General features: G+C 43.2%; 2 protein-coding genes across 7 annotated transcripts; one reads left to right on the top strand and one right to left on the bottom strand.

The window, feature by feature from the left end:
* Window positions 1–7075: 7075 nt before the first annotated feature.
* Window positions 7076–50570, top strand: LOC115079340 (mucin-5AC-like). Its single transcript, XM_029582828.1, has 4 exons — window positions 7076–7158; window positions 27864–28289; window positions 30275–30700; window positions 43146–50570. Exons 1-4 carry the CDS (start codon window positions 7080–7082, stop codon window positions 49169–49171), a joined length of 6957 nt encoding a protein of 2318 aa, XP_029438688.1. The 5' UTR covers window positions 7076–7079; the 3' UTR covers window positions 49172–50570.
* Window positions 50571–54865: 4295 nt separating this feature from the next.
* Window positions 54866–210521, bottom strand: TOLLIP (toll interacting protein). 6 transcript variants are annotated; one of them, XM_029582830.1, is made up of 6 exons: window positions 210266–210521; window positions 134870–135019; window positions 120326–120508; window positions 120025–120177; window positions 117125–117212; window positions 54866–67190 (listed from the first exon to the last, which is right to left on the bottom strand). In XM_029582830.1, the coding sequence occupies exons 1-6, from the start codon at window positions 210296–210298 to the stop codon at window positions 66979–66981; spliced, it is 819 nt and encodes a 272-aa protein (XP_029438690.1). In that variant the 5' UTR covers window positions 210299–210521; the 3' UTR covers window positions 54866–66978. The 6 variants fall into 6 exon arrangements, with proteins under 6 accessions (XP_029438690.1, XP_029438692.1, XP_029438691.1 ...); XM_029582832.1 differs by lacking the exon at window positions 210266–210521 and adding an exon at window positions 149854–149878; XM_029582831.1 differs by lacking the exon at window positions 210266–210521 and adding an exon at window positions 149743–149861.
* Between the last annotated feature and the right edge of the window lie 904 nt (window positions 210522–211425).

The raw sequence follows: 211425 nt of genomic DNA, 5'->3' as shown, positions 1-211425 counted from the left end.
TCTTGAATGACTTTACTGAAAATTGCAAAAATTAAAAAACAAACAAACAAGTATTTGTATTCAGGTTTCTCAGTGGATGGAAGTTTGAAAGCAAGACTGAGTCATCCTGTCCCTGGTGACCTGGAGTAAATCAGACTTCTGTAGAGAGGAAAATAATTACCCACTCTCTATTTTGATCTTGCAGATTACCGAATAAGAACTTGTATTGAATAAGGCCCTAAAGGCTCAAACAGTCTCATCTTTAAATGGTGCAAACAGAGAACATCACCCATTGCCTCAAAAGTGCCCATGTGATTAAACTTCTATAAATCTTACTCTAGTTTAAAGTGCTATCAGCCAAGGAAAGATTCAAACAATGCGAAATTCATCCTCACTGCTGCAGCTGCATCCTTTGCATGCCCTATATTTCTTCTTTCCTTCACCTTGCACTCAGATTATAATTCTCTTGTGAACTACACCCATATAACTTGCATAAAGCACAGATTTACCATAACACAGCCTCTAATATCTTTCTGTTATCAATTACAAGCAGAAACCTCCCCCAACAGCACATTTTTTAATATTGAGAGTATTTCTGTAAATAAACCCTGCATCTACTTTAAAAGTCAGCCCTTTCAGGGGTAGTTTTTTCTTTTTAGCATGATTCTTGCAGTCGATTCCAATAGAACAGTACTTTATTTATTTAAAAGTTTTTATATACCGAGGTATAGCTAGCAGCCTTCACTCCGGTTTACAAGTACAAGTACTGGTAGCTATTGGGCTGCTGCAATCACTGCAAGAATACAGTATCATACATGGAACTGCAGTGATGTCACCATAGGGACTGCTGCCTCCAGCTACGGAACTGGAATGATGTCACCGCAGAGACTGTTGCCTCCAGCTACGGAACTGGAATGATGTCACCGCAGCGACTGCTGCCTCCAGCTATGGAACTGGAATGATGTCACCGCAGCGACTGCTACCTCCAGCTATGGAACTGGAATGCCTCCAGGTATGGAACTGCAGTGATGTCCCTGCAGGAACTGCTATCTTCAGCTACGGAACTGCAGTGATGTCACCATAGGGACTGCTGCCTCCAGCTACGGAACTGCAGTGATGTCACCGCAGCGACTGCTGCCTCCAGCTACGGAACTGCAGTGATGTCACCGCAGCGACTGCTGCCTCCAGCTACGGAACTGCAGTGATGTCACCGCAGCGACTGCTGCCTCCAGCTACGGAACTGGAATGATGTCACCGCAGCGACTGCTGCCTCCAGCTACGGAACTGGAATGATGTCACCGCAGCGACTGCTGCCTCCAGCTATGGAACTGGAATGCCTCCAGCTATGGAACTGCAGTGATGTCACTGCAGGGACTGCTGCCTCCAGCTATGGAACTGCAGTGATGTCACCATAGGGACTGCTGCCTCCAGCTATGGACTGCAGTGATGTCACCATAGGGACTGCTGCCTCCAGCTATGCAACAGCAGTGATGTCACCGCAGGAACTGCTGCCTCCAGCTATGCAACAGCAGTGATGTCACCGCAGGAACTGCTGCCTCCAGCTATGGAACTGCAGTGATGTCACCACAGGGACTGCATGCCTGAAGTGACTTTGGAAGCCCAGAGGTCCATATTGAGTAATCCAGCGAGTGGGAAAGTTACTCGGATATTCAGCAGAACATGCCCGGATAAAGTTATCTGGATAACTTGAGGGCAGGTAGTTTTTCTACCACTTACCTGGCTAACTTTGTTCAGGTAAGGCGGAATAGCAGCACTGCCCAGACAAGGTGAAACTGAAACCTGAGAACACCCCCAGCGCTGCTTATTACCCAGCTCCATTTTTTTGCCGGTAACGAATTGCACAGACAAAATTTAGCCAGAGAGTTGCGGGGAGATATTCAAATCTCAGGTTTTGCCCAGGTACAATCTCTCTGAAGTCACCCAAACAAACCCTTTGAATACTGTCCACTGTTGCAGTAGTGCATCAAAATGTGTGTGAACACTTCAGAATACCTAGTTTCCTTCATTGGTAGAAATGTGCACATCATTATGGCAAGGTTCATTTTGTGAATTTTTGTGTCATATATACATCGTTAAACATTAGCGATGTTTTCTCCCTATAGGAAACTGGGCAAGAAATAGAATCAGCTATTCAGCATAGACACTGACCAATAGCAGAGCAGTTTTAAAAATGCTCAGTGACATCACAATGCGCTCTAACCTCCCCGAGATTACAACTGAACTGAGCAGCTTGTTTCCCTGTTAGAAATCAAACGGGGATTCTCAGTGGCAAAGTTGTCAAGGGGTCATGAAAAACGACATGGGGGTCACTGGGCACTCCACTAGCTGTGGAAGAGGTTTGAATGAAATTGGATGAATAGTTCAAAAGTTATTTGGGGGGAGGGGAGGGAGGTGCAGATTGGCACACAGACATGATGATCCTATAAAGCCCATTTCCCTATTCATTACCTATAACATTCCCCATTAATTTTAAAACAGACCATGTTACCAGAATCACAGCCTCTGATAATGGTGATTGTAGCATTCAGTTACAGTAATACTTTTTTTTTTTTTTTTAATCTGTGCAAAAAAATAATTCAGCAATTGAAAAACATCTGAAGTATAAATATCAAAATGAAGCATTGCTAGTTTTCTTCAAACAACTTCTGGATGTATCGTTTTTGGTTTTTTTGGGGGGGGGGTTGTTTGTTGGGGTTTTTTTTAAGTTTTTTGTGTTTTATAGCAGAATTTTGAAAATAAGGTTTTTTCACTAATTTTGGCTGCATTTTAACTTGGGGGGATCAAGTACTTGATCCAAGTTTATCTACCTGTTCGATGTATTTGCATTCTTTCATGCGTGTTTAATGTTATAATGTAAATCGAAATGATATGTAACATTGCTACATGAATTTCGGTATATAAAAATGTTAAATAAATAAATAAATAAATTTTACAGGGTGCCACGTCTGAAGTAAGCACGTTAATAACAACATTTTCACCAGTAGAATTAGGGATGGAAAATCAGTAAAATAGTGTTCAATGAAAACCATTAAAAAACTGATTTTCCCCCCTTTATTTCTCTGCTTTACATCTTGCCAGAAGAGACAGTGTAAACAAGTTGTAATATACTGATGGCTTTCAAAATAATTGCTAAATTACACGTTCTGGGCATCATTTTTCCTCTCTCTCATAAGTTACTATTGTAAAAACAGAACAAGAAAGTAATACCTTGATTTGCCTATGGCATGTCGGCATATAGTAGCTTTCCAAACATCCAAACATTAGGTTCAGCAAAATTTTGCTATGAAATCTCCCTAATTAGCATTCTAGATCCCCTTCAAAATGACTACAAATGCAGCGGCCTGATGGCTGTGCACTGCCGTGAAAGGAGGTGCTGATTTGATTCCTGAGCTTGATGTCTGCTCCTGGAGCTGCACCAAACAGAGGGAAGTGCAGGTAATTCAATAAGTCCCCTCAACTTCAGATTCTTTTCATCAAAGGTTTCTTTTTATTTTACATCAGCAGCTCCATTGCTTAGACAAGCACAGAATTTAAGAAGGGTCCCCCGACACGGACCCGGGTTTAGTCAAACCCGGCTGCGTCGGGAGGGTCCCTCCACAGGTGACCATTGGTTAAGGACTGTTTTTGCAATGACTGGTCAGGATAAGAGGGAGCTAAAAGTAGGAGCCCAAGAAGTTGCAAACGAAGGTTCATGGCACCAGAATCCAAGAGAAGCGACTTCTGATTGAATCAGAAGCTAGAAGAAGCAGAAAGAAACATCCAGGTCAGGGCTGGTGTTTCCACTAGAAGAACTAGGTGGTCGCCTAGAGCGCCAGGCCTTAGGGAGGGGACAGCAAAATCCTGCCAGCATCGGAAAACGAAAGAGAAACCTGGGACAGCCACTGGAGCCCATACCGCTGCCAGCTGAAGGAGAGGCCTGGGGCTCCTGGTGGAGGAAGCAGGAGGCGGCCTGGGGAGAGTGTAGAGAGCATATGGCGGAGTAGAGAAAGCAAAGTGCTGAGTGGGTGTGGTGCAAAGAGAAAAAGTGCTGAGCAATTGACAGGGTGGAAGAGAGAGCGAGTGCTGGGCATATCAGGTTTGGGGGGGGGAGAGAGAGAGAGGATGGAAAGTGGACAGAGACTGGGGTGGTACTAAGTACGGATGGAAAGAGGACTGAATCTGGACACTATGGGCAGAGGTAAAGAGGGGGATAATGGGTAGAGGATGAAAGAAGAGATAAGCAAGGGGGTGCTGTGCCAGAGCCAGTGTCACCAAAGAAGGGAGCACTGTGCTGGAGCTTCTGCCAATAAGTCAGCCTTGTGGGGGGGAGGGAAGAGACAAGGCAGGGGATTGATTCACCCTTACACCAACCCTGATCCTGCTCCAAAGCCAAAAACTCCCTCAAGAATTCACAAGTTGAGCAATTCTGAGGCATACAGTTAGTGCAAAATTTCATGTTATTGTATCTAGAGTTTGCTTATGTATTGTAATTTTCTTGTCTGCTTCTGTATGGTGTGTTTTATTTTCTGGATGTTTGTGCTCCACGCTTAAACAGATTGGATTCACAGAAAATAAGATGTTAACATAAATAAAGTAGTAAAATAAAAACACGAGCATAAAACAAGCTGCATACGCTGAAAGATACACTAAGTTCATTTTTTCCCAGGCTTTACAGTGGACTGTAATTGCCCAGCTCTGACTTGCCAGGCAAAGCACTGTAAGAGTAAACACGATTCTTCCCATCAGCAGGTTTAATGACTTTAGAGGATCATTTAATGTGCCGTAATGGCTGTGTGCATTACAGAACAATACCACAAGAGAAAGAATAAGTGGGAACAAATGATCTATTTCAAATGCAGTCTGAGCTGGGGACAAAAAGGGAGTAAACTCCATGAGGTGGCTACCAATAATGTCTTGTGAAGGGACTCTCACAGCTCTGCTTCAAGGTGCGAGATGGTTTTTAAATGTCTTAAAATCATTTATTAAAGTCTCCGCCAGTGCATCAGGTTGCTGTGAAAGCTAGATCTAGAGGCAGCCTCAGACAAGGGGATAGACTCATTTCTTAAAAACAGAAAGCATCAAAGGGCAGTCAGACATTCAAATTGCTCAATTGACTGACATGCCACATGCCCCAAGGAGGCTGTTGCCACCCACTGAATGCCTGCAACAGCCTTCCTGAGCCAGGAGTGCATCACACTCCTTTCTCTGGGCTTATTGAAGTTTAGCCTGAACACCCATCTTGAGATTGCTTTTCAGTCTTAAACCCTAGCTCTCTCTGAAGCCTTGCAGATTTTAATTATTGTTACTGTAAAAAAAAAAAATAATTATTGAACCCTTTTATTTTTCTTATCTGTACATCTTGACTAAATTGTAAGCTCCTGAGAGAACTGTCTCATATATATCTATTAGAGATGTGTATCGTGTGATCGATCGTCTTAACGATCGATTTCGGCTGGGGGGGGAGGGAATCGAATCGTCGCGGTTTTGTTTCTGTAAATATCGTGTAAATCGTAAATCGGGGAGGGCGGGAAAACCGGCACACTAAAACATCCCTAAAACCCACCCCGACCCTTTAAAATAAATCCCCCACCCTCCCAACCCCCCCCCCCAAATGTCTTAAATTACCTGGGGTCCAGTGGGGGGGTCCCGTTGTGATCTTCCACTCTCGGGCCATGGGTGCGTTGATAGAAAAATGGCGCCGGCGCCATTTTGGTTCCTATCCCCTAACGTCACGAGCGTAGGAGATCGCTCCCAGACCCCCGCTGGACCCCCAGGGACATTTGGCCAGCTTGGGGGGGCCTCCTGACCCCCACAAGACTTGCCAAAAGTCCAGCGGGGGTCCGGGAACGACCTCCTTCACTCGAATCGTGTTGCCATACGGCCGGCGCCATTTTGCCGTACGGCAATATGGCCATATGGCCGGCGCCATTTTGCAAAATGGCGCCGGCCATAGTGTGCTGGTTTTCCCGCCCTCCCCCTTCCCCCGATTTTTGACGATAAATCGGGGGAATTCCTATTAAATATAGACTCTAACGATTTTTGACGATTTAAAATATATCGGACGATATTTTAAATCGTCAAAAAATGATTCACATATCTATACAGTGCTGCTAAGTAGTATCGATAAATGGTAAGTATAAGTAACAGAGAAAGAAATGTGCTACATATCACAGCAGCTGGAATTATCTCTAACATTAGGGCCAATGCAATACAGTGCGCTCAGCTGAGTGCACTATAACACACACAGTTGGTCACGGGTTATATAGGTGATACCTAATCCCCGTATGCGCCTCCACAACACGCATGCAACACGTTGCAAAACTAATAGTGCTCATCACATGCAAATGCATGTCAATAAGGGTATTAGTTATTCACCCCACATACAGTAAAAAAAAAAAAAAGTGTGCTTCCAATATGCACATTTCTGAGCACCCCAAAAAGTGATATTAAGTTGGAGGAACGAAAAATTAAAAAAAAAACAATTTTTTTTTTGAAGTGCCGGCGGTCACGTTTGGGGAAACGGGTGATCAGTTAACCAGCATCCGTTTTCCGAACCCCGTGGCTGTGCGCCTGTTAGGAAAACAGAGGCCGATAAATTCAGCGTCCACTTTCTAAACTGGCAGACAGCCAACCGCTCGCAGGCTCCAGCTGTCAGGGAGGCGCTAGGGGCGGGCAATCGACCCCAATGCCTCCTTGATGAGGAGACCCCCTAATTTAAATATTGCATGGCGCCACCCAGGAGGGACGCCTGGGTGCACATTAGGAAAGCGGGCGCTGTGAACACTCAGCGCCCGCTTTCAGCGCATTTTTTTTTTTTTTTTTTTGCATGGGGGGGGGGGCCCCCATTCTGAGATACTTTTTCAGTTAGAGTTGCTAATTGGAAACGTCGTGAAAGGCAAATCAGATGTAAAATAAAAACCCTGCACATGACTTGTTAAGTACTCAGCACAGCTATTCATGGCAGCCTTGTTATTCAGTGTTTGTGCTAAAGGCTGGCCTTCAGACCCCTGCCCCATCCCTCCCTTCATATGATAATGAACCTTGAGATCACAGCAATCTGCCTGGCTCTGGCAGGCCTCATTCCATAGCAGGAAGACATCATGGGAAGAGCTGCAGGCAAAGCCTCCTGGATTTCAGTCCTGGTCATCTGTTATCCACTCTGCGTCAAAGCTGTGCAAGGTAAGTTCAGAGAACCTGAGCAATTGGGGGGAAAAAACAGAATTTCAAGTTTGGGAGAAAAGTAAGACTTTTCAAATAGTGTAAACTTTGTACTACGGAACTCATTTCTCTCTCGCCTGTGAGCTGTAATTTATCTCCTTTTGACAGATTCTGGTCTTAAACGGAATTATTATTTGCTGGCTAAGCAAAATACAATTGCTATGAAATCTGCATTTCAGTGTAACTGATTAGAGTCACATACATAGGTCTATAGTGTTCTCTCTTCCTAGAAATATACATAAGAGAGAGAAATCAAAATAAATCTACATGTGTGCAATAGGCAAAAAACAGAATTGGTTCAATCTTTCCCCCTGGTCATGGAGCCATATAATATACATGGAGAGAGAGAGCACACTATATATAAGTATTAATAAAAATAAATAAATATATAGAGAGAGAGAAATAAATACCTTTTATAATGCAAATATCTCTCATGCATATTCATTGTGGGCATCCTGAAAATGCAAGTGGCTGTGGGATTCCTAGGATGAGACAGTCAAGATACAACAAAGTCACTGTATCCTATGGAAAGTGATTCAAGGGCTCATTTGCTGGGTTACCCTTGAAAAGAAGGGCAGAGGGCTAATTTTAGAAATATTCAAGGTTTTTGTTTTTTTATTTTCAGATTGTTTTATCTTAATTGCTAACATCTCCCTGTGCCATTCTGAATCTGCCACACATTCCCTGCTCTCTCAGTCCACACACAAATGATCTTCCCAGCTATCTGAGCCTTAATATTTTCCCACTTAGTGACACAAGCCCTGATACAGTACATCTGAAGTATTTAATATAAACAGCTTGAAAAGGAACTTGGAGAGATTTTTAACAGTTTTATTTTGATTTATATTCTGCCTTTCGTGGCTGGCCAGCCACTTTAAAGCAGATTACATTGAGGTACCAGAGGTATTTCCCTGCCCAGAGGGTTTACAATGAAAAGAGTCTGTTCACTAAGCTGCGTTAGGGTTTTACTATGTGCTAAACAGCATTTACCGCACAGTAAATGACCTAATGTAGCAGTAGCAGGTGGTATTTCAAATAACGTACGTGATCTCCCCCCTAAAATACTAGGGCAATACTGGTATTTAAATAAGCTGATTTGTGTATCAATATATGAAAATTAGCTCATTAATAGTAGATCCTATGTTAATCGAATGACACGGCTTGCCTCAAAATTGGCAAGCCATGTTATTTGAGTGAAAGCTACAACTTAAGAGTTGCAGCTAACTTGCCTTGAGAGCACTGGGGCACTACTGCATGTCCCAATGTTACTTGGTTTGCCTTAAAGGGTCTGAGCACTCTAAACAATCTCCCCTCCCCCCCTCCAAAATAAGTCTAAAATGCCATTGCCAGGAGCTCTGGGGAAATCCCCTGTCACTTTCCCCACCACCCCTGAAGGGGGCCCCAGAAGTCAATGTGCCTTGTCCCCTTCTAGCTTAAAATTCACCCCTCTCCTGGATCTCCTAACCATCCCTTCATCCTGTCCCTTTACTGCTCTAGTAGTCTATTGGGGCCTAGTACACCCCATAAGGCTCTAGGCCCAGCACCGCCATTTTCAAAATGGCACCAGCCAGCCACATCCTGTCTTTTGTCCTATCATATGCTGGGGGCAAAAGTACAAAATGAGGTGGCCAATGCTTATACTTTGGGGGAAAATACCATGGCTCTGAGTACCACAGTTTTATGAATCGCATGATACATTTCCCGCTTGGAAAAAAAAATACCACAGCTTAGGAAATCATCCTCTAACTTTGTACCTGAAGCACTGGTTGGTGAAGTGACTTTCCCAAGGTCACAAGGAATTTATATTCCATCAAGAGCTGTGGATTGCTGGAATATAAATTGTTTTAAATAAATACAAAATAAATACATTTGAACCCTGACTTTCGTAGTGTATAGCCTGCTGCTTTGACCATTAAGCTACTCCTCAAGTCCCACCACAGATAAAGGGGTCATAATGAAATATATTTTAAAAATGTTAAATTACATGACATCTAATACTTTTGGAGGGGGGGGGGGTTTCAGAAAAAAAAAAGTGCAAAGGGGTGAGGGAAAATGAGACAAGATGCAAAGAGTTTTCTGAGGTCATTTCCAATTGCTTTATACGTCGGACCAGATTCAAGAAGGGTTTTTCCCATTCACTGTCTATGAAAAAGTTTTGTAAACAAGTACAAGAACATTGCTATATTGTGGGTGGAATATACTTTCCGTAATTAGTACCTTATTAAATAAGACCCTAAACATTAATCCATACCCTGGACAAGCTTCTGGGTGCGACAACACCTGAGGTGGTCGAGTCAGAGGCTCAGGAGTCATAAACACCAGAGATGCTCACACCAAATGCTATTACTGCCACTGTAAACCTGTGGGCTTTTTTTTTTTTTTTTTAATCACTTGTAAGAATTTTTCAGAGATGGTTAAAAAACTACCAAAAGCATTAGTTGTGGTGCAGATTCAGAGTTTGTTTGTTTTTGTTCTTTTTACATCTTATTCATCGAAACAGAAGAAGATAGTTTCTGCTTCTTTGTAGAAAACATGAATAGGGTGAATTTCTCTCTTCTGAGAGCAGCAATATTGGCAAAATAAAAATAATTGCACTGGCAGAGGTACTTGACAACTCCCTATTTCATTCTTTTATTTCATTCCTTAGGATATGTTAATATTTAAAAGTTTTGAGAGTTGCCCTTTCCAGCAAAGAATCCATGGATCAGGTCTCATTGCTGTGCACTATAGTCTGGGAAATCAGTGCCATCACTGGAGGGGGCAGGGGGAGGGAGGAGACGCCATCAGCAAAGTTGATTTACCAATGGGCATAGCAGGGGGACCAATGCATAACAACACAGGACTCTCGGCCAGCGCTCCCAATCTCAGGGGTCAGAGAGTAGCCCTTCTCTTCCTACTCCATCTCCTCCAATAGTGCTCATCACATGCAAATGCATGTAAATAAGCCTATTACTCATTCACTCCGCATGCAAAAAAATAAATGTGCGTCTCAGACGCACATTTATCGCTCAGCTATTGACGCCTGCCTGGAGCAGGCGTTAATAGCTGAGCACAGGTAAAAAGTACAGAAAAGCAGAAAAAACTGCTTTTCTGTACTTTTTTTTTTAAGTAGAAAATAAAAAAAATAAAAAATAACTCGGCAGACTGCCGAGTTATGAAGACAGAAGCCAGTAAACTCAGCGTCGTTCTTCATAACCGGCAGCCGCAGCAGGGTCGCGATAGCAAGGAGGCACTAAGGTCGCACAAGCGACCCTAGCGCCTCCTTGCTAGCACGACCCCCTAATTTGAGTATTGGCTCTGACTTTTCAGTGCTCGCTTTCTGCACTTTATATTGCATCGGCCCCAATGCAAAGCAGTAAATTAACCCTTTTCTCCCTAATCCACTCCCCTCTTCTCTTCTTGTTCCCCATTTCCTCCTGTCTTCAGGGAACAGAAAGGGAGAGTAGCAGAATAAAGAATTCAGTTTTTGTCTGCATATTTCATTTTCAATATGTGATCCTTTATTCTGTATTTGGTGAGGGTCTGAATTCTGCATATGTAAACAAGATGAGGAATTCTGCTAGATGTAGTTTCTGAATAGGGATCTGTAGCAGTGCAACCTATTCTGTTTTCCCAGTAGGAGGTGTATTGGTGTTTTAGGGCCTGGTTGGACACTTAGGGGTAGATTTTCAGAGCCCTGCTCGCCTAAATCCGCCCAAAACCGGGCGGATTTACGCGAGCAGGGCCCTGCGCGCCGGTGAGCCTATTTTACATAGGCTCACCGGCGCGCGCACAACCCCGGGACTCACGTAAGTCCCGGGGTTTTCGGAGTGGGCGTGTCGGGAGGCGTGTCGGGGGGCGGGGCCGGATTGCGCGGCGTTTCGGGGGCGTGCCGGCAGCGTTTTGGGGGCGGGTACGGGGGCGTGGCTACGCCCCGGGGCGGTCCGGGGGCGTGGCCTCGCCCTCCGTACCCGCCCCCAGGTCGCGGCCCGGCGCGCAGGGGTCCCGCTCGCGCGCGGGGATTTACGCCTCCCTCTGGGAGGCGTAAATCCCCCGACAAAGGTAGGATCGGGGTTTAGACAGGGCCGGGCGGGTGGGTTAGGTAGGGGAAGGGAGGGGAAGGTGAGGGGAGGGCAAAGGAAAGTTCCCTTCTAGGCCGCTCCGATTTCGGAGCGGCCTAGGAGGGAACGGGGGTAGGCTGCGCGGCTCGGCGCGCGCAGGCTATACGAAATCGATAGCCTTGCGCGCGCCGATCCAGGATTTTAGCCGATACGCGCGACTATGCGCGTATCTACTAAAATCCAGCGTACTTTTGTTTGCGCCTGGAGCGCAAACAAAAGTAGGCTGTTCGCGCTCGTTTGAAAATCTACCCCTTAGAGTGTTGCCTTTTAAGTTCTGGGAGTTGGTGTTGGTTTGGTATGGCAGGTTTACGATATTGGTTCTGAGTGATTTTTTTTGCAGGGTTGTGCGTTACTCCCACTGTGATGTAATGTGTTGCTGAAAATCATATTCAGGTTTGTTGGACCTATTAGATGCCAGGGATTTGCTAATCAAGCAATCCTTGAACTTTGTATAGTTTAAATAATCCTTTTAATATTTTTATTATATTTTTCTTTGGAATAAAATGTTTGCATTCATGTGTTCCAAGCGGCACTTAAAGGGTGTATAATAACAAAGTCAACTTAACTGAATACAACCAGTCCAGTAGATCTCCTCGACACGAAGCCGTGTTCTGGGTTCATCTAGGTCAGGGGTAGACCCAGTGTTTGTATTCTCAAGCACCTCTGGGTAAATTGAAAGATTTCCGTGGTGTCTGTAACTGAAACACATACGGACTATTTAAACAGGACTCGGAAATGACATGAAAAGTCACATGACAAAAATGATTGGTGGCATTAAAATTTAAAAACATATGAATTTAGATTAATGAGTACCACGCCAATTGTTCGATTAAATCAGAAGGGTCCACTGAATTCAAATTGTAGATCCAATATTGTTCACGTCTATTTAAAATGGCAAGAAAGTCCCCTCATCTTAAAGGAACTGGCACCCACGCTAACACTACCCAAAGATCCTGAAAAGTGTGATGATATTGCATACAATATGTCATCATGGGTATGCTCAGAGTGCCAGTATTTAGTCGGCTTTTGGGTTCATTAAGAGACCCCAAATTGTCATGAACAATTGGCGTGGTACTTGTTAATCTAGATTTGTATGCTTTTAACTTTAATGCCGACAATCATTTTTGTCATGTGATTTTTCATGCCATTTCTGGTTCCTGAATAGTCTGAATGTGGTTCAGTTACAGACAGCATGGGAATCTTTCAATTTACTCACAGAGGTGCTCAAGAGAGTAAAAATTCTGGGTCTACCTCCTGACACAGATAATCTCAAAACACGGCTTCGGGTCTGGGAGATCTACTGGACTGGTTGTATTCAATTAAGTTGTTATACACCATTTATTAAGTGCTGTTTGGAATACCCAAGTGAGAACATTTTACTGCAAAGAAAAATATAATTAAAAAAAAATTGTTAGAACGGACCATTTAAACTATATGATGATCAAGGATTGCTTGATTAACAAATCCCTGGTATCTAATAGGTCTGACAAACCTGAATAAGATTTTCAGCAACATCACATCTCGGTGGGATTTTGTATACAATTCAAAATTGTGTGTGTGCATAATCACAAAATTATCCATGTACTAGGTGCCTTTGCCTACAGTACATCTGGGCTTTCAGCACTGGTCCTGAGTCTGCCCTAGTGCATGCCAACAGCTTCCAGACTGCCCTGCATGTGTCACTGTCCTGCCTTGCAGTTGCTGACTGTTGCTTCCTTGAGTCAGGCTGCCTAAACCAAAGAGTAACTGCCTTGTCAAACTCCTGCCAAATACAGGCAAATTCAAGGTCAGGTGGGAGGAATCAGGCAGTCCCCACCACAATGCAGCATCCTTCATGCCGCAGCTGCCTGCAAACCTGCTGCAAATTGAGAGCTGCAGCACTGGGGGAGAAGGCCTGCAGGCACAAACACCAACGGCTGCCCTAGGTACGATGATGTCTCTTATTGATTATTCTCTTGGCTGACCTGGTCAAACATTGCTGCCTACTGCGGAGGAGAGGGAGCCTAATGAGGCAGGGAAGAATGGGGAGTCAGGAGGGTGTCTAAAAGCGGGCAGCGAAGGATGCACTGAATGAAGGGGGAGAAGAGGGTGCTTGGAGGAGGGGGACCTGAAACTGAGGGCAGAAGGGGCTAACGAGTGCCTGATGGGGGAGAGCAGGGTGTTCGGACACGGGCTCCTAGCGATGAGAAAGGGGGGGGGGGGAATCCTCATGGGAGAGGAGGGAGCCTTGCTGGAGGAAGAGGAGACCTGATATGTGAGAGGAGCGGGGCCTGAAGGGAGAAAAAGGACGGTGGCCTTAACAGAGGGGAGGAAGGGGCAACCTCATGGGAGAGTAGGGTGCCTGGGGGAAGGAAGGGAGCTGATGGGGGAGGGGAAGGGGATCTGATGGGAGAGGAGGCTGACTTAACAGGCGAGGACGAGGGGGAACCTCATGGGAGACAGGGGGCCAGTGGCTGCCTTGTCTGTCACGTATACAACACTGGTCTATTTAATTTACTGGATAAAAAACTAAAAGTATTTACTTTTGCTTAATTATGCATTTTTAGATTTTCAGCAAATCATTTTTGGCGCCTAATTCCCCAAGTTTTAAGGAGCTGGTAATGGAGGAAAGTCGTATCACTGTTACTGAAGTGACAACATAATTTGAATTTCTTTCTCGGCTGGGTAGTGAGGACAAACATTCCTGCCATTTCAGAGATTACCTTCAAGCAGGGTAGTATGAATTGCTGTTAATTGACACATTCAGATGCGTCAGGGGGCTTTTGTTGGCAGTTTATCCCCAACAATCACAGATAATATATTCATCAGACACTGTGATAGGATTTCTGAAACACTTTTATCATGTATCTACATTCAAAACAAAGTTTAATATTTACAATTATGATAGCCAGTTTTGTGATGTTACAGGACTGTTCTGGGAGGCATGGTGGTGGGGAAGGCCTGGGGGCTTGAAAGAATTGGGGGGATGGGGGGGGACGGGACAAGGCTGAATGCTCACCCAGGGCAGTGGCTCCCAAAGCTCTCCTGGGAAACCTCAGCCAGTGAATAAGATTGTGTGGGAGAGGTTTCAGGGCTGGCTTACAGGCCCCTGTGCTGATTTTATTTCAAGTTTCTACTGCATTTCAGCTCGAAAAGTATAGAAAGAAGGAGAAAGGAAGCGAGGGAGAGGCTGCTGCTGTGCAGGAGAATGGGGGGACAGAGAGAAGGAGGAGGCTGCTGCTGCTTCTGGGCAGAGGGTTTAGGGAAGATGGGGCTGTTGGTGGGCAGAAGGGGCTTTCTGCAGCTGAGCAGGTAGTTGGGAGAGAGGGGAGGGCTCCTGAAGCAGGGAGAGAGGTGGGGGTTGCTAGGCGTAGGATGGACAGAAGAAAGGGAGTGCTGCTGGGCAAAGGGTGGTTGAGAGAGAGGAAGAATGCTGCTGGACAGGGAATGGAGGGAGAGAGAGGGGGATGCAGGGTGAAGGGCAAGATATGAGTGGGGGAGAAAGAGGGGGAATCCAGGACAAGCAGTAGTGGGGGCGCAGGAAGAGAAAGAGGGGAATGCTAAGCAGAAGGGAAAAAGAGGGGTGCGGCTTGCTAGAGCTGCCAGAGACAGGACAAGCAAGGAAGAGGGCACTGGGCCAGAACAGCCATTGGTACATCAAGGGGAAAGGCAATGTAATTCTGAACTTCTTACCCAGATTCACCTCCTTTCTGCTGGGGCTGGTCAGGCCTGATGTGCACTCAGACCTGGGAGGGAAGACACGTCTGCTAGTTATTCTTATTTCTTTATTAGTCACCTGGTGCCAGGCTCTAGGCACAGTCATAATAAACATAAAAAGAGAATATTGATATTGACAACTCAAACCAAATATTCCCAGCAAAAAAATCAGCTATAGAAATAGAGAAAAAAAATCACCACCCTTATAAAAATGCCTGCTGAAAAAGATACATCTTAGTACATGATGTAAGGCAAAGATTCTCAGGAAGAGAATTCAAAAAGACGGGTGCAGCTACCGAAAACGTTCACTCGGGTTTCTGCCAAGTGTGCCATGTGAACATAGGGAACATCTAAAAGACTTCTTTGAAATGAACATAAAAAAGGTAATTTGTATTAGTCAAGTCGCCTGTACGATAGATTGAAACTCAGCAGCACCCAGTAGAGGTTTAAGGCCATGTGAAATAGGAAGCTTAAAATAAAGCCCTTTAATTATGGACTTAATGTGCTGTTGGAAAGACTATCATGGTTGACCCTGCTGAAAGCAGTGTTGAGGCATCTGTGAGGGAGTATAGGAAACTCCCTCAGAACACCTTGAAGGACAAGCCATTGCTATCTGCACTGGTGCTCCTTAAGAACCAACCTTGTAAGGGATTTTGGGCTGAGGAAGACCGCCCTCACTACAGGTTAAGGAGTCAAGGTCCAGCAGGGTTAGCAGAGCCCCAAGGAAGAGGCAGGAAGCCAGTGCACAGGCATACTACTTAGGTTTGATTCCTCTGAACTGCTTTAAGGTCTGCAGAGGTAAGCAGCCTCTCTCTTTTGTGCTCTGTATTTTTCTCTGTAAATAAACGGTGGGTGTGTGGGAACCCGCAAGAGTCTGCCTCCTTCTGTCCTCCTGGCTATTTCCCAAACCGTGCCCACTCCCATTTGCCACACATTAATCAATTTTACTTGGGGAATAGCCACTGCTATTAATTGCATCAGTAGCATGGGATCTTCTTGGTGTTAGGGTAATTGCCAGGTTCTTGTGGCCTGGTTTTGGCCTCTGTTGGAAACAGGATGCTGGGCTTGATGGACCCTTGGTCTGACCCAGCATGGCAATTTCTTATGTTATGTTCTTATCCTTTCAGTTTTCAAGCAAGCAAGGGTCCCACAGACGATCTTGAGGCATGCCATCTGGGGAGTGGGGCTCGAAGATGGAAAGGGGGGGAAAAAAAAAAAAAGATGACCTCTCCTCAAACAAATATCTAAGTAGATTTCGGGCATTGCTGTGCTGCAGAATATCTTAACATTGTCATTACCCCTCTTGCTGCATGGCTCTAGAAAGCAGAGTAAGCTTAGTCATTGTCTCCCACAATGCATAATTAGATCATGAGTTCATGACACTTCAAGAATTATTACTAGGCAGCAAACCGGATGGTTATAATAGTATCACTAAGACAGTGTTTCCCAACCCAGTCCTGGAGGCAGACCTAACTGATCTGCTTTCTTGGATAGGCACAGTGAATATGTATGAGAGAAATCTGCATACACTGGGTTGTCAGTATATGCAAATATTTCTTGCATATTCATTACAGATATCCCAAAAACCAGACCAGTTAGGTCTGCCTCCAGGCCTGGGTTGGGGATCATACATTAAGGCATTTGCACTATAATCATTTCAGGAAATCTCCATATAAAAAAAAAAGTGTTACCAACCTTTTCTTCCTGTCTCTCCTTAAGAACATAAGGAGTGATATGCTGGATCAAACCAATGGTCCATCGAGCCCGGCATGCTGTCTGACAGTGGTCAATCCAGTGTGCCGTCAGACCTGATCATGTATGCCACTGAAAAGTCACCATTGTGTGATGCTCAGATCCAGACCAGCACTTGTGCTCTACTCTCAGCACTTTAGCAGTGGCTGTTAAACACTTAGGAGCTCGTTTCTGAGAACAGGTAATCATACATGTCTCTAATTCCTAGCTATAGTATGAGCATTAGGAGTGTGGTAAGCAATAGTAGCTTGCAGGACATAGATAGCTGGGACCTGCTTTGTGCAGGACACAGAGCACCTCCTTGTCTTCCCCCTTTAAGTTCCTTCTTATCCCCAGAATGGTACAGGGTCAGGGAGAGTGTGTACTGAGCACTGGAGATATATATATATATATATATATATATATATGTATATATATATATATATATATATATAACTCATTATGAGCGCTGGAAGCAGTGGAAGAGTTCTGCAAGCACATGCAGCAACCAAAGTAACTAACTGAGCCAGATACCCACATCACACCAACTTTTCCCTTCTCCTGCACTTGTATATAGAAGGAATTGGCTTATTGTTTCAAATGTAAATTCCCCCCTTTGGAATTTGGAAGAGAGACTGGTAGTCTCGCCATGCTTCCCTACCTCTTATGACCATACGATACTGACAAATTTAGGCGTTATGTACAAAACAGATCCCTCCTTCCATTCCCAAGAAAAAAATGTTATGAACTCCTGTTATAAGCTATGGTTAGTTAGTAGGCTTGTCATCTATGGATTTTCGTATTGTACCCGTTATTGTAATTCTGTTTACATTGGGAGTCCTGCTACTATCATTAGACCCTTGCAGTCTGTGCAGAATTCAGCAGCTCACATCCAAACTGGGATGTGGCTTCAGGGCCATATAATTCCAGACCTTAAGTTTTTACATTGTCTTCCACTTACATGAGGGATATAATTCAAGGTTCATCTTATGAACTCAGCGAACCAGAGTTAGTTTGACCTTCATAATAGGCTTCATCGTATAGTCTTTGAAACAACTTTAGAACTCCGCCTTACATTTAATCATCGGTCAATCACTGTTCAATTTTTTTTAGGTTTTTTTTCATTTCCCATTACTTGTGCAATTAAACTGTGATCCATATACTTTCACATGTGCTGTATCTATAAATAATAGCTTGAAACGAAAGTGGAAACATTCATTCAAAAGCCTGACCGCATCACTTATCTTTAGCACTAAAATGTGTTGCTGCGCTGATTAAGAAGCCTTCAGCTCTACAGAAAATGCCTTCTGTTCCGAGGAAGCTCAGCCCGACACGGGACCGTGTTTCGGATTTCTTGCTGATACTGGAAATGGAACACCACCGCGCCATGTTTGAACATTGACCACCGCAATATGATACAAGCCCTTGAGAAAGGATCGCAAGAAACCCAAAACACGGTCCCATGTCGGGCTGAGCTTCCTCGGAGCAGAAGGCATTTTCTGTAGAGCTGAAGGCTTCTTAATCAGCGCAGCAACACATTTTAGTGCTAAAGATAAGTGATGCGGTCAGGCTTTTGAATGAATGTTTCCACTTTCGTTTCAAGCTATTATTTATAGATACAGAACATGTGAAAGTATATGGATCACAGTTTAATTGCACAAGTAATGTGAAATGAAAAAAAACCTAAAAAAAATTGAACAGTGATTGACCGATGATTAAATGTAAGGTGGAGTTCTAAAGTTGTTTCAAAGACTATAATGATGAAGCCTATTATGAGGGTCAAACTAACTCTGGTTCGCTGAGTTCATAAGATGAGATTTCTGGGCCTCAAGGTATTCTTTACATAATTAATACATATTTGCCTATTAGTCCAATCATAAAATTGTAGATGACCGTGGTTTAAGTAAATTTCAAGGTTGCCATCCTAGTTCACAAAGCAATAAGCAATCAAGCTCCTTTGCATATTAGTTCCACCAAATGGGTTTTATAAGACATTGTGGGACTGAAACTCTGCTAGTCTCATTTATGGATCACTTGCTTGTTGAGATGGATAGGGGCTTTTCTGTTTCGTTAATTCAACTGGATATAGTGGCAACCTTGCATTCAGTTAATCATGCAATTTTATTATCACAATTGCAAGCAATAGGGTTATCAGTCTTTTCATGGGTTTTCTTCTTTTTATCCAGTAGAAGTCAAGTGGTTTTTAAGAATATTTTTTCTTTTTGGGGTTGTCTGAGGTTCTTCAGGGATCATCACTGTCCCCGATTTTGTTTAACTTTTAGGGGAGTTGTTTCATTCACTGGCAGTGTCTTATTGGATCTGTGCAGATAACACGCAGTTTGGTTTGAGGATGGATCCCTACCACTGCAGTGTTTTAAGGAATGTATGGAAGCTATTCAGGAATGGTTAGGGAAATTTTGATTAGTTTTAAATGTTAAAAAGACAGTAGTGTTAGCAGAGTTACTTACCTGTAAACAGGTGTTCTCCAAGGACATAGAAACATAGAAATGACAGCAGAAGACCAAACGGCCCATCCAGTCTGCCCAGCAAGCTTTGCACTTTTTTTTTCTCATACTTATCTGTTACTCTTGGTTCTTAGTAACCTTTTGGTTTTATTTCCCTTCTACCCCCACCATTAATGTACAGAGCAGTGTTGGAACTGCATCTAAGTGAAATATCTAGCTTAGTTAGGGGTAGTAACCACCGCAAAAAGCTAGCTACACCCATGCTTATTTGTTTACCCAGACTATATAATTCAGTCCTTGTTGGTTGTTGTCTGTATATAGATCCACTTTTCTTCATTCCCCCTGCCGTTGAAGCAGAGAGTTATGCTGGATATGCATTGAAAGTGAAATATCAGACTTTCTCCCCTGCCGTTGAAGCAGAGAGCTATGCTGGATATGCGTAAAGTATCAGTCTTTCTCCCCTGCCTGGATGTTAGTCCTCACACATGGGTGACATCAGATGCAGAAAATATGTCAAAGTTTCTAGAACTTTGACATATTTCTAAATAGTTTCTAGAACTTTGACTAGGCACACAGAGCATACCCAGCATGCCCTACACCACACATCCACACGGAGTCCCTCTCCAGTCCGTAACATAGAATTATAATTAAAATGAAAAATAGCAGAAACCCAACTCCGCAGGGTGACGGGTGGGTTTCGTGAGGACTAATATCCTGCTGTCCTAGGAGAACACCTGTTACAGGTAAACAACTCTGCTTTCTCAGAGGACAAGCAGGATAGTAGTCCTCACACATGGAAAGCAGCCTGAAGCTAGGGATTCATTCAACACAAAAGGGGACCAATAGACACTCAACCAGGTGCCAACAGGCATAACAGTGCTCTTGGTAACAGAGAGGAGAGCTGGGAGGTGAGAGACTGTGAGCTATTGTGAGTGGAATCCTACCTGTATTGCCGGGAGCTAATTAAAAGCTTGCTTCAACGGAGCCCCAGACGCTGTTTCCTGACCCCGCCTCTGACGTCATCAACGGGGACCAAAGGGGCCTTAAAAGCGGCCCTAGTGCAGCGCTTGCCGCCGCCGGCGCGTGCGGCTTTGTTCAAGAATTTGCCATCAGGAGATAACATCATTTTACGGAGTCAGGAAAGATTAAGAACTTCCACTATCATAGCCCTTCTCTTGGTAAGATAAGAGATATTAAATTAGTGCATGTAACAGTGTCTGCTCTGTCCATGTTTCTTTGTAAAGATTGTTTGCTGTAAGAAATGCCCCCTAAAAGAAAAGGGAAGGTTAGAGTAAATCCCTCTACTCCTTCAATCCCTATAGGACAGCGTACAATACCGCAGTATACTGTTAGTTACCCTCATATGGATGTGACAAATGTACCCGTTGTTGAGGCAGAAAAAGGAGCTCCTGCCTCATCTGGGGATATCACCTTAAGTCCTCCAGTCCTGAGAAAAATTACATCGACACCCTCACAAATAATCCCAGAAATGGTTTTGGCAACCAATGAACCTATAAGATCAATAGAGCTGCCAGAGGGTGAAACCAGGGAATCTGTAAGGGAGGCATCAGCGATGAATCAGGAGGATAATGTCAATGCGGCTATATTTTCTTCTTCTGAAATTGATTCAGAGAATTTATTTCCAAAACCAGCTGTTGTGACATTAGACTCCCTATGGAGGCTTGTGGCACAGCTTGGGTCTGATGTGAAAAAATGTTCTCAACAAATAGCAACATGTGTACAGAAGGTGGACAATATTTCCTTAGAATATAATACAAAATGGCAAGAATATAATACTCGAATTCAAGGATTAGAAGATAGTACAAAAAAAGGGCTAGAAGTACAGTCCACGATTATAAAAGAACAACAATCGATAAATAGAAGAATAGAATATTTAGATAACCGCCTAAGGCGACTCAATCTTAGGCTTCTAAATTTCCCCAAAATCATTGGAGAACAGCCCAGAATTACGTTAAAGAGATATTTCTCTGAAATTTTGAAGATTCCATCAGAAAAGATGCCATTGTTTAATAGAGTTTATTTCTTGCCATTGCGAAATGTTAGGGGAACTAATGAGAATCAACATCAATTAGATTTACAAAATCTAACACAATTTTTAGAGTCCTCTACAGTAGAAATAATAGAAAGAGCCACCTTATTGATTTCCTTTGTATATGAACCTGATCTTAGTTATGTTATGTGTTGCTATTTTCAAAATTTAAGGGTTAATTTTCATGGTCAATTTATACAGATTTTCCCAGACCTAGCAAGGTCTACACAGGAGAGGAGGAAAGGCTTCCTGTCATTACGACAGGAAGCCCAATCAATTGGAGCAACATTTTGGTTAAAATTTCCTTGTAAATGTATTCTGAAATTAAATAGTGAAATTTATATATATTTTCTTCCTGAACATTTAAAAACTTTTTTGGATTCTCGTAAATGTGAGCTCCCTACCTCCTCTCCTCAAGTAAGCCCCATATCTCAGGAGTAATTAGTTAGATAGGATAACTTCATGTAAATGCTATTTTCCTGGAAATGTTTTTCTAGTATTGCTCCTCTAGTCTGGATCTCTAATATCTACTCCCAGAATATTGTGGTCTAAGTATAAATGGATGATGTTTTTCTTTCCTTTGGTATATTATAATTTTTCTGTGTGAAAATGTATGTTTCCTATGTTACTGACAAAGTGAATATTACTTTGTAAAAAAAAAAAAAAAACCAGAGAGGAGAGACAGCCTGAACCCAAACAATGGGCCCTAGGTGGGAGAGTTGGGTTATGTACCTCAAACAGGTTCCAAAGGACAGAATAGCCAAACATACTGTCACATTGGCCATCCCTATCCAGATTAGTGAGATGCGAATGTGTGGAAAGAATTCCACTTTGCAGCCTTGCAGATCTCCTCCATGGGAACTGCTTACAAGTGGGGCCACTGATGCTGCCAGGGCTCTGACAGAATAAGCCTTAACATGAGCCCCAAAATGCCATCCCGCCTGGGCATAATAGAAGAAGATGCAATCTGCTAGCCAATTGGATAGTGTGTTTGGCATTGGCAACACCCAACCTATTCCTATCAAAAGAAATAAAAAGTTGGGTCAACTGTCTTTGGGCTTCTATCCACTCCAGGTAGAAGGCTAAGGCTCGCTTGAAGTCCAAACTGTGCAGAGCTCGATCTTGCATGATGAGATCTGGGGAAGTCCCCATACTGATCTGTCTCCAGATGGACAACTCCTGTAGGAGTGGAAACCAGACCTGTCTCGGCCAATAAGGGACTATGAGGATCATAGACTTTGCAAAGCTTCCAGAGAGTCTTTGCTACTAAGGGAAGCAGAGGATATGCTTATAGAAGACCCTTGTCCCAATGACAGGCAAGGGCATCTAAGGGTAGTTTGCATCTAACCTATATAGGGAGCAGAACCAAGGCACCTTCCTGTTGCAAAGTGACATGAATAGATCTATGTCTGGGCTCCCCTAGAGGTGGAATATCCAATTCCCTACCACCTGGTCCAGGGACCACTCATGGGGTCTAAAGGTTTGACTCAGCCTGCCTGCTACCACTTTCTCTGCCCCAGGCAGGTACATGGCCCTGAGCACCATCCAGTGGGACAGGGCCCATAACCAGATCTGGCCCACTTCCTGACACAGGAGGAATGATCCCATTTTGCCCTGCTTGTAAACATACCACATAGCTACCTGGTTGTCTGTCTGGATCAGGAAAACTTTGTTGGATAGCCGATCTCTGAAAGCCCATAGCACGTACCTGAAAGGCCAAAGCTCCAGGAATTTGATTTGACAAGAGTGTTCTTGAACGGCCCAGAGACCCTGGGTACTGAGCCCATCTACATGAGCCCCCAAGCCCAGGGTGGTTGCATCCATGGTTAGGACAATTTGGGTAGGGTGACAATGAGTCCCAGAGAGATGGGCTGACTCGGATACAATCCTGGAGGCTCTGAATGGCCTGATGCCACTGCAACCTCAGGGTCCATTCTGATCTGCACATTGGTAAATGTGCCAAGGGAGTACATGGACGGTTGTGGCCATGTACCCCAATAGCCTCAACATGTGCCAGGCTATTACCTGTTTGCCCTGCTGAATCTCTACCATGATGGTTGTCAAGATGATGGCTCTTTGACGAGCAGGAAGCCTTGGCCTGAACTGTGTCCAATTGAAGTGGGCTGAGATGGGACTTCGACTGGTTGATGACAAAACCTAGTGGCTCCAACATCCAGCAGCCTCTGCCTGAGATGTACTCAGGACCAGCCAATTGTCCATATATGGGAAAACATATACTCTCAGCCTGCAGAGATGTGCTGCTAAGCATTTCGTGAAATCTCATGGGGCTGATACGGCAACACCCGGTACTGGAAGCGCTGTTTTCCCACACAAATCAGAGACAGTTCCTGTGACCGGGAAAGATCTCAATATGAGTGTATGCGTCTTTAGATCAAGGGAGCCTAGCCAGACCCCTTTTTGTAAAAGTGGGATCAAGGTGCCCAGGGCAACCATCTTGAACTTTTCTTAAGTCTAGGATGGGATGGAGTCATCCTATTCTCTTTGGAATCAGAAAGTACTTAGAGTAGATTACCCACCCTCTTTGCCCTGGTGGTATGGACTTGACCGCTCTGGCCATCAAGAGGAAAGAGAGCTCCATTAGCAGTACCTCCTGATGCACTACTGCCCCTCAAAATGGGCTCGAAGGGAAATTTGGTGGGACACCCAATAGATTAAATTGGTACCCTTGACAGATGGAAAGAACCCACTGGTCCTAGGTTATACTGGGCCACTGGTTCGCAAAGAACCACAGCCTGCCCCTGATCGAAGTGTCCAATGTCCCGGGTATGGGCAACAGGCCTAGGCTCCCTATCACCCAGTCAAAACCCTGGCCCTGAGTTAACTGAGGTGCCGGCTGAGGCTTGGGGCCTCTCTGCTGCCTGGGACAGTGCAAGAGCCTGATGATTTTGACAGGAGCGAAGGGGTGGAGGATAGTACTTCCTTTGGTGAAAGAAAGAGTTCCTTTCTCCCTGTCTTGCCGGCCTCTCCGAAGAGGACGGGTTGGGTGTGCTGGCAGAGAGTTGTTGGGAGGGTTCCATGGTGGTCCCAAAGTTGGGCCACAGCTTCCCTCACCCTATCTCCAAAGAGATTCTCCCCAGTATATGGCACGTTGTTAAGTTGTTCCTGTACCTCTGGATGGAGATCCAAGGTCCACAGCCATGCCATTCTGCGGACGCTAATTCCTGCTGCAGAAACTCTCAATGCCATCTCAAAAACATTGTAGGTCACTCAGACCTTATGTTTTCCACACTCCAGGCCCTTATGCACCAATGACGTGAGGGTGTCTCCTAATGCTGAGGCAGCTGCTCAGTCACCTCCTGCACCTGCTTCCAGATGTTCCGCGAGTACTGGCTCATGAAGAGCTGGTATGCAATGATGTGAGCAATGAGCATGGCGCCTTGAAATACCTTCCTTCCAAGAGCATCCATCGCTCTGTGGTCCTTCCCAGAGGGTGCCGAGGTGAGAGACTGAGATTGGCCCTCTTGTGGGCGGATTTGACGCTTATTGAATCCAGGAGCCTTCTGGCTGAGATAGACCCTGTCTGCCTATTTATTAAAGGAAGGCACTATGAGGGGGTGTTCTCATGTCTTCAGCAGCAGCTACTTAAGGATCTTGTGCACCAGGACAGTCATGATCTCCTTAGGAGGCTCCATGAACTGAAGGATTTCAAACATTTTGTGCCTGGCATTCTGCTCCATTAACAACTGAAATGGGATGGCTTCCAGCATTACCCTCACAAACCCTGCAAAGTTCAAATCCTCAGGCAGAGACTTCCTTCACTCTTCTGGTGAAGGGTCTGATGAGAGACCCTTGGAAGAGGACTCCGAAGCATCATCCCCCCCAGGGGTCACATGGGTCCTCATCCTCACTGTAAGCTACATGGGATGGGTCCCTAAGTGCTCAGCCTTCGTCCAGAGGTGCAGGCACTGGTAAAACTGGATAGGGGGCTACAGGCCTCTGGGTCTCTGCCAGCCTCAGTGGACTTCTTGGAGGAACCAGCAATGACCACCATATCGGTAGGGAGAGGCCTTAGGTATTGAGTCAAACCCGTCGCCCCTTTGGGGTCATCTGGGGACATAAGTGGCAACCTCGGACATCATGCGATGCCCCCAGGCAGAGGACATATCTTTCATGTGGATTAGTGATGGACATAGTTCTCAGGCACTGGATGCATCACTGAAAACCACGTGAGGCCATGTTGGATGAAACAAAAGGGACATAAATCAAAAACAATGGCGGCAGAGTGGCAATAGCTGACGGGCACGAATGCACTACAGCCATGGGAAATAGACTGCAAAAGGAAACTTACCTGAATCGCCAAAAATCCTGACTAGAAGCACTATGGGAAGACACCAAGAGGGACCTGGTGAAGGAATAACACTGAAAAAAACCCACAAAAACCATAAGGATAAGTTTTCCACAAGGCCAAAAACAGGCAAAAGAGATCTCTCTCACACCACGAGGCTTACAGCTCCATGGAAAAAGATACTGGAGAGGGAACCCATGTGGACACGTGGTATAGGGCATGCTGGGCATGCTCGGTGTATCTAGTCAAAGTTCTAGAAACTGAAATTTTCTGTATCAGGGCTCCATCAAATGACTATGACTACCATCCTGCTTGTCCTCAGAGAAAGGCATAGGTAGAGGTGATATAAGTATGGAGGACAATGAAATAGTTTTTGGAGATAACTGTTATTCCAATAGTTTCTATGGCACAGTGTTAATAAATTCAGATTTAACTACAAATCAAGATGTGAAGATGGTTGCGAAGTTTTCTTTTGGAAAATGAAAATTATTTCATCAGGTGAATTCATTATCAGAGTCTGCTCTTGTGCAGGGTCTTGGGATCAGTCAACTAGATTATTGTTATACTCTAATCATAGGCTTACTTTAAAAAAAGTTGACTAGAGTGCTGAAACTGATACAGAATGGAATGAGGAGAGTGCTCACAGAGGTGAATCATCATGAGTTTATTACACTCACTTTGAAAAGATTACATTGGTTACCTGTTGCAGAAAGGATACGTTTTAAGGTTCAGACTCTGCTTTATAAAATGGTTTATGTGAAGGGGTAAACTTTGGCAGACTTGGTAGAGGCTTATACTTGTGGAGGTGCTCTCTGCTCAGCCGACCAAAATCTGTTGACAGTTCCAAATTACAGATATTACCATTTTCAGGATACTAGAAATAGGGCGTTTTCTCTGATAGGGTTTGTGGTTTGGAATGCATTGGATGGTGGAACCAAAGAGAAAGGAATATACGGGTTTTTTTTTTTAAAAGGAAACTTAAAACATTTTTAAACAAGTGTATGGAATTTAGTTTTATATTTTTAGATGTAGCTCAATATAAATGCAACAAATAAACTAGTTTTGGCCTTATGGAATGCACAGAAGGCTCATTCAGCAGGGAACAGGCCTCTGCTACCCTGTAACTGACCCTATAGGAGGTGGGGAGGGGGGCGTGACAGCACCAAAAGTGTCTTGTTGGTGTTTATCACTCTTACTGTTGGTAAGGAGGATTACTGTTAATCAGCAATTGGCAAAGTGTTTGATTTTGTACTATGTAATCCATTGGTGTTGAACTGGTTGTGCTGTTTCTTAATAAAGTATAAATAAAAAAAAAACAAACAAAAAAAAAACAAAAGTGTCTGGAGTGATGAAATTCTAAATCCTTCCCGGCAGGGGGAGGGGGGGGGAGGGTGCAGGGGTTATAACTGATTCAGTAAAAACGTGGGAGAGCGGACGAACACCCACTCTCCCGGCGCGCGCACCGGCCACTCGCCAGCGCGCGCGATTCAATATGTAAATTAGGTGGTGCGGTAGAAACGGGCAAAAGGAGGCGCTAGCGTGTCCCTAGCTCCTCCTTTTGACCCGGAGCGGTGGCTGTCAGCGGGTTTGACAGCCGACGCTCAATTTTGCCGGCGTCGATTCTCGAGCCCGCTGACAGCCACGGGCTCGGAAACCGGACGCCGGCAAAATTGAGCGTCCAGTTTTCGGCTCGACAGCTGCCAGCCCAATTTAAATGTTTGGGGTTTTTTTTATACTTTTTACACCCTTCGGGACCTCAGACTTAATATCGCTATGATATTAAGTTGGAGGGTGCACAGAAAAGCAGTTTTTACTGCTTTTCTGTGCACTTTCCCGGTGCCTGGAGAAATTAGCTCCTACCTTTGGGTAGGCGCTAATTTCTGAAAGTAAAATGTGCGGCTTGGCTACACATTTTACTTACTGTATCCCGCGCACATACCTAATAGGGCCATCAACATGCATTTGCATGTTCAGGGCGCTATTAGGTGCCGTGGGTTGGACGCGCGTTTTCCGCCCCTTACTAAGGGGTAAGGGAAATGCGCGTCCAAGGGCAGGTTAACAGTGCACTCTGTCGGAGCGCATTGTACTGTATCGGTCTGAAACAGAGGAAAACAAGAAACTAGCAGTGGTGAGAGTGGGGATAGGGACAAAACGCAAAGGTTTCTCCAAAATTGGGTCAGCTCCTTCATAGGAAAGCAGGGATTGATCCAAAACAAATCTACTATCCAAACATCCCAAAAGCAATATGTTCCAAAGACAATTTAATATACTTCAAGAAAATAAGACACTCATGATTTAACATATTTTCTTTTCCACAGCAATTCAAACCAACACGTCCTGCGATGACAGAGCCTGCACATGGTCCAAATGGTATAATGTCCACACTCCCAGCAGCAGCTCCGACGATGGAGACTTTGAGACGTTTGCTAACATAAGAGCACGCGGATACGAAGTCTGCAGAGCTCCCAGAGCTGTGCTCTGCAGATCAGTGAAGTTCCCTTACATTCCACTGCAGCACATGTACTACAAGGTAGAGTGCAATGTCACTGCTGGACTAACATGCCACAACAAGGACCAATACCCTCAGAAGTGCTTAGATTACAAGATTAAAGTTTTATGCTGCCCATGTGATCACAAAAATAACTTAACCGCTTTAACCGTGCCACCCACAAGAGGTGTTCGAACCTGGCAATCATCAGCTGTAGCCTTTGCTTCTCCCACCAGTGTGTCATCAACTCAGCAAGGTAAGGCTTTCGGCTCATGTTTGCAAATTATATCCCTACAACTTGCCCCCATGGAACCTTCAAAACTGGTCCATCTGTCTGCGGCTCGAGAGAAGGCTGGTCCCACTTTTTAAAACACCTCACCAGCATAGCTCCCTTTCATCTCATGCCATAAATCTTTTAGGAAACAACTGAAGACACATTTATTTAAACTGATGTTTGAGTGTTAGCATTTGATATGTTTATTAATGAGATTGATTCGTCGCTGGTCTGATCATTTACACATTTCTTTGTAAATTTATGGATTTTTTTTTATGTAACTCACCAACGAACAGTGGAATATGTAATAATTTTTTTAAACAATTCATCTCCATGTTTGCATTGCCGTCCCCTTGGAGACTGGTGCACCTCGGGCTTGAAAAGATTGAGAAACATTGCTCTAAGAAGTACCCAGCCAATCCTAGAAAGCAGATTAATTTCTTGTTGCCCACTAGCAAGGATAAGCAGTGGCTCTCCCCAAGTCCACCTGACTAATGATGGTTTATGGACTTTTTTTTCAGAAACTTGTCCAAACCACTTTCAAACACTGTGGTGCTAGATGCCTTGACCTATCCTCCAGCAGCAAATTGCAAGCTTAATTGTGTATTAAAGTGAGAAAAAAAATCTTCCCTCCAATTTGTTTTAAATCTGCTGCAAGTTATTTTCATGAAGTGTCTCCTAGTCCTTGTAGTATCTGAAAGAATAAATATTTATCCATTCTACTCAACTCAGGATTTTATAAACCTGCCATCGCCCCTGTCCAGTCTCTTTTTCCAAGCTGAAGAGCTCTAATCTCTTTAGACTTCACAGGGAAGCTATCCCATCCCATCTCCTCTATCATTTTGCTGCCTTTCTTGGTGCCTTTTCTAGTTCCACTACAGCTGTTTTAATGGGGGGGTGACCAGATCTGAACACAATTCTCAAGAACATAAGATATGCTATGCTGGGTCAGACCAAGGGTCCATCAAGACCAGCATCCTGCTTCCAACAGTGGCCAATCCAAGTCACAAGTACCTGGCAAGTACCCAAACTTAAATAGATCTCAAGCTACTATTGCTTATTAATTAATAGCAGTTTATGGAATTCTCCTCTAGGAACTTATCCAAACCTTTTTTAAACCCAGTTACACTAACTGCCATAACCACTTCCTCTGGCAATAAATTCCAGAGCTTAATTATGTGCTAAATAAAAACATTTTCATCAATTTGTTTTAAATGAGCTACTTGCTAACTTCATGGAATGCCCCCTACTCCTATTATCTGAGAGAGTAAATAACCAATTTACATTAACCTGTTCAAGTCTTTTTATGATTTTGTAGACCTCTATCATATCCCCCCCCCCCCCCCCCCCCCTCAGTCTTCTCTTCTCCAAACTGAACAGCCCTAACCTCTTTAGCCTTTCCTCATAGAGAAGCCATTCCATGCCCCTTATTTTGGTTGCATTTCTCTGCACTTTCTCCAGTGAAACTATATCTTTTTTGAGATGTGGTGACCAGAATTACATACAGTATTCAAGGCGCGGCCTCACCATGAAGCGATACAGAGGCTTTATGACAACTACCATTCCATTGCATGTAAATATATCTCATGCATTTTCATTGTGGATGTCCTGAAAACCAGGCCTGTTTGTGTCACTCAAGGACCAGAGTTGCCGACCCCTGCTACAGGAGATGGTAATGGTAGGGGATGACAGCACCAAACGTATCTAGGGATGGCAAAATTCTAAATCCGTCTGGGGGGGAGGGGTAATGTGGTTTCTTACAAACAAGGAGTCACAGCAGTGGTGAGAGGGGAAAAGAGACAAGACACAAATGTTTTCCAAGATTGGGTCAGCTTCTTAATAGGAGAACAGGGATTGATCCAAAAAAATCCGCTATCCAAACATCCCAAAAGCAATATGCTCTAAAGACAATGTAATATACTTCAAGAAAACAAGTCACTCACGATTTAAGATTTTCTTTTCCACAGAATATCACACCAACACGTCCTGCGATGACAGAGCCTGCACATGGTCCAAATGGTATAATGTCCACACTCCCAGCAGCAGCTCCGACGATGGAGACTTTGAGACGTTTGCTAACATAAGAGCACGTGGATACGAAGTCTGCAGAGCTCCCAGAGCTGTGCTCTGCAGATCAGTGAGGTTCCCTTATATTCCACTGCAGCACATGTACTACAAGGTAGAGTGCAATGTCACTGCTGGACTAACATGCCACAACAAGGACCAATACCCCCAAAAGTGCTTAGATTACAAGATTAAAGTTTTATGCTGCCCATGTGATCCCAAAAAAAACTTAACCTCTTTAACCATGCCACCCACAAGAGGTGTTCAAAACAGGCAATCATCAGCTCTAGCCTTTGCTTCTCCCACCAGTGTGTCATCAACTCAGCAAGGTAAGGCTTTCGGTTCATGTTTGCAAATTATATCCCTACAACTTTTCCCCACTCTCTCCTCCCACCCTCCCCCAAAAAAGAAATGTAACTACTCTCAGCAGAAGATTAAAACGTGGTAGGTAAGATATCCTTCAAAGGTTAAAATATTCCATTTTAACCTTTGTATTTTCAAACCCAGGTATTTTCAAACAAGGGTGACCAATTTGTTAACCACCATAGGGTTAATTTAGAGGTTAACAGACTTCTAAGTAGTTAACATTTTCCAGGTTGGCCCAATAGTCCTATGGTTAATGCAGTGTGTTTCTGTGGAGGAGATATGAACATAAGATTTACTGTGGATTATTAGTAGTGCCTGAATTACAAGAACTACAGATAATGCTACCAACTGCAGTGCTCGGAGGTAGTTTGGACTGCCTAGCATCCATGCTACTCAAAAAACGGCAAAATAAAAAGGAGAGCTCAGGCGGGCCAGCAGGTGGAGCATAGCAAATTTACACTTGGAGGTCAGGCCCCAGAGTGGATTTCACATAGAGCGCTCATTTAGAAATAACCTGGAATAAAAGGACATAATTTTCAAGACAGTCACACAGGTGCAAAATATGTGGGCTACGACTTAACCAGCTAACTTACACCAAATATTTAGTGGCATAACTATGCCATTGAATATATCTGAATAAACTGCTAGTTAGCCAGATAAATCTGCTATTGAGCAGGTCTAACTTATTCAGCTAAAATAACCAGATAAGTCTGATTATCACTACTTATCCAGCTATGTTAGCTGGATAAGGAGCTCCCTCTCCAGAACACCCATATCCCACCCACCACTTATCCAGCTAACTACTAGGTAGTTATCTGGTTACGTGGCAGCTGCTTAACGGGACAGGATATTCAGTTGCTGCCGCCACTTAGATAAATCCCCACTTATCCGCTTAAGTAACTCTGAATATTGGCCTCAGAGTTTATAGAATTTGTAAACAGGAAAAGTCCATACTTAATCTTCCCTTGAAAACTCCCCCAGGTACAAACAGCTGGCAGTCTTTGTACCGGCTTTTTGGGTGGGATAAATTGGCTGAGAAATCGTATGCACACATTTGAAAAAGCAAATGTTGCTTACCTGATGTAACAGGTGTTCTCACAGGACAGCAGGATGTTAGTCCTCACAAATGGGTGACATCGAGGATGGAGCCCTGTACGGAAAACTTTTCTGTCAAAGTTTCAACAAGCTTTGACTGACACTGGCACACTGGGTGCACTGAGCATGCCCAGCCTGCAATTATCCCTGTGAGCCACAGGTGTCTCCCTCAGTCTCGTCTTATAGCTAAAAAGCGCAAGCGAAACTAAAATAAAAGTATACAGACCCAACTCCGCGGGGTGGCGGGCGGGTTTCGTGAGGACTAACATCCTGCTGTCCTGTGAGAACACCTGTTACAACAGGTAAGCAACATTTGCTTTCTCACAGGACAAGCAGGATGGTAGTCCTCACAAATGGGTGAGTACCGAGCTGAGGATGCCCGGGAATGCACCAGATACACCGCAGATGCGCAAAGGCGTAACGACTGAGGTGGAAATGGGAACGGAGGGCATCCGCAACACCATAATGGGTTCGTGGAAGGATGTTGGGTAGTGAATTGAAAAAAGTAAGAGTAGGCGGACTGGCCAAACATGGAGCATGCCGGCTAGTCAAATGTAAGCAATAATAGGCTGCGAAGGTATGGAGAGGACTCCAGGCTGCAACCTGATAAAAAAGTACAAGCAGCAGTAACCAAAGGGAAGCTGTTAAGGCTAAGACGGACACAACAATATGTGGATACCCACAGTGTTGTAGTGAAATGTCTGCTTGTTGGTAGGAAAGGAAATATAGACCACTTAATCAGAAGGATTAGGTCTGTGTGGCCACTGGAAGTAGCAGCTTGACCCTTGCATGAAGGAAAGAGTCAAGTGGAATTCACATGGAATGCAGTGCAATGTAGATAGAATGTAAGCGCAGCATTACTGTCCAGGAATGTGGAAAACCCAGTCTCTCCCTAGGGCGAGAGAGAGAGGTTAGGAAAAATTAATAGAGTATTTCCTGAGGAAAGGAGATACAACATCTACCTGAAAAGGATAGAAAGTTGAATGCGTAGAACTACTCAGTGGCAGAAGAACGGAGTCAGGTGAGTATGGAAAGAGTGCATAACTCACGGACCCTGCTGGCAGGAATGACATTAAGAGGGAAAGAAGTTCCCTTGCCAAACTGTGGAAGAGAGGAATGGAAAGGCTCAAACGTAGAATGTATGAGACTTATAAGGAGAATATATATGTTCATTCCGTGATTAGAGAAATAGAGGCGGCTTGATCAGTGGATAATCCATGGTAAGCCGACTCAGAGAGGATTACCGAAAACGGGAACCCAACTCCCAAAACGATACACCTCCTAAGAGAAAGGTGTATCTATGTGGAGGATGTCTGGAGAACAGAATCCGAGGGAGTAAGAAAAAATGGTGGAAAAGTAAAAGGGGTAATACCTCTTTTTTTTTTTTTTAGCGTCAGGAGGTAAAGCCTGCCATATTAAACGGCAAGATTTATGTTTAGAAGGTTTTGTGACGCTACCAGAACCTAAGAACATCAGTAAGTCTATGATTTGGGACTGACTGGTGAGGGAATAAAAGGTTACTGATATGATGGATTGAGAAGTATGGGAAGCATACTGATCTCAGTCAGGGAGTGGGGAAAAGAATACTGAACCCCATCCCAGTTCAACATTAGAAGAATGCTGGCTACGAGAGGCAGCAGAAGAGATATATTGAAGAGGCCTTTGATGGAAGAAAAGGCATCTAAGGGAACGCATAGGAAACATGTGTAGGGAGCAGAACCTGTGCATCGTATGGAATGATGCAGACGCAGAGGAAAGTTTAGTTAAACTCAGCGTTAAAAGATTTGCCCTGTACACATGTAATTGAGACCATTCGAGAGGATAGAACCTACGTGGAGAAGGTCAGATAGAGCGTTCATTAAATCTCTTAGATATGTGGCCCAAGGACGCATGAAGTGAACAAGGGCCAAGGGTAGAGCTGCGCAGCTGTCTAGCAGAGCAGCTAAGAGGTTGTGCGTGCTTATGAGTTGGAAAGCACATTGTCCCTATGCTGTCTGTCTGTATGCACAAAGAATTGTTGCAAAAGCAGTATTGGAAGGCATAAGGGCATAACTCATGGGTGCAACGTCCAGGACGTTTATGAGAAACTATGCTGGAGTGCAATAGATGCATAATGGGTTGACAGCTTTCAGGAGAAACTTTATAACCCTAAGGAATTGCGAGCATGAGTCGAAGGAGACTAGGTCCTAGTTCGAACTGGGATAAGAATCAGGGACGAAAGCAATGAAACCACTTAGGTCCATTGAGTATAGAATGTCACTGAATATAACCCATAGCAGTTTTGAATTATGAGAAAAATGCATAGTGGGAAGAAACCCCATAGCCCAACCATGAAAAGTTGAAAGGCTGAGGTTATGGAAAATATGCGCAGGGACATATAACAATGTATCAGAATGTCTGTGCGCATGCTGGACAAGAGGGTCTTAAGACTGTGGTGTCCAGAAGTGTTACAGAAGGGATTTATGGCAGTGACAGTAATCCCAGTTAGTAAATGTATAGTGAGTCCTGAAAAAAGTGAGAGCTCCTTGCATGTACTGAAAGTGGTTAGCAGTAGTCTATGCAAGGAAAGTGAATGATGTTACACTCCGCAGAGAAAACAGCATTCACCAACAGTGATGCAAGAGACAGTTCACTTACCGAAGCTGGTGCTAGCGGCAGAGCTTGGGGTTGTAATGTTGACTCACCATAAAGCACATAGAAACATTAAAATAATGTACTTACTGTAGTATGGAGTGATGGTAACCAAAGATACCATTGTACCTGTGACGTCTAAAGAAAGTTGGATTTTCTTAGGTCCAGGATGTGCGGAGAGTAACTATTTTCTGTTAAAAGAAAGAATAGTGCAATTAAAACTCCCCAACCCCCCTCCCTTCTCCCCTCTGCACTTCGTAGCGCCTGGGGGAGTGTACCGGGACTTTGGTACAAGGTGGGGTGGCCGCTCTGATATCTGACCGGATGGGAGACCAGGAGGTGTCCCAATGGAGGATATCATGTAGGCTCCTGCAGGTGTGTGAGCGGTAAGTGGTACCCGCATTTCTGTATGCTGTACAAGGAGACACTGAGACCTGTGGCCAGGCCTCAAGGTGGACTTGTACATGGGGCAATGGTTGCTGAATCTCATGTTTAGCAGATCAGCCAATGCAGCTGGACCTTGGTTGGGAGGGAACCAAGAGTCAGAGCATTGGTCGGCACAGGGACTTGTTACTGACAAGAGAAGAAGCCCTGCTGCAATCCCAAGAAGATAGAGGGGTTCTCCTGATATTGTGGCTAACATAGCTAACATAGTGATATGTGACACTAATACAGTTCTAAAAGGCACATGACCCAGAACTTTTCGAACCACGGTCCGAATGGGAGAACACAACTCTATGGGAATGCCGCCGAAGCGGGTACTTACCATCCGACGTGGATCGCCGCAAGACGAGCCGGTGAAGATTGTTGACCCCGACGGTCTCCGGAGTCCTCGAGGGTAAGGCCGGGGACGTAAACGTCCATCTCGCTCTGAAACCCGGTATGGTGGCACAGGTACAGAGGAGACAGGCCAAGCGTGAGTGGCGTTTAGACTGCTAAGTGTAACAGATGGCCATAGTCCCACACCACTTGACGGTGGGGCACGCCAGGAACAGAGGAGCCCTAACGGAACTCATGTTCCCTTCCCTCGTCACAGCGGCTCGATGTGTCGTGACGCCAATGCAGAAGCTGTCGGACCTGGATCCGGAAGTTCTGGATCACCAAGGACTGCCAAAACTGTAGGAACAGTGCTGATGGCAGTGGTGATGTCGCTCTGCCCGAGCGTTGTCCAGCCTGGAGAAGGATGGCACCGATGTGCTGGATGGCGTCAGCGGCGGACGATCACGATGTCGGCGATGATGGGTGCCACGGTGCTCGGCCCGGTCTTTCCCCAGCGCCGAGATGGAAGCCCTCGTCGTCCTGGAAGGCGATCGATGACGAACTGTCAGCACGCCTGCTCTGCTCCTGACACAATGGAGTGTCTTAAGCTAATACGGGGCTTAAAAAAGAACCCAAAGCGTGGAGCAATGTGAGGAGGCGAGGGTATTATGTGGCGGTGCTATGTCTGTATTGACAATATTGAAGGCAACCTAAGGGGCTTCGAGGATATCATCAAAATGGGTATGAAAAATCGCCGATGACTGGCCAGGAGAATGATGACAGTGACGGGCACTGACAGCAGTGGCATAGGTATCTTTGAAACGATGTGGAATTGAATAATCGAAAAACATTGCCGTTATTGAAAAAGATACCGGCATCGACTGAGTCGAAGTCGAATCAATAGGGCGTCAAGGACACCGAAGGAAAACGGAGGTGTCGAGGGCATCGATGCATGGAGGCGGGCATTTATGCCGTTTGTGGCATGGCCACGGGCATCAACTATAGGGCCACAGACGTTGACGGTATCGATTTGGACAGACTCAGATTTCCAAGTGTACATGGCATCGGTGCCCCAGACACGTGTGTCGGTGGCATCGATATGGACACGTATGGAATCGATGGCATGGATCTCCCAGTCGATGAATTCCATCCCGGCATCAACGCCAGTCCTGGAATCGGCATGGGCATCGATGCCAGCCATAAGGCTGGCATTGGCATCAACGCCCATCCACGGAATCGAGCCGGCATGGATACCCACCGATGGGACCCACCTGGGCATCGAATTTCACCGATGGGAGCAGCCTGGCATCGACTGCCCTCGATGGATGCATTCTAACATAGATGCCCATGGATGAAACACCTGGGCATCGGTGTCCATCGATGCAAAAGGACCCGGCACCGATGCCATCGACGGACGGCCATCCGGCACCAATGCCATCGACGGACAAGCCATCCGGCACCGATGTCCATCGATGGGGACCATCCGGCACCGATGTCCACCGATGGGGACCATCCGGCATCGATGCCCACCGACGAATCGATGTGGCACCGATGCCCACCGATGGAAAAGGGCTGGACATCGGTGGGGAGGATGGGGCATCGATGGCATCCCCAAAAGGGGGGGTGGCATCGATGAAGTGACCCTGGGATCGTTAAAAAGTGTCTCGGGCAGCGGTGGCGGCGACCCGAGTATGCATGGCAGTGACTAACAGCGTGTGCGTCAATGGCATGCATCCGGGTAGGGACGGCACCGAGGAAGCCCAAGGAAAAAAACAGTGCGTAGGAGGAAAAAGCCTGGTAGCACTGAAAAGCAAAAAACATGGATAAAGGCATCAGGGCACCGTGGGGGGAGGGGCGCTGATGACATATAAAAGCCCAGGGCGGTTTAGGAGGGTCCCGGTGTAGCGATAGGGTATCGACTGCGTGAGGGTACCAGGGAACGAAGGACTTGAATCTACAGAAGTCCTAAAGTTAAGGAAAAAATCCCTACCCCACTAGCATAAGCAAGCAGAGTGTCACAGAGATACTCGCAAGCTGTTTAAAGCTAACTGAAAAATGGGGGAAGGGAAGGCTTCAGTCAGTTAACAGCCTTAAGATAGTGACAGGAACCGACCGAAAAATAAGAATTAGTACTCACCGAGCGTCGTAAAAACGTACGCGGAGGGAGACCTGTGCAGGGAAAAGTGTTTTTTGAAGTGAAAAGTTAAGTGTTTCCATGAGGTAATTAGTTAAAAAATCCTCACAGAGCTCCAACCGCTATGCTGACTGCAGAGCGGAAAAAAGAAGACTGAGGGAGACACCTGTGGCTCACAGGGATAATTGCAGGCTGGGCATGCTCAGTGCACCCAGTGTGCCAGTGTCAGTCAAAGCTTGTTGAAACTTTGACAGAAAAGTTTTCCGTACAGGGCTCCATCCTCGATGTCACCCATTTGTGAGGACTACCATCCTGCTTGTCCTGTGAGAACACAATATACACCTATTTCCTAGCCCCGCCCAAAACACCACCCCCAAGACCACCACCCCTTAACGCAGCTAAGAGTACATGCACTGCGGATCCCCACCCATAGTTTTACATGGGTTAAGGGTGAGCAATTATCACACAGTCCTTTACGCAAGTAAATCAGTATTTACTCACTAAATGGCTTTTGAAAATTATTCTCCCCACATGTATTACTTTCTTTTCAGAAGAAATGCAGATGAACCTAGGCAGATGGAAAAGTTGGTTTTCTATCTGTTTCTACCTGAGGGCACCCATTTTAAATAGAGGGGCATTTTATAATTTATTTCTCTGCATGTACCCTGGTATGCACCAATCCCTTCTAATTGTGTTTCCTATATTCTTTGTTGAAAGACTTGCAGCCTCAGAATTCTTTGTTCTGTAAGCTGGAAGACTACATATCTACATCTACAAGTGCAGAGGAGGAGAAACATGATGTGGAAAATTACTTGTGTCTGTGAACTTGATCCTCAGCAAAAAATGTATCTGAACAGTAGGGGTGTGCGCACTTTTTTGTTCCAATTTTGGTTTAAATACGTACAACAAAACCAGGATCCAGGCTCCTCCATGCTGAAAAGATAAAGTCCCGGGGCTTGTGGTCAGCCCCCCTACCTCCATCAGTGGATCTTCCCATGCTGTTTCTCAAAGTAGTGCTAGCTAACCTTTGGCCAGCACTATTTTTTAATTTTTGCTGTACAAGATGGCACTGGCCTTGGGTCAGCCGGCACTTTTTGAGGAACATCACTGGTGGGGTAGGAGCAACTATTGATTCCTCGTACCCCTTGAAGGTTCATGAATGGGGGTAACAAGCATTGGGAAGGCTTTTAAAATTTTTGCAGTGGAAGCTCACAGCTGAGGCTAGCTTAAAATTACTTTTGAAGATGAAGCAAACAAAATTTTGTTCGTTTTTTGTTTCGTTTTCAAAACAAAATGAAATAGAACAGGAAATGTCCTAATTTATTTCAAACAAAAGAACATTTCTGCTGAACAAATGTTCCTTTCAGGAAAACATCCCCCAATTCAGTAGTATACTTCTATATTTGAGAAATTGTTGGGAATGGAGGTCCACTGGATGATGAGATGAATAACAGTTGTGCTATGTTGCATCTATAATCGCAGACTGATTAAAATGCAAACAGTTCTGAATCAGGTGCTGACATTGATGGGTGAAGAATGAGGCAGTTGGCATTGGCAGCCATTTTGGGTTCAGGCAAAAAGACTCAAATTAATAAAATCTTGGAAAAGGATGGCTCCATGACTCACAATGTGTGATGTGGTACAGGCCTAAGGTCAAGTTGCCTATCCAACATGCCCATCTAGGCTTGAGCGCATCATAGAGGTGATATTCTTAGGTCCCAGAGTGGGGCTAGGGGTACAGGAAAGAGAAGGATGTTTTTACTGCATGGGGGACTCCTAGTTGTCAAAGAGCCCCTTAAAGGAGTCAATCTTATAGAATTCCTCTCCAGCACTTGGCCAGCAAGAAAGAATCTGTGCTGCTCAAGCAAATCATTCTGGGGAGAAAGTGGGAAGGTAAAATGGACCAAAATCCCTTGTAAAACAAAACAATTTATTGTAACTGAACCTTTTGTGGCACCTGTTAGAATGTACTATAATACGCCTCCACCTACATTAATTTATGTGCCTACATTTTATTTATTTATTTATTTAAGGATTTATATACCGGGGTTCCTGTATAATATACATATCACCCCGGTTTACAATGAACAGTAACTATCGCTTCAAGTTAGCGGTTTACAATGAACATGGTTAATCCAAAATAACAGGAAAAAATATATAATAATGTTAACAATTAAGAAGTAATAATAAATAGATAAAATAACAATTAATAAATAAATAATAATAAATAAATGAAAAAAGTAAATAAATAAATAAATAGCTAACTAACAGTAAACATCCATGAAAAGTAACAGTAAATAAGATAACAAGTTATGTGAAATATGCTGGGGTAAATGGATGATATGTGACCTGCTCTTAGCTCTGCAGGAATGCTTGTTTAAATAACCAAGTCTTAAGTTTCTTTTTAAATGTGGAGTGGCATGGTTCAAGGCGAAGGTCTGTGGGAAGTGAGTTCCAGAGTGAGGGGCCCGCTGTGGATAGGGCGCGTTTTCTCAGCGCGGATTTAGCTGGTTGGGTGATTAGTCTGTTCTGATAAGCGCTTCTGGTCAGTTTCATGGATGTGTGTAGTTGAATTTGGAATGTTAGCTTGAGAGGTGCGATGTTGTACAAGGCTTTATGTATCATCATTAATGATTTGAATTGGATCCTGAATTTAATTGGGAGCCAGTGGAGATGAAGAAGGATTGGGGAAATATGATCTCTTTTTTTGGCATTTGAGAGGATTCTTGCTGAGGCATTAAGGACCATCTGAAGTGGTTTTGTGGTGCATGCTGGTAGGCCTAGGAGGAGGGAGTTGCAGTAGTCCAGTTTTGGGAGTATGATGGCCTGTAGTACCATGCGGAAGTCTCTGTATAGCAGGAGTGGTTTTAGTTTCTTTAAGGTTTGAAGTTTAAAGAAACATTCTTTTGTAGTGTTATTGACGAATTTGTTGAGGCTGAATCCGCTGTCTATGATGACTCCTAGGTCTTTTACTTGTTGTGAAAAGGTATCCAGGCTTTGGCTAGTATTAAGAGTTGTGGGTGAGACATAGTTTTCCGGTGCTATAATGAGGATTTCAGTTTTTTTGTGTTTAAGACTAGGTTGAGGCTGGTGAGAAGGTTGTTGATAGCTGAGAGACATTTATTCCAGTGTGACATAGCTTTTTGTAGTGAGTCTTCTATAGGGATGAGGATTTGTATATCATCCGCATATAGAAAATGAATTAGCTTGAGGTTGGTGAGTAATTGACAGAGTGGGAGAAGATATATATTGAAGAGAGTCGGGGAGAGGGATGATCCTTGGGGTACTCCCCTTTTGGATTCGATGGGGTGGGACTCATTGTTGTTTATCTTGACCTTGTATGATCTGTTTTCCAAAAATGATTTGAACCAGTTGAATGCTGCTCCTGTAATGCCAATGTCCGTTAGTCGTTGTAGGAGGCACTGGTGGTTTACAGTATCAAACGCTGATGAGAGATCAAGGAGAGCGAGGATGCAAGGATGGCCTTTTTCTAGGTTAAAGATAATAGTGTCTGATAGAGTGGCTAATAACGATTCGGTATTCCTCGTCTTGCGAAAACCAAATTGGTTTGGGGTGAGGATGTTGTTTTCTTCAAGAAATTCTGTGAGTTGTTTGTTAACAACTTTCTCCATAGTTTTGGCTATCATAGGGAGGTTTGCTATGGGTCTGAAGTTAGCTGGGTCTGAGGTGGGAAGGTTGGGTTTTTTCAGAAGCGGTTTGAGCTTGGCTAACTTGAGTTGGTTAGGTACATGGCCTTGGGTGAGAGAACAGTTAATGATGTCTGTGACAGGTTTGGCTATAGTGTTGGTGATCAGACTCAGGGTGTTTGATGGAATATGGTCTGCAGGGTGAGAGGATGGTTTTATCTTCTTGAGGATATTCTCTATTTCTAGTGTGGATGTAGGCTCAAACTTGTCGAGCATTGTTGGAGTTGTGTTAAGTTGTAAAGTGGTTGAGTGTGATGTTTGTTGCATGTGTGAAGGTGAAGATTGCTAGACTGTAGAGTGCGAGATTTGTTGATCTGTTGCGTGCACAGATTGTTGGATGGTTGATTGTGATGATTGTTGAACATGGTTTGGAAGTGTAGCTGCTCCTTTGAGAGGGGCTAGGAGTGCTGTGATTTTGTTATCGAAGTAGTCAGCTAGTTCATTCGCTTTGTTGAGAGCTTGATCATCTGGAATGGAAGGCGCAGGGGGTTTAGTAAGAGTTGAAACATATGAGAACAGTGCCCTTGAATCAAAGATGAGGTGGTGGATTTTTTTGGAGAAGAATTCTCTTTTGGTTTTGTTAATGTCGTTTGTGTATGAGTTGAGGCACGTTTTGTAGATGAGGCGAGTGGTTGAAGATGGGTTTTTTCTCCAATTTTGTTCCTTGCATCTCAGTTCTTGTTTACGTTTTTTCAGTTCCTGGGTGAACCAGGGTTTCCTGTTGTCTTTGTTAGGGTTGATATATTTGGTCGTCATGGGGCATATTTGATCTGCTACCCTTTTGGTGATGTTGATCCATGATAAAGTTGCAGAGTTGGCGGTGGAGAGGTCTAGGTGCACTAGTTCCTTGGCCAGGTGTTCGCTTAGTTGGTCTCCTGAGCACTGTTTCCGGACAGATATAGTTATTGGTTGTGTAGATGTCGTAGGGAGCTTATTTATATCTAATACCGAAGATATGATACAATGGTCTGTCCACGGTACTGGAAGGCAAGTTGGGGAGGTATGTGTTGCGATTCCCTCATTTATGAAGATGAGGTCCAACGTATGACCAGCTTTGTGGGTTGGTTCCGTCACAATCTGTCTGAAGCCCATATTGCTGAGAGAGGCGAGAAGCGTTTTACAGTTGGTGGAGTGAGGTTGGACATCTACGTGCAAGTTAAAGTCTCCTAAGAGGATGGCAGGTTTTCCGGAGTTTAGGTGTTTTGCTGTGAGTTCTATGATTGATGAAGGGTCTGTTTCCAGTGCTCCAGGTGGGGCATAAATTAGGCCGATCGTCAGGTGTTTAGAGTTGAAGAGCGCAAATAAATAAAAAAAAAAAAAAGAGCGCACCATACATGTAAACCGTTGCGATGGTATATAACTTAGCGACGATATAGAAAAATTTAAATAAATAAATAAATAAATAAATATATATTGAATATGGTACAAAAATAGCAAAATCCTGAATCCTCAACTCAATACTCCTCTGCCGATTATACAGTATCAAAGTTGTATTTAATCGTATAATTATTTGAGTAATCTTTAGTCTGGGGAGGAGTAATCCTGTGATATTCCAGCAATTTTGCTATTTTCTTGCCATTTTCTATTGCTGCAGCTGACCTCCTTCTCTCTACCATCAATCCAGTCGTCATCTTCAGTGAGGCAACTCTAGACTATAGTATTATCCGCATGCAGCAGTGGTAGCATCATACCCACCATGCATGCGAGAACTATGAGACAGTATGCATTCATAGTCCCCACACAGCAGCCATGCTTCCTCCCACATCTCCTTCCTAGTTAAAAATGAAAATCATGTTGGAGCAGGAGGAGGTGAGGCCACCACTTGGACTGTGTGCACACCCTGATTTAAAGCCCCTGTGTCCAGTGAAGGAGTGATTTCACCACCTAAAAATATTTCTTACATCCTTCCCAGCGCAGAAGGGCTTGAGTCACCCCACTATTTTGGTAAAGAGAAGAGGTGCTGCTGGGCAGGGCTGACATGGAAAGCAAAATTCTTTGTACCCTCCCTGCTGAGAAGAGGTAGGAAGGTATAGCTGATGATAAAAGTAAAATGCATGTCATCTTTTCTTTTTCTTACTACAGTTCAGTCCAACACATTCTGCAATAATACAGTCTGCAAATGGTCACAGTGGTATAATACTCATATTCCTAGCAATAAATCTGATGATGGAGATTTTGAAACATTTAAGAAAATAAGATCACTTGGATATGAGATTTGCAGATTTCCCAGCCAAGTGGAATGTAGATTGGTGAGATTCCCATATATTCCACTGAAGGAGACTTATGAGAAAGTAGTTTGCACTGTCACAGATGGACTAAAGTGCTATAACAAAGATGTTTTTCCTAAAATATGTTTAGATTACAAGATCAAGATTTTATGCTGTTCATGTGAATCCATTCTTACATCAGACACTTTACCAGTGACAGACAGCACAATTTTATCTATTCCTCCTCTACTATCTACTGGCATTACAGAAACTAACCAACCATCAGAAACCTCAAATTCCACAGGCCAATCCAATCAACTATTAACAGCTTCAATTACCACTACCAAAACTAACCTTTTATCAATATCTCCTATCAGCAATGTCAAAACAAGGCAATCATCAACATCACAAACATATACTACTAAAAGCAAATCAATGACCCCAAGCATCACTACTCAAAACAATCAACTATCAACAGATCTACTTTTGACCACCCAAAACAACCAATCAATGACTTCAGTCCCTACAGAACAAATCAGACATCAACCAAAAGTAAGTGTCACTAATGCTGCAACCAGTCAATCACTCACAGCTACAAATGTGAAAGTTACAACTAGTCAATCATCAATATTTACAGCCATTGTACCTAAACCAAGTCAGTCATTAATAGTTCCTGCCATTACTGCTGAAATCAGTGAATCATCAAAAGCTCCAGCTTTTACTGCTAAAATCAATCAATCATCTCCAGCACGAATCAATAGTGTCAAAATTGCTGAAACCAACCAATGGTCAATATTTACTATTACTGTTGCTAAAAGCAGTCAGTCTTCACCGGAGCCACAAACTGACCCTTTATTAATAGATTCATTCACTACAATACAAACTAACAACTTATTAGCACCGATAAGCTCTAGTAGCCAAATCAGCCATCCATCAATATTTCCAACCACCTCTGCTGACATCAATCAATCAACAGCTTCAACCTCCTCTGCTAGCAGCCAGTCATTGACAATCCCAATATCCACTGACCAAACTAGTCAACTACTAAGATCAACTACTGTCTATGAAACCAGCCATACATCTACAGCTTTAAACTCAGCTGACCAAATAAGTCATCTGTCAACAACTCAAACTATTACTTCCAACACCAAACAGCTTTTAAATGTTTCAATCAATAGCATGCAAAAAGATACATTACCAACTGATGAAAACACTCACAAAGTCACATCTCCATTCTCTTCTACTCAAATCATAAAATTATTAACTTCTGAAAATGGCCAAGTGCTGTTAAATTCAACAGCTACCACTAAAACCAGTCAACTGCTAACAGCCTCAATTACTTCTACTAAAACCAACAATCTATTTACTGTTCTACTCGGTCATCTTCAAAGAGACGGAACTCCAATAACCACTGCCAAAAACAGTCAACTCCTGATAACTCCAACCACTAATATTCAAAGCAACCAATTATCTACAGAACCACCTATTTCAAAAACTAGGCAATCATCTACAGCCTCAACTACTTTTGCTAGCACCAGAATTTCCAGAGCTCCAACCACTACTACAGAAAATAGCCAATCATCAATAGATCAAACTGCTGATACAGGAAGTCACTCACCAATGTCAACTGCTACTGCTTCATCTCAATCATCAATGTTACCTGTTACTGCTTCAACCAATCAATCATCAACTGTGTCAATCAATCAAACAGCTCCAACCACTACTACAGAAAATAGCCAGCCATCAACAGATCAAACTGCCAATACAGCAAGTCACTCACCAGTGTCAACTGCTACTGCTTCATCTCATCAATCATCAATGTTACCTGTTACTGCTTCAACCAATCAATCATCAACTGCGTCAATCAATCAAACAGCTCCAACCACTACTACAGAAAATAGCCAGCCATCAACAGATCAAACTGCCAATACAGCAAGTCACTCACCAATGTCAACTGCTACTGCTTCATCTCATCAATCATCAATGTTACCTGTTACTGCTTTAACCAATCAATCGTCAACTGCATCAATCAATCAACCAACAACTCCAACCTCTACACCTGTAACCTGTCTATCCACAGCTCAAAACACTACTAGAGCAAACAGCCATTCATCAACAGCTCCAACTGCTGATACAGTCAGTCCGTCATTAATGTCAAATGTTAATATTGCAACCAGTCCAAGCACTACTGACAGTCACTCAACAACTCTAGCTATGATCATTTGCAATAGTCAATCAACAGTTCCAGCCACTATGGCATCAAACAACCAATCATTTCCAACTGTTAATACTGCAACTAGTCAATCACCAACATTTGCAACTGACAAAGCAGTGAATAGCCAACCAACCACTAAAACCACTGTAACTAAAATCAGTCAGTCAACAGCTCCAATTGACTTTTCCACAGTCAATCATCTGACAGTTCCAATTCCTAGTTCTGCTACAAGGAAATCAACAGTTCCAACCATTAATGATTCATCTAGTCAGTCATCTACAAATCTGAATACAACTGCCTTAACCAGTTCAATATCAAAATCTCAAACTACTAATGGTTCAACCAGTCAATCTTCAACAATTTCAACTGCTAATAGTTCAACTAGCCAATCAATAGTTCCAATTTCTAATGCTACCACCATTCAATTGACAGTTCCAATTATTTCAATCAATCAATCATCCTCAAAGACTGTTAACAGTCAGTCAACAGTTCTATCTGCCTTTTCTACAACCAGTCAATCAACAGTTCCAATTGCTAATGCTTCTGGCAGTCAATCATCAGATCCAAATGTTAATGTTCCATTTAGTCAATCAACAGGCCTAGCTACAACTACTGTAACCATTGCATTATCAACAGTTTCTTCAGCCAATACTATACATATTCAAATATCAAGAGCTCCAATTGCTAATGCTACAACCAGGCAATCAACAGCATCACCATTTGATAATGCTGCAAAAAATCAATCTACAGCTCTAATTACTCTGGTTGATAGTCAACCAACAGCTCCACTTACTACTGCCATTGCTGCAACCGGCCAGTCAATTCCAATTGCTAATACTACTAAAATTCAATTGCCTGTTCCAATTAATGCTTCAACCAAATCAATAACTCCAATGACTATTCATATCAGACAGTCAAAAGTTCCAACAGCTACTACTTCAACAAGACAATCAGTAGTTCCAGCTCTTAATGCTACAATCATTCCATCATCAATAGTTCCAACAGCTTATTTTGCAAACATTCAATCAATAACTAATGCCACAGTCATTCATTCATCAACAATGCCAACTGCTGTTACAGCCATGCAATCAACAGTTCCAATTGCTAATGCTACAGCTAGCCAAACAATAGTGCCAATTGTTAATATTTCTACCAGTCAATCAACACATACTACAAGTGTAATCAGATCATCAGAAGCTGCAACTTCTAATGCTACAGTTAGCCAATCACCCATTCCAACTGCTAACACTATTACCAGTCAATCACCAACTCTAAATGCTAGTAATCAACCAGCATCTCCAACTACTACTGTTGACAGACAATTAATAATAACTTCAATCATGACTGTTCAAACTAGTCCATTAACAGCTCCAGCTACTACTATCAATGCTATGACCAACCATATGACAATTCCAATAGCTAATGGTACAACTAGTCAATCGTCAACAGCTATTACAACCAGACAATCATTACTAACTACTGTTGCAAGTAGTCAATCAAGCACTCCAATCACTATTATTAGCACTAGTCAATCAAGAGCTCCAATAGTCAATGCTATCACCAGCCAATCAACAGTTCAATTTATTAATATTTCAACTAGTCAGTCATCAACATCTCCAATTACAACTGCAGGAACCAACTTAATATCAAGAGTTCCAACTGCTAATGTCACAGTCAGTCAATCATCAACAATTACCACTAAGGCTTCAACCAGTCAATTACCAACTCCAACCACTAAGGCGGCAACTAATCAATCAACAGTTGCTTCCACTACCTCCATTGCTACAACCAACCATTCATCAATATTTACAAATGCTAATGTTACTGGCATCCAATCAATTTTTTTAAGCTATCAATTATCAACAGCTCAAATGACTGTTCCCATCAGACAATCAAAAATGCCAGTAGCTATTGTTTCATCCAATCAATCACCCAGACTTCCAACAGATAATGCTACAATCAACCATATACCAATTCAAACTGCTAATGCTGTAATTAGTCACTCAGCTCCCACCACTACTGTTGACACCAGTCAATCAGCAACAGTTCCAAACTTGATTATTGATTCCAGTCAAGTGACAACTTCAGCCATAACCAATCAATCAATAGCTCCAAGAGCCAATGGTACAACTCTTCAATCATCAGCTCCAACTCCTAATGCTACAATGAATCAATCACCAATTCCAACCACAAATGCCGCAACTATTCAATCAACAGTGTCCGCTATTACTGCAACCAACCAAACATCAGCATTTACAAATGCTGACCCTACTACCATCCAGTCTTTAATAGTTAATGATTCAATCTATCAGTCATCAACAGCTCAAATGACTGTTCCGATCAGACAATCAAAAGCTGCAGCAACTAGAATTTCGACCAGTCAGCCATCAATATTTCCAATTCCTAACACTGCAAGAATTAAATTAATAGCTAATGCTCAGACCAGGCAATCAGAAACAGTTCCAACTGTTAATGCTTCAAGCAGCTATTCTCCAACAGCAATTGCTACATTTGGTCAATCACAGATTCCAACCACTGATATAAGTAGTCAATCATCAGCTCCAAAAACTATTGCTGACACCAGTAAATCAACAGCTACAGCTATGTTTGACATTGCTACAACCAGCCACTCAATAGTTCCAAGAGCTAATGTTACAACTATTCAATCTCCAGAAGCTCCATCTGCTAATGCTACAACCAGCCAATCAACTCCAACTATTACTGCTGCAAACAGAAAATCAGCAGCATCAACCACTCTTGTTGATAGCAATCAACCAACAACTCTAAACATGATTTTTCACAGCAGTCAGTCAACAACGCCAGCTTCTGACACCTCAATGATTAGCCAAACAATTCCAAGAACTAACACTACAACTATTCAATTATCAGCAGCTCCAGCTACTGCTACATCCAGACAATCAATGACCCCAGCAACTAAGATGGTAAATAGCCAAACAACTCTAATCACTGAAACTGTCACTAGTCAATCAACAGCTCTAACAGCCATTGCTACAACCAGCCAGTCATCAACAGTTCCAATGACTAATGCTAAAACCAGCCAATCAATTTCAGCTGCTAATATTGCAGTTAGTCAGTCATTAACAGCTCTGACTGCTAACAGTAAATCAACAGTTCTAATCACTACTGCTTTAACCAGCCAATCAATAGTTTCAACTACTAATACTATAATCAATCAATCATTAATAGCTCCAACAGCTGCAACTGGTCATTTACCAATGGCTGTAACTGCCAATGCTGTAGTCAGTCAATCAACTCTAAATGTTTACCCTACAACCATTCAGTTACTAGCAGATTCAACTGTGAATGCTACAACTAATCACTCACCATCAGTTTCAACTAATGCTTCAAAAAGTAAATTACCAACTGTTCCAGCTACTATTACTACAATCAAGCAATTGACATTTCCAATTTCTATTCAATGGTCAAGAGATCCAACTTTTAATGTTACAATCAGGCAACCACTAACAACTCCAACTACTAATACTGCAAACAGCCTTTCATCAACAGCTCTAATGACTGTGGAGGATCAATCACTAGCTCCAACAACTACTTCTATTGCTATGAAAGTTCAATTATCAACAGCTTCAACTGCAAATGCTACAACCAGTCACTCAGCAGCAGCTTCAACCACTAATGCTTCAAACAGTAAATTATCAACAGTTTAAAGTTCTAATGCTACAATTAGGCAGTCATCAACAGCTCAATTTGCTCATGCTACAGCCACTCAATCACCAACAGCTCCAACTGCTAATATTGCAAATAGCCAATCAGCAACAGCTTCAATCACTGTGGAGTCCGACCAGCATTTACTTCCATTGCTAGAACCAGTCAATCAGCAACAGTTCCAATTGTTAATGCAACTATCATCCAATCAAGAGCTCCAGTATTTAATGCTTCAACCAATAGTCAACAACTTTAATGATTGTTGACACCAGGCAATCAAAAGCTAGAACCATTATTGCTTCAGTCAATCATCCATAGTTTCAAATGCTAATATAGCTATTCATTCATAAACTGTTCCAACAGTTAATCACCAATGCCAACTACTAATGCTGTAATTAGTCCAACAGCTCCATTCACTAATGTTGGTACCAGTTATTCAACACCTTCAGCCTTTACTGTAGCAACCAACCATTTATCAATTGTTTTAACTGCTAATGTATCAACCATTAACCATTTTGACTGGTAATGCTAAAACAGGCAATCACCAACAACTACAATCATTAATGCTATAAAACCAGGGGTGAGAAAACCTTGTGAACTGTGGCCCCCTTTTATTCATGCAACTAGCTGGGGCCCCCATGGTGGGTAGATGTAGATATATAGATAGTACACACAGGGGCAGTTCTATAATGAGGCAGAGTGAGGTGGCCGATTCAGGCGGCAAACTTTGGAAGCGGCAAAAACTGCCCCTCCCCCCCCCCCAAACTCCTCTAGCGGCCACCTCACCTTGCATCAAAACAAAGGTCCTGCACAGAATCCCCTCATATGCAGATGAGATCTCCTCCATCTTTGCCATTTTGTGCAGAAAATGGCAAAGATGGAGGAGATCACGGCATACGCGAGCAGAGCACATTTCGCTCATGGTGAAGATGAAAGCCTTGGTGAGAATGTGTGTAGAGGGCTATGTGTTTTGAGAGATTGAGAGCATGTGTGAGGGTGTTTGAGAGAGGGAGCCTATGGGGGGGGGGGGGGGGTAGAGGGGAGGCACCATAACATCCCTAGCCTCTGGCTGCAGATTGCCTTGAGCCACCCCTGGAGTACACACATACATATGTGAAGGGTGTTTACCAGGTAGCCACACTGCCAACAAGCAGCTCAAAGCACCCATTTTGTTCTCTACAAATTGATGAAAAGTGAATGCTTACAGACAGATATCCCATATCTAGACAGACACCCCACAGACAGAAACCCAATACCCAAACACAGAAACACAAACATACCTCACCTAGACACCACCCCAGACAGAAGACATATATAGATACACAAGAAACAGATGCAGGCATAAACACAACATACCCAGACTAAAAAAAAAAAAGCAAACACACCACACCCAGATACAGATTACATCACACAGAGAGAAACAGGCAAATCAAAACACAGACACACACACATAATCCCACAGCTAGTCATGCAAGCCACACCCCATAATGGTAAGGGCTGGAAATAAAACAAAATAATAATAATGTAGGTGCAAGTCAAACATTATTAAGAGCTGAAAAAACTCTATCCCACCCTGTCCAAATTTTATTTTTTTGTTTTTACTAATTTTTCCTATTTTTATATTTTTCTTTATTTGCTCTTTTTTTCTCATGTTTTGATTTGCTTATTTAACATTTCTTTTTACACTTTGCCTTTATTCTCCCTTCCCCACCTCCTCCCTCTCTCCCCTGTACCTCCTCATGTTCTCTGGCCTCTTTACTCATTTCCCTTCCCCTCCTCACCACTTCTTTTCTCCCAATGGGCAACAGCTGTGCCCTCTCTCCCTGGGTAGAGATCTACAGCATCGAGAACTTCTACTGGGCTGGGGCCTGAAGGCGGCAGATCTTCACGATTTGTGGAACATCGTGGTGGCTGCTCAGTGTTCAATTCTGCTGTAGAAAAAGTGGCTCCACCCTGCTCCCCCCCCCCCCTCCAGGCCTACCACAGTAGAAGTAGCTCCTCTCTCTGGCCCACCAAAAGGAATGCATGGCTAAGCCATGGCATGCTTACAATGAAGTCACTACTTTCTGGCAGCTCCCTCCCTCCTAGGCTTGGAGTGCCTCCCTGGCACAAAGACTCAGTGTAGCCATTTTCCTTCCTTTATAAGTCAGCCAGTTTGCTCCCCCCTTCATATTTATTCAAGTCCCACCTAGAGGGCCCACCCCTAAAGTTTGATCACCCCTGCTATAAACAATCCATTATCAATAGCTTCAATGACTGTTGATTCCAGTAAATCAAAATCTCCGGCCAAAACTGCTATTGCAGCAAACAACCGATTATTATCAACAGCACCAACTGCTCCAATGATGGCTGACACCAGTCAAACAGCTGCAACCAGATAATTGCCAACAGCTCCAGCTACTGAGGTTATCACCAAAAAACAAACTTCCATTACAACTACTGAATAGCTTTGATTGTTTTTAAACCAGCCAGTCATCAACAGCTCCTGCTAATGCTGCAGTTAATCAACTCCAGCTTCTAATGCTACAGTTAGCTAGTAACAGCTCCATCCACTACTGTTGAAATCAATTAGTCATTACCTGATTAAACAGAGTTGTAACTAGTCCAGCTGCTAATGTTACAACTAGTGAATAGCTCTGATCACTACTTTTTCTCTTTATTAACCAAACTGATCATCAATAATTTTTAGCACAATTTTTTAGGATGAGGTGGGGAGATGGAAGGGGACAATTTTGTGAAGGGTTGATTAGGTTAGGGTTGGATAAAATTCTTATTTTTGGTTTCTTCATTTTGCGTGGGTATCTGAGGGTTTTGGGCTGGACAGGGGATTCAGTTGTTTCATAACCCCCTCAGAGAGAGAAGGAGATGCAGCTTGGGCCAAGATTGTTGTTTTTAGTTATTAGATGTATATTGCAATTTATTCTGTTAATGTTATTGTTGATAATTTATTGTATTTTATATGAATGTATTCTGTATATTTTACTGTATGCTTTAAGCTGATTTGATTCCTTTTTTTTGGGGGGGGGGGGGGGGGGGAAGAGGGGTAGAATAGAAGATTCCCAGTGCCACAAGAAGCCAACTATCACCAACTCCAATTTCTTCCACCGAATTTAAGATAGTGATCCAGATCACTCTAGCAATATAATTCAACAATCAACAGCAGCAACAACTACTCACCTATTTACAGCTTTAACTACTATTGCTATTAAAACCTGTCAAGCATTAGTAGCTTCAGCAACCTAACCATTCTAAAAAAAATTCTCCAAGTTCCACTGATCAAACCAGAATATATTAACAGTTTCAGTTTTCACCTCTGAAACCAGTCACTTTTCAATAAATTCAAACTTTAGTAATAAAACCAAGCATCTATTAATGATGTCAACTTTTACCACAAAATGATTCAGTCACCAATAGTTCTAATAATTAATGCTAAAACCACCAAACCACAGCTGCTATTCTGAATGGGCATCACATCTTAAACAGGGTGATTCTTAGTGATGGATATATTAGACATGACTTTTTAAAAAAATATACTTTATAACAATGTACTAGTAATATGAAACAAAAGCTAAAATGAATAGTACTTTAAAATTAAACAAAAAATTAGGGGAAAGCCTGGATAGCTCTGGATAAAGGCTCACAGCACCATAGCCATAATTTGGGGTATGTTTCTATTGAATTGCAAGCTGCTGGGTCAAAGCATTAAAATAATAATAATCATTTGTATAGCACATTCTATTGACAGTGATCCAAAAATATTTTTCAAGTCTTAATACTTCAGAAAAATACATGGTAGCATGGAAGGTCATATGGTTCAGACAGTCAATGTTATGGTAGCTCTGGAAGGGACAAAGTAGGAGCCCAGCCAATTCAAATATCAACAAAGATACACTAGCAAAATACTTGAAGCAGCAACCTGACAAGGGTTATGTTGACATGCATTGATGCATACATGATGAATCCAAAGCAACCTGCAGAAACAAAACATATGGCACATGCAAGATCTACCCTTTTGTAGTACTTTAGTAAATTAAATGAAAGCCCTAACCTGTGGGCTGTTTTTCCGGCAGGCTCTACTGTCAAAAAGAACCTTGGGACAAGGAACTTCCTTAATTCATTAAACTTCATCACAGGCATCTGAAGTGATATGATCTCAGTCTGGGAGGGTGGGTGATCCTCCTAGTGCAGCTGCTTTGGAAAATGAGGCCCCTCTACCTCTGTACCCCTAAAATTGTGTAACCTTGGTGGTATCTCAGTAGTCTTATGTCTTAGATCATGCACGGCGAGCTTTACTTTTGGAATGAAAGATGTCCTTCCTCAAGGACTGCTTCATCAGCGTTTGATCACCAAATATTTTCACAGACCACAGAGCCTTTTATCCATGTTTCAGGCCAGCAAGAAGCTGGATTTCTCTTTGTAAAGAGCCTTTCCTGACAGTTCCAAACAGCTCAAGGTGGTATCCTCTCGCAGATCTCAAATCCAGATGCATCTTCTCCTGAGCAGCAGTAATAGAAATGACTGTCAGTGAAAAACAAGGGCAAGACTTGAAATCAATGACATGCTTTGGTGACACGATATCCACAAAAAGGTCAGAGCAAAAATGTTTCGCAAAATATGTCAATGAGAAATTGAAAATAAATGTATTTTTAAATGTTAATGTACTTGGACACAAATGGATGAATAAAAGCTTGTACAATGGCTAATGCAGAAACATTTTATAAATAAAACATTTTAAATGACACAAAGGCCAAACTAACCAAAATTAAATAAACCCCAGATAGACAAAGAAAAAGGATCTGGAAACACAGGAATTTAATTAAGATAGATGTCAAAAAGACCATTAGGTTATCCTAAGCAGCAGCAAAACGCACAAAAAAAAAAAAAGAGGATTGGAGATTTGGACAGCAATAAAGCCACCCAAAAATCACATGAATTTGGTGGAAAAGTTCCTTCCAACCAAGCATTGGAAGGGGTCATATGACCATCAGTGTAACTGTTAGATATGCTTAGCATTGGAGAAATGTCCATTTTCATTACATTTCTACATCAACCGTCTCATTTTGATTGTCCATCTATTTAGTTTCCAAGAACTATCAACTTTATAGCAACTGTTATCAATGGTCTTTCCTAAAAGCCAGAAAGTAGTGCACCTCCGCTGCAACAGCCCAGCAGTATTGTCCATTAACTACAGTAACCTTCACCAGTGAAACCTCTCTAACCAGGGCTAGTCTTGAGCTCCATTTGTTTGCTTTCTCCTCTGCAAGGGGGTAAACCAGTGGATCCAATGTTTAGCGCAGATACCTTAGACTGATGGAGGTTGCAGGGACTTCAGATAAAGTGCAGCTAGAAGCAAATGCTGCTGTTGTGGCTCAGTTTTTTGGTTTCCAATGAGAAAAATAAATTGCATTACACTATCACTGGGGCCCCAGAACATCACATTGGTGCTTAGCTTCTATTTGGGAGAAACCTGGTCAAATTCTAGAAGCTGGGTACACGTAAAGTTACTAAATGTGAGAGAATTAGGAAAGGAGTACAATAAACAAAAAAAAATCACTCTCAATCATACAACTAAGATGAAGAAAACAATGTTATGTAAAAGCTTGCATGAAGTGTTATTGCCGGGGGGGAAGGAAAGTGAATAAAGTTGAGCTGCTTGTATTTAGAACCCAACTCATACAACCACAAACAATGGTTTCTTACTTTCTTTCTTCCAATGGTATGGATAATGCATTTATTAAATTAGAAGACAGGATGAAAAAAGTCACTATATTTTACAATGCAAGGAAAAAAAAAGATCACGACTTAACATTTTGACACAGAATCCCAACAATACAGGGAGACAAAAGTAATGCTTCACAATGATTAATTACAGCACAGCATCTCAGGTACGGCCTAACAGTTCAACTGGCACAAATAGTTATATTTTCAGAGAGACAGCAAACTGGTACCATTTGCAGACAAACAGCATTTAAAGATAAATTAGAAAGGCTCTAGCTAGACAAAAAATTAACTCCAAACTTTAACATGAAAAGGGCTGTAGTGGAAATGATAACACTTTGAACCTTTGAGAATTGCCAGTGTTATACCGCTGAATTAACTCCAGCTGCAGATAAAGTGCTAAATAGCAGAGATCACAAAATGTAATAATACAGTAATTGTATTTAATTTTCAGTCAATTCCAGTTAAATGCAAATGCCCATCACTGTTAGGTAAAGCAGTATTTCACTTTACATACATAGGTGACTAGTTTGTGGGTATAGCTAACCTATAGCAACCTATAGCTAACCCTTATAGCAACCTGTTGACAGCTGTTCAACTAAATTAAATTCATTCATCAACTGTTAAGCAACATAGCTGTCTGCTATCTTCATGCAGTATCAAGAGAAATATTTTCATTTCTAAAAGCACCAAGAAGGTATGCCCTGTTTAGGATGGCAAGCAAAGCAGATCCAAAATAAGGGACTTTACACCCCCTGAGGAATCCAGAAACAACATGAAAGCAAAAGAATCACTACTTTTGAGTTTTTGGTTTCTCATATAATACCTCAGATTGCATCTCAATTTCAGCATGACAGCAGAACAGTTGCTTGACAAAAGGACGGCCTAGGCAGGGTTACTCTTGGAGAGCTCTTTCCTTTTCAGGTTTGCATTCTTTCAAATACAGACTAACAAGGGCAACATGGTGCCCCATCTCCCACTTCCCCTAGCTTGGTAGCCAAGGCAGTCCATCCTTGGAGATGACTGCACTGTTGATTCTGATGGTTGAATATTTTTCAGATGTACTATTTTACAGGTACCAAGAACCAAACACAATGGTGACTATTTGTTGTAATCATGTGCCTAACTATAATAAAAAGGAAAGCTGCCCCATACTTGCATCACTGATATGAAAATTAAGCTCCACCCCCTCCCTGTTCTTTCCAGCTCTGCCTCTCTCTCTCCCCCCATATTGTCCAATCTACTGTCTACTACCAATATGGAAATTGAGCTCCGCCTCTCTTTCTCTGGCTATACTCTCCAGCTCTGCCCCTTTCCCCCTCTGGTCCAATCTCCTCTCTACCACCACCATCTCAAATTATACACTTTACACTTCACAGTATTTCTTTTATTACTAGTTGTTACATATTTAGCTTTCAAATGAAAATTTCAAGTTGTTTTCCTTTTGGGAGTAAGTTATTGATGATGGAGGTAAGTGAAAACAATGAGAAGAGTACAATGGCACCACTTTTTTTTCCCCCCCTCACTCACACGCCTGTTGATCTATCAATTTTAGCTAAACATCACAAAAGGGCTGTCTTTATTCCTGGCAATAATGATGTATGTAATGGACATTTATCTTTTTTCCAAGAGTTTTTATTATACTTTGAGTTTTATCTAATCAAGCTGACAGGGAGAGCATTTTTCTTCAATAAATAAATACATTGCATATTTCGCCTTATCTAATTTCACTAAAACTGCAGCACTTTACTTTTGATCATCATCATTCTTTCCAAATCATAACTAGTGCAGCCACAATAGAATGTAATAAGCAAACGGGTTTCAATATGGAGAAATATATGGCCATGCACTTTGGGGTATAGAACCAGATGGAGATTTACAGGATATGCAGAGATATTGGGAAGGGAGGGTACTGATGGATAATAAAAATTGGCACAGCTGAGTGAATCAGAAGCTGGAAACGTGGAAAAGCCCTGATTAGACACTTTATAGTGTGCAAGAGGCTAAACCAGGAAGCACAGGTTAAAAATTAGCAAGATTACATTAAGATTAAAACCAACGGAAGCTTCTTGCAGTTTCCTGTTTAGTTTTTGTCTGCATATTTCTATTTATACTTTATGGTGCCTTTATTCTGTATTGGATGAGAGTCTGTCTATGTTCTGCATGTGTGACCGAGGTGAGGTATTCTGCTGGCATGTAGTTTCTATACAAGGCGCTATAGCAGCCTGGCTAGTTCTGTTTTCCTAATAGGAGATGTATTGATGTTTTAGGGCCTGCTGTAATATTAGCACTGCTGCCTTTTCATAGGTAGGGTTGTTACTGTTGAGTACGGTATTTAGTGCTGTTCTGATATGGGAAGTTCACTTTAACTAATTCAGTTTACTCATGTCTTTCTGAGGGCCAAACCCATAATGAATACATTTTATAATAGGTTTAATACCATATGGGTTTCAAGTGTCTTTTTTGCATGGTTTTCTAGATGGCATCACAGTAGTGCATGTAAAAATAATATATATGTTGTGATTATTTTTACCTCAGAAGACTATGAATGTCCTTTTTCATGTAAAATCTCCTCTTAATGCATAATTTTTAAATTATGTGTGGTAGGGCTGGGAGGGAAGGGATACAAAGCTGTAAGTTTCCCATCGATAGCAGGATGAATTAGCCATGCTGTCTGGGAGGGTCGCGACTGGGTCAATAGGCGGAGTTTTCTCAGAAAGTACAGAGTTTTGAACTCTGTACAGCTGCGCGGTGAGGTTCCCGCGCAATTGCTGTTTTACCTCAGTCTCTTTTTTTCCGCAAGCAAGACTGCACGCGGGGTTTTTCTCTCTCTTCGTCTCTGAAGAACTTTTTTCTCTTTTTTCAATTTTTCCTGTTTTTTGTCGGCAGCGATGGCTCCTAAGCCAACAGGTTTCAAATACTGCCAATGCGGGAAAATTATGTCCACCACAGATGGACATAATTATTGTTATATATGTTTGGGCCCAGAGCACAACCAAGCCTCATGTCGAGACTGTGGTCGGATGTCGCCCCGGGCCTGAAGACAACGCGCTGAAAAAGTCGCGCGCTTAAAGTCACCTCACACTTCACCGGGCCCCACGAAGAAACAGAGGAAAACTCAAGCTAGAAGGTTGGCGTCGTTGGAAGGTGCTTCGGCCAGGTCGGTACCACCATCAAGGCCGCTGAAGGATGTCGAGGCTTTGACTCCTCTAAAGAAGAAGTCCCCTCATGCGCTGTTCGGGTCACAGGGCTCTGTGCCTGCTCACTCCTGCTCCTCGACGCCGCAACATTCAGAGTATGGGAAGTCAAAACGGCTGAAACATACGGCGCATCGAAGCAGAGATCAACGCACGGTGCAACGACGCATGGCATAAGACATGGCACATCAAAGCACAACGCACGGCGCATTACAGTATGACGCACAGGCGCACCAGACAGTGCATCAGGAAAAGCTGTATCACCAGATGAGGCATCACATCATGACGCATCAAAAAAGAGGCATTCAAAACATCGTGGCTCCAACCATGATGATGCAAAACGTGCGAAATACTTCACAACCTAAAGCTCCAACATGGATCTGCACAGTCTTCAATACAAGGTCAACACCATGCTAAAAAAGACATCAAAAACAAAACATCTTCATCCGTCTGAATCTCCACGAACAGATTCTGAAGTAGAAGTGGTCTCTGATTCCAACCACGACTCTTCAAGTGCAGAAGGTTCTCATTCTGATTGGTCTTCTCATAGTTGACCCCATTCACTCCATCTCCCAGAACCGCACTGACCTTACAAAGACTTGCTTCTAGGGGCACTGCCTCCACCTCTAACCCCACTTCCAGTTCCTTCACAGCATCATCTCGCATCAAAAGCGATGTCGCAAATTTCATTGGCATTAAATACTTTTTTCCAGGATCTGGAGGCCTCAACTTCCAGTTCCATCTTCACCACCTTTACCTCCTGTGGTACCAAGTCCTCTACGTCCAACTCAGCCGGAAGAACCAGCTCCAATCCCAGACTGACCAGATTCTTCGCATTCACAATGGTCTACATCGTCGCCATCCTCATCCACTGGATTCCCGTCAGATCCTCCTGAGGATCTTCCGGAACCTTATTCCCCTCCCAAAGACTTATCCTACACAAAGTTCATCGAGAAAGTAGGATCTCTATTAAATATTGAAACGGGAAAGGTACCTGAACCTCAGGCAGAGATTCTGGGGATTCTAAAAATTTTTGAAATGTCACCAGAACTCACAGCTCTGCCACCACATGCTGTACTAGATGCTGTTTTGCATAAAATGTGGGAGAAACCTTTTACCACTACAGCTGCATCAAGAAAAATGGACTTAAAATACCATATGCGAAACTCCACGAGTCCACACAATTACTCCACAACTCCGTTGTAGTGGAATCTGCATTGCTACAAGCCAAAAGATCAAAACTTCATGCAAATTCTCCACCGGGCAAAGACCATAAATCAATGGATGACGTCGGCCGGAAGGTTACCACTCGTCTATGCTAGCCACAAAAATCCAGCATCATCAATTTAATGTAATCCAATATCTATTTGAATGTCTCCAGAGATTATGTCCCATATGTCTAGCTTTGGATAACTCCTTACCACAGCCATTTACAGATATGGAGGAAGGTCTCCGTCATTTACGTCGATCTGTTTATGAGTCATTTGAATCTTCTGCTAGATCCTCAGCTACAGCAATAGCAGCACAGCGCATGGCATGGTTGAGAGCTAGCTCAATACGTGACGATGTCCATGACAAGTTGGTTGATATACCTGGTCTCTGAGACCATCTTTTTGGTAATAAGTTTGGGGAGACTGTTACCCTTTTGAAAGAACAGAATACTGCGGTTTAGACTTTGACATTACCAGCAGACCCTCCTGCCTCATCTAGAAGATTCTACCCTTCATTCAGAAGACAGCCTTATGCAAGGGCACCTTTCAAACCATACAACACTTATAGAACACAATATTACCCCCATCAGCGTTACCAGCCACAATCTCATCCCTCCCGTGGATATCCTCGCCAACAACGTGCTCAAAAGCAGACTCCAGCAGCTCCTCCAAAGCAGACTCCATCTTTTTGAGCTACCCTGAGCCACCTCCAACACTATACACAGGAGGCCGCCTCCAACATTTTTATGCCAGTTGGGAAGCGATTACTTCAGATCGCTGGGTACTGAACATCTTAAGAGAAGGTTACCAATTAAATTTTCTAACTCTTCCACCCCTCCTTCATGTACCCCCTCTACGGAATACATCAAACCACTCCCTGTACCTTCAGGAAGTTACTCACGCTACAGGTGCAGAACTCAATTCAAACAATCCCAATCTCATCAAGAAATCAAGGGTTTTACTCCCCCTATTTTCTCATTCCAAAAAAGTCAAAGTCTTAGACCAATCTTAGATTTGCGAAACCTCAACACACACATCCAGAAAGAAAAATTCAAGATCACCTCTCTCAAGAGTATTCTTCCCCTTCTACAGCCCAATGACGGGCTATGTTCCACAGACCTGAAGGATGCGTATTCCCATATACCCTTCCTCCTGGCACTACCTTTGTTTTCAAGTTCAGAACCACTATCAATTCAAGGTTCTACCCTTTGGCCTCTCCTCAGCCCTGAGAGTTTTCCTGAAATGTTTAGCGGTGGTGGTGGCTCATCTCCGACAGCTCTCGAAACAGATTTTTCCCTATCTCGACGACTGGCTGTTGGTAGCCTCGGATCAGACTACCTTGAAGACTCACACATTCCAAACAATCTATTGTCTTCAGACATTGGGGTTTATAATCAATTATGAGAAGTCCAACCTGCAAGCAACCCAGGCTCTGCAGTTCATTGGGGCGCTCATCAATACAATGCAACAGAGAACTTACCTTCCACAAGACAGAATTCAAACTCTGTCCTCTCTTGCTCAGCATCTATTCAATCGCATGCATCGGCATGCCAAATCCTTCAGCTGCTGGGTCATATGGCAACAGTCATCCATGTCGTCCCATACACAAGACTGCACATGCGTTGCTTACAATGGGGCCTCAAGAATCAATGGTCACAGTACTGGCAACCACTCTCGTCCAGAGTACGCCTTACCAAACACATGTGCACCAATATTCAATGGTGGATAAACACCAGCCACCTGACCTCAGGAGCACCATTTCAGTTACCTCCTCATCAAATCACTCTCATGATGGATGCATCCAGAAAGGTCTGGGGAGTCCATTTAGGTGACTTAAAAACTCAAACTATCAAATCAATCTCCTGGAGCTTCGAGTCATTTGGAAAGTCCTTAAAACCTTCTCTTCCCAACTTAGAGGAAAACATCTCATGGTATACCCAGACAACCAGGTAGCCATGTTCTAAGTAAACAGGGAAGGAGGGACCGGTTCCTGGATACTCTGTCGGGAGGCACTTCGCATACTGACTTGGGCAATATCAAACCAAGTCTCAATATAAGCCACTTACCTTCCCAGATTAGACAATGTAACAGCGGATCGCCTCAGCAGAATTTTCCATCCACATGAATGGACCTTGAATCGGGACGTGGCATCAGGCCTTTTCCAACAGTGGGGATTTTCAACCATAGACCTTTTTGCACAGAGAGCAACCGTCAAACACAGATATTTTGCTCCATCTACCCAAGCAAACTTCGTTACGCTCCAGATGCTTTCCTCATTCCGTGGATGGAGGGCCTACTTTACGCTTACTCTTCCATTCCACTAATATCCCAAACAATACAAAAATGCATCTAAGATGCGGCGGACATGATCCTCATAGCCCTGTCCTGGCCAAGGCAGCTATGGTAACCATATCTCATGCGACTATCCATTCGCCCACCGATTCTACTAGCAAATCATCCCCGACTGTTAACGCAGGAAGAGGGATCCCTCCTTCACCCGATGCATCGATCCCTCCACCTGACTGCATGGAGGTTGAATGGCACATATTAAACCATCTAGGACTTTCATCTCAACTGGAGGACATTCTCATTGCTTCCAGAAAACCTTCCACCAGGTGTAACTATGCCGGAAAGTGGCGTCGTTACTCGGAATGGTGCAAACCGAAAAGGCTGGACCCTTACTCTACAACAGTAAGACATCTCCTGGAGTACCCCCACACTCTTTTCGTAGCTGGTTTGGCATCCGCTTCAATTTGTGTGCATATCAGCGCCATTGCAGCTTTCCATCACTCTCACAATGGACTTCCCATTTCCAACCACCCTTTAATCTCTAGATTCATGTGGGGCATGCTACGTCTTCGACCACCAGTCACAAAACCACCTATACCATGGAATCTCAATATTGTCCTGGAACATTAATGCTACCCTCCCCCCCCCCTTTGAACCTCTTGATTCCTGCCATGTCAAATACCTTACCTGGAAAACAATATTCCTGGTTGCCGTAACATCAGCAAGAAGACTAAGTGAACTTCAGGCCTTGGTTCATTACTCCCCTTACTTAGAATTATATCATAATAAAGTCACACTTTGGCCTCATCTTGCCTTCCTTCCTAAAGTGGTATTTGCTTTTCACATCAACCAGTCCATTACACTTCCAATCTTCAAGCCTAAGCCTCATGTGAATGACAGGGATTGACTTCTCCATTCTCTAGACTGTAAGAGAGCACTGGCTTATTATAAGCAAAGAACACATTCTGAATCCAGGCCATCTTGGCTGTTTCTCTCCTTTAATCCAAATTCTCCGAACTAACCCGTCTCCAAGAGAACTCTGTCTAGTAGGTTGTCCCAATGTATAACGTTCTGCTACAAGAAGCTGATATGCCGTTGGACACAAGACCAAAAGCACATTTAAAAAACATTCCGCTGATAAGATATTTGCAAAGTGGCAACTTGGTCTTCTCTCCTTACTTTCACATCACACTACTTGTCTCGAAAAGCAAACCTCTTCTGATGCAGCCATGGGTTTGGCAATTCTGTCAACCCTTGCACCTAAAAAAGACTGTATACCTTTTGTTGAGGGGTAGTATCCTTACCTAAAAGAACATAATACCTGGACACTCCCCGGGAGCTTGGGACTCCCAGACAGCATGGCTAATTCAGCCTGCTATGGATGGGGAAAAGCAAGTTTGCTTACCATAAACGGTGTTTCTGTAGATAGCAAGATGAATTAGCCATGCGTTCCCAGCCCACCTCCCTAGACAGTCTACAAATAAGCAAAACCTATTTCCACGTGCATCTCGCTTGGTTACAAGAGACTGAGGTAAAACAGCAATTGTATGGGAACCTCACTGTGCAGCCGTACAGAATTCAAAACTCTGTACTTTCTGAGAAAACTCCACCTACTGACCCGGTCGCGATGCTCCCAGACAGCATGGCTAATTCATCCTGCTATCTACGGAAACACCGTTTACGGTAAGCAAACTTGCTTGTTTGCCTAGGGTGCCTAATAACCTGGACAGAGTGCACCACACAGTCCCCCACATTCTCCCATCTCCCACTTCTCCAGAGGGAAAATGCCAGGGAAGCGAGGGAGGCAGGTCATACGGTCCTGGGAGTGTGGCCAGGTTGCCAGTTCCCTAGAAATATCATTGCCGCTCCTCTGGGAACTTTGACCCTTGCTTTCTCCCTTCTAAGGCATTTCAAATCACCAAAAGGACCGGACTTCAAGAGGACCTCCCCCTTCCATTGGCCCTCTCAATGACTTGACCTGATTTGAAGATGGGGGGAAAGAGGTGCCATCTCATCCCTCACATCAAGCAGCAGATTGCGTTGAGCTATCCCTAGAACCTTGTCTAAGATTTTCTTACTATAACCTGCTTATTACTTTGCATGCAAGCTGATAAGATCAATAAAAGAAGAACTTTAATTGGCCTCAGATGATTACATGGTATTACAAATTTTTCTTTAAGTTTTTAATAAGACAAAGCCAATTTAGAGGCCTCAGGAAATCTCCTGAGGGTCCTTCCCTGGGGATTTTCCACAAGCGTGAGAGAGAAAAAAATAAAAAAATAAAAAAAGCAAAATTAAGCTAAAAAGGATATAGAAAATAGCCAGAACAAAAAACAAGCAAAAAAATGTTCAATTTATAAGAAAAGGATTTTTTCCTTGGCTCCTTAAAAATTTGGCTGGCATTCAAGTTTTCTAACTATTGTTCCATCCCTGCTTTGCACTCAGTTCTTTACAGTTCCATTGTAATTCCTATTCCTATAGCAGACACTGCTTGAAATTCAAGAACTTGCCTTCAGAACTAGTCCAGAATAGCCTTAGAGCTTATTAAGTTGGGCAATACCATCCTCTGAGTGCTACCAGCTCAAAGCTAAGCTTTTTCCACAGCCACATGTCGTCATTTATATAGAAAAACACTGTTTACAAAAACTTGCCACCTGGACCCAATCTTTTAACAGCACACATAGGGTGAAGTCTGAGAGTACAAAGCACTTGTAGGCTTTAGCCTGAAAAGACTTAAGTATGTCTTGAAAATCAGGGCTGTGCTCAGAAATCTTAAGTCTGACAGGGTTTATTTATACCTCCTCCAGAGCAGGTGTAAATGAGTGCATGTATACTTGTGTGTGTACTTCTGAAAATCAAAAGTATGCATGTAAACAATTTCCCCACCCCCATCTCCACCCCCTCTGGAACGTCTCTTTCTTGGGCACATAAATATATGCACATAAGTGAATTAGGTGCATACTTTAATGCACACAATCTCTTGGCCAATTTTCAAAAATACATTGATGTACATAAAACTGGGTTTTATGAATATAAATGCATTTGAAAATCAGGCCCTAAATGAACAAATTAATAGACTCAAATGTACATAGGTTTACTTTGGATATAGAGCCATAATATCTGCACATATCTAAAAATCCCACAGTTCTTTACAAGATCATTAACTTGAGAAACCACTAAAAATGTGTCTATATATTTGAAGGAATCATTTCATGGCCAAAACAAAAAGCAGCAAGACCAGGCTCAGTCTTCCTCAACCACTGACAAGTGACTACCAAAAACTGGTGAGGGCCTGTACACTACAAGAAAGAGGTTTTCATTAATGTCATCTAAAGTTATCTTTTCAGCAGCTAAATGGAAATGAATGGGCAAACTATCAGAGGAATTTCTAAAGATTTGGGGCACAAAGTAGTAATGTTTTATTACCAGTAGTGTAACTAGACATAGCTGCAGCCAGGGCACCGCTCACCTCAAAACCTGCCTCTCACCCCTGCCCCCAACTCTTCGCTCTTCATACCATCACTGCTGGGGCCAGTCCTGGGTCCAGTGGTGGTAACGGCAGCCAGAGAATACAGAGCTTAAACCAGCCTATGCTCACAGGTCCCACCTCCCCAAACCTTCCTGTGCTTTAAGGGAATTTCTCATCTCTTTCTAGGCAGCAGCCCTGTTCTGATTACTCCACTCTTATTGCTGTAAAAAAAAAAAACACAACCCTCACACACGTAGTTTAACAGAAATTACATCTTTCCTTAGCTAAGGACTTTTAAAATATGCTAAGGATCCCCTTTCTTAAAAAAAAAAAAAAAAATCTCAACTGCTCAAAGTTATACACAGGGGAAACAGATGGACATCTATAAGCAATTTTCTATACAATCAGAGTTATTTTCTAAAGAGGACTTATTTGTAGGCCACCATGAGGTTTAAACGTTTGTGAAGTAGTTGATTTAAGTTACAGCTCCTGTAAGGCTAAACTTGTAGATTTTTTGAAATGATTTTCCCTGCATAATTTGTGCTCTGAATAGCAAAGGTTGGCCCTTGCTCTACTAAAAAGCACCTGACGAGGGAAGTATCAACCTCAATCTTAAAAAAATAAATCATGCTCTGATCACATGCTCCTTAAGCAGGCGACCATGTAGCTATCATGATCCCAAGGTTTCTATTAAATAGGAACAGAGGACCATAAAAATAATCTTTGGTCACAAGTTTCATTGAGGAATGGCCATCAGGCCAGCAAGACTAATCTGCAGAGGATTGATTTCAAATCAAACCATTTTTTTAAATCCCATATCTCAGCTGTATAGCTTGAAACGTTTCTCCTTACGATGGTCATTAGGGCAATCCACTATTAGGTAAATAAATCTAATTTTGTAATATATAGACTATTTTTAAGAGTCTAAGACTGATGTTTTCCTAACACTTTATTTACATATTTGATCTGTAAGCATTAAACAGTTTTGTGTTTTTCATCATAAATCAAGTCAAGAGTCCTTTACTCTGATTTGTCAGTAAGCTAATGGTTTCACAGTGCTGACAGCATCTATTTACTCCAATGCCTTCTAATACCCTAGGTAACATTACTTTAGCTGAGGAACACCATAGCTCCAACCACCCTACCTGCTGGAATGCAGTGGAAAGCAGATACAAAATTAAGACTGGCTCCAAGTCTCACTCATCTCAATTCCTATGAGATATATGGACTCAAGACCTGTTTTCATTTGTTTCGAAAGAACTGTAGTGACATTCGCCATTTATTCACACAACAGGTATAGCTTGGATAGTTACTCCAGTGACTGCTTCTGCCTGCTGCCCTACCAATTATACTCCTAGAAAGAAAAGCTAAGGAAAAAGAGGCCAAATATCTGATGTAGTTATTCTGTAATGTTCTAGGTATTTTACAGGAGCAAGCAATCTATTGCAATGCGGGCATTTTATTAAATACTTTATCTATGGTATATGTATATTTGTATATTTATATATTTATAAAAAAAAAAAAAAGCTCTGACTTGCGATCATGACAGACAACAGTTAGATCTACCCCATAATGTTTGAAACTTTATGAGTAGTTTCAACAACAAAACAATGAATAAAAGGCTGTGAAAAAAGGAAGCAACTGTGTGGATTCTTGACAGAGACCCATATAATGGCTGATATTAACATGCACCTGTAGCAATAAATGAAAGCGGACAATTAAAAAACCCACACATGTATAATGCTTATGCCAAAGAAGACAAGGGCTCAATATCTATCTTTTAGGCGGGATAGTTTTTCACAGAACCTCATATTAAATTCTTCCTCTAGCTAAATCTCCAACTTGGCAAGTCAAAATAAGAGTGACAAGGACAGAGGCACAAGGGGTGGATGAGGAAAAGGAGGGAGGCAGTTTGGATGGCTGCTCTATGACTCTTCCACCATCTGAAGCAAGGAATTGATTGCTGCATCCTTGTTTCCTCGCTGGGCTTCCAGTACTGAACGAATTACTTCCCTGTCCATGGCAGGGAACATGTCCTGGATGGCTTTCAAGTCCTCTTCATTTGATAGGTGTTGAGGATTGACAGGTGGTGGTACTGCCATTGGTACCATGCCAGGATTGTAGGTTGTTGGTATTCCTGCAAACATTAAACACCACCATTAACAATTTAAAATATACTTATTCCAAGTAAGCGAAATGTCAAGACTTCAATAATGCTCATCAAGCTATCAAAAATAGGATTACAAAATCCCTGATGTACTTCCTGGTAAGACTAAAGGTCACAAGTTTGCAATTAATGATTATAACTCACTTGATTGATTTGTTTCATTAATAACTTTATATTTCATAAACTCGGTATGATAATGAATTAATAAATGTAAGCAAGGAATAAATCTACAATCGTAGTCATCAAGGGTTACAGATAAGAATGTTGATTTTTGCATCACTTAGGATAAGAAGAGAAGACTGATAGCCTTTTGTCTGTAAACTTGTCATATTGCATTCTGGGAGTTCATCTGATATTCTTATGAAAAAGACTTAAGTCTCTGTACACCATGGAATCAAGATCCAACTCAACACATGTACAAATAAGTTAAAGCAAGACTCCTCAATTTCTCTCCCTGAGAGTCATAAACCAGGCTAGTTTTCAGGGTATCCAAAATATGCAAATTAACCAGATTATTAGAGTAATGTATCAAATATACCCAAAAATATTTAGTGTGGATATCCACACTGAATATTGGGTATCCAAAAAAGACCCACTTGTAGCCTGTGAGGGTAACAAATGAAGAGCCCTGATCCTGAGCAGAAGAACTGTGTCATGGAGGAGGATCATTTCATGCCACACACCACCATCAACAAACACTTTCCAGAACTTGCACAGAGATGGTCTCCAGACAAAGCCACTAAAACTGGCTTCAGTTACTGGCAGGCAACCAAACCCTCGGCTACTATTGCAACAAAAGTAATTATTTACTTTATACAGGGAAATAAAAAAAATATTTTCCTAGAATAAACACTTCAGAGCTCTTGTTACAGAAACAGAAAATGCATGGAGCACATACGGCTTTTTTCAGAAGTCCATGCAAGGATTCATCACTCTGGTTACAGGGAGAGAGAAGATATAGAACGTAATGGATCCTTCCATAATGTCATATAGTCGAAGCATAGAATTAGTTTCAGCAAAGTATGAAATGTCCCAGGTCTTATAGCATGGGGCTAGGTAAAGGCCAATGATGTCAGCTTTACACATTCTGGTTTGGACACTCATGAAAGGTTATTGGTAAAGCACTATTGAAATTTTGCATGTAATGCAGCAGAAGATTAGACCAAAGAAAGCAAGTACAGGGCCTGGGGCTTTTCCCATTTACATCAATTACAATTGCTTCTAAAAGAGCATCTTGAGTATCTTATAACTTTATCAACAATTAGCATATTTAATGCCTTATTCATAGGGGAATAACTTTTAAACAAATGTGCACAGCGTATAAGCGCATATATAGCTGCAAGCAGACCACGCCTGTATTTTTTTAACCCATGCATATATAATATACATGCATTTTATAAAATATGCATATCTCTACCCAGAACATACGCGCAAATGCATGCACTGCATTAAAAGAACGTATATCAATGCACTGAAAGCACATACTTTTCCTACTTATTTTAAAAATATACGTATACATTTTACACATAAAAATAAAGTAGGACTAGTGTAAGTCGGGATCTACGCATGATAAGAGTGTATTTTAAAACATGTGCTCGGCAATGAAATTACCAGTTTTACCAATTACTGCACCAGTTCACCCAGTCCTTTTCCAGGTCAGAGACCCTCCTAGTTCTTCAACCCCCAGCTCACCCAGTCAGTGCTACATGATAAACATTTAATATCATTTACGCCAGGTAATTAGCAGGTGTAAACATTACATGACATAAAAAATCTTCGTGCAGATCTTTTACATGCATAACTATCGGTCCTGCCCTGGACCCCTAGATTGCCCCCTTTTTTACACAAGTATGCGTGCCCACAAAAGTGAAAATTCACGCACATTTTCAACACTTATAAAATATGGAATACATGAGTGGAGGCAACTTACACACATACGTTTACCCCATACTGTCTTATCCATATACTTGCCAAGTCTTGCCATTTCTGCTTCCTCTTTCCTTAGCTGTAAATCAGTGCATAAAACAATCTTTTCCCCTCTTTCATTGACCATCATAAGCACATTTTACAATGTTTTAGTAATTTGTACAGGGTTTGTACAACTATGTCATAGCAAATGAATTAAGCAAAGATGTTTACAATAAAAAATGGACTTTGTAGCCAATATCCCTCTGAAGCAGAAGCAGTGAAAGCAACAATTCATAATCTGAACAAAGGAGATCCATTTCTGGATAATCAGGAATTTGCTACTTTTATAATGTTTATAGAAATTTAAGTGATGGAAATGGTTTGGCATTTTTTTAATTTGTAAAAACAGTATATAAAATGAAAGGGGTAAGATAAATATAAAAAAAAAAAAAATAGGACCAAGGAATAAAGGAGACTATCTACAGTATTTAAAGATAGCTCTCATACACAAAACATAATAGATTTTTTTTTCATCCCAACTTGTCTCTTCAAACTTGTGCTTCCAACCCAGTTAGAACACAGTCCAATTTCATTCAGAGCTTAGGCACCATGGACATTCATTCATGAACCCCAAGGGTTTTTTCTCCTAAGGCCATACCCACCTTCCTCTGTAACACAGGTATTGTAGCAACTGCACTCAGACAGCCATAGACCAAAGCTCTTTTCAGTAAACAAGCATTCTGAATCCCACCTGCATGTGTCACTGCTGTGTGATGGCTGAGATTCCTTCCCTCCAGAGGCTGGGAACGCTGCCTCTGCAGATTCCCCAACTTCTGTCAATTCATAAGCAGAAGCTAGGCCCAGGAAGGAAATCCTCATCATCCGCAGGGCAGCTTTCTGGAATTTTACTGTGTAGCCAAATGATAGTACCCAACTTGGTAAACAATCTTTTTTTAGACCTAGGCATGTCAGCCTCCTTAGGTACAAGTCTCCAACTAGGTGGCCACTCAGCTTTCACATCCTTTATTTTGTATGTGAGAACTCACCTATAGGAATAAGAAATTCTGTGAAAATGAAAGCCACACTGAGAAAGCAAAGGGAACCTTAGGAAATGTAAGTAACTTTGTAATCTGCCTAGAACAGATGTTCTGGAAATCAGGCGAAATATAAATAGCTATAATAAATAAATACAAACAGACCAGCAACAACTAGGATACACTTTAAAAAGAAGGGAGCTGCAGTTTGCTGTAAACAAGGTCTATCAAAATGTGGATTATCAGGACTTATTCTATTAGGAAACTCTGCTCTGGATATTCCTGGCATACATAACAGTGAATGCAGATTAATTTCAAAGATAAACCTAACCATAGGATAAATGCTGAAATAATCTATAACAAGTGGTTGTGTGTCCAACTGTATCAGGTAACACTGGCTCTACAACCAAGTAGTATCACAACTAGTTTACAAGGGTCAAAACAAACCTAAAAATCCTACAACTCATTTTATGAACAGAAGGCATCATATATAACAATGTTACTTGAATGAAATGGCAATGGCATTCTATGTCTATGTCATGCGATGGAGAAGGTACAGAGAAGGGCAACCAAAATGATAAAGGGGATGGAACAGCTCCCCTATGAGGAAAGGCTGAAGAGGTTAGGGCTGTTCAGCTTGGAGAAGAGACGGCTGAGGGGGGATATGATAGAGGTCTTTAAGATCATGAGAGATCTTGAACGAGTAGATGTGACTCTGTTATTTACCCTTTCGAATAATAGAAGGACTAGGGGGCATTCCATGAAGTTAGCAAGTAGCACATTTAAGACTAATTGGAGAAAATTCTTTTTCACTCAATGCACAATAAAGCTCTGGAATTTGTTGCCAGAGGAGGTGGTTAGTGCAGTTAGTGTAGCTGGGTTCAAAAAAGATTTGGATAAGTTCTTGGAGGAGAAGTCCATTAATGGCTATTAATCAATTATACTTAGGGAATAGCCACTGCTATTAATTGCATCAGTAGCATGGGTTCTTCTTAGTGTTTGGGTAATTGCCAGGTTCTTGTAGCCTGGTTTTGGCCTCTGTTGGAAACAGGATGCTGGGCTTGATGGACCCTTGGTCTGACCCAGCATGGCAATTTCTTATGTTCTTATGTCCAAGACAGAGAGGATTTCCTCATCAAACTTTCTGTGGGCAGTTAACTCACCAATGGAAGCAGTTTTGTAGTGGAGCCCATAGAAGAAGGGGAGGAGGAGAGACCATGGTGCTGCTGAGGGGCCACCAGCACCTCAAAAGCATCAAGACAGAGTGGGGGACCCAGGCAGGCAAAGGAAGGTCAAGGAAATACTAGGGTGGCGATGCTTTGCTGATAAAGCAAGCGTTGCTTACCTGTAACAGGTGTTCTCACAGGACAGCAGGATGTTAGTCCTCACATATGGGTGACGCCAGTGGACGGAGCCCTGCTACGGAAAACTTTTCTGTCAGTTTCTATAAAGCTTTGACTGACACTGGCACACTGAGTGCACTGAGCATGCTCAGCCTGCAATTATCCCTGTGACCACAGGTGTCTCCCCTCAGTCTCGTCTTATAGCAAAAAGCACAAGCAAAACTAAAATAATAAAACTTATGTAGAGCCAACTCCGTGGGGTGGTAGGTGGGTTTCGTGAGGACTAACATCCTGCTGTCCTGTGAGAACACCTGTTACAGGTAAGCAACACTTGCTTTCTCACAGGACAAGCAGGATGGTAGTCCTCACATATGGATGAGTACCAAGCTGAGGATGTCCGAGAGTGCACCAAATGCACCTAAGACGTGCAAAAGGCGCAACGACGGGGGTGGAATTTGGTAAGGAGGGCATCCTGAAACCCTTAACGGGTTGGTGGAAGGATGTTGGGTAGTTAAACCGAAAAGAAGAGGAGCAGACAGACTGGCCAAACATGGAAGCATGCCGGCCAGACTTATCTAAGCGATAATGAGCTGCGAAGGTATGGAGAGAGCTCCAGGTCGCAGCCTTACAAACATGTACAAGTGGCACTGGCCAAAAGTGAGTTATTGAGGCTGGTACGGCCCTAACAGAGTGGTTATACACGGTGTTGTAATGAAAAGCTTGCTTGTTGGTAGGAAAAAGATACAGACCGTCAATTAGGAGGAATAGGTCTGTTTGCCCATTGGAACTCGCAGCTTGGCTTTTGCCAGAGAAGGAAAGAGTTAGGTGTAATTCCTATGGAGTGTAGTGCGGTCTAGAAGAATGCAAGTGTACTTTTACAGTCCAAGGAGTGGAAAACCCTCTCGCTCTGGTGAGAGAGAGGTGTTGGGAAAAAGTGGGCAGAGTATATTCTGAGTAAGGTGAGATGCTGCATCTACCTTAAGAAGGATATGAAGTTGAATACGTAAAACCACTCAGTCACGGAGGAACGGAGGGTCGGGTGAGTATGTAACAAGGTGTGGAACTCACTGACCCTGTTGACAGAAGTGATGACTAGGAGGGAAAGAATTTCCCATGCCAGACTGTTAAGTGAGAGGAATGGTAAGGCTCGAACGGGGAACGTATGAGTCTTGTAAGCACTAAATATAGACACCATTCCGTAACCAGTAAAAATAGAGGCGGCTTAATCAGTGGATAACCCATGGTAAGCTGACTCCGAAGGGGTTGAACCGTTAATCGGGTATCCCCACTCCCAAGTGGTATGCCAATTGGAACAGAGGCGTACCCATGTGGAGGATGTCTGGGGAGCACAATCCGAGGGAGTAAGAGAAAAGAGTGGTGTAGAAAAAAAGGGGGTAATAATATCTAGTGGGTAATCTCCCACTAGATATTAGACTGGAGACAAATGCAAGCACATTCAAAAAAGCCTTGAAGACTTGGTTGTTTGAGCAGGCTTATGTACAAATTGGCTAAATTTACAGTATAATTCCTTTGCCTATCCACTTACTTACGTATTTATGTTGGGATTATTTTATGATTATTTTAATTTGTTTTATTTCTAAGTATATTTTAACTACAAAATTAGTTTAAGACAATGTTTTCAAATTTGATATAGGTAAATGGTTTTATTGAGATGAATATTATTGTAACATGTATTTTATAGAGTGTTATCCCGTTCTTGGATAATGTTTAGTTTGGGCAATGTATATTAGGTGTCATTTTGGGCACCAATTTTAATTGTTTTAATGGTTTAAAGATTGTTTTATTTCCTACGTTTTATAAGAAACATGTAAACCGGCTTGAAGTAACTAACAAACGTTTTGGTATATAAAAAGGTAAAATAAATAAATAATACCCCTTTTTTATGCGACATGTGATAAGTCATGCCATTTTGAATGGTAAGATTTATGTGTAGAAGGTTTTTGAGACGCTATCAGTACCTGAGAACATCAGTTAGTCCATGATACGAGACTGACCTGTGAGAAGGCGAATTGGTTACTGGTGTGATAGATTGAGAAGTATGGGAAAGCACACTGGTCTCGGCCAGGACGTGGATCTGAGAAACAGTGAACCCCGTCCCAGTGCAGCATAATAAGGGTGCTGGCTATGAGAGGCATCGAAAGAGACACATATAAGAGGCCTTTGTTGCAGCAAAGGCGTCCATGGGAACGCATTGGAGACATGTGTAAGGAGTAGAATCTGTCCACCGTATGGTTCAATTCAGACGCAGAGGGCAAGGTCGGTTGACCTCAGCGCTAGAAGATTTCCCTTGCTACACATGTAGTCCGAGACCACCCGAGAGGATGGAAACCTACATGGAGAAGGTCTGCTAGTGCGTTCAGTAAGTGTTAGATAAGTGACCCAGGGATGCATGGAGTGAGCAAGGGCCAAGGGTAGAGCTGCGCAGCTTCCTAGCAGAGCAGCTAAGAGGTTGTGCGTGCTTGTGTGTTGAAAATACCACATTGTCACTATGCTGTCTGTCTGTATGTTGCAGAGGCAGTAGTGGAAGGTAAAAAGGCATAACTCATGGCTTGAAGCTCCGGGAAGTTGATGTGAAACTCTGCATGGACCGGAATAGACGCATATTGGGTTAAACAGCTGTCAGTTCGAACCCTGCAACCCTGAGCAAATGCGAGCATGATCAGGACCAGTGAATCTGCAATATGGATTAGGGACGAAAGCGATTGAACAGCTTAGGTCCACTGATAATTGAATTTCACTGAATCTTACTCATAACAAATTTGGACCTATGAGTAAAGTGCATGGTGAAAAAATGCCGTGGCCCAACAATGAAAGAATTGAGGGGCTGAGGTTATGGTGTATGCGCGCAGAGACATATAGGAATTTATCAGAATGTCTGCGCGGTTGTTGGACAGGAAGTTTGTTGTGACTGTGGTGTCCAGAAGTGTTCTATATGGGATTTATGGTAGTTAACAGCAATCCCAGGTAGTAGATTTATAGTGATTCATGAAGAAGATAGAGCTCCTTGCTTGGATAGACTTTTGTTATGCAGCAGCTGTCCATGCAAGGAAAAGCATGAATGTAGTTTTACTCCGTAGAGAAACAGCAGTCACTGCTAGTGATTTAATGACATACCCAAGTTGCCGAAGCTGGTGCAACCGGCAGAGCTTGGGATTGTAATATTGTTGACTCACCATGAAGCACATAGAAAGATTAGAGGAGAGAGGCAACTTACTTACTGCGGTATGGAAGCATGGTGACGAGGGATACCATTTTACCTGTGCCTTCTGAAGAAAGTTGATATTTTTGAGGTCCAGGATGGGCGGAGAGTAACTACTTTCTGTTGAAAGAAAGAATAGTGAAATTAAAACTCCCCTCCCCCCCCCTGTGCTTTGTAGCGTCCAGGGGACTGTACCCTGAACCTTGGTACAAAGAGGGGTGGCCGCTCTGATATCAGGCAAGTTGAGAGACCAGGAGGTGTCCAACTGGCGGGCTGATTTAATCTGGATATCATGTAATCTCTCACGGGAGCGTGAGCGATAAAAGTCTTACCCGCATTTCTGTGTGCTGTACAAGAAAATGTTGAGATCTGTTGCCAGATCTCGAGGTGGATTTGCAATCGAGGCAGTGTTTGCCCTCTTGTGTTTAGCAGATCAGCGAATGCATCTGGAATTTCGGTCCTTAATTAGGACCCAAAAGCCAGAGTATTAATCAGTACAGAGTCCCGTTGCTGAAAATGGGAGGATGTCCTGAAGCAATCCCAAATGATTGGTAGAGAGGTTCTCTTGGTATTGTGTCCGACATAGCTGACAATAGCGATATGTGACACTAATACGGTTCTTGGAAGACCAGACGACCTAGAACCTTTCGAACCATATGGCCTGATTTAGAGAACAGGTCTCAATGGGATTGTCGCTGAAGCGGGATTAGAGTACTTACCATCCATTGTGGATCGCAGAAGGACAAGCCAGTGAAGACTGATGGCTCAGTGGATTTCAGGAGTCATCGAGGGATAGCCTGAAGGATGTAAACGTCAGACTCAACTCTGTAACCTGGTATGGTAGCGCAGGTACAGAGGAGACAGGCTGAGCGTGTCTGGCGCTACCATAGTAATTTGTGGAGGTTCAGAACCCCACACCGGTGTCAGTGGGGAACTCCTCGGGTACAGGGGAGCCATTATGACTCATGAACCTGGCCCTCTTTGCAGCGGCTCAATGTATCATGATGCCAGTGCAGATTTCCTTGGAACTCGGTCCGGTCATTCTGGAGCACAGAGGACTGCCAGTACTGTGTGGAACAGTGGCGGTGGCAGAAGCGATCTTGCTCGGCCCGGGCATTCTCCAGCACAGAGTAGGATAGCACCGATGTGCTGGATGGCGTCAGTGGCGGACGGTCACCATGCCGGTGACAATGAGTGCTATGGTGCTTGGCCCGGTCTTTCCCCAGCGCCAAGGTGGATGCCCTCGCTGTCTTGGTGGCGAATGGTGATGGACTATCAGCCTGCCTGCACTGCTCCTGGCACTATGTAGTGTCGTAGGCAGATACGGGGCTTTAGTAAAGAACCCAAAGCATGGAGCACTGTGTTTAGGCAAGAGCACTGCGTGTAGGTGCTATGTCCGTATTGATGATTTATCGATGGCGGCATAGAGCAGCCTCAAGGGTATCGTCAAAAATATATATGAAAAAAATGTTGATGGCCCGGGCAGAGCAACGATAACAGTGACAGAGGCATGGATGGCATCGACGTAGGTATCGATGGAAACGACGTGGCATCGAAGAAACGAATAGACATCGATGGCATCAGGAAATCGATGATGGAATCGATGGCCGCATCGATAGGAACGACGAGGACACCGATGGAAACGATGTGGGCGTTGCCGGCATGGAGATGAGCGCAGATGGCACCGACTCGGGCATCGATGGCACCAACAACACCAAGGTGTGCATCGATGGCATCTGCCCGGGCATCGACGACACAGATGGAAAAATCAGTGCCATGGATGAAAACATTGATGGCACCAAAAGAATCGATGCGGGGATCGATGGCATCGACAGACCGCGGGGAGGAGGGGTGTCGAAAAAGAAGGACGGCCTGGAGGGGGGCACAGATGACTGCACGAAGGTACCGAGGTATGAATTCGACAGAGGCCCTGGCGGCAACGGTAACCGTGAAGTCCCTATCCCACTAGCGCTAATAAGCAGGCAGAGGCTCACAGAAGGACACTCGCAGGCTATGTGGGGCTAACTGTGAAAACAGGGAGAGGGAAGGCCGCAATTTGGTTGGTAGGCTGGGGAAACCGTAGTGAGGTGACAGGAACCGACCAAAAAACAGGGCATAGTACTCATCGAGCATCGATTAAATGTACGCGAAGCGAGACCCGCACAGGGAAAAAGCGTTTGTGAAGTAAAAGTTTAAGTGTTTCCGTGAGGAAAAATTGTGAGAATTTCTCTCAGAGCTCCTAACCGCTATGCTTACTGCAAAGCGGAAAAAAGAAGACTGAGGGGAGACACCTGTGGTCACAGGGATAATTGTAGGCTGAGCATGCTCAGTGCACTCAGTGTGCCAGCATCAGTCAAAGCTTTATAGAAACTATGACAGAAAAGTTTTCCATAGCAGGGCTCCGTCCACTGACATCACCCATATGTGAGAACTACCATCCTGCTTGTCCTGTGAGAAACACAGATTTCATTTTTTGAACTAGAGACTGTTTTATTAGTTATAACCAAATCAAATATGTCTTAACTATATCATTACATACAATCAAAAATGGGTATGTCCATCGTACACGCCTTAAAGCTCAATCTTCTTACCAGAAGAAGAAGATTAAAAAAAGGCTGCACCTGGCAGCACAGGGCAGAAACTTGTCCTTGTATTCCTGGAGAGTAAGGAGATCTGCTGATCCAGTAGGAGCAACTTACAAGACTGAACAACATTAAAAGATAAATCCCCCTGATGCAGGAGATCTGAAACGGCAGCTTGTTTCTCTCATGTTGGCTGATCAAGTATACCTTGGGAATGAATTGTCAATGTTATGATAAATATTGAACAATTTAAGAATTGCAATCAAAAAAATGATCTAAAAATCTTTTCTGTTTATCGGCACCCCAGATGGGCTGACTGTGAATGACTGAGAAGTCCAGGGAACCTCTTATTAACAAGGGTCTTACACGAATACCCAGCTTGCCGACATCCATTAGCAGTTTCTCTTAAGCACGCCTAGGAACCTCTTTCCAAAGAATCCTCTAGTGCAAGCAGAATGTTTTAACAAAAGAGAAAACAGGAAAAGGAAAACCACAGAGAACATACTGAAATGCAAATTTTACTTTTAAAGCTATCTAAAGGCACACCCTAAGGCTCTTGCCAACACAGATGCTTCGATTGTGTGCTGGCTGAGAGACAGAAGTAGCCTCGTAACAGGTGTCTATGTAGAGGTGATGGACGGATTATTGATCTGCTTTCACTGCAAAATTAAGGTATGATGAAGCATAAATACCATGATGACAGTGAGAAACAAAATGCAGAGGTATGTCAGCAGCTAATGGAAAGCAAGAAGCTGTGGAAGACACAGTGGCACAATGCAATTGAATAATTAAGCAAAGGAGGGCAAAGTGGAGCAAAGACATTCAATGCAACCACACATAGTACAGTACAGTTTGCTTTTCCAATAGTCTTTTGTTCAGTCAAGTGCCTTAGATGTGAATTATTCTGTTTATAATCAATAGCTGAAGACTAATAAAGTAAGATAAGGCTGACAAATAATTGCTTGTTTTGAACAAGCTCACAAAAGGTTTTATTTATTTAAACAACTTGTGGAAATACAACCACCTCAAGAAAGAAAATGGTTGGAAAAACATTCTGCAGTTTATACCAGATGGTTCCAAAGAATCTTCTCCAGATCTATTTCTAACTCAATGTCCTAAGTATTCTGTTATTTGAAAGTCCCTCATTTCTTTTCAGCAAAGACCAAGAATGCTCTGACAGTGAGAAGTGAGAGCCAAAAGACAGAGGAAGAATATCCTAGTGCACACACTGCTTTTCAAATATAAATTGCACCAGGTTCATTCAATGGACTGCAATTCACAATCACATTTCATTAGCCAGTGTCACCAAGTTTTACAAAAATGACCATGGATCTAGTGCACTAAGCTGGAGAGCGTTCCCAAAACAATCTGTGAGACTAAGGGCCCACATGACGGAGTAAAATCATCTCTTGTGCTACCCTGGGAAGATGCTTTAACAGCACATTGGAAGGGGAGTACCCCCAAGCTCTACCAAAGTATAGTAAGACCTAGAGCAGCACCTGCTATCAGCTGCAGGAGTGCTGATGGCTTGCAGGCTCACCTCCAGCAACTGCTGCACTAATCTGCTCGCATTTGCAAATGTCTCTCCTGCAGACAGTTAGGTGAATGCTATTTACAGAGTTTTAGGCTCAGATCTTGGGATATCCAGAATGAATATTCATGAGCTATATTTGCATACATTTGCCCTAAAAATCAGGATAACTAGCATGGTCCAGTGACACCTTGAGAGAAGAGGAATGATAAGGAAGCAAGAAGAAAAAAGTATATAATAATTTAAGGATAAACTTTAGTTAACTTTTGCTCAAGTACCGAACATCTCATTTTAAAAAGACAATGCAAGCTAAGCTACTGCAGTGTGAAAAATGCCTTGCACCTTAATTCTGTTTTTATACATGTCTTAAATTCAGGAATATCAGGACTAGGTTCATTTCTTTTCTTCAAACTAGATGATGATTGGAGCATGAGTTCATGTTATTCTCGGGTTAACTAAGCTCAGTCACACAGGGGAGTTTTATTGGCTGACTCCACAGTGTCAAATTAGAGGTAGTAAAACAAAGTTCTGATGTCAACACTAGTATTCAAAGTGATCACAAAAGAAAAGAAATCCATACCTATTCCTCTGAGTGAGCAGAGGAATAGATATCACTGGAAAATCATTCATCATGGATTAACGAGTGAAACTGTGCATGTAACAGTATAACTTTCTGATGAACACAGTACAACTAAAGTGTAAAAATACTTGACCACTTCTGTTGGCACTTGACTAAACATTTTATGCAATGTGGCTTTGATATATTGAGAGGGCAATTTTCAAAGGAACATGTAAATGTAACAATTTTAGACTCTTTACACAAGTTAAGTGCACTTAACGTGGGTAAATAGGATTCTGAAAATTGCTATGATAGTATGTCACATTTACATTTTCCTTTAAAAATTGCACTCTAAGTATCCCCGATGATGAGCAAGCTGAAGATGTCACAATACCCACATGTTTAGGAGCACTGGAAAGGTGAATGATTGGGTTATTGGCAGTTATCTGGTAAACAGCCATTCATGCTGGAATGTGCAAAATTGGAAGAGCCTGTTAAACCTGTCAGCCAGATATCAGAGGGATTGTACCAGCAACATTCTAGAATAAATATCTCAAAGCAGGAAATGTCATGAGAATTAAAACTCACCTGCTACTCAGACGTCACTTAGATGAAATTATAATGTCAAAATCTATCATTGCCCAAAGACTTTTCAAAAAATAGCTGGCAAGGGAAAATACACTTACTATTAAAGACATTTCAATTCCTGCTTTATAAGGAAACATGGGGGGAAAAGGTTAACAATCACTTTCCTCTGCTGGAAAACCCATTAGATCATGTGGATGTAATCTCAAATCAAGATTACACATTGAATTACGGTAGAATAAAACAAGACTTGTAACTTGTGATGTATCCTTTAGTAAGGTAATGTCATCAGGTAATAAAGCTGCCATTCTTTGATAATCCCTGATACACTGGAAAACACCATATCCTAGGCTCCCCTTTTTAGTTTTCTCTGTATAATAAAAGTGTGCAAAAAAGCAATCTTCAATAGAATCCTGAGCAAATCTGAGTTAAACATCATGCAGTAAACACATACATAATCCCAGGTTGAGAGTAGTTATTTATCCCCCCCGAAGGGCTTATTAATAGTGATGTCTCACAGCAGATGCTGATGCAAATAGGTTTCCAAAAAAAAAAGGGGAGGAAAAGTGTTTACCTGTAACAAGTGTTATCTGAAGAAAGCAGTTCATCGATCATACAAGTGGATCATATGATCACGTGGCACTCAAAATTAATTTTTCCAGAGATCCGCACCTTATACAACGGAGACAATAAATCCCAGGGAGAAAGGGGTTCTTTTAGCTGATGAATTATCTTCAGAGAACACCTATTACAGGTAAGCAGGTTTACTTTCTCTGAAGACAAGTAGATTTACCACTTATACAAGAAGAACTCCCTATCTAAAAAGTCTTTATCAAAAATGGGGAAAACTACAACAATTGCCAACAGGCAAAAAAACCACCTTTTTTTTAAGGAGACTTTTTTTTGTTTTATTTCACCTGCTCCCCCCCCCCCAGGACTGTAGATCCCATTTACCATATCCTTATCTAGGGACAACCAGTGGGAGTTCTAGATGGCACAAAATTGACCTTCCCTACCATATAGGTCCACTCTGTGAGAAGGGGCCTATTTTCACACCTTGGCTGTTTCACCAACACAAGAGATCAGAGCCTGTTCCTGCCCTGCTTGTTCAGGTAGAACATGACTACCTGATTGTCTATTTAGACTAGAAAAAGTTTATCTGTTACCTGATTTCTGAAAGCTTTTAGAGTGTTCGGTACCACCCTTAATTTCAGGGGGTGCGTGTGTGTGATTATTTTTCCTGGAGCACTCAGACGCTCTGGGTGTGAAGTCCCTTTAAGCGGCCTCCCCAGCCCAAGTTGGGTGCATCTGGGTTAGAACAATTTGATGAGGGAAAACCTGGAAGGGTAAACTCTGTTAATATGGAATAGAACCAGCACCAGGTCAATGAGTCTTTCAGCTCCACCACACTGTCACCACACTTTCAGCTCTGGCACACTGTTAAAAGTCAACAAATAGCAGTTATCCCTCCTTTATTATTTTTTCTCATACATATAGATTAATTTAAGAGTACAGTATTCTCATATATGGATATCCTATTATTCATATAAATGGAATTTCCAATCCACAATCCAAATAGCGTATATTATTTGAATCATGTAACCGAAACTTTATTGGCACCTACTAGCTAATTTATAATCCTAACCAAACTTATTTATGTGCCTATATGTAAACCGTTGTGATGGTATACTACTAAACGACGGTATAGAAAAGTTTTTAAATAAATAAATAAATAAAAAATGTCAAGAGATTAATTGAATAAACAACCATGCAATTCTGAAAACCCTGCATGGCTCGATTCTACTCAGATTTCCGGTCTACTGGGCCTGCCTCATATGGGGGTATGCTATAGGAGTCACTTGCACTGTGAAGGCCAGTAAGTCCAACAGTCTCAATATAGACCAAGCTGATGCCTGCTGATGTTGCATTATCTGACCCACTGTAGCCACAGTATTGTTGGTTCTGCTTGTAGGAAAACTGGCTATTTCTTGAACTGCATCTAGCAGAGTCTGGAAGAATACCAATTGAGGTGATAGGCACAGATTGCACTTGGGGTAGTTGATGACAAATCCTAGGGACTGCAACAACCAAATAGCAATGTACATTGATTTGTATGCCCCTGACTGACAAATGCTCTTGATCACCCAACCATTTACATAAGGAAACACATGAATTCCCAGTCTGCATAGATAAACCACGACAGCCAGACATTTGGCAATAACCACAAATCTGATACAAAGTCAAAAGACAATCGAGGTAATTTTCAAAATGTTTTATGTGCATAAATGGACTTCTGAAAATTGCTTTTATGCGCATAAATCCTTTGAAAATTAATTCAAATATGTAGTACTGGTGATGAAGTGCCTCTGTTACAAATCTGAGATACCGCTTGAGGCTTGGGTGTATTTATATGTGGTTATAGGCTTCTTTAAGATCCAGTGAAGATAAGCACTTTCCTTTGTTCAAAGTGGAAGACTGGTGGCCAAGGTTATCATCTTGACCTTTTCCTTTTTGAGGAATCTGTTCAAGGCCCTTAGATCTAGGTCTGCATTCTTCAATCTTTTTGGGTATCAGGAAAAAAAAATGCACTCTCTCCTGTAGCAGGACAGGTTCAACCACATTAGTCAGTAAGAGGAAGGAAACTTCTGAACTATGTCCTGTTTTTGTGAAATGGGTGAAAAGGAGGGATCATTAATAGGATATAATCTTTAGCTGTATTTATTACTCAAAGGAACAAGCTGTCTAAGGTTAAAAAATAGGCCAATGGATTGCATAAAAGCCTCAACCTCTCCTCTATCAGGAGACCTTCAGCAACCAAGACTGGAACACTAGCTATCTCCCCTGGATACAGTGAAAACCTGAACCTGGTGAAAGGGTCCTTGGCAGCATGTCTTCTGTAGAAAAAAGTACATTATGAAACCATTCTGGTATTTTCAAGGTGCCAAGGTTGGCCCAGATGCAGCAATGGAGACAGTCTAAAGAATGAAAAGGTGGTCCTTAATGACATCCAATACCTATAAAGAGACTGTCCCAATTGCATGGCACATTAGTATATTTTTCCTACATGTCATCATTAAGACTTGAAGCTCACAGTCATTACTGGGTATATGCATTTATTTTAAACAAATTTGAAAAATGCAATGAATAAGGGGCAATTTGTTTCATTTGGGGGGGGGGGAACAAAGTTAAATGAGAGGACCCCTGAATTAAACAAATCTTATTTGTTTAAAACTACTGGTCAGCCCTAGGCCTTGCCTAGGACAGAAGCAGAGACTCAAAGCAGGGGCTGCAGCCTATGCCCGAGTGTAACACTAGCTGAAGTCAGGGCCTTGGCTGAGACCCAAGCAAAGGCCCAGAACCCCCCGAAGCACAGCCTGACTGGGTCCTGATGCCTGGGCCTTGTTGGCTTAAGCCAGGCCTGACACCATAGTCCAGCCTGAAGGCTGGGTCCCAATACCCGGGCCTTTGCTTAGGCCAGAACCTGGGCCCAGGCCCATAGGCCGGGTCCCAACACCTGGGTCTCATACACCTGGGCTCAGGCTCGAAGCTGCAGCCTGACCCAGAGGCTGGGTTCCGGTGCAAGGGCCTTAGCCTAGGCCCAAGTCCAACACTAAGGCCCGGCCACCTGATTCTGCTGCCGGGGCCTCGGCTGGATCCAGTCCCAACATCTGGGTGTCAGTCTAGGCCACAGTCCAAGCTCAAGCCCAACACCACAACCTAGCCTGGAGTCTGGCATTCGATGCCAGGGCTTGGCCTGGAGAGTGGGTCACAACACCTGGGCCTTGACCTATTGTCAAGTCCAAGTCTCAGAGGTCCTTTTCTTAGGTCTTGTCTTCTTTCTTCTAATGATGCCATCTGCTGAGGTTGCATGGAATAAATTTGCCATACAGCGAAATGGCTCTCTCTGCTGAGGAGGATGCCACGGAGTTAATTTACTTTAGCACAACCAGAGCAGATGGCATCATTAAAAGAAAGAAGAGAGAAGATTTAAGACGACGATGACCTCTGGGGCCTGGGCCTGACCCTAGGCTGCAGGCCAGGCCCCCGTGTCGGGCCTGGGCCACGGCCTAGGCCCAGTTCCAGGCATTGGGACCCGGCCTTTACGTCAGCCCCCGGCATCAGGCCTGGATCCGGCCAAGGCCACGGCATCAGGACCCAAGTATGAGCCGAGGTCCTAGCATCAAAACCTAGCCTCCAGGCCTAGCCACAGCATTGGGCCCTGGCCTAGGCATTAGGAACCAACCTCTGGGCCGGACCCTGGCTTTGGGGCTGGGCTCCAGCCTAGGCCAATGCCTTCATCCTGTTTAGTCTCTGCTGTCGAGACCAGGCCTTCTAGCCTCGGCCTTGCATAAAGCCCAGGCCAAGGCTGTGATGACTTGCTGAGGCTTTGGGCTGGACCTAGACCTCACCAGTGGATCCTCACCAGATTGGGCAAGTGGGGGCTGGAGAATCCTGGCCCAGCATTTTTCCGGATGGGAGGGATGGGTGGTGGGGTCAGAGGTGCCTGTATCCTTTTTCTTTAGGGGGGGGGTTAAATGAAAGAAATTATTTAAACATTAAACAAATCAATTTTCTTGGGGAAATAACCTCCCAAAAAAAAAAAAAATTTTACACCCCTGCCTATCCCTAGTCATGACAGTCTGTGAATATCAATGGGCGCTGCAGACGATCTTGATGCCATCTCAAAAACATTGCAGGTTGATCTATTTATTTTTCACATTCTTGGCCTTTCTTCATAAGAGTATGAATTTCATTTTCTCTATATTGTTGAAAGTAATTAATTTTACAGCATTTTTCAAAATGGTTTACAAACATCCAAAACATGCAGAGTTGGTAAGAAGCTTCATAGTATTCACATTACATTCTAATCATTGCACCTCTCAATAAAGGTTCAACAACCACTCTATGATATAAAGGTTGGGGCTCGCTGAGTTCTATTTCTGCCTGGAAACAATACTACTGCTCTGCCTTTCCTCCCTACCACCACCACATTCTCTTATGCAGATCCTGAAAAATGAGGACAGAAGCTGCCACCAACTCTTATGGGGCACTGATTTTCAAGAAACTAAGGAAAGGTGCAGCGGGCGCTCCCATAACTACTAAATTGAAAGAGACTGACTTAGCCATCCTTTCAACAAAACCTAGGAAGGAAGGTCCTCAGGTGGAGAATGCATTTTCTCCTGTTGCAAATTCTGAAGAAGCCACAGAGCCTACAGGAAATAGGTTCCACTGGGATGGCAAAAAGGAAACAGCATCAGTGGAGCTTCCATAGTGCAGGAAGTCTCTCATATGCACAATAAATACTTTCAGTTTTTACCAATAGTTCTAGAAAAATCATTCTGCTCGATGACATGTATAGTCACCCATGTGACTGGTAAAAAATGACAATGAATTGGTTAGTCTATTACATGCCACCCGCCTCATCATTTTTGCTACACCGTGTGAATGAGCCACCTGCTCATCTCCAGAAAAACATGATGTCAACACCAAGACCAACTGAGGGCTTGTTCACAAATTTTTCAATTCTCAGGAAGTCAACATACAGCAGAGAGATTTTGAGGAGCAGATGAAGGATAAACAAAGGATGGCCTATTAAGTTTTCCAGACAGGATACAGGCTTGGCACATATATTACCAAAACGAATGAAACAAATGAAGCAAAGAATGCACATCCCTAATAAAGGTCACAATTTCAATCACTAGTGCTTTTTCATAAAATATTTTGGATTCCAAAATTGAAAATAATACTAGCAAGAATAATTTTTAAATATTTAAATGGTCAGACTGGCTCTGTGGTTCTGTGTGTTGACACACAGGGATCCAGCTTCCCCATCCAATGGAGACATTCAGGCCCGCATGCACCAAGTTGGTGGTGCTTTTAGTCCAGGGCTAGCTGCTGCTATGAGGGCAGTTTCAACAAGCAGGACTAAAGGGTATAACTCATAGGAAGCAGTCCTCCAACCATAAGGCCAGTGAAGATCCTCATAGTTACCCAGATGTGCCATCTGGGGAGGCCTTAAGATGGAAGGGGAAACTGTAAAATAATTCAGTGCTATTTAAAATGCTTAAAATATCTTTTTTTTAAATTTTGCTTTTCATTTCTGAGGAGAAGTCAAGAATTTGAGGGTTTTGAAACTGCCTCCCACTAAGTCACTTTTTCCATTATAAATATAAGTAAATGTGGGTTGCTGTGTTGTCTTCTGGATCCCAAACAGGTAGCACACTGGTACAAGCAAAGTAGAGAAACCTTCTTTGTGAACAGTGAATTAAGAATTCTAATTCAACAGGTTAAGAAAAAGAAATTGAAGGAAGCCAGTGCAATGGGCTACAGAAAACATCATACAATATGGTTTGGCAAACAGAACCTCAACTCCTAACCAGAAGTACTATAATTCTTGTTCTGCAGTCAGTTACCCGTTCTGTTCACCTGTACCCACTCACAGCTTCGCATTCTGGCTGACAGCCATGCTGATCTACAACTGCTGGAAATAGAAGGCATCTGCTTCACAAACAAAAGCAGCAGCTCTCCTTTTACATCTAATATCAACTTGCCCACTTCTTCTATTTCTCCCACTGGACATTTAGGTCTCCCTTTACCCCAGACATGCTTCATTTCCTGGGCCAGCCTAATAGTTCAGTGGTAATACTGTGGACTGTCATGCAGATGATCTAGATTTGATTCTAGAACTCACCTCCTTGGACCGTGTTCAGGACAGAATCATGATGGCGACATTCCTTTCATCTCCAGAAAGGGGGAAGAGGGCAAAAATTTGGTAGTCAGACTAAAGGTGTATATAGGCTGGGCTCCGGAGGAAGGTTAAGGACTGTTGCTATGAACATGTGAGACAGAAGGGGAGTAGACCAAAAAATGGGCCATGACATACAATGACAGCCTTGAATACATACAGGGCCACTGTAGCATGGGATCTTCTTAGTGTTTGGGTAATTGCCAGGTTCTTGTGGTCTGGTTTGGCCTCTGTTGGAAACAGGATGCTGGGCTTGATGGACCCTTGGTCTGACCCAGCACGGCAATTTCTTATGTTCTTATGAAGAGTCACTGCTGTGAATGAAGGTCTAGCACATAGTGTGCTGAAATGTGGCCCACATCAGGCTATGATGTGAAAGCACATTAGGAACTAGCACATTTAAAAGATTAAGAAGTGAAGACACTGACTGGAAAAATGATCCTCCTTACATCGCAGCCTGCATTATGTCAAACATCTCTAAAGATTAGTTTTATTGGGACAGTATCTGCTAGTCTTTTATACAATTTAAATGCAAAAAGAAACCTTTAGAAAACAGATTGATTGCAAGAATGCAACCAATATAAAATACAAGCATTTTATAAAGTTGTTCTAGTATAAGTCACTTATGTGTGAGCCCAAATCAAATGATAGTCTTGACAAAAATGTTGCCTTAAACCAGAGTATTTACTGTGTATAATAATTGGCTAATTCTAGGGTGTATGTATATTAATTTATTCATTATTTATTTTATTTTATTTATTTGAGGTTCTTTATATACCGACATTCGTTTAGTAACATCATGTCGGTGTACATTCAACAAAACTTTAGCAGCAACACTGGAACAGATAGAAAATAGCGGCAGTGCTTTACAATTAATATTCAACTTAGAAAGGATATTAGGAGATTATAACAAGGAAAAATTGGATCAGGGAATGCAAACAGGGAAGGGGAGGGAGAGGGAAAATAAAAGGAAGAATTAAGAAGAATATATTAACGTTAATACATATGATAAATACATTAAATAAATTAGTTATAATAGATTACTAGGCATCAACTTTATAGAGATATTAGAGAGGAGTACTTTATGTAACTCGAAGGATAATGCATAATTACAAATTTACATAAGTTTGGTCTCAGGGAGAAGCAAGGGGGGAGTAGCTGGAAGTGAAGGTGGTTGCTTTATGTGAAGGCTTTTAAGAATAACCATGTTTTAAGTTTCTGCTTGAATTTTTTTGGGCATAGTTCCTGACGAAGGTCAGGTGGCAAACTGTTCCAGCAGGAGGGGCCAGCTAAGGCAAAGGCACGTTTTCTGGTTGTGTCGAGTCTGGTAGTTTTGTGAGGGGGTAATTGGAGTGTAGCTGCGTGTTGCGGTCTGGGGGTTCTGGAGTGTTTGCGGAACTGTATGGCGTTATTGAGCCAGTTCATGTTCTCAGTGTATAGGGTCTTATGTATTAGAGATAGGACTTTGAAGGTGATTCTTTGAGCAACTGGTAGCCAATGCAATTCTTTAAGTATGGGAGTGATATGATCTGACCTTCTTGTATTGGTGAGGATACGGGCCGCAGCATTTTGTAACATTTGCAGCGGTAGGATGGTGGAATTGGGGAGGCCTAACAGGAGGGCGTTACAGTAGTCGAGTTTAGCAAATAGAAGGGATTGCAGCACTGTGCGGAAATCACATTGGTATAGGAGGGATTTAAGTTTCTTAAGGGTATGCAGTTTGAAGTATCCATCTTTTATAGTATTATTGATGTGTTTTTTAAAATTAAGATGGCTGTCAATAGTGACGCCTAGGTTTTTGACATGTTCAGTAGAGATGGCTAAAGGGAGAGGTGAGAGTGTGGAGGATTCATTGTTGTTGCCTTTGTTGGGGGAGATTATCATGAGTTCGGTTTTGTCAGGATTGATGGCTAAGCTGATGCTGGTGAGGAGTGCGCTTATATCTGATAGGGCAGTTTCCCATTTTTTGAGGGCATTGGTCAGGGAGTCAGTAATTGGGATGACAATTTGTACATCATCAGCATAGATGAAGTACAAGAGCCCAAGTTCAGAAAGGAGGTGACAGAGGGGGAGGATGTATATATTAAAAAGGGTAGAAGATAGGGCAGAACCCTGGGGTACTCCATGGTTTATGTTGTATAGTTGAGATTCTTTGTCCCCGAAGAAGACTTTGTATTGTCTATCTTGAAGGTAGGATTCAAACCAGCGCAGTGGGGTGTTAGCTATACCTATTTCACTGAGACGGGAAATGAGGAACTGCCATAGACAGACTGTTCTGTGCACTATGGACTGTTCTGTGCACTATGGACAGCAATATTATGTAAGATTGCAATCATATTCTAATTATTGTCCATGCTCCAGTTAGCACTTTAAAATATAATCCCTTTGGCAAGAAGAGGATCATTTTGTTTAATAGTGATGTCATCAATAAAATACATACTTCACTTCAAAATACGCTCCTAGAACAGCATCAAAACTTGATCCATAAAATATTTTCATTCTTTGTACTGACTTCTTTTCAAATTTAAGTATGTCCTAGACAAGCATGAAAGGTTTTCAGTCCACTGGAATAAGACACAACGATATAATTGATAACATCACTGTTGAACAAAATGGCATTTTCCGTGGGGGGGTTTTTTTTTTTTTGGCCTGGTAGTTTCTCCTTTCTCTTCCAGATGAATCACAGAATCAATGCTGAGATCCAGGCACAGTCCTGAGGTTGGAAGCCATGTGCCATTTGGAACCCTCTATAATAGGTTCTAAATTTGGCTACTAAGTGTCACTCTTAACAAGGACCATTAATGGGGGCCATTAAGGGGCAGTGAATCCTCCCTTCACACATCCTCAGCCCTAGCTGACCCATGTGTGGAAGACCTGGTTTGGAAATCATACTGGAGACACATGGTCATTGACACTGGCTGTTCCCTCACATATTCAAGTGTTACACAAGCTCCTGAAAGACAGAAAACTATTTAAAATTGATTTCATGCTTTTGTAGCTATTTCCTTTTACAGTGTATATGGTAACAGCCTAAGTAGGTGGCAGTTCTTTCAGGTTTCATGTTCAGGGTATTGTGACATCCCAGCATAATGCCCTGCATATAAAAAGAAAGCAGCCAGTGCGGATTCGTGCAAAGACTTCGAATACCAGGAGTGAGAAAAAGTCGCTATAAAACACTTACCCAGAGCAAAGTACTCCAGCCCTGAGAAGGAGGAAGAGGAAGACAGGGAAAAGAGAGAACATTAATCTCTTGCCTATTGGAACACAGTCCTGGACACCTCCCCCTAGAATCACCTGGGACAGCAGAAAGAGCTTCCAAACAATTATTAGCTCCAAACCCTAGCTCAGCAGCTCTAACCTCAGAATCACCACTGCCCCCATGCTCTACTATAGATCAGCAAACTCAGAAAAAAGGCAGCTCCAGGGTCGTTGCTAGCAAAGGGCCTGCAGATGCTCGCCAGTTCTTACATATAGGCCGATACAGTACAGTGTGCTCCGGCGGAGTGCACTGTTAACCCGTGACTGGACGCACGTTTTCGACAAGCTAGCGTTACCCCTTATTCAGTAAGGGGTCGAAAACGCGCGCCCAACCCCCCCGAACCTAATAGCGCCCGCAACATGCAAATGCATGTTGATGGCCCTATTAGGTATTCGTGCGCGATTCAGTAAGTAAAATGTGCAGCCAAGCCGCACATTTTACTTTCAGAAATTAGCGCCTACCCAAAGGTAGGCGCTAATTTCTCCAGGCACCGGGAAAGTGCACAGAAAAGCAGTATAGCCTAGTGGTTAGAGCAGTGGACTACGAACCAGGAGACCAGGGTTCGAGTCCTGCTGTCACTCCTTGTGACCTTGGGCAAGTCACTTTACCCACCATTGCCTCAGGTACAAAAACTAAGATTGTAAGCCCTCTGGGGATAGAGAAATACCTACAGTACATGAATGTAAACCAATGTGATATCTCAATTGAGATCGAATGTCGGTATATAAAAATAAATAAATAAATAATATCATGGCGATATTAAGTTGGAGGTCCCGAAAATTACAAAAAGTTTTTAAAAAATTTTAAGTTGGCCCACGGGTTGAAAACCGGACGCTCAATTTTGCCAGCGTCCGGTTTCCAAACCTGTGGCTGTCAGTGGGTTTGAGAACCGACGCCAGCAAAATTGAACGTCGGCTGTCAAACCCGCTGACAGCCACCGCTCCTGTCCAAAAAGAGGCGCTAGGGACACGCTAGTGTCCCTAGCGCCTCTTTTTACCGCCGACCCTAATTTGAATACTGAATCACACGCACAGGAGAGTGGCCTGCCCGCTCTCCCGCGGACTTTACTGTATCGGCCCAATAATTAGCAAACCAGACATACATATGCAGATATCTACATCTATTGCATACAAATACGCCACTTATGCATTAGTAAAAAAATTGCCTTGTCTAATCAAAAGAATGTGATGGCTGGAGTGTCCCAGCTTCTCCCTACATTTCTGCACTAGGGAAGAGCAGAGTAATCAAACAGGATCCCCCTGTTGCAGGCATGGCAGACGGCTGAGAGAGATTTGAGGGAGTACCAAAGTACTTACCTGCAGCAAGCATGCCTGAGTTCTCCGATGGATCCATACCTGGGTAACCCTGTGTGGGGCACCCATGACTGGGATATATATGTGGGGAAATCTCAGGCAGAACCAACAGCTGTATAAAACAATGCTTCACACCCCAGTCCTTGGGGCACACCTAGCCAGTCAGATTTTCAGGAAATCCACAATGAATATGCATGAGATAGATTTGCATACTATGGAGGCAGTGCACGCAAATCTCTCATATGCATATTCATTGTGGATATCCTGAAAACCTAACTGGCTAGGTGTACCCCAAGGACTGGGTTGAGAACTACTGGTATAAAGTATAATTTCAAAGAAAACTCTGCCTACCCTGCACAGTGTCGTTTTTCCCAAAGTCTCTACAGCAAGAAGGAAGACCTGCCCTGCATTCACTAAATATATTTATTTTACGTTATTTTCTAAACTCTTTTAAGATGCTCCTCTGCAATTCCCCAGAGACTCACAAATTACCTCACATTGAAAGCTATCTGTTTGGACCATGTTGTGTATGGGATATCACTTATGACATCACAGACAATGCACTCCTTGAGCAAGAATGTCACACTGTTTTCAAAGGGTAAAGGAAATTACAGGAGGCAAACAGAGGAGAACCAGTTTCTACCTAAGACTAGAACATTGTGGATGATAAACAGTATTAAAATTGTAACTATGGAACCAACTAAACTGCGGTGCAGACTCAAGATTTTATACACTCTTTAGCTTATAGTGAGAATAGTCACTTTGTAAAAGCTCACATATCTGTTGATGATGAACATTAGGCATCACTTATGTACTTCATGCCTCCTGTCTACTATCGGCATGTGTCAACACTTGCCAAGGTATGGCAATGGACCAATGCCACTGCAGGTAATGGTGAGGAGGAAAGCTTTCCCCTTGCCATTTATTTTAAAAGGAGAAATGACTACTTACTTAAATTTCCTTTTCTTTAATGAAGACAGATTAATTCACAACCAGTGGGTTATGCACCATTACCAGCAGCTGGAGACGGAGCAAAGCTGATGTCACAGTATATAACCCTAGCACTGACATCCACCCATCAATATTCTCTGCAAAAGCCAACTCTGAACAACTAATCATTACATGATCATAACTATTAACAGACAACCATTCAAACACTCAGTTAACAGGAATAACATTGAGCTCAGACATGAAGTATATCATCACTAATCTAGGGACTAGATCTGACACTTACCAGTAATCCCTGAAAAAGCACCTGCTCAGGACGACAATATAACCACCATCCAGCAGCCAAGAAAGTGAAGGTGGATTAACCTGACTTCATTAAAGAAAAAGGAAATTATCAGGTAAGTAGTAATTTCTCCTCTCTTAGCATTCAGACAGGTTAATCCACAACCAGTGGGATGTACCAAAGCTACTCTTGAACAGGGCAGGAGGTTGCCCACAGTCCGATCAACACCACACGTATGAAGGCTGCATCCTCTGGGCCTGGACATCCAGTTGGCACAACCGGCCACCGACCGGAATGGTCTGAAGAGGAAGCTGGGAACTGCTCTCTAGAAAGGAGTCAAAAACCTGCTGCTGGACCTGGTTGAGTGGCTGGCTGTGACTTCTGCCTTCTAGGCTGCCTAGGTTGGCCTTTTTGGTAAGGCTTAGAAGGCCGAACCCTGGATGCTGGGGGGATAGTATCTCCTCTGCTGGTAGAATTGTCTCTTAGAATCCCTCTTAAAAGATCTTTTGGATGAAGAAGAGGTATCAGAAGGCAGTAAGGAGAGTTGGCGCAGAGTATCTTGGTGGTCCTTGAATCTTTTCACCAAAAAGATTATCCCCCAAACAGGGTAAATCAGCCAATCTGTCTTGTACCTCTGGTCTGAGGTCTCAAGATTTCAGCCAGACCCATCTCCTTGCACTGATACCGGCTGCCGACACCCTGGAAGCGGTGTCAAAGATGTCATACGCTGATCGTACTTCATGCTTGCCAGCATCTAATCCCTTTTGTGCTAGGGCATGAAGTTGGTCCTGGAACTGCAGAGGTAAGGCCTCAGCAAAATCTTGAATCTTCGTGAACAAGGCACTATTATATTGGGTCATGTACAGCTGGTAGGATGCAACGCGAGAGATGAGCATTGATCCATGGAATACCCGTCTTCCAAAAGCATCCAAGAACTTCTCATCTTTCCCTGGGGGAATGAATGAATGAGGTTTGGAGCATCTGGCCCTCTTCTGGGCCGACTCTACATCCACCGAGTGATGATCCAACTGAGTTCTTTGGAAGCCAGGGGCTGACTGAACTAAGTAGGTGCATCTGCTTTTTGGTTAACAGGTGCCACCGAGCCAGAGTCTCCCAGTTTCTCTTCAAAATCAAAAAGGATGTCATGAATAGGGATGGACATGATTTCCTTTGGAGCATCGAGAAATTGTAGAAGCTCTAGCATCTAGTGTCTAGAGTCCTCTTCTGACTGAAGCTGGAATGGGACTGTTTCAGACATCTCCTTTACAAAATTTATGAAGGACAGGTCCTCTGGAAGGGAACGTTTCCTTTCATCAGGAGGGGTGGGCTGGGAAGGTAGATCATCAGAATCCTGGGACGAATCGTCTGTCCAAGGATTATAAGGGTCCTCACCAGCTTCCAAATGTTCTTCAGAAGGAAGTAACGGGGTTATTTCTGAAGGCTCTGGCCTGGGCATCGATGGTCCCGAAGGAGGAATCGAAGGCATCGATGGAGGCATCAAGGGCATCGATGGCAGAATGGCTGGCATCGAGGGAGGCATCAATGGAATCGGTGACATCGATGTATGTGTCAGTGGCGGCACTCCTGATGGTGGAATGAAGAGCGGTGTTTCTTCATCTACCTCCGATGACAAGGGAATTAGCTAGGAAGGAGTCTGGTCCCTCGGATCCACCGGTGGAAGGGCACCGATTAACTTGTCCATTCTAGCCAATAGCAGTACCAGCGCCATGGGCATCAGATCGGTGACCGGAGGAGGAACCGGTATCGATGGAAGTTGGAAGCCCTGGAGTGCTTTGCCGATGGCCTCTTGGATCATCCGATCCAATTCCTCATGGAAACCTGGGACATAAATACCCGGTTCCAGAGTGGGAAGAAGCACTGGTGTAGCCAAAGGGTCCACCAGTGAAGGTGGAATCATGGATCCCGGCACCTGTCCAGGTGGGGAATGCCTCGGTGATCCAGAGACAGAAGAGGACGAAGCCTTTTCTGTACGGGGCTTCTTTGTTGGAGGCTCAGATGATGTCGATGTCGAGGGTTTAGCAGTATCAATGGCCTGAGCTTTACAATGACGGTGTCTATGTTTTTCTCAATGTTTCCCCCGGTGTTTTTCCAGAGAAGGAACAGAGGGGGTCAACACCCATGGAGTCATCTAAGCCGGTCAGACAGCAGCGGATTCTCGGTGCTGGCGCAATGTAGACGGCACTGGTTCAGATGACATCGAAGCTATTGATGGAGTCTGGGTTTTTGGCCGAAAGAGAAGACCCATCTTATCGAGTTGAGCCTTGTGACCTTTTGGTGTCATTTGAGCAAATTTGGTGCAAGTAAGGACATCGTGGCTGGACCCTAAGCACATCACACAGACCGTGTGAGGGTCTGTGATGGACATTGTTCTAGTGCAGTCTGGGCACGGACGGAAACCCGATGCCATGGCTCCGACAAAATTTAGTCACAGTGCGGTCGATGGCCAGTAGGCCGTGAGGGAAAAACTCGACGGGAATCGACCGCAAATGGGCAAAAAACTTACTGTTCGACCGTGGACCAAAGAAATCGATAAGGGGACCCCTGTGGGGTAAACTTTTTTGACATTTTTCAAAATTCCATGAGGAAAATTCCTGTCAGGAATCTCTGAACAGCTCCTTAACCCACATGGCTACTGCTGCGTGGAAAAAAGAAGACTGAAGGGGGAACCCTGCTGGCTGCAAGGTTGATGCTATGCTGGGCATGCCAGTAGGTGCCAGTCCAAGTTTTAGAAACTTTGACAAAAGTGTTCCGTGATTGGGCTCCATCCTGATGTTTCCCATTTGTGAGGACTACCATCCTACTTGTCCTGTGAGAAATTACAGAACCAGATTAAGACTCCACTAAGGCACTGGCAACCGCAAGAGGGGACAAAGATGCTTCACCCCTTTCAAGAACTGGACCACATCCAGATGGGCTGACATGGGTTCACCATTCACCTAACCTCGGAAACAGGCAAAAGCCGCCAGCTGTACAAGGAATTAAGTGCCAAGCCCTTAATCAACCCATCCTGCAAAAAAATCCAAAATAAGTAGGATCCTAACCTCTCATTCCTCACACCAAATCTCAAACACTTGCCAAAGCCGAACATAGGCTAAGGAAGTGGAGAAATCTGACGCTCAAAGCAAGGTGGAATCACAGCAGTGGAATATCCATGCTTCAGCAACCGAGCCCTCTCGAGGATCATATCATATATCATATATCATATCATATATACCATTCTTCATCATTTCCACACCTTCATTGAGGGGGGGTCAGGGGGCACTGCTGCTAGAGCCCACACCCTGTCTGGGCTGCCTGGGATGAAGGACTGAGACCTACCCAAAGGCCAAACCCTCTGAGAAGCTGCTCCTCTGTAGGATTGAAACCCCTAGCACAACCCTCTTGCGCCAAACTAGTGCGGTGCCTGCTTTTTATCCTTTGGTAACCAAGGAATATGGGACTCACCCCACTTAATGGCCATTTTTTTTTTATTCACTCCCAATCAAGAGTGATCTTTTAAAAGACAATTTTGTAAGATAAGACTTAGAAATTGTATCAGCAGACCAATTCCTCAGCCATAGCTGACGCCTGGCTGCTATCACCAGAGGCATCCCACTGGCAGAAGTGTGGATCAGATGCAGCCTGCAACCTCCAAAAAGGCAGCTGTGGGTTCCATCACTGCTCTGGAATTCAAACCAGACCTATCATCTTCCTGAGAGAGAAGCAAGCAAGAGCGAGCCACCAGGGAACAGCAAGATGCTATCTGCAAATTCATTGCACTGCTTCAAGGCCTGCTTAAGGATAGCCTCAATTCTCCTATCCTGCGCATCCTTCAATGCCGCTGCCCCTGCTAAAGGGATAGTCGTTCGCTTGGTGACGGCTTACACCAGCATATCCACTTGCCAATAGATCCAGTGGGTACAGTGCTTCCAAGGCTCATCCTCCTTCCAGGGTGCCCTATTCACGATCAAACAATTCTTGAATAGCATCCATAATGCTTTACACAAAGAAACTAAAATGGGATTCTTCGCTCAGACATGGAATCACCACCTGGCACCCCCAGCATCTTCAGTGTTTGGGAGATCAGAGCCAGCAAATCATCTCTATGCAAGAAACGGAACATTGTTCTATTCAGCTCCAAGGAGGAATTTCCCCATCCTTCCAAGAGTAAGGATCACCTTCGCCATCTGGGTCCCTATCAGCATGACCCGCAGCAGATCTAGACATACTCAGACGCTTATCTGCGGCATCAGGCATACAGGGATCCACAGTCCAAGATCCTGAACTCTTAGGTTTGGCCACTCCGTCGACTGTCTGGGGAAAGAAAAAAAGGGACTGCAGCCTTTGAAAAAAAAAATTCTACCCAAGGAGAGAAGGATCCATACCAAAACCAGGGGGACGTCGGTCCTGCATCCACTGAGTTGCCTTCCCCTGCTGACGAACCAGTTAGGGGATCCCCAAAGTCAGGCAAAACCTCTGGCAAGTCCATCTCCAGTCCCATTCCCACAACATGCTGGGAAGGGCCAGGCTCAGCAAAATCAGCCAGAAACAACTCTCCTTGAGCCTCCAAGCTGTGCTGACACAAATTAGAGGGGACGCTAGGCTGAAATGTCCAGATATGGCAAGCAGCACAAAGGGTAAGGTGCTTAGGCTTCTTTGTTACCGGTGCCATGGATAAACACCCACTAGCAGCAACTGACAACTGTGCTCCCACACAAGCAAACCTGGACAGGGCGCCCCAAAACAAGCTCTGTCCAATAAGCACACACTATGGACACCCAAAACGTGGTCCAGGTAGGCGCCCACCTGAGCACCCACCAAGGCATGCAAGCGCAAACCAACATCAGACACTGTTTCATGGCAGACTTGTGTGTAGAAAAGCACACAAACACTGCTGTGGCCTACCATGCAGCGTTTGACCAAAGCCTGAGAGTGGGGCTTAGCCAAAAGGCTCTCAACCCATCTAACTGCGCCATGACTCCCCAGGGTCCCCCTGAGGCGGGAATGGGCATCAGATTGTCACACTGAGGCTCGGAGACCAGAAGGGAAATGGAATCCCTAAAGTTATTTTACTCTTTACCTAAGCTCAGTCCATCCCAGCCGAGTACAGAATCGATCTCCAGCTGCAGGAAGATAGGGCAAAGGCCTTCACTGCTGTGCTCAGCTTCCGGCACCCTCTAGCCTCTCAGCTATTTCTCTCTCTACAGCTAAGTCCATGCCGAAAACCAGCTACTGGACAGAGGCACTCTACTGAAGGAAGGATCCGCAGATATCAGCTCGGAAAACTCAACTTTTTGGGGTTTTGTTTTTTTTTTTTTTTTTAAAGCAATCCCCAGTAGGAAGATGCATATCCACCATCTGCTGGAGACGGAGAATACTGGCAGGCTGACTATGACATACTGACTATGACATACTTATTCCTATAATTATCTATATGCATTATTTTTACTAAGTAACTGTTGTCCTTGATTGGTTTTCCAATCAAGTTTACTGTTCCTTTGTATCCCATTTAGCGCCCCCCCCCCCCCCCCCCCCCCCCCCGTTCAATGTAATTTCCTACTGCTGTTATACAGTAAACCGATATGATGTTGCTACGAATATCGGTATAGAATAGTTTATAAATAAATAAATATATACCATGATGTCAGCTTTGCTCAGTCTCCATCTGTTGGTAGAGGTGCATAACCCACTGGTTGTGGATTAACCTGTTTGAAGGCTAAGAAATAGATTATAAAGCATGTGGTGCAGTTCTAAAAGCTAAATTTTCCTGAATAAAAACTGGAGTCTTTGTAAATGTAATGTAAATTTGTTTTTGGGCACACCTTTCTGCTAAAACAAATCAGCACTAAATGTGCATAACAAACAAAAGCAAAATACATCAATAAATATAATGGGTAGGTTGTGAGACCTTTTAAAGAACAAACAAAACCACACCAGAATACATGAACTTTGAGACCACAGAGGACTCTCCTTCAGATGTGAGGTCTCAAAAGTTCATGTGCTACAGCATTTTCTTCCAATGGTGTTTTAAAAGGTCTTACAACCTACTAAAGATTCCAGAAATTCCTCCAGCCAAATGTACACAGAATGACACTCTTATACAATATAAGACTGCACCAACAGCACATGTTCAGTCTGTCTTAAACGGTGGTAAGAAATCCTTTCCATAATGGTGTGCGTTAGATTCCACACTATGATTTCTGTCAAGTTCATTGCAAATTTCCTTCTTCCAATCCCTGCATTTCTAGCATTTTCTACAAGCAGCAAACATATGATGAGTAGAGATCACAGAAACTAAGCAAGCTTTGGAATGAAGTTTGTGGCCAGCAAGTAGCCTGGATGATGTCTCTAATCAAGCAACGTCTTCACAATCTATATTGCAAAAAGCAGCACAAATTCCAAAAATGGGCACAATCTGGGTCAAGGGGAAATATTTATACAAAAGCCAGGATAGTTTCAGCTTGTATCACTTGAGATCCTAGAATGTGTACATTTAGCCAAAACTGCCCACAGACTGAATAAAAATTCATCTAGGCGTTCACATTATAACACGGCCATGAACATATTTATCAAGGGATTTAAACTGAGCCCAGTGCTGCTACAACTAATACATGAGCCAATCAAAAGTACCCCTAAAAGCACAATTATTACAAAGTCAGAAAGCTATGTGCTGAAGAATTAATATACTCATCCCTAGGAACTCCCTGGGTTTGATCCAGAGACTTGGGTAATCTAAATAACTTGCTGGATCTCGGGGCAAATATTGGAAAACTCCAGGTTGTAGAAGAGGCCTATGCGAGCTCTGGAAGGGGGAAGTTCTATCAAGGTTCAATGAGGCTACAAAAGAGGAAGAGGAGGAGAAACAGTCATTGGTCTGGGTAAGCAGTGGAATAAGTAAAAGGAGTCAACCCTAGGTCTGGCCCAAGAAGCAGTAACAGCATCAGCCGGCATAGCCAGGAAAAAAACAAAAACATCTTGTTGGTTGTGTCAGCCCCCAGGAAGAGGCTGTTACCATTGGGGGGAAGAGGGGGAGAAACTGAAATGTAAGTAAGCATGTTACAGAGAATGAGTGTGTGGGAGAGAAAGTAGCGAGCATGTGTATTAAGTCTGCGCGAATAAGAGAATGGAGAAAGTCTGCGTGCAACTTCCTCTCCCCCAATCCATGGCAATCTCAAGGTCACTGGAAATCATCCCAGGCATGACAATGAGTTATATGGTGTCAGTTGAGCCCATATGTATATCTGGTTTGTCCATAATTAACAAAACCTGACTGCTCATCTCTGCACAGAAGCAGCACAGAACTGATCCTAGGAAGGAGGCAGAAATGAGTGTATCAAAAATTACACAAGAGTCAGAATGATTCTTCTACCACATTGCCAAGTATGAAAATTACATTGAGCACCGCATGCAGTATCAGATATGCCTATGGTTTCAAGCATTCCTACAATACTCATGGCCTCAGCCTCTTGAGTCCAGCTCCTTTTTGTTTTTGCTCTTGAAATTTCTGCAACTCTACCCTTGAACAACAGGACTGCAAGAAACCAAAATTTCAGGAATCACATAAAGAGCAACACTATTTCCCCTATATACCTCTTCAAAAGAAATATTTGTTATAATTCTTTTACCACATACCCTGCTCCTCTGCCATGATAGCAAATCTATCCCAAGGAGCATCCTCTGAATTTGGGTATGTGATGCTGACATAGCAACCACCAATGACTTCATCACCAGGTAAACAAATATGTAAAGCAACATGGGGAACGCAAGAGATGTGCTATGAGGATGCAAATTTGAGGAGCTTCCACAGCTGCTGTGATTAAAATCCTCATTTTACTGTGATTTGAGAGCCATTACATAGTAAGATAGTAAATAACAAAGACCAAAAAGACCCTTCTAGTCTACCCAACTATGATTTTATGTGCATCTTTCCAAAGTAGATCAAAATCCCACACAGGACCCACCCCTGACTCTGTTGTGACCCCTTTAGGGATGCAACTGCTGTTCTGTGCAGATTACTCCATTCCTTCGAGGAAGCACAACGCAGGCATATCATTGCTGCCTTGGGCAAAAACTGTTAAAGTCGGTGATATGACAGATCCTGATGTTTCAAAGAAGCTACTAAAAGATCCCTACCTGAAATGTTGTCTGAGCAACCAGCTTTACCAAGTACAGTGGTAAAAAAAAAAAAAAAAAAAAAAGCGCGATGGAGAGGAAGGCCTTGTAAGGTGAGCAGGCCTCTGAAGAGCAGGAAGACTGGCAGACTCCCAGCCTCATCACGGCAATCCGGATGAACTGGCCAGTAAAACCCATGCCTCACTAGATGCAAAGCTTGAAATTGTCATGGATAAGGTGGCACAACTTGTTTCTATGGTGGGAAAAACAACCAGTGTCAAGGTGATGGAAGAACAAATGAAAGTACTGGAGCAATCTCTCATGGAGGCGTGGAGGAAAATCAATATCTCTGCAAGAAAAAAGATTGATGATTTGGAGAACAGAAGCTGATGATATAATGTGAGAATCTTCAGTATTTCATATTAAAAAAAACCCCAGAAGGTTCAGATTATTGTATGCTTTTTCTCTAAGTGGCTCCCAGAAACATCGATATGGGGCCGAATGGGATTAAAATATATTGTATGCATAAAACTATGGTAATGAGGCAAGGAGGAAAAGAAAGGCCACAAGTTGTTATTAAAATACATAAATTTGGAGACAAAACTAAAATAATGGAGGTGTCTTGGAAGGCCTATGTATCAGAATGCAAGAGTATATCTCTTTCAGGACTTTTTGGTGGAATCATAGCTGAAAAGACTTGGGTACAATGCAATTAAAAAGAATTTAAGAGCCCTAGACATCCAGTACACCCAATCATATCCCACCAGACTGCGAATTGTGCATGAGGGCTAAGGTGGAGGTTTTCAATTAATGAAAGAATTGGAGCAGCGTTTAAATTAAGCAGAAACTAATTGGTGAAAGTTAATGTGGAGTCAGAGTGTGACTACTAGCAGACAAGTATAAGATACATACTTATTTTGACTGCAGAACAGGGGCAGCTCAGGAAGAGGGGCCCCCACCCAGTCACCCCCATAGTCTGATTGGACCACTTTAGTTATTTGGAAGGAAAAGCACTTGTTGCTTGTCCACCCTGAAATTCAATGGGTCTCCTCTCAATGCCCCCTCCCATACAAAAATGTATAGAGCTGCTGCAGAACACGTTTATAACTATCTTTTCAATTTTTAAAATCACCAGTTTCGGTAGCAGTGGCTGCAAAAATCATAGGAAACAAGTGATGGCATCAGGAGGAAGCTATGCACATGTGATGCATTCTTTATGAGAGAAGGGGTGGGAGTTTACTTTGTACTTTTCTTCTTGCATTTATCTATCACACGGGCTTGGTTCTGGTGCAGGAAATTGTTTGTTGGGAGATGAATGATGGACCTTTATGTGACGTTGCTGTGCTTTATTTAACTTTTTTATTGGATGCAGGATACATTTATTCATCCTGGGAATTGAAGAACTGGAGGAAGTACAGGAGAACTGCTTGCCAGAGGAAGGCCTACTTGACTCAGTTTTGCTTTATGTTTAATTCTGTCATTGCATGTTTCTATTGGGGTGGGTAGGAGGGGGATGAGAGGAGCAAGTTGGAGGGATGATTCAGGTAGGAAGGCAAGGGTGATTAGATGTGGGCTTATCAGGTTCATTCTGAAATGTATCAGGCCTGAGGTGGTGTGGTATTTGCATATTGGTTTAATAAAAGCATCACTATACAATGGTTGGCAAGGTCTGCGCAGATATAGCCAGGTAGAAGAGAAGAGGCTGGAATTATTTGGTTCTGTAGTAGGGGCAGGGGTGGGTTTAGGACTAGTCATGTTTGAGGATTTGAGAGTTATCTGGGTTTGAAGCATGGCTGATTGGGATAAATCTCACTGGATGGATTTGAGTGGAGGGTGCTAGCTTTCAGGAAAGTAGTGGAAGAAGCTGCATTAGCTGGCTTGTTATAGAGACTGCTAGGGCAAAGAGTTTGGAGTGCTGTGTGGTTTCCCAACACTGGTCAGTCAGAAGGGGTGGGAATGTCTGATTAGGTTCTAGTCTGGATAAGCAGAGAGGAAGCACATAGGAGATAGACATGGTGCAGAAACTGCTGTTCTGGGCAACAAGGAAAAATATTGATTGCGGGGATATAAATCTCATTTGAGCAGGATCATATTTTGATATGCCAATTTAAAAATGGGAGGACAGATTAATATAATAATATCCTTGAATATTTCAGGCATATCAAGTCCAGAGAAAAAGAAAAAAATGTGACAACTCTTTAAAAAGAGTCCGGCACAGGTGATTTTGCTTCAAAGTGCACCTGTCCTGCCCTGAATGGGAGAAACTAAGCATGACTGGGTGGGGCAGGTATATGCAGCGCCATATAAATCCAAAAGTAGATTATATGCATTAGAATTAAAGAGCAGTTGCTTTTACAAGTCTTGAATGCCAACTTGAATGGGGAGAGAAGGTTTGTGATTTTGTATCATTTATACTTGCAGAAATCTGACCACAATGTCTTTTGCTGAATTCACCCAGAGGTTGCTTTCCATTGGCAATTGGAGGGGACGGGAATGTTTGTTTAGATCTAAAGATGGATACATCTAATCCTGTTAGGCATCAGAGGTGTTGACTGCAGTAAGTATGTACAGTTTGACTGACATTTGGAGAGTTAAATATCCTGCTGCAGGAGATTACATATGCTTTTCTCATAGGCATAACACCTATAGACACTGATTTTTTTTCTTATATTCTGGCAAACTAATGAGCGGTTTCTCACAGTGATATTTTAATATCAGCTTTCAGACTATCACCCTTTTTTTTTTTTTTTATTGACCTTGACATGCAGTGACTTCCCCAGGTTGGTGCACATGTGGAGAATTAATTTGTCACTGCGTGGGAAGAGAAGAGAAGTCAAAGATGATCACAGAAATAATAGATTTCAACTTGCATCATTCTGTGGGGGATTATGATCCTGCGCTGAGAAGGAAGACACTTAAGGTTGTGCTCAGAGGCAAAATCATTTGTCATGCAAGCTACGTTAAAGGGTAAATCTGATGAGTAAAAAAACAGGATTGAGAGACTAATCATAAAACTTGCACAAATAGAACTGTTCAAAGACATATCAAAAACTGACTAGGATGAGGGACTGCCTTAGGGCTCTCCACATTAATTGCTGCAACTCTGAGGTACACAAGGCAATGGCACCATGAACATGGCAAGAAAACTGGTACATTACTAGCCCAGGCGGTGAGAAAGAGAATGTCACATGCATATATCCACAAGCTGCGCAATGCAACCAGAACCTTTACTAGTAACCCAAAGGAAATGGGCAAGTTGATAAGATCCTATTTTGAGCAACGTTTTTGTGATTCCAGGAATAGTAATTCAGGCCCTGTTGGGGATTACATTTTCTTTAAAGCAGAATTAAGGTTCCCTATCTTTCTGGAAAGGAAGCTGAAAATCTGAAAGGCTCCATTCTCTGAACTGGAAATTCCCAGAGCCATAGGAAATCTTGTCCCCTGGCAAGAGCCCAGGACCATACTGATATTGCATATATTTCTATAAGAAATGAATGGTGGCCTTAATACCATATCTTAGGGAGCTCTATAATAATCTGAGGGGTTTCCATCCTTTGAGCTGAATGATGCAAACATTATATTCAAACTTAAGAAAATGGGAGGAAGAGGTGGGCTTGTATCAGCCCTTTTCACTAATAAATTCAGATATCAAGATCTTGGCAAAGGTACTGCAGCAGAAACTGGAACACCTTTTGCCTTCTATTGTTCACCCAGACCAGGAAGGTTTCATTAAGGGGCATCTGTCTGTGAATAATACGAAGAGAATCTTTAATCTTCTACATATATCAAAGATGTACAAACTGACTGGTGCAGTGATTGTCTTAGATGCCAACAAGGCATTTGATTGGATACAGCAGCCCTTCCTGTTTGTAGTGCTGGTCAAATTTGGATTTCCGAGAAATTTAATATGTGCATCAGGGCTATGTACACTTCCCCTTGTGCTTACCTTCAGGTTAATTGTATCCTGGCACCTGCTTTTTTGATTCATAGTGACACACGACATCGTTGCCATCTGTCCCACTTTTGATTTGGCTATTGAACCTCTTGCACAAGCAGAGACTGTAGACAGATTACTGGGATAAAATATCACTATATGTGGATGATATATTACTTTTTTTGTCCCAAATGAAGATCCCAACACCGAACTTGGTCTGACTGCTTGAAGGTTATGGGGCAGCATCTGGATATCAAATTAACTTCAAGGTATCTGAATTGCACCCATGGGTGGCAAGTCCTATACTCCAAGGTGCTTAACTGGTTTTAGAAGAGCAAAGTAGGAAATTGTCTATCTAGGGTTGTCCTCTAATTTTTACAAACTCTTAAATTACATTCTTGTACTAGCTAAAATTCAGAAAGATCTGAGAGGCTTGGCAAACACATCTCTTGGGCAGGACGCATTAATTAGCTCAACTAAAGTATTCTTCTCAAACTCCTATATCTATTTCAGTGCATTCCCTGTATGGTTCCACAGTCAGAATTTCTCTCTGTAAGTGGTGAAATGCAGAGCTTTATTTAGCAAAATGGGATAGCGCATATGGGCACCCTTTGCAGACCCAAATGGCGAGGGGGCCTGGTACTGCCGGATGTTCAAAACTACTATTGGGCCACATTGTTAAACTGTATTAAGGAATGCTACAAAACAGACGCCTCTTGTACAGGGCTCTACTTGAAAGGGAACAAACACAGGGTATAGATTTACAGTTATTAATGACTGTGCCCAATAGTTCTCTTGCTGTCAGGAAGATCCTCAGAACCACCCTATTCTATCACACACTATCCAAATTTGAAGGAAAGTGTGTAGACATCTGAATGTACCTGATGAAGTACAATCCCCTGTGTTGCCCCCTAGCTAAGAATCAAAAGGTTTCTTATGGCTCCTTTTTCCCTAGACATGTGGAATTGGCAGCAATGCTGTTTTGAAGCACATCTGGCAGGAAGATGAGATGGTTACTTTCACTGGATTAAAAGATAAATACCAAAATAGGCTCAAATACACACCATCTTTATTTACAAATAGAAAATCTCTGGAAAGGACTAGAAACCAACGTTGGGTCCCTCGGTACCCAAACACCTTGGAAAGTTTTCTAAGTGACCTAGACTCAAAGGGTAGAACAAATTTTGCACATATATAGATGCATAATTGATAAAAACAGGTTTCAGGTGGGATTCAATATCTTATGGATAACGAACAACAAGTTGCAGATTTCCCTTGAAGTGGACTGGCATATGACATGGCAGGTGGTGCATTCATCTGCTCCAGGTGGGTAGAGAATTAATGGTGTGACTTCTTCACCGCATTTACAGAGATCCTCTGAACTTTACAACATTTTCTAAATCTGCCTTGCCATTGTGTTGGCAAGGCTGTGGGCTTGATGGATCACATTTGCTCATGTGGTGGAGGTCCTGCCTCAGAGTTCATCATTTCTGGTGGGAAATTGAGACAGAAATTAAAACATTTAAAGGTGAGAGTTCACTTACTCCAACTTTATGTCTGCTGGTATTCTGGGAGGGGTTATTGGTGTCGATATTTTTGCAAGGTTTAAAAACTTTATTGCACCTTGTATACATTCAGCAAAACATACCATCGCCCTATTCTGGAAGGGGGTCCCTCTTGCTTAATACACTGACGGAAACAAACGAGATAGCACGGACTGAAAAGATCACATATGTTCTTAAAAGAAAGTTAGATAAATGTGATAAGATTTGGAGAAAAAAATACTGGGACTATGTGAAGAAGAATGTAATATGGTTGATGTTTAGTTAAAAGGACTCTCTTATTTAGCTATGATAGTGGTTAGAGAAGATACAAGGATAAAATGCTATTTCCAGAGAGATGTAACTGAAATGATGTAATTGTGGGTTTCTTGCCTATTAAATAAAGAGTTATTAAAAAAAAACAAAAACAAAATAAACACACCTATAAAAAAAAAAAAAAGCTTAAAGGGCAAGAATTACTGCAGCAGAAGATGTGTTTATACTGTCCCAAAGAGTCTGATCTAGAAGGTTAGTCTGATAATGCCTTTTGCAGTCACATATAGTCAGATAAAGGCAACTCTGAAAGTGTAGCACATTATGATAGCTGCATGCTGATTTCATCTTATAGCACTTGGCATTCTCCAAAAAAAAAAAAAAAAGTCTGTTAGAGTAGGTTTTAGCTACTATGAAAAGCAGCTAAACAAATGACTGATTTCTTTCTATGAAGTCTTACATGTTATGTTTTCAGTTTAGATTTTATGAGAGATTAAATAATAGGCCATCATAATAAGCACTACCGGTTTATTTAAAAACCTTCATTGCTTTTTACATAATCATTGGTCCAAATCCAGTATTTTTTATTTTTCTTTTGCATATAAAAAGGATCAAAATTACTTTTCCTTCTTTCTTCAGTTTATACAGGATGAATATTACAAGCTAGCATGAGAATTTTTGAAAGAGGTCTGAGTCATGGCAAATGGAGTCTTTCAGAATCAGTATTTTATTGCAAGGACTTTGGAATCCAGTCTTGCTCCTAAAGCAACACTGCCATCCTGTGGCCAAATGTTGGCAACAGGGACATCTTTGTTAAATATATTTTGATAAATATAGAGCTCTCTGGAGGAGCTCTATATTTACCCATGCCCATTGGATCCCAGTTACCTGTATCCCTTGTTCGATGTAATGCATTCATTGTTATGCCGTTCCTCGTTTCGATGTAAACCGATCTGTTTTTTTGCACATGAATGGCAGTATAAAAAAGTTCCAAATAAATAAATAATCTTTGCTAACTGTCTTTTCAGTTTCCGAGCCTGGCTTCAGCTACTTGGACAGGCCAGGACTGTAAGCAGAGTTCACAACACTCGGGGGGGGAGGGGAAGGCGTGCACAGGAGCAGCACCAATTGACTAGATAAAGGGGGAATACATACCAGGTTCATGAGGGAGCTGCAGTCTATGAGACATGAGAGAAGTTAAAAATCCAGTAAAAAGATCAAGGAAGCTGCAATTTAAAGTTCATGGTGCCAGTACACCATTAAGAGCTGGTTCCAACTGAATGAAAACCCAACATTGCATTAAGAAAGTTCTGAGCCAAACTAATTTATGTTTTTATTTATTAAAATACAAATGCCCATCTTAAGTATTATGAGACATGTAGTCCTGAATTCTGTACTGATAAAGAAAATAAATCCCAAAATACTTGAAGATGAGATTTAAGAAAAGAAAAAAAAAATCTGGAATGGCTCCCAAGTGTCCTCTGAGTTAGGATCTTCTGGTCAGCTTTTCAGCTACTGTAATTCTGCAAAGGCCAACAGGATCTGAAACCACTAGGCTGATCCTAGGAGCAAGAGGTTAGCACTTCTAGCAGCTCAGAGTCCCTCCTAGGTCAGAGGGCTTGCAAAATTACAGACCCTGAGAAACACAAGTCCTAGATAGAAGAAAGCTTTGACCTGGGTACTTTTCCAATCACAATGGACGATGAAATCTAGCTGATAGCAAAGTGCCAAGAGGTCAACTGGGGCTAGAGGTCAGCAAGTCCCTAGCCTCACATTTCAAAACCCCAAACCTATCAATGCACAGGATGATTGCTGTGATCTTTGCAGATATTTTTGTGGATATTAAATCAATGATCTCTCCACACTGCTAAAGACACCCAGTTCCAGGACAAAGGATAGGACCCAGAGATAAAATGCCTGCTAGGGAATAACCAGCTCATCTGCACACAGCACACAGAGATTATTTAGGTAAAATTTCAATTTTATTGGAGATATTTTTGGGGTTTTTTTGAAAATCTTAATTAGTGTCTCTTCCAGATCGTCCTGCAAGTTTCTAGATGAATCTGGAAGAGACAAAAATGATTTAAAAAAAAAAAAAAAAAAAAGTAAAAATAAAATCTCCAACACCAATTCAAATTTTACCTTAATAATCAAGAAGCAGAGCATACCCTGGACAGTCCCAAAGGGCACAACTTTAAAAATGTCTGCATTCGAACCGTCCAGTTATTTTTTAGCCTTCAAACTTTCCACCAATTTTCAAAGCAAAAGTATTCATTTAACTTCTTGAAACTTGCCGCAGATATAAAATGCCTGTGAAGTTGTGCATCACCTTTTTGTGTGCATATTTATTTCATGGAAAACAAGTGTAGAGTTGAAAAAGCAAGTTGCACACGTTATTCTTCTCCCTTGACCTAAACATGCTCCTGGGGATACTCGTCCCCTCACCAAAAAAAGTGGCTAAAAGCACACACATTGAGGAGTTTTCTATGCAATGAAGAAACCCTTGACCAGCATCAACTATCTAGTTGAACTATTTAAATGATTTCATTACATCATTCAACCAAGTCTCTTAAAAGGTAGTGAAGACTGGGGTCTATTATTAACCCCAAACTATACTGAATGGGACAGATTCCCAACAGATACCTTTCTCCTGCAGTTCTTAAAACGAAGACACTCACCATGCAAAAAAGAATATTTAAATTCTGGCATCACCTCAGTAACAGCGACATAAACCCACTTCTTTTACCAGGGACTTTGTGAAGTAACACAAAACCCTATAAAAACCACACCCAACACTTATGTAGCAAACCCATCATACCAAAATAGCTCTAACTTCCAAGACCCAAACAGCAACAACTCTACTTATGAAAAGGCAGCACTGTCAATATCATGCTGGGCCCTAGGGCACCATTATATTTTCCATTTGGGAGCTGCAGACTGAAAAATAGAACAAGCTCAACTGCCACAGACTATTTATAGAAAAGGAAAATTAGTTCTTACCTGTTAATTTTCGTTCCTGTAGTACCACGGATCAGTCCAGACAGTGGGTTTAAGCCTCCCTTCCAGCAGGTGGAGACAGACCAAAACTGTATGGACGTCCCCCTTAAGGAGAGACCCTATCCTATAACCCCTTCAGTATAACGATTGTCAAAGCAGAAAAAAAAAATAACAAACCCAACTAGGGTCAAGCAAGTAACCACAATGCTCAATAGAGCAACAATGGAACAAAGAGAACATGACAAACCTATACGCTCTTGCATATACTTGGTACGGAAAACAACGACCAAGGCTTCTGGTGCAATTGCTCAGTATTCTTGCACAAAAAGAAATGTATGAAAACCTGGAAACCTGCAAGAAACAAGCTTCGAGAGGACACAGAAAAGAACAGACAGGGAAGGGCGTCTGGACTGATCCGTAGTACTACAGGAACGAAAATTAACAGGTAAGAACTAATTTTCCTTTCCCTGTACGTACCCGGATCAATCCAGACAGTTGGATGTACCAAAGCTTCCCTAAACCGGGTGGGACCTAGACAGTCCCGCTCGAAGCACTTGCCGCCCAAAGGAACCGAACACTGGAGCATGGACATCCAGACGGTAGTGTCGAGCAAAAGTATGCAAGGACGTCCAAGTGGCGGCCCTGCAAATTTCCTGCGGAGAAACAGCTTGACTCTCCGCCCAAGAAGTAGCCTGAGAGCCTAGAGAATGAGCCTTCAGGCCCTCAGGAACCGGTCGACCTTGACAGAGATAGGCCGAAGAGATCGCCTCCTTCAACCATCGGGCAATAGTGGTCTTAGAAGCTTGCTTACTGCAGTTGGGACCACTCCAAAGGACAAAGAGATGGTCCGAAACACGAAAGGCATTGGTAACCTGAAGGTAGCAGAGCAGGACCCGTTTGACATCTAACCGACGGAGATCACCGCCCGTGGGTCCCGCAAGCTCCTCGGGAGAAAACGCCGGGAGCACTACCGACTGATTGACATGGAAGGAAGTAACAACTTTAGGCAAGAAGGAGGGCACTGTTTTGAGGGAGACCCCTGAATCGGAGAAACGCAGAAAAGGCTCACGACAGGACAATCCTCAACCTTGGGGATCCGCCGCACAGAGGAGATAGAAACCAAGAAAACAGTCTTTAGCATGAGATCCTTTAGCATAGCTTGGCAGAGGGGCTCGAACGGAGCCTTGCAGAGGGCCTGAAGGACCAGATTAAGACTCCACGACGGACAAGTAGCACGAGGGGAGGGGGGGGGGGGGGGGCGGAGATGATTAACACCCCTGAGGAACCGCACCACGTCCGGATGGCCCGCCAGGGAATGTCCTTCCACCCAACCCAGAAGAGAGCCGAGCGCAGAGACCTGTACATGCAGAGAACTGAAAGAGAGTCCTTTAGAGAGACCCTTCTGGAGGAAGGAAAGAACCATCGAGACCGAGGCGGAACGGACAGGGATACCAGATTCCGCACAAAACGACTCGAAGACCTTCCAGACTCGCACGTAGGCCAAGGAAGTGGACTGCTTTCGGGCCCGCAGTAAGGTGGAGATAACCTCCTCCTTATACCCTTTGCCTCAGACGTCGTCGTTCAAAAGCCAGGCCGCTAGACAAAAGCAATTGGCCTGGTCGAAAAATAAAGGCCCCTGACGGAGGAGACTAGGTAGATGACCGAGACGCAGGGACCCGTCCGTCGCCAGGTTGATGAGGTCCGCAAACCACAGCCTCCGCGGCCACTCGGGAGCTACCAGAATTACCGGTCCCCGGTGGAGTTCGATTCTTCTGAGAACTTTTCCCACCAGGGGCCACGGAGGGAACATGTACAGAAGAACATCCGCCAGCCAAGGCAGGACCAGAGCGTCCACGCCCTCTGAGCCGTGCTCCCTCCAGCGGCTGAAGAACAGATTGGCCTTGGTATTGTGTAGAGTCGCTATGAGATAGAGGTGAGGAGGACCCCAACCTGTTCACTATCAGGGCCATAGCCGCCTCCGAGAGCTCCCACTCTCCCGGGTCGAGTGATTGTCGGCTGAGAAAGTCTGCCTGAACATTTTCCTTGCCCGCAATGTGGGAGGCCGCTAGGCACTGCAGATGGCGTTCCCCCCAGTCGAAGAGATGGCTGGCTTCCAGAGCCATCAGAGGGCTGCGAGTGACCCCCTGGTGGTTGATGTAGGCCACCGTGGTGGAGTTGTCGGAGAGGACTCTCACCGCCTTGCCGCGAAGAAGGGGGAGGAACTCCTGAAGGGCCAGGCGAACCGCCAGAGTCTCCAAACGATTGATGTGCCAGAGAGACTGAGTCGGGGACCAGGTGCCCTGGGTAGACTGGGAGAGGCACACTGCGCCCCAACCCGAAAGACTGGCATCCGTGGTCACTATCGTCTACTGCGGGGCTTTGAGAGGCATCCCTTGAAGAAGATGAGGCAGGGAGAGCCACCACTGTAAGTCGTCGACTGTAGAGGCCGAGAGTGGAAGAACTACATGGAACTGTTCTGATACCGGCTGCCAGCATAACAGCAAAGCTTTCTGTAATGGCCGCATATGAGCGAAAGCCTAAGGAACAAGATCTATGATGGAGGCCATGGATCCCAGGACCTGCAGGTAGTCCCAGGCCGGAGCGGGTAGGGCCACCAGGTTCTGGATCTGCTCGATCAACTTGAGAGCGTGCGCCTGCGGTAGGAAAACCTTGCCGACTCGGGTGTCGAAGTGGGCCCCCAAAAACTTTAACTCCTGAGAGGGCTGATAGTAAACTTCTCTTGGAGAAGTTTACTATCCACCCGAGGGAGGAGAGAAGAGAAAACACTCGATCCATCGCCTGGCGACAGGAAGCCGCCAACTTGGCTCGGATGAGCCAGTCGTCCAGATAGGGATGGACAAGGATCCCTTCCCGGCGCACCGCTGCCGCGACCACCACCATGACCTTTGTGAAGGTGCGAGGTGCCGTTGTGAGACCGAAGGGATGCGCCCGAAACTGGAAATCCCGATTGAGAATGTGGAAGTGCAGATACTTCTGGTAATCGCGGTGAATAGGAATGTGGAAATACGCCTCCGCGAGATTGAGCGAAGCGAGGAACTCTCTGGGACGAACCGCCGCTATGACTGCTCGTAGGGTTTCCATGCAGAAGTGAGGAATCTTTAGGGCCAGATTGACCTCTTGAGGTCCAGGATTGGGCGAAAAGACCCATCCTTTTTGGGAACGATGAAGTAAATAGAATACTGGCCGGCGCCAAGCTCCCTCTCTGGGACTGGGACCACTGCGCCCAGATCCAGAAGCTTGGCGAGGGTCTGCTCTACCGCGGCCCTCTTGGAGTGCCCGCAAGGGAGAAGAGAAAAAGATCCGGAAGATCGCAAACAAGTTCCAAGGCGTAACCTTCCCTGATAATGTCGAGGACCTACTGGTCAGACGTGATTTTGACCCATTCCTCGAAAAACAGGGAGAGACGACCGCCGAGGCAAGGGACCAAGGAATGAGTCAGCTGAACTTCATTGCGTGGCAGGCTTAGGGGCGGCACGAGCGGGTTGGCCCTCACGAAAGGACCGCGACCAGGACTGAGCATGAGAAGACCCCCTCGAGGAAGCACCCCACCCACGCGGAGCGTAACGTCGCTGGCCCCGGAAACGAGAGCGCGAGGGAGTAAAAGACCGGGCGGGCTTAGGCCGGTCCTCCGGAAGCTTATGGACCTTGTTGTCAGCCAAGGAATCCATAAGCTTCTCGAGATCCTCCCCAAACAGCATCTTACCTTTAAAAGGCAACGTACCTAACCAAGCCTTGGAAGACTGGTCAGCCGACCAATTGCGAAGCCAAAGAAGCCTCCAGGCAGACACCGCCGAAGCCATTGCCTTCGCCTGAACCCGGACGAGATCGTAGAGAGCGTCCGCCCCATACGCTATCACGGCCAAAACCTCGAAGATGCGCTTCAGGTGAGACTCCAGCTTGCAATTCTGCGCATCCTTTAAAGCAGTCGATCCCTCCACCGGAATCGTGGTGTGTTTGGTGACCGCAGAGACATAAGAATCCACCGCGGGGTACCTAAGCAAGTCCAGGCCTTCCTCCGGGAGGGGATAAAGTTTATCCATGGCACGCCCCACTCGGAGAGCCCCCTCAGGGGCCTCCCACTCCCGTAAGATCAAAAGTTTAAGCATGGGATGAAAAGGAAACTCGGTAGCCGGAGCCCGGAGCCCCCCCCCAGGACCGGGTTCATGTCCTTGGGCAGGGAGTCCATTAGATTATCAACGGTGGGACCCTCCAAGCCCAGTTCCTGCAGGACGAAGGGGAGGAGGGGCTCCAGTTCCTCCTTACGGAACAGACGCAGGGCCCTGGGGTCGTCTCCCTCTAAAGGGGGGGCATCCTCCGCATCCGGGGAGGCGGCGAGGTCCGGGACCCCTAGATCTGCAGGGGGGTCAGGGAGGGGGGCTACCCCTGGGACCACCCGCACCCGAACCGGCCCCTGGGGCTCCGCAGCCGGTCCAGGAGTCAACGGCGCTGAGCGGGGAAGTTTTGGAGGGGGGGGGGGGGTCGAGGGGGGGCGTTCGTCCTCCTCCTGCAGGCTAGCTAAATAAGATTTATGCATGAGGAGGACGAACTCAGCTGAAAAAGGGACCCTAGATTTCCCGGGGGGGGGGGGGGGGGGGGGGGGGGGGGTCGGTACCCCCCTCCTGGGGACCCGCGGGGCTCAATTGGGGGGTTTCTCAAAAAAATCGGGCCCCCCAGCCTCAGGCAGCTCCAAAAATGGAGCTGCTGAAAAATCCAATATGGCCGCCGTTCCCGGGCTTTGCCGACCTGGGAAAGGCCTGGCCATGCCAGGGGAACTCGATCCCCGGGCTGGATTTGCCTGCCCTGCCGAGGAGGGTCCTTCCCCCCCCCCCCGGCAGGCAGGCAGAGCAGAGGCCCTGCCACGAAAAACGCAGAGAGGGCAGCCCACAAGACAGGCAGGCTGCCTGCCGCAGCATAGCACAGCGACTGAGGGAAAAAAAGTTGAAAAAAAAAAAAGCTTGATTGACAGCCTGAAGGCCCAGAGTGAGCAGGAGGGAACCTGCTGACTCCTGGCTGTCTGGCTGCCGGTTCAAGGCCTGCGAGGACCAAAAGAAAAAATAAAAAAATGCTGGTCAACTGCTGCAAGAAGTCAGAGGTAGGGGAATACCTGCGACTTATTAAAGAGTTAAAAGTTTACCTATAAAAAAATAATTTTAACTCTTTTACCTTTTTTTTTTTGACTGAGCGCAGCAGCGGGTTCTAAACCCTCTCGGCAGCCAGATGGGGGGGAGGCGAGACCCCGAGAGACTCGGTCCCCGCACCTGGAAGCGATCACGGACCCAGGCTATGCAGCGCACAACGGGCAAAGCCCCCCTGAGTCTGGCAAGAGCGGGGAGACGGAGCCGTCTCCCACTGAAAGGAAAAAAACATTAAGGAAAAGAAAAAGAAACCTGACAGACACTCACTTTTTTTTTTTTTTTTTTTTTTTTTTTTAAAGTACTTGCTTGAGCCTAAGACCGAAGAAACGAGAAGGCTGACTAGCCTAAGGCAGAGAACCGAAGGGGAGCTGCTACACCTGCTGGAGACAGACGAATACTGAAGGGGTTATAGGATTGGGTCTCTCCTTAAGGGGGACGTCCTTACAGTTTTGGTCAGTCTCCACCTGCTGGGAGGCTTAACCCACTGTCTGGACTGATCCGGGTACGTACAGGGAACTATACATTAGCAGAATACCTCACACCTTGGTCACGAATGCAGAACACAGTCACACCTCGCAAATATACAAAATGGGACCAAAAATCAGAAACAGACGTATGCAAAATCTGAACTGAAAACCCCAAGAAGTCAGATTCTGCATGCAATGCAACAAAGGAGAAATAGAAACAAAAATGCATTTTCTCCCATAATGTGCAAAACATCAAAGAGAGAAGAGAGACATTTCCCACAACTAACAGGGAAAAATCAAAGACTTCCCACAAAAGAATGAGCAGGAAAACTCTCTGCATAATCCTAGGAGAAACAGCAGTTAGACCTGCATGCAATGCATACCCTGCCACCAGGCCAGAAACGTTAATGTGACCAAAGAAAACCCTGATCATCACCAAAACCAGACAATATTCTTCTTTCTGTACTCTCTATTTTTATTTTACTATTTCTAGTGTTATATTTTTTTCTCTTATGTTTTATCCATTTTGAAAGGGTCAGGTAGCCTGAAGGTTTCTGTGTACTTTTCTATCTTCAGACCTTCAGGACATAATATTTAGAGACTTCAGGACATAATATTTAGAGACTTACCTGAGCGGTTTCTCTTTGAAAATGAGTTTTGGCAAGGTCCATGGGTACTTTGGATTTGCTTTACCTGAGGGCAGAGCCCACCCAGTGATTTGAAAATCCAACCCCTGTATTTTCTCTCCCCCAAGCCGACCCACCAAGAATATCCTTTTTTCCCCTGAAGCTAGATCTAGCGCCTTGTTAAACTCAGCAGCTAGATTTAGCAACTGAACGGCAAACCAATTTCATCCAAAGGTAACTCCCTAGCTATCTGGGTAAATCCCTTTGAAAACTGTCCTGAGTATTAGCTTAGAACAGGGATGGCGAACTCCAGTCCTCGAGGGCCACAAACAGGCCAGGTTTTCAGGATATCCACAATGAATATGCATGAGAAGGATCTGCATGCACTGCCTCCACTGGATGCAAATCTTTCTCATGCGTGCTCATTGCGGATATCCTGAAAACCTGGCCTGTTTGCGGCACTCGAGGACTGGAGTTTGCCATCCCTGGCTTAGAAGGTGCCACCACAGCCTCTGTCATTATTTACGTCTCCATTGCAAATGACTTGTCTGAAGTTCATATTTAAATCTGCCTACCTATGATTAAGGAAACACAGTCTTTCCCTCCCCACTCGTCCCAAACTTCTTCAGGCCGATGTAATATCTTGCGCTCAAACTAGCGTACAGATTGACATGCGTCCATAACGCCTGATGCAAAAAGGGGATCAGTGTATCCAAAGTGCATATCCAATCCAGCAAGTAGCTAATAGTGCTCATCACATGTAAATGCCATGTTGATGAGGTTATTAGCTAATGCCCCCGATGTAAAAAATAATCATGCACACAAAGCTCATATTTTAATCCTCAAAAGTTAATGCCAGTCTCAGAACTGGCATTAAGTCTTGAGGAGCCCCAAACATTGAACAGAAAATACTGCTTTTCTGTGGTTCCTCCGACTTAATATTGTCGCAATATTAAGTCGAAGGAACCACAGAAAGCAGCAACATGGAAAAAAAAAAAGAGTCTTGATGGTGGTTAGGTTCAGAAAACGGACACTCAATTTTCAAGCGTCCGTTTTCCTAACCTGCACACAACTACTTCTCCTGGGCGCCCAATGCCAAGGAGGAACTAGGGACGCATAGTTTCCCCTAGTGCCTCCTTTTTAATGCAGCAGCTCATTAGCATACTGCATTGCGTGCCTGGGAGAGGTGGATGGGGGCACGTTAGGACAGCAGCCGCTCAATCATAGGTGTGTTTTCCGTGCGCCCATATTACATCGGCCTGCTCATGTGCTTTCAACTCATCTACTTTTGGGGTGAAACTGTGTGGGTTGTTTTTTTTTTAAGTGTATTAAGAAATAGCATTGAGATGACCGAGCAAGCTAGGAGGAATAGCTTTGACTTAGCAGGGATTCTATGCCTCAGTCCTCCCCTTATTTCACCTACTGTCAGAATTCTGAGCGACCATACATACAGCACAATCCCTGAAACAAGGAAGAGATGTTACCCACCAGAAATAGGCACATATCCGACACCCTGCTGGTAGACTGTAGGCATGAGGAACACGGGCTGAGGTGCCATCATGGAAGCCGGAAAAGACTGCAAGGATTGAGGAAGAGAGAGAGAGAGAGAGAGACATGTCAAACAAGGAGGCAAAACCCATGGACACTATGGACTATTTATCAAGTCCTTTTTCCAAAATGGAAAGGACCTTTCACACAGCAGAGCCTATATCTCTAATTTCTTTCAAACTTTGCTTTTGATATTATTATTTAACAGACCACTGAGCAACACAAAGGGAATAGAGAAAGGGAAATAAAAAGGCAATCCATCAAGACAGATCTACAATACAAATTATAAATGAATAAGATACAGAGTATTTTGTTCAGCATGGTGTAGAAAGGGGGACCAAATTAAGTCAAAAGAGAGCAAGTCATCTTTCATTAAGAAAGAGACGATTCAGTTCCAAAATACCGCATACTTTAGTATACCAAAAAGCAAGGCTTGGTGGCTGAATAAGTTTCTATTTAGATGTAATGGCTAAACTAGCAGCCAAAAGTAGAAACTTCTCATAAGAATTGCCATGCTAGGTTAGACCAAGATCCATTGAACCCAGCATTCTGTCTCCAACAGAGGCCAATCTGGGCCACAAGTACCCAGCAAATTCCAAAAGTAGATCTATTTCTTGTTACTTGCAAGGATAGCAATGACTTTCCTTAATTTAATTGTATAATAATGGTTTATAGACTTTTCCCTCCAGGAACTTGTCCATATCTCTTTTAAACTGTGTTAGTTGCCTTGAACCACGTTCTCTGGTAAGAAATTCCAGGCTTCTTTTGCCAAGGATGATTTTTTCAAGCCTAAAACTACAGCCACATTCCTACCAAAACATGTTTAAAAATGCCTTTATGCATACATCCCCCCCATCAACAGGCATGTCTTTCCACATTTAATTTTAACAGGCATAAAATAAAATTGAACTGGGTCTCTAATTCCCCAGACTATCCAGGCCTCTCTTCATCAGAAATGCAGGACATTCCAAGGACCCAACCATCACCTTGCTCAAGTCCATGAGGAACCAAACTGGGAAACCATTCCAAAATGCTGAAGGATCTGCTCTAGCTGAGTTGCTTTACTCTCCCCCACTTATGCTCAGTAAAGAAGGGCTGCATCTAATTTATGCTGTGTACAGTCACTGAGGAAGTGCACCCAGTTGGCCTGAGCACCTTGACTTTGGGATTATGGTGGATGCTACTGCAGGTCACAGCTCCCATACTGTGTGCTTAGACCACTTACACAGGATAAAGATTACTTCATGTTTAGCCATGTAACACCATGTATTTTGTGTACTGCACAAAATGGCATAAATCCATCTCCAGCTTGGGATCATTTGGCTGCCAACTAATCAAAAGTGTTGACTACCAGCTTTACAACTGCCATAATACTTCTGAAGTTTGGAGGTCATGTGCCATATACTGTAATCAAATTATTTTTGTGTCTTTTTCCACTTGTAAGGCATCATGCACGTTGACAGTACTTTAGCAATACTAGAAATGTTATAGACCAAGCAACTGCTATTTACACTGAAGAAAGGATCCAAGGTCAGTTTCTTGCAAAAACAGAAGTCAACAAACAAATTGAAAGTAATTCCCTTCTTCCTGGATACACAAATATATTTGTAACTAGCTTTTGAGAGCTGTTACCCCTTTATCAGATCAGGGCAGCATCTGCTATTTGTTATGTAAGGAGGCCATGTTATAGTAACTGATCCACAAAACAGCAGGTCCAAACTCCTCTCCCACTGACTCAGTGGAGCCTGAACCGTGTATCTTGTGTGTGTCTATAGGGCGACCAGAATTTTATTTATTTAACTAAATCTGCTTTATTTGTTTCCTCCTACTTAGTATTGCTACGATACTTTTAGGAGGAATCAGAAAGCAGGATTTTTCTTTTTCTCAATGTACTCGAGTGTGGCATACCTTTACAGCAGCCCCGGGCTGGCGTAAAATGTGCCGCATTGCAATGGGTGCATTGGCCACACGGAAAATTGTTTGCATTGTGGGGATTAGCTAATAGCCTCATTTACATGGAATTAGCACAGTGATTTGGACACGCTAATTCCCGTTTTGCATCGGGGGTTATAGCTGCACATCCAATCCCATGTTAAACTATGTGCTAGCCGCTGCGCACAGTATTGCATCGGCCCCAGTGTTAGGCTATCTCCCTGTACTTCAGTCTGCACCCCACTGTAAAGGGGGGGGAGAGGGAGACAGGGAAGGCATTTGTGTGGGTAGAAAGCAGTGCTTTACTCACATTCATGACATGCTGCCCATCCAATGTGTGAGGGGGGAGAGGAAACACCACACATACAAAGTGTATATACAGATTTTTCCCCGCATCCCAGAGATGCTTTCTGGGGGCGGGGAGGTGGAGTTTGGGCAGGATTGGATTTATGCACATTCTCTTTAATTTTAAAGAATATGCGCATAAATTCCACTAGGGAAACTGCCTGCTCATATAAGCAGGTGTAAATGTGTGTGATCAGCTTTCCCAGGGATAATTTTCAAAGGAAAAGCTTGCATGTACCTTCACTTTGCAAATCAGTATAAAATCTGCAAGAAAGAAGTACCCAGACTTTACACCAGTTGGAAATTACCCACACAGATTATAAACACTGAAATAACTGATTAAGTGCTACTGGCAATAAAGTGGAAGCATCCAACAAGCCCAAGGGTATGTTTTTAAAAATCAGTTTTACTGGCAAACTTTTTTTTTTTCTAATTAGCAAGTCTCTATCCAAACATTCACTCCCAACTGGTTAAACGCGAGTAATTGGAATGATAGAATATGATCAGAACTAAGCACAATTCTCTTCTCACATGGCTCTGGCTTGGAAGCTCTCCTAGCTTACCGTGTAGGACATGACCAGATTTATCATCCCTTCCTTGTCATCACCCTGCCTTCCGCTTAGGCTGTACCACTCATCCAGCACTTTGCCTTCCTTCAGGGCCTCTGGGATGGTGATGTGTGTCCAGGCAATACGGTCATCCATAGAGAAAGCACGCTGAGGGGACAAGCGAGACAAGTGTCACTTAGCAGAAACACATTTGATTGACAGACCAAGAAAATTTGCATATTTTTGGAATCCTGGGGATCAGAGTTGGGGACCATTCCTGTCTATTTTCCCTCCCCCACCCAAGCAAGGCACTAACCTCATCAAATATTTCCAGGTAAAAGGCATCCACTCCTGGGGGGATCGTGCATTGAACCACTTTGTTCCAGCGTGGGTTCTTTGCACCATTGTGTGCTGTTGGAGTTTCATAGACAGCGTAGCCCAGACGTATCCGGCAGTAGGGGTCCATCCGGGTCATACCATAATTCTTAGCCAGCATCGCCTAGCGGGGAGCCAAGACGGAAAAGGAACCAAAAAAAAATCAAAAACTATATTGTGAAATTGCTCAGCATGGTTAGAAATCACATGGCACACCATTATACTCAATCTGAATCAGAACTTGGAATCACCCAGAGCATGTGCAGAAGAGTGCCACAAATCACAAGAGATTCATGACATCACAGCCAACAGAATATGAGAGAGTATCTGTAAACCTGTCTACTCATAGAGATGCATTAAGGCTCATTCTCTAAAGTGCTTCAGAATATATGGTATTATACTGATTCCCTACAATTCCCCCAAACTCCTTGAAGCAGCCAAGTTCCAGAAAGGGTCATAAACTACCTCCTATGAAACTAATTGATTTGTGTTATCTGTGTGAAGTCACTGTGACATCACATAGCTTAAGGGGGAACTGCTCAAATAATTTAAAAAATTATGTAAATTGCAATATTTTTCATTGCTACAGGGAGAATATTTGTAGTCATGCTTAGCTTAGTAACAAAGACATTAAAACTTTTTCTTTTAAATTATCAAAAATCCTATTTACACCAATCTTTTCTCAACTGATGCCTAAGCAAAAAAAAAAAAACAAAGAATAAAAAAAAAAAGCAAAGTTTTTAGGGCACAATTTTAGTCACAGAAGGCTGGAGGAGAGTCTTATCTGTTAGACAAACTGGGATGTTTCTGTATATGAAGCCTCTTCCTTATTTGCCTAACAGCAGAGCTGCTTACTTTTAAAAGGTGCTCTCCAAGGACAGCAGGATAATCAGTCACACATGTGGGGGACATCATGGGACGGTGCAGATATAGAGCAAGTCTGGAAAAGCTCAGAAAGCATCTTCCAGGCATATGTGGAATTTCCTGCACAGTTACTGCCTCCTGGAGCCATCTTGGTCATATATTCAGCCAAATTATGGAAACAATTCCAGCAGGAGAGGGTATATATGACGATCATCCTGTTATCCTTGGACAATGCTCACTGTAGGTAAGCAATTTTGCTTTCTCTGAGGATAAGGAGGATAACCAGTCACACGTGGAAATTCCTAGGGAAGGGTTGCCATCAACAACAAAAAAGTGCAAAGCCAAGACAATGGGCAGGAGAATATATTTTTGGTGGGTAAAAACCCATCTGTCATTTTTTATTTATTTATTTTTAAACAAGGCAACCTGAAATAATAAAAAGGACCCAACAAGATGAGGCAAAGTGGGATTCTACTCCTCAAATAGACCCTGGAGGCAAACTGACTAAAACTACTGCTATGTGGAGAATTAGTGTCCAAAGAGTAATGGGATATAAATGTGTGGACTGAAATGAGTATTGCAGCCATGCAAATATCCTCTCTGGAGGTCGATCTTAGATGGGTCACTATGGTTCTATTATGTGCCTTGACAGGCCCTTATAGAGTCAGACCTGCCTGGACATAACAAAAAGATGTAATCTGCTTGCTAATTAGAAATAAATAAATGGTTTTTTTTACTTCAATCCCAGGCTTGTTGAAGTCAAAACAAACTAAAAAGAAAAAAAGTTGAGTGGACCTTTTATGAGCTTTTGTCTGTGCCAAGTAGAAGGTGACAGCTCTTTTTCAATCGGTACTGTGCATGCAAAGCTTATTAACTAAGATTATGCAGCCCGGGGAAAAATGCTAGCGGGACAACCGATAGGTTAAGATGGAAATCTACGTGCAGAGCATCACCCTATTGTGATGAAATTTACTATAAAAGGTAGCTAAATCACTACATCCAAAACCACCACCAAAAAAGCAATTTTCTAGATCAGGTACTTTAGTCCACAAGAGGCCAGAGGCTTAACGGGAGCTTTCATCAGTGGGCTGTCAACCAGGGAAAGCAGGTTTCAAATCCTGCTGCTTGCTGATCCTCGTGAGCTAGGCAAGTCACTTTACCCTCCATTGGCTTAGGTACAAATTTAAGATTGTAAGCCTTCTGGCGGAAGGGAAGGAAAATATCTATAGTACCTAAATGTAATCTGCCTTGAAGTGCCTGAGAAAGAAGGATACAAATTAAAATATACAAATTAAAAAAAAAAAAAAAGGACTGAGGTCCTAAGAGATAGCAGGTGGCTTGATGGGCAGCTTCAATTGAAGCTAACTCCGCATAAAAATTTTGCAATTAAAATGTTGGACAGAGATGGGGGTTTCCCTTTACATGTTGGTGAAAAGCACCAGTTATAAGTTGATTTAGAAACTGAATTCTGAAAGATAAAGTAGGAAATCAAGCTGTTTAAGAGAAGTGATATACATCTTTGCCCTCACACCATATTGCATACCTCCTCCATTTAAAGCCATAAAATCTTCTGGTGGATATTTTTCTAGAAACCAGACACTTCATCAGAGAATCCAAGGGAAAAATGATTTTCCTCTCAATACCCAGGTTATGAAGGCCAAAGATTGGATGTTGGGATGAAACAGAGTATCTTTACTCTGACCGATCAAAGTTGGGGAACTGTCCAACTTGATTGAATTCCTGATGGATAGCTCTTGAAGAAGGAGTAGAAATAAGTGCTGAGCTCTTCTGGATAACAAGAAACTATTATAGAACACTAAATAATGTGTGCACAGACACTGGGGTGTTACTGTTATACTCTTCATTGAGAAACTCTGTAGAACTGACAGTTCTTAGCGTGATACTGAACAGCATGGAACCAGCTGTTTCCACGCGTTTCAATAGGACTAGGAGGCATGGATGCTTTGGCATCTGGAGATTTCTTTTTTAGTTTTTTGGTCATGGAACAGAAAAGGCTGTCGAGAAGTTCTTTACAACTAAAGGAACTGGAGTGTATATATATATATACAGGACTGCTGTCCTCCAATGGAAGGAGAAGAGATTTGATGCTAGCGAGCCCTCAGATCTTTGCCTGGCTCAGAAAGTTGGAATCTTCCTGTTCAGAATAGTTGTAAATGCTCAGGTGCACCCCACTCAAGAACTATCCCTTTTAGCTACATCCTAATCCAGGGGCCACTCATGGGATTTTAGAATATGACTGAGCTTGTGTGTCAGAATGTTCTCTTTTTTGCCAGGACCCTTAGAGTGGTCCTATAAGATATGGCCCAATTCTACATCCAGAAAGTTTCCTGAAACAAAAGGAGTGATTTTTGTTTCTCCCTGCTTGTTCAGGTACAACATGACCTCCTGGCTATGACAGCCCAGGCTGTGATGAACAGCAGAAGCCAAAACATAAGATGGGTTTAGCAGGAGAGAAAAAGGTTCTTCTGGGTGGCTAAAGGGGATGTACCAATGATTATGAAATCAAACCCCTGAAATGGTTGCATCCAAATCTCAATTTAAGTAATTAAACTTACACCCCAGATGAAGCTACTCAGGAAGAGTGGACTAATGGTTTGAGCAATGGGCTGAAGACAGAGGAAGCAAGGGTTCAAATCCCACTCTCCCACTGACCCTCCTCGAGACAAGTCACTTTATCTCCCATTGCCTCTGATAGCCATTTAGAATGTAAGCTCTTTAGGGTATGGACTTACTGTACCTGAATACTTATTGTATAGCACTGTGTACACTTAGTAGCACTAAAAAGTGATAAGTGTTATTATAGGTCAAAAATGCCTGCTCTAGAACTTGTGTACCAAAGAAGCATCAAGGTTAAAGAATGCTACCGTGGTGCCATTGTTCTCCAGTGATTAAGAAAACTACTGGATCCTTTGGTACCAATGCAAACAATGCTAGAGAAGGAGTACCAATCTACTTCATGGAGATGAAACTGAATGATGAACTCTCTGAGCTCTATAACCCTGACTGACATATTTGAATGGAAGCCACAGATAGACATCATGCTCTAGCACCAAACAATGCAAATGAGCCTCATGATGATCTGTGATGGAGATCCTGTGGCACAGCAAGTAAGAACTTGAAGATGCTCAACTTCTCAGTTATAGTGAGGAAAATCTTCAAAGCAAAATCAAATGAAAATATTTTTGTAGGTAGATTCTAGATGAGGTCGCTGAAGCAAGCCGCACCCAGGGAAACTGTCAGAGTAAGTAGCCATCTTTAAAAAAATAAAATAAAATGCAACTTTAGAAAATCTGAAAAACCTAAAAGATATGGCACAAGACACAGAAAAACAACTGAAGAGGGCTGATCTCTCCCAAACAAGAGGCACCAGTGGAGAACGATGCTTGGAGACAAATGAGAAGACATAATGAAATGTCACCAAGGGAAAAGAGTAAGGGGTCCATGAAGCAGCAGCTATCTGGGAAATTCCTCATATGCCCGAGAAAATCTTTTCAAGTTTTTCCAGAAGATATAGGAAATGCTTTGCTTTGGTTTTATAAGATGACATCACCTACTGTATATGTTCAACTGGTCATCTGCTTGTCCATGGAGAAGAGGGATGAACCTGGGTCCCAGCCCAGAGGAGATCCTCAAAACCTAAAACTTATGCTGGATCCAAAATATACAATTTGTTTTACATTCTTGTTGACAGGACTCATAAGTTTGTGCCAATTGCTAATTCAACTCATTTAATATGATAAACAGTTATTGGCTGGGATGAATATTAGAGGCTTCGGTGAGCAAAAATGTAATATCACAACCAATGATCCAGCACAAATGAACCAATTTGTGGACTAGACAACAACAAACAATTCTGTGTAAATATATAAAAAGACCAGAAATTACTTAAGAAAGCTCTCATTCATTCTATAAATCCTTGCTGTTGCATAGGCAAGGTAAATATATCTTCAGAATAAAATGACATTTTTAGTAAATAATATAAATGTACCTCTCTATTGTAGAGGCTACATTTTAGAGGTATCACCTCTTAAGCTGCTAAGAATATGCTGGGGGAAAAACACAATGAACGTTACCTTGATTCAATGATATTGGTGCACCACACTGCCACCGAGAAAATTTTCAAACACATGAAAAACCTATCTAGAGGACTAAAAGGAAGAATAAAGACTGCAGGCCTCATAAAGACCAATTCTTCTATGCTTAGGAAGTAAATAGTTTGCTAACAGCAAGCAAAATGATCCTCAACCGATAGGCTCTGTGGAAAAGATGAAACTAGAAGGGCTCCTGCGTGGATACATAGTAGTATAACAAGCTGCACATTCCCAATCGGGCATGCTCAAAGTTTCTAGAAACTTTGAAATCAAATTTCTGCGCCAGGCTCCATCTGATGTCACCAAATTTTTCTGAAGACTGCCATCCTGCTTTTTCTCAAAAAAATATAATTTATTATAATTGCTGATTGGAAGTAATAAGAAAACTCAGAAATATCCCTTTCTAATAGCCTACAATGATGTTATAAAAATAAACCTTATTAAAGAAAACGCTGCTGAAATAGTCAATCATTAATATACAGTACAGCTGGACTGGCAAGGAGCAGCATAAAAACAAGAATGACCAATAATCCAAAGTGTTTTTAAAGCATATTGAATGGGAAACAAAACTATTCACTGCTGTTCACCACCAAGATCTGGAGTCCAGATTCTGTACAACTCTAACCAGTTAAAAACAAAACGTGATAGACAAATCAAAATGAAAAAGCACAGTAAGAAGTGTGTAATAATAGTGTGTGAGAGTGTGTGCATGTGAGTATGGGAGAAAGTGTGTGTGGGTGAGTGAGAGAGTGTGAGTGTGTGATCACTTCATCTTCAGTCCCTATATTGAGCAAGATTGACTCAATTATCATTGATCCAAGAGGATCAACACATTCCATCACAGATACAAATTTATGAATTTATTTGATTTTCTTATTATAAAACCTTGCCAGCTCTTCAACTCATGGTGTTCTTACATAAGTATTTGAAGATGAGCTAGCTAAAGAATCATGGAGCATCTGAAAAAGCTCTTAATATATTTTTTGCCTTTAAAATCTTGTTTGTAAAACAGCTTTTTTGCAAAAGTGATAGCTTTTCTGTATATCCTAAATTGAATGGCCCAACTAATACGAACCTCCACTTTCCCTGTCCTTTTACATTGACTTTCTTATTAATGGCAACCTCTCTTTACTTGCTTAAAGATTAAAAAAAAAACAGCCTACCATTTTGTGCTTATAGATTTCTCCCTCAAAGGAGCTAAAAACTCCATTGAATACCATTTTTAAATCTATTTATAGTTTCATCAAATGAATCTGTAATTAAATCACTACTACCAGCAGACGAGAATTCATGAAATTGATCAATACCTGTTTCTTAATGAGGTCTGCTTCTCTTGCTGTACATGGAATTAAGAGAAAGCAGAGTTGCTTACCTGTAACAGGTGTTATCCCAGGACAGCAGGATGTAGTCCTCACATACGGGCGACATCATCGATGGAGCCCTATCACGGAAAACTTCTGTCAAAGTTTCTAGAAACTTTTGACTGGCACACTTAGCATACCATGATCCCTGCAGCCACAGGTGTCTCCCCCTTCAGTCTCGTTTGCAGCAATAAGTACGAGCGAAAAAATAAAACTAAAACAGCAATGCACCCAACTCCGCGGGGTGGCGGGTGGCTTTCGTGAGGACTACATCCTGCTGTCCTGGGATAACACCTGCTACAGGTAAGCAACTCTGCTTTATCGCAGGACACGCAGGATGGTAGTCCTCACATATGGGTGATTAGCAAGCTACAGGCTGACTCATCTTCTAATAGGTCAATGGTATGTAACTCATGCAACAGGCACAACAACCGAGGTGCCATTGACTAAGATGAGGCAGCCTGAATCATAGCAGGCGGATGTGGAAGGAGTTGGATATTACACTGGAAATACGTTTTTCAAGACAGATTGTCCAAAGGCAGAGTCTTGTCTTCCTTCTTTATCCAAGCAGTAATGAGCTGCAAATGTATGCAGAGAACTCCAAGTCGCAGCTTTGCAGATGTCTGCGATATGTACTGAACGGTAGTGTGCTACGGATGTTGACATAGCCATGAGTGCCCTTTACTCGCCCCTGGAAAGGAAGGCCTGCTTTTTCATAGCAGAATGCCAGACAGTTGGAGAGAGTTTGTTTGCCCACTGCAGCTCCTGGTTTGTTTTTGTCAAAAGAAACAAAGAGTTGGGTGGACTTCCTATGGACTGCAGTGCAGTCTAGGTAAAAAGCGAGTACACGTTTACAGTCCAAGGTGTGCAAAATTCTCTCACCCTGGTGAGAGTGAGGCATTGGAAAGAAAGTGGGTAAGACTATGGATTGGTTAAAGTGAAAATCCATTACCACCTTAGGCAGAAATTTGGGGTGAGTGTGCAGAACCACTTGGTCATGCAGGAACCTTGTGTAGGGTGAGTATGTGACAAGGGCTTGTAACTCACTGACTCTCCTAGCAGATGTAATGGCTACTAGGAAAAGGACTTTCCATGTAAGAAATTTTACATCACAGGAATGCAAAGGCTCAAACGGAGATCGCATGAGCCTTGCAAGAACTACATTAAGGTCCCATTCCATAACCGGTGGTCGAAAGGGAGGCTTAAGTTGAAGTAAGCCCCTCATAAATCGACTCACTAGGGGTTGCGCTTTTATTGGGGCATCCCTTATACCTTTGTGGTATGCCGCAATGGCACAGAGACAGTCTGGAGACCAGAATCTGAGAGGTGCCACAGTCAGTCTGATAGAGATGGAGTGGGACAGGAGAAAGGGTAGATACCTTTTTGAGTGCACCACTTGGTAAATCTAGTCCACTTGGCATGGTAAGATTTACGGGTGGAGGGCTTTTGTGAAGCTACGAGAACCTGAGAGACTTGAGTTGAAAGACTGAGTGGTCGTAGGATCAAGCTTTCAACATCCAGGCCATCAAGGCAAGGGTTTGTAGGTTCGGATGGTGTAATCTGCCTTGGTTCTGAGTTATGAGGGTGGGTGTTGTGCCCAAGTGAATTGGTTCTCTGATCGAGAGATCTAGGAGCATGGGGAACCATACTTGTCAAGGCCAATATGGGGCTATGAGGATCATGGACCCGCTGTCCTGTTGCAGTTTCACGAGAGTCTTGGCTATGAGCAGAATCAGAAGATATGTGTTTAGAAGCCCTGGTTTCCAGGGGCGAGCAAAGGCGTCCCTGGGGAAGATTTGTCAACGGCTGTGGAGGGAGCAGAACCTTTCTACTTTGTGGTTCATTTTGGACACAAAGAGGTCGATGGTTGGGCGACCCCAGCGTTGAAAGATTTTGCTCTCTACACAGGGATCCAGAGACCATTCGTAGGGATGGAAACGTCGACTGAGATTGTCTGCTAGGACATTTTGTATGCCTGCTAGATAAGTAGCCCTGAGATGCATGGAGTGTGCTAGGGCCCAGGCCCAAATCTGCACTGATCTTGACACAGCAGATAGGAGCCTGTGCCTCCCTATTTGTTTACCACATTGCTACTGTGATGTCCGTCTGTATCAGAACATAAGAACTCCAGCACCGCTTATGGGAGTATCCCTATTCTGTGCCAGCTGTTAACAGAAGAACAGACGCAACATACCTGGTCCACCATACCCCAGGTTTTCAAAAACCACAATTGCCACATCATCCATTTGTTGTTGAGTCAGCTCAGAAAAAAGCAAGGAAGCAGAAACCACATTCATCTGCTCCTCCAGGAAAAGAACAAAAATTTCTGGATGGTTTAGGGAAGAAAGTGTTCCAAGGATCCATGCTTGTGTCCCATCACATAATCTATTCAAAAAACCTTCTCCTTCTGGGAGGATTGTTTACAACCAATTAAACAACTCCTCTCCAACCTTAACTTGATTTTAAACTCCAGCAAAACAGAGATGCTACTTATCTCACTAGACCCACGTATCTACTCACCCAGCCTTTCGCAACCCTCCTCATTAAACATTTATCTCCCCTCAGACATCAGGGATCTAGGAGCATGGCTTGACAGTCAACTTAACTTAAAAAATTTATAAATACCACCACCAAGGACTGTTTCTATAAACTACAAGTCCTCAAAAAGTTAAAACCACTACTTCACTTCAACGACTTTCGCCTCGTCCTACAATCCATTATTTTTTCAAAACTCGACTATTGCAACGCAATTCTACTTGGCCTCCCTGCCAACAGTATTAAGCCTCTACAGATGGTACAAAACGCTGCTGCCAGAATCCTAACACCAATAAAAGAGAACATATTTCCCCCATTCTGAGCAACCTCCACTGGCTACCCATCAAACAGAGAATCCTTTTTAAAACCCTCACCATTATTCATAAATCAATACACAACATCGCACCGATATCACTCCAAACTCAACTTCGTCCATACCTATCCTCCAGACCCATCAGAAGCGCCTACAGAGGCACACTGTTCGCCCCTCCAGCAACATCATTACTAAGAAAAAGAGCACTCTCAACTGCAGGACCACACCATTGGAACGCTCTCCCCCCAGACCTACGCCTCGAACCCAGTCTACCAGAGTTCAAAAAAAAGTTAAAAACCTGGCTCTTCAGGCAAGCGTTCCAATCTCCAGAATTTAACTAAGCGCCTTATCCTGACTGAACTTGGGAATATTTTGTATTACAGTTATAATATACAATATTATCCAAAATTAAATTTCAATTTAATTTTACGTTTAATTTAAGTTTAACATGCTAATTGGCTTAATTTAAGTATTTATTGTTATTGTTCAATGTTCAAGGATTGTATTATATGTTATTGTTCAATGTATTATATATTATTGTTCAATCTTCTTTGTAAAAAAACACCGGTCTGACCTCCCAGACCAGGGCAATCTTTTCGTTTCATGTAAACCGGACTGATTTGTATTGTATACAGGAATTCCGGTATATAAAAATTAAAAATAAATAAATAAATAAAATATGTGACCCAATATCAAAGGAACTTGTGGAAACAAGTTCAGGGCATAGCGGATACTCTCCCTCAGCAACAGCAAGTGTCACTCAACGCTCTTATTGACAAAGGGCTAGAGTCCTTTGTCAATGAAGTATGGGCCGCATATGACTCTCTTGAAACATCTGCCCATCTATCAGCTGCTGGAATCAGTGCACAGAGGTGGGCTTGGCTGAAGGCCTTGGATCTCAGATGAGAAGTCCACGAAAGGCTGGTAGATCTCCCATGCACCGGAGGCAATCTCTTCGGCGAAAAGATACAAGCCACTGTCTCTCTACTTAAAGATCACCATGAGACACTCCGCCAGCTGTCCAGGTTGCCATCGGACCAGCCATCCTCAGCATAGAAATCCACAAGATGTGATACCAGAAAGCCCTTCTATCGGCCTCGTAGGTACTATGCACTTACTTCTTCAACACGCCCTTTCCGTCAACCTCAGAGAGAATGTTCACGTCAACCAAAACAGGCAAAAACTCAGCCACCCCCACAAACAGGACCAGCATTTGGTTTTTGAAAAGAATACCAGAGAGCAGCAGCCTCTTCAACAATCCCGAACCCAACTTGCCTGTAGGTCTGCTCCATTACTTCAAACACCAATGGAGTGTCATCACCACAGATCAGTGGGTGTTAGCCATCTTGAACAGGTGATATCGTCTAAAATTCCAAATGTTACCCCCAGATTCCCCACCCATTTCTCTGTGGTCACACAGCGTGATAGCATCTCAGCTGCAGTCAGAACTCTCCACCCTGCTGACTACCAGGGCTATCGAAACCGTTCCCCGGTCTGAACACGGCAGAGGGTTCTACTCCTGCTATTTCCTAATTCCAAAGAAAACAGGCGGTCTCCACCACATCCTAGACTTCCGCAATCTCAACAAATTTCTTCAAAAAGAAAAATTCCGGATGGTCTCCTTAGGGACCATTCTTCCCTTCAAGAAGCCTATGCTCACATTCCTATTTCCCCACAACATCAAAAGTATCTATGATTCGTAGTGGGAAAAAGACATTTTCAGTACCGAGTCCTTCCATTTGGACTGGCCTCAGCACCTCAAGTGTTCACAAAATGCCTGGCAATTGCGGCTGCACATCTCAGAAAAAACAGCATTCATGCTTTTCCCTACCTAGACGACAGGCTCATCAGCACCTTATCCCTGTTGCATTCCCTGGGATTTCTAATCAACTAACAGAAATCACATTTGAACCCGTCTCAACTCCTCACCTTCATCGGAGCAGACCTCAACACCACAGTCGCAAAAGCTTTTCTTCCAAGCGACCATGTGAACATCCTAGCAAATCTTGCAAACTCCCTGAGCAATTTCAACTTCGTCTCTACCCATCAATTCCTTACACTTCTGGGTCACATGGCGTCTACAGTCCACGTGACCCCTATGGCAAAGTTAGCCATGGACTCAATGGACCTTAAAGTCTCAGTGGCTTCAAGCTGTTCAGCCACTGTCGTCCCTAATATGGGTCACCAACTAGTTACATCTCTCACTTCGATGATGGACAAGTCAACCGGCTTTACGGATCGGATTACCATTCCAACAGCCGACTCCTCAAATAACTTTAACCACAGATAGCTCCAACTTGGGATGGGGAGCTCACGTCAACTACCTTCAGACTCAAGGTATGTGGACTCTGCTTAAAAGAAAATGTCAGATCAACTTTTTAGAACTTCGAGCAATAAGATATGCCCTTTATGTCTTCAAAGACTGCCTCTCACACAAAAAAAAGTGTGTGAAACTCCCAATCAGAAAGCTGTGCTTGACTCTTATCCACATGCATTGACTATGCATACATTATACAAATTCACAGCTATAAAAGAATAAAACAAAGGAACAGGATTCCTGTCAAGGTTCTCACACCCAAGAGAGCATACAGGCCAAGAGCTCTCGCCAGTATCAATGGACAACACTCTTGGGGCCATAAAAAGTCAGCTATTATCAGCATGCCTGCATTCAGCCTCCAGACCAGCACAGACGAGTACAGATGCAAACAACTTCACACAGAAACTACTCATATCTTTCAGCTGTGGCTTGCCAACACTATAAGAGAATAAACTAATTTTTAAGAGATCAGAAGTTACCTTTAGTTTGGGTTAGATAATTGCGATTGCTCTGAATTAAATCTGTGCAAACTTGCGATCAATAAGTTATAGTGCTACTTTGGAAACTGTGAAACTGCCTCTAAACTATCTAAATTACTTAAACAATAGTTATAATGATCAATTACATTTTAATTGATAAAACTCTCCATAAAACCTCCAACAGACAAACTGGATGAGTTCTTGCTCTGATTAAAACAAACTGATAGATCAGAGTTTGAATAATCAATAAATTCATGAATACAGTGCATTATACAGTTGGAGGTTCCAATCAATAATTACTCTATTTGTGGTGCTTCATTACCTACAGTCAGACCAAAACAATAGTTGACAATAAACATTTCTCACAATTATTTATTTTGTAAAAGTATTATTCCTAAGAAGTCAATTCTATGCCCAGCTCTACGAGTGGAAAAACATTTTAAGCTGTCACATATCAGCTGCTGTAAGAGCTGCCAAAAAATTAAAGGGATTAAAATGCCAATCAAAAACTCCCAACATGAACAACTGGTGACAGTATAAAGATGGTTTTAGTACCATGTCAGCCAGCTCAGCTTCTCTCTCTAAAGCGGCGGGAGGTTAACACACTGACAAAAAGGTAAACTGAAAACTCTCCCCAAGCTTGGCAAGAAAGGGAGACTAACAGAGCCCTCTGCATTGGGTGTGTCTAAAACTAATGACCATTTCCCCCCTCTCCCTTAACTTCGGGGAGTAACCGAGACAAAATGGGCCCTTTATTTTCCGTTATCCTAGTCTCCGTAATATAGGCCATATCTGGTCTTTCATCTACTAAGTCAGGAATAATCATTTACTGGCAATGGATTGCACGATTAAATAAATTTAGCTTAAAGGGTGTTGCATACAAGCCTCCAAATCTACTTTCTTTTTAACAAAAAGAAAATCAGCAGGTACAGATCTAAGTTTAATAGCTGTAGCAAAGAAAAATTAGCATTTTTCCCCTGATGTAGGCCTAGATTCTGATGTCATACAATGCCTCTATGAAGCTTCCTCCCCGATGCACTGGATCTAACATCGGTGTAAACTGGTACCTATACTGAGGCCCCTCCAAGCACTGACATTGATATGATACCACCAGCGCTGCTAGCTTCTCCAGACTGGACACACCCTGTCTGGTTCACTATTGATGCTGCAAATGCCAGTGACCTTATGCTTGCAAGATGATAGTTCAGGATCCTTCCCTTCAGCTCCTCCTTAAACATTGCTGATGCTAATGAAACATGAGGTGCAGGAGGAAAGGTGACATCCTCCTGGATCACTTGAGGAGTATTGGTGACAAGTGACTTTCTGGCACAATCCCCCAGATTTCTTGAATAATGAGCAGCCTTATCTGCAGGGATCATTTGAAAGAAGTATGGCTGCTGCCAGAATCTCCCTGCTCTCAGGTACCAATGTTGAAGCTTCACCGCCTTTTATTGACGCTCTGCATCGGTTCCCCTGATGTTAATACCAATGAAGTGTAATCCTTTGCTTTCATCAGATGGGAGGAGCTAGGAGGATGCTCCAGCTCTCTGACTTCTACTGGTGCTAAAATGCAAAGAGGAGTAACACTACTTTGATGTCAATGCACCACCAGCATCCAGTGCAGCTCCAGAGCCTCTCAAGGTATATGAGACATCTTCAAACAGAAGAGCTTCTCCATATTCTCTTGTCTGTTACAAAGACCTTTGGGAGACATCTTCTGACAGGTGCCACAACCAAAGATATTGTTCATAGCAGTCACAGCACATGTAAATCATGAGGACTGGTGACAGACAGTACACTGCTAGCCTCCTCCTCTCTCTGGGACATCGCCAAAAAAAAACCTAAGTGAGCTCAAAACACCCCATTTAGTTGTTTGTCCATCTTCATGACCACAAATCCAAAAAAGATCAATGCAGCTTACAACAGAAAGCATAAATTTCAATACATAAAAATAACTTTCAGCTTACAATATAAAACACATTTTCAGAAAGACCAGATAGACTGATACAGCCACATAAAAAGTAATAAACCTGAAAATGTAAACAATTTATGTGAAGAAACTAAAGGGAACATTTCTGAGAGAACCAAAGGAGGCCACAGTGATTTTTTTTTTCTGTTAAAATGGGAACAGAGACAAAAGCTGGCTTCACAGAAAGACTGAGGAAGGTCCTGCATGACCACTGTGACAAGGGAAATCCTGCACATACTCAGTAGAATATGTCAGAAAGCTCTGGAAGTTTTAGAGTTACTACTTTGGCCTGGACTCCATCCAACAATGTCACCTATCTATGAGGACTAAGTACTATGCTTTCCTTTGAAGAAAGTTACCAGAGACTTTGAAACCCCCCATACACTTCTGAAAACTGCCTCCAGAACATTATCTTGTATTTGATTAATGTACAGCACTGTGCTTGAGCTCCATGGTAGGAGAGAGGTTCCAGGTGAAGAATTGCCATACAGGAGCTAGTAAGGAAGGGGGAGGGGGACGGCAGCTGGGACCATACCTGTACCACAGTGATGTTGAGCCTGCCAACAGTTCCCATGGCCCCTTCGTACTGTAGTTGCTGTGCAGCCTGTGAATCTAACTGGATTTGCTGTTGCTGGTGAGTGGGGGTGATACGCAGGAAGTCCTGAGGAAGCTCACCAATGAAGACCTTTAGGAAAAAAGAGCAAGAAAAAAGCACAGTCCATCAAAATCAAAGCTGTTTATCTTAAGTATTTCCTCTCAAATTTTGTCAACTTAATAGAAACAAAAAAAACCCCACAAAATTTGACAGATAAATGCCACCATGCTCATCCTACCTCTGCTTTCCTACCACAAAGGATACTCTGAAATACGTTGACTTTAAGCTATTAATGGAATTTTGTTTCCATCATTCTACCAGGGAAAGGTGGTACCTGCATCCTCCATTCTGTCCTTGCTCCTGAATGCAAGTGTCCACATCTTTCTAATTTTTTGTTTTTTTTTTAGAAATTCCTGTCCGGTGAAAAATGCCTCTTGTGCCTTTGAGGTATTTGAATGCCTTTATCATATTCCCCCACCACCACCACATCTTCTAGGGAACACATTTAGGTACTCGTGCCTCACCTCACTAATAGAAGACACAAGTTTTAAAGAGATACAGCCAAAACAGTCTTATGACTAAACAGAGAAAGATGCTCGCTCTATTATCCTGCCCCTCTACCTATCCTGCTAAGTACAGTACAATAGAGGGTGCCTGATCTGGATTTATAGAAATTACTGTACCCTGTATTTTATACAAGTCCTGTTCAGATAAACCCAATTCTACAATATGATCAACACCAAGCGGGCAATAATCAAGGTGGCTGAGGACTGCCACTGCAATGACTGAGCTAAGTGAATTGAGAGGAAATATAAAATAGGGGGGGAAACCTAAAGTGGATGCAAATGAAGGCTCATGGCATTGTAGCCTAGCAATTTTGATGGTGTTGGATGCCTAAAAAGGGCAAGAGGATACTTCGGGGGGGGGGGGGGGGGGGGAATTTTTTTTTTTTCTTTTTAACACGTACATTTTGGGATTCCAACAAACTTTTTATCATCAAAAAAATTTAATCTAGAGAGTCAGAATAGATCTTTCAAGCATACTTGGCACTACTAGCATAGTAGAAGTATGAAATAATAATTCTGGGTTAATTAGTATGAAATTGTGAAAGGTCATCTGTTCTTTCTATCCCATGCTGTATAATTAAAGAATGTTTTATAACATCGGCTTCATGCTCTCCTCGTTATTGCGGATTTATGCTAGGCAGAATAATAATACATTAACTAGTCAAGGTTTTTCTCTCCAATTAATTTTTTTCCACATTTTGTACAAATTGATCTCACTGCGTTTGCTATTAGGATGTCCAAGGTATCCCCCTTGCTGTAATTAAATTGTAGTAATAGTAAAGAGAAAGTTACAAAAAGAGAAAGTATTTTTAAGAGTAGATTTCAAAATCACAGCCTAATATAGTGCTTAGTGTTCACTTACAGTAATATTCTGTAAAAAAAAATCAGCGATAGCCTCCTGTAAGAAAGGAGGATGGGAGATGAGTAAAACATGAGCTATAATCCGGAACATGGGAAATCTATCTTAAATTTGCACAAAATTTCCAGTGTAAATTTTCCCTCTCAAAACCCTATCCCAGAAGAGATGTCTAGGCAGTTCCAGGAAGCCTCACCAGCTCCCAAAGTTAAAAGACATCTAATTCAAGATGATCCCTCAGTGCCACTCTTAATGATTGGCACGGGCAGCCATCACCTACCATCCCCTCCTTAGGACTGAGTGCATCTTATTCAAAATGACCTCAACAAACAGTACACTCGAACCACAGTCTGCTATGCCACACTGCGAGCTACTTATGTATGCCAGACATCCCCATGACTGCTATTTTAATGTTAAAAATGTTTTTCAGCCCTGTCTTTTTTTTCTCTTGGGTGCTCTGTGCTCTTAATGGTATCACAGTCTAACCAAAGGAAAGAAAGCAAAAACACAAAGTTTTGCTCAAATTATCTGCTAACACTGCACAACTAAAACAAGTAGGTCAGTGTAGGCCCATCTATAGAAATGCTGCTGTAGGAAATATATTGAATAAGTTGGAATTTTTTTTAAAACAAATTTATTTACAATTTCAACATAGTAAATACAAAAAATAATTGTATTTTCAACAGAAAAATCTGGCAATACAATAGAAGTTACCAGTACTTATTGATTTCCTCTCTGAAACTAGATCAGACTTGCTTTGTGTTACAAAATCATGGTTTCTCCACTCTGATTTATGGATTAGCTTCACATCTCAAACTATGAAGTTTATTCTCTAACCCACTCATGCAGTTGAGTGCTACTAGTTGTTGTCAAAGACTTATCTTAGGCTGACAGTAATTCCTTTTAATATTCCCCACCTGGAACTTCTCATGCATCTCTCCCCTGCAGGATGAGGGATTTGCTTAGCCTATAACCCCTCCCCCCCCCCCCCCCCCCCCCCCCCCCCAACCCCTGGCTTCTTGAGTATCCATCATTCACAGCTGACAGTCCTGACTCTGTATTGTTCTCAGCAATGTCAACTTACACATTAAGACCCTCCTCCTCTGCTTACAATATGACAGCCATGGGGTGGGTCCATGCCACCGACTCCCCCATGCATTTGCGAGGTCATATTGCACAAGAATTGGCTAGTTCAAGATTACTTCCACTATCAATGCACAAAGTTCATTGGTTGGATCATTTTCAGATTAGCTTCCATATTGGAATTCCAATGGGCCTTAGTTGTACAGTTTCAAGTTCTTGTTTATAGATTAATCACTTGCATAAAATTTGGTTGCAACATCTCCAAGAATCTCTAGCTACAAATTCAAATATAACAATAACTTATTGGAATGCAACCCTTGGTGATTTTCCAGACAAATAAGAAATTTTCCTGATAGCTCCATGAAGCTGAAAAACAGATGGCTCTGCAGGAAAAAAACCAGAAACTGAGAGAGGTCCCATGCATTCACTAGTCAGAAAAGTATAATACTTGAGTGAAGATTCAACCCGGGCTCAGTCGGCTGATGCCAATCACATGAAGAATCTTGTATCCTGCTTGTCCCCTGAGAAAATAGCCTTCACCTGCTGAGAGCACAAGGCGCCTTCTGCTGGGTTATCAGCATTACCCACCTCTGAACTTCTAGCAACCTGAATGATGATACAACCAAGACATTGAAAAAGGAAGCCAAAGGTGGACAAACCTAAACCAGCAAAATTTATTTTATTTACAGAAGTTCAGTTTCTTGACCCATCCTTTCCAATAGCAATGATTTCTGAAAGGAAACATTGGCTGAAATGAGAATTAAACACCAAGATCTTTACAAGATATGCGCAAGGAGGGATTAGTGAAAAAGGGATCCATTTGAATCAGATGTTCCAGTATCTCGCTCTGGGACGTTATAAAGCATCCAGATCTTGATAATAAATTGTGATCTGGGTCATCTCAAGACTTCACAGATGACACGAGAAAAATCCCACAGTTTAAGGATCTGGGCCACTTTTCTATAGCATCAAAAGGCATGCCAACTAATTATGCAGATGAGTAAACCTGCTCAAGTCAAAGCAGAAGATCTCACAAACTTGCCTGAATATCTTTCAGCATGAGAAAAATGGCAGAGGTATAGCACGGCTGGACATTTGGCCATTAACATGACTGGGAATTTGAAGACTAGAGGCCTTGCTGCATAAACTAAGGAAAGCAGAGACTGGCCTTGTGCCTGAGGTCACAGCACTGTGTACAGGAGCTCAAAGTTTGAATCCCTTCACTGTCAGGGCTGGTTGGGCCTAGGTACACCATAGAGTAGGTGAATTCAGGTCCAATGAAGGAGGGAAAGCGACTACACCCTGTAGTGGACGCCCTAGTCAGCCAACAAGTGATGCTGAGTAGAAACCTAGTGAAGCTGTCTGGAAAGAGGATCAATGACAGAGAAAAAAGCAAAACAAATTATAAAATAAAGGGGAGCAGAACATTTTGAAGGAATATTTTCTTTTTCCAGAAGTCTGGTTTCCTAGGTTTTCCTTGCATGTGCTGGTCTCTGGGTACTGAAGCATATGGAACTTAGGAATGTGGCCCAAATGTTCCAGAAGACTTTAGAAAACTGGTTCAGTGCACCAGGAATTTTGAGAACATGGGACTTTTGCAATTAATTCATGCCAAAAATTATCTTAAAATATTTCAAAATCTGCAACCAGGCAAATAAGAAAATTTTGGACAATACTGGAAAAGCACATTAATTCTATTTATTGGAGGTGACAGTCTCCAGGATTTAAAAAGCTGAGCTATGAGTCAGAAAAATTCCTGGGCTGAAAATTCAAATCCCTTCTCTACTATTTGCCCTCTATGTGAAATTGGGCAATTCATTTAATCTCCCTTTGTTTCTGCTATACTAGGGCAAATATAAACACTGTTCTTATTTGTCTACCCCCATCTGAAGTTCTCATGGTTGTTTAATAGGTGCTTCCAGGCCATCCATCCTAGAAGTGGCTGCATGTATGTTTCTGAAATATTGAAGGCCACTGAGACTCTGGAAGATACGATATAAACCCAAGGGAAACCGGCAGAGTTACATTAAACCAATTCTGCCAGGCAACTTTATTCTCTATACAAGGTATAAAATTTTCAGTGTTTACAGAAAGTATTTCCCTTCCAATTGTCAATCTTTCCTAGTAGTCTCACCAGCTTCCTAAAATTTTAAATACACTAATAACACCATAGAAAAGGATCTCAAATGCCCATTGCAAATCAAAAAAGTAGTATTCACATGTCAAACAAAAAGAATAAGGCACATCCAAACTGCATCACAAGCTTGGGTAAAGAAGAAAACATTCATGTACAGCAAAGCCAACAGGACAGTGCATCCATCAAGAGTATCACTCCATTAAGCAGGAGACAAAGCAGCCTGGAGGGGGAAGAGTGAGATGGCAGAAAACGAGCCTTAATTCAATCTGAAATTCTTCAAGTCTAACTCACCTTCTGGTCATGGTATATCCACAGCCCAGATGCAGCCAGCTTTACAACTTGGACACATCACCTGCGTTCCTTCTTAGTGACCCATTCAGCACTGCCCAAAAGCAGCAGGGCAGCTACAACTCCAGGGTTCACAAAGATCGAAAGCGAACAAGAAGCTACTCCAATCTCTTATCGTACTCCCGAGGGATGCAGGAAACTCAGGAAAACATGCTTGGACTTCTAGCCACTGGAATATTTTCCCCTGCTAGATCTATCCTGGATCCTGCTATGCTCCCCCTTCTATGAACCTCTTCTTAGCAGTCCGTGCTCTCCCGTTCCATGTGGCACTGTAGACACTCACACCAAGCAGTGCTCTTGCCTGAGAGCTCCTTGACGGCCTCCTTACAGCACAGAGACATGAGGACTCTCAGTCCTCCCAACTTACCAGCAAAGATGGCTTTAAAATTCTATCCTTGGCATGAAAAACAAGAGAACTGTACCACCAAGCCCCAGTCTCCCAAACAGCAGCTTGAGTAGCCAACACAGAAAAACAAAGTATGATGTCAGCTGCCAAGCAACCTCTTCTTGTATTATGATGGCTTGAGAATACAATCAGTCAGAAGGATGTCTCTATGCTGCCCAGCACCTACACAGCACAAGGGCACCGGAGGCGCAGGGGACTAGCACAGTGTTATCAGCTGCCATAAGTAGTTACTGCATAATGTTTGACAGCCTGTCTTAAAATATATCTTTCTCAATCTTATGAAGCACTGAGGAGGGAAAGTGCTGGGCCAATACATTGAAATCCTCAGTTTAGGGTGTGGCAGCAGGCAGATAAACAAATAAATGTTGGGAATTTTTCAGAAAGGAACATAGAACAGCAGTTCTCAACCGGTGTGTGGCGACAACAGCGTGTTGCCAAGCACATGCAGGTGTGTTGCCACACTTCCTGGTCCCCCACTGGCCCAGCTGCTCCTCCTGCTCCAGCAAAATGGAACTCTTCCTCCGCCCGGGCAGCAGAAGAACTGGAGTCAGCAGCACGGTCTCTTCTTCCCACCCCTGCAGCCCGGAAGAGGAAATGAAGTGCAGCGCCGCACATGCGGGAAGAAGAGACCTTGTTAGGTAAAGTCTCTGCAGAGTCGACCCGAAGAAAAAATCAGCAGCACCGGCCCGGAGCAAAACTAGGAGCAACGTCAGCCCCCGCAGCCAATGGGACTCCTTTCTCGAGGCCGCAAGGGCTGGAAGTGGATGAAGTTGTTGCTTCACTAGTTCAGAGGGGAGAGAGTGTGTGTGTGTGTGTGTGTGTGTGTGTGTGTGTGTGTGTGTGTGTGTGTGTGTGTATGTGTATGTGTGTGACAGCATGTGTGTAATTGTGTGATTGAGAGCCTATGTAAGTGAGAGAGCAAGCATATGTGTGACTGAGAGAAAGGAGAAATTTGCAAACAACCTCTCCTCCTCCTAATTCACAACAATCTCCAATCTCAGGGCACCTGGAAATTGAACCTTTCCAGGTATGAATAACAGAGCATTTTTTAATCCTTATTATTTTTAATTATTGGGATTTTGTGGCTGTTTTGAAATATTTTATTGGCGTCCAGAAATTTTTTATATAAGTTTTTAATTATTGGATATTCCATTCATTATCTGTTTTGAAATAATCTGTTCTTTTGTTAGTATGGTTTTGCTGTTATTGATTTTATATTTCTTGCTTTATTTTATGAAGACTGGTGATGTCTCTTTTTCCTTTGTTGCACTGCATACAGAGACTCTGGCTTTTTGCGGTTTCCAGTTCAGTTTTTGTCTGCATGTTTTTAGTTATGCTTTATGGTCTCTTTATCCGGTGAGGGTCTGAGGTGAGGTATTCTGTGGGCATGTAATTGCTAGTAGGGCTCTATAGCAGCCTAGCTTGGTCCGTTTTCCTAATAGGAAGTGCATTGGTGTCTTAAGGCCGGGTTTCAGTGTTGCCTTTTTTTTTAGGTAAGATGGTTACTGTTTGAGTGCTGGAAGTTGGAGCTGTTCTAGTATGGGAGTTTTACTATTTATATAATTTATTCATTTTCCCTTATGACATTCTTAACAAAAAAAAAGTAATATGGGGCTTTTTTTTCTGCCATAGATTGTAATGAGCAGTGTGTCAGTCATATGTCCCGACTGAGTGAAGGTTGAGAACCACTGTCTTAGATCATGATCAGTTAATAGGTCAGCAGGACCCAGGTCCTGATTGTAATTACCTACAAAGCACAGCACATTTTTATTACAAGAACATATCACACATCATTATATCTATTTTCTACCAATTACTAGCAGTACCCGGCCACGCGTTGCAGTGGCAGAGTCAGGTTCTTTACCCTCCCTCCCCCTTTCTCATTTACCTCAGTCACTCACCCCCCCCCCCTTCCCTCCCCTGTCCCCACTCCAACTCTCTCCCCTCACACTCACCTCTCCCCTCATTCTCCCTCCCCTGACACTTACCTCCCCCCTCATTCTCCCTCCCCTCACTGTCACCTCCCCCTGCCTACTGCCTACCCTTCAGATCAGAAAACCTTTGTCTTGCTATTTCTGTGGGAATCCCCCCATCCAAAAAAAAAACCCAAAAAAACCCCAATCCCAACCCTTTAAATCAAATAACCACCCCCCACCCCCCACCCTCCTGCCCCCTCCCAAGACCTGGGAAATTAAAATTGTTGGTGCTACCTGTGGTCTGTCCCTGGGCGTCTGTGCGCGTTATGTAGCCAAATAGGTGAGTGCCTAACCAAATTTGCACTTCCAAATTTGTTTTGTGGTTTGGGGAGGGCTATTTTGGTGCGTTCCTGAGATCGTGCAAGTTTAGTGTATGTATCTGTGTGTGAACCTCCCCCTTCCCCCAAAAAACAACCCTATGAGAAAAGTTCTCTTAAACTAACCACCCCACACTCTCCTGCCCCCCTCCCCCAGCCATGCGAAAAACAGTAGCCCCCCCGCCCCCCCAGAGTTGCTGAATGAATGTAAACCTGCCCCCCCTCATGACCCCTCCCCAAGATGTCCGCAATAAATTCCTCACCACCCCCCACCCTCCAGACCCGATAAAAATGTCAGTCGGTGGAGCGCACGTTTAGGAGCGGTCTGGGAGCGATGTATTGGCATTGGTCCGTCAGCTGCGAGCACTGAAACGGGTTCAGACGGCCCTTTGCCCTTACTATGTCAGTGGGGTGGAGCAATGGCAGCGGTAGGTCCTCTGACATAGTAAGGGCAAAGGTCTGCCGGCTGCCAGTCCTGAAAATGGCGCTGAGGGGGCCCTCGCCCTTACTATGTCACATGGGCTACTGCCGCCATTGGTGTCCCCGAGTGGCATAGTAAGGGAAAGGGCCGTCGGCGTCATGTTGATTGCTGGCAGCCAACGGCCGTAGTGCAGGAGATGTGTCCTGGACCGGACCGGACCGGTCCTGGCACCCCCCCCCCCCCCCCGCCCGCTGGAGCCTCCCAGACTTCTGTCAGGTTTTGTGTGTGTTGTGAGGGCCTGGGAAGTAAATAAATTTGGCATGTGTGGGGGGTGTGAGGAGGGGGGTTTTTGTGTGATGGGAGGCTGTGGGAAGTAAATCAATTTGGCATGTGTGTGGGGGGCGTGAGGAGGGTGGTGGGTGTATTTTATCTGTAAAAGAAATAGTTATCTTCCAGTGAAAAAAGTGCACGAATGTGTTAAAATGGAAGTGAAATGTGGACCTGGACTGGCAAAATGATTAGTGTAGAGTGTGTTAGTGTAAGGTGTAATAGATGGCGCTTACGTCCAGATGTCGTCGCTGTTTTCTGGAAAAAAATTTTAAACCTATTTTACCTGTCACAGGTATGACATATCTGTAATGTAAGTACAGAAGAACCTTCCTGTATGCGAAATGAAGGTTGTGTCCAAATTTGAAAGCAATTGGTTCAGTGGTTTCTGAGATTAGCGATTTTGTCCAAACTATTTAACATTTTTATTTATATAGATAATTATTTTTTATCTTTGTTCTACAGCCAAATTTGTTACATATATTTTATTCTTATTAAAATTAAAAAAAAAAGAGTGTTCCTATCAAGAATCAGTAAAGATTATTGTAAGTTGGATTGAACTATGCTAAACAGAGAGATACAATAAAACCTTTGATTGTCAAGCCTCATATATCATGAACCTTTTGTTCTAGAAATTCCTTTCCCCTGAAGCAGAGTTTCTTCTTGTGCAATCCTAATACTTTTCAGATATCTGAATGTCTCTATCATATCTCCCATGTCTTGCCTCGCTTTTAGAGTCGCATGTTTAGATTTCTAAGTCTCAGCTATTAGGGCAGACTCTGCATCATTTTGGTAGCCCTTCTCTTGCCCGTCTCAGTTCTATCTATATCCTTCTGGAAGTAAGGTCTCCAGAACTGGTAGTTACTGAAACTGAACTTGCCTTGCCTTCTCGACTAATTCACCACTCCTTTCAGCTTGACTTTATATTCTTCATTATGCTCTTCCTTCCAAGAACTCTTGTACATTTTGCCTGTCTTTTTGCCCTTACATTCTTAAGTCGTCTCTTTTTAAAATCAAAATCGGTCTCTTTATGATCTTATTTATGTTGTTGTTTTTTCTATAGCTCCTTTTAGGTTAGCCTGCTGTTTTTCCATTACATTCTCCCACTGTACCAGTGTCTCCTTAAGATACGGTCCCATTTTGCTGAAGTCAGTATTATTTTAAGTCATGGATTTTGATTTTTGGGGGGGTTTTTTATTAACTTATGTTGGCTGCTATATCAAACCATGCCCCATCTGATTATCATTCGCTCAGTTGGGTGCCTGTCTAGACATTAGCAAAGTTATCTCTATTCATAAGAATCAGGTCCAGTATTGCCCCTTCCCTCATGGGTTCCATTTTTGTTCATCTGAGGAGAGCCCCTTGATGGAAGTTCAGGATCTCTCTACTTCTGACCAATTCCACAGCAATTTTCAAAAGTACCTTTATGCTCATAAAACTTTTTGAAAGTTCTATGGAGTGAATGTGAATTTTCAAAGGAATTACACACACAAAAAGTAGCAATTTTAAGAAGCCCATTTACATGCATAATTTCGTTTGAAAATTACCTCCTTAGGAGGAAAGTTTTCAAAGAGTTTAGGATCCTAACTGTAGTAGTTAGGCTCTTAAATTCACCCTTTTGAAAATTACTAAGGATGAGTTCCTAAACTCCCTAAAAAGTAGAGCAGAGTTAAGGTGAGGGCAAAAATTTGGTATTTAGTAAGGATTTTCAGGAGACAAAATCTAGGCAAATTAATAGCAGACCTAAATTTAAGACCCTAAGTTGTATGCTGCTAAATTTAGGTGAATTTCAAGCTGAAAACCTAAGGGGCCTATTTACTACAGCTTTTTTAAAAAAAAATAAATTTTAACCAGTCTATTTCTGTGAAAAATATATAGTAAATGTCCTCCTAATGTTGGCTGAAAATAAGTTTCTAAGCTTAGGCACTGAGCCTTTTACCTTATAAACTTACCACTTACCTTACATATATCTTTCCAGACATTCCGTAGCAATAATCTTAAGAAGCAACACGGCATTAAAGAACAGACTTGCACTAGGATCTCAGGGAGGAATAAGACAAAAAATGTTGCCAAAGTAACTTGTACTCTGATTTTTTGTCTCAGCTTCCAAATTCAATGATTCAAAAGATGCAATCTGTTTCATAGCACATGCCTAAACTTCCAATAGTGGTTTGACTTCAGTCATCCAACAATTAAAGACTGTAAAGAGATGCCTGAAAACTAAATAAAAGAAAGAACACTTAGGGCTGGATTTTAAAAGCCCTGCGCGCGTAAATCCAGCCGGATTTATGCGCGCAGGGCACTCACGCGCCGGCGCACCTATTTTGCATAGGCCGCTGGCGTGCGCATAGCCCCGGGATGCGCGTAAGTCCCGGGGCTTCGTAAAAGGGGCGGAACCGGGGGCGTGACGCCGGCCCGAGGGCGTAGTTGAGGCCTCCGGACCAGCCCCCGGGTCAGGTGATGGCGCGCCAGCAGCCCGCTGGCGCACGCAGATTTACGCCTGCTTTCGGCAGGCATAAATCTGCCAACAAAGGTAGGGGGGGGAAGGTGAGGGGAGGCAGAAGGAACGTTCCCTCGGAGGGAACAGGCAGCGCGCCGGGCTTGCCACGCAGGTTGCACAAATGTGCACCCCCTTGCGCACGCCGACCCCGGATTTTATAAGATACGCGCGGCTGCGCGCAAATCTTATAAAATCCAGCGTACTTTTGTTCACACCTGGTGCACGAACAAAAGTACGCGCGCGCGTAAATTTATAAAATCTACCCCTTAATGTTGGGAGATTGTGTTCCCCAACCTGATTGTTTCTAGCTGGTTGTAATTTATCTTTCTGCTGCCACCGATGGCAAAAAGTGGGAAGCATGATAGTAAAAGGGATGGGGGAAGGAGCATGTTAAAGAGAGGCTGACTTGTTGAGACACAGGAAGGCTATGGGTGGATGAGCAGCTTTGGCTGGATATATCTACAACTGTTTGTATACAATACATGCATTTTGGTGTGTGACACGGTGTGGCTGGTTATGTACGTATATTGTAGGGCATAGAGAACATGAGATGTTCAGTCTGCATGAAAGGAACTTAAGCTACAGCCGAGTAGGGATAGGGGTTGACAGTACAGTAGGTAGATATAAAAGAGCAGATCAAATGGAACAAGTGATCCTTTCCTTCCAATATCTTATGTTACTAAAGGCAAAAAAAAAAATAAAATAAAGAGGTGAAAAGTATTAAGATAGAAAATGAATTCAGTTAAAAAATGGAAATATAGAGAAGATATATATAAAGAGAAAGAAATAAAGGAGGAAATCTGCCTCAGTAAAATGGAATAAAGGGCTGAAAATCTTTGAGGCTGATATTCAGCACCACTTAGCCAAATAAGTTCGGTCTTGTCTGGCTAAATGGTGGCATCTGAATATCCGGCTGCATTCAGCTGCCATTACTTAGCCCAGGGCTTCCCAAACCTGTCCTGGTGTCCTCACAGCCACTTGGGTTTTCAGGATATCTACAATGAATATGCATGAGATAAGTTTGCATATACTGGGTCTCCATGATATGCAAATTTATCACACGAATATTCATTGCGGATATCCCAAAAACCCAACTGGCTGCGGGGTCCCCAGGATAGGTTTGGGAAGCCCTGCCTTAGACAGATAACTATTTATCTAGCTAAACAGTTATCCAGTTAATTGGTGGGATGGTGGTGTTCTGGTGAAGAGCTATTTATCTGGCCAGTTTAGCTGGATAAATGGCGATATTCAATTTTATCTGGCTAAGGGGGTCATTTTGTAACGGGATCACACGCGAAAAGTCCCTTTTCATGTGCGATAGCTTACTAGGGGCCGAGTCTGCACCGGAAGAGGAGGAGTCGGGGCGGCGGCGGCAGGGCGGACTCTGCAATGACTTCGCTGGTGGCGATAATATAGGCCATGTTATCGCAGCCAGTAGCGCACCCAATAGCGCCACCTTTCACGGTGGCGCTATTGGGTGCGAAATTCAGCAACGATAACACCGCGGTGGTACGATCGCTGCCGGCTTTCTCAGGACCGCCCCCGTTACACGGGATTCACAACTTCCTGCGGTGTTAGAAAATCCAGCCCTAAGTTAGCTGAATAAGTTAGACCTGCTATTGAGCAAATCTAAAGTTAGCCAGATAAACTTATCTCGTTAGCTAAAAGTTATCTGCAGCAGGGCTGTACAGCAGGTGTTCCAAGGACCGCAGGATGTCACTCCTCATAGGTGGGGTAACGCCATCTGATGGAGTCTGGTCAGTTTAATTTACTAAAAAACTTGTAGAAGCTTGGACATACTTCACCACACACCACAGACATTATGCGGGGTCCTCTCGGTTCATAAAATAGATAATGAATACATGATCCAAGAGGAGGCAGATAGCAGAATGTAAGTTCTCATAGAATCCGACTACAATCAGAAAAAAACATTGCCAATGAACAGAAGTATATATACTGGCAGCAAGGCAATTCATTATTTTCTCTCTCTTTTTTTAGGGGTTAGCCTAGCAATAACAACGGGGTTTGGGCAGCGATAGAGCTGGATTCTAAGCCTCAACTAATAAAATTAGCTGTAACTGCATTTCATATAATTGCAAACATTAATATTAATCAATATAATCATAAGTCTAACAGTAGGGCAAGTGTTAATTAACAAGTTATGTTATGAGTTGAACCCAATTGCTGGCCTTTCGGGTTCCAAAGAATTTGGCCCGACTCCTATATTTAAACCAAATTGTAAACTAAAATATTACATTTTTAAATGTTATCCAGTTAATGGCCAGTCAAAAGAAAGATATTATTAATTTCAAATGAGACCTTGCTAAGACAGCAAAAAGAATATGAAACATGCCATGGCAGCCTAAAAAACAAGAATTTGAATAAAAGATTGTTTTAAAGCCAATTCATAATCTCCAATTGTCTAACCAAAGTAAAAGCAGGCAAACAGCTTAGATGCTATGAACAAACAATGAAAAAGTTAAAATCAATAGGTTAATGGCAGATAAGATTTCTTTTAGGAAGCCTGATCCAAACATTTAGAATATAATATTATTTAGGACCTGACAAACTGAAAAGAAAGCACCAATTTTGCTTCTGACATTTTGATACAGACCATAATTTTATAGTAGAAACATACTTCAAAGGATCTTATTAGAAATTGAATTATTTTGGAATGAACATATTTTGATGAACTACTGAAGTTTCTTTGGAGGGGGGGGGGGGGTTAAGCTGCACTGTATTATTTTCCAATGGCCTTTAAGAATTTGATGCCCTTAAAAAGAACATTTGAAATTAAAAAGAAAGACATCTATAGTCTTGTAAGGGTTGTAAAATCTAAAACCATTTGTGCCATGTCTTTAAATAAAAAAAAAAAAAAAAAAGACATAGCATGAAGCCCTGTTCAAGACAAACTGCTGCAAAGCAAAAGAATTCTTGCTGTCAGGGGCAAGCTGGACAATCGATTAGCTTCAAGCATGGCGTTTTCCCCAATCTTCTACTTTATACTTTCTCCCCGGAGGGTTTGCCTGGTGACCTTCCCTGATGGCAGACTGGAAAAGGAAGTCTCTTCCAACCCTCTCAGTGCTTCTCTTCTTTCAGCAGGGAGGTCACTACTTATCAGTGATCCCTTTCCTCCTCGCTGCCCCCATATCATGCTCTCATGCTGCCAGACTCCAGCACAAGTTTCTGGCACTGCAGCCAAAATCCAAGGCAAACCCAATATCTTTTTAAAATACTGAACAAAAACAAACAATCTCACAATCCCAGCACTTCTGCAATTTACAGGGAAACTTCATTACCTTGCCCCCACATTCTCCTTCTGCACCCTCTCAGCAATTTCTGGCCAGGCATTTGGAAAAGCAGTTCACTTTGAGGTTGACGACTTTAGTTATCACACATTGCCAGAAGGAGATCCTACTGTAGCTGCATTCAAGCTACCTTCTAAGGCATGGGAAAAATTTAAAAAAAGATGCCATCAAAACCCCATTTTCCTGTCGCATATGTATTGTTTAGTATTTTCATTTCCTCCCTGGTAGCTTGTAGCAAAATCTTTTTTAGAACAAGGTTTGCTTTAGCAAAATTTTTCTGTTCCAGACAAGAAAGCTGAAAATTCCAAATCACAATACACAAACTAATTAACACTTAAAAGCTCAGTTCACATAAAATTCAGCACATAAACGTCTTCAAACACACACATTCCGACCCAGGTCAAGCAATCAGAGTTTAGAATAGTGCTCCTTTATAAAAGCAGGCAATCTGAGTGATCACTCAAACTTATCTTCATTATACCAGAACCTCTGACAGTAGAGCCCCCATAAAAGCAGATAAATCTCCGATAACACTGCACCGCTTCTGGTGCGGCAAGAGAAATCATACTTCCTGTAATCTGGAAATCTGGCTGGGAAGGATGTACCAGAAACGCAGTCTGACAATGGTGGTCAAACGGAGGACAATCAATGTTGCTGGAGTCTCCAACTCAGAACCCACCTGTCTCCTCTGCACGTCTAGCTCTCAGCAGTGAAAAGAAGGCAGGCACATCTGGGCTGCGAGCCAGTGCTGGATGCATCACAGCCTGCAGAATGTGGGCGTGAGGGAAGGAAGAGGTCAGACCTCATTCTTTCATGCAGCCGGAGAAAGTATTCACCGAAGGCGTGAGTAAATGCGGCACCCATCCAGGTGAAGCAAGGCGTGGGACTATCCCTTCCCATCCCTCTTGCTGCAGTGCAGACAGGGAAGCCACAGCTGACACCCACAGGCTCCTACCCCTTTCACCCAGCTCTTCACCCCTTTTTTTTTTTTCTTTTAACACACAAATATTAACAATGAATTAGGAACAGTCAGCTGCCTTCCTTCCCCCTGCCTGCAGGCTGATAAAGCTTTCAACACAGAAGACTTAAGAGTCTGGTTTGCAAAGCTAGCTATTGAGTATTTTTTGTTTTATAAATAATTACCATCCAGTATATTATTGCTAATAAATTTCACATTCGTCTCCAGTATGCTGTACAGTTAAATAAAGATGCAGATATTTGGAAGAGAAGAACTGGAGCAGCACAATGGCTCAGTGGTAATGCTAACCAAAATAAATCTAAAAAAGGGAAATGTAAATAAACTGTAATATGCAAATGAGTCCCTTACCAAAAATACACACACTTCACTAATATAAGCCTCAATAAAGAACACACACCTAGCACACAACTCTTTAGCATGTCTTCCTAATAGTAACCAGGGGACAAACCAAAGAACTAGTCCCTTTGTTCCGAGCTACAATCATTGTGACATAACAGTGGTTGTGCTGCCATGCAGGAGACCTTCTGCTGCACATGCCAGGGTGGCTAAGGATGCTACGGAGATAGCTTTCCCAGTCCTCCCAATCCCCGCTGGCTAGATTCTGAGGGAACCTTGACTGGGTTTACAGCGAGCTGCGGTCTGTGGCCACAAACTGACACAGCAATGGCAGGACTACAACAGGAAGGGGAGCAGATAAAGAGACCTGGCTGGCTGGAAACAAAAGCTCATAGCAATAGGGACACAGTACAGGCCAGTTCCAACTAATCTGGAAGCCCAAACAAGCAGGAGGAACCTACTGGCCAAACACAAATCATTCTGTAAAGAGCTGACAAGAGTCTGATTCGGTTATTTGTAGAGAAGATATTTCAACATCTGACTGGAATGTAACCATAAGTCCACCCAGTATTAACATCCCTCCTCTTCTGAGAAGAACCCTGGGATCTTTGGTGCCCACAGAGCAGACAGGACCTTACCTTAATATCTCATCTAACAGCAATTGATGGCAAAGAAAGACCCAAATGGTCCATCCAGTCTGCCTGCAACTCCATGCAGGTTACCCTCATACAGAAACTATTACACCGAAACCACCACAGGTTACTCTATTTCTTGGTGCCCAATACCCTTGCACCTGCCCTACTCTGCTGTGCTGGCTCAGTTGGAACAGTACTCCCTTACACCACTTCCTGCAGCACCCAGAGATCCTTGGCCATCTCCTGATTACTGATCAAGCTTGGTCAAGCTCAGCTCATCAAATGTCATAGAACAGGGCTTCCCAAACTTTTAGCCAATGTGACCCTATTTTACCACTTGAAAATTCATGTGACCGCAGAGGATGACCAAACCAGAGGAGCAGGGGTGTGGTTCATCTGCAACAATCGCCATCCCCTCATTCCAACTGATTCTCCACCCTCTCCAATCGATGCTTTCTCTTAATCTCCATTCCCTTCCAGAGGACATCCTCTTACAACTTCCGCCACTCCAGCTGATTCCCTCTTACATCTTCCAGCTCTTCTCACCTTCCCAGCCCATCCTCTGTCTCTCTCACCCTCTCCAGCCCTTTTCACATCCTCCTAGTTGAACCTCTCACCTCCAAGTCATTTGTATAACCCCCAATTGTTCCTCTGTCATCCCCTCCCTCTCACCCCATTCCTTTGCCCCGCAACTCCTTTGATACCCTCTCACCCACAGGTCCTCTCTTGCATCCCCCAGTTTCTTCTGTCATTCCTCCCCTCACTTTTCATAGCCAATACCTCTCCCACTGATCCAACCCTTAAAAGTTTCTTGCATCTATCTGATCCCACCTTTCCAACAGCTCCTTCTCCAAGCATCCTTTTGGGACAGGGTCAGCAGCAACATTTTCCTTTGGGCCCCGGGCCAAAAGTGAATGAGAAGTAGGGCAACATTTTTCTCTTGGGTAGGTTCAGTGGCGAGTGGGTGAGAAGCAGTGACAGTCTTCGCTGGCCTTTGCACACTCAGCCCACCCTTCCTCTTATGGCTGGTCCAAAGCCTGATCTGCAAGTAGCAGCAGAATTAGTAATGAAAGTCAATACAGATTCTATGAGACAGTGCAAGGTCACAGGCTCTACAGCAGCCCTAATCCATTTTCATGCAGGCTTCCTGTGACTGCGTAAACTCATGCGATGGCGAGAACACTGCTGGACCTTTGAGTGCATGCTGGCTTACAGGCCCCATGCTGACTTCCACTAGTAGTGCTGCTAGCAGCATCTGAAGAGCACTGCCTTTTGAGGCACGTGACCCCAGCTGGAGGTTGTGTAACCCTATTTGGGGTCCCAACCCACAGTTTGGGAAACCCTGCCATAGAATCAAAGCTCAAAGTGCAACCAACCTTGCACACAAAAGCTGCCAAGCTAACTCCATGCCACCATGACAATCTGCTCCAGTCTATCTCGTCAAATTCATAGGACGACATGCACTGGTCTGCAGTGGAGGGGATGGAGTCAGGAGAAAAGTCTGAAAACCAGGACTGAATCAAACTCTCAAGATGAGATGGAGTTAGGTGGTTGACATTAGTAAGAAGGCAATAAACCAGAAAAGGAAACTTATTTCAGCGGACATATGAATGACTCCTCCTTTATTAAAAAAAAAAAAAGCCCCAGGGTAGTGATTAGTCACTGTAATAGTCAGACCCTACAACTACATGGGAGTGGTTTGTTTATCTGTACAAGCAAAAGAATATGGGGGGAGGGAGGGAAGAAATACTTCCATACAATGAAAGAAGGATCCTAGCAAATTATAAGCCAAAACCTCTGTTACAGGTTCAGACTATGCACACTGGTATCCTGCCCAGGGGCTCTGACCTGGGGGGATAATCTCATATAAACCACACAATTACTGGGATTATACCTGGGGGCTTGAACCCAGGAGTTTATCCCCTACACAACCTTTCACAACCAAAATGAAAAAAAAAAAGTGTTTGTTTTTTTTTAATATACAGACATTCGATCTGAGATGATATATCTGTTTACTATTCAGGTACTGTAGGTATTTCCCTATCCCCAGAGGGCTTACAATCTAAGTTTGTACCTGAGGCAATGGAGGATAAAGTGACTTGCCCAAGGTCACAAGGAGCGACAGCAGGACTCGAACCCTGGTCCGTAGCCCACTGCTCTAACCACTAGGCTATTCCTCCTCCCCCACAGTCAGTAAGAGGTTTGTAAGATCAATGGTAGAGTGCAGGAAGGCATTTAAAGAGAAGAACGTGAAAAAATCTGTCTCTAACAGCCATACAACTAAACAAGGCATATGCTATTAATGGCACCAATCACAAAATCATGACATTTTTGTAAGTATTATCATAAATGTGCCAGCAGGTGTTGATCTCAACCTTTTAGTAATTATCAACCCCACTGCACCTCAAAAAAGTGTCTAAAGTCAAACCATAACAAAATATTTGTGATACTTGTTATAAAAGCCTCACACAAAACCAGCAATAAGGATACTCCAAAATGGCCACATTTTGATGACCAAGTCTTTTACTGTTGTAAATCACTTTGGATGACTTTTTGAATCAGAAAAGCAATTAGAAAATATTAATAATAAATTGAGAAGAGGTATTTCCTATACCAAGTATCAAAAGAAGGCATAACCAAGTCCTAGCCATACAGCTTAAATGTAAACAGATGCAAAAAACATTGTATAGGCATCACCATCTCTTCTGCAATGATCCACCTTGAGGTTTAAGTGGGCACATCCCGTCTCTACAGCAACTTTTTGCAAAAATCGCTCATTAGCAGGTTTTACACTTTCAACAAACTCAAGAATTACAGGACCAGAAGGTTTGGTACTATGGCTCAAAATCAACCAATGAGGTAAAGTCACGTGATAAACTATCCAATCAGGATAAGTCCTTACAATCCAGTCACCTGTATGTTAGTATATGGTGTGGAGTAGCAGCTTAGTGGTTAGAGCAGTAGGCTGCAAACGATGTAAACCAGGATTCAAATCCTGCAGCTACTCCTTGTGACCTTGGAAAGTCACTTTACCCTCCAATGCCTTAACTAGAAGTGGTCTACAAATTTATGGCCATATTCATTCAAGGCCTGATTTTTAATCCCCAGCGTGCGGGGAAAACAGGAGTTACGTGTGCAGCCGGGCCTTACGTGCGCCATGCGCATTTTAGAAGAGGCCTGGCCGCGCGTGTAATCCCCATTACGCACACAAGAGCCAGGCCTCTTCCAAGGGGCGGTGCAAAGTAAGTATTGCAACAAAAAAAACAAAAATGATTCGGAAGGATTTAGGGGTTGGGGAAGGAAGGGAAGGGGAGTTCCCTCCCAGTCCGCTCCTTAATTGGAGCGGACTAGAAAGGAACTGGGGAAGCCACGATGCGTTGCCATGCAAATTTGCAGAATTTTACCCCCCCCCCCCCTTGCGTGCGCAGATTATAACATCCAGCACACGTGTGCGCGGCCCATTGATTTTATAACATGCACGTGCCAGCGCCCGCATGTTATAAAATTGGCGCATCCATGTGTGTGCGTCAGGAAGCACGCACACATGGACACGCTCGTGCACCTTACAAAATCTACCCATAAGGGTTTTCTCCCATTTTGTGTCTATGGGAAAAACCCTTAGTGAATCAGGTACTTAGATTGTAAGCCCTCTGGGGAAAGGGAGATACCTACAGTATTTGAATGTGCCTAAAAAACAGAATATAAATCAAATAAATAAATCATGACCTTTCATTGAGATATCAAACAGAGGGATGGTGGCAGAAGATGCATCTAAAATTGTTTCTGTATCTATCAGAATTGCAGCAGTGCCAGTTACATTCCTCAAAATAACAGTTTCTCTATTTAACTGACTTTGCTGCTTTCTCCTAGGTCTCTTCCCTTTTTTGCCATACCATTTTATATTTACATTTTTAGCTTTTATTAGGGCCAACTCTTGATTTAGAAAAATGTCCTGGGCTTCCAGTTATGGCATCACGGGAGTAGGAAGCCCTTTGAGCTTGCTCCCTAGAAGCTAGCAAAAATTATAAAAATCATCAATTTATATTAGCGTCTGACCAAAAGTACTTACTGATTCATAACTTAAAACATCAGGACAGCAGCGATTTTGAGCTACTGAAGGGTATGGCGATGCGTCCAAAGAGAATCAACATGGATAAGAACGCGGTCATGGCGGAGGAGTAAATGGCGCTGGATGTACGCTCAAGCTTGGAGGGCATCTCCGAAGCAATGATTAAAGAACTCAAAGCTGTAACTGCGGCAGTTGCAGACCAGCTCCAGAAGCTGCAATCATCAGTAGATGAACTGAGAGAAAAGTAGGGAGCTGTAACGTAGATAAAGCAGAGATTGGTGATCTGGTGACTACCCATGATGATCGTATTGAAAATACAGACAGCGTGATAATGGAGTTAAAAGACAGAAATAAAGCTACTTAAGAGAAGCACAGCAGGCAGAACAAGTTATGGATCTATGGAGTTCCAGAAAATTTACAACTTGACAGTCTGCTAGAATTCTGTGAAATATGGCTGCCTGAAGCGCTGGGAATCAATAGACCAGAGAGAAGGATTTTGGCGGAGAAAGCACAAGTGGGACCATTAAGAGAATCATCAGAGAAGTTTAGGCCTATTATGGTAAAATACCTGAATTATACCGACAAGATGCGATTGACAGCATTTTGAAAATCCAAAGAGTTCATATATGATAAACTTAATTTTTCAAGGCAACTTAGGATCTCTGTGAGAATGGAAAGTACTGTCTTTCAGAACTGGAAAGCGAAGGGTCTATATTGTTTATAATAACTAATACATCCCAAACAGTCTTGTCTATATTCATTCCAACAATTACAAGATGAATGGGATATATCAAATAAAAGCTTTTTTTTTTGCCTGTCTACAAGTTAGGCATTATTGTATGAACATAATAGATGGAGATGTAGAAAAAATTAAGTTTACAGATGATGAGCTTTTTGAAGAAACTAGCTAAATTTAACAAAATTGATATTAGATATAACATTAAAAAGTGGTGTCAACACAACATTTGGAAAAAAATGGCTCAGTTGTGGGTGTGTGGGAATCTGGATTATCAATTGGAATATATGGATATTAAAGCAGTATTTGATGCTTTATATAGATATCTCAAGAGAGCGAATCTGAGGGAAACAATTCAACACACTTCATAGAATATACATCACTAGGGTTTTGGGGGTCAAAATGCAATTATGGGACTCAGATCTCTGTTTAAAGTGTAATAATCATAGAGGGACCTTCAGTCACAAGCTTACTAAATGTCACAAACTACAAGCCTTTTGGGAACAAGTTTATGATTTTCTAAATTGCTTAATATGAAAAGACCTTAATTGGAATGGTAAAAATGTCACACCTTCATCTGATAATTCATTAGCAATGCCTGCTGGCAGTGTGAGAATTGTTAGTATTGCCTTAATGTTGGCTAAGAAAATTGTTCTTTCCCATTGGCATAATAATGAGTTACCTGTATTTCATATGCGGAAATTGGATACGAGAGCATTTGCAATTATGGAACAAATGAGACAGAGAGAAGTAACAGGAAAAACAGCTTTATTACAACATAAGAATTATTTTTTGTTGTGGAAAAAACAATTTTTTGTAATTTGCATTTAACAGCTCTACAGCTTGGCACTCTTTGTGGATGGGTAATGGTTGGGTTACGAATGGGTGTATGACTGCCTGAATGATTAAATATCTGTAAGTATTAAAACAGTGAATTAATTAGGTTGGTTATATATGCAATGTCTTGTTCAATGTATAGATATCTGTTACAAGAATTGTTTCTACATGATGGGAGACTCACTTAAACATATTTAAATAAAAATTCACTCTAAGTGCACTCACATTTTAAATGGATCACCACAATGGCTGCCTGGGGTTCTGATGAGAAGCAGCACAGCAGCACGATTTATTAAGATTCATAAAGATGGAAGTGGATAAGCATAAAAAGCTTTCAAATAACTTGAAATGCCAATACTTCCTCAGGAATAAAATGAAATTCTTAACACAAAAGGAAAATCTTAATTACTTTAGCTTTAACTACCAACTGAATGATTTGATACAGTTTTTGCTAGTGCTTCTCCATGCATATTTGAGTCACTAACTTTAACTATGAAGAAGCTTAAATATACAAAAGAGACAGTCTCTGCTCTGTAGATACTTCAGCTGCTTATTTAAAAATAGTGTTATATGTTCTTGTATTATCACGTTGATTATTTTAATTCGCTGATGTCTCTTCCAGCAAAACATTTGCACATACTGCAAACTGCGCAGAATATGGCGAAAAGAATGATCTCCAAAAGTCATTTCATGCATCATATTACTCCTGTTTTGGCCAAACTTCACTTGTTGCCAATTACATATTGAGTGTATTTTAATTTACTTTGTCTTATATTCAAGGTCTTGAACGGTTTGGGCCCACTTATTTAATGATGACGTATTTACTAAAAGTACTAATAAATGAAGAACCTCTAGAGCAGAACAATGTAAAATACAAGGACAAAAAAATCCACTCTTAAATGCTAGTCAATAGAGGGACATCTTCTTCAGAGACCAGCACAGGCACTCGTTCTCCCTCCAGGAGGCAGATTAGAAGTCAGAGGACGTACGGGTCTGGAGATGGCAAATGTAATCCTTGGGATAGCAATTGCAAAATCAGCAAGGCCCTGGTGATGGGAGAAGGGAGTCAGGATGAATCTTCTGGCATGAAGATACCAAAGGCTGTATAGAGCTAGGAGGCAAAGCCACTCTAGTATTTCTTGGGCATAATGCTTACCTGGTCATACTGGCAGCACAGGAAATGAAATAGGATGTTCAGAGAGTTTTGAGAAGTAGTAGAATGATGAAACTGTGGAGATAGATGTGGAGCCTCATTCGAACCAACTAGAAAGATTTCTGAATCCTTCTGCACCATATGTGTCGATGATGCTGCCGATTACACAGATTGTGCTTTCCCAACTGCGTGCGTCAATGCTATATGCTTCAAAAAGGGTTGGTGCACAGAGTATTCTGTTGCTCTGTGTACCCACTACTTTGAGGCGTCATGTCCCAATGGTTTTGATGCACCTTATACCAATGTGCTTTCAGGGGCCTGTTGCAAAATAGTTCGCTTAGCCTAGTACACAGCTTGACGCATGGTTGGACATGCATTTTGGACATACTAGAATAATTCCTGATGCAATAATGGGATTTGCGCATCCAAACCAGCACGTAGCTAATAGCGCACATCACATGTAAATGCCACGTAGATGAGGCTATTACTCCCGATGCAAAAAATCACCATGCGCCCGACGTACATGTTTTAACGTGCAAAAATTAACACCAGCCCCAGAGCTGACACACTCCAAGCCTCAACAAAAAAGAAAAAATGCTGCTTTTCTGTGGTTCCTCCTACTTAATATCATCATGATACTAAGAGTAAGAGAAAACACAGAAAGCAGCATCATGAAAAAAAAATACTTGATGGTGGTCAGGTTAAGAAATGTATGCTCATTTTACGAGCATCCATTTTCCTAACCCGCTCACAGCCATGTCTCCTAGGCACCTGATGCCATGGAAGCGCTAGGGATGCACAATTTATCCCTAGCGTGTCCCTTTTAATGCAGCAGTTCATTAAAATGGGCACTCACTAAGCGAGCCCTTTTTACCACGCGGCTTATCGCATCAGCCGCATGTCAGGTGCTTCAAAGCGCTATACACTGGGCAATCCAACGTACCCTCTGCTTTGATTTCTTAGACACATCTTTTGAGGATACCCTTTTTTTTAATCATCAATGTTGCGTCGAGTCCTTTTTCTTCTTGGACAGTTCTGGTGCAGAATGCATAGATGAGTCTTAGAGGCAATCAAACCACCTACTAAAGCTAAGCACTATTGAGTGAGGATGCTTAGGACTCAATCCACATGGGTTTTTTTCAGTCCAGGTCATCGCGGGGAGACAAAGCTCCGGATGAAGACTTACTGTGGCGCTGAGAACCAGTAGCCACACAGTTGGGCTAGTTGTGATCCAGGCCAACACAAATGTAACATTGATCATGTCCATAACAGCCATAATTTGGCCACAGAAACAGGATCTGAAGCCGCTAATTATCTTTCTAGAAGCCATGTTCAAGAGGGTTTGAGGCAGACTCAAATATTTTTCTTTAAGTCAAAATGCTAAGTAGTACTGAAAAGTGCTATTGTGGGTTGCTGTAAGCAGCGAAATGTAGAAATGTTATAAAGTTAGTGAAAAGTTATGAGGAGACACAAAAACAGACTAATTAGGCTTCTGAGGAAACGCACATGCTCAGTAGAGCTCAAAGCTCAATCAGCCTGGAGAGACAAGTCCCTTCAATGCAACCGGATGACATCACCCATAAGATCATGGCTAATTCAGTCTGCTTATAGATAGAAAAATTTCAATAAATTAAATAGAACTTACACTCTAGTGAAGATAAATATACAGGTCAAAAGACTTTGGGAACAGATAAAACCATGGGCCCCTTGCACCCAGTGGTATCACTAATTACACTCATAATTAAAGCCAAAAGTACTCAAGCTGATATGGAACAAGGTTTAAGAATGTCCTTATTATATACATAGGCACTGAACCAGAACCTTTAAGGGCTGTGCAACAGATCAGTTCCTGATTGAGGAAGGAGCCATCTACAGAAATACCACCACCCCCTGCAAGACAAAATTCAGAATCATCAGTTCAAAGATCAACAGATTTCCTGAGCTTGGGGATTAATTCAGCACACTGCATTATCCAAAATTTACTGAAGATCCTGGGAGTGGGTTCTGTTAGTTAAAGACTCATAGAAGGTAGAAGGGGTTAAAGGCCATAAGGTGAGCTGCCAAAAGAAAAGGGGAAAAAAAGTACATCCTGAACCCTAGTGTTTCCAAAGCAAAACACACAATTTCTTAGCCTGTGCAGTAACCTAACAAACAGCTACGTAGGAAACTGGAATTGTACTAAATCTGCCCAGGTGTGTTGCTGGATAATCTTAAGCATCATTACAGTTGCAGACAATTCAAAGAGCTGCATTGGTCCTGGAGAAACCTGGAGTTTTTATGGGAACTTTAAAAGATAGTATATGTGAGCTTTTGAAAGCACATAAGTCCCTTCTTCAGATGAAGGAACAGTTATACACGATTTCACCACTCAGTGGCACCAAAAAGCAGTTAATTACCAGTTGCTTTTGATAGGAGAGAGCAACAATTTTAAAGGCTTAAAAAGATATATTTATTATGCTGGCTGGAGAGATCACATGCCCATTGTGACAGACAATGCTACCATTACATGTGATATCAGACCTAATTTATAAGAAAGCTGCTTTACCTTTAGTTAAGGACCAAGGATATGACAATACAGCAGAGCCTCAATCAGACACACTACAAAAGCTGAACATACAGAATAGACTATGATTAAACAGATTACAAATCCAAATCCTGTCAGAGTGAGAAAAAGACAGATGGGATTTACAAGGCATTGTGCCCCCCTTCCACCCACAAAAGTAAATCAAGACAGGCTCTCATATTGCTAAGTAATAATCAACGGTACATCTGATTCTAACAAGACACTGCCCCTAGTACAGTTGGAAAGAAAGGTTATCCATAAAAAAAAAATTAAAAAAAAGGCACACCCATCCAATACATTAGAGAAAAAAAATGAGGAGAGTTTCAAAAGAGTGTGGCCAAAAAAAACATATACACTTAATTTCAAGAGTGTGACAAAAGAAAGGAGACTTAGGAATAGGCACAACAGAAGCAAGAAACTGCCAACCTGACAGTTTGAAAACTTTGAGAAGGGCACACCGATAAGGTACCAGGGTGCCTGGGCATAATGTGAGTGCCAGGCACAAACTGCGCCGGCACCCGGGTGAAGTGGGGGGGCGGGCCGCTGCGTGCACATGCCCGCGCCAGCGTGCTCACCCATTGGACGCCGTCCCCGCGGACGAATTCGATCCTTTGGGGGGGGGGGGGGGGGCGGGAACCCATTGGTTCCCTCTGGGTCAGGGTAGCCAATCGGTTAGATCCCAGCCGATTTGGTTCCCTCTGGGTCAGGGTAGCCAATTGGTTAGATCCCAGCCGATTTGGTTACCCAGGAGCCTCGGCGGCTTCCTCTTTGCCTGCAAATGCTCCCCGACCACGTTTAAGGTTTCCCTGCCGTTGTGATTCAGGCCGTCCGCGATAAAATTAAAAAAATAAATAATAATCACCGCAGCGATCCTGGTCTCCGCAGATTAAAAAAAAAAAATTACCTGATTTGCCTCACGGGCCCTGGGTTGGGAGCCAGCAGCCACACCGGGTCAGTGCATTAACCCTCTCTGCGAAAGAGCGGGGTTTCCTATCGGAGTGAGTAGGAAGGGGCATTTTTAAACAATTAAAAAAAAAAAAATACTGCCTGAAGCCCAGCGATCCAGTGTGCTACCTCCCATTGGGTAGCAAGGCAACAGCAAGATGTCCCATGTGGCAGCTAGGAATCCCCAGCGAGACATGGAGTCCGAGGAGGCTACAGTGGCACCAGGTGAAGCAAGGTGTGACATTCCCGGTGAGTCCAGAGGCGAGCGGAAGATGTCAGGGAATGGGAGCTCGGTGAGAACAGGCTGCCTCAGGCCAGTCCACCAGTCATCAGAAGGGAGAGTCGCGACGTCCACCGCAACCACCATCCTGGGACCGCCAGGCCCAAAAAGAGGGCGTCGTCGCGCTCGCGGACAGAATGAACCCGGCCCCACCATGCGGTACAGAAGCACCAGGCAGAGGATTACACATGACTGCGGCCGCAACCGACATGACAAGGTGGGAAGACGCTCCGGCCCCACCATGCGGTACAGAAGCACCAGGGAGAGGATTACACATGACTGCGGCCGCAACCGACATGACAAGGTGGGAAGACGCAGAGACCGTAGGCGCATTCTTCGACCACATCCAGGGCAGGCCAGCCCTAAGATGGCAGCAACAGTTGCCGCAGGAGTCTTCCCCAGTGAGGCTCCCTCTCCAGGAGTAGCTGGCACCATGCGAGTCAGAGCATCAGATGAAGACCGCAGGCCTGCGACAGAGGATGCGGGTTGGCCCAGATTTCCAAGCCAAACGGGTGAGTGGGGTCCCTATTTCCCTATGGAGAATTATACGGGACCTTGGCCTGGTGCAGGCCCATGCCCAGCACCAGCCCTCAGTTACACTGCTGCACTTAAGACCCAGAACCCCTATCTTTCAACAGTCTTCTTCAATCTTTATTCCAGCCAAATGTTTATTTTATGCAGATATAAATTCAGAAACGCAAAACTTCTCTTCATAATTCCCAACTTTCTCTTCTAATTTCTGCATGTCTGGCAATCCCAGACGGACATTGTTGAATCTTAGACTGCTCTTCCCCCTCCATATATTAGAATCAGTAGACAGGGTTCATTTTCTGGTTGGAGAACATTTCCTGTCCCTGACTTATTCCATTTAAATTTACTATCTTTTGCTCCCAATAAAAAGCAATTAGCGGGGATAAAAAAACAGAATGCCTCCAGTTCAGAACTCTCTCTTCTCAGGGCAGCCAGTGAACAGTCTCACTTTAGCTTACACAGTTCTTATATCCAGATTGAAATTTCCCACAGATGGTGACTAAAATTTACAAATCTGCATGAAGTCCTAAAACACAGAATTCCACCGCGTCATCCCCAGGGCCCTGCTCTAGCAGAGAGGTTTTCCTTCTCAATTAAAGAATTTGGAGCAGGAAAAGCCTTGCAAAAAGCCCTCTCAGCGCCTATACAATAAATATATCATATCATAATAGTAAATCCCACAACTCAAACAGCCTTGCCTAGGAAAAAAAACAGGCTCTGGAATATGAGAACATTGCTGAGAGGTACAGAATAGAAAATATAACTGGACTGCCACAGATCCCTATACAGAAACTACATAAGTGAGAGTGAGCATGAGCACCAGTTCTCCAGTACTACAAACAGGTCTGATTTTTAGGATAGTCAAACCATGAGGCCAATGTAATAAAACCTAGGGTAAAATCAGAGTTAGATTTTAGCACAGGATCTAACACATGCATTAAAAAAAAAAGAGCAGTCCCCATAGGCTAATGACATGCAAATAGATCAGGAATTAAAAAAAAAAAAAAAAAGCACACTAAACTGAAAAAATAATGCACTTTTGACTCATGGTCATTTGCATTGCCAATCTGGGCCTAAATAAAATGAATAAAAAACCCGGAGTTCCTCGACCTCGCAAGTGGAGTTCCCTCCCTTCTGCTGCTTTACCCCATGTGTCCAAGCCAGCCCAAGCTGAGTGGATGGCCCCAGAAAGTCCTTCTTCCATCGCCAGCATGCCAAACCCCTCCCCCTCTCACCTTAAAAAAAAAAAAAAAAAAGTAGGACCAGACAGGAGAGGGGCCGGGTCGGGTCAAGCCTGGGTCCAATAAGTCCTCCTTTCCCTCCCAGCCCCCTTCCTCTCACTTTAAAAAGTAAAATAAAATGTTAGGCACGTAATATGAAGTTAATTCACTCCTCTGTTTGCAGATTGGTCTCTCACTGTCAGTGAAAGGACAGACCCCCTATCAGAAAGCTGTGCTTTCAGAATGTGTGTCGGGGAAGACTATAGTGATAGGAGTGTACTACCGTCCACCTGGTCAAGATGGTGAGACGGACAGTGAAATGCTAAGAGAAATTAGGGAAGCTAACCAAATTGGTAATGCAGTAATAATGGGAGACTTCAATTACCTCAATATTGACGGTAAATGTATCATCGGGACACGCTAGAGAGATAACTTTCCTGGATGGAATAAATGATAGCTTTATGGAGCAATTGGTTCAGGAACTGACGAGAGAGGGAGCAATTTTAGATCAAATTCTCAGTGGAGCACAGGATTTGGTGAGAGGTAACGGTGGTGGGGCTGCTTGGCAATAGTGATCATAATATGATCAAATTTGAATTAATGACTGGAAGAGGAACAGTATGCAAGTCCACGGCTCTCTTGCTAAACTTTCAAAAGGGAAACTTTAATAAAATGAGAAAAATTGTTAGAAAAAAACTGAAAGGAGCAGCTACAAAAGTAAAAAGTGTGCAAGAGGCGTGGTCATTGTTAAAAAATACCATTCTAGAAGCACAGTTCAGATGTATTCCACACATTAAGGTGGAAAGAAGGCAAAACGATTACCGGCATGGTTAAAAGGGGAGGTGAAAGAAGCTATTTTAGCCAAAAGATCTTCATTCGAAAATTGGAAGAAGGATCCAACAGAAGAAAATAGGATAATGCATAAACGTTGGTAAGTTAAATGTAAGACATTGATAAGACAGGCTAAGAGAGAATTTGAAAAGAAGTTGGCCGTAGAGGCAAAACTCACAGTAAAAACGTTTTTAAATATATCCGAAGCAGAAAGCCTGTGAGGGAGTCAGTTGGACCATTAGATGATCGAGGGGTTAAAGGGGGAACTTAGAGAAGATAAGGCCATCATGGAAAGATTAAATGATTTCTTTGCTTTAGTGTTTACTGAAGAGGATGTTGGGGAGGTATCCGTACTGGAGAAGGTTTTCATGGGTAATGATTCAGATGGACTGAATCAAATCACTGTGAACCTAGAAGATGTGGTAGATCTGATTGACAAACTGAAGAGTAGTAAGTCACCTGGACTGGATAGTATACACCCCAGAGTTCTGAAGGAACTAAAAAATGAAATTTCAGACCTTTTAGTAAAAATTTGTAACCTATCATTAAAATCATCCATTGTACCTGAAGACTGGAGGATAGCTAATGTAACCCCCAATATTTAAAAAGGGCTCCAGGGGCGATCCAGGAAACTACAGACCGGTTAGCCTAACTTCAGTGCCAGGAAAAATAGTGGAAAGTGTTCTAAACATCAAAATCACAGAACATATAGAAAGACATGGTTTAATGGAACAAAGTCAGCATGGCTTTACCCAAGGCAAGTCTTGCCTCACAAATCTGCTTACTTTTTTGAAGGAGTTAATAAACATGTGGATAAAGGTGAACCGGTAGATGTAGTATACTTGGATTTTCAGAAGGCTTTTGACAAAGTTCCTCATGAGAGGCTTCTAGGAAAAGTAAAAAGTCATGGGATAGGTGGCGATGTCTTTTCGTGGCTTGCAAACTGGCTAAAAGACAGGAAACAGAGAGTTGGATTAAATGGACAATTTTCTCAGTGGAAGGGAGTGGGCAGTGGAGTGCCTCAGGGATCTGTATTGGGACCCTTACTTTTCAATATATTTATAAATGATCTAGAAAGAAATACAACAAGTGAGGTAATCAAATTTGCAGATGATACAAAATTGTTCAGAGTAGTTAATCACAAGCAGATTGTGATAAATTGCAAGAAGACCTTGTGAGACTGGAAAATTGGGCATCAAAATGGCAGATGAAATTTAATGCGGATAAGTGCAAGGTGATGCATATAGAGAAAAATAACCCATGCTATAGTTATACAATGTTAGGTTCCATATTAGGTGCTACAACCCAAGAAAGAGATCTAGGCGTCATAGTGGATAACACATTGAAATCGTCGGTTCAGTGTGCTGCGGCAGTCAAAAAGGCAAACAGAATGTTGGGAATTATTAGAAAGGGAATGGTGAATAAAACGGAAAATGTCATAATGCCTCTGTATCGCTCCATGGTGAGACCGCACCTTGAATACTGTGTACAATTCTGGTCGCCGCATCTCAAAAAGGATATAATTGCAATGGAGAAGGTACAGAGAAGGGCGACCAAAATGATAAGGGGAATGGAACAGCTCCCCTAGGAGGAAAGACTAAAGAGGTTAGGACTTTTCAGCTTGGAGAAGAGAAGGCTGACGGGGGATATGATAGAGGTGTTTAAAATCATGAGCGGTCTAGAACGGGTAGATGTTAATCGGTTATTTACTCTTTCGGATAATAGAAAGACTAGGGGGCACTCCATGAAGTTAGCATGTGGCACATTTAAAACTAATCAGAGAAAGTTCTTTTTTACTCAACACACAATTAAACTCTGAAATTTGTTGCCAGAGGATGTGGTTAGTGCAGTTAGTATAGCTGTGTTTAAAAAAGGATTGGATAAGTTCTTGGAGGAGAAGTCCATTACCTGCTATTAAGTTGGCTTAGAAAATAGCCACTGCTATTACTAGCAACGGTAACATGGCATAGTCTTAGTTTTTGGGTACTTGCCAGGTTCTTATGGCCTGGATTGGCCACTGTTGGAAACAGGATGCTGGCCTTGATGGACCCCTGGTCTAACCCAGTATGGCATGTTCTTATGTTCTTAATTCTGAAAGGAGATTGAGTCCTTCACTGACAAGTGAGTGTGGAGGGACCAAGCTGCTGTCAGTGAGGGAACAGCACTGCCAGAGGAACAAGGCCTTCTCCAGCTGGGGCTGGGGGATGTGGTAAGCTCCCTCTGTTTTATTAATGGGTAAGAGGGGGTTTCGCTGAACCCGATTTATTTATTTTAAGTGAGAGGAAGGGGAATGAGAAACTTCTGGACCCAGATGCGGACCTATTTTTTTCTTTGCTTTGTTTTTTTCTTTAGGCAATATAGGTTTGGCATGCTCGGGAGAGGAGGGAGAAAGGACTCTTCTGGCCTAACTGACCTGGCCTGATTTGACCGAGTGAGGTTTGAGTACCCTCCTCTTTACTGAGGGATTTAACTCTTGCCTCTGTCCAGAAGTTAAAATTTCCTATGGTAAAAGGAGGCAAGTTAAGATGCCTCCCCACTGGTGCACCTCCTTGCACTGCAATCAGCATGAAATGCACTAATCTTGCTATGGGTTATAAATCCTATTAGTGTTTTTTTCTGACACCGAATTCTGTTACATACCAAGGTTAGATTAACACCAAAAAACCCACACTAAAGCAGGAATTAAAACCCACGATAGGCCGATGTAATAAGCCTCGGTGACCCTATCTACAATATAAATGGGCTGTGACCGACGGCCCGCAAATGCGCAGTAGAGCGCGGCTCAGCCCGACGTGCCGCAATGCACAGGCGGGAGAGCACGTCGGGCAGAGCAGAGTGGCGGAGGGAGGAAATTGAGCCGTGTGAGGGCTGCGGGGAGGTGCGCGCGCACAAGAGAGAGAGAGTGTCTGCGCCGTCTAGCAAGAGCGGGGCAGCACTTAACGGGACACGCGGTGCTGGGGGGGTTGGAACGGAGTGTTATCAGTCTGAAACACACAACAGATGTGAGAACTTTGCAAGGTCTGGCAAGAGCACAGCGAGAAAAAAGAGGGAGCGGAGGAGGGCTGAGGGAGAGGGAATGGGTTGTGGATGAGGTGAGAGGGGAAGGAAAGGGAAGATGAGAGGGGATGGAAGGAAAAGGGAAGAGGATATGAGTGAGTAAGTGGGAAGGTAAGAAGTTGTGAAGAACAGAGCGGCTCTGACCGACATGCCAGTCTGACCGATGGAATCTTGCCCGTTTTAACGGGCTTAACGGTTTGTACGATAATAAAGCACTGAACAACCTACACTGAGCAACAGTTGCAGCCTAGGACAGCAGTGACATGACTGCACTGGGCTTTCTGGAGAGCATGGAGTGGCAGCTGCCCCAGGTGTCAAGCCCAAGGGGGCATCAGCAGAGTTGCTTTTACTCAAGAACACACACAAGGCTGTTGATTCTACTTGCCAGTGCCCTCAAGTTCAGGCAGCAGAGAACAGCACTCTGCGTTTTGCTCCAGGCCCCTCTCTCCTCCCAGTAGGCATGCAAGGCACAGGAAAAGGGTGAGGTGAGCCTGGAGCAGACAGAGAACAGTGCAAAGCAAATAAAAGCCCCTCTGCTCCCTAATCCAGCTCCTCCTTTCCTCTGGTTGCTCATCTCCCCTCCTATCTACAGGAAACAGGAAGCGGGGGGGAGAGAATATTGGAAGCTGCAGTGGGTGGATAGCAGAACAAAAGAATTGAGTTCTTGTTACTGTTTTGAGTTCTGGGAATTAATATGGTTTTAGCAGATTTGCTATATAGGTTCTGAATGATATTTTGCTGAGTTTTGGATTACTTAAGAAAGTGCCTGTTAATGCAAGGATTCTGTGTCACTGTTACTGAAGTTGCAACATAATCTGTAGGTTTTTCCAAAGGTGAATAGTAAAAGGAAATATTCCAGTTCAGTCTCTCAAGCCATTTCAGAGATTACCTTCAACTAATGTTGCTTAGTAGGTAGTTGGAAAAGAGAAGCTGTCAGGCAAAGAGGTAAGAAGGAGAGGAGAAAGCTGTAGACAAGGCATGAGTGGTAGAGGAGGGTTTCTGAGTAAGGGGTGGGTAGGAGAGAGAGAGGAGGGTTGTTGCTGGTCAAGAAATGGAGGGTGAGAGAATAAAATGCAGAGCAAGGAGTGGGTGGGGATGGGAAAGGGGACTGCAGGACAAACAGTAGGTGGAGGTCCAAAGGGGGATGCAGAACAATTAGTGAGGGGGAAAAGGGAAAGAGTGGGACCCAGGGCAAGCAGTGGGGAAGGTGGGGAGACAGAAAGAGAAGTGATGCAGCGCAAAGGAGTCGGGGGGAGAAGTGGGGATGCAGGGAATGGATTTGGAGGGAGAAGGGGATGCAGAGTGGGGAACAGAGGTAGATGCTAGGAGGAGGGGAGAGAAAAGGGGTGCTTTGTTGAAGTCACTATGGCCAGAGGGTCAGCTGTGCCTTTGCCTACAAAGGGAAAATCACTTTGCTGGAGCAGCGACTGGTGTGTCGAAGGGGGGGGGGGAGGAGGTAGAAGGCGCAGTGTGGCACTGCCAGGGGCTTAATTCTGGATATCTACCCTGGGTGCAGAAAAAGCTGGTCCGGCACAGACCCTAAAAGAACACATAGCGGGAGTGGGGGTTGCATCCCATGTGGGAATTTGATTTACTTTGGGTAGGACACTTTGGCCTTTATCTGTCATTTGCTATGTTACTATGCAAACTAATCTGATTCTTGGATCAAACTAGGCAACATAACTCAGATGTACTCATTGTGGAAATCCTGAAATCCAGACCTGTTTGTGGCCCTTGAAATCAGAGTTTGCCATCCTTTGCCTTCATCTCTAATATATAGAGAGAGATTTACAAATCAGAAACAGAAATATTCAGATATGATTTGAAATGGAACTTCCAAAAAAACAGACTCTGTGTGCAAAGCAAAAGTGGATAAAGAGAAACAGGTTTATGCTTGTACTGTACCATCTGTGACCCAGCAGCCAGCACACTGGACTAGGATTCACTCAGTGCCTACCTCATTCAGACTTTCTACATGACCATGGGCAATATCTCCCTGAACCTCTGGGACCAAGCAGAAGACAAGGCATTCGAATTAATATGGATACTGTTCAAATTACAAACTGTAAGAGTACTTTCCATAAGCTGACAGAGTAAATTAAAGATTTTCATACAAGAATTTGCAGCAAAGCCCTGTTAGAAACCTTAAGGAAGCAGGAGAGGCAGCAACTAATGTGTCATACACTGCCCCCAGCCCAGACACTATTCTGAATACTACCTGAACCAGGCAAATTGTCTTTCTGCCGCTTTGGGAGCAATTTTAAATTAGTCCATGGTGCTGCAAAGTACTTGGATGCTTTTAGCGTGCACATGCACATTATACTAATGTTCACAGAAACTACCCTTGTCGTAAGATCCTCTGAAAATCAACGCAAGGTACACACACTAAAACCAACTGTTATATTGTGCAGGGGTCCAAGGAGGGTAAACTAGCGCACATACTTCTGAAAATGTCATGAACTAAACATGCCCCTGGGAATGTCTCCTCACAATCCAGCCAAAAAGTACACACACTATTGAAAACCAGCGTACTTTTAGCCAGGCTAAGGAAGGCAAATTTCAGACAGAGCACTCTAGGCATCTTAATCCATTTATAACACAGCTAGATTGGTCTGAAAATTGCCCTCCTCCTGTATTATTTTAGCAACACATGTGCAAGTTGCTTGAATATGAACTGTCAAACTATGATCTGTCATCCCTCAGGATTTGTTCTTGGCAAGCTCCCTTGGTGACTTTCCCTTGGTGGCAAGCTCCCTTGGTGACTTTCAATTCCTGCCAGTTGACTTTTTCATAATCTATCTGCAAATCAGTTTTATATGATTTTATACAGAATGTTTCACTTCTTTCCTCTCCAAAAGATGCCATGAAATGTGCACATGCTGACAAAAAAAACTACAGAGCTGCTTGCATTCATATGACAAGCATGAGGAGGCTCCACAGGTAAAACACAAGAGTCCAACTAAAATCTTACATTGCTGCAAATGGGTCTGGTTTTCAGACTATCTCTAAAGAATACATAGCAGAATTTTGCATGCCCTGACTTAATGCTATATAAGTACTAGGAGGAGTCAATAAATAAGGTGAATTGAAACAGTTTTAATGCCATAAATTCATTATTTGACTCCCCCTTGTATATCTCATGCATATGTAATAGGGACATCCTAAAAACCTGACCTGCTTGCACCCTTTATTTTTAAAGGGGAAAAAAAAGCTAAATCCATTCACCCACCAGGCAAGTAATCTGCACTAATTGCCCTGGCATTCCTCACCAACTAGACAGCCCAACAGTCGCTACATGGAGGATAACGATAGGCCAAGTTTGTTCTCTGATCTAGAACCAATGAAAGTCACACACCGCCTGGTACCCTCAATCTCGTTCCCATAAAGCACACACATTCACTAATGACATACTCGCTCTTTTCAATAACTTAAATCAGTGGCAATGCTGCAGTCCTTAAAGGAAAAGCATGCTTATTTGCAGATAACAAAAGTCTGTAACAGAGCACCCATTTATGTTCAGATTTTTAGACTACCCCTCCCAACACAGAGCAGTGCATGGCATAATCAAACTACAAAAAATTAATAATTTAAAAAATCTGCACAAATACAATAATCCAAGCTGAACAGGGTGGAAAAAATAAAAGTGATCTTTAAACTACTGGACAAATGGCCACAAGTTTGTGATTCACCACATATCAGTTGTCAGAAGAAGAAATGAAAATGGTGAAAGAGACCTGGGACTGAACATCTCAGGCAACCTTATAGTAATACAATAAATCAGCTGGGGAAAGCCAACAGTACACTGGGGTACAGAATTAAAGTGGTCATTAGCAGGAAAAAGGAGGCAATAGGACTATGAGTTCAGTTCTAGAAGCCACAACTTCCTAATGACATTGAAAGAATGGCACTGATTTTTTTTTATTTTATATTTAAAAATTTATAACCCACATGTCCTCAACAGAAGTTGTACAAAGCAATATAAAGCTATAAGAAAAAAATTCCATAACATTAAAATATACATTTATAAGAAATTCCAACACAACTTTAGCCCTTTTATATTCTTGCTCCACTTTATTATTGCTCTTTAGACATCAACTCCCAAATAAGCTTCCTTAAACAGATATTTGTTAAACCCCTTACTAAAATTCACAAGATCTGTTTCTAATCTAAACTGAATGGCTAGATTATTCCAGAACATAGGTCCAGCAACTGAAAAAGCTCTTGACCTAGTACAGTTTAAATGATATTCTTTTTTTACTGATGAAACAACCAGCATCTTTTGGTCCTTAAATTGTAGGGCCCAGACTGGAGCATAAGACTTAAAAACAAGGGTGGCCAATTTAGTGCAAGAGCTACAAACAGGCCAGGTTTTCAGGATATCCACAATAAATATGCATGAGATATATTTGCATACAATGGAGGCAGTGCATGCAAAAAACTCTCTCATGCATATTCATTGTGGATATCCAGAAAACCTAGCCGGTTTGTGGTTCGAGGAGTTGGCCACCATTGGCATAAATATTCATAGAAACATAGAAATGAAACAGAAATGACGGCAGAAGAAGACCAAACGGCCCATCCAGTCTGCCCAGCAAGCTTCACATTTTTTTTCTCTTACTTATCTGTTTCTCTTAGCTCTTTGGTTCTATTTCCCTTCCACCCCCACCATTAATGTAGAGAGCAGTGATGGAGCTGCAACCAAGTGAAATATCAAGCTTGATTAGTTATGGGTAGTAGGGGAAGTAACCGCCGCAATAAGCAAGCTACACCCATGCTTATTTGTTTTACCCAGACTGTGTTATTCAGCCCTTATTGGTTGTTTTTCTTCTCCCCTGCCGTTGAAGCAGGGAGCTATGCTGGATATGCGTGAAGTATCAGTTTTTCTTCTCCCCTGCCGTTGAAGCAGGATATGCATTGAAAGTGAAGTATCAGGCTTATTTGGTTTGGGGTAGTAACCGCCGTAACAAGCCAGCTACTCCCCGCTTTGTGAGTGCGAATCCTTTTTTCTTCTCCCCTGCTGTTGAAGCAGAGAGCTATGCTGGATATGCGTGAAGTATCAGTTTTTCTTCTCCCCTGCCGTTGAAGCAGAGAGCTATGCTGGATATGCATTGAAAGTGAAGTATCAGGCTTATTTGGTTTGGGGTAGTAACCGCCGTAACAAGCCAGCTACTCCCCACTTTGTGAGTGCGAATCCTTTTTTCCACATTTCCTCTTGCTGTTGTAGCTTAGAGCGATGTTGGAGTCACAGTAACCATGTGTATGTTTATTGAATAAGGGTATTATCTCCAGGCAGTAGCCGTCATTCTGGCGAGCCACCCACTCTTTATTGACGGCCTCTTGATTTTATGGATCCACAGTGTTTATCCCACGCCCCTTTGAAGTCCTTCACAGTTCTGGTCTCCACCACTTCCTTCGGAAGGGCATTCCAGGCATCCACCACCCTCTCCGTGAAGAAATACTTCCTGACATTGGTTCTGAATCTTCCTCCCTGGAGCTTCAAATCGTGACCCCTGGTTCTGCTGATTTTTTTCCTATGGAAAAGGTTTGTCGTTGTCTTTGGATCATTAAAACCTTTCAAGTATCTGAAAGTCTGTATCATATCACCTCTGCTCCTCCTTTCCTCCAGGGTGTACATATTTAGATTCTTCAATCTCTCCTCATAAGTCATTTGATGAAGACCTTCCACCTTTTTGGTCACCCTTCTCTGGACCGCCTCCATCTTGTCTCTGTCTCTTCGGAGATACGGTCTCCAGAACTGAACACAATACTCCAGGTGAGGTCTCACCAAGGACCTGTACAAGGGGATAATCACTTCCCTTTTCTTACTCGATATTCCTCTCTCTATGCAGCCCAGCATTCTTCTGGTTTTAGCTATCGCCTTGTCACATTGTTTCGCCGACTTCAGGTCATTAGACACCATCACCCCAAGGTCTCTCTCCTGCTCCGTGCACATCAGCCTTTCTCCCCCCATCGAATACAGTTCATTCGGATTTCCACTCCCCATATGCATGACTTTGCACTTCTTGGCATTGAATGTCAGCTGCCATGTCTTCGACCACTCTTCCATCTTCCTTAAATCCCGTCTCATTCTCTCCACTATTCTAGTCCACAATCAGAGTGTCTTGAACGCCATCATAAGGAATTTAAATTTTGCTCTAGTAACAGGTAGCCAATACATCCTCATTAGGGTGGGAGTAATTTGCTCCCTCTTGCCTAAACCAAAAATCAGCCTGCAGCAGCATTTTGGACTATCTGTAATACCTGCAGATGTTTCATGGAAAGTACTAAGTAAATTGTAGTCAGTAGTAGGCAAATTTAATCTTTGTACCGCTGTCCAAAAAATTATGGCCAAGCACAAGTTTTAATACTTGATTATGTGTGGCTTAAATTATATTTTAGCAGCTAAAATAAAATACAGAGATCCCTGACTTTTGGCTAAAATGGAAAGATTCTTCTCAATTACAAGCGGTGGCATATTATCCAAAGGTATGTTTTGAATGATCCGTAATAATTCAGTCTTTGCTAAATTTAAAACCAGTTCATTCCTAGTGTGGCATACCCGATGCCACTATCCCTGTCCTTAGAACATAGAGAGTGGGAATCATCCATCCCTTCAGGACCACCCACAAGGAGGCTTTAGATTGAATGACTCAGTTATTTAGCCCAGTTATTTTAACACTCAGGGGGGTTCAGTTAGAAAGAGCAGCTACAGAGTAATCACGTATTTTTTCCACACTCTGGTAAGGCCTCCCGGCCTTGCCCAAAGGAGTTTTCTTTATGAAGAGCTACCTCACCATGCACTCCCTGCCAGAGGGTCCTTCTTATAGTGACTAGACTTTTAAAGCCAGATACCCCTTTGAAGTGAAGGGGCTCTCTTCAGGGGACCAAAGACCTGTGAGCCTACCTCTACTCCCAAGGTAGGCAGGCACCAGTGATGGATCCTGCTGCCAGAGACAGCAAGGGCAGAGAAGCTATCCAGATTAAGATTTAAAGTAGTTTTTGAACTAAAGAGTAGTGGGGAGGATTTTGGATTCCCCTTCCTCAGTGGGATTACAGAGCCATGGAACAGCCTGGTCCCCAGATTTTTCTACAAGAAAAATTACCTAAAGTAACAGCTAAGGAGCATGAACATCTGAAGCAAAGAAAGAAGAGAAAAGGTGATCCCATCCAGATTTCCACCCAAGGAACCAGGACAGGCTGGGTGTCTACGGGAAAGATGACGACTAAAGATAGGATTTTTACAAAGCAAAGAAGACCCCTCCAATAATATTCCCACTCAGCTACTGGGAGAGTTATGTGCATTTAAATCACCATGGGTTCTACCCAGATGTCTGTAATAAAAAGACACCTACCTACCTACACAGAAAGAACCCTGTAACTATAGTCAGATGTGCACTCATCAATTTGGACAAACGGACTTTAACTTTAATAATCAGTAAACTTTAACACCCAGCCCTGGTCCTGTCTAATTAGTATAGCCTCTCACCCTCATGAGAAGCACTTAAAGTACAGCACACACACACTGGCGACCTCTTTTTATTGTCTGGGCCTTAAGTGAGAGTTTCCTCCCATAAAAATGAGGAAAGACTGCTGCTTTAGCAGGAGAGCAGAGAGGTCTATCATCAGACACAGCATCCTGTGCATGCTTCCTTGCAGCCCCCACTCAGCTAGCTCTGCCTCACTGTATAAGGATGCCCGATGTCTGCCCTCTAACCAATGCAGAAATTATTTACATGGAACTCATTATTGCTGAGCAAAGGCCACTGCAGTCCTTATCTTTCCTGACCTCACTACAGAAAGCTAAGCATGCATCAATTTAATAGTTGCTAATTACTATGGCATTGGGCAAATGTTCAGCTAATATTTCGTTCAACTACTAGCAGGAAATGGGATTTTTCCCATTTTAAAGATGGGGGGGGGGGGGGGGGGAGAAGCCTTCAAAAAAATTGCCCCTTAGTATAGCTCTGAGCTTTCAAGCCCAGGCAATCTCAGCTCTCTTTTTTGCTGCAGCTCTATCACAACAAGAATTCAGATTTAGCATTTAATAGGCAAAAGCAAAGAACTACCCAGAAGGCAATTAACCTCTGTTTCATGACATCTCAGAAAGTATCATGGATCACCTGTGGTATGATGGGTGCTGTTACATGACAAGTCATGGCAAGCTTGCTCCTTGGGAGGATAAGGTAGGAGTGTTGCAGCTGTGACGACAGCTTATGCAGGTTAGTCTGTACAAAGTGTACTAAAACATTCAACCATTAACAATACCATTTGTACATAGTATTTAATTAATTTAATTTGTATTTTGTCTAACCAGTTATTCTTTCCTATCTCTTCCTTCTTCTCCAAGTTCTGTGACCCTTGTTAATTGTAACTGTTTCCTTCGATCACCACAGTTTTAGTTTGATGTATTTAATGCACCCCGTTTCATGTAAACCAGCAAGATATGCCCTCATGATTGCCGGTATATAAAAACCTTAAATAAATAAATAAATAAATAAAATAAATAAATAAAATAAATGTTATAAACGTAATCATCGCTGACCAGGCAAGCACCGGGCTCCAACAGGAGCTGCAGTCCATCCATGCATCTTGGCCAAGGGCTACCACTGAAGCAGTCAAGCTGGGGGTGGGGAGAGAAGAGGAATATAAGAGGAAAACTCAGCAGCCTGCAAACGAGAGCTGCTAGAGCAGAAGAAAGCTGCCAGGCAATTATACTTCAGAACATTCTTTTTCCATTGCTGCTCCTAGATTTTGGAACAGCCTGCTTGATAAATTACGAATGCAATAAGATCTGATTTTTAGAAAAGGCATCAAAACCTTGCTATTTAAGAAACTTTATTCATGAGTTGTGAAGAATGCATTATGGATGATTAGCTTCTGTCACTTATGTACTAATGACAGGACAAGTTGATTACTTTTAGATGTGGTTTGGAGGATAATAATTTTGTATAACATTGATGAGGTTTTGTATGGAATGGAGGGATAAACATATTGATGAAAGTTAAACTATTCTTACCTGATAATTTTCTTTCCTTGCTAAACCAGTCATCACATATGGGATTTCCCTTTACCACAGCAGAGGACACACCTCTTCTATGACCTCACTCTGGACAATATGAGAGGTTAGGTCCTGGTCAATTCCATTAGTCTATTGCCAGGGCACAGTGACCCATTCTACCCTTATTACCAATAAAATCATAGGGCCCATAAGACTGTTCTGAGTGGGCAGGAGGTAAGTATAGAAAAAGAGAACAGGCACCTTTAGGGATATAGAAAATGTGCTTTGTGACCAGTTCCCCTAACTCTATTCTCCCAGGTGGGTTCTAGACTGGTCTAGCAGGCCTCAAGGAAAGAAAAATTTCATGGTAAGAATAATTTAACCTTCCTTTTCTTCCTGCTAGACCACTCATCACATATGGGAGTTACAAAACTACTCCTTGCAGGGGCAGCATATGCCATGCCTATATGTCCAACCTATAATGTTTAAGTAAAGAATGCAAGGATGGTCAGGCAGCTCCCTTACAAAATTTCCTCTAGAGAGGCTAAGGCTGCCTCTGCCCAGAAGGATGCTTGTAGAATGAACCTAGGGCACTGTTTACTGCTAATAAGTAAGCTGATGCAATTGCTTCCTTAATCTATCTGGCTATGGTGGCCTTGGAGGCTGCCTCCTCCCTCCGACCACTGCCAAACAAGACAAATAGCCTATCTATTTTCTTAAAGACATTTGTCAACTTCAGATATCTCAGGAAAATCAGACATATGTCTAACAGGCATGGACTCCTGTCCTTCCCAACAGTCCTCTCTATTGAAGGCTGGAAGGGATACCAAGTAATTTATATGAAACAAGCCGTTAAGCCCATAACGGGCTACATTAAAACTTTTTTTCGGTTCGGTTTTCAGAAACGGCACTCTTCTAGACTTCTTCTCCCTCATTCCCCCTTCCCCTCTCTCATTCACCTCAGTCACTCATCTTCCTCCCCCTTGATCACTCTCCCCCCTTCCCTCCCCTGCCCACACTCAAACTCCCTTCCCTCAGTCTTATTCACCTCTTTCTCCCACTGCCTCCCTCCCCTCTCACTGAAACCCCCCTTCCCCCCCATTCTCTCTCCCACTCACTCCCCACCCTCTCCCAATCCCATCCCCTCACTCTCATCCCCTCTCAGTCACTACACTATGTGACTCACTCCTTCTCTTGTGGCATGGCATATCTGTCAGAGCTCTCAACGTTCCTCCCGTCCCAACTCCCTCCCCCCATCCCCCCGATACTCCTTGTCCACGCGCTGAACTCGCGCCAGTTCTTGTCTCCATGGAGACGAACTCGCACCGGTTCTCGTCTCCATGGAGAGAGATGCACAGCACGTCTGTCAGAGCTCTCTGTTCCGTGCATGCACGGTAGAGCTGCTCTCTACTGCACATTTGCGGGTCGGTCAGAGCCTATCCTCTTCCCTTTTCCTGCCATCCCCTCTCATCTTCCCTTTCCTTCCCCTCACCTCATCCACAACCCCTTCCCTCTCCTTCAGCCCTCCTCCACAACTTCTTACCCTTCCCACTTACTCGCTCACATCCTCTTCCGTTTTCCTTCCATCCCCTCATCTTCCCTTTCCTTCCTCTCTCACCTCATCCAGAACCCTTCCCTCTCCCGATGTTGTTGCACCAATGGCGGCAGCAGCTTGGGTCCCTCATTCTTGCTGCAAGATGTCGGCTGCTCGCCCGAAACCCCATGGTTCCGTTAAGCGCAGCCCACTGGACGGCACAGACACTGAGATGGGAGGTTTCCAGGAGAGAGAGAGACTCTCTCTCTCGTTGCTGGACCGCCCGATGCTCGGATACCGCCACCACTGCTCCTCCCCGCCACTTCCAAGGCAGCCCTCACCCAGCTCCATTTCCTCCCAGCGCCATGTTGCTCTGCTATGACCGATGTGCTCTCTCGCCTGCGCATGTGCAGTAGAGCTGCTCTCTTCTGCACATTTGCGGGCCAGTCAGAGCCCATTTATATTGTAGATGCTGAGATCATTTTGGGTAGGAACAATGGAACTAGCTGAAATGTGACCAAATTCTGTGAAAATATTAAGTACAAACCCTGCACAATAGGGCATGCAGCTCTGAGAAGTAACTGGTTGAGCAGACTGCCAAGAGAAAGAAAGTATTCAGATGTCCTTAACAGATGCCTAACATACATAGTAACATAATAATGATGGCAGATAAAAACAGAGTGGCCCATCCAATCTGCCCAACAATTTGGTTATGGTAGTAACTGCCGTTCTGTGCAGGTTATCCCCATGTGTTCTGTTAAAGATAGCAACTGCTGCTCCATGCAGGTTACCTCCAAGCAGAAATGTTACACCATCCCTTTCTTCAAGCCTTTAGGGATGCGCAGTATTTGTCCCATGCCTTTTCTGGAAGGGCATTCCAGGCATCCACCACAATCTCCGTGAAGAAATGTTTCCTGATATTGGCTCTGAGTTGTCTCTCCCGGAGTTTCATATCATGACCCCTAGTTCTGTTTCCTTCCCAACGGAAAATGTTTGACGTGTATGCATCGTTAATACTGGTCAGGTACTTATTTATTTTTTTTATTAAAACATTTTCCACATCTCCAAAATTTTGTTCTGAGTGGATTATAATGTTAAAAATATCCATCTCATAAATACATAAACTCTTTAATTAACATATTTCATACAATTCTTTTCTGAAAAAAAAAAAAACCCATAGCCTTTTATGAAATAGGTGAGGTATCTGAAGGTCTCTATCATAAGAACATAAGATATGCCACACTGGGTCAGACCAAGGGTCCATCAAGTCCAGTATTCCTGTTTCCAACAGTGGCCAATCCAAGTCGCAAGTACCTGGTAAGTACCCAAACATTATATAGATCACAAGCTACTACTGCTTATTATTTACCATAATAGCAGTTTATGGATTTTTCCTCTAGGAGCGTATCCAAAACTTTTTTAAACCCATTTACACTAACTGCTGTAACCACATCCTCTGGCAATGAATACCATAGCTTAACTATGCATTAAAGAATTTTCTTCGATTTGTTTTAAATGAGCTACTTACTAACTTCATGGAGTGCCCCCTGGTCCTTCTATTATCTGACAGAGTAAATAACTGATTTACATTAACTTGTTCAAGTACTTTCATGATTTTATAGACTTCTATCATATCCCCCCCCCCCCCCCAAGTCATCTCTTCTCCAAACTGAACAGTCCTAACTTCTTTAGCCTTTTCTCATAGCGCAACGGTTCCATGTCCCTTATCATTTTGGTTGCTCTTCTCTGCACTTTCTCCAGTGCAGCTATATCCTTTTTGAGATGCATGACCAGAATTGCACACAGTATTCAAGGCGTCTCACCACTGAGCGATAAAACAGAGGATATCATAATGCCTCTATATTTGCCATTCCCTTCCTAATAATTCCTAACATTCTGTTTGCTTTTTTGATCGCCACAGCATACTGGGCCAACAATTTCAATGTATTATCCACTATGACGCCTAGATCTCTTTCTTGGGTGGTAACTTCTAAGATAGAACCTAACATCGTGAAACTTCTGCAAGGGTTATTTTTTCCCTATATGCAGCACATTGCACTTGTCCACGTTAAATTTAATCTGCCATTTGGAAGCCCAATCTTACAGTCTCACAGGGTCCTCCTGCAATGCATCACAATCCACTTGAGATTTAACTATTCAGCATAATTTTGTGTCATCCGCAAATTTGCACCTCCTTTCCTCCAGAGTATACATATTTAGATCCTTCAGCCTCTCCTTGCACGTCTTCTGAAACCGATTCCACACCATTTTGAAATGTCAACTTCCTCTGGACAGTTTCCATCTTGCCTCTATCCTTTTCGAGATTCGGTCTCCAGAACTGAACACAGTATTCAAGGTGAGGCCTCACCAAGGACCTGTATAAGGGCATTATCACTTCCCTTTTCCTGTTGGTTATACTTCTTTCTATGCAGCCCAGCATCTTTCTGGCTTTGGCTACCGCCTTGTCACATTGTGTATGGCCATCTGAAAACAGCAAAGCAATCACCCCAAGATCTCTATCCTAGTCTGTGCACGATAATCTTTTGCACCCCCATCAGAAAGAACTCTTTTGGATTACTGTACCTCAGGTGCATGATTCTGCACTTCTTGGCATTGAATCCCAATTGTCAAATCTTCGACCACTCTTCAAGTTTTCTTAAATCACTTTTGATTCTCTCTGTTGCAGATATTAGTATCTGCAAAAAGGCAAATTTTTTCCTTGTTAACCCCTGCACAATGCTCTTCACAAAGATATTGAACAGAACAGTCCCAAAACTGATCCTTGAGGCACTCCACTTAAGCAAAATTGCTTACCTTGTAATAGGTGTTATCCCAGGACAGCAGGATGTAGTCCTCACATATGGGTGACGTCATCCACGGAGCCCTTAAGCGGGAAAAACTTCTGGCAAGTTTCTAGAAGCTTTTAACTGGCTGCCTGAGGCTACTGAGCATGCCCGGCATGCCATGATATTCCTTGCCACAGGGGTCTCACTCCAGTCTTGTATGTAGCAATAAGCGTTAGCTAAAAATGATATAATAAAGTCTGATGCCCAACTCCGCGGGGTGGCGGGTGGGTTTCGTGAGGACTACATCCTGCTGTCCTGGGATAACACCTATTACAAGGTAAGCAATTTTGCTTTATCCCAGGACAAGCAGGATGCTAGTCCTCACATATGGGTGATTAGCAAGCTAGAGGCTGAGTCATTGTGTAGTGCAATGTTTCTGTTGAATGAGTCAGCCGAGGATCACAGCAGGTTGGATGTAGAAGGAGTTGGGATTAAACTGGAAACAAGTTCTTTAAGACAGATTGTCCATAGGCTGAATCCTGTCGCCCTTCCTTGTCCAAACAGTAATGAGCTGCGAAGGTGTGAAGGGAACTCCATGTTGCTGCTTTACAAATGTCAATGAGTGGCACTGAACGAAAATGTGCTACTGAGGTTGACATTGCTCTTACTGAATGTGCTTTTACTCGCCCTTGGAGAGGAAGGCCTGCTTTTGTATAGCAAAATTGTATGCAGTCTGTTAGCCAATTTGATAGAGTATGCTTTCCCACTGCTTTACCTGGCTTATTAGGGTCATAAGAGACAAAAAGCTGATTGGATTTTCTGAGGGACGTAGTGCGATTTAAGTAATAGGACAACGCACGTTTACAGTCCAAAGTGTGTAAAGCTCTTTCGCCTTGATGAGAGTGAGGCTTTGGGAAGAATGTGGGTAGAACTATAGTTTGATTTAAGTGGAATTCCGTAACTACCTTAGGAAGGAATTTTGGATGTGTTCGGAGAACCACTCTGTCATGGAGAAACTTTGTATAAGGTTCATATGTGACAAGTGCTTGTAATTCACTAACCCTCCTAGCTGATGTAATGGCTATGAGGAAAATAGTTTTCCATGTGAGAAATTTAAGTTCACAGGTATCTATAGGTTCAAAGGGAGAAGGCATTAAACCTGTTAAGACCAGATTTAGGTCCCATTGTGGAGCTGGGGCCCGAATTGGTGGTTTAAGTTGAGTTAGACCTCTCATGAATCTACTGACGAGAGGTTGTGTGGAGATAGGAGCGTCTCCTATCTTGTTATGATAAGCTGAGATTGCACTCAAATGTACTCTGATTGATGATGTCTGAAGACCAGAGTCTGAGAGATAGTACAGATAATCTAGAAGAGTAGTTGTGGGGCAAGTGAAAGGATCTGTATTGTTTTGCTTGCACCAGGAAGTAAATCGTTTCCATTTGAAAGAATAATTCTTTCTTGTGGACGGTTTGCGGGAAGCTATAAGCACTTGAGAAACATTAGATGAGAGATTAAGTGATTGCAAGATCAAGCTTTCAACATCCATGCTGTCAAGGATAGGGATTGAAGGTTGGGATGGCGCAACCGGCCCTGATCCTGAGTGATGAGAGTGGGAGCCACTCCCAGGCGTATTGGATCCTTGATTGACAGGTCTAGCAGTGTGGGAAACCATACTTGTCGAGGCCAATAGGGGGCTATGAGAATCATGGACCCCTTGTCCTGCTGTAGTTTCACCAGCGTCTTGGTGATAAGCGGTATTGGAGGATATGCGTATAGTAGGCCTGAATTCCAAGGGCGAGCAAAGGCGTCCTTGGCTGGCTGGTTCTTCTGTTTGTGCAGAGAACAGAAGTTGTCCACTTTGTGGTTCAGCTGCGACGCAAAGAGGTCTGTTGTAGGTTGTCCCCAACGTTGGAATATCTTTGTCGCTATCGAGGGATTCAGAGACCACTCGTGAGGTTGGAACTGGCGACTGAGTCGGTCTGCTAGTACATTGTGAATCCCTGCTAGATAAGTGGCCTGTAGGAACATTGAGTGGTTTAAGGCCCAGTCCCAAATTTGTGCCGCTTCCTGACAAAGGAGATACGAGCCCGTACCTCCCTGTTTGTTGATGTACCACATGGCTACAGTATTGTCTGTCTGGATTAGCACAGTCTTGTGTGAAAGGCAGTCCTTGAACGCATGCAGCGCATAACGTATAGCTCGAAGTTCCAAAAAATTGATTTGATAAGTGGCTTCGAGTTTTGTCCAAGTTCCTTGCGTTTGGAAAGAGTTCACATGAGCTCCCCAGCCCAAGGTGGATGCATCTGTAGTTAATGTTATCTGAGGGACCGGTTTTTGGAAGGGTAGGCCCTTGCGCAAATTGTCCTTGAGTATCCACCATTGTAGTGATGAGCGTAGTTGGTGGGTTACTTGGATGCGAGAGTGAAGTGGTTGAATTGCTTGGATCCATTGTGATCGAAGAGTCCATTGGGTTAGTCGCATGGCAAGTCTTGCCATAGGAGTGACGTGAACCGTTGACGCCATGTGGCCTAGTAAGATGAGAAACTGATGAGCTGTCACTTGTGGTTGTATGGACATGGAGTACGCCAACCGGGACAGTGTTTGAGCACGATCTTCTGGAAGAAAAGCCTGTGCTAGGTTTGTGTCTAATTCTGCTCCTATGTATTGTAGCAGATGAGACGGTTGAAGGTGGGATTTTTGATAGTTTATGAGAAACCCCAGCTTGTGAAGTAACTGTATTGTGTAACGTAGAGAAGTTAGTGCTCCTTGGTGCGAATGGCTTTTTATTAGCCAATCGTCTAGGTAAGGGAAGACATGAACCCCTTGTTTGTGCAAATGTCCTGCTATTACTGCTAGGCATTTGGTGAATACTCTGGGAGCTGAGGCGAGGCCGAATGGTAGAACTCTGTATTGAAAATGCTGGTGTCCCACCTTGAATCTTAGGTACTTGCGATGAGGTGGGAAAATAGGTATGTGAGTATAAGCATCTTGGAGATCCAGAGAACAAAGCCAATCCCCCCTTTGTATGAGAGGAAGCATGGTGCCTAATGATACCATTCTGAATTTTTCTTTCTTTAGAAATTTGTTGAGATTTCTGAGATCTAGAATGGGACGAAGTCCTCCTGTTTTCTTTGGAATGAGGAAATACCGGGAATAGAATCCTCTTCCCTTCTGGGAGTGTGGTACGTGTTCCACAGCTTTTGCTTTCAGAAGAGTAGATAATTCCATCTGTAATTGAGGAATGTGTTCGAGATAGGAGTTTTGTGGAGGGAACTCCTGCGGGGAAGCTGTGAAGTCCAAGTGGTAACCTTGTTGAACTATGGATAATACCCATTGATCTGTGGTGATACTTTCCCATTCGTTGTAAAACTGGGAAATCCTTCCCCCTACTGGTAACTCTGGAAAGGGGTTTGGTCTTTGTTCTCCGGGACTGCTTTCAAAAGCCAGAGGTGGAAGCTGTTTGGGGCGGAGGCTGCGGCCTTGCAGCTCTCTGCTGTCTCTGTTGAGGCCGTTGTTGAGGCCTTGTAGGGCGTGGTCTAGAGGTTTGAGGGTAATATCTCCTCGGCCGGTAGAAAGGTCGTCTGGTGTCTCTACGCGGCGGCCTGCGAGCAGGGTGAGTTGAAGGGTCATGGGACAGAGTGGAGAGCTGTTTTAATGTTTCAGAGTGCTCTCTAAGTTGCGTTACAGCATCCTGCACCTTTGTTCCGAACAAGTTGTCACCTTGGCAAGGCAAGTCCACCAGTTTATCTTGAATTTCTGGACGTAAGTCCGAAGCCTTCAACCAGGCCCATCTACGGGCACTGATGCCAGATGCTGCCGTTCTGGAGGAAGTCTCAAACGCATCATATGCCGCTCGCACCTCATGTTTTCCCGAATCCAGACCTTTCTGCACAATCTGTTGAGCTGCCTCCTGTTGTTGTTGAGGTAGAGATGGGAGGAACTCCTCAATCTGCTTCCACAGATTTCTTTGATGCTGTGTCATATACAGCTGGTAAGCTGCTATTTTAGAATTCAGCATCGCTCCCTGATAAATCTTCCGTCCCATAAGGTCTAGAAATCTGTTATCTTTCCCTGGAGGGATAGAGGCGTGCGTTCTAGACCTACGTGACTTCTTTTGTGCAGATTCCACTACTAACGAGGTGTGTGGTAGTTGTGGTTTCTCGAACCCTGGGGCTGCTTGGACTAAATAAGTGGAGTCCACTCTACGATTTACTGCAGGAGTTGTACACGGGTGCTCCCAAATCCTTTGTTGAAGTTGTAGTAGCACTTCATGCACTGGGATAGCTAGGTTATGTTTTGGGGGATCTACGAACTGTAGTATCTCTAATGTCTGCTGCCTTTCATCCTTCTCCGCTTGGAGCTGAAAAGGGATGGATTCTGACATCTCTTGAATGAAAGAAGCAAAGGATAAATCCTCAGGAGGGGATTGTTTCTTGGCCTGAGGTGGAGTACCTTCTGATAAAAAATCCTCTGAAGAATGCTCCGATTGTGTATCCGACCAAGTATCAGTAGGTGGCTGGTATGCATGGTGGTCCAGCCCTTGCGATGGTGATATCCCAGATGGCCCTTGTAAGGGATCTTGGGTGTCTTGTTCATTCTCAGTGGCATCACTTTCCTCCTCAGGTTGTGAAGGCAAAGAAGCTAAAAGATCCTGATATCTTTTTGTTAGCATTGCATGTAGTCTTCTCTCAGAAGAAACTTCTGGAGCCTGCAAAGATGTGTGCTTAGACTTTCTTGATGCCTTCTTTCCCTGTCCTGGAGCTCTGGATGGAGCTAGGGTGTAATGTGGTGTTGTTTGTGCAGCAGTAGGAAGTGCTGTGGTTAGAAAAGAGAACATTGAAATGGGAATCAATGAGGAGATAGGCCTGGAAGCCATCGTGGAGATCGAGGTTTGTAAAATAGTCGATTCCATCGATGGCTGTGACAGCTGTATCGTTGGATCAGTCGGTATCACTGAAGAACAGCAGGCCGCCTCCATCGGCATAGAGAGCGTTGTTGGCGGAGACGCTGCAGTCGTCCTCGCCATCGAGATGGACGATGGCACCGGCATCGGTATCGATGGTGGCACCGATGGTGGCACCGACATCGATATCGGCATGGAGATCGACGGTGGCACCGATGGTGGCACCGGCATCGATATCGAGGAGGGCATCGACTCGATAGTCGGCATCGATGGAATTATCGGCATCGGCCCGATGGCCGGCATCGACTGAGAAGTCGGCATCGACCCGGAGGTCGGCATCGGCAGTGTTGCCGGAATGCTTTCCTTTAGGGCATCAGTGACAATTTTCTTAATCAATGCTGTTAAGTCTGTCACCGAAGTCGTTGGTATCGGTTCCTCTGTAGGTGTAACGGAGGTCGATGACAATTTCCGCTGTTTGGATACCGGTTCCTCCGGCGGTGGCAATGGAGGAATCGAGTGATGTCTACGGTGCTTATGCTTTGTGCGAAGTTCAGTTACGGACTTTGACGATGCCACGGATGGTGTTGGCGATGAAGCGTCTCCCGAACCTTCTGGGGTTCTTGTTTTGAGAAGTATTTTCTTCGATAAGCCTACCGGTGAAGATTTAGTCGATGACGAAGGCGACGGCGATGCTCGGATTTGAAAAATCTGAGCCATCTTTTCATGGCGAAGTTTCCTACCTTTCGCCGTCATTTCTTGACACTGGGCACAAGAGGCGATGTCATGGTCTCCACCCAAACAGCGTACGCACTCGACGTGCGGGTCTGTGATCGACATAGTCCGGTTGCAGGCCGGACATTTTTTGAATCCGGAAGTTTTCTCCGTCGACATCCGTCGATGAATTCGGATTCCTTTTTTCGAAAAAAGAGTATGGTGTTTGTCACCAGCCGGTGACAAACCGAGCGAGACCCGTAAAGGGTAAAAAGTTGAGAATTTAAGTTAATCGTTGTGAGGTAACTCACGGGGCTCCTGGAAACCGCGATGCAGCTAGCAGCGCGGAAAAAAGAAGACTGGAGTGAGACCCCTGTGGCAAGGAATATCATGGCATGCCGGGCATGCTCAGTAGCCTCAGGCAGCCAGTTAAAAGCTTCTAGAAACTTGCCAGAAGTTTTTCCCGCTTAAGGGCTCCGTGGATGACGTCACCCATATGTGAGGACTAGCATCCTGCTTGTCCTGGGATAAATATAGTTCTCTCATTAGAGCAGGTTCCATTCACCATTATACATGGTCTCCTCTCAGTCAAATAAATTAGTAATCCACTCCACCACTTGTTTTTTAATTTATTTATAGTCTTCTTTTTCAGGCACTTTAAAACAGATTACATTCAGGTATTTTAGGTATTTCCCTGTCCCCAGAGGGCTCACAATCTAAGTACATGATTCACTAAGGGTTTTTCTATTGACACAAAATGGGAGAAAGGCCTAAATGATCTGGACCTAAGTTTGTATCTGAGGCAATAGATGGTGAAGTGATTTGCCCAAGGTTACAAGGAGTGTCAGTGAGATTTGAACCTTGGCTGCCCTGGTTCATAGCCCACAGCTCTAACCACTAGACTACTCCTCCACACCACACCCAAGCTTCTCATTTTATTCATCAGACTCCTATGCAAGACCATATCAAAAGCTTTGCTGAAATCCAAGTAAATCACATTGAGTGCTCTTCCTTGATCCAGTTCTCTAGTCATCCAATCAATTTGTCTAGCAGGAGCTTCCCCTGGTGAATCCATGCTGTCTTGGTCCAGAAACCCACAGGATTGTAAATAGTTCACTATCTTTTCCTTTCAGACTTTCCATTAAATTTTCCCACCACCAAGGAGAGGCTAACTGGCCTGCAGTTTCCAGCCTCCTCTCTGCTACCACTCTTGTTAAGCGGGACTACAACAAGTCTCCTCCAATCACATGACACCACTTACATTTCCAGGAATCTATTGAACAGGTCTTTCAGCAGACCCACCAGCACATTTCTGAGCTCCCTTAGTATCCTAGGATGTATCTCTTGCGGCCCCCATGGCCTTGTCCACTTTCATGTTTCCTTGGTCTTCCCATACATTCTCTTCTGTAAACAGGGATGCATCTATGTCACTCCCATTCATGGTTTTGTCAAATGGTCCTTTTCCAGGGTCTTTAGTGAAAACCAAACTTAAGTATTTGTTTAATATTTCTTATATTTATCTTTCTCCACACATTGCTCCTTGTTTCTTTCAATTTTACATATCACCTTGGTCCTTCCTCCTCTCTGATACATCAGAAAAATGTTTTCTCTTGCTTTACTCTTTGGCAAGCCTTTCTTCTGCTTGAACTTTTGCTTTCCCAGTTACTTTGTCTCCCATTCGTTTCACCAAGTATTACTCCCTATGTTCCTCATTATGGGATCCTTTGTACTACTTGAACTCTGTTTTTTGCCTTTATTTTTTCAGCCACCTCCTTTAAGTAACAGATCAGTTTCTTTTTCCTCTTACTTTTGTTTACTTTTCTAACAAATATGTTGCCTAATAGCTACCTTTAATTTGGCCCACTGTTGTTCTACCTCCCCCATTTTCTCCCAGTCTTCTAGTTCTTCTTCCAAGTATGACCCCATTTTGACAAAGTCCGTATTTCTGTTTCTAACATTTTGAGTGAAAACAGCAATACATCAAACAGAAGCCAAACATTTTCACAGAGCTCCTTATGACAAAGCTACAATCCGGCACCTATCATTTAATTCCCTCCCCCACCTCTTTCCCAGAGAATACATCAGAATCATACAAAGCAAGTAAATATAGGCCAAAACTAAAACGGTGATACAGTACAATTGCAATAAAAATAAAAAAACAAAACAAAAAAAGCACTGAGAGGCAAAAGCTAGACACTTATAATTACAATATATAAAAGATGTATAGCCAAATAAACAAGAGAATAAATAACTATACATAACTTATAAAAGGCATTATCCAATGATAATACCCCTGATTTTCAGGGATTTTACCATGCAGCCTTATTCAGAATACTGGTCCAATGGCATAATCCATAGCAGTGTCAGCAGTGGATTGAAACCAATCCAGTGCTGGCACCGTTGAATCCTAAACTCCAACTTGGAGGTGGTCTGTGTCTCAGGGATGGAAACTCTGAAGGGGGGACTCCAGATGTCCTTCTCCTCTTCGCTAGACTCCTCTTCAAAAGACAGACTCTGACCTTCCTGGAGGAAAGGCAAACTATTGAAAGCAATCCTTAAAGCTTCCAGCTCTGGGCAAGGAAGGGTGACAGAAAATACTTCCTTCCCCCTTGGTGAAAAAACTCAATCTCTGACAAAACACTTCTGTTCTCTCTCTGTACGGGTAACCTTTTTGTCTGGGTAAAAAAGGTGCACAGCCCCTCCTGATCAGCTTGAGCAGGAGATACTGCATGCCAGGAATGGAACAGGTCAAAACTGCAAAAATCCTTCTATTTCTCCCACTTCCCTCCAGTCCACTCCAGTGTGTCTCCCTTCCTGTGCTAGATTGAGGGCTACTGAGAGCAAACTAACAGCAACATATCCCTCAAAATCAAATCTACACTGCCACTCAACACTTTAGCCCCCTCTTTGGCCTAAAAGGACTTCCAGTTCCAGACAATCTCTGGGGGAAGTGCTGTATTGAATGGCAACAACAAGCAGCCAGCACTAGCATCAGTTAAATCTGAAAAGCTTCTGGGAAAAGTAGTGCTTTGAGCCCTTTCTGAAATTTCTTTACATCTATCTCCTTTTTCAAAATGCTTGGAAGAATGTGAATGTGGGGAGAAAACTGCACATCACAGCTCTGCAGATCTCCTTCATGGGAACTGCTTGCAATTGGGCCACTGATGCTGCCATAGCTTGAACAGAGCCAATCGTAACATAGCCCCCAAGATGCAGTCCTGCCTGGCCATAACAGAAAGAAATGCAATCTACTAGCCAATTAAAAGCATCTGCTTGGCACTGAGAAGAGAGGATCACCTTATTGGTGGCTGAAGAGAATTGGTAAGTACTGCTTGGGGAAATTTTAGAATTTAAAAGTTTTGAGAAGTAAACTCTTAAGGTATATTCTTTAGTGTGTTTGTGTATCTGTGTTTGTGTATCTGTATTTAATAGCTAGTCAGAAGGCAGGCAAAACCCTGGAGGAGGGAGCTGATTGGACCATTAGATGATTGAGGGAGTTAAAGGGGCACTTAGGAAAGAAAAGGCCATTGCGGAAATACTAAATGAATTCTTTGCTTTGGTGTTTACGGATGAGGATGTTGTGAGATACCCATTCCAGAGACAGTTTCAAGGGTGACAATTCTGATGAATTGAACCAAATCACAGTGAACCTGGAAGATTTAGTAGGTCAGATTGACAAACCAAAGAGTAGAAAATCACCTGGACTGGATGGCAATCACCCCAGGGTTCTGAAAGAACTCAAAAATGACTTTTCAGAACTATAACAAGTAATTAAGAACTTATCATTAAAATCATCCGTTGTAACTGAAGACTGGAAGGTGACCAATGTAAACCCGATATACATAAAGGGCTCCAGAGATGATCCGGGAAACTATAGACCGGTGAGCCTGACCAGTGCTGGGAAAAATCATGGAAACTGTTATAAAGAATAAAATCACAGAACATTTAGAGAGACATGGTTCAATGGGACACAGCCAGCATGGATTTATCCAAGGGAAATCTTGCTTCACAAATCTGCTACATTTTTTGAAGGGGTGAATAAACATATGGATAAAGGTGAACCAGTAAATATGATATATTTGGATTTTCAGACGGCATCTGACAAAGTCCCTCATGAGAGGCTTCTAAGAATACTAAAAACACATGGGATAGAAGATCTGTCCTTTCGTGGACAGCAAACTGATTAAAAGACAGGAAACAAAGGGTAGGATTAAAGGATCTGCCTTCACAGTGGAAAAAGGTAAACAGTGGAGTACCTCAGGGATCTGTATTTGGACCAGTGCTTTTTAATATTTATAAATGATCTGGAAAGGGGTACGACGAGTGATGTGATCAAATTTGCAGATGATACAAAATTGTTGAGTAGTTACCGTATTTTTCGCTCCATAAGACGCACCTGACCATAAGACGCACCTAGGATTCAGAGGGGGAAAATTTAAAAAAAAAAAAATTGTGCTAAACCGGCTCTGCGTCTGGGCGTCTTATGGAGCAAATTAGGGGAGTGCATAGTTTTTTTTTTTCTCCCCATTTTGTTTTCGGGTCTGGGGAGGGCCATTTCGGTCCACTCCCCAGATCAGAAAATTTTTCTTTCTGTGGGAACCCCCAAAACCCCCCCCCCCCCATCCCAACCCTTTAAATTAACAACCTCCACCCCCCTGACCCCCCCAAGACCTGCCGAATTAATTTCCTGCAACCCCCCACCCTCCTGACCCCCCCAAGACCTGCCAAACGTCCCTGGTGGTCCAGCGGGGGTCCGGGAATGATTTCCTGGGCGTGGGCCGTCGGCTGCCAGTAAACAAAATGGCGCCGACGGCCCTATGCCCTCACTATGTCACTGAGACCGACCGCTGCTATTGGTCGGTCTCAGTGACATAGTGAGGGCATAGGGCCGTCGGCTGCCAGTAAACAAAATGGCGCCGACGGCCCTATGCCCTCACTATGTCACTGAGACCGACCAATAGCAGTGGTCGGTCTCAGTGACATAGTGAGGGCATAGGGCCGTCGGCGCCATTTTGTTTACTGGCAGCCGACGGCTCACGCCCAGGAGATCGTTCCCGGACCCCCGCTGGACCACCAGGGACGTTTGGCAGGTCTTGGGGGGGGGGGTCAGAAGGGTGGGGGGTTGCAGGAAATTAATTTGTCAGGTCTTGGGGGGGGGGGTGTAGGAAATTAAGTCGGCAGGTCTTGGGGGAGTCGGGGGGGGGGGTGTTTGTTAGATTTTTGTTTGGTTTTTTTTTTATATTCGCTCCATAAGACGCACATACATTTTCCCCCCACCTTTGGGGGAAAAAAAGTGCGTCTTATGGAGCGAAAAATACGGTAAATCACAAGCAGATTGTGATAAATTGCAGGAAGACCTTGTGAGACTGGAAAATTGGGCATCGAAATGGCAGATGAAATTTAATGTGGATAAGTGCAAGGTGATGCATATAGGGAAAAATAACCCTTGCTATAGTTTCATGATGGTAGGTTCCATATTAAGAGCTACCAGCCAGGAAAGAGATCTATGCATCATAGTGGATAATACATCAAAATTGTCAGCTCAGTGTGCTTTGGCAGTCAAAAAAGCAAACAGAATGTTAGAAATTAAGAAGAGAAAGGTGAATAAGACGGTGGATGTCATAATGCCTCTGTATCACTCCATGGTGAGACTGAACCTTGAATACTCTATGCAAATCTGGTGGCTGCATCACAAAAAAGCTATAGTTGCACTGGAGAAAGTACAGAGAAGGGCGACCAAAATTATAAAGGGCATGGAATGGTTCCCTTATAAGCAAAGGCTAAAGAGGTTATGGCTGTTCAGCTTAGAGAAGAGAAGGCCGAAGGGGGATATGATAGAGGCTTATAAAATCATGAAAGGACTTGATTGGGTAAATGTTAATCAGTTATTTACTCTGATAATAGGACTGGGGGGCACTCCATGAAATTAGCAAGTTGCACATTTAAAGCAAATCAGAGAAAATTCTTTCGCTGACCACACAATTAAGTTCTGGAATTCATTGCCAGAGGATATGGTTAAGGCAATTAGAATAGCTGGGTTAAAAAAAAAAAGGTCTGGATAAGTTCTTGGAGGAGAAGTCCATAAACTGCTATTAATCAATAAGGAATAGCCACTGCTTGTTACCGGCATTAGTAGTTTAGAATCTGTTTAATGTCTGGGTACCAGCCAGGTACTTGTGACTTGGATTAGCCACTGCTGGAAACAGGATGCTGGGCTTGATGGAACCTTGGTCTGACCCAGTATGCCATATCTTATGTTCTTAACTCATGCAAAAAGTGAGGCTCAAACTGACCGCAAGATGCAACACTTTGCAGGAAAAAAAAAAAAAAAAAAAAAAGACAGAGGGTATCTCGCATGGACACATGGTATATTACATTCATTAGCATGTTCAATGAGGCTCAGTCAAAGCTCTAGAAACTTTGACAGTTTTCCATGCCAGGCTGCATCTGATGTCACACGTGCGAGGACTGCCATCCTGCTTGCTCTTGGAGAATATAAATTTTTATAAATAAATACTACTAAAGGTCTGCTCCCATTTGGCAACTATGGGAAAAATGCTTAGTGTATAGAGCCCTGAAGAAATAAAATATCTTTAAAATTAGTTAAGAGTCTTTTTTGGTGTTCCTGTTCTGCCAGTGGAATTTTTAAAACTTCAAATTATTTACAGGCAGACTTGCTTTCACTAATGAAGCCTGTAATTTCTTGTAGTTTTCATATTCCCCTATCTTTCTATTTTCCAGTTTATATGGATGGGACAGGGTGTGTGTTTAAGTTTGGTTTTTTTTTTTTGGGGGGGGGAGGGTTCTCCCAAAGGACTGACTACAGCTCTACAGATAGTGAAGTCAGTCTAGGGCAGGGGTCAGGAACCTATGGCTCTTTTGAGGCTGCATCTGGCTCGCAGACAAATCTTTAATAAAAAAGTAAAAATCTAACAAAATCCCCCACCCTCCTGACGCCCCTCAAGACCTCCAAAATTAATTTACTACAACCCCCACCCTCCTGACCCCCCCAAGACCTGCCAAAAGTCCCTGGTAGTCCAGCGGGGGTCCGGGAGAGGTCCGGGAGCGATCTCCTGGACTTGGGCTGTCGGCTGCCAGTAGTCAAAATGGCGCCGACGGCCCTTTGCCCTCACTATGTCACTGGGGTCGACCAATGGCGGCGGTAGCCCCTGTGACATAGTAAGGGCAAAGGGCCGTCAATGCCATTTTGATTACTAGCAACCAACGGCCCTTTGCCCTTACTATGTCACAGGGGCTACCGCCGCCATTGGTCGACCCCAGTGACATAGTGAGGGCAAAGGGCCGTCGGCGCCATTTTGACTACTGGCAGCCGACAGCTCAAGTCCAGGAGATCGCTCCCGGACCCCCGCTGGACCACCAGGGACTTTTGGCAGGTCTTGGGGGGGTCAGGAGGGTGGGGGTTTTGTTAGATTTTTACTTTTTTATTAAAGATTTGTCTGCGAGCCCTGGACCCCCGCTGGATCACCGGGGACTTTTGGCAGGTCTTGGGGGTGGGGGGGGGGTTAGGAGGATGGGGGGTTGTAGTAAATTAATTTGGCAGGTCTTGGGGGCTCTAGTAAATTAATTTGGTAGGTCTTGGGAGAGTCAGGAGGGTGGGGGGTTGTAGTTAGTATGGCTCTCACGGAATTACATTTTAAAATATGTGGCGTTCATGGCTCTCTCAGCCAAAAAGGTTCCCGAATTCTGGTCTAGGGCATGAGGCCACAAACAGAAGCCAAGTTAACCAGTGGAATAGAAAAACAATTTGAGATTTAATGTAACTAGACTTCAGAAACTTTACCAAAATCATTTATTTACATTCTCTGGTCCTATTTGCAAGAGAAAGTTTTGTTGCACAAGGTCAATAAGAAAGCTTTGGATACATGTTACAGTATCGTGATTACGTTTGCAGGACAGCCTCCAAGAGGCACAGCATAAGCAGGTGACTGGGATGGGGAATTTATCCAGTGCACGTTTTATGGCGTGAGACCTACAGTGGCACGAGATATTTGAAACTATAATCCAGGCACTAAGGATTTACACTAACATACTGAGGGCCAATAGTCACATCTAGGCTCCCCTGTAGATGGTCAAAGTCACTAGGGCAGAAAAAGCCAACACAAGAATCTGCAATGGTAGGGGATTCAATAATCCCAGATATAGATAGGGTAAGATGCGACTCAATGGCATACCTATATAATCAGCTCTTTCCAATCTAATCTCATGCTTATTACATGCCTTTTTACAAAAAAACATGCACTCAGAGCATGTTAAAAAGAAAAAAAAAGTGACAAATACAAAATCAAATATAATAAAACAGCACAATACAGTGATTTAACTAACTCCACTATCCCACCCTTGCCAAACCCTGATGGACGTCCTAACTACCCTCAGCTTTACTCAAGACTTGAACAACCCAACACAAAAAGCAGGTCACACTCTAGACCTTATCTTCACAAATGACAACTTCTTCTTGAACACAACCGTATCTTACTCACCAGTCCCATAGTCTGACCACTTTCTACTACAATGCAAGACTCAAACCAACTCTAACAACAAGCCTGAAACTAACATATAACACTCTTTCAAAGTATAGGCCTCCATTTATGCCAGATCTACTCCAACATGAGCTCGAAAAGCAATTAATGAACCTTTATCTCTCAAATATAAACAATGCCACCCACTCATGGCATCAAATCACAACTGAAATTGCTAACACCATAAACCCAGAAAGAACGAAATCGTTCAAGTCCAAAAGGAAAAACCATCAACCCATGGTTCAACTCACAATTAAGAGACACCAAATCTACCTTAAGGTGAAAAGAAAAAGACTGGCGTAAAAACAAATGCTCACTAACGCTTGAAAGATATCGTACCCACCTAGCATACTACAAAAACATGATAAACAAGACGAAGCAAGACAACTACAGCAAAAAAATCCAAAACTTCTCAAATAACCCAAAATCTCTATTCAACATAGTAAACAACTTAATCTCAGAAAACAACAACAACAACACTACTCTCCCAAGCAAAAACCTAAGCCAGGAACTCGCAATCTTTTTTAAAAACAAAGTCAGCAAAATAACGGAGAAAATAAACAAACCCCAAACCACAATACTCAGCTAAACATCAATGATATCACACCATGGGCCACTTTCGACACAGTATCAACTACTGAAACGGACAAACGAATTAAATCACTAAACCCAGCCTGTCATGAACTCGACATAATACCTACATGATTCCTAAAAGAAATATCTCAAACCATCACTCCAGCCATCACGGCAATCATAAATAAATCACTATAAGAAGGGGAACTTCCAGACAAATTAAAAATTGCCACCATAAAACCAGTCATAAAAAAAAAAAAAGAAACTCAATCCTATCGATCCCAACTACCGCCCAATTTCAAACTTAGCGTTCCTTGCCAAACTAACTGAAAAGACAGCTCTTAAACAACTCAATGATCATCTAGATTTGAACATCATCCTTTACCCCACCCAACACAGATTCCAAAAAAACTACAGCACTGAAACCCTACTCCTCAATCTATCAAACACAATCATAAGGGGTTTCGACAATGGTCAGCGATACAACCTCATCCTACTAGACCTATCCGCTGCCTTTGTTACTGTCGATCATAAATGCCTAATCGCCAGATTATCAGAAATCGGCCTAACTGGCAACACACTATCCTGGTTCACATCCTTCCTCCAAAACAGATCATACAAGGTAAACATCAACAACCACACCTCCAAAGCCATTCCACTTGAAACCGGAGTCCCTCAAGGCTCTGCCCTATCGGCAACCCTGTTCAAATATACCTACTACCACTATGTCAACTACTCTCAAGTCTCGGCATCACATAATTCTTGTACGCCGATGACATCCAATTAATTATACCAGTAACAAACACCATAGAGAATGCTCTTAAACTCTTGGCCACATACCTGAACAACATAAAAAACCTACTAAACCAAATGAAATTCTGCCTCAAAACTGATAAGACTGAATGTATACTACTCGAAAGAAATAACTCTGGAGACCACCAGACACATACCATTCCTATAGACAATACCCTCATCAAACTAAAAAGAAAATGTGAAAGATCTTGGAATTTGGATTGACCCTGAGCTTAACCTCAAAAAACACATCGCAATGAAAATTAATTCTCAAACACCTCAAACCACTACTAAACCAACCAGAATTCCGAACCATTCTGCAATCCCTGATATTCTCAAGCATCGACTATTGCAACTCACTCATGATAGGACTACCCAAATCAACCACAAGCCCGCTACAAATACTACAGAATGCCACTGCTCGAATCCTCACCGGTCAAAAAAAAAAAAAAAAAAGCAGATCACATCTCTCCTGTTCTAAAAGAGCTGCACTGGCTACCTGTGAAAAAAGAAAAGAATTCAAAGTTTTAACCATCCTTCACAATTCAATCCACAACAGTGAATTCGTTTGCCTTAACATCCTAATCCAAAAACGCAACACTCAATGTAATACCAGATCAAACAAAACACAGCTAGAGATCCCATCGGTCACAACCGCAAAACTTACCACTGTAAGAAAAAGAGCAATCTCAATAGCTGGACCACATCTCTGGAATACTCTTCCAGAAAGTCTAAGACTACAAAGCAATACAAAAATATTCAGAAAACTACTCAAACCCTGGCTATTCAACAAGCCTACAAAGATGGAGTAGGATAAACTACTCAACGTGACACTACCCTAACCAAGAAAATAATCTCCGTGAAACAATCCATTACCCTTATAAATCTCGCCCTACACTTTATTCTCACCATTACAATCAACTATTCTCAACGTTTCTAGTAGCTCCCCACCTATAAACTATATTCAATATGTCGCTACACCTATCTATGCATCCGCTTAAATCAAACTGCTATAATACGAAACCATCCCCCCACCGTTATCTACTATATATAATAAAACTGTTCATGAAATCTGTTCTTGAAAGCATCCCCTCATCGGGACTAAGGCACATAGTTAAACTGTTTCATTAAAAAAAAAAAAAACACACTCTTGTTTTATCACTCTCCCGCAGAAATCGATGTAAACCGTGTTTGACCATTTTTATAAACCATTGTTATACTTGCCATACGGAGTGAATGATTGCGCCATCACACTCAGTTACCAAAGTTATCAGTTACCAATGTTACCATGTTAGCTTTTATCAATGTTATCTAGCAGTTATCAGTGTTATCAATGTATTTATAGTTTGAATTTTCAGGTAAATCATTTTCCCTGTAAACCAGAGTGAAGGCCAGCACCAAACTTTGGTATAAAAAAAACCATACAAATAAATAAATAGTAAATAACTCAATAACCTTCCCAACACCAAATACCTACCCACTGCAGCACTAAATACAATATTTATTTATTTATAGAATTTTCTACCCCGCCCAATTTCCAGAACTTGTTCTGGACAGTTCCCGATATAACATACATACGGGCCCATACAGTAAAAATCGCGAGACAGCTGGTGAGCGCCCACTCTCCTGTGCGCGCGATTCAGTATGTTAATTTATTTAAATTAAGGCCCACGGTAAAAAGAGGCGCTAGGGACACTAGCGCGTCCCTAGCGCCTCTTTTTGGACAGGAGCGGCGGCTGTCAGCGAGTTTGACAGTCGACGCTCAATTTTGCCAACATCGGTTCTCAAACCCGCTGACAGCCACGGGTTCGGAAACCGGACGCCCTTGAAATTGTGCAGGTAGCAGACGGCGACAACAAATGAGATCCCTTTCTTTTTTCCGTACTGGGTTCCGGAAGACCCGATGTCTTGGACGATTTCTTCCTTTTTGCGTGTCCCGGTGCCGTCATTATGTGCTCTGCACTGGTTTGCTTCGGTGCGCCGGTGTCGTCCCTTCATGCCTTGATGGCGTTTCCACTTGTGTCGGTAGAGTGTGCGTCAGTCGACGCATGGGGTTCATACGTTGATATGGACGGCCTCAGCTTGTGAGTCGGATATTCCGGCGCCGCACTCCATGTCTCATGCGCCACATCATGGTGCTGCGTCTGTGCATCTTGCGTCGGTGGCTTCGATGCATGGGACACTCCGCAGGCAGGCTTTCCCTTCTGCCCCGGCTCATGCGACTCTTCCCGGATACGGCCCTTGTCGCGGGAGGGATACCGACCTCTGGAGGCCTGTGCCTTAACTGTTCTTCGGCGCTCTGCGGAAGGTCTGGAGGTAGGACGCTCCATGGAGGCTGCCCAACGCTGCAGGGGCGGTGCGGCCGTGGTGGGCCCTGGGGAAGTGTGGGCTTCCAAAGGCGGGGCATAGGAACCGGCCCTCGCTATTTTAAGGCGCTCAATTTTCTCCCCTCTCTGGAGTCGCGCTCTCGGGGACATCCGGCCGCAGTGAGGGCACGACTAACAGGTGGTCTGGGCCCAGATATCTGTAACAGCGGTCATGTCCATCCATGATGGACATGACCTTCCCACAGAGGCAGGGTTTGAACCCTGAGGGCCGGGGAGCATGTTTCCTACCATGTTCTTTCATTTTTGTAGCTGTACTTCCCTGAAGAAAAGTTTAGCTGAGGAGGTCTGAAGCTGCGCGTGTGATCCCGCACACGGTAAAACAGACTGAGGAGAGTTGTTATCAGCGCAGGAAACCACGCGCAGCCTCAGAGCAAAGCTCTGACATCACACAGGAAGCTCCGCCTCCCGGGCCTGATGGACAGTTCCCATGACAGCATGGCTAATTCAGCCCTGCTATCGAAGGGAAAATGGTTTTAACCATGAAGTGGTTATTACACATATAAAGCTACCGCACATAAAGACTATTACTAAGGTCAAGGAAATTTGACCAGATCATCCCCCTCCCTGATAGCACTTCACTGGCTTCCTGTACAATTCAGAATTCATTATAAAATACTATCTCTAATTTTTAATATCATCAACGACATTAACCCTTGCTTAATAGGAGTGACACTTTAACCTTACATACCTCAGAGAGCCCTAAGATCACCAAAGGACCTCTAAAGGTACCTACAACACGGAAGACACACCTAACACAAATAAGACACCGAATGGGCCTGCTATGGAAAACAAAGTTGTGGAACTCTCTTCCAGAGTCATTACATCTGATAACAGAAAAAAAGAGAGTTTCAAGCGTGAACTGAAAACATGGCTCTTTAGAAATGCATATGACTTAACATAAAATACCAATATGCCGATAACATCTCTGGTGTTAGTGAAGTTAATACAGACAGCAATACATACTGAATGATGCAAAGAATCATGTTAGTAGAATTAGAATGTGTATTTGCTGTTGTGATGACCTTGTAAATGTACAAATATGACCTAATCCTAGATTATGTAGTCGCTGATATGTCGACCTAGAATATGTAAGATTATGAACTAGTAAATGGATATGCTGTTGTGTTGACCCAGAATATGAATGTTGATCGAGAATATGAATGCCGATAATGTAAACAGTTGTGATCTTCTTTTGGTATGATGGTATATAAAACACCTAAATAATTTAAAAATCATAGTTACAGATTAAAAATGTAGTTCATAACTGAATTAACATGATCTCTAGGACCACTACTCAAGAAGACTTGAGCAGCTGAATTCTGAACAAACTAAAGTCAATGGAGTCATGTAAGGGGTAACCCAATACATAATTACAAAAGTAATCTAGATGTGAAATTACAAAGGCATAGATTACTGGGGCAAAATTATGAGTGGAAAGGAACAGAAAGATTTGAACAAGATGAAATGGACCCCAAGACTTTCAACATCAAGATTTAATAGTCAGAGAGGAATCATTCAAGGATAATATAGAGCAGGATAAATTAATGGAAGATTTCCTGACCCAAAATAGCTCAGCTTTGTCAGAGTTTAAATTTGTTTATTCTGAGTTGACCAAATAAAAATCTGTCTAAGCCATAAATTAAACTCAGCTGCCACCTTCTTACAGTCTAGACCCAAAGGAATAACCAGTAGGACATTATCGACGAACATAACACACCATATCCTTTAGGAACACCATACTGCAACCAAAATGGATAACCAATCTGACAATTTATCATCTATTAAATTAAAAAAAAAAAAGATTTAAACCAATTAAAAATTAAGTCAACAAGCCCCAGTTCAAAAAGGCAATCTAATAAAATTCTAAGGTTGAGTGTCCAAAGCAGCAGTAAAATCAGGAAGAATTAAAGAACCAATGTTTTTTGAACCCCCACCAAGAAAAAAAAAGACATCCAGAAGAGCCAAGAGAGTGTATTCTATACTCTAATACTATATAGAATACGACAGCATGGCTGTTAGTATGGCAGCACCAAACGAACTTCTGCAGTGCCTTTGCTATTGCTTCCATTGCCAGCTTAAATGTTTGGTTTTGGTGTTCAAAAAATTCTGAGGTAATTGCCCCCTCCTCCCCATTTGAGAGGTAGGATAGGCTGGTATGAGAGTAGGTAGGTCATTAGATCTAATCAGAAAATACATATAACTTGTAAAACAGAACATCTATACAAAAGTAAAATAAAAGTAAACTAAAATAAGTAAATTAAAACATAAAAATTTATAAAAGACAGTCCAACATTGCAAGCCACCCTACAAGGACTAAATAGCTTTTACCCTGTTCCACATCTATCATTCTCAAATCACTCTTAGAGGACATTAACCATGTTTTAAGCCCTTTTCTAAATCCCAGAAGACTGACTAATTCTCTTACTGAAGATGGAAAAGAGTTCCATAACCAAGGCAAGACAGCTATTTTTAGAGCCGCAGTGGCTATTCCCTAACTTGATTAATAGCAGTTTATGGACTTCTCCTCTAGAACTTATCCAAGGGTTTTTTAAACCCAGCTACACTAACTGCCCTAAGCACATCCACCGGCAATGAATTCTAGAGCTTAACTGTGTGTTGAATGGAAAATAATTTTCTCTGATTTGTTTTAAATGTGCTACTTGCTAACTTCATAGAGTGCCCCCTAGTCCTATTATCTGAAAGAGTAAATAATCAATTCACATTTACCTCTCATGATTTTATAGATCTCCATCATGTCTCCCCTTAGCCATATCTTATCCAAGCTGAACAGCCCTAAATCTTTAGCCTTTCCTAATAGGGGAGCCATTCCATCCCCTTTATCATTTTGGTCATTCTTCTCCGTACCTTCTCCAGTGCAACTATATCTTTTTTGAGATGCGGCGAACAAAACTGCACACAATACTCTAGGTGTGGTCTCACCATGGAGCAATACAGATGCATTATGACATTCTCTGTTTATTCACCATTCCCTTCCTAATAATTCCTAACATTGTTTGCTTTTTTGACCGATGCAGCACACTGAGCTGATGATTTCAATGTACTATCCATTATGACACCTTGATGGTTTTCCTGGGTGGTAACACCTAATATGGAACCTAAATAGTCTAACTACAGCATGGATTATTTCTGTTCACATTAAATTTCATCTGACATTTGGTCATCCAATCTTCCAGTCCCATAAGGTCCTCCTGCAGTTTATCACTATCTACCTGTGATTTAACTACGCTGAGTAATTTTGTGTCATCTGCAAATCTGATCACCTCACTCGTTGCTCCCTTTTCCAGATTTCAGTTATGGGTAGTAACTGCCACTCCACACAGGTTACCCCCAAGCCTTAGGTTAGTAATATTAATAATGAAATAATGAAAAACAAGCAATGTGAAACTCATATCAAAATTACTATCAACCATTTTACAGGGTGAGCAGCCCTCTTGATAATTCAGATAATGCTGCTTGAACGTGCTACATACTTTTGGACTTGGCCATAGAAGCAGTCCTGTACTTTTCCCCTAATATATGCATTTCAGTACCCCGGACTGGGGAAAATATCAACATTACAGCTTCCCCAATTTCTCACAAGTATAAATGGCTCTTTTCTTCAAAGCTCCAGCCTCTCACTGCCAGGGTCCATGATTTGGCAGTTACTTTCCTAAGAAGCTAACTGGGCAGACTGGATGGACCATTTGGTCTTTTTCTGCCGTCAATACTATATTACTATGAGTTGGGCAATGCCCAGCCCAGAGTTCATTTGCTGCAATTAAGCCCTCATTATTTTGTTTAAATCTGTTTTGGTTTGTTTTTGGGGTTTTTTTAAATTAATGATAAACAAAAACAAACATGTCCTGGAGGCTTTGTTCCTTAGCCGACCAGGCATACAGCAAATCTTTACAAAAAGAACCATAACAAAAACCCACAGAAATCCAAACGATCCTCCTTTTTGCCCCCTAAGAAGTAATCATCAGTAAATCTGGCAATAAATCCATCAGTAAGAATTCCAGAACAAACTTCTAGCGTGTGAAGATAAAAAAATCCATATATTGAGCCAAATGTCTAAAGTTTTCTGCTTTGTTCTAGAGTGAATCTGTTTTCCCAATAATCAGTCCCATCAGAAACCAATGGACAGCATTTCTCCAGAAAATAAAAGGTGGATCCATCTCCTGCCTCCAATAATGCAGTACAGTGGTCCTAGCATCCAAAGACACTTTAGAATCCAAAGTTTTTGTAATGCAATATAAGCCCCCCACCCCCTCAAAAGGTATAAATCCAAAAACTGCTAATTGAACAGAAAAAGCAATTGGATTGAAAAGACATTTTCCACATATTAAAATACCTGTTTCCAAAAAGATTGAATATAAATGCAATACCAAAAGGAATGTTCCAAAGTACCAGTGGCTACATTGCATTCAATACATAAGTCCAATTCTGTCAAGCCCATCAAGTATGCCTGCCTCTGTAATATATATGCTCTAGTCAATACTTTGTCTTGTGTTTCACACAGTTGTGCATTCTGTTGATTTTAGTAATATGCCCAAAACAAGCAATAAAGGATGATAAAGAAACTTATAATTCTTGAGTCCATTTAAGCCACAGAGATTCCATAGAAATAGTACCAAGGAGTCCTATGGAAAGAGGACAGTGTATGTTTGCTTGGATCTTCCAAATCAAACCAGTCTTGAAAAACTTCCCAACCCTTAGCTGTAAAATCTTCTCCCTCACGGAATTAACATAGTGTATGATTTGCATGTAGCTAAACAAGTCTAGATCTAGTACTCCCAGTTTTTATCGCATAGATTCTAAGGGTAACCATCTTCCCATATTCAGCAACAATGTGGGCCAAAATGAAAACACCAACCGGAAGCAAGCCATGAACCTTCCCTATTGTGAAGCTGCTTTTAGGGCATGACAGCATAAGGCCCCTTGCAGGTACAACTTGTCCCTGGAAGCGGTATTTTATAGGGGTCTGAATAGGTTGCAGTTAATTCAAGCTAGTTTTGGGTCTCTAAAGATTCCTGGTAAGGGGAAAGTGCACTTTTACTTATTTCGGGCTGCATTATCCAACAAGCGCAAGTCAGGACGGATTTCACTTTTGTGAACTTGTTTTCTTACATTGAACTTTGTTGGCAAAGAAACACTCAAACTGTGTTTAATGAGACTCTTCCCCCACCCCCGGCAGGGGGGGGGGGGGGGGAATCCCATTCCCTTAGCACCATACTCCTTAGAGCTAGATGCAAGGAGATGGGCTCTGGGGGCTTTTGGACCCCCTGTACGATTCAGTCCCTTTTCATCTGGTCATCTCCCTTGAAGCCCAATAGCAGCCATCACATTAATAATCAATGCAGATAATTCCTCTGTGAAACAAACCCATCACTGAGGATTCTTCTTCCTCAGATGAACATTCCCCTTCCTCTAAAGAATCTAAGGGTACCAAACGGTCCATGTCTACTCCAACAAGGAATCTTCCCTGCATTCTTATGTGAAGGGTAGCTCTTTATAGCTGTTCTAGCTTTAGGGGTGAACCTCTATTATCCATATCAAGAGGGGGCCCAGCAGGGCAGGGAATGGCACAATCTCCAGCTCTTGTATAGCACAAGAGACATAATGCATGAGAAGCACAAATTTTGGTGAAAAAGGACCCCCTACAGAGGATCCTCCCTGTAGGTATTGAGGGACCATGGCTGCCCCAGGCCAAGACTTCATAACTTGCTTTCCTACTGAGATCTCATCTAAAAGGGGAGCCAAGTAAAGAAACCCCCACAGAATCTGTAGGCTATCTGGGTCAAGCACATCCAGTTCCATGGCTGCCTCCAAGGGCGGCCCCTCCTGACTCTTCCTGCGAGGCAGTATTAGCAGCTGCAACTTCCTGAGGTGCTTACTCCATTCGCAAATGGGACAAAGGGTGCCAGCTAAAGTGAGGAACCTCCTAGTGCTGCAGACTGTGCACCTGCAGCCTGTATTCATTATATTTTTTGTTTTTATAAATACCTTGAGCATCGGTCAGCAAGGGAAGGGGCAAGTTCCATTCAGAAGAACTACTGGGGATCCTCTCTCACATTGCCACAGCATCTGGGCACACTGCTGCAGCTCCTCTGAGCCCTACCAAGACTACACCAGCGGCTCCCCTAAGCACTCCATGGGGGATTCTTAACAATTAATCACCACCTCCGGGGTAGCCATGTAATTGGTGAGTCACTGCTGCAAATCCTCTGCTAATCACTTCTCCCCCTTGCTTCTTTTTTTTTCCCCCAATTTTATGATGCAGGGCTTTAAGCACAGGAGCAAGGAAGGTAGATAAGTATAGAGAAAAAGGGGGGGGGGGGGGGAAGAAGTCAAGCCCCTGTTCTGCTACTCACTCCAGTTCCCAATACTCTTCAAGTTAGAGTTGGGGGACCTGCCACCAGGGCTGCTCAACAAATCCTTAGGATATGGGGAGCAAGCCTGAAGAGTGGCCTTTACTGTGGGAAGTAGTCCCTAGAGACTGTTACACCAGGAGCCAGTAAGCTCAACCAGGCCAAAGACTAATCAAACCCTGGGAGCCGACTAGAAACTTGTCCTCACTAACCGGGAACAGTTGGAGACTGCCTAAGGTCACACCCCCATTATAGATGGACAGAAGGGAAAACGGTGCATCCTCTGTCTCCAGGAGCTGTGGAGGGGGAAATTCCCATGAGTAAAGGCTGGTCTAGCAAGAAGATAAGGAATAGATTTGATTTGATTTTTTTTTTCAAAGGGACACTAGAGATTGAGCTGTAATTTGTCAATGTATACACATGCCACCAGTCTAGCCATTTGTACTTGCCTACTGTGCTGTCTCAGGTTTAATCTGTGGTCTACGCTCTCCTTCCTCCCACTATTAAGGCCATATTGTGTCTGTCCCAGGCATGCTCAAATTCTGCCACAATTTGGCTTCTATAACCTCCACTGGAAGTCTGATCCAGGTCACAGGAGCCAACACAACATATTACTATTTACACACATCACATGATCACAACTTGTTTATACAGATCTTAGCATATTATACACTCACGCTATTGCTAAGGCTGGTGTTTTTTGGAGGATTTACTTTTGCAAGTCAACTTTCAACCACTGCAGCAGAAAGTTTACACCATTAGCAGATCAGAGCCACTGCTGGGCTCTGTGGCTTACAAAACTAAAGTCACTGAAAAACATCAGCCCTATTAAAATGTAAAATAGTAGCTATGCTGAGATAGGTATTCAACATGCAAATATTTATGTATCTTCCTCACCCCATATTCAGCAGAAAGCAGAGTTGCTTACCTATAACAGGTGTTCTCCTAGGACAGCAGGATGTTAATCCTCACAGATGGGTGATTTCATCAGATGGAGCCCGGCACGGAAAACTTTTAATCAAAGTTTCTAGAACTTTGACTGGTACACTGAGCGTGGCCAGCATGCCACTATCCACACGACCCTGCAGGGTCCCCCCTTCAGTCTTGAAACATAGAATTTACGAGCAAAATAATAAAACAAAACGCAGTGAGAACCCAACTCCATGGGGTGGTGGGCGGGTTTCCTGAGGACTAACATCCTCTGTCCTAGGAGAACACTTGTTACAGGTAAGCAACTCTGCTTTCTCCTAAGACAAGCAGAATGGTAGTCTTCACAAGTGGGTGAATAACAAGCTACAAGCTGTTCCCAACAACAACCATGACCAACAGACACCGAACCAAGTGCCAACAGGCACAAAAAAATAACTGCGGTGCTGTTGGTAACTAAGGGAGACAGCCTGAACCCGAACAATGGACCCTATGTAGGGAGAGTTGGGTTTCAGCCTGGAACAGCTGAAACTACTGTCTTGCTGACCATCCTTAACCAAGCAAGAGTGGGCCATGAACGTGTGTATAGAACTTCACGTCACAGCCCTGCAGATGTTGGCAACTGGAACAGCCCATAAGTGGGCTACAGACGCCATCATAGCACTCACAGAGTGAGCTTTGACTGTCTCCCAGCTGAAGGCCTGTTTGTGCATAACAGAAGGAGATAGAATCTGCTAACCAATTGGACAGGGTTTGTTTGCCCACTGCAACTCCCAACGTATTCTTGTTGAAAGATATGAAGAGCTGAATGGATTGTCTGTGGCCTGCTGTGCGTTCTAAATAAAAGGCTAAAAGGCTAAGGCCCTCTTGCAATCCAATGTGTGTACACAGCCCATGCGCCCTGGTGTGAATAGGGCATCGGGAAAAAAGGTGGGCAGAACAATAAACTGATTTGAGGTGAAAATCAGTCACCACCATAGGCAGGAACTTGGGATATGTATGGAGTACCACCCTATCATGGAAGAAATTTGTGTAGGGCGGGTACGTAACCAAGGCCTGAAGTTCACTAATTCTACGAGCCAAAGTGATCGGCACCAGAAATATAACATTCCAGGTGAGGAACTTCAGATTGCAGGAGCACAAAGGCTCAAAAGGATGTTGCATGAGATGTGCTAACACAACATTGAGATCCCAGGACACAACAGGAGGCCAGAAAGGGGGCTTCAGTTGAAGCAGTCCCCACATACAGCGACCCATTATGGGCTGCACAGAGATGGGCGTTACAGCAACACCCTGATGGTAAGCGCTGACAGCGCTCAAGTGAACTCTGACCGAGGAGGTTTTCAGGCCAGCTTTGGAGAGGTGGAAAGGAATATGACGAGTGAGGTAATCAAATTTGCAGATGATACAAAATTATTCAGAGTGGTTAAATCACAAGCGGATTGTAATAAATTGCAGGAGGACCTTGTGAGACTGGAAAATTGGGCATCCAAATGGCAGATGAAATTTAATGTGAATAAGTGCAAGTGATGCATATAGGGGAAAATAACCCAATCTGTAGTTACATGATGTTAGGTTCCTTATAGGAGCTACCGCCCAGGAAAGAGATCTAAGCGTCATAGTGGATAATACTTTGATAATACTTTGAAATTGTCGGCTCAATGTGCTGTGGCAGACAAGAAAATCAAACAATGTTAGGAATTATTAGGAAGGGAATGGTGAATAAAACGGAGGATGTCATAATGCCTCTGTATCGCTCCTTGAGTACTGTGTACAATTCTGGTCACCGCATCTCAAGAAAGATATAGTTGCGATGAAGAAGGTACAGAGAAGGGTGACCAAAATGATAAAAGGGATGGAACTGCCCCCCTGTGAGAAAAGATTAAAGAGGTTAGGGCTGTTCAGCTTGGAGAAGAGACGGCTGAGGGGGGATATGATAGAGGTCTTTAAAATTATGAGAGGTCTAGAACGGGTAAATGTGAATCGGTTATTTACTCTTTTGGATAACAGAAGGACTAAGGGGCCCTCCATGAAGTTAACAAGTAACACACTTAAAACTAATCTGAGAAAATTCTTTTTCGCACAATTAAACTCTGGAATTTGTTGCCAGGAGAGGTGATTAGTGCAGTTACTGTAGCTGGGCTTAAAAAGGTTTGGATAAGTTCTTGGAAGAGAAGTCCATTACCTGCTATTAATCAAGCTGACTTAGAAAATAGCCACTGCTATTACTAGCACCAGTGGCGTGGGATCTACTTAGTTTTTGGGTACTTGTTGCCTGGCTTGGCCACTGTTAGAAACAGGATGCTGGGCTTGATGGACCCTTGGTCTGACCCAGTATGGCAATTTCTTATGTTCTTATCTGTGAGGACTACCATCCTGCTTGTCCTAGGAGAAATACAAATGATATAAGCTACTGTAAAGAGAGCCCACAGTGCCTACAGAAATCTCTTTTGACACTTCCAAAGAGGCTTTTAAAGAGGCTAGTACCATATCAACTTTACCATGTCTTCTCCCCTTCCTAAACTCACATCTTGCCACCTCTTGTCACCAACCAAGCATCTAAACATCCAGTTACACACAAATCTCTAGTCCAGCTAAAAGATACAACAGCCATAAACCACGACAGTGGTCACCACTCTTCTGAAGACCTATTAACCAACTGCAAATCAGAGATATTTTGACCTAGTTCTGATTTTCTAATTTCCATCTTCAAGACATATGGAATTTGCAGTCTTGTTTGTCACACTGACATTGTTCCAGCAATCAACTGAACAGAATATGGATGATCCGTGCAGGGATACCACATTCTCAACCTGATTTATCAAAAACTTTGTTCATTATATGTTTACAGGGAAAAGACCCAGGTTCTTAGTATTTGTGGTGTGCATTCCTTAAATTTACAGACAAGACTCAATCTCATCCAGGAATCAATTTCATCAGTTCCCACTAAAACAATGAATGTTCCCCCTTCAGATAGTTATATCCTGGCTAGCAACTGTGCAAAATCTGGCACTCTGTTAAAAAACAAACTAGAAAGCTTTAGAGAAGAAATAAGCAAACATGATCTGAACTGTCCATGAGAAATCAGGCCAGGTAGGCACCATGACTGAGTAAGCCAACACCATATCAAACATCCTCCCACGAACTATACAAGAGGTCTGTGCAATATCCCTACATTTTAGTGAACCTGCAGTTGAGAGATTGTGCTGATCATTTTCCCTATCCTGGCATGCAGTAAATTTTGTATCCATCACTTTAGAAAAGTGTTAATGTAGCATGATAGTGCTCCAGTATCAGCATGTTGCCCTCCCTGCCCTTGCTTTCCTGAATTGGTGACAATCATTTTAGAGCAGCATGTTAACCATATCATAACAGTCATAACAGGATGTTTCTCTGGCACTCTCCCAGCACCTGGTCTAGGAGAGTAGCTCATTTTAAAGGCTGGATTATGTATTTATTGAATATTTGATTTTGATGCACTGGGTATATATATATAGCTCCTTTATAAATTTTATAAACTACACTGGGTGGTCCTTTGATGAACCAGAAAGACAAAATGCAAATTCTAGATTAGATAAGAAAACTTCTGTATCATGAAGTGATGCTGATTACTTCAATGGGGGGGGGGGGGGGGGGGGGAAGAAGGGAGGAAATTCCATGGTAACCCAAGGAAAGTAAAATTAGTTTAAAAAAAAAAAGTAACTGGAGAGAAACAATACCTTCCTAAAGCCAACAAATATTTAAGGATAATATTTTTGGGACTAGTAGCTATGGTGCTTTCCTTAGATATGTCTGAAGAAGGGACCTCATTAGTACCAAACGCATGCTATGCTACTCAACTATTTTGTTTTTCTTTGTACTTATTATATAGTGAAATAAAGATTTGTGCTTGGTTCTATTCCAACCTCTGCCTCGCCTCAAAATACATGGTTTATAATTTAGGTCTGTGGTTTCCGAATCTCTGCCGGTGGCTGATAATAGTTTCTTTAGTGGTATGTACAGGTTTTCCACAGCACACACCCCTGTTCATCCCTCCCCATGTAATCATGATACAAAAGGGCAAAACCACGCTGTTCGTCCCAACTATTGTGCAATTGTGATGTATCAGAAACAAAACTAGGGACTTCCTTTACAAAATGAGGGCTGCGATATTCCCCGAGGGTCACAGCCTTATCCTCCACGACTTCACAGTAACACAGTATCCAGTCGAGGAGAAGCCCCTGTTAAATCAGCAGCTGTTAATCTGGTGCAGAAGTGGTGCCGGTGCGGCCCAGAGAAACTCCCTAGGCCGGCTTTAACATTTGGCCAGAAAAGAGAAGACTCAGAGCCGATAAACAAATCACAACATTAAAGTGGGCAGCCCTGACCAGCCCACCCTCCGTTTCCTCTTCGGGGTACTCACCGGGCCCCTCTGGGTGCTGACGGTGGTTGCCATAGAGCCCACAAAATGCCGGTGCTTCGGCCCGCGCCGACTCTCCCCGTCTCGGACAGCTGCTTCTGTCAGACCCCCGGAGTCTCTCTCTTTCTCTCACACATACAGGGCGGCTGCCTCGTCGGGCCCTCGCGCTCCCCGGAAACCTCTGGCACCGCCTCTAACGTCTCTTTTCCTGTAAGGCTGCGTCAGCTGATCCCTCGCTTCCCTGCCTCCGCCGCACTGCCCATGCCCCGAGCCTGGTCAGCTGATCTCTCCTGTCGGGCCCAGCCCGCTCAGCTGCTTCCTGGTTTCGATGGAGGGATGTTTCAACCCGGCCTAGCATAGCATAGTAATGACGGCAGAAAAAGAGCAAATGGTCCGTCCAGCCTGCCCAACAAGCTTCTTATGGTAATAATATTGCCTTTTTTTTCTTTTCCTCGTTCCGCACCGGCAGACTGCAAGCTGACTACTAACATGCTTCAACGCTTTCATCCATCAGTTATTGGTGCACTCTTTCATGCCCTAAAAAAACTTTATTCGCTGCCTAGAAGAGCCAGCACCTGCACGTTCACGTTCGTGTTTTGGTTTTCTCTGCTCTGCCCTGCAAGTAAAAAAGCAAGAGAATGGAGCCTCCTCCTTTTTTTTCCCCCTTTCTTTTCTTTTATCTTAATGTTATCCTCTAAGGTACAAGAACCCCATCCTTGAGGTGAGAGTTAGAGCAGAAAGAAAGAAAAGGTGTAGGTGCCAGGAACCAACCCCTCCCTCATTTCATTTATTTCTCCCTTCCTAAGTTCAACTCCAGCTCCAACATAACATAGCAGTGGTGGCAGATAAAGACCAAATAGTTAATTCATTCTCCCAGCAAGTGGTTTCTGCTAGTAATTGTGGTACTATGCAGGTTACCCCCCTGTGTTCTGTTAAAGGTAGTAACTGCCACGCCATGCAGGTCACCCCATGAATTCGATTAACCCCATGCATTCTGTTAAGGATAGTAGCTGTGTCAGTCTGTGCAGGTTACTCCCATGCTGAAATGTTACACCTAAAGTTAATCTAGGTTACCTCTTTTCCTCATTATCAACCTCAAGCCTTTAGGGATCCACAATGTTTATCCCATGCCCTTTTAAATTAAATTTACTGTTCTCACCACC

The sequence above is a fragment of the Rhinatrema bivittatum genome, chromosome 17 (genome assembly GCF_901001135.1).
Source record: "Rhinatrema bivittatum chromosome 17, aRhiBiv1.1, whole genome shotgun sequence".
Lineage (NCBI taxonomy): Eukaryota > Metazoa > Chordata > Amphibia > Gymnophiona > Rhinatrematidae > Rhinatrema > Rhinatrema bivittatum.
Note: the sequence above shows the minus strand (reverse complement) of the source record. Positions and strands in the feature narration are given on the sequence as shown.

Excerpts from the sequence above, each read along its gene's own strand:
- LOC115079340 (XM_029582828.1), top strand. The coding sequence starts at position 7,080 with ATGGGAAGAGCTGCAGGCAAAGCCTCCTGGATTTCAGTCCTGGTCATC. Across the intron at positions 7,159-27,863 it reads CTGCGTCAAAGCTGTGCAAG|CAATTCAAACCAACACGTCC; the intron begins GTAAGTTCAGAG and ends TCTTTTCCACAG. Across the intron at positions 28,290-30,274 it reads TGTGTCATCAACTCAGCAAG|AATATCACACCAACACGTCC; the intron begins GTAAGGCTTTCG and ends TCTTTTCCACAG.
- TOLLIP (XM_029582830.1), bottom strand. The coding sequence starts at position 210,298 with ATGGCAACCACCGTCAGCACCCAGAGGGGCCCG. Across the intron at positions 120,509-134,869 it reads TCAACATCACTGTGGTACAG|GCGATGCTGGCTAAGAATTA; the intron begins GTATGGTCCCAG and ends GCTCCCCGCTAG. Across the intron at positions 67,191-117,124 it reads CGGATATGTGCCTATTTCTG|GAATACCAACAACCTACAAT; the intron begins GTGGGTAACATC and ends TAATGTTTGCAG.